General features: G+C 35.3%; 13 protein-coding genes and 2 pseudogenes across 35 annotated transcripts in view; 9 read left to right on the forward strand and 6 right to left on the reverse strand.

Moving 5' to 3' along the window:
- Positions 1–2350: 2350 nt before the first annotated feature.
- LOC110811623 (transcription repressor OFP1-like) lies at positions 2351–3474 on the reverse strand. The gene has a single exon (XM_022038175.2). The coding sequence runs from the start codon at positions 3244–3246 to the stop codon at positions 2494–2496; it is 753 nt and encodes a 250-aa protein (XP_021893867.1). The 5' UTR covers positions 3247–3474; the 3' UTR covers positions 2351–2493.
- Positions 3475–10413: 6939 nt separating this feature from the next.
- On the forward strand, positions 10414–12857 carry SAUR21 (ARM repeat superfamily protein). The gene has a single exon (XM_022038203.2). It carries the CDS (start codon positions 10671–10673, stop codon positions 12705–12707), a length of 2037 nt encoding a protein of 678 aa, XP_021893895.1. The 5' UTR covers positions 10414–10670; the 3' UTR covers positions 12708–12857.
- Positions 12858–24613: 11756 nt separating this feature from the next.
- LOC110811614 (CBL-interacting serine/threonine-protein kinase 14-like) lies at positions 24614–26181 on the forward strand. The gene has a single exon (XM_022038165.2). It carries the CDS (start codon positions 24810–24812, stop codon positions 26085–26087), a length of 1278 nt encoding a protein of 425 aa, XP_021893857.2. The 5' UTR covers positions 24614–24809; the 3' UTR covers positions 26088–26181.
- A 21732-nt stretch (positions 26182–47913) lies between these two features.
- On the forward strand, positions 47914–53261 carry LOC110811627 (uncharacterized). Of its 2 annotated transcripts, none has more exons than XM_022038179.2 (4): positions 47914–48112; positions 48323–49997; positions 50434–51500; positions 52032–53261. In XM_022038179.2, the coding sequence occupies exons 2-4, from the start codon at positions 48495–48497 to the stop codon at positions 52141–52143; spliced, it is 2682 nt and encodes an 893-aa protein (XP_021893871.2). In that variant the 5' UTR covers positions 47914–48112; positions 48323–48494; the 3' UTR covers positions 52144–53261. The 2 variants fall into 2 exon arrangements, with proteins under 2 accessions (XP_021893871.2, XP_088078810.1); XM_088222684.1 differs by having other exon boundaries at positions 52586–53261.
- Positions 53262–70019: 16758 nt separating this feature from the next.
- Positions 70020–112854, forward strand: NOF1 (U3 small nucleolar RNA-associated protein). Of its 2 annotated transcripts, XM_022038180.2 has the most exons (26): positions 70020–70316; positions 79734–79858; positions 80528–80635; positions 80836–80968; positions 81496–81596; positions 88278–88449; positions 91896–92040; positions 93100–93223; positions 94740–94840; positions 94944–95072; positions 96180–96260; positions 96943–97142; positions 97282–97354; positions 99373–99432; positions 99799–99837; positions 99971–100059; positions 105088–105152; positions 108286–108332; positions 109037–109096; positions 109684–109755; positions 111051–111080; positions 111188–111282; positions 111364–111469; positions 111621–111683; positions 112235–112306; positions 112505–112854. In XM_022038180.2, exons 2-26 carry the CDS (start codon positions 79840–79842, stop codon positions 112577–112579), a joined length of 2259 nt encoding a protein of 752 aa, XP_021893872.2. In that variant the 5' UTR covers positions 70020–70316; positions 79734–79839; the 3' UTR covers positions 112580–112854. The 2 variants fall into 2 exon arrangements, with proteins under 2 accessions (XP_021893872.2, XP_021893873.2); XM_022038181.2 differs by lacking the exon at positions 79734–79858.
- A 2241-nt stretch (positions 112855–115095) lies between these two features.
- LOC110811608 (saposin B domain-containing protein) lies at positions 115096–120950 on the reverse strand. 3 transcript variants are annotated; one of them, XM_022038152.2, is made up of 6 exons: positions 120802–120949; positions 119879–119974; positions 118053–118246; positions 116789–116986; positions 115688–115747; positions 115096–115493 (listed from the first exon to the last, which is right to left on the reverse strand). In XM_022038152.2, exons 2-6 carry the CDS (start codon positions 119967–119969, stop codon positions 115338–115340), a joined length of 699 nt encoding a protein of 232 aa, XP_021893844.1. In that variant the 5' UTR covers positions 119970–119974; positions 120802–120949; the 3' UTR covers positions 115096–115337. The 3 variants fall into 3 exon arrangements, with proteins under 3 accessions (XP_021893844.1, XP_021893847.1, XP_021893848.1); XM_022038155.2 differs by lacking the exon at positions 120802–120949 and adding an exon at positions 120684–120740; XM_022038156.2 differs by lacking the exon at positions 115688–115747 and having other exon boundaries at positions 120802–120950.
- A 631-nt stretch (positions 120951–121581) lies between these two features.
- On the reverse strand, positions 121582–124563 carry LOC110811639 (weak chloroplast movement under blue light protein (DUF827)). Its single transcript, XM_022038189.2, has 2 exons — positions 124154–124563; positions 121582–123288 (listed from the first exon to the last, which is right to left on the reverse strand). The coding sequence occupies exons 1-2, from the start codon at positions 124331–124333 to the stop codon at positions 121798–121800; spliced, it is 1671 nt and encodes a 556-aa protein (XP_021893881.1). The 5' UTR covers positions 124334–124563; the 3' UTR covers positions 121582–121797.
- Positions 124564–126043: 1480 nt separating this feature from the next.
- LOC110811613 (aspartate aminotransferase, mitochondrial-like) lies at positions 126044–151718 on the reverse strand. Of its 4 annotated transcripts, none has more exons than XM_088222503.1 (11): positions 151350–151718; positions 151184–151269; positions 141349–141555; positions 141120–141225; positions 133117–133221; positions 132872–133044; positions 127525–127578; positions 126973–127132; positions 126778–126873; positions 126598–126692; positions 126044–126437 (listed from the first exon to the last, which is right to left on the reverse strand). In XM_088222503.1, the coding sequence occupies exons 1-11, from the start codon at positions 151509–151511 to the stop codon at positions 126317–126319; spliced, it is 1365 nt and encodes a 454-aa protein (XP_088078629.1). In that variant the 5' UTR covers positions 151512–151718; the 3' UTR covers positions 126044–126316. The 4 variants fall into 4 exon arrangements, with proteins under 4 accessions (XP_088078629.1, XP_088078628.1, XP_088078630.1 ...); XM_088222502.1 differs by having other exon boundaries at positions 126044–126440; XM_088222504.1 differs by lacking the exon at positions 127525–127578 and having other exon boundaries at positions 126044–126440; positions 151350–151715.
- Positions 151719–173165: 21447 nt separating this feature from the next.
- LOC110824965 (peroxidase RIP1-like) lies at positions 173166–175130 on the forward strand (annotated as a pseudogene).
- Positions 175131–188730: 13600 nt separating this feature from the next.
- Positions 188731–193832, forward strand: LOC110818961 (uncharacterized). 4 transcript variants are annotated; one of them, XM_088223300.1, is made up of 9 exons: positions 188731–189082; positions 189975–190640; positions 190730–191413; positions 191498–191607; positions 191717–191797; positions 192059–192158; positions 192271–192342; positions 193006–193090; positions 193406–193832. In XM_088223300.1, the coding sequence occupies exons 2-9, from the start codon at positions 190023–190025 to the stop codon at positions 193453–193455; spliced, it is 1800 nt and encodes a 599-aa protein (XP_088079426.1). In that variant the 5' UTR covers positions 188731–189082; positions 189975–190022; the 3' UTR covers positions 193456–193832. The 4 variants fall into 4 exon arrangements, with proteins under 4 accessions (XP_088079426.1, XP_088079425.1, XP_021903713.2 ...); XM_088223299.1 differs by having other exon boundaries at positions 188731–189078; XM_022048021.2 differs by having other exon boundaries at positions 188731–189078; positions 191549–191607.
- Positions 193833–195241: 1409 nt separating this feature from the next.
- On the forward strand, positions 195242–196078 carry LOC148253489 (putative disease resistance protein At1g50180 pseudogene; annotated as a pseudogene).
- A 14820-nt stretch (positions 196079–210898) lies between these two features.
- Positions 210899–257864, forward strand: LOC110811631 (putative disease resistance protein At1g50180). 7 transcript variants are annotated; one of them, XR_015821750.1, is made up of 5 exons: positions 210900–212152; positions 212627–214439; positions 214879–215148; positions 217208–217277; positions 217638–217845. XR_015821750.1 is itself a non-coding variant. In XM_088223270.1 (3 exons), exons 1-2 carry the CDS (start codon positions 211114–211116, stop codon positions 214414–214416), a joined length of 2829 nt encoding a protein of 942 aa, XP_088079396.1. In that variant the 5' UTR covers positions 210899–211113; the 3' UTR covers positions 214417–214439; positions 257830–257864. The 7 variants fall into 7 exon arrangements, 2 of the variants coding, with proteins under 2 accessions (XP_088079396.1, XP_088079395.1); XR_015821749.1 differs by having other exon boundaries at positions 217208–217846; XR_015821748.1 differs by lacking the exons at positions 217208–217277; positions 217638–217845 and adding an exon at positions 215707–216049.
- On the forward strand, positions 245353–250251 carry LOC110811629 (putative disease resistance protein At1g50180). 4 transcript variants are annotated; one of them, XM_088222814.1, is made up of 3 exons: positions 245353–246570; positions 247381–249181; positions 249614–250251. In XM_088222814.1, the coding sequence occupies exons 1-2, from the start codon at positions 245532–245534 to the stop codon at positions 249162–249164; spliced, it is 2823 nt and encodes a 940-aa protein (XP_088078940.1). In that variant the 5' UTR covers positions 245353–245531; the 3' UTR covers positions 249165–249181; positions 249614–250251. The 4 variants fall into 4 exon arrangements, with proteins under 4 accessions (XP_088078940.1, XP_088078938.1, XP_088078939.1 ...); XM_088222812.1 differs by having other exon boundaries at positions 249655–250251; XM_088222813.1 differs by having other exon boundaries at positions 249716–250251.
- A 7968-nt stretch (positions 257865–265832) lies between the features above and the next one.
- On the reverse strand, positions 265833–270351 carry ARR11 (response regulator 11). Its single transcript, XM_022038204.2, has 5 exons — positions 270096–270351; positions 268392–268544; positions 267890–268276; positions 267648–267724; positions 265833–267020 (listed from the first exon to the last, which is right to left on the reverse strand). The coding sequence occupies exons 1-5, from the start codon at positions 270223–270225 to the stop codon at positions 266037–266039; spliced, it is 1731 nt and encodes a 576-aa protein (XP_021893896.1). The 5' UTR covers positions 270226–270351; the 3' UTR covers positions 265833–266036.
- Positions 270352–288211: 17860 nt separating this feature from the next.
- LOC110811597 (E3 ubiquitin-protein ligase AIRP2-like) overlaps positions 288212–288358 on the reverse strand; it is a 1764-nt gene continuing 1617 nt past the window's right edge. For all 4 annotated transcript variants that reach the window (XM_022038138.2, XM_088206224.1, XM_088206223.1 and 1 more), the window contains one exon: positions 288212–288358. This exon is cut by the window's right edge and continues 334 nt beyond it. The gene's annotated coding sequence lies outside the window, so the exon portion shown is untranslated.

A 288358-nucleotide genomic window follows, 5' to 3' on the forward strand; every position in this document is an offset into this window, starting at 1 on the left:
TTCCATGGTAAAACTGTCAATCCTTCTATTTTAGACTCATTCTTCTTCTTTAGATCTATCTTAGAATAGTTCTTCTCCTTTCACCTCGTCAAAATACTCATTCAAAGAAAATCAAAATTCTTTTTTGATACTATGTTTATATCTCCTACCCTAAATTATCATTGTTAGAATTTGTTTTATGGTAAGCGAGAGGAAGAGTTCTATGAAGGCACTTATGGCTTTCAACCAAAATTCATGGATGAACAACAAAAGAAATATATCAAAGACATTTTGGTCAGATATAAAAAGGACCCTTCTTGTGCCTAACACGAAAAGGTGCAAGGTTAATAAGTTTGGTGATTATTGTATTTGTGTTTAGTTTTGAAAAAGCTATTATGAAAGTAGAGAGAGGAACAACAATGGTCTCTATCGCTTCAACTACGACCAAAATTGCATCCTCCATTTTTCATGTTGATGTGAATTTAATTTTGTGTATGTGTTTCTTTCTTTGCAATTAATGTTATTATTTTAGTGTTTGAAGAGGAGAAGAGTATGATAAAATTATTATAAGACTGTGGTGTTGTTACTTATTATTGCTTAAGCACAATTATTCACAAATTTTATTTTATTTTATTTTATTTTATTAAGAATTAATTAAATAATAATTCAATGTAAAAATCTCAATGTCTAAATACACATATAATGAATTAATTGTCAATATGAACAATTACTACTTAATTAAATTAGTGGTATACATCTTCTTTTATAAGAAATTATTGATTCGATTTATATATCAAGGTGCTTAAGTGAATATTTATTAATCCAAATTTAAAAGTACTTATATAATGAATAACAATCAAAATATAACTTGAGGATGTAATTACTTGATCTCGAATAGAGTATATTTGAATTAATATTCTTAATATGTTGTTGATTTGGCTTCGCATTAAACAAGATTGGTGTTCAATGAATTTTTTCCCGGATTATTGATTGATTCAATAGCGAACTTGTTTCGATCCAAGCAATTTGATTTTTGTTGAATTTTTGACAATATTTTTGATTGAATGGTTTTTCGAGATTATTTGATTTTAAATAAAGAGTATTCTTGATATTATTTTTTATTTAAGGTGAGACTTGCTTAATTTCATACTCGATAGAGTTTAGATAGTAAACAATTTCTTGGTATTTATCTTTAATTACACATATTTATATTTTGTTTCTTTTTTATTAGTTAAGTTTTCCAATTGTAAAATATAAAATGTTCAATGCAAGTATATATGAAATCTCAAAATAATTAGTGAATTTTTAACTTTTAAGTATACGATATAAATGTTTATTAAATGCAATTAAAGTGAAATTTTGATATAGTAAAACATTCAATCCCAAGATTATAATCTAATCTATGATTTACAATAAATTTAAAATGATAAAAATATTTTATCACATTACTCTAAAAAGTAATTGCAATATAAGTTTATTAAATCTATAAAATAAAAAACTAAAATAATATGGTGTATGAAATGGGTAGGCAAAAGATCAATTTCAAAATGGGAAGTAGGAAAGAAATCAAAAGCCTATACGGAGGAGCATTAATGGAGAAAATTTAAGGGATTGTTGTGCAAAATGCAAGCCTAGACAGCACTAATAATATTTACTTGGATATTTTCTTTTTTATAATTCCAATTTATTGAACTTGTTCAATGAACTTGGTAGAGATAATGATTTGAGTTTGACTATAAAATCCCCGAAAGATTTTGTTCTTTCTTAATTACTCTATGACATGTACCGTGTACGTATACGTATATATATATATATATATAGACGTCTATTTTAAGGCTAATGGAACAAATCTTTTTAGTTGTTTTAACATTAGATTCACGTGGGACCTGATAAAATGACATTTCAACTAAATGTAATTATTATTATTCCATAAATGGTTTAATCAATGTCATAGAAATCAAATCTCAAGTTTTGGATTGAACCCAAATAGTTAGTTGGTGGGAGAAAAATTTGAGTGAAATTTTTGAATTGAATCATGTTTCTTCAAAATTTAAGAGTATATATTTTTGTAATTTAAATTATGGTACGACTTTGTTTTCTTAGATGCTGCTGCTACTGGTCTGGTATTGATATATATATATTAGAGTGTTGATTCATACATTTTTGAAGTGTATTATATTTTAAACAGATGCTTTGAAATCATATCACATCCACACAATAATATACCATGTAGCAAAATTTGATTTGAAGACGAATTATAAATTAAATTTTCAGAAGAACAAATGGTCTTCAGAAACCGATAATATGTATATACATATAAAAAAAAAAATTTACAATTATTTGTTTATGATTTGGATTTGGTAGGACCCAATTTCTGTTGATGCGATTGCAGGTTAATATTATTTCATTTTCATCACTTTTAATTTAAAATTTAATATTTTTACAAATATAAATTAATTTATTACGAAAGTAAAATAACTTTTTTTATTTATTTTTCACATTTTAAAATAATATCTAGTTTGAGCTGCCAAGTTGTTTTAGATCAAACCATATTTGCTTGAAAACTTTGATAATCAGATTGTGATACTGATCCGAATTCAGAGCAAGATAACAGGCCAGTAAATCCTCCAACTCCTTCGGTGCTCTAATGTTGTTCTCAACTATCATCTCCATCATTGATTCTCTGAAATCCTTCTGCGGATCGTACGACGATTTCACAATCGCTAAACTATCCAGTAATCTTCTTCTTCTTCCTCCTCCTCCATCATTCTCAATTTCTCGATTTCTACTCCCAATTCGAGGAGAGTGAACTCTTACCTTCACCCCTGCATACCTCCTCATTGCTCTACTCTTCTTTTCCTTCCTCGTCGCCTTTACTGTTCCCGATCCATCATCATTATCGTCATCCGTTTTCGAGTCGCTCGACCTCCTGTTCTCCCGCTGCTTGAATTTCTCATTCGGCCTGGTGATAATCGGAGGGAGTTGCGAGTGAGATATTTGACCTGACTCGTCAAATTTGTTGTCGGCGCTAGAAATCTGGCGAACATCCATGGAGGTTTCGGAACAGAGAGGAGATGATTTGGTTGGTAGGTGAGTGGTGATGGATGAAGGATTATTAAGATCACGAGTGAAGTAGTATGATTTTCTAGGGTTTGATGGTGAAGAATTTTGTTTGGTGTTGAAGGGAGGAGATTGTTTGAGTTTGTAAAACCAGGTAGCTTTGGGTATTATATCTGACAATTTGAATCTGTAGTTATTACCACCCATGATAATTTCAATTCAACACACACACACACACTTTTCTTCTCCATCTCTGCTACTGGACATGGATAAATAAAGGGAGAGAGGAAGGGACAGGGTGAATCTGATTTGTGGAAATGGGAGGTAAGCTGTGGGTTCCTCCATATAAAATCCAAAAAAAGGGAAAAGAAATTTGATCATGATTATCTTTTTTGTCTATTTCTTAACCATAATGCTGTGATTCCCTAATTATTTAATTACATACTTTTCCTCTTTTTTAAGCCACGTTTTTTGTCAGCATTCCTCTTTAAATCACTTTTGTAAACATTTTTGCATTTTCCTCTTTTAAATTATTTTAATTTTGGCATCTTCTTGTAGACTTTGAAATTTTACCCTCTTGGTTAAATTCCATTGGTTATGTTTTCTCTTTCTTTACCTCTAAAGTTTAGGGTAATTATGAATTTTACTATTCACTTCCAATCTTACTTTTTTTTTTTCTTCACTCTCATTGGTAAATGCTTCTTGTTAATATTAAATATTTTTGTACTTTCTTTTAAATTAGAATTCAGACAGCGTTAATTAATTAATTGGATTGTCTCCAATTGTAAAAGTAAACAGTGTCTTGTAATTAATATTTCTAATGTAATAGACAAAAAAATATATATTTTTTAATTTAATAAAATACACTGGAAACCCTTGCTTAAAATTATATAAAAACATAATTTATAATTGTTTTTGTAGTTTACAATATATTTAATGAAGGTGGATATGAAGAGTAGTAACAACTATATGGATGAATGGATTAGATTATTAATAAAGAAATTAAAGTTAGCTGCAAAGCAAACAGTGTCTTGTAATTATTACGTTTCTCTCTCTCTCTCTCTCTCTCTCTGGTGAATTAATTTAAAATGGTTATATATACATACACACACATATATATATATATATTATATGTTTTGGTTTGGGATGAAGCCCAGCCCCCCCCCCCCCCAGTAAGTGAGGCTTCTTTACGGAGTCAATCGTGGCCTATTGGTTGACTATCTTTGAGGCCCAAAACTTACTTTGGAATGGAGTCCAGCAATGAAACCCAAGTCCTCGGATAGCCTAAAAGAAAACACCAAATCAATAAAGTTCAATTATATACATATATTTATACACATACGTATAGATATATATATATATATATATATATATGCCTGCCTGCCTTGAGTGTCTATATAGTTTTTTACATATTAAAATTGTTCAATAATATTACAAGATTGGAACCCAAAAAAAAAAAAAAAAAAAAAAAAAGTATTCTGGACTTGTGGTTTTAGATTAATCTATACTTATACAGTACTTTGAACCATTTAGTTCCTTAACGCAAATTAAGGTCCAAAATAATTTAATCATCCATTTGTTAAAGCTTTCGGGCTAAGCCCAATTAAAACTAATAAGGTCATTTAATAAAGCTTAATTGTATTTATACATTACATAAGCTTCTTAAAGAAATTACATAAGCCCAGATTATTTGATTTTGAGATTAATTATTTTTAAGAATCATTCAGACACATTAATCCCTAACACTTTACACAATCATTTTAAAAGTTAAAAGTTAAACTGTGGAATTCAGTTAATAGCTGTCAATAAGTTTGCAAATTGGAGTCTAATTGATTTCAAAACATGGTTGCACTGATCTTATCTATCAATTGATCAAGTTGGTTCCTAGAAGATATTGAAGTAAATCTTTATTATGTTTGGATAGTTAATATGCACATATCTCTCTTTCATTTATTATATCTTAAATTCTTATTAATGTCAAATCTTAATAACTAATCTACATCTCTTATATATATATACATATATATTTATATATATATATATCTTTAAAACTTTTTAATAAATTCCTCTTTCATTATATTATTATGGATTTTTAGAAATGTTTAAATATATTGTCACAAAATACTTTCCCTCTTTTTAACTCAAAAATGATTAGATACTTAAGTATTATTCACATAACTCTACCAAGTTCAAGTCATAGCGTGTGACGAGTATGATTAAAGCACATGAAATTAACCTTAATTTCATAGTATTGAAGCATAAATCTTCATTTGCAATCTATTCATGTGGAACTTAACATAATTAATAATTCTACGAAATTATTATAGTATAAACTTTTATTTCACCCGGTAGAAAGTTAATAAAAGAATTTAATTCTTAAATTTATTAGTATACTTATTTATATAACACGTGTTTATACGGTCGATATGATGTCATACAAATCAATATCCAATGAGATAATTCGTTTATAAAGGATATAACATATTAGTCTATTCGGATTCAATGGTTGTCCGTGTCATAGTGATATTATGTCTAGTTTTTTTATAATTTATGTTTAGATAAATAAGTCTCTTTGTCATGATATCATCAATTATTACATTCTTGTTGTGTACTTTAATAAATATTTATCATTATAGTAAATTTAGGTATTTTTATCAAAATAATAGAACATTAAAATTTGAAAATTGATTTATTATTATGGAAAATAATAATTATACTATCTCATAATAAGATCAATAGGACAATATTATTTGTATATTACAGACAGTTAGTTTATTGAATACATTATTATTAATAAGAGTTGATATTTATCATATTTCTATGCACACATCAATGAATGCTCGAGAAGATGTCCCTTACTTTACGACCTTTATTGTTGTGTACTCTAACTTTGAATATGTATACTTATGAAATGCAAGTTTAGATCTTTAAAATGGTTCTGGAAGTTTGCACTTGAGACTAAGAAACAAACTAGAAGAAGTATTAAAACCTTTTTGTCTAATCAAGGATAAAAGCATTTAAATAATGAATTCTTGGATTTATTGAGGCATAATAAAATTCTCTCACTCCGGACATTTTTTGCTAGCTCTAGTTAAATAGAAGGCCAAATAGGAGAAATTGTGGACTTCATACAATTCATGATTAGATATGAAATATTATATATTTTGGTTTTGGGCTATAAAATAATAACCACTTTCTACATATTAAATATAGTCCCTAGAAAGGCAACGCCAAAGACACTACATGATATGTATTATGATGGATTATTAAATTTTAAAAGAGCTAACATATTGAGGATATATCACTTATAAAAAGTAGATATATGGTAGAAACTCAAACTAAGTGTCTTAGATGTTTATTTTTAAAATACTAAAATGAGAGTTTTGGATATTACCTTTATGATGAACAAGACTAAAATGATATTTGTATTCAACATTGCATCCAATTTTTTTTTTAAAAAAAAGAACAATTAATTCAAAATAAGATGAGTAGAAGTGAACTTAAACTTTATGAAGTTTCAGAGAATTCTCAAATATTAGTCTTAATAGAAGATCCACCCACTATTAAGATTAAAGAATTATATGTATAGTAGTTGCAAGGTCCTTTTGAGAATCTAAACCACTTAAAATATATTATAGATTCCTCATTTGAAAAGATTTATGAAGCTTATGAGAATACAATGAGGCAACAACATACATTGAGGTGATAACAAGTATCTAGTTGAATAAGTGGTGGGAGGCCACAAAATTCGAGATACAATCCATGCATCCAAGTCATTTCGAGATCTATATATAACTATATAAAAGAGCTCAATTGTAACAACCCGACCTATTTTAAAGTATTGAACATACACTCACGATTCCCAAATCGATAGGATCAATGAATATATAATAATTAGTCACCGCTAATTAAGATAGAAATTATATCTCTTGCATATTTAGTCTCACTCTATAATATCCATGAGGCTTCTTTACATTCCAAAATAAGTACTAACAGCGAAAAGAAATGATTAACCTTAAATTCTATCTAAATAAAATAAGAAATCTTTTAGCAATCTCTCACTGTTCGGGAGTAGAGTCCCGAATATTCTAATTTGAAAGGCTGAAATAATAATTTGAATGAGTACACACTTGCTCAATAAGGTTACAAGAAGCAAACAATGTAATTGTTCGTCCAAAGCATTGAAAAAAATAATAATAAAGCAGCCGATGGATTATTAATTTTAACAAAACCAGTTTTAACTTAGAAACCTATATAATTTCTTTACTTTACATTAAAATTGAATTAGATTTACATTCAACTACCCGTTGCATTCACAATACTATCAAACCACATCAGATTCTTATTCAAAAAATTTTCATTTTAAATAACAAATATTATTTGATCATATAAGATTCTTATTCAAGTACAACACACATATCAAATCAATCACCTTTTATTTTGTCTATTAGTATCATTTTTCTCTACTGGTATTCCTGGGCCCCATAGAGGTTCCTCTCACACATGGATACTTAATGTTTCTTTTATAATTAATTATTGGTCGTACCCACACCCCGTCCGATAATGAATGTCACTTTTTCCAGCCAACTTCATACCACGTCCAATATGAGTCACTTTTATCAGTTGTCCACATATCCCGTTCGGCATGGACGCTATTAATAATCTCTCAACTTTATCCGGTATGGGACATCTCAGCTCCGTACGACTGAAGGTCATATCCATAATAGGGATCACCCCATATACTCCCCCCTTGATGCTCGGTAACGATTTTATTTATCTCAATTGTCATATTCATTTTCCATTTACAATAATTCGCAATATGCAAATATCTAATTAAGCTCATACAACTTTCATTTTCAATCATTAAAATTTTAACACATACATCAGAAAATAATGCTGGAATATATAATCCATAATTGAATACACACCGAAGAATAATTAATCACCAATAGGATAAAATGGAGATAATAAAAATAAACCACCTTAACATACAAAACAAATAAGATAAAAATAATTAGCATAAATTCGAATAATACAGAATGAAATAGAATTTAAAATAAAATAATAAAACATAATAATAAAATATAATGATATAAATAAAATAAAGTAATTAATAAAGAATGAAATAGTAATTAAAATAGATAAAATAATGAAACATTATAATATAATAGAATAATATAAAATTAAATAATTAAAAATGAAGTACTGAACACCAACTACAAAAAATATATTCATATACTAACACTCGCACGCACCTCTTTCACACAAACAGCCATGGGTGACCTTTCTCGAACATCAGCCCGCGATGGTATATCAACCCATAATGGCATAATAAATATAAATTAACCAAAACAAACATACATAATCAATAAGAAACCAAGAATGCATGAAATTAATTTAAAACATTACCATCGACATCTTACATGATATCTAATCCAAAACTACAATCAATCTAGGTGATTTAAGGTCAAAGTTCGATCAAACAATTAAAGAGAGAGTTCGAGTATCCTTATCGGAGTTAGAAGTTGATCGTGTTGCCCCAAGCAACCACCAGTCGCAGTGTACAAACCCCTTCCTCTCAGGTCAATATTTTCTGAGCTAATCTATAATGAGGTAATTAAAAATGGTCAAAAACAGGAAAAATAGAGAAAATGGGAGAAAATTGCGCCTACTATAGCTGATTTGGACTTCCGACACGGCATTGATCTGTCGTTGGCAACTCTCTCCGACATCCTCTGCTTCCTCTTCCGGTGTCCCCCTATTGGCTAGAGTTTTTAGAGTTAATGGAAAAGGAGTTTAAATACTCCTGCCCACAAGATCCCAACCTTCTAATCGGGTTGACATGGCCGCGCGATCACAAGCACACATATATTGTCAGCATGTGATCCTGCATCAGACTCCTACTAGTGTGGCCACCACACAACGTGACTCGATTGGCCGAGCTGCCACGTGGGTTATCCTACGTGGCTCATTTTTTTAAAAATTGTGAAGTGGTCTTTAGTTACTTAAAATATTTTTAAATGTGTCCTTTTTAATTTAAAAATGACACCTAACTTCAAAATTTGTTTTTAAGGAAGTTATAATTTAATATTTTTATTTATATTTGCATTTTTTGGTGAATTTTGTGATTTTTAATTTAATTAATTCAATTTTTTTTAAAAAAAAAAAGATTTCTCTCTTAATTAACAAAATTTACTTATTTTTTTAATTCAAGCTATTACATCAATCCATGAGATAAAAATGAATCTATAACAAGAGAAAAAGTTGCAAAAGAAAGTGTGAAAATTTACTAGGCAAAACTAGTTTCCTCATGTTACACTCAAAAATAATAAGTTGACTAGGAGAAATTTTTTTAAAATTCTTATCATATTAAGTTTATTTATATTGTGTTTGTAACTATCACACAGACAATTATAAAATTTGATAAATAGATATAAAAATAACATTTTTTATTGAAATTTGTTAAGAAAGAGGTGCATGTGATACAAAATGAAGTTTTTGCGTCTAATTACACCAACAAGTTATCTAAGGTGCTAAGATCCATTTATATATTTAAGAAAACCTCTTATATCTAAAAAAAATATATATATATATATATATTTTAATGAAACTATAAGAAATTTTGATTTCATTAAAAAAAAAAACAAGATTGAGAAGAATTGTCTTTAGAAGTAGATAAGTGGAAAGAAGGTAGTTTCATTTACACTTTATGTTGACAACATCTTACATATTAGGAATAAAGTAAGAATATTAAACTCTAAAAAAATAGTTGTCACATAATTTCTCCATAACCAATTCAAATGTTATATTTTATTAATAGAGAATGCATTTGAGAGATTACGCATTACCTCTTTTTTTTTTTTTTTTTTTTTTTTGTGTATTACCACGGTATAAATTATTTAATATAATAGTCAAAATTGTTCTCCATTATAAATATTCTAAGATATATGTTTCAAATCTCATTTATTTTTTATTTTTATTGTTTTATTAACAAGAATGGTATATTTGTTTAAAAAAGTGTAGGAGAAAATAAAGAAATTATGATTTTGTATATTGTGATGCTTATCTTAAAAAAGTGGAAATAAACTAAGAAAAGTTCTCCACCCATAGAGGTTTGGTTGGACCCCAAATAATGCAAACAATTTTTTATTTATGATCTTGACAAAGAAGATATCAAGGAATCCATAACACACACACACACTTACCTAATTATAAGTAAAAATAAATAAATACATATTCTAATTTATCATTGTTGAATTTAAATTAAACGCCAAATTAGGAGGCTATAAAAAAATACATATTTTTTGTATTTTATTCATTTGAAGGTTCATGCATCGTATGAAACTGCCGGCGGCTGTTGAACCGTAGCCATCCTTGTTAGGTTGGACTTCATCCAACGGCTGACATCTTCCCGCACACCTAATTAACTTACCGTCAAAATGAAAGTCAATTAAACCGCCGGCGATCTCAAAAACCAACAAATCAGGAAAAATATTTGAAGAATTCCAATCTCTTTAGTCAAATTATTCAAATAAATCTTCTTATCAATCCAAATAACTTCAAAAACTCCCTCTTTTCCTCTGTAATTCTAACTTTGTTGAGGCTCCTGCAACTTTTTTTTTTCAGCTTCCATGGCCGTATCTCCTCAAGCATTCCCGCCAAGAAAACGGCGGCCATCTGCTGCTGCGTTCGTATCTCCCAACCTGTCAGACGTCGGATTGGTTCAATCTCTTCTTCTTTTGTCGCAAGAAATTTCTTCCCTGAAACCTCTCAATTTTATTCTAAAACGCTATTCTCTGTCGATCATCCGCAAATCGGAGCTCCTTGCGATTTTGTTTGAGGAGATTCTGAAGGTTGAATCTCTGAATCTGTCTACTTCAACTCTCCTCTGCTTCGAGGAAATGTATATAGTCCTGCAGAGAATGAAGACTGTGATCGAAGACTGTTCTAATGGGAGCAGGACGTGGCTGCTCTCGCAAAACGAATCGGTAGCCAACAGTTTCCACGAGTTGGTACTGGACTTGTCGACTCTTCTGGATATCCTTCCCGTTCGCGAAATTCATTTGAGCCAGGATGTGGAAGAACTAGTGCTCCTGATGAGAAAACAGTGCGCCGAATCAAAGGCTTATGTAGATCCAGTAGATAGTAATCTCAGGCTCCGGGTGCTAACCATGCTGGACGGTATCAAAAGCGAGATAGTTCCTGATCGTTCCGAGCTCGCGCTGATTTTCCGTGATTTAGGATTGCTTGATTCTTCAAGTTGCAGAGAGGAAATCGAGAGCCTAGAAGAGGAAATCAAAAGCCAATCCGATAAGAAATCAAAATCAGAAGCTGTTGCTTTGATCGGACTCGTTCGTTACGCCAAATGCGTCCTGTTCGAATCATCATCTGCTCCTAGATCCGAATTTCGCCGCCGGAAATCGTTGTCGGAGCTGAATATCCCGTCGGATTTTCGGTGCCCTATCAGCCTCGAGCTTATGCGGGACCCAGTAGTCGTGGCGACTGGACAATCCTACGATCGGGAGTCGATCAACTTATGGATCGAATCAGGACACAACACGTGTCCTAAAACAGGTCAGACCCTGGCTCACACCAATCTCATTCCCAACTGTGCTCTCAAAAATCTCATCGCTATCTGGTGCCGTGAGCAGAGAATACCTTTTGAAACGGCAGCCGTTAACGACAAACTTAACGGCGTCGTAACAAACAAGGCGGCGTTAGAGGCAACGAAGATGACGGTATCGTTTTTGATCGACAAACTTTCTGCTTCTCAGTTAGTGGAGACGGCTAACAGCGCCGTTTACGAGCTTCGGGTCCTTGCCAAAACAGACTCGGATAGCCGAGCCTGCGTAGCCGAGTTAGGGGGTATCCCCATGCTTGTCCGCTATCTAGGTGCGGACATAGGTTCGATCCATCCGAATCTGCAGGTCAACGCGGTAACTACGATTCTAAACCTTTCCATCCTGGAAGCCAACAAAACGAGAATCATGGAGACTGACGGAGCTTTAAACGGCGTGATAGAAGTGCTGCGTTCGGGGGCCACGTGGGAGGCAAAAGGTAATGCGGCCGCCACCATTTTCAGCTTATCTAGCGTGCACGAGTATAGAAAGAAGCTGGGGAGGAAGACACGTGTCATAAGGGGATTGATGGACCTGGCGAAGGATGGGCCCACCAGCGCCAAAAGAGACGCGCTAGTGGCAATTTTGAATTTAGCAGGAGAGAGAGAGACTGTAGGAAGATTATTAGAAGGTGGGGTGGTGGAGATGGTGAGCGAAACCATGAATGGGTTGCCGGAAGAGGCGATTACGATTCTGGAAGCGGTGGTGAAGAGAGGTGGACTAATGGCGATTGCTGCAGCTTACAAGATAATTAAGAAAATGGGAATGGTATTAAGGGAAGGATCGTATACTGCAAGAGAAAGTGCAGTGGCAACTCTTGTAACAATCTGCCGGAAGGGGGGATCGGAGATGGTTGCGGAGATAGCGGAGTTGCCGGGAGTGGAGAGAGTTATATGGGAATTGATGGGAACGGGAACCATGAGAGCTAGAAGGAAGGCGACCACTCTGTTGAGGCTTCTTCGTAGATGGGCGGCAGGTTTGGCTTCTCAACATCTTACACATTCACAGAATCTTCCTGTGAGTTCATCTAGCATGCTGCTGCCGAGCTAAGTTTTTCTTTTTTTCCTTTTCATTCTTTCCTCTTCTTTATTTTTCTTTGAACTTCAATTTTTTAAACTGTAAAGTTGTCCAGTAATCCATGATCTAGTTCTCTTGTGTAAATCAGTATAAAGTTATTATGCAAGAACATTTATTTTCTTACAGCCCCATTCTTTTTAATAATTAGTTTATTCAACATAAAATTTCTCCTTAAATAATATTGAAGATCTCCTCTCCTCCCCTCTCATATGTCTATCTACTTTCAAAATTTTACTATCAGTCTGCTGTATACAAATGTTGAACCTAAATTATTGAAGGCAATGAGAACACCTTTGATACTAATTTCACTCACTATTTTTCGTCTTTCTGGAGTTTATAGGAAAATTATTCCGTAACTCCACCTTTTCAAGATATTAGTACTTCAAAATATGTAATAATAAATATAATTACTTAAAATATTTTTCTATTACTTAGTAATATTTACTATCATTTTTTTGTTATTAACAAATATTTCGTTATTATTATTCTTTTTAATCGTTTATTAATATTTTTTTTCTAAACTATATTGTATAATATAATAATTAATATATAAAAAAGACAATCAATAATTACGAATAAAAATTGTTTAGTTTGACTTATTATTATTAATATTATTATTTAACTTTATAAAATAAGTGAGATCGGATAATCTCATAAAATTTATAAATTCTTAAAAAATAAATGTAGAATGCATTTAGTTAATTTATTTTTGTTTTATTTAGAAACTCAAGGTGAATAATAAATGTTTGGCAAAATAATGTTTAGAAAGTAAAAATTTTATAAAATAACTTAAAAAAGGTTATACAAATAAATACTTTATAATTTTTAAAGAGTCAGCAAAATAAATGGTAAGAAATACATAATTGTCTTTGTCATATGGCTCATAAGCTAAAGATTTTTTTTTTTTAAAAGTACTTTTTTAGTTCTTTTTTACTTAAAAGCAATTGGCATACAAACAAATATAGATAGGAGTTAATCTTTGGTTAAACTAATTGATAAATTAATCTCATTTAAACCAAATACATAATCATTGTCAAAAACAATGATAAAGGAAGGTAAATAAAAAATTATTAGATGATATCAAAATCTAACCAACGATACTGTTAAATTATAATAATATTCAAAATTAGTTATAAATAATTCAGTCATATTCGATAAAATGTTAACCTTAAGTATCTCAAGTTATAAAGGACGATATTTTTAGCAAAAAAGTTGTAGAATTTTTTTTATTTTAATTGTTCATTGTATCTTAAAATGTATTATTATTAAAATTTAAACAGTTGACATCACAATCATGTTAGTCCCTTATATTGTGTTGTATATATAGAGTTTGTGACATCCTAAGTGCTAATTAAAGCAAATAAGTGTCAGATACAGATTTAAAATAACGAGTACATAATAAAATTTATGCAGCAAAATAAATCATAACAAATTTCTTACAAATATATGTGAGTTCCAATACATACATATACTAATACCAGAAGTGACTGCAAAATACAAAACATAAGTGTCACTTCTTTCACTATACTATTGGAGTCATCAGAGTATAAGAATAGTCATGCACTCAGACTTGTGAATTCACGGGATCCTCATAGATTTTTAAGGGTAAGTCAGTTTGCAGTTCCTCACTTTCTTCCTCATATGGGGGGAGGGCGGACATGAAAAAAGTGTTCTATATGCTCAGTAAGGAAAACAGTAGTAAATTAACATCATAAGATTTCAAAAGTTAATTATTTTATCTTACCATTTAACTTTCTCGTTTACTTATCTCACATTATAGAAAATTATTTATTTATTAAGAAAACAATACGTTAACACAGAAAATCAAACATACATCATGACAAATAATAGAGAAAATTAAATAAATAATAAAATGCTCAGATTTTCATTCACACTTCGCGAAATCATTACAACTTTTATCTCTGATGGCAGATACAGATTTCTAACTAACCCAAGTAGAATGACCAGATTAAATATAGATACGGCAATTTGCTCATACCCATTTTTGGCTGGCTAAACCATTGTACGATCTATGACCACGGTCGTACTAGCCATAGTGACCCTAACTGATATCTACAATCACAACATTACTTAGCCACGGGTGACCCATAGAGATAGTGCGACACCACTCTCATTAGAGGGTACGCCATCATCCACTAAGAGCAGTCCTTTTACATCTTTTCAAACCAAATAGGGGAGGAGAAAACAGATATTCTAAAAAAACAAGGGGAACAGATACCCCTCAGAGATAAAAAGTCAAACGAGACACTTGATGCAATATGAATGTCAATACATATATATTTTGGACCATACAAGTTATTCCATTTTTCTCTTTTATTTTTCTTTTATACTTTTACTGTTATCGATCACATATTATATTTATTACATGCAAATTTATCAAGTGTCTGCAATTCACATAACATGCTTGAAATCTAGAAAAATTCGCTTCATTTGAACACAGAGACATATAAAACAAGCAAAATATCAATCATATTAAATTTATTTATCTAAAAATACTTCTTAATACGTCGAAAAAAATACTAAATTTTTTACCGAAACCTTGATGTTTTCTCATTCACTATTCTCCTTTCTTTCTCTTCTTCTCTTACTAGACTACTATATCATTTTCTCTCTCTCTCTCTTTCTCTCTCTCCCTCTCTCTCTCTCTCTCTCTCTCTCTTTAAACCTTTAAAAAATAGAATAATGGAAGTTGGAGAAGAAGGGAAGAGGGAGGGCAATTTATAGAGTCTTGGAACCGTCAGATTCGTACTAAGTGGTGAAATTCAGTGAAGAGAGAGAAAAAAAGATTCTAAGCACAAAAAACGAGGGAGGATGGCTTCCTCCACCGATAGCGACGCACTGCACGAGGTGGCAGTGCTTCAGTCAGCGTGCTGCAGGCTAGCCTGCAGACGTACAGGCCTCTTACCGCACTCATAGGGGCTAGCTTTCTCGTTGGGCACCGCGCGCACAGGCCTACTACGCGCGGGCCCATGGCACACAGGGCCTACCCACGCAGGCCTATTGCACGGACGGTGCGCGCAAAGTGTGTGGTGCTTGCCCGCACGTGAGGTGATGAGCGGACTGTCTGCCTGCGCACGACAGGACATGCGCAGGTCCTGATCCCATGTCATGCACGCGGACGGGACGTGCGCACTGTGTGCACATCCCACGGGCAACCAGACTCCTTACGGGATTTTTCCAGTGGAATTTTTTTTTAAATTTGTCGTTTTCCATTTTTTTTTCTCAATTTTCATTTTATATTTAAACGAGTTACAATAAAATTATTTAAAATAAAATAAAATAAATAAAAATCAACCAAAATTACAAATCACAATAAATATTAAGCAGTTTAAATTAATTAAGTTTAAAGCAGCCAAATACCTGAATAAATAGAGTTTCTAAATCATTTTAGAACAGTGATAAGTGGGGTATTAGGTCTCTCCTACCTTAAAAAATTTAGTCTCCAAATTTATCTCGAATAAGTCCGAATACTTTTTCCTCCATTCGTCCTCTAACTCCCACGTCACTTATTCTGGGGTATGATGCTGCCATGGTACCTTCACCGTGGAATCGTCTTGTTACATAAAACCTTATCGATCCACCCGAGAATCTCTGCAGGAACCTCCTTATAGGTCATATCAGTTTGTACCAGTACCTTATCGCGAGGAATAACATGATAAGGATCAAGGTAGCACCTCTTGAACATCGAGACATGAAAGACATCATGCAGATCCGCGAACTCTCTAGATATAGTGAGGCAGTATGCCACGGGTCCAATGCACTCGATGATCGAAAAATGTCCTGCACAATGATGGCTCAACTTCCCTTTCTTCCTAAACTACATATTGCCTTTCTAGGGGTAGATTTTTAGGAAAACTTGATCTCCCACGGCAAACTCCAAGGGTTGCTTACGATTATCAGTGTAAGTCTTTTGATGGCTCTGGGTAGTTGCTAAATTCTTACGGATAATTGCGACATTCTCAATGGTCTCCTGGATGAAGTCTGGTCCTAAGTGGCGCTGGTTCCCGACTTTACTCCAACAAGTAGGGGAACGACATGGTCTTCCATATAATGATTCATACGGGGACATACCGATGTTAGAATGATAACTGTTATTATAAATGAATTCATAAATAGGAAGATACTCATATCAGTTATCACCAAAATCGAGAATGCAAGCACGCAACATATCTTCTAATGTTTAAATTATACGTTCTAACTTACCATCTGTTTGGGGATGATAGTTCTGAAATACAATCTAGACCCTAAAGCTTCTTGAAAGTTGTCCCAAAAGTGAAAAGTGAACTGGGGGTCGCGGTCAGAGACAATGGATGAGGGAACTCCATGAAGTCAAAGAATTTTATCAACATATAGGCGGGCTAACTTACTTGTGGAATCTGTGGTTCGAATAGGTAAGAAATTGGCAGTCTTGGCAAACCTATCTACGATGACCCAAATGGCATTTCAACTAAAACAAGTCCTATGCAATCCGGTGACAAAGTCCATAGTTACATACTCCCATTTTCATTCGAGAATCGGAAGACCCTGTAGCAAGACATCAGGTCTCTGATGTTCTGCTTTTATCTGTTGATAAGCGAGGTATCGTGAGACGTAGTCAACTATATCATTCTTCATTCATGGCCACTAATATTATCGTTTTAAGTCCAGATACTTTTTGGTACTCCTGGAATAAATGGATAACTTGGAAGCATGGGCGATATTGAGTACATTCATACATACAATAATGGGGACCCAAATTTAGTTTTGAAATCTGAACAGTCCATCATCAGAAATCCTGAAATCAGGAGATTCATCATAAGTGAACTTACCAAGATTCTTGATGAGTTCCGAGTATGTGGTTTCTGCTTCCCAGATCTTCATAAAGAGATCAGGTATAGCTCGGATCTGGGCGAGATAGGTGCCCTTACCATAATAGCTAAGGCGTAGTGATTGTACAATATCTATTATCTTCCAACTAGAGGCCATGGTTTGAGCCAGCACAACAAACTCTTTTCGACTTAGGGCATCAGCGAATACATTCCCGTTCTTGGGGTGATAAATGATCTGTCAATCGTAATCCTTCAGAAGATCCATCTAGCATCTTTTCCTCATGTTTAACTCCCGTTTAGAAAAGATGTACTTAAGACTCTTATTATCAGTGTAAATTTTAAATATCTGACCATACAGGTAATGCTGTCATATCTTCAGGGCAAAGATAATGGCTGCCAACTTCAGGTCGTAGGTAAGGTAGTTTTACTCATGAACTTTGAGCTGTCGAGATCCAAATGAGACTACTCTACCATGTTGCTTCAAGACATAGCCCAAACCAATATGAGATGCATCATAGTAAACTTGAAATCTCCCAACATCATCAGGGAGGATTAACATAGGAGCATATATGAGACGACACTTTAGTTCCATGAAGCCTTCACTATACTCATAATTTCGAACGAATGGTACTCCCTTTCAGGTGAATCGAGTCATAGGGGCAGTCATCTTGGAAAATTTGTTAATGAATCGTTCATAGTAGTTTATTAAGTCAAGAAAACTGCATACCTCGGGCACATTGGTGGCCGGACTACAGCATTGATTCCACCTTGGATATGTCTACAAAAACTCCTTCACTTGTGATTACATGACCGAAAAAAGAAAATTGATCCAATCAAAAGGAACACTTAATTTTGTGTATTGATTTTGATAGAAAGTATCCAACACTTCAGCTAAATGTATAGTGTGTTCCTCACAACTTTTAGAATACATTAAAATATTATCAACAAAAATAATGACGTACTGATCTAATGCGTACCAAAAAACTCAGTTCGTTAGGTCCATGAAGGCTGCTGGTGTATTGGTAAATCCAAATGGAATCACCCTGAACTCGTACAAACTGTACCTGTACTGGAAGACGATTTTCAGAATATCTTCTTTTTTAATTCTCAACTGGTGATACCTAGCCCTGAGATCGATCTTAGAAAAGATCGAGACTCCTTACAGTTGATCGAAGAGATTGTCGATCCGAAGTAAGAGGTACTTGCCTTTAATGGTCACTCGATTGAATTTTCTGTAGTCCATGCAAAATTGGAGGGTACTATTCTTTTTCTTTACGAACAACACTGGAGTGCCCTAATGAAAATGGCTAGGGCGAATGAATTTCTGGGTGATAAGGTCAGAAAGCTAATGTTCCAACTCTGTTAGCTCAGCGCAACTCACGCAATATGCGGGCTTTGAGATTGGCTAGATTTCAAACAATAATTCAATCAAGAACTTTACCTCATATGGGGAAGATAGACCAGGAAGTTCGATGGAAAAGACATCTAAAAAAATACAAACAATTTGTATAGAACATACAGTAGGATCAACGCTCATATTCCTGTTCATTCAATTGTTAGAAAAATAATAACAATAACTTTTATTTATTTTTCGGGGATCGTAAGGTTACAATTTTACTTTTATAGTCTATTATAACTCTATACTTTTTCAACCAGTCCATTGCTAATATTACATCAAATTCTTCAAAGTTTGATAGTATCAGGTTTACACATACCTCTATTCCTGAAGTTTTTATTCTACAATTCTTATATACACAATAAGCTTCTAGTAATCCTTTTGAGGGAGTTTTCACTACTAGTATTTTTTTTAAAGCTTCTAATCTAAACTCTAGGTTACAAGTAAATACATAGAAAATAAAAGAGTGAGTTGCAATAGTATCGATCAAAGCATTGATAGAAATATTATGAATCGAAAGTATATCCTGGATAAGGATAGGAGCAGGAAAGATATTAGGTTCATCTAAGTGGCACACTCGACGTTATACTATGGGTCGGGCTATATCCTTTGGTTGCTAAGGACAGTCTTTTATAAGGTGTTGGGTGCTTTCGCATTGATAGCACGTATGATTGATATGCCGACAGGACAGATCACCATGCGAGCCACCACAATACTAACAGAGTTGGTTAGCTCGAGCAGGTGGAGCTATAGGTGGAGGCAAGGTAGGAGAAAAGGCAACTCTGGTTCGTTTGTTTAGAGGGTTATTTATTGGGTCAGACAACCTTCCTCTAAGCTGTTGGTTATTTACTGGCCGAGATAAGATCTTCAGCCAACTGGGCATGTTCGAGCACCTTCGCATACGAGCTGGGTCTCAGCATCCGCGACCTGGACATAAATGTCTGCACGAAGGCATTTAAGAAACTTTCTAACTTTTCGACTTTTAGGGGTAACCATCAAAGGGACAAAGCTAAATAGTTAAACAAAACGAGCTATATATTGGGCTACAAATAAGCTTTCTTAGCGAAGGTCCTTGAAATCTTCATCTTTCTTTTTCCAAACGTAGGCAAGAAAGAAATTGTCAAAGAAAACTTTTATGAAAACTTCACAGGTAGTAGGGGTAGGTAGAATTTCTTTCTTAAGTCACCACCAATGATTGACTTTACCGTTTAACATGAAAGCTGCAAGAGGGACCTTTTGTTCTTCAGTTAGGTCTAGGATAGAGAAGAACTTCTCTATTTGTAAGATCCAGGCTTCGGCTACTAAAGGGTTAGGGTCACCTTCAAAGTCTGGGGGTTAAGTTTCCTAAACTCCGCTATATTATGGGAGATATATCAATCTGTGTTTCAATATTCAAGGACAGGAGGTGGACAAAGATTGGTCTAGTTCTGTCCTACAACTGCAGTTAATCCTTGGATGGCTTGAAAAAAATTTACAAATTTAGTCCTGGTCGGATGGTCCGAGGCTTCAGGTCACTCAGTACGCTCTACGGATGGTCTTCCTCACTTCATTCCTACAAAAGAAAGAAAGACATGAGTTGGAGGTTTAATCTTTGAAAAGATGACTTATTTTTTTCCTAGGTACTCTAAAAGGTTCATCTACCTAAGGACTCATTGCAAGAGATTTAATCCGCGAAATTCTGCTTTAATTCCATATGTAACATCCCAAGTGCTAAGTAAGGAAAACAGGTATCAGATACAGATTCAGAATAACGAATACATGATAAAATTTATACAACAGAACAAAATCATTATAAATCCCTTACAAATATACACGAGTTCCAACACGTACATACATTGAGCCCAGAAGTGGTTGTAAAATACAAAATAAAAAATAAGGATCACTTCTTTCACTACACTATTGGACTCATCAGAGTACGAAAACAATCATATACTCAGACTTTTGGATGCACGAGATCCTCATAGACTTCTAATGCTAGGTCAGCCTACGGTTCCTTACTTTTTTCCTCATCTAGGGGGGCATGGAAAAAGTGAGTTCAATATGCTCAATAAGAAAAAATTAAATTAAATTAATATCGTAAAATTTCAAAAGTTAATTATTTAATTTTACCATTTAACTTTCTCGTTTATCTATTTCACATTATAGAAAACTATTTATTTGTTAAGAAAACGATATGTTCACACAAAAAATCAAATATACATCATGTTAGATAATAGAAAAAATTAAATAAATCATGAAATGCTTAGATTTTCATGTCATGCGTCGCGAAGTCGTCACAACTTCCATATCTAAGGGCAGATACAGATTTCTAATTATCCAAGTGAAATGACCATATCAGATACAGATACGGCAATTTGCTTAGATCCATTTTCGGTTGGCCAAACGATAGTACGATCTATGACCAAAACTGTACCAACCATAGTGACCCTAATAGATATCTACGGTCACGACATTATTTAGCCACGTGTGACCCCTACAGATAGTGCGACACCACTCTCGTTAGAGGGTATACTGCCATCCACTAGGAGTGATCATCTTACGTCTTTTCAGACCAGATAAGGAATGGAGAAACAGATACTCGGAAGGGTAAAGGAAACAAATACCCCTCAGAAATAAAAATCCTAACGAGACACTTAATACAATATGCATGTCAATACAGATATACTTCGGACCATACATGCTTCATTCTATTTTTCTCTTTTTCTTTTCTTTTATACTTTTACTATTACAGATTATATATTATATTTATTACATGCAAATTCATCAAGTGTATGCAATTCACATAGCATATTTAAAAAAAGAATAATTCGACTCATCAAAACGCAGAGGCATACAAAATAGGCAAAATATCAATCATATTAAATTCGTTTATTTAAAAATACTCCTTAAGATATTGAAAAAAATACTAGATTTTTTATCGAAACCTTAATTTTTTTCTTTCACCATTCTCCTTTCTTTCTCTTCTTCTTTCACTAGACTATTATCTTTCTCTCTCTCTCTCTTTAGACCTTTGAAAAATAGAAGAATGAAAGTGTGGAGAGGAAGGGAAGGGGGAAGGTAATTTATAGAATTACATTTGAAGCGGCCAAATGCCTGAATAAAAAGAGTTTCCAAATTATTTTTGCACGGTAATGAATAAGATTTTACAAAGCTATTTTAATTTGATCATTAGTTTGTTGAATATACAAACATAAGTGAATGTGGGAAACACCTTTGCTTTGGTTTCTAGGAAGAAGTACTAGCATTTTTATAAGTAACAAAAAAGAGAAAAATTGATTTAATTTCGTTAATGATTGATTTTCTTTTTTAAATATCGGGAGAAAATGATAAAAGGATTTGATACTTATAAATTTCAAAAAGTATTGATGTTAAATATCACATAAAATAGTGAAATAAATAAATAAATAAAAGGGCAAAGGAGATTAAGAATGTGCAATAGTCGGTTAAAATCAAATAAATTGATTTGACATAATCTATTTGGTTCATCTGCTAATTAATTTTTAATCAGTTTTATATAATATATTTAATTTTATATAATATAAAATATATTAATTATAAAAACAAATTCGAATTAAAGAAAAAACACATATTTGGTTTTTTATTTTATATTCACCAAGTAACTCTAATTGGAGGCCACTTTTGATTTCTAATTTTAATTTATTTCCATTTGATTTCAAACATAAAAAACGGGATAGAACAATTGTTTACTCATAAAGGGCTCACAAGCATTTTACATATTGTGAGACATAATAAAATATCCAAAAGTTTGAGATAAATTTTGGATATGTTCATTTTTAGTCATAGATTTGGTGATCTTATTCACGTCAAACTGACAAATTGGACTGTATTACAAAATTCAATATATTTGTATACAATTTTTGATCGGATTAAACTATAATGAGTTAAAAAAAATGAATTTTGACAAAAGAAACATTGAAAAAGTTGTATTAGTTTTTTAACTAACATATTAGAAAAATGTAAATTCAATATATTTAAGCTAAGTTTTCAATTCCAAATGCCACTTTTATTTTGTTCTCAATCCAATCTAGTTTCAAACTAACAAATCAATCTAACCACATAAGGAATGTTCTTTTTTCTCTTTTTCGGATAGTTTTTCCATTTTTAATTTTATAAATATGTTTATAGAATTAGGCTCGTTAAATTTGCTTATATTATTTGAATGAAGGCAAGAGGGTAGAGAATTGTAATCTTATAGATACATGGATACTCCTATTACATGAAGCCATATCATTAAAAAAAAAAAATGTTAATAATTTTATAATTAATTTAATATACACATAACTAATTAATTTACTAAAATCAATTTAATATTACATACATGTATTAAAAAAAAAAAAGATAAATACAAATACAATTTGTATATATTGTATAGAATATGAATTACATATTGATATAAATTGTATATATGTTATAAAAATAAGGGCAAATTATTCTCAAATACCTATATCATTAATGTTATTTTGTGAATCAAATTTGAAGACGACAAATGAATTTTATTAGTTATATGTCACTCCTATTCGTAATTCGAAGTAAATTTGTAAGTGTGCTTATGCATTTCACCCACTCAGTCCCCCTTCTTGTTCTTTTTCCCAGCTTCGCGAACTTCCCTCTTATCTCCAATTCGCTCTTCTCACCCTATTAAACCCCTCCATTTACTTTCCTCTCGTCTTCTGTCGGTGATTTTCTTCTTCTCTTTTTTCCTTTTCACTCAATTCCCACACATCGGTTTTCTCTCCTCTCCGTCTCTCACACTCACTCTTGCCTCCTCCCTGAAAATGCCAAACTTTCGGCTTCTTAAATGAACGCAATGGAAGAGTCTGCCTCCTCTTTTGCTCTGTTACATTTCACATTTCCTTCTCTTGCACACTTGTTCTTCCTCGTTGTGTCTTCTTTTCTTTCCATCAACTTTCTCTTCTCCCTGTTCTCTGTGCCGTTTAGGGAGGGTGAGTTTCTTTAAATAGAGGTGGTCTGGGCTGGCTGGGTTTGTTTTCCTTGGGCTGATTTGGTTGTAAATCAGATGGGCTTGGGGTTTTAATTTGTGGTGAATTATGTTTGTTTTAAATCTTAAAATGAAAGAGGTTTAATTTAGAGATTGGGTAGGATGTCAGAAAATAATAATAATGACTATTATTTTTCTCAAAATTTAATTAAAATAAAAAATTAATTCCAACAATATTAAAGTATTACAATAGATAAATTAATTAAATGACTAACAATTATTATTTTTTTTTCAATTACGCCTATAGACATGGATACCACTTAAATATACACATATTAATTTAGTATATAATATAAATATGAAATTAATATTTTAGAAGAAAATAAAAAAATAGCAAAAAAATAGAAAGATAAATCGTGTGAAATCTTTGTAAACTTAATATTTAACTATTTTACTTCCCCTGCAATTTCAGATTATCTCATTCTCCTTCCTTCGCTTCCAAGTCAAAAAAAAAAAAAGAACAACGACGATTTACTTTCAGCCACAGGAACTTGGACACGTGGCTCCCCCGGGCCGCCACCCCCCTCTCTCTCTCTCTCTCTCTCTGGCGTGACGTCATTATTTCAAATGCCAAGACATATCAAAATTCGCCCATTTATCCACTTCTCATAAGAACAGAAAGAAAAAAATAAATTAATGTTATCTGCAGCATCAACCAACACTGATAATGAGATTCAGTTTGTAACTGAAACTACTCTCCTTCCCCTTCTTCATATCTCAATCTCAATCCTCCTAACACCACGTTGTCTTCTCATAAAAACCTTCATCTCTGTTAATGTTACTGTACGAGGGCAGGGCTCCGCTGTCATAGCACCAAGGACGAAGCGGCTATGATGGCCGCCATCGGAGATGTTCACACCGATCAGATTCTCTTCGGTAAATACGAGCTCGGCAAGTTTGTCGGATGTGGGGCCTTCGCGAAGGTTTATCACGCGCGTAACATACGGACGGGAGAGAGCGTCGCCATCAAGGTTGTGAGCAAGCAAAAGGTGGCCAAGGGAAACCTCGCGGCGCACGTTAAGCGAGAGATTTCTATCATGCACCGGCTTCGTCACCCTAACATCGTGAAGCTCTTCGAGGTGCTCGCCACCAAGAGCAAGATCTATTTCGTGTTGGAGTTCGCCAAGGGTGGCGAGCTATTCACCAAGGTCTGTAAAGGTCGATTCAGCGAGGATCTCAGCCGTCGATATTTCCAGCAGCTCATCTCCGCCATCGGATTCTGCCACTCCCATGGCGTATTCCACCGCGATCTCAAGCCCGAGAACCTCCTTCTCGACGAAAATTGGGACCTCAAGGTCTCCGATTTTGGCCTCAGCGCCCTCACAGATCAAATCCTACCCGACGGCATGCTGCACACCTTATGCGGCACCCCTGCCTATGTCGCTCCCGAGATCCTCGCTAAGAACGGCTACGATGGTGCCAAGGTCGATATCTGGTCCTGCGGAGTCATTTTGTACGTTTTCAACGCCGGATATCTTCCTTTCAACGACACAAATCTTATGGTCATGTATCGCAAAATTTACAAAGGTGAGTTTCGCGTCCCTAAATGGACCTCTCCTGATCTTGACTGCTTGCTCTCTCGCCTCCTCGACACGAATCCGGAGACAAGGATCACAGTCGACGAGATCCTCCGTGATCCCTGGTTCAAGATTGGGTACAAGGAGAGGCAGTTCCATTCAGACGATCTGGATTTGGTAGAACCTACAGACTCCATATATCTAAACGCATTCGACATAATTTCCTTCTCCTCCGGTTTTGATCTCTCCGGCTTGCTCAACAGCGGCAGATCAGAATTTCACGACCGATTCGTCTCCGGCGAGACACCTGAGAGGATAGTGGAAAAGATGGAGGAGGTGGCGAAACAGGAGAATTTGAAAGTTACGAAGAAAAAAGAATGGGGTCTGAAAATGGAGGGACAGAACGGTAATTGCATAGCCGTTATAGAAATACACAGGTTAACGGAAGGGCTGGTAGTGGTGGAGACGAGAAAGAGAGAGACGGAGGCAGGACGTACTGGGGGAGATATATGGAAAGACAAGGTTAGGCCACAGCTTCGTAGTTTGATTTATGAACCGGAAGAGCAGGTCTCCGGTGATTCCAACAACTAACAGTTTAGTGTTCAAATTGGCCGGGGTCCCAGTCCCTCAAGACATTGTAACTGAAACAGAAAGAAGAATTCGGGGTTCCCTGTATTATGTTTTTGCCCTGGACTAATTTCATTGATCATAAAGAAAAAAAATATATATATATATATTAATTATGAATTTAAGTAAATTTGATATATATATTATAAATATATTTTTACAAATAATTTAAATTAAACTAATTATATTTATAATACTAACCATTCTGCAAGATTTTCGTAGGCCATTTTATTTTTAATGATTCCAACATTTTTTTAGGTAATATCTGGTGGTATTAAAATTAATGTTTCTGTATTATAGTATTTGCATATTTATGGAACATACCACAATAGAAAAACGAGAAATTTATATTATTTTATATGAAAAGTTGATCAAAAGATCAGCAGAAGGAGAATGAATAATATGTTATCACATAGAAATATGTTACCAAAAGTTTATATAATATGTAGTTACGGAATTTGTTATCAAATAAATATAAATCACATAAAAATATAATCATACTCACATTGTACTTTTATATTTAAAAAATTTAAATAAATAACTATTATATATTATTATATTAAATAAATAGATACAGGTTATCTATATTATCATGTTTGTTTTACTTTAATATATATATATATATATATTAAAAAGTAAATAAACATTATTATATTTTTATTGTATTAAATATAAAATTATTTAAAAAATAATAATTGACAGTGTCAATTTCTGATTTTACTCATATACATGTAGTTACTTAAATGCACTTGTAACATTTAAATGTTTTTCTTGCATTTTGATTTATTTAAATTTAATTTACAATTGGTTAATTAGGACATTAATCAATCATACTTCATTAATAAAGTTTTACTAATGATACAAAATATTAAATTAGATTAATATCATACAAATTCTCAAAATAACAAAAAATATATTTTGTTAATTTAAAATTTAAAGCTCCAACTGTGATAATGTTCATACTGTGTAACACCAATTTTTCAAAAATGAATTTTTAGTTCCCTTCATAAAAGATGTTTTTTTTTCAACACAAATTTTAGTTTTTTAAATGTCCTCGAGTTTGATAGATCTTCCTACTTTGTTTGATTTGAACAATTATTCTTCTTTTATTGTCTCTTTTAATTATATTTTTCGTTTCTTTCCATTTCTTTTCTTCACTTTTCTTTGCTTCAGAATTTTTATTTAAACTATAGTGCTTGTGGTTTTCTTTGTTGTTTATAAGGAGTGGACATTATTTGCACGCTAAGCCTTAACATGTACCTCTAGTTGTGTTTATCTCATGCCCTCATCTTTCATTCCTTCATAAGTAGTGGTGTTGTTCACTGAAAATGAACTAGAGATGTTATATCTCTTTAGTTTAGTCCCTTCATCTTGTAGTATGGTATTGTAGTTTCGTTTAGTTGGGGCCTGTGCATATAGAGTCGATGATTAATACTAACTTTTTCTTTGATATAATGAGAAAGCTTTGGCAACTAAAAGGGTTCATGAGGGCACGTATATGGTTAAAGAAGTTATTTGTGTTCCATCTTGATTATGAAAATGATATTTAAAGAGTAAAAAATGGGGTACCATGATATTTTGAATGATCTGTAGTCTGTCTGACAACAGTCAATTTGAACAAACACCTGAGCTAAGTTCATGTTGTGGGGATGTATTCACTAATTACCCCTTGAATCATATGAAAGAATAAGTGAGAAGGAGATGTGGTGCTAAAACGGGTAGTATGATTTTGGTGGATCCTACCTTGGTTAGACGATCTTTTCCTTAAGGGTTCGTATCAATTTTGAGGTTTGATATCAAGTTACCCGTAGAAGATTAATTTGTAATACACTTAATTAATTAATTTTAATGTAATTAAAATTAATATATAAATATATATTTTTTAATTTTTTGAATTTTATTTTAATGTAAAAATGAAGAAAATTAATTGGATGATGAAATTGAAAAAAAAATTGGAAAAAAAAGGGTAAAAATTTGAGTTATAGGGATGTTTTTGAAAAAAAAATTGAAAACCGGGAGTTAAAATGTAATTTAAGAAAATTGTGCCACGTAGGACGCCTAATCAGCAGCCTCGACGAACCGAAGCGCGCCGCGTGGCAAGCCACACTGACGTGGTGCCACGCGGGGACCACGCTGGCGATTCGCGTGCCCGCGATCGGACGGTCCAGATTCATTCCCGTGCGCACGAACGATCCAGATCCGTTCCCTCTCCAGACACGATCAGACGGTTAGATTTAAATGCGATGAATGGTCCATATTCACTTCCTATTTAAACGTGATCAGACGGTACAGATCAGATCGCGATGAACGGTATCGATTCACTCCTTATTTAATTACGATCGGACAGCCCAGATCAAACGCGATGGATGACTCAAATTAAAAAGGGAAAGATATAAATAACCATCTTCATACCAAATCCTAACCCTAGTCGCCAGACACCCCCCCCCCCCCCCCCCCCTCCTCCCTCCCCCACCAGAGAAGAAGACCCAGCTGCCGGGAAGGAAGCCGATCGCCGCCGCCACCGCGCCAGAGCCACTTTCGACCGCCAAAAGAGGTAAAAAAAATTTAGTTGCTTGAAATTCAATTTTAAACACCCTCATGGCCAAATCGAAGCAAAATGACCGGCGGATTGGTCTCAAATTGCGAGTAAAATCCAGCGGTGGTGCCGCAAAAAATTACAAAAATTACTTTCGATGAGACCTTTTTCGAGTCCCGTTCTACGTAATTTTTTCACCATTGTAATCACTGTTTCCTTCTCTACAGATTGATCAAAGTAAAAGACCCAACCGCGAAGGTGAGTCGGCAGAGCCGCTGCACCGGAGAAACCCGCCGTCGGTGAGTTTTGGTTTTCAACTTTTTTCGGCCAACCGAGGTCTCTTAATACATTTTCTCGTAGGGACTAGTACGAAATCGGCCGACCTGAGGAAAATCACCGCCGCAGGCGGCGGTGCCGTCGCCGAAGCACGACAGAGTCGCCGTGCCGAAATTTCAGAATTAGCCAAAAAAGATTCCTAATACTGATTTTGGATTTTTTGAGATATTTTTAAGTACTTAAAGCACGTTTTAATCCCCGAAGAAAAATTTAGGGAACTCGGGGACCCCCGTAGGCGCAGTCAAAAGTTTAGCATTTCAGACAGCAATTTGGGTATGAATCCCTAACTTTATTTCCTGTTATGGAATTGAAATTTAATTTTAAATAATATGGTATTTTGTGAAACTTAGAAACATTCACAATTAATTACATGTTACTAATGGAGCTGGAACTGTTATTTACTGTTGTTTGTTATGTTTAACCGATTACTTGATTTTACATTTTTCGAGTGCATGATAATACACTGAAATTGGTATGATGATGCGATTGTATTCTTTTGATGCATGTTTTTCTTGTTTTGTGTGACTATGTTGAATTGAAAAACTGAAATTAAAAGAAAAAAGAGAAATTATTTGATCAAATGGATGGATAAAATGACAGTCTTACTGGATATCCTGAGAGATGGTGGACGGACCGGATACATAGAGAACCCTACCGTGAACGTTGCCTTACAGCAAACGGGGTATCGAGATTTGGTAATTTGACACTCATACCAGACGGAGTATGGAGACCCGTTTCACCCTCATATTAGACGGGTTATTGAGAGATGATATCTTTTGGCACTCATACCGGACAGGGTATGGGGACGGTCCATTAATTGTAAAATATAAAAAGAGGGTTCACGCATAGTGGGGATATCCCTATAGACCTCCATGGATATTAGTAGGCTGAAAAAAGGAAAGTTGTTGTTCTGATTGATTGCATATGAAATTATGACATGTATTATGTTATTGACTCTATAGGTTATTTTTGGAAATCTCGCTACGGTAAGTATGAAGTAAATAATTTTATTTATGATAAACGAATTTACTTAAATTAAGAACTCTATTAGTTATTTTTATGATTTCTATCAACCTTTATTTTTGTGTCGGTGAGTAGCGTGATATTCTTATTGGGCTAGTGTAATTCACTCTTTCATTAACCATTTCAGATCAAGAGTACCGGGATTCAGTTCCCGATCCACAAGAGTATTGCGAGTAGAACATTCTGTTTGTTTACTTTTAATTTATTTCTTTGATTATTAGTTGCTCTTTTAGATAGATTATTCCCGTAAGCCATATTTGGTACTTTCATTTATTGTTTAAGGAATGAAAACTCTAATTTATTATTTTCCTTCTGTACTAAATTTATAATTTATCATATTTGAAGTTTTTGGAGTTGTTACAGTTGGTATCAGAGTCACTTTTCTCAAAAACATTCCTTACACAAAATCCTTAAGAAACATTAAAAATCATGAATTATCACTCAACCGTTCCTTATGACATGCAGGTACAGATAGATGAGAAGAGGAAGACCCCCACTAAACCGAGCAGCCCGGGAGGGTTCGCTTTGAGAGTATGTTGATCGGTTATTTGAGATGCTGAAGAGACTCATCGCTACTCAGCAGACCTGGGAGGAAAGAAGGGAGCTACCTGACCCTCCCCTGCTACCACAGGTTGAGCCACCCCTACAGCGAGAGGATCCCGAGCCACCCCAGTACGACCCTACTCATCCACAGTACCACCCAGCACCACCACAATATGATCTAGTGCCCCAACCATAATACCAGTCGACACCACCACGATATGGCCTGGTGCCCCAACTGCATCACCTGGCATCACCACAGTATAATACGGTGCCTCCACTGTATCATTCAGTACCACCACAGAGCTATTCAGTCCATCTTCAGCACAGTCCAATCCCTCTTCCATGGGACTCAGTTCGTCCCATGATGGACCCAGACTACGTTGAGAGGTATAAATGACTAAATCTATCTACTTTTGAAGGGGGATCTTCATTTGAAGAGACCGAGTATTGGTTAGCTGAGACAGAGAAGACCTTCACGACTATTGGGGTGACTTCCGAACAGAGGGTCATACTTGCAACCTACATGCTGGTGGGAGAGGCAGGCCGCTGGTGGCAACTCAAGCAGGCCACCCTGCCCGTTCCAGTCACTTGGAGATAATTTTTGACGGCCTTCAATGTATAATACTTTCCAGAACATCTCTGAAATCTCAAAAAAATAGAGTTTGCACATCTGTTCTAAAGTGACATGACTGTATCAGAATATACTCGAAAGTTCTTAGAGTTGGGCAGGTATTCCCCTGAGAGCATGATGGATAAAGGCAGAAAGGCAAAAAGGTTCGAATGGGGTCTCTATCCTGAGATCAGACAATAGTTGTACGTGTTTGAGCTCAGTACTTACTCGGCTGTTCTGCCTAAGGCACAGTTAATGGAGAAAAACCTTCACATTTTTTCTTCAGCAGTGGAAAACCTCAAGCCCTCAGCTCCACACCGTAGACCAGCACCTACTGCACCTGTTCAATAGAACAAGAGACCCAGGCTGATGACTCAGGCTCCCCTTCAAATTCCAACAACATGACGTGATAGGAGCTGTCAGTAATGTGGCAAGGATCATGGGAACCGACCCTACCATCACCTCAGCAACACCTGCCGCATATGTGGTAGTGCTCAGGATTATGCAAGGGAGTGCTCGAGGAACCAGAACCACGCTAGACCTTCTATTCAGAGCAGGACTTACAACCTTACTCAATAAGATACAGAAGTTGACCCAGACGTGGTATAGGGTAAACCTAAGAAAGAAATTTGTATTCAAGAGATTCCGGTAGTCTGATACTTTTCATATATATTTTTCGGATGAACTACTTGGACTACTAGTGGACAGAGAAGTTGAATTCACTATACAACTTCAGCTAGGCACCCAGCATATTTTGGTTGCTCCTTACCGCATGAGTCGTGTTGAGATAGAGGAGCGGAGGAAAAAAATCAATGAATTCCAGGATAGTGGATTTATCCGACATAGTGTGTCCCCTTGGGGTGCTGTAGTCACATTTGCAAGAAAGGAAGATAAGACGTTGAGGTTATGTATTGACTACAGAGGTCTGAACAGGATCACGATCAAGAACAAGTATCCCCGCCCCAGGATCGATGACTCTTTTGATCAGTTGTAGGGTGCCCAAATCTTCTCCAAGATAGACTTGCATTCAGATTACCATCAGGTAAAGATCATGATAGAACAGTCCCAAAACAACATTTCGAACTAGGTACGAACACTATGAGTTCTTGGTCAAGCCATTTAGAGTAACTAACGCACCAATCATCTTTGTAGATTTGATGAACATGATTTTCAGACAATTTCTGGATCAGTTCGTCATTGCATTCATCGATGATATCTTGGTTTATTCAAAAAGTAGAGAGAAACACGCTCACTATCTGACTCAAGTGTTGCAGGTTCTCAGAGAAAAGAAGTTGTATGCAAAGCTGAGCAAGTGTGGATTCTACCTTGAGCAGACTACCTTCCTACGACACATCATATCAAAGGATGGAGTGTTAGTGAATCCCAAAAAAGTTGAAGCAGTGCTCAGCTGGGAGAAATTGACATCGGTTAAGAAAATTCGTAACTTTCTGGGGATGACAGGTTGTTACCGCAGGTTTGTGGAAGGATTTTCTAGCCTATCTGCTCCTCTGACTCGGCTCACAAAGAAGAAAATCAAGTTTGAGTGGAACGATGACTGTGAAAGAAGTTTTTTAGAACTAAAGAAACGGTTGACTACTGCACCTTTGTTGGCCTTATCGAGCGGATCAGGTGGATATAGAGTTTATAGTGATGCCTCCTACCTAGAGTTGGGTTGTGTTCTAATGCAGCATGGGAAGGTCATAACTTATGGGTCCATCTAGTTGAAAAGTTATGAGAAAAACTACCCCACCAATGACTTAGAACTTGCCCCAATTGTCCATGCTTTGAAGATTTGGCGCCATTACTTATATGGGGAGACCTTTCAGATCTATACCGACCATAAGAACTTAAAATAGATATTCACTCAAAAGGATCTCAACATGCATCAAAGAAGATGGATAGAACTCCTCAAGGACTATGATTGAAATATTTTATATCACCCGGTAAGGGCAATGTAGTTGCCGACGCACTCAGTAGAAAAAATACAAGCATATTAACTCACTTGATGGTTTCAGAATGCAGGATAATAAGGGCCGCACAACAGGTACAACTTCAGGACCTGAAAAGAGTCACATATTTGGCCTGCCTGAGTGTTCAACCTAGGTTGATCCAGAGAATAAAAAAAAGCTCAGTCCACCGATTCCACCTTAACAGCTCTCAAGAAAGATGCAGAATAGGGAGTTAATTCAAAATTTCAAATCTCTACTGATGGGTTGCTTAGATTTTAGGACAGTGTGTGTGTGGCAGATGATAGTGAGTTGAAAAGGGACATCATGGCAGAGGCCCAAAACTTAAAGTTTGTCATACATCCCAGAAGCACTAAGATGTATCAAAGTATGCGATCCTGATTTTGGTGGAACGGGATGAAAAGAGATGTGACCGAATTTATTTTTAAGTGTTTGGTATGTCAGCAGGTCAAGACAGAGTATCAATGCCCAGGCAGCCTACTTTAGCCATTATCAATTCCGGATTAGAAGTGGGAATATATCACAATGGATTTCGTGACAGGATTGCTTACGGCACGCTCAGGACATAATACCATATGGATAATTATTGACCGGCTCACCAAGTCTTTCCACTTCCTAGCCATCAAGATGACCGACCCCTTGGATAAGAAAACAAGAATGCATATCCGGGAGATTGTCAGGTTACATGGAGTGCTAGTGATAGTGGTGTCCGACAGGGACCCCAAGTTCACTTCTTGGTTCTGGTCTAGTTTTTAGTAAGCCATGGGGATGAAAGTATCCCTTAATACGACATTTTACCCTTAGACCAATGGACAATCAGAAAGGACGATCTGCACACTGGAGGATATACTCCGAGTTTGTGTTCTTAACTTCGAGGACCATTGGGATGATCATTTACCCCTAATAGAGTTCGCCTACAATAATAGCTACCAAGAGAGTATTGGTATGCCTCCGTATAAGGTGTTGTATGGTCGTCCATGCAGATCACCGATCTGTTGCGAAGAAGTTGGTGATAAAAAATTGTTCGGTCCAGATCTTGTAAAGGAAACTGTAGCCAAAATAGTTTAGATGAAGAAGAATATTCAAACGGCTCAGAGCAGACAGAAAATTATGTGGATACCTAGAGGAAGGATTTGGAATTTGAGAAAGGTAATAAGGTATTCTTTAAGGTCACTCCTTTCAAAGGAATCAGTAGGTTTGGTAAGAGGGGGAAACTAAATCCTCGGTTCATTGGACCATTTGAAATCTTAAACAAAATTGGCACCGCCGCCTATAGATTGGCACTGCCTCCAGAACTATCCAAGGTCCATAATGTGTTCCATGTGTCTATGCTACGCAAGTACAACCCGTACCCCTCTCACGTCATGCCCCACGAGCCTTTTTTGCTCTAGGAGGATCTGTCCTACAAGGAAATACAAATCGGTATTGTGGACTGAAAGAGTAGAGTACTTTATAACCGGAAAATTCTCTTTATTAAGGTCCTATGGTAGAATCACACACTAGAAAAGACCACATAGAAGCTAAAATCAGACTTCAGAACTCAATATCCCCGACTGTTTGATTGAGTGAGAGAGAAACAAATTTAAGGGACCAAATTTCTTTTAAAGGAGGAGAGTTGTTATACCCTAAATTAATTAATTTTAATTAAATTAAAATTAATATATAAATATATATTTTTTAGTTTTTGAATTTTATTTTAATGTAAAAATGAAGAAAATTAATTAGAGGATGAAATTGAAAATAATTTTAGAAAAATGGGTGAAACTTTGGGTTATGGGGGTTTTTTTGAAAGAAAAATCAGAAACCGATGGTCAAAAGGCAATTTAAGGATATTGTGCCATGTAGGACTCCCAGTCAGTAGCCCCGACGAACCGGAGCGCGCTGCTTGGTAAACCACACTGACGCGGTGCCACACGGGAGGCCACACTGGCGATCTGCATATCCGCGATCGGACGGTCTAGATTCATTCCAGCGCCCACGGATGGCCCAGATCCGTTCCCTCCCCAGAAGTGATCGGACGATCAGATTTAAACGCGATGAGCGGTCCCGATCTACTTTTTATTTAAACGTGATGAGATAGCCCAGAAAAAATCGCGATGAACGGTCCAAATTAAAAAGGGACGGATATAAATAACCCTCTTCATACCAAACCCTAACCTTATCCGCAAGACCCCCCCCCCTCCGTCAGAGAAGAAGACTTAGCCGCCAGGAAGGAAGCTGACCTCCACCGCCGCCGCCGCACCGGAGCCACTTCGACCACCAAAAGAGGTAAAACTTTTCTAATTTGCTCGAAATTTAATTTTAAATACACTCATGGCCAAATCAGAGCAACAGGACCAGCAGATTGGCTAAAAACTGCAGATAAAGCTCGGCCGAGCCACCACGAAAAATTACAAAAATCGCCTTCGATGAGGCCCTTCTCGATTTTCGTTTTACATAATTCTTCCACCATTTCCTTCTCTATAGGTTAATCAAAGTAAAACACCCAACCACGAAGGTGGCCGGCAAAGTCGCCACACCAGAGAAACCCACTGTCGGTGAGTTTCGATTTTTTGATTTTTTTTAGCCAACTGAGGCATCTTAACGTATTTTTTTAACAATGATTGGTAATAAATCGGCCGAATTCGGTTGAAAATGACCAATTTGAAGCAAACTACTGTCGTGGGCAGTGGTGTCGTTGCTAATGCGTGGCGGAGTCGCCATACCGAAATTCCAGAATTGGCCAAAAAGGGTTTCTAACACTGATTTTGGATTTTTTGAGATATTTTTAGATACTTAAAGCACGTTTTAGTCCCAAAAAAAAAATTCAGAAAACTTGAAGATCGCTTATAGGAGCAGTCAAAAGTTTAGCATTTCAGACAGCAATTTGGGTAAAAGTCCCTTACCTTATTTCCTATTATGGAATTGAAATTTACCTTTAAATAATATGGTATTTTGTGAAACTTAAAAACATTCATAATTAATTACATGTTACTAATAGAGTCGGAATTGTTATTTACTGTTGTTTGTTATGTTTAACCGATTGCCTGATTTTACAATTTTTGAGTACATGATAATACACTGAAATTAGTATGATGATGCGATTATATTCTTTTGATGCATGTTTTTCTTGTTTTTTGTGACTATGTTGAATTGAAAAACTGGAAATTAAAAGAAAAAGGGAAATTATTTGATCAAGTGGATGGATAAAACAGCAATCTTACTGGATATCCCGGGAGATGGTGAACGGACCGGGTATATAGGGAACCCTACCGTAAATATTATCTCATACCGAACGGGGTATCGAGGTTTGGTAATTTGGCGCTCATACCGGACGAGGTATTGAGGATGATATCTTTTGGTGCTTATAGCGGATGGGGTATGGGGACGACCCATTAATTGTAAAATATAAAAAGAGGGTTCACGCGTAGTTGGGATATCCCTATGGACCCCGATGGATACTAGTAGGCTGGAAAAAGGAAAAGTTGTTGTTCCGACTGATTACATATGAAATTATGATATGTGTTATGTTATTGACTTTATAGGTTGTTTTTGGAAATATCGCTACGGTAAGTATGCGGTAAATGATTTTATTTATGATAAATGAATTTACTTAAATTAAAAGCTCAATTAGTTATTTTTATGATTTATACAAACATTCATTTCTGTATCGGTGAGTAGTGTGATATTCTTACTAGACTAGTGTAGCTCACTCTTTCATTAACTATTTCAGATCAAGAGGACCAGGATCCAGAACCTGATCCACAAGAGGGTTGTGAGTAGGACATTCCATTTGTTTACTTTTAATTTATTTCTTTGGTTATTAGTTGTTCTTTTAGATATATTATTCCCGTAAGCCCTATTTGGTACTTTCAGTTATTGTGTAAGGAATGAAAATCCTAATTTATTGTTTCGCTTCCGCACTAAATTTATAATTTATCACATTTAGAGTTTTCGGAGTTGTTACATAATCTTGATAAATAGTATTCATCACTGGTGGAGTTTAAGCATGAAAGATTACTCTTATTTTGTTATTTATGGTCATGCAATGAAGGCATGTGAGAAGCAAATGATGATACTATTGATCTAAATAAACCAATGGGTTATGCTAATAACTAAAAGTTGGAAGTGAGAATGACAGTCGAATTCCTCTTTTGGGATTATCTGAATTGATGACGTCACCTAAATAAAGTCCTAATTGAAGGCTATTTGATAAAAAAAAAGATAATTCTTTCAAGGAAAGAATAGTTTGAGCTTCTAACCACTACAATGAATGAAGTTATAACCTCGAAAACCATGCCTCCAATTAGGCCCAATATTGATTGCAGGTATGATGATGTCTTTAATCTAGTATGCATATCATTATAAGTTTATAGGGTCTCTAGCTGTGAAACTAAGGCTGTTAAAACAAGCCCAACACCTAAAACCCAAGATATCTTAAATAGTACAAAAGAGGTCCAACTTGAGGTGAAATATTCCCATCCTTTTGCCTCACTATTACTTGCCCAAATCCAAAGGCTTACATGGGCCTTGACAATTTACAATTGTAGATTTTAATTTTAGTTATTAGGAGTTAGACAGATTAACGATATCTTGGTCCAACCAATATCTTTAAGTGTGTAACTAATAAAACTCTCTCCTTTTTGGAACCCATTGACAAATCTATCCCTCTACTCTAAAATAACACCCCAAGTTTAGATATAGTGTCATTGGTTGCTACCCTAGTGTTTGGCAAGTTTGTAGTGAAATAAAAGGGTTTTGACTTAGGGTTGAATAAGAGTGTAAATGGAAAACCTTAAACATAAAAAAGACAAGTTCAAACAACCATAAGTTCTCGAACAAATATTGAGTTTAAACACCATTGCTAGAAAGTTGGATAGGTAAAAAAGTTTCTTTTTTGAATCCTTAAAGGGAAATCAATGTCATTTCGCTATTGTAATAATATTGTATAAAATGTTGAAACTATTAACTGAAGAAGATGAGATTGTATTTATATAACTAAAGAGGCGACTGTTGGGGAGCCTCAATGACATCCATGATATTTTTATACTATAATTATCACGGTTTCTAAAGGCCCATGAAAATTAGTCGCCTTAAGAGGTTAATCAAACCTCTTCTCCTCCTAATATAATTTTGATAGGAACAAAAAAAAAAAGCATTATCTTATGTTGTAAGAGGGTTCTCTAACTTCTATGTATATAAATAATAAAATAGTAATTAATAATATAGACATAATATCTGTCTTCTAATTATTGATATTTTATAATTGAACAATATCAAATGCAATTCATATATATTCGTAGTAATAAATTTGAATATGTGTTCTTCCATAAAAATAAATAAGAATATCACATAAATTAAAAGATTATTCTAATCTTATTTTCAACTTATAGTTAAACATATTATGTGCAATATATACATACACACACACACACACACTAGTGATTATAACTTCAAGTACAAATAAAAGTATCACAGCATTATGTATAATATGCTTACATGACTCAATATGGTAACAACAATTAATAAGTAAAAGATGTTACTTTCATTATTAATTGATCTCTTGTAGCAAATATTTTTCTACCTACAGAATGTATTATCTATTTTATATATAAAAAGTAATAATCACAAATATCTTAGTTCATATCCTTATTTTTAAAAAAAATAATTTTAATATTTACATAACTAGTAAGAGTCTAATTTATTTTCACTTAACTAAAAAAATTCAATGTTACTTAAAAATAAAATTTAAATAACAATATAATGGAAGTATTACATGGACAATTCATTAAAAAATAATTTTTTAAAAGACTCCTTAAATTAATTTTTGATAAAAGTATACAGTATAATTTATTAATTTTTTAGTAAATATAATAAATTAATATAACTGTTGCTGTCTGCTAGAGTTTTTAATTTGGTATCTATGTGAAATTTGTAATTTTATTAACTATCTAATTAAAAACTTTAATCCAATTAAAATTAAAATCTATTGACATGTTGCAATCTACTAATTTAAATCAAGAATTTTATTAACATCAAAATATTTGAAGAGAAGTTGTATTATGTTATTAATAATACAACCTATTATTCATTTACCATTTTATTTGGGTAAAACTCAAACTTTGTAGCTATATAACTGTATATTCATTAACATCATGCACGTAGATGCAACACAAGTTAAATTCATGAAGTGAATGATAAGTTTCTAAAATGATATAACTTGATTTATTTAACTGTAAATATACCTGTGATTCATAGTAAATTTTATATTTAATCTATCTATCTAGGTAACAATCTTTTATTTATTTTCTTTTATATATACATATATATTATATAAATACAATACGATAATATATCAAAAAATCTTTATATTATTCTATAAAATTTAAATTAGTATATGCATCTTTAAATTCAAATATAATATGAATTCTCAAAATTTATTCGAATAGATCATTATCACTAAGGACGTATCTAACATCGTTAAATAGATAATTACGTGATAAATAATATGTTTACATATATGTTATATCATAAAAATATTGCTAGCAGTCACATGATTACTACACTAGTAACTACTTTCTATATAAAAGTCTGGAAACTAAAGGAAATAAATTTGTATTTCTAAATGCAGAAGCGAAGAATAAAATTAAAGTTTACATTCCTTACACAGTAAATTGGGAATTCCAATAGGGTTACAAGAATGTTCATTCTATATTGGCTCATAAAAAGACAAACAATAATAAAAAATAAATATAGATATCCTAGGGGTTAACCTCCACTAGTACTTAAAGGGAGTCTAAGATGTGAACTACTCACAACTCTCTTGTCGATCGAGATCTGGATCTTGGTTTTATTGATATGAAAATGATTAATAAAAGGGTGAGCTACACTAACCAGTAATAATATCATACTAATAATTGATATGGAAAACTGAAGGTTGGTAAAAAAATCAGAAAACAACTAGTAGAGCTCTTACTTTAAATAAATACATTTAACTTTAAAACGTTTTATTCGATACTTACTATTACGTTTTTTTTTTCAAAATCAATCTATGAAGACAAATAACTAAATGACATTTTAATTTCATGCATAAGATCAACAATTTTTCTTTTTTAACATACTTACTAAGACCCCTGGGGGTCCATAAGGATATCTCCCTACCCGTGGACCCAATATCAAGATTTGACTATTAATCCAGCCGTCCTCGTACCCCTTCCGGTAATAAGTGCCAAAAACACCATCGCCTCGATACCCCATCCGGTATAAGGATGAACCATATCTCCCAAAACTATTATGGTATGGGACTTCTCAGTCTCGTCTAACTGAAATAATGTCCACGGTAGGGTTCCCTATATATCGGGTTCGTCCACTATTTTTTAGGATGCTCAATAAACTTTCATTTATTTAGATTCTCATCATCCAAAAAACTACTAAAGCATACCAACATCTCATTTTATATTCACTAATTTATTTAAACAACATTTAAGTAAACGATATAGTTTAACATACCCGAATAACTAAGTAACCAGATAACCAAATAAACAATGTAAGAGAAACCAAATAAACTAAATAATCAAGAAGACCATAAAAACTATCAATTTAAATACGTACAATATAATAGTAAATAGTTTAGGCAGTACAGAAAAATAAATAGGGAATCAGGACAAATGCGAAATAACCGGTTTCGGCTCTACTAATGACCTGTAATTATTTTAAAATTTTCTAATTTTTCACAAAATACACAATTATTGATTATTAATCCTCAATTTATCGTAATAGAGAATAGAGTGAGGAATTCTTACCCCAATCGGTGTTTCGAAATGTCGTACTATCTACTACGCCTCCTAACGAGTCCCGAATTTCTTGAATTTTTTTTGCACGAATCAAAATACTTGTCACATACCTAAAAATATCCCAAAATCTAAAATCGATGTTGAAAATCCTTTTCGACCAATTAGAGTTCCATCACGGCGGCGTCAGCTCTGCTGCCCACGACAGCAGTTCGTCTCGGCTTGACCGATTTTGCCTGATTTTACACATATCCTTACAAAAAAATACGTTAGGGGACCTCGGTTAGTCAGAAAATTAAAAGAAACCAAACCTACTACTGGGAGGGGGTCTCCGAGTATTGCGGCTCCACCAGTTTTCCTTTGTGATTGGGGTTTCTCATTCCGCTAACCTACATAGAAAAGAGCGATGAACACAATGGTCAAAAAATTGTATAAAACAGAAAGTGGGAAGGGGCTCATCATAAGGGTTTTAGGGTTTCAGCCACGACGGCTCTGCCAGACTTTGCCCCCAGTTTTCAGCTCATCTGCCATCTCTTTTGCTCCAAAATGGCTATAAGGAGACTCAAAATCGAATTTCAAGTGGGAAGAATTTTTTTTTACCTTTTTTGGCGATTAACGATGGCTCCGGTGCGGCGACGGCCAAAGATCGGTCTCTTTCTCCAACATCTGTTTCTTCTTCTCCAGCAGGGGCAGGTGCGATTAGGGTTAGGGTTCCTTGAGACATGATGTTTAAATACCCATCTCACGTCGATCTGGGTCGTCCATCCGCGTCAACGTAGAGCGAGGAGAGCCATCCAATCGTTGCATGTTTAAGCCGATTGTGTGAACAAATATGGACCGTTTATTGTGATTGATCTCGTCCATCCAATCGCGCCTAAAGAGGGAATGCATCTGAACCATCCATGCGCACTGGACGTGATCGAGACTGTCGGATCACCAGGCGCGCGAACTGCCTGCGTGACACTGATGTCAGCATGTTTTGCCACGTGGCGTGCTCTGGTTTGCCATGGCTGCTGACTAAGCCGTCTCACATGACCAAATTTTTTTTAACGATTTTACCACATGTTTTCAAGTTTTCTTTCAAAAACACCTAATTTATTCAAATTTTATCCATTTTTTCTAAAATTATTTTTAATTTCGTTCCTATTTTATTTTTTATCAATAATTTAAGTAAAATAAAAATAAAATAAATTATTTATATAATTTTTATAAATAAAAAAATTATTCCGAACCGATTTTCGAATCCAGATATTACATTCTATCTTTTTTTTTTCTCATGACCGTCATATTAACAACTATTTTTATCTTTTTTTTTCTTAATTTCTCTATATTAAAATAATTATTAATTAAATATAAATTTAGAAAAAGCCAACAAAAAAACCCGAAAGCAGAAAAACTTTCTTAGTGCTAATGTTGTTCCAATGTTTTTTAGCCCTTATCTAAGCACTATTACCCACCTAAAGGACACTTGAAAATATAATGCTGTAAAAGAGTCATGACAAAACAAGTTATATAGTTGCTACTTTGGCAACAATTTAAAAACTTAATATCCACATTGATACGTTTTTTTTCAAGTAGGTATTTGCGTAAATGTATCAAACACATTCTTAGTGGTAAAAACATATTCAAATAAAATTTGAAAATAAAGTTGTAACACCCAATTTATTATTTTTATTTTTTTCTTATTGTTTTTATATATGTTAGAATTTTAGTTTAATTTTTTAATATTTAATTTAGGGGTCCAGAAAGTTAAAGAATCATGAGAAGAATTATCCCACACACGACTTGGAGCTTGCCGCAATTATACACGCCTTGAAGACCTGGCGCCACTACTTATACGGAGAGACTTTTCAGATCTATACCGATCATAAGAGTTTGAAACATATATTTACCCAGAAGAATCTCAACATGCATCAGAGAAGGTGGATAGAACTCCTTAAAGACTATGATTGTGATATCTTATACCATCCAGGTAAGGGCAACGTGGTAGCAGATGCTCTCAGCAGGAAAAGTGCAGGTATCTTAGCCCATTTGATGGTTTCAGAATGCAGGCAAATTGGGGCCACACAACAGGTTCGACCTCAGGATCTGAAGAGAGTCACATGTTTGGGCGACCTGACAGTCCAGCCCGAGTTAATCCAAAGAATAAGAGAAGCCCAATCAGTTGACCCCGCCCTAGTAGCCTGCAGAATTGATACAGAACAAGGAGCGAGCTTAGAATTTCGAGTATCTGCCGATGGGTTACCCCGGTTCCAAGACAGAGTGTGTGTTCTAAATGACAGTGAGTTAAAGAGAGATATTATGACAGAGTCCCACAGCTCGAAGTTTGCCATGCATCCTAGAAGCACCAAAATGTACCAAAGCATGCGACCCCGGTTTTGGTGGAATGGGATGACGAGAGACATAGCCGACTTTATATCCAAATGCTTGGTATGTCAGTAGGTCAAGATAGAGCATCAGCACCCGGGTGGGCTACTTCAGCCTTTATCGATCCTAGAGTGGAAGTGGGAACACATCACCACGGACTTCGTATCGGGACTACCCAAGGCACGTTCAAGACATGACACCATCTGGGTAATTGTTGACCGACTTACCAAATCTTCCCACTTCTTAGCCATCAAGATGACCGACCCCTTGGACAAGTTGGCAAGAATGTACATCCGAGAAATAGTCAGATTGCATGGAGTTCTAGTGACAGTGGTATCCGACAGGGACCACAGGTTTACTTCTCGGTTTTGGAGTAGCTTTCAGCAAGCCATGGGAACAAAGCTGTCTCTCAGTACTGCCTTCCATCCTCATACTGATGGACAATTAAAAAGGACAACTCGTACACTTGAGGATATGCTCCGAGCATGTGTCTTTAACTCCGGGGGCCATTGGGATGACCATCTACCCTTGATAGAGTTTGCCTACAACAACAACTACCAAGTGAGCATCGGCATGGCTCCATATGAGGCGTTATATGGGTGCCCATGCAGATCACCGATTTGTTGGGAAGAAGTAGGCGATAGAAGATTGTTCGGCCCTGAGTTGGTAGATGAGACCACATCTAAAATAGTTAAAATCAGAAAGAACATTCAGACAGCTTAGAGTAGGCAAAAGAGTTATGCAGATACCCAGAGGAGAGATCTAGCGTTTGAGAAAGGTGACCAGGTGTTTCTTAAGGTCACTCCTTTCAAGGTAATTAGTAGGTTCGGTAGGAGGGGAAAACTGAACCTCCGATTTATTGGGCATTTTGAAATCTTAGACAAGATTGGTACTGTCGCATACAGACTAGCACTGCCTCCAGAGCTCTCCAAGGTCCACAATGTGTTCCACGTATCCATGCTACGTAAGTACAACCTGGACCCCTCTCATGTCTTGGCTCATGAACCGCTTCCACTCCAAGAGGACTTATATTATGAAGAAGTACCAGTCGGTATCACGGACCGAAAGAGCAGGATACTCCGCAACCGAGAAATATCATTTGTAAAGGTCGTGTGGCAGAACCACACGCCCAGGGAGGCTACCTAGGACCTAGAATAAGATTTTAGAGCCCAGTATCCCCATTTGTTCGACCAAGAGTAAGAGACAAATTTGGGGAACCAAATTTCTTTAAGGGGGGGGGGGGAGTTGTAACACCCAATTTATTATTTTTATTTTTTCTTATTATTTTTATATATATTAGAATTTTAGTTTAATTTTTTAATATTTAATTTATAAGATTTTAATTTAATTTAATGAAAATAAAAATAATAATAATGATAAAATATGGTAAAATTATTTTTGGGATTTAACTGAAATTGATTTTGAAAAAAAAAAGTGAAAATTTGGATTTTGGGGGTGTTTTTGAAAAGAAAATAAAAAACTGGAGGTCAAAACGCAATTTAGGAAAGTTGCGCCACATCAGCAGCAACACTAGAAGCCCAATCAGCAGCCCTGGCCAACAAGAACACGCCGTGTGGCAAGGAAGCTGACGCGAGAGACCACGCGGACGGAGCCGCATGAGCGATTCGCGTGCACTCAATCGAACAGTCCAGATCTCACGCGTGCGGACGACCTAGATCTCACACTCACAGACGGCCCAGATTGCATCGCGATGGACGGTCCAGATTTATTCCCATTTTAATCGCGATCGGACGACTCAAATTAAAACGCGATGGATGACTGAGATTAAAAGGAGAAAGTTATAAATAACCTCACCCACACCCGACCCCAAACCCTAGCCGTCAATGCCTTGCCGGAGAAGAAGAACCAGACCTCGGAGGAGCCGGCCGCCGCCACCCGCCGCCGCACCGGAGGGTTTTCCGACCGCCAAATGAGGTAAATTTTCTCCCTTTGGCTCGTTTTTCGATGTTGAATCCGCCTATGGCTAAATCGGAGCCAAACCACCTGCTAATCGACCGAAAAACACCACCGAAGTCCAACGCCGCCGCCGCGGCTTCCCTCAATTTTTGCCTCCGATGAGGCCCTTCCCGGTTCCCGTTCGATGCAATTTTTATACCACTGTGATCACTGTCCTTTTCTCTACAGGTTTACCGGAGCAAAACATCAAACCACGACTCGCGCCGGAGAAGCCGCCGCACCCAGGAGCTCCGCCGCCGGTAAGTCTCGGTTTTTCGTGATTTTTTGGCCCACCGAGGGCCCTAGGATTGTTTTATCGCAGGAACCAATGTAAGTTTGGCCGAATTCGGCCGAAAATGACCGAAAACGGCCAACCTGAGGCGGATCGCCGCCGCGGGCGGCGGTGCCATTGCCGGAGCACGGCGGAGCCGCCGTGTTAGAATTTTAATATTGGCCGAAAAGGGGCATTGGGTTTGATTTGGGGTTTTTGGAACACGTGCAGGTACCGGTAGTGCGTTTCAGTTTCTCCGAGAAAATTCAGGGAATTTAGGGACAGCCCGTAGGCGCACTGTAGAGTCAATTTCAGACCCCAAAATAAGTAAGGATTTCTCACCCTATTTTCTATCACGGTATTAAAGCTCAATAAATAATAAAACAACATTTCATGAATTAATACATGTGTATAATTAATTAAGGTTACTAATGGAGCCGAATCTGATGTACTTTCGGTCAGTTGTTGTTTGATCTGTTTTTCAGTTTTAAATGCAGTATGGTATCTGATGTATCTATTTCATGGTTACGTATGCATGAATCATGTTTTTTTTTATTATGGTTTGAATTATGGTGAACCCGATGTTGTGTTTTTTTGTTTGGTGTTCATTATTGGTTTACGTGTTTGTGTATGATTGGGTGATTGATACCAAGAAAAATGGGAAAAATGTTATGTGAATTGATAAATGGATAATGTGGACAGCCTGACTAGATATTCTGGGAGATGGTCGACAGACCGGATTCGTAGGTAGACCCTATCGGGAACGTGGTCTCTCATATCGGACGAGGTATGGAGACCTTATGTGTTTTGGTGCCCATACCGGACGGAGTATGGGGACGGCCCGTTTCACCCTCATACCGGACGGGGTATTGAGGTTTATGGTTTTGGCGCCCATACCGGACGAGATATAGAGACGGCCCTGGAATCAGCTTATTAATGTTAATGGTTCACGTGTAACGGGTACCCCTTATGGATCCCCATGGATATTAGTAGGCTGGTAAAAGAGGAAATTTGTTGTTTGATTATTGAAGTACAAAGTATAACATGTGTTATGTTACAAAGCGTATATGATTTTATGATGGTTATAATGTTATTGTTTCCATATGATATTTTCATGAATCTCACCGAGTTAAGTGGACAGTAAAAGTTTTTATTGTTGATAAATGAGTTTGTTAATAATTATGCTCAATTGGTCGTTTTTGTTTTCTACCAACCTTTACTTCTGTGACAGTGAGATAGTGTGATGTCTTTACTGGGCTAGTATAGCTCATTCATTATTTAACAATTTCATATCAGGAAGATGTGGTTCTCGAGCCCTTTCTATAGGAAGACGGCGAGTTAGACGTTTAGAGACTTCATAGTTCTATTTATAGTTTTTATTTCGAGTATTTCTTTTAATCAGTTTATTCTTTCATACGTTTAATACGTTTTTTATTATTGTGTAAGGGATGTTAATCAAAATTTTTATTTCGCTTCCGCATTTAATATTTTTTTTATACATACATTTTCATTTAAATTTCTGGAGCCGTTATAAAAGTACTATATTTGATGTAAAAAATATGACTTATTCCAAATTTTTTGAATAGTACAATGACTTTTTTAATATATTATTTTTAAAAATAATATATAATAAAAATATGTATTATAAATTAACGATAACATATATAATATCCAAAACACATGTTTCAATTTGATTATAATACTTGAAACAATTTTATCAACACATTTTTTGATTAATTTTGTACTAGTATGTGAACTAATCTTGTAATATATATAATGAAAATTAAGTTTAGCATAATGTTTTAACTATTTGTTTATAATTTGGTTATTTTTGTATAAGATAAAGTTTGTGAAAAGCTTATATTTACATAAATAGCATAACTTTACTTTCTATTTTTTAGATGTAAGTTAGAGTTGATTATATTTTATCCAAATTAAGATATAATTAGGTAAGGTTGATCAATATAATAAATATATGTTTATAAAGGCTATACTCCTAGGTAAGTTTAATTAATCTAATATATATGTTAAGGATTTGCTAAATTTTGTATAGATAGAACATTTTATTAAATGTTTTAGTTTAAATTTTTTAAAATTAAAATATATGATTAAAAATCAACTATTGTAATTAAGAATTATATTAAAATTAAAAAGATTAAGATTTTTTTTATTGAAAATCAAATGAATGTTATGTTAAATTATGTAATTATTTAAAAATTTTATGAAAATTATAATCCATAACACCAAATAAAAATTTAGTAGCAACATTACTGTCGTCAAATACATTAGCAGACAATGACTTTGTAAAATTGAATGGACCGACTATTACAGCACCCCGGTTCATGCCGTACCGGTCTGTACCGGGTCAACCATTTGTTATATAATTGGTCTTCCGCAATATTCTTTGGGTTTTCTTCTTCATCTCTCTTGTCTATCTATTCCTTTATTTTCACGTTCTTCTTTCTACAGTTCCTTCGCTGGTAAGAACGGACGGTGCCACACCCAATTCGACCCGATTAGGCCGGCAGCAATCCAACTTCAGACCCGAAACGCCGGTATTCAGCTACTACGGTTTGCCGTTGCGGTTTTCTGCCCAATGGGCTCCCAATCTGTAAGTCCCTAAATCCCTGTCTCATTTCGATTGACATTCGACCTGGCTGCAATCGCAGCTTCTTAAAGCACCATCTTCTTTTTTCTTTGAAGCCCTGATCGATGCATTTTCTTTGCATGCTTGATATTTTTCAATTGATTAAAATGTTTTCCGTGCATTAGGTATTTTCTTGTATTTTTGAGAGATTTGAGACTTTTTATCCCTGTTTAGGGTTCTTGAAGCTGCGACGGACCGGTTCCTTGGTTTTCCAATTTGGACTACAGTTTAGGGTTAGGGTTTTCTATTTGGAGCATTGCCTGCCGAGGGAATTTGGAAGTTTGTTCAATTCTAGGGTTTTCTTGGCTCGATTTGATACGGGAAAGATAGGTGGGGTTAGAGGATAATGTGTATATTGTGTGTGATTCAAAAGTGGTCTCGCCGGGTTGCTACGATGCTGCCTTGGTTAGTTATTCCTCTTATAGGACTATGGGCTCTCTCTCAACTTCTGCCACCAGCTTTTAGATTTGAGATTACCTCTCCAAGATTGGCTTGTGTTTTTGTGCTTTTGGTTACTCTTTTCTGGTACGAGATTTTGATGCCTCAGCTATCAACTTGGCGGGCGCGGAGAAATGCCCGTCTTAGGGAGAGAAAGAGGTTTGAAGCTATTGAATTGCAGAAGCTTCGGAAAACAGCTACACGGCGTTGCCGTAACTGCTTAACTCCCTATAGGGATCAGAATCCAGGTGGGGGTAGGTTCATGTGCTCCTATTGTGGACACATTTCCAAGAGACCGGTTTTGGACTTGCCTGTGCCACCTGGGTTGGGAATTTCGAATTCTGGAATTATCAAAGATCTTGTTGGGAAGGGTGGAAGGATATTTAATGGAAAAGGTTGGACTGAGAATGGGTGGACATGCGGGCAGGATTGGTTGGAAAATGGCAACTGGGTTGGTGGGCCTATTTCAGGGAAGTCTAGTTACTTGAGAAGGAATGGGATTTTTGGAGGAGATGACCATTGTTTGGCTGAGAAATCTTATTCTGGTGTTGTAATTTTTGCATGTAAGCTGCTGACATCATTTTTCTTCAGTATTAGGTGGCTTTGGAGAAAGATTTTTAGGGTCAGTTCATCAGGGGATGAATCTTCATCTGACGCAGGGCAGAGGGGGATCCTGACTAAAAGAGGTGAGAATGGAGCAAATTTTCATGAAAGTAGAGGTGAGAAAGCACGCAGAAAAGCTGAGGAGAAGAGACAGGCTAGGTTGGAGAAAGAGCTTTTGGAGGAGGAAGAAAAAAAGCAAAGAGAGGAGGTTGCAAGGTTGGTGGAGGAACGGAGAAGATTGAGGGATGAAAAGATGGAAGCTGAAAAGGATCGTAGTAAATCATCACCACCTGCCAAAGAGAAAGATAGCAAGAAGGAAGCTGAAAAAAGGCGTCAAGAAAGAAGAAAAGAGAAAGACAAGGGTTCTAGTAAGAGCAATTCTGATGTTGAGGAGCTTGAAAAGAGAGCAGGCAAGGAAACTGATCGGAAGCGTGAGCTTGACAAGAAGAATGAGATGGATCGTCGAGAACAAAAACATGGGGCTGATCATGCCAAAGTCCAGTGCACGGAAGTTGGACATGGTCATGGAATGAAGAACAGTTCTACAATTAATGTTAGTAAGGGAAATACTACCAATAGGTACCTTGATCGTATGAGGGGTACATTTTTGTCGTCTTCTAAGGCTTTTGGTGGAGGTAGTTTCTTTGGAAAGGGTGTTAACACTCCTATTACTGTTACAAAAGAAAACAAGTCCAACAGTTCTGTAGATCATACCCATACTTCTATACAGAGAAGAGATCAGTTTCCACATGATCGTGTACCTGGAAAATCATTTATGAATGGAGATGACAAGAATGTCAGTCGTCCTGTAAGTCTTCTTGCTACTAATTTCACTTGTTTTTCTTGTTTAAAATGCTAATGGAACCTTTAGACTTCCTACTGTTCGTATGTGCATCTGGCTCTTTTTTTTTGGTTCACTTATAATATCAGATCAGCATTTTGCTTGAATGTGGAGCTGTTTCTGCCAAATTTGAATTATGTTTCAAATGGATATTCTTTTTTATTATTTTCAAAATCTGGTTAAATCTGGTTTAACAGCAGATTTTATGTTGTATGTTATTTCTCTTTGCTATTATTCTTGTCCTCTGGCCTCATTTTCACATAGATTTTTCTTTTTGGGTCGTGAAGCTATATATCCAAATGCTAGTTTGAGGTTGATGGTTTCCTAAGAATTTTTTGTTTTATAATAGAAGAGTATTCTGGAGAAGTAAAACAGTGTTACAACATTGAGCTTTTCACTGCAGGTGCTCTCTGAGCCTCAACCAAGGGCCGCACCTAAAAAGTCGTGGCAACAGCTATTTACCCGCTCATCATCTATTCCTGCATCCTCTAATGTAAATGTTATTAGTAGACCAAATTCTAAGGTTCAAGCAGATGCGCAGGGTTCAAAACTACCGGGTCATGTGTCATCGATGCAAACATTTGATAATCCAATCAATTTTGGGCTGCCATCTCCATTTACTTTATCTACCCACTCAAGTGGGTCCATCAGCAGTACTTTAGGTTTCTCACCTGTGATTGAACCCATTTTTCCCCGTGTTGCAGAAGGGTCTCATGAATTTATACCTGAAGAGCCTGAGCTTTTTGAAGACCCCTGTTATGTTCCTGATCCAGTGTCCTTACTGGGACCTGTTTCAGAGTCACTTGACAATTTTCAGTTGGACTTGGGGGCTGGTTTTGGGGCAAACATGGGACTAGAAAGGCCTCTTGGTCTGAAGAATGTTTCTGCTGCTTCTGAAATCAGCAAGCCATCACCGATTGAGTCTCCATTGTCACGATTACGCACTGCTGATGAGAAGCATAATAGTCCTAATTGGTTTTCAGGTACCCCGAAGAGCCAAGATGTGCATGTTTTTCCTGTGGATGATTCCAACGTAAATGAGAAGGGGACATGGCAGATGTGGAGCAGTTCTCCACTTGGTCAGGACAGTCTTGGCTTGGTGGGTGGTCAAGCAAGCTGGCTTTTACCTGCAGGACAGAACAGATCGAACAAGGAAGATTTTGTACACCAACCTGCTCAAAAAAATATGGTGTCTCTATTTACAAATGAGGATCCACTGCTTCCAAATGCACAATCTCCTGGGAAGGCTTTCCCTGGCAATGGTCGGAATGGAGGGAAATTCAGTCCTGTTGCTACTTCAAGTGAGCATGATCCGTGGTTGCAGAATGCATTCTTCCCACCGTTGTCTAGCAGCAATAGCCGCCTCCCTCTCAAACTAGAGGAAAGTAGCCAGAATGAAATTGTGTATGGGAGTCCTGGAGGATCTGCTACTGACCACTCATTTGAGCTGTCCCCTGGAGCTTGGGCCAAGTGAGTATAACACTACCTCTTTTATAGTTTGTTGGCAATTGGTTATTTATATGAGGCAAACAACACTTTTGTAGATGATGGCTTCTTCTTTGTTGTAAACATCTGATTGTTGTAAATAAGATACCATTATTTTTAAATTTGAATCATTGAGCTGTGAAGGAGGGGTAATTGCACCTGCCGGAAATTTCTGGAAAAATAACTATTTGTATTCTAGGAGTGGTCTGACTTGGAAAAACTTAGTTGAAAACTTTGTTTTTCTCTTATTATTTACCTTCTCCCTATGCATCTTAATCCTCAATATCACCCTTTATTTTGTCCTGGATCTGATGCTGAAATGGTCATGTCCATGCAAGCTACTAGCATTTGGCAATTTCCGCGTTTTCTTTAGAAATTAACCATGTATTGCTTGGGGCCTTTGTTCTTGTTTGATCTACTTTGGTACCATATGATGTATGCAATAGTTGTCTAACACCTTATTGTTTGATGATTAGTGATGATTTTCTGATCCTTGGTTTTGATTGTGTCCTTCAGCCAAGGGGAATGGGCTGCGCATGGTTCATCTGAAGGTGTTAGAATGCCATCTGCTGTAATGCCCTTGGCTGGCGGTAGAATTCCTAATCCAGATGTACAGTCACTTTGGTGATTTGAATGAAAAAGGAAAAGTGACAGTTTGAGGGACCTAAAATTACACCTGTTCTCAAGAGGCAAACAGCCTCTCCTTTGGGGAGAGTTTAGAAATACTGAACGCATTGTATCTTCCTTCTCTTCTTTATGAGGGAGATTGATGTTTACTTACATTAGATTGGATAGGTATACACGTGTGTGCATTCACTTGTGCATCAGGTAAGAGATAGGTTATCATACATATCTTGATTCATTAACTTCGTGCAGCTGGGGGAGAGGGTGTTGGTATTGAGGTAAACTTGTTAAATGGTGAATGGAGCTGTTCCTCTTAGTTGCTGATTTGTTAATCTCTAGTTGAATGGATGTGTAATGAGATTACACTCAAGTGAGATGCATCTGTTCATGAATCTTGTTATTTCTACTCATCTCTGTTGATTTAGCCATTTGCTAATGATTGTTAGGGACAAGCATGCTCCAATAGCAGGGAGATTTGTACTTATAAAATCATTACCCAAAGCTTTTACATCTTCCACTGGATTTTTCGATGGCTGAGATGACAGCGGAGAGAAGTTGGGTGTATATTTGGTCTGTTAGGAAGATCAGAATCTCCATTCTCGGATTAGTTAGAAGGTCCAAACCCTCAATTAATAGCTTTCTTTACAGGCTATGAAACAGGTCCGGAACTTTGCTGACGATTGAAAATGTGACTCAAGGGCAGCAATGGTGGTGCTTTGGGCTGTCTATCCAGGTAGAAGCTGTGTCTGAGTTGGTTTGGAATGTCTATAAAGCCGAAAGTGTGTAATCTTTATGTGGACAGAGTTGTAAATCACAGATTGTATTGTAAGGCAACTGTATGTTACACTAGCGTGCGCCCTCTCTCCTAGCTAAATACATGGTCTGAAACAGCTTAAAATTTATTGGTGGCAGGCATTTCGTTTTAGTTTTACTGATTGCAAAAACTTGTATATTAAAGTTGGATTTTTAGTTTGCTGCAAAAGTTGTAAACAAGTTGTGACAAGGATTAGCTAGCAAAATCTTGCGTATGCTGATAAACCCGATGTTGGTATAAGGATTAGTTGGAAATGCATTTCTTATGCAGTTGATGTTTCCCTAAACAAGGCCCCTTGTTTTTGCCTAGTCTGTTGCCGACTGGTTTAATGCATTTTTACACAAACGTGCAAATGATAATTAAATGATTATTTCGTTCAATGAAGGTCCTGAAGTTTTTAGTTCCGAAAGACACACACCAACATGACATGTACATGTTATGTACGCTTTGTTGAGTCTCATTAACCATAAAAAGTGTATCTGCTGATTGTACCTTAAAAAAATAAAAAGAAATGAGGTCAAATGGTGAGTTCTTTTTTTATTTTCTGATAAGTGGTCAAGCATTTTCATAAATTACAGATTGAATCTCCAATCAGTTTCTCACCCAACGGTAGAGGAGAGGAGGAACTCACTGGTTCAATTACAAGGAAATAATTTCCCAAGGAAATGAAGCAATCCTCCAAAATATTCGTAAAATCGAGATAATGCCATAGAAACAATAGTCCTATGAAGCTTAATGTGGAATGTTAAAACTTATCATTATTTTTTTCTAAAGTTGTTGTTCTTCAAGACTTAATTTACTATTGTGTTTAGAATAAAAAGTGATTATCGGTAGATATTTCGTTTCGCATGTATTTTCAGTTTCACACAAAGTCATAAGTCAATTTTTTGATGAAATACACGAGCAAATAAATAATTTCTTAAACATTGTTTGGACATCAGAGTTGGATAATTATCTCAAAGAAGAATTGTAGATTTGATATCTTGAGTTGGCAGGAAGCTAATGGTAACAAATACATTACCTTGCAATTCCTGTTTTTACAGTTACTTCAAAGTCTAGTTTTAACATGGTGGAAAGTAGATTTCATCATGAGACTGTGGAAGCCATCGCATATGTTGTCAAAGTTGAATGTGGGTTGAGATTTAAAGGGAAGGTAAAATGTGCAATATTTCATTATATTTTGGGTTTTTCTTAACTAAATAAATAATTTATTTTTTTGAATTTTGAAACTCATGATAAAATAATTTTTATTTGTTTGAGTTTATCTAAAAAAAGATAAAGTTCTAAGATAATATTGTATGAAAATGTTGATGTTGTTTCATTAGAAGCATGAATAGTCTGATTTTTGCTTTTATATCATTGTATGAAAATGCTGATATCATTGGAAGCATGACTAGATAGATTGAGGTTTTTTTTTTTTTTTTTCTTCGACTTAATCTTATTTCAAGTGTTTCTTAATTTTAAGAGTTTCAGGATGAACAGATAAGGCGGATTGAGGGAGGCATGACAATATTTTTTATCAAATCTACTCGGGATAGATCGAGATGAGTTTCACCATAAACCCGCATGGTGCACACAAAAAGAAAACTAATTTCTTGAGGATTCGCTCTAGGTTCGAGGCAGGTTTGAGGCAACACATTCTTTGCCCGGGGTGGGTTTGGTTTTGACAAAACCCATTCCAAATCACCTTGTTGACATCCTTAAGTGAAATAAAAATAAATGGATCCATAGCAAAAGGTTGGTTGATCTAAATTTGTTCATACCAAATTTGTAAAGCAACTTTTATCTATTGGAATAGGCTCTTGTAATACCTTTTGCTAAGACATTGTTGCCCTAAACCTTGTGTTGAACATTTGTCAAACAATAACTCGTGGTCACCACACTGCTGAAGGCTATTGTAAATAAATTCAGATGCTTCATTTGGCTATTGAGGATGTACAAGATTGAGAATTGTTTTTCAGAATTAGTAAGAAATATTAATTACTAATAAGATTATAAGAAATACATTGACCTTGTAAAATGGAGATAATAGGACGAATGAATAATTTCCATATAATGGCTATTTTTCTCATTAAACGACTTCATTATACCTAATTTGTAAATAGCTATCACCTCTACTCCTTAAAAAAGTTTCATTCTCCCAAAAAGAACTTTAAATCTCCAAGGTCTTTTATCTTAAATACATCATGCAGATAGACTTTAACAGTTTGAATCTCATCCATATTATCACTAGCGAAGATAACATCATCAACACATATAACAAGTGCAATGAACGAAGTAGTATACTTAAGAAACAGTGAAGAATCTGAATGTGCTTGTACAAAACCTTTCTTTTTCAATGCATCAGTAAGCTTGCAATGCCACTGCCTACTTGCCTGCTTTAAACCATAAAGACTTTCCTTTAGTTTACGTGCTTGATTCTCGTGAGTAAAATGAAAACTAGGTGCAAGTGTCATATAAACTTCATCATGTAAATCACCATGCAAAAAGACATTATTAATGTCAAGTTGGTGTAGAAACCAATCTTTAACAACAGCAATAGCCAATAATGTCCATATAGTAGTCAACTTAGCAATTGGTGAAAAAGTATCCAAATAATCATTACCAGGTTGCTGAGTGTAACCTTTAGCAACCAATCTTGCTTTATACCCTTTCAATGGTACCATCTGCCTTTCTTTTTATCTTGTATACCCACTTACAACCAATTGACTTCTTATCGGGAGGTAAAGTAATTAATTCCCAAGTTTGGTTCTCTTTTAGTGCATTAATTTCAGCAAGCATTGCATCTTTCCAACAAGGCAATTGAATGGCTTGGTTATAAGTTTTGGGTTTTTAGTCTTGAGAAATGGCAAGAATAAAAGGTTTATATGAGTCCCTGATTTTATGGTATGAAAGAACATGAGAAATGCAATGAAGAGTTGATATATTAGAATTAATTCGGGGCTTTAGACCATACATATAATAATCCTGAAAATGTACAGGCTGTTTTAAGGTTTTGGTTGGTCTTTTAGGCATTTCTGGGTGAATAGGTTCAGTGGAAACAATAGGAATAGGTTCTGGGTGAACAAATTCAGTGGAGCCAGTGGGAACAAGGTCTGCATTTGTATTGGAAAAATATTCGGTATCATCAGAAGAATTAGAAGGAGATAAAGGACAATTACCAGGAGTAATGGTCATTGGAGTTGCCATGTTCTACACCATCTTGATAGCTTAGAGATCTATTTGTCACTGTCAGATTCTGCTATAAAATCAGTAATATGAGGGTAAACAAAATTATCTGAATAGTTGGTGACAGTGGAAGAGAAAAGAAAAATGTTCTCAACAAAGTTTACATCCCTTGAAACAAATATTTTTTGTGTTGCAAGGTCATAAACTCGAAACCCCTTCACATAAGCAGGATAACTAAGAAAGATACACTTTGTGGCATGGTGACCAAACTTTGATCTATTGTTTTCAATGGTTGAAACATAACAAAGACATCCAAACACTTTAGGCTTTATTTGGATAAATTTCAGTGATCGTTAATTAATATATAATAATGACAGTAATTGAATGACAATAACACAGGATTGGAATGATAAATTTTTTTTACGTTTGGATGATGGTATATTAATGTATGTTAATGACATATTTTTGTTTGGATGATAGGATGGTATAATTATATTTTCAGCTAAATTACTAATTCACTCCTACATATTATATGTAATAGTAAATAATATAAAAGAAGTATGTAAAAAAAATAAATAAATAAATTATTTATCAATATAATTATATTTGTATTTAAATAAATAATTATTATACATAATAAAATTAAAATTTTATATTTAATAAAATAAATATGTAATTATTTATATTATTATATTAATTTAATTGTCAGGATAAATATGAAATTAATTAAATTAGATGGGGATATAATGGAAAACAAATAACATGCCGATCAAATACCACTAATTCAGTGGTCTAAAACTTCATTCCAAAATTTGTTAGTCAAATACCATTTGTTACTATTGGAAGTTGAAACAAATACGATTTTTTCACACCCGTAAAATGCCATACATTAAAATTTTACAATTCACCATGATCCAAACAGAGAGTTAAGGTGTTTGAATGTAAGAGGAACATGAAATAAAAGCTCAAATGGAGTACTATTATTGATGACTGGGGAGGGTATGCGATTGATCAAATGCATAGCATAGACCACACAATCTACCCAAACTTTCGTAGGTAGATTTGCTCGAAACCTCAATGATCTTGCCACATTCATGATATGTTGGTGTTTTCTTTCCACCAGACTATTTTGTTGAGGAGTATATGAACAAGATTTTTGATGCAAAGCTCCATTTTCTGCACATAATTCAGGCATACTGAATTCTCGACCATTGTTTGTCTTTATGCATTTTATTTTTTGTGTGAAATTGTGTCACAATAAAAGCAAAAAAGTTGGACACAATTTTCCTTGCTTCTGCCTTAACCTTCATTGAAAACACCCGTACATACCTACTTTTGTCATCAACAATGGTAAGGAAGTAATGCCGACCATAAATGGAAGCAACAGAAAGGGGATCCCAAATATCAACATGAATTAGATCAAAACAATTTACACTAATTGATGTACTAATGGGAAAAGATGGTTTTCTCCGTTTTGCATAATGGCAAACATCACATACAAGAGTTGGACAAGGAGTAATAGAATTGTCAGTTTGACGAAGTACTTGTAGTCTTGGTGAAACAGGATGACCAAGACGGAAATGCCACAAGTTGGAATTGTTAACAACACAAGAGCAAGTGAAAGAAACTGATTTTACAGGTTTATAGAAGAATTGACTAGTTGAAAATTCTTAGTCCTTTCAGCATCAAGATGGTATAGCCTATGTAGCTCTCTAGCTAAACCAATCATTTTCTTGTATGAGTGTCCTGAATAAGGCAACAATTGTTTTAGAAAGTCAAACAGTATTTTGGATTTTGAAGTAAACGGCTAACAGATATTAGGTTGAAAGTAAAATGTGGTCCAAATAAGGCATTTGGTAGAGTAAGTGTTGGACAGATGAACACATTTCCTATATGTGTAACTTTAACAGTTTGTGAATTAGACAATTTTACAAACAGATTATGTGTTTGTTGATATGAGATAAACAATCCAAGATTATTAACAATATGATCAGTTGCCTCCGAATCAATAATCCAACTATCTAACTCTGACATTGCTACATGAGAACAATTAGGAAAGGTGTTACCTGATTCAGGTTGAAATTTGGTAGATAAGGTATTTATATGTGAAACTGCCGAATGTTGTTGTTGAGGTGGAGGCTGAATAAGAACTAAAAGTTTGTTGTAGTGATCTTTGGTAAAGGACAGGTGCAATGCCTCTGAATTATTGCACAGTTTATTGAACCTCACTGAAGAATCAACCAAAACTTGTTGCTGACAAAAATTTGAGTTTGTTACCGCTGCTATAGTGAGCTGCAGAGAAAGATTACCATTATGATGAATAGAGAATGAATTTGTAAGCAATGCTTCGGACTTCAACACATCTTGGTTGCTTGAAATTGCATCCATGATTAATACAAAAAATTGAAAGCTGAAGCAAGTCAGTACCAGATTCTAGGGCTTGCTGTGTTAAAGACGAAATCAGTTGAATCAACAAAAAAATCGCTGCTTTGATACCATATTAAAATTTACAACTCAGATTTGAAGAGGAATGAGATGAGTTTGATGAACATTGATGAGATTACATGAAGTAAGAGAAATATATATATATATAGAGAGAGAGAGAGATCGGGCATGAGACTAACTTTGGAGCGAAAGATGAACTTTTTTATTCCATTAACAACGACAGTAGAAATATTTATACAAGAAAAGATAATTACAAAAGTAACCCCAATCTTTTCAATAATATGATAAGTACTACAAAACTATTCATTATTCTAATACGAACACCATTAACACAAAATCTTGCATTTGTAACCTGTAAAAGAAAAAATCCTGCATCTACATCTGTACCTGCAAGTTACACAACACATAATCTTGCACCTGCACCTACACACAATCCTACATTTGCACCTGCAACCTGCATAACCTTGCAACAAACAAAAATTTGTTGTAACAAATTTTGTCTTTTGTTAACAGCAGTAGCTCTTGTTAGATTATTAAGAATCAGTTAAAATTTATTCTTATCAGCTTGAATTTGAATTTTACATTTCAGCTTTGAATTTAATTGTAATCGGATATGGTAGGATTTGAATTCAATTACAAGCCTATCACTTGCACGAAAAAATGGGATTTATGGTTGTAAACTGATTTATTTAAGCCTTGCAAATATAAATGAAAAGTGCAGACCTTTTCTTTCATTGCCTTCTTCAAAAATCAACTAAGCACCGAAACAGAGGCGTTTGCAGGGTTGCACTCTGTTTCGGTGCCCTCTCTCTCTCTCTACCAAAGCTACGTAAATAGCTTTTGCGTACAACAATTTACTACGTAAAAATACTACATGGTATCAAAGCCTCTTGTCTTGAGGGATATATGAAAAGAATACAACTTACCCACCAAATCCAAAAATCCCAAAACCCATTACAAAAATGGTAACCTGTTCTGGTTCATCTGCACCTCCACACTTCAATGGCGAAAATTACCATGTTTGAGCACTGAAAATGGAGATTCATTTGCAATCTCTGAATCTCTGGGATGTGGTTCTCAACGACACTGAGCCACTCCATTGCGGGACACTACGTCCCTAACTCAGATCAAAAGGCATGAAGAAGAACTTATGAAGAAACCTCGTGCACTTGCTTGCATTCACTAAGCTATCTCAGACATGGTTTTCAGTAGGATCAAGCCCTACAAAACTCCCAAGCTGGCTTGGGACAAAATCAGAGAAGAATTTGAAGGTGGTACCAGAAGCAGGAGAACGAAGTTGCTAAAACTAAAAACAGAGTTTGTGATGTTACGGATGAGAGAAGATGAGACGGTGAAATAATATGCATCTAAGTTGATGGATGTTGTGAACAAAATAAGGCTGCTCGGAGAGAACTTTCCTGACTCATCGGTGGTAAACAGATTCTAATAAGTTTACAAGCTCGGTTTAAGTCTAAAATATCTATGTTGGAAGAGCTGAATGATACCAATACCATCACTGTAGTTGAATTTATTAATAAGCTGGAGTCGCAGGAGCAGCGAGCCAACATAAGGGAAACTAATTACACAAAAGGAGCCTTTTTCATAAAAGTCAAAGCAGGAATTGAGAACAAAGGAAAGCAAACTGGAGAGAAGAGCTCAATTGAGAAGCAACCTGGAAACCAAAACTGTGGTAAGCAATCAAAATTTCCTCCTTATAAAATTTTCACCTTAACCAACCATCTAGAAAAGGATTGTTGGTACAAGGACAAAAAGGCAATTCAATGCCATTTCTGTAAAAGGTTTGGCCACAAGGAAAGAAACTGTAGGTTGAAGTAGAAGAATGGCCAACCTAAAGGAGAATCTCAGCGAGCAAACATCACCGAAACAACTAGTGAAGCTTCAGCAAATTTGTATGTGGCCTCAGATGAAGTCATAGATGAAGATGACACAAAATGGATCGTTGACAGTGGGTGCACATCCCACATGTGCAAGAACGAGTCCATGTTTACCTACTTAAATAAAGCTTTGAAAGTTAAAGTGAGGTTAGTAAATGGCAAGTTTGAGAATGCAGAAGGTAAGGGACCTGTCTCTGTAAATATCCATTTAGGTATACGATATATTACAAATGTTCTTTTTGTACCTACATTAAAGCAAAATTTGTTAAGTGTGAATCAGATGACAAATAATAGGTATAAGGTTCTTTTTGAGGGCAAATGTTGCAGGATTTATGATCCTGATGGGAAGCAGATCGAGACAGTATCAAAGATTAATCAGAATTACTACCTGCTGTGCATGAAGAAGCCAGCACACATGGCCTGTTATGCTAATACAAATGAGGGAGAAATTTGGCACAAAAGGTTTGGATATTATCACATATCCAGCTTGAAGAAGTTGCAAATTGAGAACCTGAGTCTCAATCCCCCTACACTTGGTGAAACCAATACTATTTGCAGTGTATGTCAAATGAGCAAGATGCACAGAACAACATTCCCTGCGCAAGCTAGCATACGGGCATCAGAAAAGCTTCAACTTGTTCACTCTGATATATGTGGGCCAATGAGCCGAGATTCCTTGAATGGGAGCAGGTATTTTTCCCTTTTTATTGATGATCAGACCCGGATTGTCTGGGTCTACTTTCTCAAAAACAAAGCTGAAGTGTTTAATAAGTTTAAGGAGTTCAAATCAATTGCAGAAAGGGAAAATGGGTGTTCACTTAAAATGCTAAGAACTGATAATGCCCTAGAGCATAATTCACAGGAATTCAGGGATTTTTGTACCTCTTAAGGGATCAAAAAGAAACTTGCTACCCCTTACTCACCGCAGCAAAATGGTGTTGCAGAAAGGAAAAACAGAACTGTGGTGGAAATGGGAAGATGTCTGATGAATGACAAACACTTGCCCAAGCAGTTCTGGGCTGAAGCAGTAAACACATATGTTTACTTGCTTAATCAACTGCCCACTCAAGCCCTAGAGAAGATCATGCCATTTGAAACTTGGCATAGCAAGAAGCCCAAGACCACTCTCATCAGGATCTTTGGCTCTATTTGCTACAGCCTAGTTCCTGATGAAAGAAGAAGAAAGTTAGAAGACAAGGGAGAGCCTGAAATTTTTCTAAGCTATAGTACAGAGACAAAGGGGTACCAAGTGTATATACTGAGTTCCAGAAAACTTATGATTAGGAGAGATGTTGTGATAGATGAAGGCTCACACTGAAATTGGGTAGAAGAAAAAATAGAACATGATGAGGTAGGGAAATTGGTGACAGGAGGAGATTAACCTGTACCTGCTCCATTCCCCTATGAGTTGGAAAATGATGAGGAAGTTGGAAATGATGTAAGTACTGATGGAGTTAGGATGAGAAGTCTCTCTGAGATATACCAATCATGCAATTTTGCCTTCAAAGAACTTGGAACCTATCAAGAGGAAGCCATATATTCCTTTTGGAAAGATGCTATGATGGAGCAAATTGCTATGATCACAAAGAATAAAACTTGAACTTTGGTCCCTAAGCCTGAGGGCAAGAAGATAATTGGTGTCAAGTAGATTTATAAACTTAAGTTAAACCCCAATGGCTCTGTAAATTGGCACAAAGTTAGGCTGGTGGTGAAGGAATATGCCTAGACTGCAGGAATTGACTTTGGGGATACCTTCGCTCCAGTTGCAAGACACGAAACCATCAGAATGATCCTAGCAGTAGCAGCGCATTCCCAGTGGCAGGTTATGCACCTGGACGTCAAGTCTGCTTTCTTAAACAGTGATCTCCAAGAAGAGATCTATGTTGATCAATCAGAAGGATTCATAGTTGAAGGAAAAGAGGACCACGTTTATCTACTACATAAGGCTTTGTATGGTCTTAAGCAAGCTCCACGAGCTTGGTACCAGAAGTTGGACGAATACTTACTGTGTTGTGGATTTGAAAAGAGTAAGGCAGAAGCAATGCTATATGTAAAACACGATGAAAATAGCAGGAGGCTAATCACTACCATTTATGTTGATGATATACTAGTGATAGGAAATGATCGATGTAAGATGGAAGAATTCAAAGGACAGCTTGAGGAGATGTTTGAGATGTCCAACCTAGGTGAAGTAATATACTTCATGGGGATGGAAATAAAGTAAGCTCAGAACGGGATTTTTCTGTCACAAACAAAGTATGCACGTGAAATCTTTAAAAGGTTTAATTTAATGGAGTGTAAAGCTGTATCTACTCCGTTAATTCCAAACCTGAAGTTAACCAAAGATGAAACAGGTGATAATGTGGATGAGGGAAGGTTCATGAGCTTAATTGGGAGCTTGCTGTATCTCACAATTTCAAGGTCGGATATGTTATTTGCTGTGAGTTTGCTGTCACGGTTTATGTCATCTCCAAAACAATCTCACATGGCAGCAGTAAAGCATGTATTGAGGTATCTAAAGGGTACCCAAAATTATGAAATTTTATATGAGGCAAAGGGAGAAGGAAGGCTGCTCGGGTATACTGATAGCGACTGGGCAGGGAGTCTCGATGATGCACGCAACACTTTTGGCTATCTATTTTTGTTTGGCTTTGGTGCTTTCTCCTGGGCATCTAAAAAGTAAGAAGTGGTTGCATAATCTACAGCTGAAATTGAGTATATTGTTGCTGCAGGTGCTGCAAATCAGGCGGCATGACTGATGAAAGTAATGTATGATCTGAAGCTTGATGTGTCTCTGCTAACTGAAATTCAGGTGGATAATAAGTCAGCCATAACAATCGTTAAGAACCCAGTGATGCATGGTCGAACCAAGCACATTAATGTAAAGTTCCATGCAATTAGAGATGCTGAAAAGAGTGGTGAAATCAAGCTTACTCATTGCTCATACAATGAGTAACTTGCGGATATTCTGACAAAGTTGCTTGGAAAAGGAAAATTTGAAAATATGAGAGAGAAGTTAGGAATTGTATGGACTGATTCTTAAGGAGGAGTGCTAGATTATTAAGAATCAGTTAAAATTTATTTTTATCAACTTGAATTTGAAATTTAAATTTTAGCTTTGAATTTAATTGTAATCGGATAAGATATGATTTGAATTTAATTGCAAGTCTATCACTTGCACGAAAAAATAGGATTTATGGTTGTAAACTGGCTTATTTAAGCCATGCAAATATAAATGAAAAGTGCAGACTTTTTTCTTCATTGCCTTCTTCAAAAATCAACTAAGCACTGAAACAGAGGCGTTTGCAGGGTTGCACTCTGTTTTGGTGCAATTTCTCTCTCTTACTTTCTCTCTCTACAAAAGCTATGTAAATAGCTTTTGCATACAGCAATTTACTATGTAAAAATACTACACTTCTTTCATGGAACACTTATAAAGCTTTGATTCATTGTAAAATTCTATAAATTAAAAGTTTTTCATCTCAGCAAAGTAAGCTGAGAATTGTCTAGCTATCTCTTTCTTATCATAGCCAAGTCATGTTCAGTAACAATAGTGTAAGCTCTACTATTGATGGAGACAAAACTAGTGTAGGCAATACCACTAGAGAAACAGCAACAGTAAAGACCTTGAATATATCAGGAAACCCAATAGGTTCTTATTTCATGGTTAAGTTGAAGCATGATAACTTCCTCTTATGGAACAATATGGTGTTGTCGATGATAAGAGGAAAAAACTAGAAGGCTACCTTACTGGAGCAAAGATCTATCTACCAGGAATTTAATAAAAGACAATGTAAGACTCACAAACTGTGCAGGTAATCTCAAATCCAGAATATAAAGACTGGTATGTTTAAGACCAAATGTTTTTGGGCTAGTTATATAACACCATCGAACCTATTATAGCCTCTGAGCTAATGGGATATGACACTTCAAGAAAGCTATGGAATGCAGCGAATGAGCTGTTTGGTGTAAAGACAAGATCTATTGTGGAATTCTAGACACTAGACTTTGCCAAAATGCATAAAGGAAGTCTGAAAATGAAAGAGTATTTGAAAGCTATGAAAGGTCTTGCTGATAACTTGACACTAGCTGGTCATCATGTATGTCTTTATGACCTATTTACTCAAATTCTCACGGGTTTGGATTTCCAGGAGTATTACCCTTTGGTATGCTAGATTATAGAGAAAGATGATATTAGTTGGGTCAAACTACAATCAAAACTTATGAGCTACAAAAAGAGGCTTGAACAATTGAATGTAGGCATAGGTACAATCAATCTTGGCAACCCAACAGCTCATTATATGAAGAGCAACAATTATAGTAACAAGAATCAGAATCAATACTACTCTAGAGGTTGATATGGAAACAACTACAGAGGAGGAAAAACCTTCGGAGGAAAAGGAAACAAACATGGTGGAAACAATAGGCCTTTGTGCCAAGTATGTTGCAAAATTGGACATACTTCAATAGTTTGCTTTTACAATTTTGGTAAGAGTTATATGAGAGTATTACCAAATTCACACAATAGGAATCAACACCAACACTTTGTGTTCTTTGCATCCAATGATAGTCTAGTAGATCAGGCCTAGTACATGGACATTGATGCAAACAATCATGTTACAAATGATGCTAACAATATCTAAAACAAACAAGAATACCATGGTAAAGAAACTCTAACAGTGGAAAATGATGAGAAACTTAACATTTGTCATATTAAATTAGTTAAATTACTTATAGACAAAGGAAAATATTTGATACTCAAAGAAACTGTACATGTTCCTGATATTGAGAAAAATTTAATTAGTGTGTCGAAACTCACTACCTTAAATAGTGTCGATGTCAATTTAGCTTTTTTGGTTTTTTGTGAAGGACAAAACATCAGACAAAACTCTATTGCAATGGAAACACAATGAAGGATTATATCAGATTGAAGTAGTCTGACAATCAAAGTTAAAATTCAAACAACACTCTCACTAAACGTTTGCTTAAACTTGTCAAACAAACCTGAAAATTAAAACAGATGGAAATGTGGCACAAGATATTAGGACACCCCTCCTTTAGAACTCTAGCTAAGGTTCTTCAAACCTGTAATAAAAAACCTTATATCAAAAATGAGTTTTTCTGTGATGATTGTCAACTTGGCATATCTCATTTACTTCCTTTTACTCTATAATCATCTCATCTACTCAACCCCTTGAACTGATTCACACATATGTATGGGGATCTTTTCCTGTTGTCTCAGCATATGAATTAAATTACTGTATTATTTCTTGACGATTATAGTAGCTTAGTTATTTTCCTTAAAACCAAAATCAAATGTAGCACGAGTTGTTTTAAAATTTCAAAACACTAGTTGAGAACTAGTTTGATAAGAAAATTAAATGCATTCAGTCAAACATGGGGGGAGAGCATCTAGTTTCCTACAAATTCATAGAATCAAAGCTCATATTCCTATCATTATACATCTCCTTAAAATGGGAAAGTCGAGAGAAAGTATAAACATGTAGTTGAAACATGTCTCACATTATTAGCACAATCTACGATCCTCTAAACTATTGGTATGAGACGTTTCTTACCGCAGTGTTCATAATTAATAGGCTCCCAATGCCACCTGTGTTAGATAGCATGTGTTATCTGAAAAAACTTCAACATAAGAAACTAAACTATAAATCCCTGAAAATCTTTGGTTGTGCTTGTTCTCCCTACTTGAGACCTTATCAGACATAAAAGTTTCAGTACCTCTCTACAAAGTGTTTTCCTTGGCTACAACAACTCTCACAAAGAATATAAATGCTTCAGTTTTATTGAAAAATTTTACATTTCAAGGCATGTTTTCTTCAATGAAAAAGACTTCTCATGTTGTTGTAGCCAGAAATCCAAACCTCGGTTACAACACCCTATTGACTGACCTCTACCACTAAGATCTTTGACACAAATCTAGTACCTAACACTTGTTTATCTGATACAAACTCTCAAGGTGTTTCTATTGGAGCAGAGCAAGTGCAGGAAATTGAGTCCAAAACATCACAACTTGAGAATTAAAAAAGGAGGTTATCAGCTGAAGGAGGATTTGATCCCCAACAATATGACTTTGGTGAAGTACCAAACCATGTAGATGATCAAACAATAGAAGCTGAAACATGTAAGCCTAAAACGCATCAATAATCTATTGAAATGCAATAACAAGAATCACAACAGCAAGAAGGGTTATGCTCATAGATTGACAACAAGAGCTAAGGCTGGAATTCATAAGCGTAAGCAGTTTTCTTCATAATTTCATTTACACCTTGCAAAGTGTTCAAAATAATGCCAACTAAACCTACCTCAATTAGGGAAGCACTGAAGTCCAAACACTGAAAATCAGCTATGGAAAAAGAATTGTAAACTTTAAAGCTAAACAACACTTGATCTCTAGTTCCCTGCACATCTTCAATGAAAATTGTTAGCAGCAAATGAGTATTCAGAGTTAAGGAAAATATGGATGACAGTTTCCAGAAATGCAAAGCAAGGTTAGTAGCAAAAAGGTTATATCATAATATAAAAATTGATTATGGTGAGACCTTCAGTTCTGTAGTTAAAGCTTCGACCATTATTGCCATTATTACTTGGGTGGTCAAGTAACTTGACATAAATAATGTTTTTCTCAATAGTGATCTATAAGAGCTAGTTTATATTCAACAACTTGAGGGGTTTAAAGAAAAAAAGCAAAATTGACTATGTCTGCAAGCTTAACAAAGCCTTATATTGGTTGAAACAGGCACTTAGGACCTGCTTTGAAAAGGTCAGGAAAGCCTTACTAAATTGGGGCTTCATAAACTCAAAATGCAACTCCTCACTCTTCATCTTAAAAAACAAAAGTGAAATCATATTTGTGTTCATATATGTTGATGATTTGATCATAATAGGTAATAATCCTACCTCACTTAAAAGGTTTGTGCAAGAGCTGGACAAATTATTTTTCCTGAATCACTGCTTCTTTTTCTCGAAATTGAGGAGATAAAAGATGATTCATCATTTTATCTAACACAGGCAAAGTATTTTATAGAAATGCTTAAGACAACATATATGGAAAACTCTAAGTAATGCTCTAAACCAGTCATTCTTAATGCTGCATAGACTACTTATGAAGGAGAACTACTCAGAAATCCAACATCATACAGAAAAATCATTGGTTCCTTACAACACTTGACTTACACCAAACCAGATATTGCTTTATCATCAACAAACTAAGTCAATTTTTTGCAACAACCGAGAATTAAGCACATGAATACAATCAAGAGAGTTTTAAGATATCTAAAGGGCACCAAAAAATCTGGTCTTCATATACAGTCATGTAACAACTATACTCTGATAGGGTTCTCATATACAGACTGGGCATGTAACAGGGATGACAGGAGATAGACAACTAGTTATTGTGTGTAACAGGGATGACAGGAGATAGACAACTAGTTATTGTGTGTATCTCGGCTCAAGTGTGATTTCCTAGAACTCTAAAAAACAACATGTGGTGGTAAGATCCAATGAATCTGAGTACAGGTCCTTAGCTCGTGTTTCTTGTGAAATTTCATGATTAGAACCACTACTTTCAGAGTTATCTATTTTTCTTTCAGCAACTCCCATTACTTAGTGTGATAACATGAGTGCAAGTCAACTAACAAATAATCTAGTTTATCATGTAAGAACCAAACACATAGAAGTAAACATTCATTTTATACAAAGTTCTTGATAGTAAACTTGGAGTGAGGTATGTCATTTCTCAAGACCAAATTGTGGATTGTTTAACAAAAGTTCAAGTTGCTGCTCAATTCTTCCATTCAATAAGCAAACTTGGAGTGGTAGAGAGACCTCTCCCACTGCCAAGCTTGAATAGGGATGTCAAGAATAATGTTATGACCTTTACTATTGCAGCTGTCAAGAAACAGCCAAGGAAGACCATCAGCACAAAATTCTACGGTCACAACATGCACAACACATAATCCTGCACAAGGGAACACCATTAGCACAAAATCGGACACCTGCACTTACAACCTGCCCAACCTTATAACAAATAAAAATTTGTTGTAATAAATTTTGTCCTCTGTTGACAGCTGCAATTATTTTATTAGAACATTTGTAAAACTTTGATTCATTGTAAAATTTTGTAAATGATTTTTCATCTCAGCAAAGTATTGTCTAGCTATCTCTTTTTTATTTTTGTCTGTAAGTTACTTGCTGTAATTAACATAAAACCATATGGCTAAATATTACATTTGTCTATATATTATTTTTAAAGACTGAAATTAACTCCTGTGCTAATTCCTTTTTTCTTTTTTGATCAATCTATTTTCAGAAAATACATATATTGATTTTTATTTGTTAAATATTATTAGTAAATTCACCATATAAAAGTAAGTTGGACATATTATTGTTTTTAATTAAGTAAATAATAAAAACTAAAAAAGGTAAAAAAAAAAATAAAAACATAAAGCCAAAAAAAAGCTCCCTCCTCATTCCAGCTTTCTATTGATGAGCACCGCTGCCACGCCGGAGTTGGTTGGTGATTTGCCTGTGCCTCGATGATGGTAGCAATCTAAATGGATATTATTCAAGCTCTGTAACTGATAAAGAGACAAGCAACACATAAAAGAAAGAAGAAGAGGATTCAAAAGTATCGGAGATGAGTTTCGTTTCTCTTCTCTCATTCTGTTTCTCCTTTCACAAAGTAGAGAGCTCACTTGAGAGAGAGAAGGAGAAAAAGAAAGAAGACGGTAAGCCGCAGGCGTTGTTGCCATGATTTTCAGAACAAGAGAAAGAAAGAAGGAACCCGACCGTTGCTCCCTTGGGAGAGAGGGAAGAAAAAAAGAAGGTGGAGAGACTGGGGATTTTCTTCATTATATTTTATGTTTTTAATTTTTAATATATTAAAAATAATTTAAAATTATAACATTTTTTATATATCAAATGCTTGTAACACTTAACAATTAATAAATAATTAAAATTTACTCAAATAAAAATAATTACGTGCACAACTTCCAGTCACATGACAAATTTATTAAAATATTAGTAATAATTAATAAATATAGATTAATACACTTTTTTTTAAAAAAAAAGAGAAATTAAAAAAATAAAAAAATTAGTGGAAGAATAAAGTCTAATTTAATATTAAAACTTAAAAATAAATGTGAAAATATTTTTTTTGAACTCTCAAAACTTACCTAATTGTTGAACTAAATTATAGTTTATATATACATATTTCTAAATAGTAAACTAAAAATTATTAAATATAGTTAAATAAAAATTAATATATTTTTAAATTATTAATATTAATAGATTACAACTTTGGAAAGTAAAAAAAATTAATATTAATTTATGTTATTAACATTAATATATTTTCATATTATATGTCAACACAGTTTATTTATGATAAATTTTATTTACTTATTTATTGTTAAATAATTTAATTTTGTATTTACAAAGAAAAAAATTTGACATTTTGTTTTATTAATGCTAAAGGTATATTTACTTTTAGTTTTTTAAATTTAATAAATTTATTAACTTACAGAGGGATATTCCCTACCTGTATAAATCCATATTTATTTCTTCTTCCCGCCGACTCTGTGAGACCTTCTTCCGCTTCTCTGAATCTCCTCCTTCTAATCGTATTCTCTCCTCTCTTGTAGCCCACACCAAGCGGAAGTCATTACACGTTGATACTTTCCTCTTGTAGTCGACAATACAACTTCCTAATATTCTCCCAACGCCACCGCTGCTTCCTGTATTCTTCTCCTCTGAGTTACTGTTTAGTTTGAGCATAAATTTGGAGATTGAGCGAGTTGCAAAGGAGTCAAAATATATATATTAATCTCATCTCTCACGGTAACGTCTCTTTCCCCTTGTTCATTATTATATTTATTTAATTTTTAGAAGTACGATATTTTTCTAGAACGAGATAAACAGCGGCAACTATCGAAAAGGAGGGAGCTCGCCTGGATGAAGGGCAGAGTAGAGTCCCTCTCTGCCATGGCGTTGGGTTTAAGCCAACATGCTCTCTCGTGTTTAACCCATGTGAATGTGGAAGTGTTGTGTAGGATACTTGTCTTTCTCTGCTTCTGTATCTGAATCTCCGATGTGTAGGATGTTGGTTCCGATGAAAGTCAGGATTTACTAGAGAAATTTTAGAATGGAGGCGAGATTATTGCTCTTTTAATTGTTGGATACTACTTTCCCCACTTTTTCTAAGAAAGTGTCAAGGGTTGGGCACCTCTGGATGCATTAGCCAAATATTTTTCTACTGCATTCTTAGAATAGTTGAGAGATTGTTCGAGTGAATTTGCAAATATTAAGTATTGGAGATAGATGTATTGTCCAGAATTTGTATGAGTTTGTTGTATTTGTTGCATACACTTTGTAAGCAAGTTGGTTCAGTTTCTACTGATAAACAGTTTAGGTGTTTGAAGATCTATTAGAATGTTTATCTAATTGGAGTAGTCATAGAGTGTTCAAGGAGCACAAATATGTTGGTAGTCCTTGTATACTACCAACTAATAGCTTTCAAACAAACAACTTTAAAATCATATGATAAATTAGGGCTAACCTTCTTACTAATGAATTTGAGGAGAAAAACCTATACATTGCACCGGGGAGTTTTGGTATCTCACAAAAGAATTCTTAGGGCATTACATTTAAGTATTTAACTTGCATCATACAACTAGAAACATCAAAAGAATTCTTAAATAATTTTTATTGAATAATTGAACTCTCTCTTTTTTTTTTTTGAAATAAAAAGTATAGAGTATCATTAATTCATGGTACCCATCCATGTGAAAAATAATCTTACAAATCAGTTAGTATATCAATTTTTTTTAAAATAAAAAGTATATGGTAGTATATTAAATCAGGTAGTATATCAACAAAATCCCCTAACTCTTCAATAGAAAGAAAGTGTGCCCTATCACCAGAAAACCCTACACCTGGAATCATATACCTCTAACTCTAACCAAATCCTCATTCTTCCCCTCAAAAGCTCTCTTGTTTCTCTTCTTCCACACAAACCATAATATGGTAAGAGGAATGAGACTTACATGTTTTCTTCCATTGCTAATGCCTTTCCAAGCCCATAACTTGTCTTTTACCGAGCCAGATATTGCAGTTTATTCCCAAAGATCCATAGGTCATAGTCCATAATTTGTATGTAGACGGACATTAAGCATAAATGATCATGAGATTTTGCCTCCCTTTTGTATAGGAAAGATCATTTACCAAAAGTTTTCCCCACTTCAAGAATTTATCTATTATGAAGAAAGGGATGGATAAGGGTGGGCTGGGTCTAAGATCTATTGCAGATTTGAATGTGGCACTTCATGGGAAATAACTATGGAGGTATTGCAACGAGGATGACAAACTTTGGAGGAAGGTGGTGGAGGTGAGATGGGGGAATTGGGAGCGAGATGGGGGGAGAAGAGGGAAATACAAACAGCATAGAATGAATTTATGGAAGAGAATCAGTGGGGAAGGCAGTAGATTTTGCAAATGTATGGTTGGAAGGTGGGGAATGGAGAAAGGGTGAGTTTCTGGCAGGATGATTGGGCGGAGGTTTTTAAATTGAAAGATAGATTCCCTAACATCTACAATATTGCTAGTGAGAGGGATATTACTGTGGATAAAGTGTGTGGGAACGTTGGTGGGGGGAGGGGATGGAGTGTTCAGGTGAGAAGGAACTTGAAGGACTAGGAAGTTGATGAATACTGCAATTTACTCAATGTGCTTGCTGGAATTAACTTGAACAATAGGAAGGATAGGAGGATTTGGAAGTTGGATGAGAAGAATGGGTTTTCGGTAAAATCCTACTACACTTTTATAGCTAAAGGGGAGAATGGTAATAATGTGACAGTCCCATTTAGATTCATATGGAAAATTACAGCCCCCCCTAGAATGACTTTCTTTGCTTGGGAAGTTTCAAGAGGAAGTATTTTGACAATTGATATGTTAAAGAGGCGGGACAACATTCTTGTTAACTGATGTTACTTATGCAAGGCTGATAAGGAAACATGTGACCACATTTTATTATTTTGCCCGGTTACACACAGCTTATGGATGTCGGTATTCGGGATGATGGGGGTGAGTTGGTTAATAGCGAGTAATGTTAGTAAAGAATTGTAGGCTTGGACAGGTTTTTGTAAAAAGAAAAAACATTTATTTTTGATTCCACTTACCATTTTTTGGGTTGTGTGGAAAGAAAGAAATGTTAGAGTATTTGAGAATATTGAAACGGATTTTGTAAACATCAAAGATAGATGGTTAAATATTTTTGGTTCCATTTTACTAGGTCATGACATATTACATTGGGTAATTCTCCCTAATTGATATGTAACTCCTATGTAATTGGGTAATTCTCCCTTAATACCTTTGTGAATAATAATACTTTCATCTTTTATTTAAAAAAAGAAAAATATATCTGCATACCACTTCCCATGGAAAGAAAGCAACTGTGGGAGGAGCATTAGCTTCCAAATTTGCTGGAATAGGAATTTAACCTGTTCTAATTTGTTCTCAACAAAATAGTTATAAAATGACTTGACCGTAATAAGCCATTACTCTTGAGATTCCATAATGGTTGATCATTGTTTCCATTAAGTCTTACTGTGGAAAGTTTGCTTAGTAAATGCTCATATCATTCATCTCCCAATCATTTAGATTCCTCATGATATTTACCATGTATAATTGAACTATCTCAAAAGTGAGATTGTAAAGGTTCTTATAGTTTTTTTTTTTTTTGAAAATAAAAAGTGTAAAATGTGTATTAATCATAGTACCAAAAGAACGGGGTACCACCCATGTACAAAAGCATTTACATAGAAGTTAATATGTCAATGACATCCCCAAAATTCACATCGCTAGTAATATCATGACTTAGCATAATCGACCCGAATAAATGTATTTACCTATCTATTAGTCTATTAGTACTACTTTTAATACTATTAAAAACTCTCCTATTTCTCTCTTTCCAAATGACTTAAAAAACAGTCAAAAGAGTAATGTTTTTCATATTTCATTTTACATAGAAACCATTCCAAGCCCAAATCTCCCTCCCGACTGAACCCAAAATGACATAGTTAATTCTCAATGAACCATAAATCTTACACCATAAATTATAAGCAGTGGGACACCATAACAATAGGTGGTTACACATCTCCTCAGTCTTAAGACAGCAGTAGCAACCGTTAACAATGATTCTGCCCATGATTTTCAATCTATTTATAGTTAAAATTCTTTCCCAACACGTCTCCCACGCAAAAAAAAAAAAAACAATTCTAGGTGGAATTTGTCTTCAGATTACCTTTGCTGGAAATTCCAGTCTGTTCACAGCTCCCTTATCATATAAATATTTGTAATAAGAAGAAACAGAAAATTTTCCATTCTTTTCCAACTTCCAAACAACTCGATCGGCCCTGTCAGAAATATGCTGTGCATCAAGACACATCAGTAGGTTTTCAAAATTCTTAAACCTCCCAATCGTTTGAATTCCGCTTTACATTAATACACAAGACAATATTATCATTTAAGACCCTGTAAGGCTCCTCAACTGTCATCTTAGTCGTTTGAGCAATATTAAAAATTCTTGGAAATCTCCTCCTAAGACAACCATTACCAACCCAATCATCATCCCAGGAATTGATTCTGTTGCCTCTATCAATTTTCCAGTTAAACACTGCTGAAAGGGTTTCCTTAACATTAATATTTTCCTCCAGAGCCCACGCCCATGAGGAATTTTAATTCCGTCATCACTATTGCCATGCAAGTGCTCGCCCCATCTAGCTTCAATAATCTTTCTCCATAGACGATTTTCTTCCCCCCAATACCTCCAAAGCCATTTATCTTGAAGGACCTCATTCAATTTAACCATAGAAATCAAGTGGTAATTTGATATCATTTTAATTGATTAAATGGTATTTGCACTCCTCCAATCCATCGTCCCACAAAAACTTTCATTGAATACCTTTCAACCTTTTTGCCACCTTCATCGGTATAGTATATTGATAAATTGGTCAAGGTGCTCTTGATGAGAGTATATCTGTCACCTTTTGATAAAAAACCTCTTTCCAACGTGCAAGCCTATTTTCAAATATATTAATAATCGGTTCCCAAGTCAAAAGGTCCTTATGTTTTTCTGCCAACGGAACACCAAGATATTTAAAAGGAAATTTTACTTTTTTGCAGCCCAAAATTCTAGCAAAAGGACCAGCATCATCGCTGCCTCCAATTCTGGCCAATTCAGATTTGTTGAGATTTATTTTGAGCCCTGAAACTGTTTGAAAACATAAGAGGATGCATACCAAATGTAGTAGATTTTACATATCAGGTTTATAAAAAAATAAAGTATCATTAGCGAAAAATAAATGAGTCACTACTGTGCTGTTATCCCCCCTATCAACTAGGACACCTCTCAACAGCAAACGATCATTCGCCCTAACCAGTAACCCATTGATGGATTCCATCACAATTATGAAAATGAGGGGAGAGAGAGGATCCCCTTGTCTCAATCCTCTTGATGTTGTAAAAAAATTTGAGGGGCCACTATTGATTAAAACCGCAAAAGAAGTTGTAATATATGATTTCATCCACTTTCTCCATTTTCACCCGAACCCCATTCTGTTGAGATGTAATCCACAAAAGTCCAGTTTACATGATCATATGCTTTTTCCATATCCAATTTGCACTTCAACCCTTCTGTCTTATTAGTTAAAAAATCATCAACAGTTTTATTTGCCGCCATCACTGCATCTAAAATTTGTCTTCTTTCCACAAATACATGTTGGTTTTCCCCAATAATCTCACCCAACACCTTTGATAATTTTCTAGTAAGCACCTTTGCAATTAATTTGTATATACATCCCACCAGACTTATTGGTTTATAATCTGTGAATTCCTTAACCCCATTCTTTTTTGGAATAAGAGTAATGAACGTAGAATTCAAAGACTTCACAAAGCTCCTCGAAGAGTGCAATTCCTTTAAAATGCACATTATGTCATTTTTTCAGTAGATACCAGAAATATTGCAGAAACTTCATATTGAAACCGTTGGGTCCAGGAACCTTATTCTCATTACAAGATTTCAGACCATCAAACACCTCCTCATATGAGAAATCAACTTCTAACCACTGCCTACTTCTTCCAGAAATTTTATTAAAGGGCAAATTGTCTAATTTGGGGCGGACAACAAAATTTTCCATGTACAGCCTGGAAAAGTGGAATCTGGTGGCCTCCCTTAATTCTGTATTACCCTTAAATTTTTGTCTTTAAATCTCACCTCTTCAATATAATTAATTCTATGCCGATGGGAGGGTAGTGCATGGAAATACTTAGTATTTCTATTCCCGTCTGCCAACCATTTTTCTTTAGACCACTGCCTCCACACAGTTTTTTGATCCTTCAACAAGGCGGCCAGCCTAAGCTTCAAATTGCCTTTTCTCCCTCTCTCATCATTTAACCTCATTGAATGCTCTCTCATATCCAGATCACTAATATCATTCAAAATAGTGTCAAGTTCTGCTTCTTCCTCGCCCATGACCTCTTTGGACCAAGCTTTGATTTCATTTTTCAATACTTTCAGTTTATGATCGAATCTGTAACTAGCATACCCTTTGACCATAGTATTATGCCAAGTTTTGTCACCAACTGCCTGAAATTTTCCTTCCGCAACCATTTGTTGTCCAAACGGAAAAGAATATGACTCCACTTAATACCATTAGCATCAGTGCAAATGGGGTAGTGGTCAGATATAGGTCGAGGCAGTATTTTGTGCCTAACACCCGTAAGATCAACCATTAAATTGGCAGAGATGAAGAACTCATCAATTGCAGATTTGCTCTTTTGGTTGGACCAGGTCTACTGCCCATTGGATAAAGGAAGATAAAAAACACCAATCCTATCCATTATCTTCTTAAATTCATTTGCTTCTTTAGTCGAGAAGGAGCTGCCGCTTCTCTCTTCTCTCCTCAAGATCATATTGAAGTGCAAAGGTTCTTATAATACTTGCTAACTAATTTGAGAAATTAAACTAACAAATGTTATAGTAATAAGAACAGCAAATTGATGCCACATATTGACATGCTTTAAGAATAGAACCTAATTGAACAGACATCAGTAATGTTGGTATTGCCATCACATATCCAGCTCTTGGTTAATTATTTCTCTCAGTTAGCCGGTTCTTTCTTCTATTTTGATTTTTTTTTTATCATCATCTAATGGAGTTTAGATTTAGTGTTACTCATGGAATTTGTTAGGAAGTTCAGAATTGAATCCTTGTTTCTGCTATGGGGGCAGATGTATGCATTTTATAAATAACCAGTGGTAACAGACTTTGGATCCATAAAGGGGTTTGAAGAGGTTAAATGGTTGTCGGAGGTTCTCAAGAAGGTTGGTAGAGGAGATAGACAAGCCTTGTGACTACAGGATTTTCAGAGACCTGAAATTGTTTTTTTGGGCTCGGGGTTTGATAATAGGGAAGACAGGTTCATGAGATTTCAGTGGTTCGTTTTTTGGTGGTGGAAAGAAGAAAGCTATTCTGGTGCTTGAAGGGGTGGAGGAAAGGGTTGGTCAATGATGGTTGAAGCATTTTCGTTCCTTTTTGTCTATGCAATTTTCCAGGAAGATGGGGGTTTTTGTTAGGGAGAAGCAGTTGAAGCATGGGTACATTTCACTGCGTGGATTGTCCCAATAGAACGACAGCTTTTGATGGCCATGGAGGAGGAGCAGCTAGCAGCATAGGAGTGGTACAACTTGTAGGTTTTTGCTTCTTGAATTAGTGGGATTTGGGCCAAATTAATTCTCAGGCTAACTCAGACATCATTTGATTCGAGAGACGAAGAGAAAGAGTATAGACAGGTTGTTGATTATGGTATTTTCACTTGGAGCCTAATTCTTTAAGACATAAAATCTTCGAGAGTAAGTATATTTTTGCATAGGACTGGGAAGGAGATGCTTCTCTCGCCTCTGTCACCTATCATCTAGCCACTACACTCATTTCATTGATCGCTTTGATAGTCACACGTCCTTTGATTTCTTCTTTTTTAGGAACCTTGACAATTAAGAAACCCAAGATATGATTTGTTTACTTAACCTCCTTGAGCATTTCGTCTCTTCTTGTCAACCTGATAATTGAATTTGGACCTTAAACTCTTTAAAAGTGTGTGCTTATAACTTCTTCTTTATCATCTTGGGTGCAACCCTAATTTCCACATGAAGTTTTCAATAGTATTTTTTGGAAGGCCAAATTTCACTCAAACATTGACTTTATAGCTGGACTGTTCTGGATGGACTTCACACTAATGATTTATTGTAAGTTTGTAAACCTAGTTGTGCTATTTCCCTTGATTTATGTGTCATATGTTATAGGAAGGTTGAGTCCAATCAATATCCTCTTTTGCAATGTGAGGTTGCTTGGAGGTATTGGTGATTATTTGGTACTTTTCTTTTCTTTGAGTGATCCCTTCCTCCCTTGAGGGTTTCTGGTGATAAGTTTAGACCATGGTTGTAGCAGGTTGTTGAGTTAACTCTCTTTTAATTTTAGCCTTCAATCGTTCCATGAATTGAAATGCTGCTTGTCTATCATCTTCAACTAGTTGACTTTGTATTTTCAGTTTTTTGAATATTCATGTTTGCTTGATTGTTGGCATACTGCTGTCTGTCAAGGTATAAGCCTGATCATGGATGTTGTCAAATAGACAAACATTTTCTTTTTCGGGAGGGAAACTTTCATCTCATCCCATGTTTCAATCGCAGGTTGTCTTGTTTTTGTTAATTTCTCATCAATGCAATATGACCTTTTTTTTCTAAGTCCCAACTAATTTTATTTTGGCAAATTTGACCTGTACATGCATTTGATATATCATACTAATTAAAATATTCTTCCTCGAATTCAGCCAACAAGGAAGAAATTGGGGTCTCTAGAGTTCCTACTTTGATTTTCTTGGTATTCTCTTCCTTGATTTTCTTAAATTTCTTACTGGCTAGTTTTGGACAACTTGGACAATTTCTCCACATTTTGCAATGTGAAAATTTTGATGCTCTTCTTCAAGTGTATTAACAACTTTTTCAATAGTGCCCGTATAATTTTTGAGTGCATTTGCTTTCGCATCAAAAACATGTACTCAATTATTTGACTCAGTTACTATTTTTTAGTAGCTAAAGAATACTAATACTATCAAAGCAGGAAAAATGAATATTTATGAAGAATAAAATCCTAAATTACTAAATTATAATGATAATAAAGTCCTGAGTAACAGAATATTTTATATTTAAGGTAAGTTTATAATCTTTAATTTGTTTAGGAAATCTAAACTTAATCCATTCTGTATCGTATAAAGCTTATTTTGAACGAAAAAGTATTTTGATTAGATCATTCAAATTTGATCAATGAAGTTAAGTGGGTAGTTCTTTGTGAATGTTCTATAATTTAGTTTTGCATAATGATTATTCATTTTGCTCGGTTGGTTGTTGATTTTCGTATTTATTTAATAATGTTTTTATGTATAAATGGGGCAGGAGACATAAATTATGGTGTAAACTTCATGGTGTCAGAATTTGTGCTTTTTGTTTGATAGTTGTCCTCTTCTAGGGACCTATTGTACCTTTTGTTTGATTCTTTTTTTTTTTGTGATTTTGGTTGTACCTAGGTTGCCCTTGTTTGGTGCCTTCTAGATACTTCTCTTTTCCTTTTAAAAAGATTATACTATTAAGAATAAATGCATACCAAAGCACATTAACAAATGCAAAAAGTCAGGATGGAGGCGACTTTTTTTTTTTCTATCCAAAAAATTACTTATTTAGATATTTTGTTATTTAAAATGCATGATAACAGTAACTAATTTACCTTAATCCCCTATTTGAATGCTTGAGGATGATGTCTCAGTTTTTTACTGACATGTAATTGGTTATAGAATCAGAAGTTATATTTGATTAATGAGTTAATGTGGTTCGTAATTTACAAGTTCAAAAGATATATAATATTTCCACTATATGTTTTTTTTCTGATGAAATATAACATTATGATATTTTTGATTGGATGATTGTATCGTTGGGCCATTGACTGTTTGAAATTAATTATCATCCTCAAGTTAACACCATAAATTTGTTAATCTTGAGTTCATCACTTTGTAAATATGACCCATATTGAACATGGTAGATTTTGAGTCACTTTCTTTTGTTATTAGTTCTTTTTTTTTTTTATGTTTTCTTTATTTCTAGGTCATGATTATCTTTTTAGATATAACCTTACTTACCATTTGTTTATAGGTTTTGGTGTGAACACCCACTCTTGTCTATAATTGGTCTCTTGGCCACGATCCTACCATAGTAATCTTCCACAACATCCGAGAAGTAATTCTCATTTATTGTGATTATGCCTCAACATATTAAAGGTGAGGCTGCTAGTCTGGGGTTTTTAATACTAATAATAAGATGTGATACCTTATTGTTGGAGTTACAGTTATGTTCCCTCAAGCTTGCTTCGAGAGCATGTAGTTTAAGCTAAATGCAATATTTGCTTTTCTTCTAGAGGTTGTAACAAGATTTAGTGCTTGTTCGAGTTAAGCAGAAGGCTGGCAAAAAGCTTAAAAGATAATATCAGAATGTAAAAGTTAGATCTTTATAGATTCGACATGCCTGTGATATATATGCCTTCTGCTGTATAGTTCAATAATGTCTTAGTAATTTTGTTTTTCATTAATATATTAATTTGATATTTTTAAAAATAAAGAGTAATAGTAATTTAAATTAATTTAATGTTAATCATAACATTATTGAGATAATGTTAAGTTCAAAACTAAGTGATGAAAATTTTGAAGTTAATATTTACAGTAAGTAATATGAATTAAATAATTTAAACTATGGGAGTAGTTTTTGGAAAAGTTCATAATATCATATATATTATTTGTAATAGTAGTTTTCTTTTTTTTTTTAGTAGCAAGTGTTTTTACTAAATATTAGTTCCACAATGCTTTTATCCTCTCATACACAAATGCTACCTAGGCCAAAGAGACTCTTTAACAGGGAGGTTGAATTATTAAGCATATTTATGTTTTGAGCAGGCTTGAAGAAGCAGAAGTTGCTGGGAAAGTTTGACACATGCAAGGATGGGAAAAAGAATGAGAAAGCAGGAGAAAAGGTTGATTGTAGTCCTCCTCCAAGCTCGTCAGGCATGTTATGTTGAATTGTGTTATTTTGCATATTATGCTCATGCTTATGAGGTCTTTGGAAACTATTGGGCGTATTATTTGAATTTCAAGTTTCTGATTTTCATTTCTGGAGCTGTCATTTTAGTTGGATGAGAAAAATTGAATATAACTCTGATTAGATGCTTATTTAAGCTAAAGTTTTGATGGGTTATTTTATCCAGGAGAATCATCTGGGGAACAATCTAGTGATGGTGCTTCTTCAAAAATATTTATTAAGGAACCATCAATTTATGATAATTTGCTGATGACACTCCGTTCCTGCAACAAATCTCTTGCAAATGCATACAATAAGAGGTAATAATCTTATTTTGAGATAAATAAGAGGTAACAATCTTGTTTTAACCTTAATGGTCTTTCTCATTTGGAACAGTGAGAAAGCTTTCTGCTTTACCTAATCTAATTGGAAAAGCATTTAGTGAGCGTGGTGTTGTCCTAAGGTTTATTTTGCTGCCCAAAAGCTGACGACTGAGTTGACTTCTTCTGAGACATGATTCTTGTGAACACAGTTGTGGATTAGGGTTTTCTTTGGGCATATTTGCTACCTAACTGTGTATTGTTACTTTTTGGTTTCTTAAGTTTTATACTTGTGTGATTTGTTACTTAAAGGGTATAGTTTTTCTTCTTATGATTATCAGGGTCTATTTATTTTTGTCATTTTTTATTAACTCATTTTATGCATGTATAGTTATAGAATTACATAAACAAACATGTTGAACTTACAAGCATTTGCCTTTTTCTATAAGGGATATTTCCACGGGTTATCCTTGTTATTTTGTCCACATCATCCTTTTGAGAATGATCCTGCCTGTTTACTTTTACAGAAAAAGACAAGAAGAAGGTAAAAGTGACACAGAAGATGATAATGTCGATGGTTCTACATCTATCAGTGTATCAGATGAGGAGGACGACAATAGCAAAGAAGGTAAAAAAGATTCTTTAGGTATATCATAATATTTTTGCTTCACAATACGTATTTAGTGTGAATAGATCTTTGTTTCCAGCATGTATAAGTTGTTTTTAGAAATTATAAACTTTTGGAATGACCATTTCACAGATTGTGTGAAAGGATCCTAGTTTTGATTTTTATATTAAAAAAGAATCATACTAGTCTGAATTGGGGTTCATCTGTCAAGAATTGGACTGGATCGAAACACAGTAAAGTAATTCATATATGGACAAAAGACTTAATGAAAACATATTGATTTGGATTATTTCAGTCCGGCTTGGCTGGAATTAGAGTAACTTTTTTAGTGAATTTTTAATTAAAAAAGTAATAATGAAAGCAAAAAAATTAAACAAATAATAAATTTATAATCTATAATCATTCATCTAACCCATAATTACTGAAATTGCAAGCATTATATTTTTCGGTCTCCAAAGATTCGTTCTAAAGTCTGATCAAACTATGTTTGATCCAGTCCATTCAGTCCAGTCTGCTCTGTTTTTCTTAGTACTTACAATTATGAAAAGTTTCTAAGTTCTGGTCTTGTTCATTGTTATAGAAAAAGTACTTATCCTAGGAGTGATTTCTCTCAGAATGGTTAATGATAAAATTGTTAATCGAGACATTGTGATATGAGAGAGACTATAGAGACGAGGGTGACACAATGCCAAAGGGCCATCACTTAGTGATATAAAATAAAAATTGAGATCCATTCCTCTAGCTCAAACAAGTAAAAGAGATAGAGAACATAGCCTGAGATATAGCTTTCTAGGGACTTCTGCCTTTAATTCATGGCAATTAATCTCAACCATTCGTATGCTTATACTGTAACGATTTTGGATCTCCCTAAACCATAGAGAAGAAGATCCATTTGGAAAATGCAGAGCAATTTAGTCAGTAAAGACAGTTTTTTGGACCAAATTCGGAATGCCCAAACCTCCCTTTTTTGGAGGACAATAAATATTCCATCTTACCATATTATTTCTGAAGACCTTTCTTCTGCCTGACCATAGACGACTTTCTCATTTCTCTAAAACACCCTCGTAAGAATTCTAAATGACATGAAATATAGGGGAATGCTAGAGATAGGCTTTTTTTTTGAAATAAAGTAGAGAGATAGGCTTGAAAAAGAATAACTATACTACCTAGAGAAAAGAAACCACCATTCTAGTGATCCAGCCACCCACACACGTTACTAACAAACTCATTCTAGAGAGAACCTAATCTAGGGTCTCCCATAACAAACCATTTAAATAAATTATGAGTCAAAATAAATGATTATAACCCATAGCCTCCACGAGACTTCTCGTTGTGCCATCCTCCATATTAACACCTACAAGACCACTTGTCGTATGTCTGACATGAAGATCGAATATTTGCTCAAAAATTTTCATGAGTGAGCGTTATTTATCAAATTATCATCATTTCAAAGAAAATGGATGGTTTCACCTACAAATTGAAGGTGAGACATTTTACATACCATTTTGAAAGAAAAAGGATAGTGTGATATGTAAATTTAAGGGGAAAATCTCAACTCTCTGCTCCTCCACATATGGACCTCTAGTGACACCTCTCTCAAACCCCTTAGTCAATATCACAACTCAGAACATCCACAACTAACGAATGAAGAGAAGTAGCCACCATATCTCATTTCCCTAGACTGTTTTAAACCAAGACTGACGCTTCATTAATGATCAGTGTAATTGACACCAATGTCAAACAACCTTCAATCCACTTTCTCCATCCAGAGCCAAAATCAGTTCTTCCCATCTCGCCAGCAAAACATCCCAGCTAATTCTATCATTATTTCTTCTCGAAATTCAATTTAAGGACCAACCTTCCTTATGTCCTCCACAACTTCATTAGATGTAAGAGAAGTGTCAACAATTTGCTGGCTCTCATAAAAGCACTTTGATTGGGAGACAAATCATACAATTTAACACCTCAGCAAATCTCAAGGATAGAACTTAGTAATGATCTTCTACACACTAGTTACGGAATTAATAGGGAGAGAAGTAGAAATATTTTTGGATATATCCTTTTTAGCCACCAAAGTAATGAAGTTGGAATTCATAAGTTACTATCTCACCATTAAAACAAAGTTCCTCCATATTCTTTAGATCACACTTCAGGGAATCACAGAAGTCTGGAAAAATGCAATAGAGAAACCATTAAAATTAGGAATCTTGTTAGTGTTGATAGCCTGCAAAACCCTTTTAACTTATTTCTCAACAAAAGGGTATCCCTGGCCAAATTGCCCCAATCCTCATTGATTGGTCTCCATTTAATCCCTTCCAAAAGCATGTGAAAACTATCATTTTCATTATAGAGAGCTCTGTAGAATTTATTGGTCTCACTCTTAATGGAGTTAAGGTTGTGCTCTATGATACCACTCTAGGGTTTTAATTCTGAATGAAGGTTGTGCTCTATGACACCACTCTAGGGTTTTAATTCTGAATGAAGGTTGTGGTGCGACCCCGATTAATCTTGTTTTTTTTTTGAAATAAAAAGTATAAAAATATATGAATAAAGAGTACCAAAAGGATGCTACCCATGTATAAAAACATTTACATGGTAGTAATCATTTCAATGACATTTTAAAATCTTCAATCTTGTGCTGTGACCTAAAATCAATGATTCAAAAAGATGAAACTATCTATCTCTAATTTTTATCCACTCACTCTCTATACTATCAAAAGCCCTATTATTACGTTCTTTCCAAATTAACCAAAAGATAGTCAAAGGTATAAGCTTTACAAATTTTTTCTTTTTACATAATCCCTTCCAAGTCGACAATTCCTCTCTCACTAACCCAACAATAATCCAATTAATGCCAAGGAGATTGTGCACCATAGTCCACATTTCATAAGCAAACGGGCACCGAAGAAGGATATGGTTACATGCCCTAGAGCCTGTATCATCCTTGTTATAGAGAGCTCTATGGAACTTAGTGATCTCACTTTTGATGGAGGTAGAGCATGCCTGAATTTGCATCCCCTTCATTGGCCTACTTAATCCTAGATTTTTGTTTCCAACTAGCTCCCACCTTACAGGTAATATCCTCGACTCATTTCTTAGATAAGAAAGCCTAGTTCGTTAATAATCTAAAATAGAATTCTCAACTAGCAGCTTGTCAAGAATAGCAACTTCCCTTAACAACTCTTTCATCCTCACACCCACATGACCGCACCTTATTTCACTTGTTGGTTTTACCTTTCAAGGGTTGGAGTTTCTTTATGAATTTAAACCCCTCAACTTGCAACCTTAACTTTATCTTACCACACCGTCACTTTATTGACAAAATGAGGATGATGTAATCACAAATTCTCAAAACAAAAAGGGGTAGGGTCCTAATTCATATGCTCATTCTCAAGAATAACATAGGAATGGTTAGAATTAGAATAGGCGAGAATCTCTTGAACCAAGTATGGTAACTATCCTCCCAACAGTTGGAAACAAAGAAAGATAAAGGCCTGAAGAGATCACTCTACACACAGACTGACCAAATAATTGGGCATTAAATAATGGGAGATTTCTAAACTCAGAATCTTGAATGAATGAATTAACAACCTCATGGGGAATGGGCTTTTTGAACTCTCCAATTTTTCACAAGGAAATTTACAAGCATTAATGCATTGGATTGTATTACTATTAATTTTGGAGAAAAAAATATAATTTTATTTATCACATTTTAGGTTGTTACACGAGAATATTTATAGAATACCTATTCTACTAATAGAAAAATTCTTATTGTAGTAAACTTCTAATTATACTAAATTACCTAATTAAATAATAAAATAATTTAAATAATAAAATAAAAAAATATCCTATTCAACACCTCCCCTCAAGTTGGTGTAGGGATATTTTTCATACTCAACTTGCAGACCAAGTTGTAAAGTAGAATCAGATATGTTAGGCAGCAGTACGGCTCGGCTCAACTCAAAAACAGCTTGGGTTTGGCTCAAAATGGTTCAGGTTCGACTCATAAAATGGCTCGAAATCGACTCAAAACTACCTCAAAAATCGGCTAAAAAATGGCTCGAACTCAACTCAAAAAATGGTTTGAAGTCGGCTCCACTCAAGTCCCATCTCAGCTTAGGCAGATCTGTGCGAAGTGGAGCTCGCAGCCAGAAAAACGTCCTGTTGAGCGGCTCTGCGTGCGGCAAAGAAGAAGCTGGTTGCCCGGCACTCTGTGCGGCTTTGCGCGCGGAGGAAGAAGAACCAGATCGCGCAGCTCTTCGTGCGGCTCTGCGCACGGCGGAAGAAGAAGCTGGGTTGATCTTTCTTTCTCTTTTTTTTTTTCTTTTTTTTTTTTGCGCCTCTCTGTGCGCAGCTGAAGAAGAATTGACCCAGGGTTAACATGTCTCTACGCGCGACTGAAGAAGAACTTACTTGAGGCGAACGCGGTTCTGCACACGGTTGAGGAAGATGGATTCTGAGGCTCTCTCTTCGCGCGGCTCTTCACGCAATGGAGGCTGACTGCTCTCTTTCTTCCTCTGCTCTGGCCTCTCTTCTTCTAATCTCCCTCTCTTCTGATCTGGGCTTATCTACTTAGCCTATTTTGCTATTTTAGAGTTTTGAATCTTACTTTGGATCTGATACCATATTAATTTTGGAAAAAAAAAAAAAATTTATTTCTTACCATTTAGGTTGTTATACTTGGGTATTTATAGAATACCTATTCTACTAATAGAGAAATTTCTAATCTAGTAAATTTTTAATTATATTAAATTACCTAATTAAATAATAAAATAATTTAAATAATAAAATAGAAAAATATCCTATCCAACAATTACACAACCTAAAAACATTAGAAAGTTCTTCCTAAAAGAAAGAATGAAGCAGAAAGAACAAAGTGCTGGAGAGTTAGAGCCATACATAGAAGTAAACTACCGTATCCCTTTGCCTCTAAAATTGATAAGAGCTAACAAAAAAAAGACTCCCCAAGAACATCAATATGAGAGGCAACCTTGGTGCCTTAGATGATTAACTTCCTAGCAGAGGCCCCAGAAGAAGTGTATAAAATGCAATCTGTGACTTGTGAGCTCTTGTTTCTGGGAACCCATTGTTGAATCTAGTTCTTAGAATTAACGGGTTGGTTGTTGGGATTATTAGCTGAACTTTGAGGCCTTAAAGGAAGCATGGGCTGCTGCTTATTAACATGGGCTTAATCTATGAGAAACTGACTTTTTTCTTTTATTGTTAAGTGGGCCCGATCCGTTTGAAACCTATACATCCAGAAAACTCCAGTTTCTGGAACTGTTACTGTGAGGATCTTTCCATGAGATCCCCACAGTCTGTAAGATATTTCGGTGTCCTTGAAAGCCTCAGTTCCCTTCATTTTGTTATTTTTGATTCTGTAAGATAAGTGAAAATTTAAACAAAGAGGAAAATCATCATTTGTTAAAATTTCCTCTGCTGCCTACTTCAACTCCACTTGCATCACCTACATCACTAGCTTCTGTCTCAATAGATGTTGTGATTTCAAACCCTTTGTCAATGATAATAACTGGCTGTCTCATGCTCCCATTGAGTTCTCAAGCAATCGCCGATTAGGAGATTTCAGCCATCTTCTGCCACCCTTGTCCTCTGCTGCCTTCCAGAATGATGATCTGTTAAGGTGTATCTAAGGGGTATGTAACTGAGAGGGAAGAAGATATGTTATGTATACAATAAATTATGGAAATAACTTCCAGAAATAGCTATTTTTCCATTGTAATAAATTATGAAGTACTGTTATGTATACAATAAATTATGGAAATAACTTCCAGAAATAGCTATTTTTCCATTGTAATAAAAACAGATTGCTGTCTCGTTTGCAGATTAGGCTTGAAGAGAATTTTTAGAAGTTTTTAGTATTTTCTTTACTTAAAAATTATAGGGTTCTCTCTTAACGAGCCCATAATTGAAGGTCAAAACAGGTAAAGGAAGAAAGATACAAATATATAAATATTCACTTAGTGATTTTCATGTTCATCGAACTATAACTCGATCATGAGTAGGTACTCGGTTAATTTAGTATTAGAGCCAGAAATTATGAGTGATTTACATTCCATGTTTGGATCATTTTTAATCTTCCAGCTGCATGGTTCCCTGTGAACAAGGAGAGGGAATTGTCATCAATGGTGATTCCAATTCTGATGGTTTATTGAAGTGCAAAAGAACTCCTATGAGCTAGACAACATACTCAGAGGACCTAAGTGACACAGGAGCTTTGTTGAAGTGCAAATTATGATGTTTAGGAAGCTAGATAATAATTCTGATGGTTCATTGAAGTTCAATCCTGATATTTTTATGAAGTGCAGAAGGTTTTTCTCCTTTTGTGTAAATATGCTATCTATGTAGAGAACTAGCTACATAGGTTTAGAATCTGTTGATGAACATTGGCTTCAAATCATAATGCGTGGAGAACCGAGATAACGTATTTATGCAAAAAAGAGAAAAACCAAATATTTCTTCCTCCTGTGGGAGCTGCCCCCTGTTTCCTCTTTTTCTTCATGAGATTTTCTTCTTTTTCTCTTCATATAAATTGGGCATAATAGTTTGCAAACTCTACTATGATTGAGCATTACTAGTTATGTATCTTTTGATATCACGTTTTCCATAAGTTGAAAATTCTTATGCCTTGAACTGTCCTTTTTTATTTGTCTTTGTTGACAGGAACTGATTATGAGTCTCATAGAAGTCATATGATGGACAGTATACTGCAAGAACCTAGTGCAGTTGGGGATCAGAATAGAGATGCTGACATTGAGGATGATTTTGTGGCATCAGATGCAGATCAAGATTATGATAATGGTCAATTTGATAGCAAGGCATCCCTAAGCACAAGGTTGATTCACTTGGCTTAGTTTGACTGCTTTTATATATATGTTGGCGTTCCTTTATTTTTGGTTGATAATTGCAATAATATTTGTTATTCGTAGAAAAGGACGATATCTATCAGGATAGAAAGAAAATAAAAAAAACTGTGGAAAATATATTTTTAAAAAAAGAACAGTGAAAAAGTGTCCTCTTACAAAAGTAACAAAAACCAAGAATTGAAAAAAGAGGAAAAGGTGCCAAATTTGATTACAAAACAATCTTTCAATTCCTTTGCATAATAGAAAATGCCAATTCCTGATAAAGTTTGTTTGTAGCCCACGAAGAGGCAACATAAGTCATTTTTTCCCTAATAGTATGAATAGACTTAATTTTCAAGGAGTTGCGGGGAAGAATGTAAGGAGATCCTTGATAGATTCTTAGTGTCAAACCTCATGTCAGGTTCAAGCCTCAGGTATGTGTCAAAGGTTGTTCCAAAAGGGCCACATTGGATCATTTCCTATATACCTCAAATTAGATCAAGTGGGGCCCTTGTCCGTTCATATATGAGGACAAATGGTTAAGGGTGAATGAATGATGGAGGGGCAATGGGGTGAATGCAAGCCCAGTTTTAGAGTAACACCAAAGTTAAAGGCGATGAAGGTTGAAATTAAGAAATGGAACAAAGAAGAGAGACACAGAGAGAGTACAAATATGCAATTATTATTTCAGGAAATTGCGACAATAGATGGAAGGAAGCTTAAGATGCTTTGTTTGAGTTGGAACTAGAAAACAGACTACAGATATAGGAGTTGTCTTAGAGACAAAAGTCAAGAGCTTGATGAATAAAAGAGGGGGACTGAAATATAAAAGTTTTCAGTTGTATGGCTAACTACTATAGAGGATCCAACTATGTGGATGGAAATTGATGGCAGAATAGCAGAAGGCAGTAGGAGTTTGGGGTAAGGAGTTAGGGATTGTATTATGAGGAGTTTGATTGGAGGACTAAACTATACAGTCTCAATTTTAACACATTGGACGAGTTAAGTAAGGATTTGATGGAAAGAGGGTTTATGGAAGAGGAAATCTATGAGGGGCTTATGCAATGCAGAAAGGACAAAGTTCCTGGTCTTGATGATTTTAATATGGTTTTTTTTTGCAGAACTGGTATCTGGTAAAAGAAGATATAGTTGAGCTGTTGAAAGAAATGCATGAGGCGGGGTCTTTCGTAAAATCTCTTAGCTTTAGATTTGTGTTATCAATTGCCAAGGTGGAGGGAGCAGTGAATGTTAGGGAATTCCGGCTGATAAGCCTAGTAGTTTGTGTTTTTATAAACTTATATCAAAGATGCTAGCCAAGAGGATGGTAAAAGTGTCGGTAAGTGGTGGGGGAATGCCAACATGCTTTTATCGAATGACAACAAATCACGAGCTGCGGCTTTTGTGGATAATGAGGTGGTTGATGAGCTGTTTTTCAGGAAAAGAGATGGGATTCTGTGCAAACTTGACATGAAAAAGGTCTATGATCATGTTAATTGGTGATTCATTGATTTTATGCTAGCAAGAATGAGATTTGGAGTTAAATGGCGTAAGTGAATCTATTCATGCATCACAGGACATGATTCCTGGTCATGGTGAATGGGGAACCATCGTCTTTTTTAAGGCATTTAGAAGCCTTAGATAAGGAGATCTATTATCTCCCTTATTGTCTATTATTATCATGGAAGTTTTGACCAAACTGCTGTTGAGAGCTAGGGAACTGGATTTGTTCAGAGGAGTCATTGTGGGAGAAGGAGAGATGTTTGAGGAAGTAAATATTTTGCAAATCGGAAGAAACATCTACTCAACCTTAGATGCGTCTTGCTCTGTTTTCAAGCAATTTTTGGCCTTAACATCAATCTAACCAAGTCTGAAATGTTAACATTGGGAAGTGGGAATTATACTTGATAGCCTTAGAAATTCCTTACTGTTTCTACGCTACTCTTGAAAAGGCAAATCTGGGAGGTAACTGCAAAAATCACTGGGATTATGAGGAAAACAGGTAAATTCTTTGCCGTATTCCTCAAAATTCCTTTTCCTGGGAAATTCTTTTTGTTCCCAAGCTATCGCTGGGGTTCTGTTTCTCAAGAGCTTATAGAGAACAATTTCTGTTCAGGCAAATCTAAGAGGTAGATGCTCTCCCCAGGGAGCTTTTTTCGCTTGGCAAGCATGTTGTGGATGTATTTTGACTATTGATAAACTAGTGAGGAGGGGAAAGATCATGGTAAATTGGTATTGTTTATGTAAGAGGCCGGAAAAGACTCGTTATCGTATTCTACTTTGGTTCCCCATTGTGCATAGTCTGTGGTCTATGGCTTATGGGATTTTGGGATTCAATTGGGTTGTGGCTGGTACTGTTAGGTATGAGATTTGGGCTTGGAAGAGTATTTCCGGTTGGAAAAAGTATTGAGGACTTATCCCTCTTGCAATATTTTGGGTATTATGAAAAGAAAGAAATATGAGACTTTTAGGGCCCGACCATCCTGCTTAGGGAGAGGTGGTTCCGGACCATCCTGCTTTAGGGCATTGTCTCCCTTACATGACGTGAGAGGATAAAAAATTTCCTGCTTCGTGAATGGCTTCTCCACCCATGTCCTTTCCTACATCTTTAGAGTGTTGAAATCTAGACCATCCAATGTTGGTCTTTGGATGGTCTGTTCAGGGTACAAGTCTTCAAGAAAAGTGTTCACTTTTTCTCTCAACACTTCATTCCCTTTGATGATGCAACTATTTATCTCAAATTCTTCCACATAGTTAGTTATATCTTGTGGAATGACTAGCTATACTGTGAAAGAACTTGGCGTTTTTATTTTCTTTCTTTAATTCAAATGTCTCTTGATTTCTGTCTCTATGCTATCTCTTACATCAAGAATAAATTTACCATTTTCATACAAATATTAACTCTCCTTTCTGCATCTACACTTATGACCAAGCCTCCCTTAACATTCTGTACGTCCTCTCCAATTCCCTAATAAGACCTTCCTTTTTCAAGAATTTGACCCAGATTTGAACTTTATTCCACTGTTTGGTTGTTAATTTAACAAGAGTTTCTTTGCAATCTTTTATCTAAAAAAAAGGTTTCGTTGCAATCCTGTAGCTAGCATGACCCTCCACCATGGTGGCATGATAACTGTTTATTTTTTGTTAAATTAAAAAGTTCCTTATTTTTGTAATTAGCACTTTATCCAATGCATACATTTTATTTTTTTGAATAATATATTATCTACTTTTAAGTAATTTAAAATACTCTAATGCTTTAAGCACATTTCTTCCGACAGTCTCGAAACTATTTATATTATATACTGATTTTGTCTTCTACTTGAGTAGGGAACATCAGTTTCTTATAATCTTTAATTGGAAGTTAAGACACCTTATAATAATGTACGCAAGTTTATTTTCTCTAAGTTATTAAAATTTAAACATGATTTTCTTCATGCAGTGCCTTCAGTGAGCACCTTGGTCACAAAATAACAAAAGAAGAGGTTGATGATCTGCCAAAAGGTAAATGGAAATATAAATGGGAGTCGACTGCCACTGGAATACCGAATTGCAAGTGGAAGGGAACAGGGGAGTGTTTCCTGAGAGTATGTCTTGCAACTCTTTTGGTCGATCATTTTGTTTATTATTACTTGCGTCTTTTATCTCTGTCTCACTCTCTCCTGGGCCAAATCTTGCTTCCAGTGGTCAGGGCCGGATTTTTTATTTAATTAAAATATAATATTTGATGAAATTGATAAATTTAATAGTGTTTCAATATTTTAATATGAAATAATTATCAGTTATAAGATATAAAATATATGTGATTAATTTTAATTGGCTTTTTAGTTTTTAACATTAATATAAGAATTCAAAAAAATATGGTTCCCTGGAAGACTGTCAATTGATGGAAATTTTGACCAACTGAAAAGTTAAGTGTAGATTTCATTGTTAGCCTTGGATATGATAGGGGGCATATATTTTTTAACGTATAGGAGATAACTGTGTTGGATGAAATATGGAGTGTTATAGTAATTTTCCTTGTTGGTTCTTCTAGGTGCTGTTGTGGCTGGTGAACATATTTGACCATAAAAAACAGTGTTTTTTTTTTCAGGAGATATAAATCCTGTGTGCTATACAGCGGAACTAGATATCTGGAGTTTTTTGCTATCAGTATTGGTATTTTTATGGTTCATGAGCTTGGGAAATTAGGGTTTGGGTTGGCCTGTTAGACTATTATCTTTTCTTTTGAAGATGTAGTGCTACCTTTATACAGCAGGGACCTGAATTTTGTTGAAGTTTTTAGATGGTACTTGTCAGGGTTTGTTTAGTGAATGTTAAAAATGAAAATCCGATAAAGCATGGAGGTGGCCTAATTTTATGCTGTGTCAATTATTTAAAAAAAACGAAAATTCGATAAAGCATGGAGGTGGCCTAATATCATGCTGTGTCAATTATTTCAAAAAAATATATATCTATATTATGCTGTGTCAAGTACAAAAGCTGTATCCCTGCTTTGTGGTTTATAATCTAGAATACAGAAGTGAAATTTGTATAGACCGGAAACTCCAATGTAAATATGCTTGCTTAGTATCTACAGTTAACATTATTAAATTGCATATGTTTTCTACATTTTTGTTACTCATTGGTTGCTATGCTTCTTGTAGGATTGTGAGATGGAGTCTCAGTATGGTCTTAAGCCAAAGTTGTATAAGTACTGGCTGGATACCTACAAGAAATCTGGGGGAAAAGACTTCCATTCATCTAAACAGAGATCCTTTTTTTCTCTATGTACGTATGTTTCATAAAAACTTGAATTTAGCAATAAGAAATCTAGCGAGTGGTTCAATGGAGCTTCGAATCAAAATTACCTAGCATCTAAGTTTATCTCCCCACGAACCTAAATTTAGTATCTACTGTGTACTGTGTTTTAGGTAACTCAATATTATCTCATAGAACTAAAAAGTTGCAAAATATGGTATTATCTACGGGTTCCCTAGTTATGAATTGACTAGATTGACATAGAGTGAGGACATAGCTTAGCAGACAGATTATCCTTGGTTCTGCATTGCAATCGCTAGTTTGGTATGTGAGATAGGAATATGCTAGTATTTAACTATCAAGTCAACTAAAATCAATTGAGCTCTTTCCAGTCAATGTGTGGGTCAAAATAGATTCAAGCAAAATTTAAGCTGCTTGTTGGATATCCAATAAAATCTTGGTACTTAATCATGATCTAACTTCGACTAATTTATCAACTGTGAAATTTCAATGGTAGTTATGCAAATTTTAGTATAGATGATCTTAGTTTGGTAGCTTTATTGTTACCTGAATGGAAACTTTTTCAAATGAGGTTAAGCTTCTTAATATTTGAGTACATCATATTTCCTTTTAAAAGCTTTCTTTGGATGAGTTTTGGTCCAAAGTAAACTTCATCCTCTAGGAAGAGGAAGTAAACATGCACCAGTTATTGTAGCCTTTCTAAGATGACAAAGAAGATGATCAATGCTTTCTGTTTGGTAAAATTGTAGAAGTCTTTAACTAAGAATATCATAGGGACCTTTTTGATATATTTTCAAATGATCTTTTGGAAATGTCTGTTGTACATGGACAGCATACCTTTGATGCCTTTTGAATACTATTTTTTGCTTTTTCCCCCAAGAAAAAGATAACGGACATCATCATTTGAGATTTTATGTCAAAAGACATGGAAAGTAATATGTCCGGTGATGTGCTTCACCTTTGAGTGTGAAATATATATATACACACACATTTGTATATAGATAAAAGAAGTATTATTATGTAGGGTAGAAGCAATTAGAAATAGAGAGAGGACAAGGCATTCTTTTACGAGAAAAAAATAAAGAAAACAAGAAACAAGAAAGAAAGGAGAGGCCCTTTAGGTGCAAAATATTGTTATTAGTTATCATTTAGTTGACTGCAGCATGTTCACTCATTAGTTGGTATCAGCTTCCCAGTACATGGAAACTGTTAGTTTATTAGGGATAGCTTAAAATGGATTTGAAAATTCCTTTCATAGTATTGTAGGTCCCACTTATAGTTGTATGCACTGTATTAGTTCTTACGCCAATTTGAAGTTTTTTCCCCTAATTTCTATTGCTTATGTAAATAATATTAGATTCAATTAATTTTGATATTATTTATGTGTTTTTCTGCTTGTTTTCTGTATAAGCAATGTGGAAAACTCACCATATGCACTATTGAACATCAGTTAATTTTGTCTGATTTCTACAGTTTGTACTTTGTATCCATTTTATAGTGATTGATTAAGGCTAACTTTTTATAGGCAACAGCTATCGGGATATATTGCATTGTAACAAAAGACCTTTTTACAATAAAGGCTCGGATGAAGACGCTACTATTATGGATGGATACCTTATGCATTCGGTGTGTGCTTAACCTATTTATTTCCTTGAATACTTACCTTTTTTGACAGAGTTGAGTTTATTTTCATTTTAAAGTGGTTAAACGGGGAAAATGCTTCATGCAGTTGAATCACATCTTGAGAACTAGAGATCTGGTGACAAAGAATGATGCAAGAATGGTCAAGCATCAAGATGCTACAGAAGAAATTTTTTCTAGTGATGGTTTCCTTGACCAAGGGTTTACTCGTCCTAAGGTACTTTTTAGTCTCTTTTCTTGATGTGATTGCCGAAACAGTTACATTTTTGCTCTTATTATTATTGTTAGTTATTAATTATTATAATTACTATTACTATCACTTAAATTTTTAAGTTCTTTTATTGGTGGGGTGAAAATGTCTCACAGAAATGTCCTAGCTTCGGTTTGTTGATGACATGATTCTTTTTCTTTGTCACGGCCTTGTGAAATTCTTTGATGTTCTTACTGTCTTGCAAGAGTTTGAGGGCATATCAGATTCATGCATTAACCTTAAGAAAGTTGGTTTTCTGATGGGTATCAATGTGGAGGGGTAAATGGTTAATCAATTTTTTTGGATACCCCTATTTTTGGAGGGCGCGGGGGGAGAGGGGTGGTGGGTTGCTTGAGGGGGATAAGTTGGCTGCTTAGATAGCTTTTTTTCTTTTTTTGATTTTCATTTTTCAATTTGGTGATAAGTTGGATCACTAAAAGTCTTCGGTCTTGTAAAGGTGCCTTTTTTTCTCTTTGGTGGTGGGGGGGTTACTCTTATATAGGCTTGTCTTTATAGTATTTCCCTCCTGACTCTCTTCATGTTCAAAGCTCCTAGAATTTTCATGCAGTTGAGAGGATGTGGAGGGATTTTCTTTATTTTGGTTCAAGTGGGTCTATGAGGGACTATTTTGTTAGATGGGAGGCTTGCTATTTCTTTAAGAGGGTTGGGGGTCTGAATACTAGAAATCTTAGTGTTTGTGGCATAGAAAAAGTAAGAGTAAGTTCGGTTTGCATAGGAATGATTGGGACTCCAAAGTCAATGGTTTTACTTCTCACAGGAGCCCCTAGAAAGCTATTTCAAGTATTTATATGCCTTTTTTCTCCTGTTAATCAAGTTGAGGGCGAGTGATGGGGGCTGCAACGCCATTGTTTATGTTTTACTACTGATGTTATAATCATTTTGTATGATAAATAGCTAGTTGTCATTTGGCTCCTTCTAGAAAGGCCTATTCCTGGAAAATCATAGAAATTTGTAAATTTTTTCCCATCCCTGTTCCCTGAAATGAAACTTATGCATTTTTGTACTATAGCTGATTCTTAGAGAATAAGTTTCATTTTTTGATGTTCATTCCAGGTTTTGATCTTGCTGCCACTTAGAAGCATTGCATTTCGTGTTGTTAAGAGGCTTATACAACTAACTCCTAATGCTCACAAGGTATTCCAATTACTCTAATTAGTATCAGTTATATTTATCTGAATTGCAACTTGCTTAAAATTGATCCATTGTTGTTAAGCAATCTGTTTATAATTTTACACAAGAAGTATAATCTTTTCATGTCCTTATGCTTTGTGCTCTCTCTCCTTAATAATATTTCTTCTGTCTACCCAAAAAAAAAATCTTTACATGCACATACAGACACACACACACACTCACACACATATATCAAATCTATATTTAAGGAGTAATTGCCCCTGCAGGGGTCCTTTATCAGTCATGCTATCCTCTTCTTATAGATTGTGAATGCATTTGAGTTATCAAAGTGTCACGGTCTTATGAGTGTGCTCCTTAATGTAAGCATTGCTAGTAAGGCCACTTAAATAAATTTTTTAGGTTACCAGTGCAGGCTCAGGTGGACCATCATTAGCCAAGCTGGTCTGATTCCATAGATCTTAGTAACATTTCTGCTTTCTGGTTTACAAGATTTACAGTATTCTAAAATTGATTTCTTAGCCAATCTTGTTTACACAGTATGCATATGCACAAATTTTTATGCACTCCATTAAAAAAATCGCTGACACAGTATATACTATGAAAGGGCTGAAATATGTTGGATATTTATATTCATTTTTTTTCAAATCCTAGATTTATTTCTCAAATTTATTCATTATTGTCTCAGGTTAATGTGGAGGACCTTGAACGTTTCTGTGATGAATTTGGAACTGGAAGGGACATGAATGAGGAAGATAAGAATAAATCGCAAGATACTTTTGACGATGAAAATCTGAACTCTCAGAAATCTTCCAAACCTGCTGATTTTCAAGTGCTTTTTGGTGGGAATAGTGATGATGAATTTATGATAGGAATTAAATTTACTAGGTAAGTTATTTTCTTTTGATTTAATAAACAGAAAGGTTATGTACATAAAGTATTTTCTACGCTTTATTTTTTTAAAATGAAAATAGTGCCATTTATACTCTTTCTTGGCCCCTCGTTTACCCTCTCCTTGCACTTTCAGGAGGAGCATAAAGTTATATGGTGATTTCTACTCCTCGGACATGATTATTGCTTCTCCTGTCAAATTACATATGGTAAAACATTAATCCCTCATTATTTTCCTACAATATAACTGCTTTCTTGTTTCCTTTCTTTTTTCTTTTTCTAGGTGTTTATGATATTAAAATTAAGTATCTCTTTCTTGTATGGGAAATAATGTTACATATATTACAACTTGTTTATCATTTTTGCAAAACACAACATTATTTTACTTTTTACTTGCTCAAAGTTCAATTTTTACTAATGAAAGCTTGGTGTTTTATAGTAGCCCCTAGGTATAAATTTCTATATGGATCAATTCTTCCTTGGGATGCTGTAAAGCTTGTAAAATTGTCTCTGCATGTATACTCTTTCTCACAACATTTTAAGAAAATATGATTCAGGAACAACATAAATGATTAAGGTAATGGCTACAGGACAGATTAGGTTAAATTTTCCTGCTCAGGGATTTGAGAATAAAAACCTAAATGTCACAACTAGAGTTTTCTATATCATAATAATTTTGTGTTATATTTAAGGGTTTGATTGCATCAAAAACCTAAAAATTTGAGAAAAGTAAATACTGACCTATTCTCAAAATTGAGACTAGAAAGGATTTTATAGTAATTTCTAAGTACCCGTTCCAAAGCAGGGTTAAATTAAGAAATGCTAATATTAACAAAACTAGGAAATACTTACTATTAAAAGTGGTAGGAAAACTAAATACTAAAAAGGAATCAAATCTTAAAGTTACCAAAAATGATAGTAATAGACTAATAATTTTGTATTTAAAATAATTATAGTTTCTAATCTACTTAAGATTTCTAACCTTGATATTTTCTATAATTCTCTCCTAATTAATGACAACTCATCTACATGTTTTGAAATGGCAATGATGTAAAACTTTGAGAAGTGTTAGGGAGTCATGTGATAAAGAATGATATTTTCTGTTCGAGGTTATCCTGTTAGTTGATAAATACCTTCAAAACTCAAAGGTCTAGAGTATTGTCCTATCTTTAATTTCCTTAAATTGGCTGCCCTGAGCTTTAGATAAAATCTCAAATAAGGTTGAGGAAAGGCCTTTTTGTCTCCCCAACTTCGCACTTGCCCACTTTATTCAACATGTTATGCTAAATTTTGTGCGCTCATTTTTTTTTTGGTAAGTTTGTTTTTTAGTTTTTCTTTTGATATAGTTTTCTCTCTATTTTAACCCTTCAAGATAAATTTTATTTTTTACTGTATCTCATTCTCTATGTATGTTGGGTTGGAGGCAAAGGTAGCTTTTGGTGTTTGTGTATACTTCTGTTTCTCTATCGAAGAAAGATGATGCACCATATCATTCTGTGTTTATAATATGGAAAAGCCAAGATTTGGACAATCAATAGTCTAGACTTTTCTGGGTTCAGTAGGAGAAAGTAAATCTGGAATTTTCTTTATTTTCAGCTTTCTTTTCCTTTTTGAGTTCTATAATATTCTCTATGCTTTTTCTTTCTTGTCATAGTAAGAGTATTTTTTTAAGGAACAGTAAGAGCTATGAATATTTTTTTTACCAGGAGTTGTACGAATATTATGATGATGTCTAAAGTTAACAGTGTCAGTTAAGCATCAAGGGCACATGGGTTGTCACATTTAATTTTTATTTTTATTAAATTAAATATTATTAAGCTTTTCAAATAGCACTAGGCTGTAGTTTAGGGGAGTCTGTAAATACCTAGAAATTAGTCTATTTTTTTTTTCTGTTCAGCATTAACAAAATTTTCAGAGATTTTTCTGTTTTTTCCCCTACAAGATCTCTTGCTATTGACAGCTAATTTAACAACTCCACACTTAAGTATCATTTTGGCGCTCTTTTCCTATCGAAGCAATAGTTTTTATATCCACAACCTGTTTAATAAAAAACACTTAATTCTGGACATCCCTGAATGTTGAAGCTGTTAAATTTGAAATGAAAATTAAGCTTGTTGTGTTTTCACCTACTCTGATCATGATGGATTTATTTGTCATTCAATTTAGTTATTTGTTGTATCACATACAATTTGAACATTCAATTTAAAAAACTTTGTTCTTGTTGTAGATGATTGAAAAAGCTGAGAAAGAGAAGGAACTTGATGTTGATTATCTCTCATCCATTGAGGTACTCCATTTTAACTTAACATTTTGTTTGGGGAATATGTTTTTATTTGATGTTAGAGTCTAATTAACCTCCCTTCAGGCTGGGTGATATTAAAAGAACCTTTCTTGCGGCTTCTATAACTACTTAGTTGATATGTGTTTCAATTAAATTAATTTCAGTTAGTTTTTCATATCTATTGTGTAAAGATCATTATACTTTTCTTTCCCACCGCCAAAATTATTATCGATCAGCAGTCCAGATAATGAAAAGCATCTGAGTACCTGCTCTGATGTGTGAAGTGAAAATGACTGTAATTTCCAAGAATTTCAATTTAATTGCTTGGAACAGTGTTACTTCTTTGAGTTAATGTTTCATTGATCTGTTCAGGTTTTAATTATCGATCATGCAGATATAATATCCATGCAGGTATGTTGTATGTTTTAAGTTTAACCGGAAACACATTAAAAAAAATATGGAATTTCTTTTTCTTTTGCAGCTATCATGTGAATTGATGCTCTGATTTCTCACTCTTTTTTCTTCTCTATTGGTAATTTTCTAGAATTGGTCCTTCTTAACTTCAGTTGTTGAACAATTGAATCGGATACCTTCTAAGCAGCATGGAACTGATGTTATGCGCATACGGCAGTGGTAGATTTCTATATATTTTCTTACATATTGAGAAAGCATGAAATCTTTTACCTCTCCTTTTGTTTGTTTATGTTTGTCTTTTTTTTATACATTTTTTAAATTTAAAAGGGTTCCTTTTTTATAGTCTTGACATGGAATGGAAATTTCAGTGATTTTGTCCTGTTCAAGTTTATGAAAGTTTGGTTTGATATTATTCAAGTTAGTCATACATAGTATAATTCATTGGGACCTCCTGAAATCAACTGAGGAAAAAAATCATGGAATCCATAAAGAAGAAAATGAAGAATAAGTAACATGTTATTGAGTGAATTATAGCATAATTGCTTGACATATTTATAGTGCTGTTAATACCAAACCTTGGCGGAAATGTCAAATAAGTTTTTATCCTGTTCAAGTTTATGAAAGTTTGCTTTGACATTATTCAAGTTAGACATGCATACTAGAATTCACTGGACCTCCTGAAATCAGCTTGGGCAAAATAAAAATCAGAACATCCATAAAGAAAATGAAGAATAAATAATATGTTATTGAATGAATTCTTCTAAAAAAATGTTGTTAAATGAATTTTAGCAGAATGATTTTACATATTTATGGTGCTCTTAATACCCATTGTAAAGGAAAATTAATTCTTATGTAATCTAACTCTATGCAATAAGAATGTCCTTACATGATTTAAGTATAAATCTTAACTAAACAAATAAAATAATAGAAATAATTATCAAATCCTAATCTATATGTAAATCAAAATTTACGCTATGTTTGGAAGAAATTAACTTTATTACGGAATTTATTTAGAAATCTATACTTAATTTTACTATGAGATGATGGAAATTCCGTTAAAAAATGATAAAAATTAAAATCCTAGTGAATCTTTAATGGAAGTGCTATATTTCAAATTCTACTGGAAGTGACATCTTAATGGGAAACTAATTTTTTATTTGACTAATTTTAATGTGACAAGAATTCTATTTGAGAAAAAACTAATTGGGGGCCTTCTTGCGTTTATGATCCTACTCATCTTAGGGCTCTGGTGTTTGGATTGTGTAGCCCCTTTCTTTTGTCTTGTTATTTGTGGATGAAAGGATGTAGAATAATTGAGCTTAGTGTTTAACATCATTCACAATGTATGCCATAAGTAGCTTAGGGAATTTACTTCACAATCGGAAACAAGGAATGGTGGTAAGCAGTGCAAGCGAATACTTATATGAAGAAGAGTTTGGCCATGTTAGAAGCATCTGTGGTTTTGCACACGGTATAAAATGAAAACACCTTGGAGGAGCGATCCATTCCCTCAAAAGACAAGTCGTGGTTTATAGCTATCTTTGAAAAAGCAAGTATGGAATCCATGCTTCTTAAGTCCAAGGTTCAATGGGTAAAAGGTAGAGGAGTGCATACGCTAATGATATGCTTCTTCCCTTTATACACTTGATACACAACATCTAGCAATTGCTCTAATCACATCTCTTTTTATGCTTGGCCAATAAAATCAATCCTCCATTATGACGATTGTTTTATATCTTGTAAAATGATCTGCTATACCACCTGATAGTACTAAGATTACTTCCAGTTGGAGTGACGTGTTGGCCAAACAACCTGTTTCCTCTAAATGTGTCCATCATGAAGTGAAAAATTGAGCATATTTTTCAGCTACTAGGTCTCGGTGGATTATACCAAGCTCTTTGCCTGATGAATAATATGTTTTGATCTAATCACAATTAAGTACTTGGATAGCCACAGAGATGAGAATCATTGTCATATGGCAATTTATTTTACTATTTGATTCCCTAATCCTTAAGAATATTTTGATTAGTAAAGTTTTTTTTGCAATGAAGCCGCTTAATTAGCTTGACAATGGTTAAGCTCCGCTTGATATACGTATAGTTGAGAGCCTTATGGTCTGGAAGCAGGTACAATGGCAACAACTAAGTGTCTGTATAGTAACATATATTGTATCTCCGTGTTGTGGTAAATTTCTCACTATGAAAGCAATCATATTTCATTTTTGGCTATAGTACACAGCTGATGCCTACTTGAGATGCATCAAACAACTTTTAACACCCTGTAGAGATCCAGAAGATGCTTAAGTGCACCTCATATTTTCAGCTACTAGGTCTTGATGGATTATGCCAAGCTCTTTGCCAGATGAATCATATGTTTTGATATAATCACAATCTAGTACTTGGATGGCCATAGGGGTGAGAATTATTTTCATCTGGCAATGCATCTACTACTTGATTCCTGAATTCTTTCTTATGTTTTGATTAGGAAAGAATTCTCTTGCAAAAAAGCCACATAAGTTGCTTGATAATGGTTAATTTTATTCTGACAATGCATATATTTAGGAGCTTCATGGCCGGGATATAGAACAAATTCTCTTGGAAGTAGGTAACAATGGCAAGGATGATGTGTCTGTATCATAACATAGAGTTCCTTGTTATTTTGGGTGTATCTTTGCATTGCGTGTTAAATTTCTCAATAAGAAAGCAATCACATTCCCTTTTTGGCTAAAATACACAATTGATGCCTACTTGAGATGCATCAAACAGTCTAACACTTTTGAGAAGTCTAGAAGATGCATAACAGGTGTTTTTGTCATTTTCTATTAATTTTAGATGTTGCTTTCAAATAAATTTTTCGTTCTTCATAGGATTAGTATTATTAAAATTTGTACTAAACTCTGTAGAAAGATGCTAAGCCATGGAAGCTTTCTGTTTTGTATAGAGTTTTGGGAGTTGGTCATGCTCGAGTAGCTTAAACTTTTTATGGATCAACTTACTCGTTTAGTAGAGACAATGAATCCCGAACACAACCTTGGTACTCATTACTGCATATTCATTGAGGTTAACATTTAGAGTTTTTTTCCCGACATAGAACTCTCATAACTTGTTGTAAGTGAAAGACATGATGTTCATTGGACTTGCTGAAGATAAGGATATTCTTGAAGAAGATTACAAGAAATCACTTGTTAAAAAAGCTTGGAATACTTGGTTCACATGCATTAGAAAGTTTGAATAGCATAACTAGCTACTTTCATTTTTTTTTAAATAAAAAGTGTTTCGTTTGTATTATTTACAAGCATCAAGGGGGTGCTAAATCCATTTAGAAAAAGAATTTACAACTCACTTAGCATATCAATTAGATCACTGAAATTCTTAATAGAATATACAAATGTTGTTTCATTATCAGCACATGAAGGGATTGAACCATCTTTCTCTAATTCTATCAATACCCTCTTCTACTCTCTCAAAAACTCCTCTATTTCTCTCCTTCCAAACAACCCAAAAAATATTGAAAGGAATGAGCCCGAAAAACTTCTTCCGACACAATACCCTTCCATGCCCAAATTTCATCATTGACCATGCTCGCCAATGCCCAGTTGTACCCCAAGATCCCAAAGGTCATAGACCATAAACTAGCTATTCTCACAGGTCATCCTTATTTTGAATGGTTCCGACTCATTTCCTGACCTCATCCAAATTTGGTGATATCCTCTATTCAAGTCTATCATGTAAACGTATTTAAAAAATGTCCTAAGATCTGGCATCCAACCAAGATAAGGTACAGGAACCTATAACTCGATTATAATTTTGATGATTGTATGACTATCAATACACTTTCTGCATGTATTATTTTTCTTCGGGTAAGTACAGCAGGGACAACACATGGACTTAATCTTCCTAGCATAAATCCTTTAGAGAGTAATTTATCACCTTGTCACACTTAGTTCAACATATTCACTGGATTCATATGATAGGCTGGTAGATTTGACAATTGAAATCTAGGAATGAGATCGGTTGTGTGTCAAATACAACGCCATGGAGGAAGCTCATTCAGCAAGTCTTTTGGTGCAATGTATTCCCTACTACTCTTTTATCTTAAAAAAAAGGTCTTTTGGTGCAATGTAGGAATGAGATCAGTTGCACTGGTTATAGTTCCTTGACCTCCCTACTTATTACAGCAAGAGCAACTTTTTATTTCATGCTTTTTTCCTAGTTTTGTTTCTCTGGCAGAATATAGAATTAAACATTATGAAGTTACGGGAATTTTTAGTTGTATTAATGACTTAGAATGCAATACCATCTTAGTCTCCTTGTTAGTATCTACTTTGCTACCCCTTCCCCCCAATGGTACTTTCTCCAGAACATGATCATATTTGGCAGTTCCTAACATGATATAGCAATGTGGATCTTGTTTTTGTCCTCCATTCGTTGGTGATGTAGCTTTCGTGTGATAAGTGTTGACATGACAAACTTTAATGCCTCCAGCTAAACGATTACTGGCTTAACAAACATTTAAACTCAAATCATTAGGTCTAAGCTGAACTTCTGGTATTGAGTGATTTAGGCCTCATATACAGGTCATCAATTACATGTAACCAACTTGGATAATGATTAACACAAACAGCAATGATGAAAATTAGGAGAGGGAATTGTGACTTATACCTGTATGTGTGTTTAGTCCTTAACTGCAGGTCATCAATAACATCCTTCAACTTTGTGATAATGGTTAACAGAAAACAATAATGATGAAAAATAGGAGAGAAAATTATGACATACACCTGTGTGCGTGTATTTGTGTGTGTATTCCATTAAGACCAAAGTCCATTTTTACTCATGGACAACGATCCAAATTGGAATACCAAGTGCTTGTGAGTCTCTATTTGTTGGTGTTTCCCCCTCCTTTAGGCCCTAACCTAACTTCCATCTTTCACTATGGACCTACTTTGAAGAAATGCTACCTACTCCAGTAAGCTCAGAGACTCCTATCCAATTTGAATAACTAAGCCTATCCCTCAGATATGACATACCCACCCTAACTATGTCCTTAAGACCACCATGACCAAAAATATATCCTTTTTTAGGTAACTATACTTTGCAGTGAAAATTTGCAAATTACTAAGAACATTTTAGATGCTATAATAGTACTAGTGTAAGACACAATGGCTTGCTTTGTTTGATTCATGTCTGTTTTTGTTTTTTATCTTGTATTTCTTGGTCAAACTAATTCCAAATTATTTTACATGTTTAGGTATCTGGATGGACATGCTCAATTTTATCGGCAAACAATACTCCTAAGTTATTATTTAACCCCAGGTAATGCTGGTTATGTTTTAGTGTCTGATCTTATCTCGTTTACTTTCTACATTTGGACACTGATTTATTGAATAGGCTATGTGGTCCACAGGCTGCATAGCCTGATATAAGAAACCTCCTGTACTATGCCATAGAACAGCAGTAGGCATGCTGTTAGCTTTTTCCTCTACTACAGAACATAGTCATGCAATCGGTCTGTTAAACCAACAATATGGGTGTGAAAGGTTCAGTTTTAGTTGATTTGACAAAGAAACCTAAACAAAATCTGTTGCAACAGAGAGGTAAAATGATCTAAACTGAGACAGAGCTTAAAGTTGGTCAAGTTTGTAAACTGGTTGACTTAGTTTATTATTGTTTAATTTTTCTTGATACTACCACAATTTTATAACCAATTTAAATCATTTAATACTTATGATGATCAGTTAATATTCAACTTGAAAAGCCTAACAATTTAATAGAAGCAATAGAAATGCTAAATAAAAAATAATAAATAGGGAAGCATCTCTTCATACAAAAACAATTGTCGTAGAATATGACTTTATAGTATGTGATCTGTTTTCTCTAAGTCTGTTTGCATTGAGGGACTGAGGGAAAAGGAAAATAAGAAACTTTCACCATTAGTTTCTTAGGTCGGTTACAAATAAGAAAGAGCTAGAGAAAAATAGGGATGGTAAGTCTCTCTCACTTTTCCCCAAAGTCATTTTTTTAAACTACCCTATATTACGGAAGAGAAGGGAAAAGAAGGCCTAAAAATTTTCAAACATTAACATAATGTATCCTATTCTATTGTGATCGATTCTAACTTAAATAAACAATTTGGGATTCCCTCCCTTTCTCCCTAGAATTGTAGTGTCCAACAACGATAAGTAACAAGCAAAGCAATGCGGAGGAGTAAAAGAACACAAGAATTTTGCATGGTTTGATTAACTGATAATCTACAGGAGGGATAGAACCGGATGTACTATAGAACAAGTACTTTTTTTTAGATAAAAGAAGAAACTTTATTGAGAAAGAGATCGAAATAATTACAAAAGTGGAGAATAAGACATCCTCTTCAATACATAAACAAAAATAAAAAGCTCAAAGTTACTGCAGAAAATTCTGATTCTCTATTGCCTATGTATGATAACATCCCAGCTGCGGTGAAACTTTAGGTGGTTAATGATTGGAAAATGTCTGTGCGCTTTTGCCCCTAAGAATGGCATGAAAATCACCCTCTCCCTTAGGTCATAGATGACGCTGATGGCTCATGAAAGATCCGGTGATTCCTTGCTAACCAAATGCACAGAAGTTCTGCAAAAATAGCAACTTGCCTCAGCGCCTTTGGCTCAGCACCAACCAGCTTATGACTATCAGATTCATCAGATGTGCCCACATCTTCCAGGCTATGCTGCAGTCTAGTAATAAGTGGGAGTGAGTCTCATCTTCTCTGAAGTACAGATCACATACATCGGGAGAAAACTGTGGAACAAATATTAAGACTAATGTATTTCTTTCACTCAAGCTCTAATTTCGATACACCCAAATTTTACAAGAATAGCGATATTCCTATTCAAGAGTGAAAATTCCATATATAACAGCTCTAGGGAAAAAACTAAACAGACCCCTTTTATTGTTATTGGATCCATGAAAATCAAGACTCCGATATACATGATAATTTTATGGTATTGTTCTTGTCATTACATTGAAGGAAAAAATACATGATATTTGTGAGAATAGGTATAAGAATAATAAAACCTCATTATATCAGAATTGACAATATAGATAAGAACTGTATGGGGACTGTTTCTATCCTCTTAACAATTTCCCTTGAGCAAAAGCTTACATGAGTTGAAGCTTGCCACTAATAAATTGATGTAAATAAAAAGCTTAAACTAAACAAAAAATTTGTAGGTTGAAAAATTCAATGAATTGGTTGGAACAAGATTGACGAGTTCAGCAAGTAATCACATCAAAGGAGCTGAATTAGCAACTTACAACACCACCTATAAACTTTCCTTGAATAACTTTTTGACTTCGGTAACAAGTTCTCACTAACTTTGACAAACAACAAACACAAACTAATCTTTGTAAATCCCACTGTACAACCAGCTGTAATGGCTCAATTTCTATGGGATTGCTAGTCCTTACTGACTCCTTCAAGCAACAGTTTGAGGCTCACAACAAAGTTTCTAGGACAACTAGTCCTTACTGCCCCAAACAAAAAGATCTTGAGTTCACTCAGTAAATGTGAGAGTTCTTCCTTCAACTGTGGTTTATAATAGGATTAACACAGAACCATCTTGAGGGTCATAGAAAGCCAAAAAGCTTTTCTTCTAGATGTGTGTTTTATGTGCTTCCAAAGCTTGGAAAACAAGAGCAATTTGTTTTTGTATTAGGGGATCAGGTTATGGATTAGATTATGGATTTGAGTGGATAGAAATGCAAGAACGTTTCTTCAAGGTGATTTCTTGTCCGCCTTTCAAAAAAAATGTTCGAGGGTGATGTTCGTGGTCTATTTGCAAACATAATATTTCCCTTTTTGCACCTTAGTAAACTAACTTAAAAAAAAAGTGGTTCATACAACATTATGAACCTCAGAAATAATGACTATGTAATAAAACTTCCTAGTGAAATGGCTTAATGAATTTGATTTATATCCATAGGGACTATGTAATCAACTCAAGCCAAGTTGAATTCAAGTGGAGGGACTCATAAAGAAAAGTATCTCGCAGATGATTGACCACAAGTATAAGTTCTCCTTGATTTTTGTGGGAGTCCAAATATGGACTGTAACACTTTATAGATTTTCCTAAACTCAATAGAAGAACAACTCTCTATTTTATAGGAACTATTCTATTATGATCATTTCTGTTTAATGAAGTTTATATAGTTCTCTCTGCTGTCCCTAGAAGATTTCTGGGTATTCGCGACTAGTATTTTACTATATTAATCTAAAAATAGTGTAAGTTCTTCTTTTAGGTGCATGATTATGTATAACTTCAAATTTGATGTTCAATATTGTTTGTTGGGGTCACTTCATGTTGTATTTGATTTTGTGGAGATTTATTGCTTATGCAGTATTGATAAACACACTATCAATTGCCCTTTGACAATTTCGAGAAGTATATCTAATCTTTTCTGTTAATCGCAGGCATGAATGCTTTATTTAATCGCCATTGTACAAATTATAAAGGAAAGGTGTGTTGCTATTCTTCACTGTGCTCTAAATTTTGTGCCTGTATAAGTTTTTGTATTACAACCTTCAATTGATATGTTAGCTCTGACTCTGTGATATTCCTATTCAAAATTAGAAATGAGTGTATTATAGAAGCTCTTGTAAAGCTTCAAGCCAAGGACTACTAGCAACTTTAGGTTTAACGTTTGAGAGCCAATGATTTGGGCTTAAATAGTTCCACGTTACTTTTGCTTAGGCTGAAGGCATTACTCGGACCGTGGCCCAGCTCAGTGTCTTTGTATAGTTCAATCTAAGTCTTTATGGGGCTTTTGTTATGATTGTGATTTGAGGCTTTGATGAGAACACTATGTGTGAAGTATAGTGATCATGCTCCTATTGATGGAGAATATCTCACTTGTAGATACTAGATTTGTGGCATTGGATCTATGTCTTTATGGGGCCTTGATGAAGCTTCTATTGATGGAAAAGATCTCAATTGTCTAATTATTTTGTGTAGGCTTTTGTACTTGTGCTCTATTTCCTTATTGTCTTATGGCTATTAATCTTGTTTTCCGATCTTGTATTCTGAAAAGGAAGGGAGGATTAATAAATAGGATGAATGGAGACATGAAACAGATTTAAGTTCCCTATAATTTTTTTTTTAAAATTTGGTGGTAAACCAAAACTACCCTCAAATTCCGCAAAATTGATTTTGCTGTTAATACAGGTGAAGCTGGTATGTGAGCATAAAGGCGTTCTTCAAAAAGTTCTACTGCAAGTACGGCAGGTATGCCCGCATTTTGCTTATTTAGTGGCTACTTCTAGATGTTATCACTTCAAGTTATTCCCTATCTTTTCACAAAGAAAGAACCATGCAAGACATTTTGTGTTTTGTTAAAAGAATTCAAGTCTATCCAAGTAAAACTGAAAGTCGGATAGGGACATGTTTCGGTGCTCTGCAGTTCATATTCATTTACTGTGACACGAAAGGATGACCAGATAATGCATGGGAAAAGTTTATATGGCAACAAGTCTTAAATAAGAAAACTATGACAAATAAGACTTATAACTAAAGAAGGTATAAAAATCCCAAACAATAAGCTTGTAATAATTCCGAAATATGCTAGATTATCCTTAATAATACGTAAAAATTACAATTACATAAATATATTATAGTAGTAAAGTGTCTCCATTCCAAGATATTACTATTTTGCATCATCTGCATTTTATGTTTGCTGATAGTTAGTTTGGAATAGTGCCGAATGTAAAATGTCAACCCTAGTGTTTGTATTGAATAATATTGCATATTTACTTTAGGATATGCATATTGAGTTGATCTAATGCTGATGTGTTTTGTTATCTTCAACCTTACAGATTTATGAACGATTTGATGCAGACTCAATAGTAGATGCTGATAATGCTCGTTATGAATATTTTTCCAAGAAGGTTTGTGCTTGAACAGTTACTCATTTTAGCATGAAGTGTGTTCTTTCAAACATAAGTTTTAATTTTTCTCTTGTCTAGACGGTTTCATTTTTTTTTAAAAAGGGTTATCTTGTGCCAAATAAAGGATCAACATGGTATAGTCCACCATTGTTGCGTTGCTGCTGCATATAATTCAACTCTCTTTTTTTTGGAGTGGGGGAGGTGCATGTAGTTCAACTTAAAGAAAACCATCACTCCGAAAATGTACGTCTAAAAAAATATTTGTCTTGTTAAGAGGGTTTCTTTTTTGAAAAAGTTCCCATGGCTGATGAAAGATTAACATGATATAATTGACCATTGTTTTAATTAACTTCTAAGAGGCCTTTCTGCTGCGAAATTCAATTTTTTTTTAGGAGTGCATATAATTCAACTTAATTAAAGTCATAACTCCAGATAGTTCTTGTTTGAGCATCTAACTTCCATGGCAACTGACTTGCCTTGGTATTTCTAATGGTTTAGTGAAGGTCAAGCGTCGACATGATAGCACCAATCTTGTATCAGGAGTTGATACAATCTTTTTCTTCTAAGGACAAGACTGATCTATATTTAGTTCCCTGGTTCCTACTTAGTAAAATGACTTAAGTTTAGATTGCTTAAATTGATTAGAAATTTACTCTTTTAAATATAGACATACTTCTTTTGCATAGGAAATAATCAAGGGATTTACATCTTAATAGAAAATTTATACAAGTTGAAAGTAAAAAATTCTGAATTTATTGGATTAGATTTTGACAAGTATGGTAGATTGTCTACAAAATTTTACTAAAAAAATGAAAATTTAAAATTAACATTCATGTAAGACAAGTTGATAAAAATTTTGAGTTTAATATATTTTTATTTATTTGAGCGTGACATATTCTTGTTTGTCCTTTGAATTATGAGTTCAACTTATTTAATATTTTATTAAATTAAATGTCTAAACATAACTTATTCTAAAAACTATATGTTGCATATGTTTGATATAAATTATAAGGTTAGATAATCTCAAAAAATAAATTGTAAAGTTAGATAGTTTATTATCTTTTCTTTGTATAAAAATAAGTAACTATTATTGTTTATTATTATTTTGCATGTGCATATATATGTAATTTTTTATATCAGAAAATTATAAAATAGTAATAAATCCAGAACAATGCACTCAAGTTTATAAAAATTAGTATGTACTGCTCCAAAGTTGAAATTGAAATACTGATTGTGTGGTACTTACTACTTTGATTAAATACTAAGATACAACTATAATTATTTTACGGATGCAGGTTTTTCCCAAGATAAAAGATTCTCTTCAGGTAATTTACATTTATTTTAAACCTTTATAGATATCGTATGATATGGAACATACTCATTTTTGTTTTATGTTCTGCAATTGTAATTCATCCTTTGATGTTTTATGCAGGGGGGGACTATGATATTTTTGAATTCTTACTTTGATTTTGTTAGGCTTCGAAAGTTTTTGAAATTACAAAATGCATCCTTCTGTCTGCTCGGCGAGTAAGAATCCTATCTCTGTCAAAATTTCCTAAAATTAAGGCATTTATGGTATAAATAATTAGTAGCTTGATTATGTTTCAGATACACAAAACCATCCAACATATCACGAGCTCGGGTTTGGTTCTTTGAGGGTAGACGCAAGATTATGCTTTATACTGAGAGAGCTTATTTTTATAAACGATATAAGGTTTTCCTCCATTGCTATTATCATTGGGTTTTTGATTTTTTTTAGTGGTGATGCTAGTTTTGTTCCTTGCAAAAGATAATGACTTCAACATTTTGTTTGTGTTTTGTTGATTTATTAAGCAAGTAAATATCTTAAACTCTTCTGTTTGTAGATTCGTGGTATTAAAAATTTGATCATCTATTCTCTGCCAGAAAGGAAGGAATTTTACCCTGAGGTAATTATTTTCTTTTTCTGAATTAATTAAAAAAAGTTGTACCATTTGGTAGATCGAAACATATTTTAGTGCTCATTTTCTAAGTACCATACATGAACGTATTCATTTGGATACACAAATGAACTTACTTGCATTTACATATGATACATATTATATATGCTGCTTTCTGTAAGTAAATAGACACACATATATCTCCATATTCCTGTATGTATGTGTGAGAATATGAATGTTTATGTACTTATATGACATACATGCTTTATGCAATATCATACAGATAAATGCATGTGCATATGGACATGAACATCATATATCCTTGCATCTAGATATACAATATATACACAGAGGTATACGTAAATATGTACAAGGTATATATATGGATTAAAACTAATTAAGAAATATTTTAATGCGTCAGAGACAAGTATATATATCTAAGGATCAAGACTAATCAAGAAATATTTTCATGCATCAAACACTGCGCTACTTTGTTTCATTTTAGGGAGGGTGTAAGGTCAGATTTATATTTCTTATGTAAAGCCCATTTCTTATTGCAGATTGTTAATATGCTTGAGGGGTCCAATGACATGACAGCTACTGTGCTCTTTTCTCGTTACGATCAGCTCCAGGTACTAATATTTATACTGTATTCTCTTTCTTCTGTTACTGCCTTCCAACGTTGTAACCTTGTGAATGAATCTTTTCTTCATTTCCTGCTTGACATGAGAATTGTCATCTGTCTTTCCCTTTTACTCATGGTTGATTAATTTGGTTATATGAGAAAATTATTGATGTTTCCTTCCCCTTTTCTGTTTATATTTGTTTAGTTGGAGAGAATTGTTGGATCTACTTCAGCCAAGAGGATGATCAATTCAGAGAAAAATGTTTTTTTGTTCTCTTAAAGTCTGCGGGATTCTGGAAGCTTCTTTTTCTTCCTGGAAGTATTAAAGAGTTGCTACAAGTTGAATTGAAATTGAAATGAACATGGCCTCTTTATCGAAAAAGGAAGGCGTTAGCTGCAAAAGCGAATACAATGTGGCAGGGTTTTGAAGAGATTCTTGCTACCTGTTGCCTTCTGTTTTCTGAATTTTGCGAGATTCTTGTTTATCACAATGTGATTTGTAAATTTATATAAAATTGTTTTAATACATAATTTCTTTTTTTTTTTTCTTTTTAATTCTTTCTTGTTTCTTTATATATACTGAAAGTGGTTGAGTGGCCCCTGATGTGGTTTCTACAGTGAAAATATCAAATGCATGCAAGGGTTTTGAGAGGCATAAGCTTATCAGGTTATCAAGCCTTTTGCTCTTGTTTGGTTCTCCGGTCAGATCTCCAAGCTTCTAATTTTTAAAACTGAACATCTTTGTAACGAGAACACCAAAAGTATTATTGAAACGTTTTAGATATAATTCTCTAATGATAATGGAGTTAGGTTGGGAATAGGATTGTACCTAAAAAATTGACATTAAACATCTCAAAGTCTTTTCAGCTCGGTATAAAGTAGAAAGGATTGCCAGATGTGTCAGTGAAGTTTATATTGGGCACAAGAATCATGGAACAAGTTGTTCAATGCCACAGTTCGAAAAAACACACGCTTGTAAGGAGATGGTGTTTTAACACACACAGGAACTAGAAAGGAAACACAAAACTAAAACCAACAATCAGTCACTAATTTTGTCAGTTAAATTCAAAAAATAATGCTTCCATCCGTTGAAGTTGACAAAGGGAAAATTAATCCAAATGTTCAATTTTGGACCAAAGGTATTTATTATATGCTGAGAGTATTTCTTAAGGTCCTAACAGGAAATCCAAATCATGTGTATTTTGTAAATCGTATAAAAAAAAAAGCTTCCATCACTAATTTCTAAAATGCCATATCCTCAAATTGCTATTGGCTCAAATTGGGGCCCAAGGATTGGATCCCTATATGCTGTAATTAATTTTACGTATTCCCATAAAAAATTTATAGAGAAAATTTAACTAATACAGTAAGTATGCATTGATATAGTATAATTAAGATTTCATCATATTTGTAAAATTAAATATATATATATAATATTAAAAAATTAAAAAAATTATACCATCTCTTGAAACCGAAAGAATTATTTAAACCAATTAACTCGTCAATTTAATTGGTTTCCCTGACAAATTCTCAGCCCTATATGCAACGAAAGGGAAGGCATGGCATAAGAAGATTGACGGTAGGAATAACGCCAGAAGACAAGCTAATGGCGATAACACTTTACTCAAGCTAGAAAGTCGTTAATGGAGAAAAGATGTAGTCTCTCATAGTCAAAGCTCATTTCATTAAGCAAAGATAAGCTTCTTATACCCTGGCTTTGATAGATTTGTTCAAGCAATGAAGGGACTTTTAGAGACAAGTTTTCGCTACTCCCATTTACAGGTTTTAGAATTTAGACTAGGCGGTCTTTTGGGATAGCTTTATCCTGCTTCACGATATTTTCAACACCAATTAGTTTATCAATATTTGTTAAGTCACCTTCAACAAAACAGAAGAGATTATTGACCATCAAAAAAACAAATTCTCTCTTTCTTGAATTCTACTTCTTTAGATGTTGTAATAGGAATATTTTTATGTGTTGACTTTATATATTAGTCTTATATATACTGATTTTAAGTATTTTATTTTAACATTCATATTTGGTAAGATAAAATAGATTGTTATTTAAGTTTCTATAGTAATATAAACAATAAATACATCATATTCGCATTCTTATAAATTTATTTTCCTTGTCTAGCAAATTTATATTTTGCAAAGTACCAGTGTGTGTATGTATATAAAAGGGCAAATATTCAATTTGATTCTCCAAATATGGCGACTATTACAATTCGATTTCAACTTGTTTATTATTTTCATAAAACTCTCCGAATTTTTTTCAACATTTTAAATAATTAATTCCATGAATAAATAAATAAAAAGACAAAAAAACCCGAGTTATAGTTTGTGTTTAAGCCTTCGTCAACTTCCCCATAAACTGCAAGTTGTTTTCTTAGGGTCCTGACAGTTGCTATGTTCTTCGTTTTATTTATTCACAAATTTAATGATTTGAACATTGAAGAAAGTTCAAAAATGTTTGGAACGAAAAAGAGTACTTAGGAACTAAATTGAGTTATTTCCCTAACTCATAATACATTCGTAGTACTTTATGTGACTAATTCTTTTTATAAAATACAAATTTACACACTAAATAATTTAAAACCTTATACTTCCTTACCAACATATCTTTCAATAATCTCACAAACTCTTGGGTTTACTTAACCTTAATCATATATTTTTTTCGCCAAAAGAAAAAAATAAAATAGCCTAACAATCTCTCCCGTCAGTAATGAAGGTGTGTTATGTTGTAAACCCAGCAGAAATAGAACAAAATGACCAACAACCAAAGGCACAGATCTGTAGGAGAGAAAAGTACCTCAAACCATATATATTAGGCTATTCAATGTTTGACAAATTTCAAAGTAGTATTCACATATAATGGAGTATACTTTACAGCAAATGCACCATATCACTTCACAAGTTAATTATTCTAGTCCAAATATAACACATCGGGGAGGGCAAGAACATCAAAGCAGCAATTTAGCCTATGTTTTTCTTTCTGGAAATTAATTTAGCGTGATATACCATCTACGATGCGATAATCATGAGTCTGCCGATAAATTTACATTTACCACTTCTGAGGCCTTCTCAGTGCCAGGTTTACAGGCACCAAGCATGGTGCACACATCTGTCTTTTCCAGAAACTGCTCTGCATTGACAAGGATCAAGGGGCCGTACTCAAAAACCATCTTCTTACACTGCCAGATAAAAAAGATTAAAAGAATCAGAAAAGTTCTTCCCAAACATATATCCTACCTGCAAACCGCCCTCTATATCTACTTCGGATGAAAAAAAACCCTCCCAATGCATTCATATACTTTTCAGCACAATCTAAACTCCAAACTACCGCTTAAAAACTAATCCATGAAAACTTTTACATTTCAGTTCTGACCTTTGTAGCATAGTTCTGCATGGACTTGCATCCCTTCAAAAGCAGCTCGATTATCTCTAGCTGACATCAAAACAGTAGCTTCTGCTAATTAACATATGTTTTCACTTCAAGAGTAACATCATAGCCACAGTAGCAAGATTTTCTTGAGACGAGTTCAAACTCTTAATAGTTTTTTGAAGAGCCAAAATTGAGCTAAAAATAAAGTTGTACTGAGCTTTGACCCAAATTCAAGCTTGACAATATTTTTATAAAAAACAAATCTAAATACCCATATATTTTTGGCTCAGCTAGATCATGGCCAGCCCTCTACGCACCATAAACTGATAGAAATAATGCAACTGCATTTTGGGTCATTCGGAAGGAAAGAAACAAGCATGCTTCTGATGGAAAAGAACTTGACTTCAATACCTTAAAAGACAATTGGTTCCACTATCTTGGTGCTACTATATTAGGGCACGATATTGATAGTAATGTAGATTTTGTTTCCATTGTAAATATATTTATTGATATGTAAATTTTGTATATGGGTGGTGCTCCCTTGGCACCTGTCACTAATACACTTATATTTTTCTTTCAAAGAAAAAGAAACAATGCAACTGCATGAATCAGCACCTCGGTTTCAGGAGAAGTAAACTGTATGATCAACCCTCAGTACCCTTATATTAATAATATTTGCTGGTTTGAATATTACATGTAACAAAAGCAGAATATAGTGGAGCAAAGGAGAACCACAAAGGAAACATTGGCTGAGAAACAGAACCATTTTCCATGTTAATAAGCAAAAACACTTTCCACAGTAACCAGTTGAAATTTGCATCACTGTAGGGACAAGAAAGACATCCGCGGAACATATAGCTTATATGCTGGCATCATTTTGAGTTATCAAAGGAGTATATGCTAAGGAAAGTAGAAAGCAAAGTAGGAAAGAGGGGTCACTCTCAACATATGCTTACTGGGAGAATAATTGCATATGCAAATAACTAGAATGCAGAAAGTAAAAGCCATGACAGTTTTAGACATAAAAGACTGTAAGCAAAGTTTAAAAAGATCAGATAAATAATTGGAAACATAGGCTAGTAGCTTGGAACAAAATTGATAAACCTGTGTATCAGGATCTTTCAACTTGATCAATACTTCAGAAACAGCACGATGACACATCCCACAGCTATCTTCATGGAATTCTGATGCGAGGAAGACCACTTTTTCACAGAGGTTGACTTTTCTACAGAATTCTTCAGGTTGGATTGAAGATATCTCCAAGAAGAAAATAGAACTATAGTAATTTACCAAAGTAATGCACTGCCATTGAAACGAAGAAAATCCAAATCAAATCTGGTGGGAGGACTGAAAAATGAAATGAGTTCAACAATAATGCATCTAAAGATTTTGAGAGAGAGAGAAATCATGAAAGCTTCCACGAATTCCAAAGTTTCAGCTTTCTATGCCTGTATCATCTTCCTTTGCCCACAATCAGGAATTGATTTTTCGACACTTCTATGTACATATGAATAGAACATATTTAGATCGTACAGCATGTCTAGAAGACTATTTACTTTCTCGATGGTCCATTTGGAAGCAATTACGCATCCATGTTTACTTAATCCACCAAAATGATAAGGCATCCCATCAACCTAACATTATAAGAGCACACGACTCACACAAATTCATGCATATGCAATATGTTCACATATCTCTGCTAGGAAATCCAAGAAAAGGGACAATGAGTGAATGGGTAAAATGACATGGAAGAGGGCAAGACGAGGCTATAGCAGAAAGTGGCACAAATTTACTAGCTTAGAACCACGATTTTGTGTTTTAGCTATAGTAGGGATGACAAACAGGGCAGGTTCTAGGCAGGTTTTATCAAATCTGAACCTGATCCACTCATATAGAAAGCAAGCCTAAATCTGCCCTGGACACAAAACCGAGTTTGAATTTTTTTTTTATTTTTCTGGAGCGCGTTGGGTTTACGAGTTACCTTAATTCAACCTGATCATTTTATTATATTAATATAATTTATATTTATTTTAATAAAAAATTAAAAATAAATATATATAATAATATATATTAATTATATTTATCAATATAAATATAATCATATTTCTCATTTAATATATTTTATTTATTTATATAAATACAAATATATATAATTAAAAAAATTGAATATATATATACATAGTAGGTTAGGCTCGGACGGGTTTTGAAAAATCAAACTCGAAACAACCCCTCTTTTCTTGCCAATATGAACCTCTACTTTAATGAAAAAAAATCGTATTCCATCGAATTCAGACGGGTCCGATTAAACAAGTTCATGTGCAAAATATTATCCCTAAGCAATGGTACTTCAATAAAACAAGGTGATTACCTTATCCTTGAAAGTTGGCATCCGAGAGCAGGCCTTCTGAAGTGCATCAATGATCTCATCCTGTGTTTTGTTTGCTTCGAGGTAATCAACTGCCAAAGTAGTGTATTCCTTACACAATGTGCAAACGTTTTCGTTCTGAGCAATGCTTTCTAATGCTTGAATATCCTTCACTTTCTTCAGGTTTACTTTCAAAACTGAATCAAGAAATGAAACACCATTGCATAGGCTCAATGTTAATTACTATATTCAATCACAGACTTGTCGATAGACAAGAAAGAAACATTAATCCTTGAGATAAGGATGCAAGGCATCTCGATTCAAAATTATCAATAGAATTTTTAAAGGTTCTTTGTTCGATAGAAAAAGAATTATTACAATATTATAATGAAATACAATTTAAAGATCCAATAACATGCCAATGAAAAGATCCAACTGACCACAATCATTACTACTTATGAAGCAAAATGGAGAAGCTGCCAATAAAAAGAAATCACCCATGAATCTTGTATTAACAAATGGACATTTTGTGAAAAAAACAACCCCAGAACCCCTCACAGCAGCACAACAATGAAATGTTCCATCTAACTGATGGAAAGCAAAAAACAAAAAGCCGCCTATCCAAGAGAGAGATCCACCGCCAGCATGCAAAAATTAGAAACAAAGAACTTCTGCCAGCTAAAAGGAAACAACTCTTCAACAACAAATCAAACAGTAAACGAACACATAGTGCAGAATAATCAGCAGCAAATGAGGTCCAAAGCAGCAATGAATTGAAGTATAAGCACCCTCTTGAAGAGTAGACACTGAAGAAATGAGAAAAATCTGATGGAGCAAATCTTATGATGAAGCCCTTTGAAGACGAATAATGCTTAAGATTATCTTTTGGTGCTTATTCTTAATAATTTTCCTTCAACTTCGGAGGAAATACAAATACATACAAACCATTTATCCAAAAATCCAAGCAATCTCTTAGCCACGCATTTACTGGTAACAGGCTAACCAGATTTTGGACGTTGGTCATCCATGATAGGGTTGATAGACAACTGAAATATATCCAATTTGGAGCGTGCTTCTGTTGAATGAAAACCAGGACATGTTTCCGAGTGAAATGAGAAGACGGCCCAACTGTTTTGCACTGGCTTGGAAGTCGGGAACTGGGCATGGTGGAAATCAGATGATGTGAAAAAGTTAGCATTTAAGAGGGGGAAAAAAAGAGAAAGAAATTTGGATGAGGGCTGTGAGGGATGGGAGCTGGAAAAAGAGGTTAGATCCAGGCAGCAAGAGTGGGTATCTATAGCTATATTCATATTTTAACAGGCATTACTCTAGCAAAAAATCTTCTCATACCAAACACCATAGACATAAACCAACTCTCCTCCGTACAACCCTCATATTGTGGTATGAGGAATAAAATCTAGTCAAACCCACACCATTTAAATAATCAGAAAGACACGTGAATCTCATTGTGATGGCCATGCCCCAATGCAAAAAATAATTTCTATCCCAACTTAAGCACCTAAATCTTAGAATGTTATCAGACCACAAATAAGGGGCCATGATTAATAAGGTCTAGTGGAGTAGGAACAAAATGAAAACACAAGTACAAAAAATTTACCACCACCATAGCAAATTCAAATTGCATCATCAAAGTAAAATTGTTTTGTTTAGAAGCCCAGTGTCAATTTGCAGTGGGGATGTGTTGGCGAGGACAAAGTTGAGAGTTACTAGAGAAGGAGATTGACATTGCAGAATGCAACAGAAAAATAGACTTAGCAGAAATAGCTGGATAAAAAAGTTAATAGATAAGAGATCTTCATGATCCCTACCAGAGAGCTCAGGAGCTCCCAGTTGTCTCGCATTGCAAACCCAGGTTGAGCACAACAAGAAGATAAACAACAGCCCAACTCTCAGACCCATGTCGCCTGAAATTAAAGTCACGAAACATCAGCATCAAAATCTCATAATAGTAACTGGAAAATTAAGGTTATATATAGCAATTTGTTTATTTACCTGTGAAGAAAGTCTTTCAACATTTTAGACTCAAAAAAAGTTCTACAATTTTGCCCTGTTCAATTAAATATTATCATTATATTTTTTGGGAGTCAATATGTTACTAGCTGCACTCAGCTTTAATAGTTTCTCTTAATTAAGTATATTAAATAAGTGAGACTGAATTGCAGGACACCTGCCCGACCATTAAAAGAGCAAGTTATAGCGTAACTACTCAACAAGGCTCGAAACTAAAGCTTAGCTTTCCTCAAACAAAGTCAATATTAAAATTAGATCCCTTGGTCATATCAATGGCCTTTACGCAGCGAAAATGGCTCGGACCATTCATGAGAGGATTCTAAATTGTGAACAATCAAACTCTTACTTATAATTAGGAGTTGGAGACATGCCATGGATTTTCTCAGAAGAACCGACCAAACTATCAAGGCCTCTCAAATAAACAGAGTTGAAATAACACAACTACTAACTTTAACTTGATCAATACCCTTTAATAAAGAAGAAAGATAAAAGAATCAACAACCACAAACACAAGACCAATAAATAAAATCTGGTAAGATGGCAAGCAAATCATCAGAAAATAGGCGTCCGAATTCAAAATTAAAAATCGGGGATACTAAATACCTTTCTTTTTTAGAAAGAGTGGAGGATTCAAAAATAAAATAAAGCTTGTTTGGCTGCTGAGGGAACATGAGTTGGTTAGCAGAAAAGATTCGAGGAGTGTGAGAAGAAGAAACTTTACCTTTGCTGAGACGTGGAAGGGGATTTAGGGAGGGAGAGACGGGGAGAAGTTGATCTTTTCTTTCCTGGCGTGGGAAGTTGATTTTTGCGGTCTAATCCTGTTTTGAAGGGTCACAGGGAATGAATTCTAATAGTGTATGGGCTAAGCAATATCCGACGGTCTATATTCTCGTAATGGCCACGTGTCAGAATCATGATATCCTCCGGCTTATCTTGTTATTTTTTAATCGGACTGCTATTTTTATCAAATTGAAAATAATAATCATCCAAATCATTATTGGATTTGATTAAGAAACTGCATTAGCGGACGAAAGTGGGGACATGCCACCAAACAGATTTGATTTTTATTTTGGAAAATTAATAATTTTGTGTTTCCTAAAAATTAATTTTTAAATTTTATTACAAATTATAAATTTTGGATTTTAATTTTTATTAATTATTTTGCACGTTTAGTTGGTGAATTCTTATGGATAAAAATATTATTATAAGTTTTGAGATTTCTAAATGTAACTTTTGTTTTTAAATTTATTAAAAAAACTTTTTAATTTTTAGTTTTACTCGTTTAATTATAAAAAAACATATATTTTAAACCCAAAAAGTCAAAATTAAAAACTGGACCAACCCGAGGATGGAAAAGCATCCTGGGCGTCAATTCTTTCAGGTTTATTGCTTCATTGATTTGGTATTATTGTTATATTTTCAAGGAATCATCGCTGCAATTGTAGGAAAAATCAGTATTTTTCTGATATGATTTTTATGCATGCACCACAGGAGGACTTAATTGTAAATAATAACAATAACAACAACTGTAGATAGACTCTTTTAAGTATGTAAGGAAATTTCCCCACTACACAAGGAATATAAATACTTATATCGCATCTTTACACAACAGAAATTCACTAAATAAGCACAAAGCCAAATAGACAGACAACAAGGTAAACAAATAGAGATCATAAGTTACAGAAGTTAGTGCCTTACCAAGATGACTCAAAAGTTGTTACCTCAGGTTTAGAGTTGTTTTCTTCTTTTTCTTATTTTGCTTGGTCAAAAGCAGTGAGAAACGAGCAAATCCAAACTTCTTTCTTTTTCCACTAAATTGCTCACCATTTTCCTTATCAGCCTTCCTACAGTACATCGCATCGCCATTTTGCTTACCAAGCATTTGTCCTAATGAGACCTTCCGCCTCACAGTTCCTTTTGCTGCCATAATCTCCATCTCAGCTTCATCCGGGTGAAGCAACTTCCGGCTGAGTATCTGTCCGATTGATAACGTTGCCTTCAAACTCGGTGTTGACCCATCTCTGACCATGTCCAGTCCATTGACATCACGTAAACGAGAATCTCCCCGGCGTTGAGATGGATAAGAATTCTTGAACTTGGTAGTGTTATGCACAGATCGTCTTTTCTGCCCATGCTCAGATCTCCATTTGCGAAGAGCCTCTTCTACTTCCAGTTTTGAGTTATTTGCAGCTTCTACTCTGTTCAGAGCTTCTTCCAGGGCCTTCTTACTGGTTTTAACTTCTTCCATAGCTTCTTCTACCTTCCTTAAGATTTCCATCTTTGAAACATTTGCTTCATCAACTTCTAGCATAGCATTCACTACTCTTTTCTTACAATGTTCCTCAGCATCTAGAGCCTTGGAGGTCAGGGAAGAATACTCTTCGACAGAAAGGGTTACTATTTCGGGCTTTTGCGAGACAACTCCTGATGAGTTCCTGCTGTTTGATAGAGCCTTGATTTCTGCAAGAGCAATAGCTTCTGCTGCTCTTGCCGCTTCCTTCATTTTACAGGCCGCAACCACCTTGATCTCAGCTGTTTTTATCTTACTTTTTGTCTCTTCAATTTCAGATATTGCCCTGAAAACTTCTGATCTAGCCATTTCTTCCATTTTCTTGAATTGCTCAGCTTCAGATCTCAATCTTTGGAGCTCTTTGGCGATATCTGAAGGATTATCAGAACCAGCTCTACCCTCGGTCTCCTTTGCAAGTTGCAACTTCAGTGTTGTTTGGTTCAGCTCTTCCTCAAGAGAAGATATCTTAAAAGAATTTAATGTTACCCTCTCACGGGTCTTTTCAAGTGAAATTTTTTCCTTTTCTAATTTCTTATTAAGCACTTCAACAGATGCACGTATGCCAGAAAGATTATCAGTAGTCCTGGAAAGGTTCACCTTAGCCTGCTTCAGCTCCATTAGAATTAAACCTGGAGCTGACGAGGGGCAGCAGCCTTCCAGCAAGTTAGGGTCACCGCCATCCCAGTTGTTTTCTTTTTCGGCTTCCTTGTCTAGAGGATGAGTACTCGTGTCAAGGATCAGATTGAGTTCAGAAGTTTCTTTCTGGAGCTTTTGCTTTAGTTCTTCCACAGTTGTTTTGGTTGTCTCTAGCTCCTTTAACACCTCTAGTGTTTCCCTTTCTTTCGCAATCAGATCCTTCTCCAGTTGGGCTGCTTGCTCCTCCAATTTTGCAATTTCAACCTCTTCCACATCACGCGGCTACAAACAAAAGCTTCTCAGCAATAATGGTAAAATGCACACTAAAATACAATGGAAGTATCATGTACATCATCTTTTGTATATCTGTGAATGAACAAAAAAGTCCAGGAGGAGAATTTGCTTCTAAAAATTACAAAAAGGAAAAATAAGGAAAGCTAAACAAATGAAAAATCAGCAAGCACCCCTAAAGGATTGAAAGTTATAATATTTTAATCATTTAAGTTATAATATCTTAAACAATATCTTAATATTTGAAGTTAAAATAAGTACTCGAGATGTGATCATTAGGTCAATGCTCAAGGATTAACGAACGATATAACCATTTAATCAAATAGCTATAATTTTGTGAGAGGACATATAGGTCAAAAAGCCAGATTATTGAGCATCTGTTGTTGGTGGGCCTCCTGAAAGCTACAACTTGCAAGTTGTAACGAGGAACATTTTGATCAATTTCAGGCATTGAAAATTGAAATCTACACTAAGTCTAGCCGGTTCACACACATTATAATTGCTTGAGGCACAACGAGAGCCAGAAAAAAACAAGAAGAAAACAAAACTTAGCAACAAATTCAGAGCTCAATCCAGTTGTAAAAAAGAATATGCTCCACGAAAACAAATATTAGGGCATCTAAGGAAGCATATAAGAACGAATTGCATCTAATATTTGAGAAAGATCAAAATTCTAGGTGACATCAATAGTTATACTCCGACTACTCAGAACACCCAAATTTGGTAGTGGTAGTAAATGCACAGTGCTAAAATACTGCATAAATTTTTACAAACAACTGGTGAGTTTATAGTTGGAAACCAGAATAAACTAGAGAGAGAGAGAGAGAGAGAGAGAGAGAGAGAGAGAGAGAGAGACCTCAGGTTCAGGGGTCTTATGCTGAAAGGGTTTCCAGTAACCGACTCCGCCGAATCGACTCACGGCCTCCTTAACAGACTCAAAAGGCGCAGATGTGTCGATCTCCGCTCTGACGCTGTTATTCTGCTCGGAGGGACAGGAATTGATAGAACCGTGTCCGATGTCTAGGGTTTCAGCCATCAAACAAAATCCAGGAGCTTTAACAAAAAAAAAAAAACTCACACCCCTAGTGCCTACTTCTCATGAACGAGACGTAAGACGCTGTATATGTAAATATCAGTTATCAATGCCTAAGTTGCCTACCACTGTGAGCTTCGCTGCGAGAGAGGAAGAAGCGGGAGTGCGAGGGTAGGTGAGAGTGAGAGGGAAAAGCGAAAGGAGTGAAGTGGACCGTTTGATTTTCCTTTTCATTTAATTTTTTATACCCTGGAAGTTCGCGAATGTGTCCGTTAGAGTGAGAGAATTTTGTCGGGGTTAATTATGGAGAGGGAAGTAATTTTTTTTCTTTTTACTTTTTACCCTTTTGTGGGGTCCAGAATGGAAGTGCAAATCAAATTTCAAACGGCCGTTAAAAAAAAAGCTTCTGAGCAGGCCTTTTTGCTAGAACCTTTTTTTTTTTTTTGAAGTTCCTATACCTGTTGATGGCATGGAAAACCTTTTTAATAATTAAATTTCATATGCCAAAAATTCAAAATTTCACAGAAAATATCTTTGTTCAATGTTCGCCAGATATGGGGTTAAAATTTTGACTATTTTAGTTGCATGCATATTATATGTATAGAAAATATCTCTTATGCTAAAAAAGCTTCATATTTTTAATAATAACATTAAGGGTAAATTATTATTTAATTTAAAAGATATTGTAATTATTATTTTATTAATAAAAGACAAATATACAATTTTATTATATTATTACAAACTCTCAACAATAAGTGTTCATTAAACTGCTAACAAATATGATTATAATTGCATTATAATAATAAGACTTAAATACAATTTATGAAGTTCCATAAATTAAAATATAACTAAATTATTAGCCAAGATAAACTAGCATATAGAATACCATTCACAAGAAGCCATTTGATCTTATTGAATATTTGTATAATCAATATTGTGGTACTCATTGAATAAGTGCTTATGACAAGAACAAGCACACTACTTTGACTCAAACTAGTAGATTTTTTTTCATATAATTAATACACATGTTAAGCAATAGTCACATGAAAGCAACACACTCACTAGTTCTTTTTTACTTGGTTCAATCTTAATTAATTTATATGTAACAAGATTATTCTTTAACATTAAGATGTTGAGTTTATTTACATATGCTATTACCATATTAATAGATTGTTATAACTCAAAATAGTTATGAAAGTTACAGCTAATGATTCATTATTTTCAGTAAAATAATAATAATATTATATCCTATGATTATATGTTATATAACCCTGCAAACAAATGTGGTGAAAGATGAAAAATTTTGTATTCACATGATTAACTAAATATCACTAATTAAATACTAGAAAATTGATATTATTCAAACTGAATCCAAAATTACATTCGTGCCCTTGATGGTCATCACGAACAAAACATTTTATAATTAAACTAATTTAAAGATAAGGTTGAATTTACTAAGGTGTGGTTTAGTTTAACTAACTGTTATACTTTTAATTTCACTAACTGTAATTTACTACTTTCACAACATTCTATTAGTCTTTCAATAACATGGAACAAATTTTTATACTTGTAAAAAATGTAGTTCAAGGCTAGAAAAGCTAAACATTAAAAAAAATATGAATAACAACAAGTGATCTAAAAAGATTTGTAAATTTATGTAAAATTGAAAACAAATTACACGAACTGAATGGTCCCAAAGAAGTTCACCGATAGTGAAACAGTAAACAGTCAGACCACGAACGATTAAATCATCTTAATTCACTTCAAATCAATTATTAATAAACATTTTGAATTTGCACATGAAGCTTCACCATCCTTGGTTAGGAACCAGTTCAGTTTTATAAGAACAAAGTACATGATAATGTCGATATCATGTGCAAAAATAAACGATTTTGTCTTATTGTATCTTCAACTCTTCACCAAAGAATGTTTCTAGTTACAGGATCATCAACAGAAGTTTGGCCTTCACATTTTTTAATATAAACATCAAGTATAAGCCTCCAAAGACCGATAGTAATGGAGACTACTTGAATTTTGATAAGGTTTTGTGACTTCATGTATTGCATTTGCTAAGTAACTCACATTGCTCGGAGTAACACCTGCCACGCTGCTTGTATCGACATATAGATAACATTTTAGAATAGCCATGTGTTGGCATAAATTCGACTTTCATCAATAAATACCCGAAGAACGAAGAAACAAAACAAAAATGCAATAAATGCAAGAAGGAAACTACGATTTTTCTTGCTTTCTGGTATATGTTTTACCTTATACGTCCATCATCGGTCATGTATATATGAAATTCCCTCTGCAAGTAATCTACTTGATCAGGGATTAGACCAGTGAAGCAAAACATACCAACCTGCAGTTTTGGGAGCTCAACATCTTAGCTGGTTGTGAGGATAGCTTCAGACTGCATTTCTGAACTTTCGAAATAAATTACCAACCTGATTAGTTATGTGCTCCCAGTTGAGCAAAGAACCCAATTTCTCAAGAACTTGTCTGAGAGAGGTTCTCATTCTCCGAATGCGGTTGGCCATGACCTTTTATTGTACAAAATGAACATCGGAATCCACCTTGACATGGGAGGTGAAAGATATATATTTTATATATGTATAATAGTATCAAGAAATCATTAGTACCTGAATTTCATTGACCCAAAGTGCCTTCAGATTTTGGTCGTTCAAAATTGTGGAGACCAGCAACACACCATGAATCGGAGGACTGCTATACATTGCCCTGGCTATCTGCTGCAGTTGGCTTTTAACTGCAGCTGCTTGTTTTGCAGTGGCACAGAGGATACTAACATAGTTTAAACCAAAGCTCTGAATGAGAATATTGAGACTGAAATCTGAAGGTAATCCAATTTTAAAGTAACCATCTAAAAGCCTAAAGACATATTTGGCTATTAAACAGGAGAATGGCTAGCACCAAATGGAGCCAACTGCCAAAGAGTTTAAATCCGTATATTACTTCATTTAACATAAAAAGACCCACATTAGTTAATGGATTGCTCATTCCATATGATGGAAAGACATGACTAGGATTCCTAGAATCTTGTGTTTTTAGCAACATTAGGTGCTATTATCCCCATTTTCAGGCCTTAGATTACGAAATAAAGAATCTTAACCATCTGAAAATGAAAAGAGCACAATTAATTGACGAATTCTATCTCATGGTACATGTGAAGATACCTTTGTACCTCCAAAATATGGTCGAATTTCCCTGACAAGAGAAGCCAGTGCTCACTGCATGGATGGATTCGAACTACCAGGAATCATTGATCCACAGAAAGTGGCGTACTCTAAATGTATAAATAATTATTGAAGATATGACACCTTTTCTAGATACTACTTTGGTATTTTTCTTTGGTCATGACAACTTAATGAAAATGTGTGGTCAAAGTTAAGTACATGACTGTCTTAAATACCTAGCTGGTGTTTTTACAATTGTCGCTACTACATAGCCTCTTTTGTAGTCTTAAGAGATCAGATCTGGCTTCTTCCTTTTGCAAAAGAAGTTCCATTTCTTTCTGCTCTATTCTCTTCAACAAATTTAATCAAACTTCATTTGTTCTTAGAGAGATTGATTTTGAAAAAAAATTTATCTTCTGGCAAACATATAGATGGTTTCAACCAGTGTTTCTCTTCCATCCCCTCCTGTTATTGCGAGGAAAAATCAAGCAGTCAGAACAGAAACCTTTCTGACAACATATGATCATTTGGAAATAGTAGAGAACCATTATGATCCCACCTTGGTAAAAATACAACAGTAGCACAAAGGAGGCAGATAAAGGAAGAGTCACCAGTAGTGTTTATTATGTGTAACAGTTATATGAGCGTGAAAATAAGTATTATGTTTTTATTCGGAGTAAGGAATAAGTCAAAAGGAAGACAATGGGAGTTTAGACAATTCTGGAATTCTAATTCCAGAATTAACTGCCTCATTTTCTAAGTTGTGCTGTGGATGAGGATAAGAGGATATGGTAGAATTTATGTTAATGAAGAATATGTTCTAACTCTAGAAATCATAGGTTTCTCTGTGTCCAACAAGACCTACATATCAATCATAAAAATAGGGAAAGACAGGAAAAAATAAAAAAAGAATGTATCTGTGCATACCGATTTTATAATCGACCCATAACACGATCATCAAATATGGAGCGTAACAATTTGGTAGCAGAGCTAAACATTACGAGAGAATTACAATTTTTATTCAAAAAATTTTCTTATAGTTATCCAGAAGATCAAGAGCAAGATAACTTGAAATTTGAATTTTGGGTTGGATGGTTCAAATTTGAAATTTGAAGAACTATCCGCCAAAAAAGTGCAGCAGGAGTCCGGTGAAGGGAGCAGCCAGGTGGATCATCAGCATCCACGACCACTGGGCTCCATGCGAGCAGACCACGCTGCGCACTGACCGGGACTCAGCCCAGGCACATGCACACTGTGGGGGTCTGCCGCTACCAGAATTGTGTTGATTGCCTATTTCTGCCAAATATGCGAAACTGGACTTCCCTCAATTTGTGGGTCCAGCAATCCTCTTTCATAGGTCAGTAGTTGTGATCATTTCTTCTGATGTCAATATATGGCTGAAGAAGAGAAAGTGCCGCTGGCCTCTTTTCACTTGGAGGAAGATGCACAACTATGTTTTCTCAAATTGGAAAGGGACCAGCCATACTTAACTTGGACATAATTCAAGCAATTATGTCATCTTCGATTTGGCCCTCCTATACACAGCCAATTAATGAAATCAGAGTGATGGAATAAAATTTTTCAGATTTGTGTATTTTGCTTTAGTTTATACAGTGCTTATATGCATTTAGAAAGGAGAAAATCAAGGAATATTCTAGGATAAGATCTAATCAAATTAGCTAAAATCAGCCTAGAATCAAGGATCCTAATCAAAAAGGAAATCAGGTAGAATAAGGACAATTTGATCCGGGTTACCTTAAATCTGGAATCCTTATCACCTTCCTACATCCTCCTCAAGCTGGTGAATGCACATCAATCATTCCTAAATTGCGTACATTTGACTCAAAGTCACCCCATGTAGTAAGTACTTTAGTGAACATATCAGTTTCTTGTGATCTAGTAGGCACATAAGGCAAATTTATTTTTCTACTTCGAATCTCAGTCTTGATGAAATTTATGTCAACTCAAACATGTTTCATACAATCATGTTGCATGGGGTTGTGAACAATTATCATTGTAGATTTACTATTACTGTATAGCTTCATAAGACCCTCCAGTGAGATATTTAAATTGAGTAGTTTTTCTCACCAGATTAGCTCACAAATGCCTTTGTATAATTGCTCTATATTCTACTTCAGCACTGCTTCTAGCTACTACAGCTTGTTTTTTACTCCTTAGATAACAAGATTTCCCCAAAGCTTTGTGCAATAACCAGTAGTAAACTTAGTATCTTCAATTGAAACTGCCAAATCAGTATGTGCAAATTTCTCTATTTCATGGCTGTCACTTTTCTTAAACAAAAGTCCCTTTTCAGGTGTACCTTTCAAACACCTAAGAATCTCATCAACAACATCTTGATTTCTTTTTTTTGGAGCATGCATAAATTGACTAACCATGTTAATACTTTAAGTAATATCAGGTCTTGCTAGTGATAGATAGATTAGTTTTCTAACGAGACTTTGATATCTTTCTTTGTTTACCGAAGGATCATTCTCAGAAACCTTATGTTTCCAATTTTTTTCTAGTGGTTTGCTAGAAGGTTGAGACTGTAGTTTTCCTGTTTCCTCTAATTGGTCTAGAGTGTATTTTCTTTATGAAATGAAAATGCTTGACTTGCATCTAGCTATTTCCATCCCAAGGAATATTAAAGTTTCCCAAGGTCTTTAATCTTGAGTTCAAACTGTATCTGTCTCTTGAAGTTTGCTATCTCTTTAATGCCATCACCTACAATCACCATATCATCAATATAAACAATCAAGATTGACCTCTTTCCCTCTTTAGATTGCTAAATGAATAGAGTATGGTCCGCCTATCCTTACTTGTATCCACATAGCTTCATAGCAGTAACGAACCTTGTAAACCAGACTCTTGGATACTGTTTTAACCAATACAAGGATTTTTCAGCTTACATACGAAATCAAAATTTTCTAGCTCCACAAATCCAGGTAGTAACTTCATATACACTTCTACTAGGGTTCTATTTGACAAGGCATTTGACACATCCATTTGGTGAAGTTCCCAATCTAGAGTAGTTGCCATAGATAGGAGAACCTTGATAGAGTTCAACTTTGACAAAAGATGCAAATGTTTTTTCATAATCCAGACTGTAGGTTTGGGTATGTCTCTGGCAACCAATCAAGCCTTGTATCTCTCTATTTTACCTTCTGGACCAACTTTCAAGGTGAAGATCCACTTACAACTCACTAGTTTCTTTTCCTCAGGTCTGTTAACAATTTTCCATGTATCATTCTCCTTTAATGCCTTCATTTCTTCCATGATAGTAGCTTGTCATTTTGGATCTTTCAAGGCATTATGTCATTAGGAATTATCATACCATCGAATTGAGACATGAAAACCCTATATTTATTAGATGAACAGCTAACGACAAGTATTTTGAACAAGACCTTACTCCTCAGCAATTGGCATATCCAGATCATCTACAGTACCTTGAGATGGATCTTGTGAATTTGGATAAGCTTCTAGTTTGGATTCTTGGCTGCTGCATAGCTCATGGTCTCCTTGAGTAAACAAGTAGTCCCCCTACTTCTGAGTTTGTTTTCCCCCTTGACCTAAGTCAACTGCAGAAGTGTGTTGTAGAGATGGTAAGGGAGACAATGGCAATGAAATAGGCAATGAGACAGGGCAAGATATAGAAGGATCCCAATTAAGAGAAATATGGGAATAAAAAGGTTGACCTTCAAGGAAAATGACATCATAGGACACATTTCTTTAAGTGTGGGTTATAACACTTCTAACATTTCTGAGTAGGAGAGTATCTTATGAAAGTACATTTAGTCGCTTTTGGGTCAAGTTTTCCTCGTGTAAGATTGGTATTATGCATAAACGTAGAACAACCAAAGACTTTTGGAGTGAGTGAACTGAATAATCTGACATGAAAAAATTTTGGAGACAACTGATGAGAAATATTGAGAATGACGCGTAGATCGACACACAAGTCAACCCACAAGCTGAACCAGTCGACACAAGCAGCCAAGAGTAGCTCAACTTCAAATGCTGACTAGAATGCTGAGTAGGACTTCTATTACATTTCCAATTTGTTGTATTACTGTTTTCCCTAAAGAGGGAGTATTCCATATAATCTAGAATACTTGCAATAATGTTAGAGTTGGTTATGCAGCTTATTAGATATTTGCATGTTGTAAGGTTTTTATCAATTATGTGGAAAAATAATGAATCAATTTTTCCATCAATTTATAATCTAGTATCTTTTGTGAACCTAAATCTGTGTCATGATCAAGAAATATAATATCACCATTCAAGCATGATAGGTAGAATCATGAAACAATACAACCTTGCTAGACATGCAAGGAAAATTGCTACGCCAAAAAAAATTACCCAGGCAACTTTGCACTAAGTGTTATCAGGGCCATGAGCGCGTGTAAAGAGCTTTGAGGATTTGGAGTGTTCAACTTGGTGGATACAAAATGTATGAGGGACTATGAGTTGTCTCTGAGTGATGTAATAGTCAGTTATAGTGATTGCTTAATAATATATTCCTTCTATTGTCATTCTCATAAGTGGAAGATGGACTAAGAGACTATTTTTTGGGAATCACTCCCTTATCTGAGAGAATGGAAGATGTTAATATTTGGATCAAGGATTGGACTAGGACATTCAACCCAAGTACATAACTCTTGGATCTTACCAGATGAAGTTAGTTACTATCTACTAATCGAAACAAAAATAGACAATGTCTTCACTTCCACGCATTTTTATCACGAAAGCAAAAGTAGAGACACTAATTGCTGTTACAATCACAAGGTTTTTCAGGGAAAGCAAAAGGGTAGCTTATAACAACAAGGCATCGGATTTTGCCTCTATAACACAGTCCAGCTCCAGAGCTTTTCATACAAGTTGAATTTGAATCGGAAAACCTTGAATCAAGCCTTGAACCCACTATATTTCTATCAAAGTGAGTGTGAAGAGTTTAGTATCCAGCTTGACTCAGTTTGTTTCGACCTTTAAAATAAGAGTATCAATGGGTACTAGTTAATTTTGAGGCCAAGACAATTGAAATGTAATATCAGCGAACTCCGAATACATTGCAATTCTCATGCTTCTAACTGCTAACTTTCCAGCATATCTGAAAATCATTAAAGCATAAAAAAAACAATACTGACTCCTACTTCTCATGATTAATCATAAATATGATGGTGATTTTAGTTATCATATCTTGGCAAAAAGCCTATTAGTATGACAGTCCCTTCCAGGCCTTCAGAATTTAAAGACATGCATTCTAACTGGAAAATAGGGCAGAAAAAAACAGAAAAAAAAAAAGAAGACAGCGAGTAGGAGAGGAGAAGACAAAAAGATACCAGTTACCTACCTAAGGCAGCCAACTCGATGTCCATACAATCCCATGTTTTTTGCAAAAGATTGTGCACAACCCATCAAGTGTCCATCTTCAAGAAAAATTCTGATGGCATGCGCATCCCTATCCAGGTCTCCACTTGCAAAACCTTGGTAAGCCATGTCAAAGAAGGGAAAATGATTCTTCACCTGAACAATAATCAATGTAAGTACCAAAGGCTAACAAAGAAATGCATCAAAGAACTAATTTCCCACGGCTACCTTAAATTGATATGATATTTCTCTCCACTGTTCCTCAGTAGGGTCAACCCCTGTTGGATTGTGAGCACAAGGATGTAGTAGAAAAAAAGAACCATCTGGTGCATTCTACAGGAATCATCAAAAAAAAAAAACAATCAGAGACAGCTAGAGATCCATTTTGCATAGCTAAATGCCATAGCAATTCCATATCAATGCAATGCAAAAATCTTGATGTCACGTTTATGTCTATCCTTCTCCTCTACTACCACTAATAAAGTGAGTCTCAAATTATTTTAAATGAAGTTCTATTTTTCAATAATCACAATATTGAGATTAAATTCAAGTAGGTTATTCTTCCATGCAAATGGATATTCTGTCAGGAAGAAGATAACTATGCTTTGTGGCTCAAAAACTAGAATCCAGCAAGATATTACTAAGGTCTGCCTAGAGATTATTTACTGTTGTTTGATAATGCTCTATTAATTCTATTGATACACTGGAATTACAAATATACATAAGGGTTATAAGAGTCATGATCTAACAATTTAGGCAACCATCCTCCTAAATTGGTTCTCCTAGGAAGGAAAGGTATTTACACAGATTTTATGGGATACTAGAATCAAATCTAGTTTCTCCTTATTCCGCTCCTACAATCTAGTAAACAAATCTGTCCAGGCTCCTACAATCTAGGAATCAAATCTGTCTAAATCAGTTTTGTTTAGGAATTCTACACTCCTCCTCAAGATAGGATAGATATTAATGATGCGAAGCTTGGAACTCAGATCTTAAATTTTCTTTTTCAGTAGAGATTTTGTCAGGATGTCAGCAATCTATTGACTTGTAGAAAAGTATATTATATGAATCACTTTTTGTTCTATTTTCTCCTTTATGAAATGTCGATCTATCTCAATATATTTAGTGCAATCATGATGAGTTAGGTTTTTTGCAATCCTTATTATTGATAGGTTGTCACAAAACATTTTATCGGAGTGGATTTTAAAATTCTTAATTCTTTTAGGATATGATCAAGCCAAATACCTTCACAAATTTTGAGAGCAATAGCCCCAAACTCAGCTTCTATATCACTCCTAGTAACTACAGGTCGTTTCTTCCTTCGCCATGTTACCAAATTTCCCCGTATGTATAAACAGTACGTAGATGTTGATATCCTATTAGTTACCGACCATGTCCAATTGGCATTGGTGAATGTTTCCACATCTCTCCTTGAGCTCTTCTTGAAGTATAATCCCATACATGTTGTAACACCCAACCTTTAATTATTTTTATTTTGATTTAATTATTATTATTTTTTTATATAAATATAATTATTATTTATATGATTTTAATTTATTTTATTTTATTTTAATTTAATTTAATGAAAATAATAATAATAATAAAAATAAAAAGAAAAACAATTAATTAGGGATTTAATTGAAAACAATTTTGGAGAAAATGGGTAAAAATTTGGGTTTTGGACGTATTTTTAAAAGAAAAATCGGAAATCGGGGGTGAAAACACAATTTAGAAAAGTTACGCCACGTCAGCTACACGGTCAGCAGCCCTGACCAACGAGGGCGCGCTAGGTGGCAGAGGCGCTGACGGGGGAGGCCACACGGGGGGAGCCACGTGGACGATCCGCATGCGCGCGATCGAACAGCTGAAATCCGTTCCCGCGCACACGGACAGCCCAGTTCAAAAACGCGCACGGACGGCCCAAACTACATCGCGCATGGACGGCCCAGATTGAATCGCGCATGGACGGCCCAGATTGAATCGCGCATGGACGGCCCAGATTGAATCGCGATGAACGGCCCAGATTCACTCCTTATTTAATCTTGATCGGACGGTCCAAATTAAAAGCGATAGACAGCCCAGATCAAAAGCGGATGGGTATAAATAACCTCATCCGCACCCAAACCCTAACCCTAGCCGCCAGAGCCCCTCGTCGGAGAAGACAGCCCAGTTGCCGGGGAGCCGACCGCCGCCACCCGCCGCCGTACCGAAGCAATTTCCGACCGCCAAACGAGGTAAAAATTTTTTCTCTTGCACGAAATTCAATTTTGAATCCACCCATGGCCAAATTGGAGTGAAAGAACCGGCCAATTGGCCAAAAAACGCCGTCGTGGGATGTTTTGAAAAACGTCTCCGATGAGGCCCTTCCCGATTCCCGTTTGATGTGATTTTTTCACCGTTGTGACCACCGTTTCCTTTTCTAAAGGTTGACCGAAGCAAAATACCCAACAGCAACGTGGGCCGGATGAGCCGCCGCACCGGAGAGCCCAACGCGGGTGAGTTTCGGTTTTCTGCGTTTTTTCAACCCATCGAGGGCTCTAAGTGTGTTTTTTCACAGGAACCGGTGCAAGTTTGGCTGAATTCGACCGAAAATGGCCGAAAACAGCCAATCCGAGGTGGATCACCACTGCAGGCGGCGGCACTGTCGCCGGAGCACGGCGGAGCTGCCATGCCAGAATTCCAAAATTGGCCGAGTAGGCCCTGGGTCTGATTTCTGGGTTTATTTGGGACACTTGTAGGTACCGTAAGCGCGTTTCAGTTCCCGAAGGAAAATTCAATGAATTCAGGGAACGCCCGTAGGCGCAGTAACCATCTAGTTTTCGGCGTCGAATCAAGTAAGGACCCCTCACCCTATTTCTTATCATAGATGTGAAGTTTGAATAAATAATAATACGGTCCGTCCTTTATACAAGTTAGATAAATATGCATAATTAATTACAAATTGCTAATGGAGCCCGATATCGGACATTGTTTTATGTTGATTCCTATTGATTTATTTTACCGTTTTAATGCATGATGATATCTGATTTATCTATTTTATGGTTTTAAATGCATGTATTAATGTATTACTTGACCACTGTGTGATTTTGAGATTTAAGATATGATTGTATTATCGGGTGCATATTCATTGTTTATGTAATTGTATTTAATTTGGTAATGGAGATTAAGGATAAACAGGAAAGAGATGTAATATAATAAACAGGCAAGGTGATAGCCTCACTAGATATCCTGGGAGATGGTGGACGGACCGGATTCATAGGGAACCCTACCGTGAACGTTGTCTCATAGCGGACGGGATATGAAAACTTTGTCATTTGGCGCTCATACCGAATGGGGTATTGAGATTTTATGTCCTGGCGCTCATACCGAACGGAGTATGAGAACGGCTCTGGAATTAAGATTGTTAAGAAAAATGGTTCACGTGTAGCAGGGACAACCTTATGGATCCCCATGGATACTAGTAGGCTGGTAAAAACGAGAAACGGTGATGATTAGTTATTGTTAATGAATATGAATTTATGATATGTTCTATGTTACTGATTGTGTATGAAATTATGATCTGCATGATGTTATTATCTTTATAAGTTGTTTTCACAGGTTCTCCAATGGTAAGAAAAAGGGAAAATGGTTTTATTTTTAATGAATGTATTGGTTTAAAATTTGTACTCCGTTGGTTGTTTTTGATTTTTTACCAACCTTTACTTCTGTGACGACGATATAATGTGATATCCTTACTGGGCTAGTGTAATTCACTCTTTATTTAACCATTTCAGATCAGGAGCACCTGGTTCCCGAACTCGATCAGCAAGAAGACTACGAGTAGATGCTAGATACTTTATAGTTTCCTTTATTTTTTTCATTTTTCGTATTTCTTTCAGAGAATTTATTCCGTGATATTTGTTAATACTTTTGAGTTATCGTGTAAGAGATGTTAACCTTAACCTTTATTTCACTTCCGCACTCAAATTATTATATGTATTTTTTTTTTAAATTTTCGGGGTCGTTACACATGCAATCATCTTTCCGTCTCTCAAGTTTTAATTACATGAACTGACTCATTACACTTATAGCAAATTATATATTAGGTCTTATGTGCGAGAGATAGATCAATTTCCCAACTAATATCTGATATCGTCCCTTATGTACCGGAGGACTTTCGCCTTGAGTCTCAGACTTCATATTTGTTTCCATGGAAGTCTCAGCACAGCCAAGCATTCTTGTCTTCTTAGGCAAGTTAATGGCATATTTCCTTTACGAGACTATGATTCCCCGGCAACTCCTATCTCAAAGAAGTATTTTAGATTTTCCAAATCTCTGGTCTCAAATCCCTTAGCCAGGATACCTTTTAGCTTCGTAAGTTCAACTTCATAATTCTTTATTAGGATTATATCATCCACATATACTATTAACATTGTCAATTACTGTTACGAGAGTATCTCGCATATAATGTTTTATCTATTTGGCATTTTGGTGTAGTCAAACTTTCTTATTATTTTCTTAAACCTTTCAAACCAATCTCTTGGAGATTGCTTTAATCTATAGAGCAATTTACATAGTTTGCATACTTTACTTCTATTTGTCTATGCTCCAAAGCCCATGGAAATATTCATATAAACTTTCTCTGTAAGTTCTCAATTAAGGAACACATTCTTGACATCGAGTTGATAAAGTTTCCAATCAAGATTAGCCATCAAGGAAAATAATACACGAACAATACTCAGCTTGGCTACAGGGACAAGTCTCTTTGTTGTCAATATCATATGATTGTGTCGATCCCTTGGGACTAACCAATCTTCAAGTCTCTCCGTACTTCTATCAGCTTTATATTTCACATTGGAGATTCACTTGCATCCCATTATCTGTATTCCTTCAGATAGTTCTATAAGTTCTCAAATACCATTTTTCTTTACAGCCTTCATTTCTTCTAAAATCGTTATCTTCCAATATGGGATGCTCATGACCCCCTGGATTGTCTTCAGCATCTGAGTATAAGTTTGAGACAAATGCATGAAGCTGTAGTGACAATCCTTTCCATGAAACAAAATTGTATAAGAGGTGGCTAGTGCATGACCTTACCCCTTTTCTTAGAGCAATTAAACGATCATCAATCATGGATTCACTTAACTTTCCTTGGATTTTATGTTGACTGATTGAGAACTTTCATCTACAATGGACTCTTGGCCTTCCACAGGTATTACATGTTGTTATAGATCCTCTTGAATTTTCTTCTTCCTTGAGTATACAATGAATTCTCCATTCTTAGCTAGCAGTGGGCAATACTGGTTCCTGACAATCTTTATGGATAAGATCACGTTCACAATGCGTGTCAAGCACATTGTCTTGCAATGAGTTGAAGATAGGTAGTGACTCCATTTTTTTAAGTCAAAATTGGTTAGTTTCCCCTATTTGATCCAAAATAGGGAATTCTTGTTGAATCTCTCCCACTAAATGACTAGTTTGGGATAAAATTGTTCGGATTCAAATCATGTAACATCCATAGAAGTATAGGATTACCTGTTATTTGGGGAATAACATTTGTATCCCCAAGAAAAATACATTTTCCTAATTTAGGCTCAAGCTTACCCCAGATGTGAATGAACGTGGACAAATGTTGTGCACCCAAATGTTTTTAGTCGTATGGATGATATCGTGCGGGTCTAAGGGAACATCATGAGCAGCTTATGGTTTGGTGTAAGAGACTTTAGTACTTTTGAAGGCATTCCGTTGATAAGGTAAGTGGCAATGACTATAGTTTCCTCTAACAAATGGTTTGGAGCATGAGTTGTGAATATGAGTGATCTGACAACCTTTAGGATGTGATGATTTTTTCTTTCTACGACCTCATTTTGTTGGAGTATATCAACAAATAAACTTCAATCTACAATATCTTGATTTTCTAAATATTTTTCAAGAGTTTCTTCAAAGTATTTCTCAGTATTATCAATTCAAATTATTTGAATTTTTGGGTGGAATTGAGTTTGGATCATGAGGTTGAATTTTTGAAACATCTCCCTAACTTCATATTTTTCTCTCATAAGGTATACACATGTGATTCTAGTGTGGTCATCAATAAATAAAACAAACCATCTTACTACTGTTATGTTGTTTACCCTTGTGGGTCCCTATACATTACTATGAATTATTGAGAATGGGCTTTGATTCTCTGTAAGATTGAGCATGATAAAAGTTTACAAGAATGTTTTGCAAATTGGCATAACATACTAGAAGTTCTTAAACTTTTTATTGATGAATAAGGAACAGTCTTTGAAGATATTAAAATTGTAGTGTCCTAATTTATAGTACCACAACATAACTACACTTCATCCTTCGTGTAAGAAGTAACTCCGGATGGTTGTTCTTGGAGGTACGTGCTCTTGAGGATATAGAGTCCATGATGCACCTTACCATTGCTAATCGTCCTCCCCAAGCTTAGTTCCTGAATTTCAATGAGGTTTGAAGAGAATATAGCAACATTATTCAGCTCTCGAGTGAGTTTACTAACACATAGCAAATTACAACTTAGATATCTTTGTTTAGGAGTATTGAACCCTTTCCAACAGCCCGTGCTGAAGACCCATCTACAATTTTGACAAACATGTTCTCATTGCAAGGATTATAAGTTTTGAAGACCCTATATCACCAGTCATGTGGTCTAAAGCACCAAAATCTATAATCCAGGTGTTGTCCAATTTTGGCATTGACATTATAGCATTTATAAAGTTACGTGAGTGAGCAACCGACCAGCACTAGACTATTTATTTGGTGGGGGTTGATCAGCTTTTACAAGAATTTCATCTGTTCTTTACTAAACATAGCTGGTTCTATTAGAGTAGAGTCTTCTTCTGCAGCAGTGTTTCCTCTTGCTTCCTTACTCTTAGGGTTCCAGGTTGGTCTCCAATCTACTAGTATACCCTGAATTTTCCAGCAAATTTCCTTTGTGTGCCCTGCTCTTCGGTAATGGTCACACCAAGGTCTCCCTTTCATCTGTTTTCTCTCTCCCTCGATTATCTGGCTATTTTGGACAAGAAATGCCAAGCTTTCAGTGATATGCAATTGATTTAGGTTTCCAAGCATCACTTTTTTTCCGCTTCCCTTCATGTGCAACTCGGAGAAGGCCTCGCGGATACTGGATATGGGTTTTGAACCCAAGATTCTTCCTCAGATTTCATCAAATTTTTGTTATTGAGTCCAAGCAAGAACTTGTATAGCCTTTTCTATTCAACAATATATTTGTATCTCAAGCCATCTTCAGAGCAATTCCACTGATGTTCTTCAAACATTTTGAGTTGCCGCCAATTCCTGGTCAACATGTTGAAGTATTGTGTTATGCTGAGGCCTCCTCTCTGCAAGTCATAAAGTATGCTCTCCATTGCAAACACCTCAACCGAGTTGTCTACTTTCGGGTGAGTCTATTTTGCTGCATCCCGTATTTCCTTATCTGATCCAAACAGGAGGAAATTCTCTGCAATCTCATACGTCATCGAGTTGATGAGCAAGGACATAACCATTTTGTTTCCGGCTTTCCAAGCTTGATACCTTGGATCTTCATTTGATGGAGAAACAGCAGCTCCAGTGAGGTAATTGTCCTTTCCCTTTCCACATATAAACATCATCACAGATTGCAACCATGGAAGGTAATTTTGGTAGTTTACTTTCTGTCCAGTGATAGACACCGCAGGGCTGTCCATTTCTCCGTTATTCTCTGTTGAAAAGTTTTCAAAAGGGGATGTGACTTCAAAGGTCACGGTGTGCTGGCTCGTCATCGCATATTTTGTCATTTTGGGTGGGTTTAATGAAGATGATGATAGTGGTTCAGAGATGGTTCTGATATCATGTTGTTTGATAATTGTCTAATGATTCTCTTCGTACACTGAAACTAAAAATATATAGAAGGGTTTAGAAGAGTCATGATACAACAATTTAGGCAAGAATTCCCCTAAGTTGGTTCTCCTAGGAAGGAAAGGAATTTATACAGATTTTATGGGATACTAGAGTCAAATCTAGATCCTCTTATTCGGCTCATAAAATCTAGGAAACAAATCTGTACAGGCTCCTTCAATCTAGGAACCAAATCTGTCCAGACCAATTTTGTTTAGGAATCTACATTTACTTAGAAAATGTCCTCTTGAGATCTATTCACATAGTTCAAAGCATCACAGAAACTTGTCATATTTTAAAAATTCCAAGTGGTATAATCATTGGTCGTACACATAAAAGATGAATTTTTAAACCTTGATATCATCCATGAGTGCTCCAAAATTTAAATCTTTGGAATCAGGATTGTAGTACTGGAAGCTTGTCAGAGGAACTTGGGCATCTCTCCAAATGTTGTGGTGGCTGTTCAGTGAATATAATAGAAGACAAAATAAATGCATTAATTATACATCTCATATATGCAGGTTTCAGCAAATGCTGGATTTTGAGATTGAGGGAAAACCAATAGGTGTGTAAGGAACATACTTTGACCAAGTTGGGTTAGGCAAATAAATTCCAGATTCAGGATAGAAGCGCCTCTGAAATTCAGCAAAGAGACGGCATGCACCTGTACCAGAGAGAGCTTGAACTCCAGCCACCTTGCCTTCTTTTATAACATCTGAAGCTGCTCCATAAACTAATTTTGCACTCTCCTCAACCATTTCTGAAGCAACAGCACTGGATATTGATTCCCTGTCAATGCATCACTTGTTACACCACAGTATATTTGAGAGGTGGGATGCATACAAGACATTTCACTAGAAAGAGGGAATTTGATACAAACAATAAATACTTTTTACAAACTTCTAGGCCACATAACATCCTGAAAATACCCTCCTAGTTCATTAAGAGTAAGGGGTCTATAAAGTAATATTATATAATCACATAAAAAAGCAATTTTTGCCACAATTCTTGTAGATGACAGAGAAAAAATTAGAGGGAGAAATAAGAAAGAGAATGCTTGAGGTGCATCTAGCATTATCCTTAAACATAAGTGTTGACTAAAATATTTTATTATTTAATTAGTTGAGATAATATAATTAAAATTTTATTAAAATAAAAATTTATTTATCAATAGGTTAAGAATTTTATAAATATCTTAAGTATAATAACATAAAGTATGAGAAAATAAAGTTTCTATTTTTTTGTCCAAAATCAACATGGTATCAAAATTAAATAAATTTTTTTTAGCATTTAAATTTCAGGGTTTTTCCAAACTCTAAAACAGTAAAATAGAATCTCACCATCACCCTAAACGAAGTCGCAGCCTCACTGTCGACCCGTCTCCCAACTCAGGTGATCCCAAAGCGCATGAGCTGCACGTGCCGCCGCCGACCACCATGCGCCACCTCGAGACTCATCGAAAATCATCACAGAATCGTATGCACGCTCAAATTCAGCACGGATCTGATGAACCACACCGAAAAGCACCCAAAAAAGCCACGGATTTGATTTCGCGGAATCGCCAACCGCCACGCCTGTTCGCCTTCTTCGGCCAGATCCAGTCAGATCTGACTTTCTTCAACTTGCAGAACCGGTCGTGTTCCCCACCACAACGTCACGCACCAACAAACTCGGTTGCGCTGAATGGATCCTCTTCTCCTGTCGTGATCCGCTTTCCTTCGCATGGATTTGGACACCAGTGCCCCTTTTGATTTCGCAATCCGACTACTCCACGCGAGCCGCTCTAACCGGCCTTCTCTGATCCTTTTTTAATTCCGTGCGTGGCCGCCTTTGGTTTCGCAATACTGGCACCGATCCAGTTCCTCCACGCGCGAGCCGCTCTGACCGACCTTCTCTGGTCTTTTTTTGGCTCCTCTACACGCATTCGCCTCTATTTTCGTGATACTGGCGCTATAGTACCATGTTGATTTTTGGAATAAAAATATAAACTTGATTTTCTTACACTTTATGTTGTTACATCTGAACTATTTATAGAATTCTTAACCTACTAATAAGGAAATTCTTATTCTAGTAAAATTCTAATTATATCAAATCAACTAATTAAATAATAAACTAAAATAATTAAATAATAAATATCCTAACCAATATTCCCTCAAGTTGGTGCAAAAATATCACACATGCTCAACTTGCAAACCACGTTCTGAGGAGTTGCTTCTATCATGATCTAAAGTAAAAGAGAAAGAATAATGTCCAGTGACTAATCTTACAGGGATAGAACAAAATTTATAACCAGCACCTACAGAGTTAGAAACAGTAGGAATAGGCTAGAAAGGAAAATAAGTTGCAAGTTTGGAATCAGTAACCGGAAACAGACCGGGCCGGCAAGAAAGCACTGGTATCACAAAACCAAAGGTGAACACGTGTGGAGGAATCGAAAAAGGATCAAAATAATAATTTTCTTATCAATAGGTTAAGAATTATATAAATATCTCAGGTGTAACAACATAAAATGCGAGAAAATAAAGTTTGTATTTTTTTCTCTAAAATCAACAATAAGTTCTACCACTAGAAAGTAAAACCTAATGCAACATTTATCTTTTCAAATGCAACTTACAGAAAGCCTCAGGATAGTGAATTTTAGATAATAATAATAATGATAAGAACATTTGACTTTAAAAAGGCAAAACCATAATTGGTAAGTGTAATTTTTCCTAGAAACATCTAACACTTCTAGTGAAAATGACTAGTGGAGAAGCATCAAGGTAATTGGATAAAAAAAAACATAAGGTTTGACTTTAAGAAAGACAAAATAACAAGAGTTGAAACTAAAATTCACCATATATAAAAATAGGGGGTATCAAAAATTTGAGATAATAGACTTGTAAAAAGTTGTTTAACGTACGAAGGTTCAATAAGAAATAAGGTACGAGCACAATACTAAAATTTTGACTTGAAACTTTTGAAATATCACTCCAATTACAGCAATCCCCACATATTTGAAAAGTCAAAAAGGAAGAGCAATATACTTTAGGTTGATCGCAGAGACATGAGGAATTTGGTTCCTCTCAAACCATGAACAAATCTAATTTCAATTGGTTGTCGTTCATGAAACTCTCGTTGAATTTAAAAACTTCTATGAACAAATATTTCAAACATCAATTCTACAATACTACTTAGCACGAGGTAAAGCTAAATAGTCATGTACTCTGCCTCAATGTCTATGAACGCTCTAGAGATCATTGTGTTGAAAATTTCATAGATGGTTTGATTCTATACTAATATAGGTGATTGTATATCTATGAAGTGAATGCTACAGTACCCTACAACATGGATTTCATTATGAGCAAAGCTCCACAATCTTTGTGTTTGTAATTTTACACTAAATTATTTTGGATAGTGCCTACTAAGCCAATATTGTCTAATTGTTACTAATATAAACATACACATCGTTTAAATTATCATTCTAGACGAAGAAGAAAATGAGGCTATTGAAATTTCGTTCATAATCTTTTTTCTCAAAGATTTAATTAAATAAACTATTTGTTGAATTTTGGAGAAAAAATATTAATTTTATTTCTCACTCTTTAAGGTGTTGCACCTGAGTTATTTATACAATTCTTAATCTATTAATATGAAAATTACTATTATACTAAAATGCTAATTACATGATAAGACTATTTTACTATAATTCTAATTACATCATCTTAAGTAATTAAACAATAAATTGATTAAATAATTAAATAATAAATTATTATATTCAATACCCCCCTCAAGTAGGTGCAGCAATATCACATATACTCAATTTGCAAACCCGAGGCGTACGCGCATGGAAGAGGCGAAAAAATGACCAAAAAGTCTGGTCGGAGCAGCTCGCGCGCAAAGGAAGTAGATCTGCATTGGATTGCAAAAACAAAGGTGACCGCAAGCAAATGAGCTGAAAAAGGACTAGAAAAAGGCTGGTCAAAGCAGCTCGCACGTGGAGGAAGCAGATCTGTGTTAGATCGCGAAACCAAAGGCGAACGCACGCAGAAGGAGCCGGAAAAAGGAGCAGAAAAGATTGGTCGAAGCGGCTCGTGCGCAAAGAAGGCTTGGTCACAAAATCAGAAGCGGTCGTGTGGTGATTCCCCCAGCACCACGTGAGGCGACAAGCAGCGGTCCGGTGGCAACACGAGTTCCGTCTAAGTAGGTAGTAAGAGTAGATCTTGATAGATGGATACCAACCTATCTTATTGTGCTATTTTAGGGTTTGAAAAAAATCCTAAAATCATAATCCTAATATAGTCTTATTTGTCTCAAATACCATGTTGAATTTTGGAGAAAAATAATATTTTTATTTCTCACCATTTAGGGTATTACACTCGGGGTATCTATATAATTCTTAATCTATTAACAAAGAAATTATCATTCTATTAGAATCTTAATTACATGAAATTACTATTTTACTAGAATTTTAATTACAAAATCTTAATTATAACACCCCAAAATAGGATTTTTATGTAATTTAAAATTAATAAATATAATTTTTTAATTTTTTCTAATTTAATTTAGAATAAAAATGAAGTAAAAATTGAAGGAAAATGAAACTGAAAATAATTTTGGGAAAAATTGGTGAAAATTTAAGTTCTGATGATATTTTTAAAAGAAAAATTGGAAATCATGGGTCAAACTGAATTTTATGAAAGTTTTGACACGTGGGACGCCCAGTCAGTTGGTCCGATGAACCAGGACGCGCCGCGTGGCAGCAGATGCTGACGCAGTGCCACGCGAGTGATCCGCGTGCCCGCAATCAAACGGCTCAGATACGTTCCTGCGCGCACGAACGGCTCAAATGCGTTCCTTCCCCAAATGTGATCGGACGGTCAAATTTGAACGCAATCGGACGGCACAGATTAGATCGTGATGGACCGCCCACATTGGATTACGATGAACGATTCAAATTCGTGCCCTATTTAATCGCGATCGGACGGTTCAGATCAAACGCGATCGACGGCCCAGATCAAAAGCGGACGGATATAAATAACTCCCATCCACACCAAACTCTAACCCTAGCCGCCAGACCCCCTCGCTGGAGAAAAAGACCCGGCCGCATGGAAGGAGACCGCCGCCACCCGCCGCCGCACTGGAGTCCTTTCCAACTGCCAAAAAAGGTAAAAATTTTCACTTTTACTTGGAATTTAATTCTAAACACACTCATAGCCAAATCGGAGCAAAAAGACCGACCAATTGGCCAGAAAACGCATGCGAAGCCTGGCACCGCTGCCGCAAGGAATACCACAAAACACCTCCGATGAGGCTCTTCCCCATTCCCGTTCTGTGTAATTATTCTACCGTGTCCTTCTCTACAGGCTGACTGGAGCAAAACACCTAACCGCAACGTGAGTCGAAAGAGCCGCCGCACCGGAGAGACCCACCGCCGGTGAGTTTCGATTTTTTGTATTTTTTCGGCCAATTGAGACCTTTTAACGTGTTTTCTTGCAGGAATTAATGCAGAATCGGCCGAAAATAACCGACCCAAGGCGGACTGCCACCGTGAGCGGCGGTGCCATCGCTGGAGCACGGTGGAGCCGCCGTGCTGGAATTCCGAAATTGGTCAAGTAGGCCTTGGAACTAATTTTGGGTTTGTTTAGGACATTTATAGGTATCATTAGCGCGTTTTAATTCCCGAAAAAAAATTCAGAAAACCCGAAAATTGCCCGTAGGCACAGTCGAACAACTTAGCTTTTTGGATATCAAATCGAGTAAAGATCCATCACCTTATTCTCTATCATAGAATTGAAATATAAATAAATAATAATACGATACTTTGTGTGAATTTAGAAAATGTACACAATTAATTACGGATTGTTAATGGAGTCAGAATCGGAAATTATCTGTTGTTGTTGTTGATTGTTTTTATAGTTTATATGCATGATGGTATCTTATTAATTTATTTTATAGTTTTGAATGCATATATGGTTTATTCTATGTGTTTACGGCTAAATTAGGAAAAAAGAAGGTTTAACAGTAAAAAATTGTGTGATTAAGTGAATGGATGAAACAACAGTCTTACTGGATATCCTGAGAGATGGTGGACAGACCGGATACATAGGGAACCCTACCGTGAACGTTGTCTCATGCCGGACGAGGTATCGAGACTTGATAATTTAGCGCTCATACCGGACGGAGTATGGGAACGACCCGCTTCACCCTCATACCGGACGGATTATTGAGATTTTGTAATTTGACGTTCATACCGGACGAGGTATGGGGACGGCCCGTAATGGAGAATATTAAAGGAACTAAATTTAGTGCTCCACTAGTGGTTTTTTATTTTCTACCAACCTTTATTTTTGTGTCGGTGATATAGTGTGATGTCCTTACTGGGTTAGTGTAGTTCATTCCTTATTTAATCATTTCAGATCAAGATAACCAAGTTCCAAAACCCGAACCGCAAGAAAATTGCGAGTAGATGCTAGTTTTCTTTATTTTCCGTTTATTTCCTTATTTCTTATATTTTTTTTAAAGACTAAATTCCGCAACCCCATTTGGTTTTTTAAGTTATTGTGTAGGGAATATAAATCTTGAACATTTATTACGCTTCCGCACTTAAGTTATAATTTATTTCATTTGGATATTTGTGGGGTCGCTACATTAACTAATTAAATAATAAACTAATAAAATAATTAAATAATAAACTCTCGTATTCAACACTATTTCATCTAAGACTTCAAAAAAAAATCAAGAGATATCCTATCATCAAATAGCTACCTTAGTACATCATGTTAATATTCTTCTGTTATATTTATTGTAATTTTTATATTTATTTCTTGAAGTCTGGGATGGATTGGTAAGCACCAACTTCTTTAAATACCTGAACAAGGTAGGAGAGAAACAAATATTTTCTACTTGATATAGGTTTACAGATCTGGATTAAAGTGTTAAAATTAAACAGCAAAGTACAATTTTATCCCTTTTAATTTGACCTAATTATGACTAAAATTAGGGAGGGAACCCAAAAAGATTAAAAAAAATAATGGCTTAAAACGAATTATTTTATATATGAAAATAAATTAACCAATAACTGGTACTGAACTGTCACAGCTATACATTGAAACAAGATTTGTAGCACCCACAGATACCTACATGGAATGCTGAAAAAATCCATTCTCTTTGACATCCTACGGAAGCTGAACAGGTATAAACATTCCATTCAATCAAAAGTTGTCAGAGGATAGGTTGATCTGATCATTTTAGAAGGACAGACTACTATCAAAAAAAGGATTAGAAGGACAGACATTATTATGCAAAAACAGGATATTATCAAGTACTGGAATGGTGATACAGAACTAAACAAGCCACTTCAACTCAAATAACTACTGACCAACCAGCCATACGGAAGAAAATTTGGAATTCAGTTATTCCTTAAAAATTAGTTTGCTTTCATGGAAATCTTGCAACATGTCCCACCCACTAAAGAAAACTTGGCAAAGAAAAGAACTAGTTTTGATTGCATTTGTCTTGTTTGTGGTGATGCACCTGAAACTGTAGGACATGCTTTACGAGATTATAGATTTGTATCAACCGTATGGAATTATGCTGAAAGATGTGAGAACCTATTTTTCAAATCTTGGTGGCTTTCATGTATTCTTGATACAAAAGTGGAGTATAATAAGTTGTTTGTAGTTTTTGCATGTGCAATTTGGCGGGCTAGAAAATTAACACCCTTTGGTAATATGCCTTCAATTCCAACAGTTATCTTGAAGCTAGTAATTTCTTGTTAGAATATCAAACTGTTGTTTCTCTTATGGTAAGTGAGGTACCTACAACACCAGCACCCCAAAGACAACAGCATGGAGCACCACCTAATGGTACTATTTTTAAAATCAATACAGACACGTTACTAGTACATCTTGGTTGTCTGGGATAAGGTGTTTTAGGGAGAAATGATGAACGACTCCAACTGTTTCATGCATGTGAGGTCAAAACAGGTTCTTACATGCCAAGGGTTGGGAAGGTAATGGTAGAACGTTTTGGGATGAGAACCGTGTTGGAGATGGGTCTCTCTGTGTTGTGCTCAAAACAGACTGCAAAGCTATCATGGACAATATCAAGTATGGTCATGACAGATTCATTTTAGATATTGGCATGCTTCTGGAAGATATAAAGCTACTAAGTCTATGCTTTAGGAATATTGCTTTTACTTTTGGTCCTAGAAATTGTAGTTTATTGCAAAAAATGCAAACAATGGCATTGTCTTCTGTACTGAATTAAGACTCTTCCTTTAGAGATTTGGAGATCTGTATGGTCAACTTAATGTCACCAAGTATTTTATATTTGAATAAAACTTCAATGTGTTCTCAAGAAAAAAAATATGTATGCCAAAATAAATCAGAAGGATTGAACTTTACTTATCCCAAAATAATCACAAGGATGGAAGTGCAATTTGCCCAAAATTGATACTCCTATGATTTTCAGGTGGACTCTTTAACTGTTGTCATTGCTCACAAAAATCTTCAAAAACCAATAAGTTCCACACCAATTTTCAGAAGTTGTAGCAAAAATTAGAAATATTAAAGCTGACCTAAACTTTTGAAATACCATGACAATTAAAAGGAGAATGACGCTAAATCCCTCAAGTATGGTTTAATATGCACTTACCTCTTAAAGTACAATAATACACTTATACCCCGAAGTTACTAGAATATGCTAATTTAATTAAAAATACCCAAATACACTCAACTATTTTAACACCAAAATATCACATCTTTTTTACATTTTAGATTACAGAATTAACCTATTGCACAATAAATAAATAAAATTTTAGTATAGATAAGACATATAGATATATGAAATAATATACTCTTAATGTTGAAAATAATAGTAATTTAAATTTTTTTGTTAAATAACATAAAATGTTAACATATTAAATATTAAAAAATAAGAGTTTTCTGGGATGGATTGCTTAAGAGGCAAAAGAGGAACATGGTCCCCCCAAATTTTTTGAAATTTTGTTATGTTATATAAAATCTATATAATACACTACAATTATCTTTTTAAAATTTAATTAGAATATAATATAAAGACCATAAAAATTCTTAACAAATTTTTCATTCAAATTTTCAATTAACTAATGAAATGAAGGAACTTTTAATATTTTATCTCATATTTATTTCTTTTTACTGTTAAAAAAGTAAAAAATAAAACACACAAAAGTTTCTCTAGAATTTTCCTACATGCTAACTCTATTTATAAGAAACAAAAAGATTGCAATTGCTTTTTGTCTTTTACATGCAAAAAAATATAAGAAACCCACTCATTTGTAGAGTTTTTATCACTTCCTCATTCAAAACTAAAAATATTTTAAGTGACTCTTACTCTTCTGATTCTCCTCTAGGCACAAAACTATCTTCCTATTTTTTAAAACCAAAATTTATTGATAAATTGTAGTTTTAGTTAATTACTGCATTCAAGATAATAACTCTCGATATTTAAATGAACTAAATTTGATGAGAACTTCTTGAAAATTGTTTCACTGACTATTACATACAGGTATGGAGCTTCAACCTTATCCTCCCTAAAACTAAAAGAGTATATAATATTTGCATAGTAATTAAGAAGGAAAAATGCAATGAAGATTTAATGTACTGCAGGGCTTTTCACCTCTGCACCCATACCGCTCTCATGACTGTTATTTTCTTTCATAGCAAAATTTGTATCTTATCCCCACTTTAAAATTTACTCTGGCTTTCTGAAATTATATTTGATGTCTAGTTATTAATATTTGCCTTTAAATTTAACACACATATATAACTCTTATACATCAGGGTAAATCAATAAATAACTAAATCTTTATTTTTCTTCAATTTTTCAGTATGACATAGATACCTAATAATTAAATTCTAAACATAAAAAATTATAATACTTTAAAATAAATTTAAAATATTTTTAGTTATCTATATATAATAATATTAAGTTTATTAAAAAATTTTAATTATTTAATATTAATAAAAATATATAAGTTATAAAATAAAATCAAATGTTAAAGACATATAAATATAAAAGAAAATGGTATTGGAGTTATTTTATAAAAGTATATTAAGGTGTTAAGTTCAGTTGGCTAAAATGAGAAGTAAATGTAAAATTTTTTTGTAACAAAGGATAATCAAAACGCAAGCGGTAACTCTAGAATATGTTAAAACTATAGGGTGCATTTGTAATTTAACCTAGTTAAAACAGATTATACGCCCCAAAAATTGGAAATAGGAAGATCATATTTTCAATTAGATCATATGAATTCTCTTGTAGGATGTTAAAATTGACGGAAAGTTCATACTCTCAGGTTCTTACTTGATATATTTAACCTAAGCAGTAGACTTACAAAACTAAATTATTTAGTATAAAATGCAGAGAAGACGAAATGGAAGCAAGAGGAACTCACAAGAACTCACTACCAGCAATCCTCGCCTCCGCCTCTCGAACACATTGGAGCACAACAGGTTTGCCATCATCATCTCTGTAAGCTCCCTATGAGTTTCAAGGAATCAAAATACAATAACAAACGGAGATTCTTAAAATCTACAAGTAACAGCTAAGAAATTCAATACCACGCCGAGATTGATCTTATTAGGCGAAGAATCGGCAAGGAATGTCTCGGTGACACCGACAATCGGGTCCTTGAGAGCAGGGCTCACATGTTCCCACCATCCAAGGGCTCCGGTTGATGTCGAGATGCAGCGTCTTCCTGTTCTTGCCAAAAACCGTAACATTATGATCTTTCGATTCTCCGATTTGTTGATTGTTGGAAGCACTGGAAGTGCTGCTTATATGGTTGATTGTTAGAGAGCTCTTCCGCCCATCCATGGTTTTCTACGCTTTTTGTCTTTGCCTTCCGGTGGGCTACTCTTGGTTTTCAAATTTTGTATTTGAAAAAAGTGGGTACGAGGCCAACAGAGAATTGGTTCGCCGGTTTGAGTAACTGACCGCGGTCGTCCACGAGACTTTTTAATTAATTATAATAATATGTTATTCTTAGTCATTAATTTATTTTTACATTGAAAAACTATTTTAAAAATTAAAAAAATAAAATAAAACTTAATACGTGGCATGTTATTTTTATGTATACTAGCATTTTTATGCCCGTTGTTGCACGTGTGATCACTTTATTTTTTATCTTTTATTAATTTTTTATACTTGCTCTTTAAAGTTATTTTTCTATAAAAATAATTATCTATCAAAATAAAAATTAGAAAATAAAATCATGAATTAATAAAATCACGTTGTATTGAGAAAAAGCAAGAATTTAAGAATTATTATTATTATAACTTTTTCAACATCTAATGTAAATTTTATTTTTTTTTGTTTTTGTATTACCTGCAATGTAAATCTAGTGTGTAATATTCTGACCCAAAATTCGATTTTAGATCAATTTTGATATTTTAAAAATAAATTATAAATTAATTATTATTCAGTTTTATTAAATTATTAAAAAAATAGGTATGGATGTAATTGAAAACAATTTTAGAGAAAAATTGGAAAAAATTTGAATTTGGTGGGTGTTTTTTGAAAGAAAAATAGAAACAAAAGGTCATTTGGTCCCTCTTCAAGATAATCCAATTCCTCTTCAACAGGATGCAGTAGGACTTGCCAACACCGCAACAAGGACCATGAGAACCGACCCTACTATCGCCTCAACAACACCTGCCGCATCTACGAAAGTGCCCAGCACTACGCGAGAAAGTGTATGCAGAATCAAAAATTAGGTCAGACCTCCAGTCTAGGGCGTAGTTTATACCCTCATCCAGAAGGATGCTGAAACCAACTCGGACGTGACATAGGACGAACCTAAAGATGAAGTTTATATTCAAGAAATTCCTGTGCCCCGAGAATTTTCGGATGTGTTCCTTGATGAACTACCTGAACTACTAGTGAACAGGGAAGTTGAGTTCACCATAGGCCTTCAACCTAACATCCAGCCTATCTTAATTGCCCCTTACCACATGAGTCGTGTAGAAATGAAGAAACAGATCAAAGAATTGTAGGATAGTGGGTTCAACTAATGTAGTGTATCTCATTGGGGTGCTGGAGTCACATTTGCAAAAAAAGGGAATAAGACACTGAGAATATGTATTGACTACAAGAGATTGAACAGGGTCACGATCAAGAATAAGTACCCCCTCCCTAGGATTGATGACCTTTTTGACCAGTTGCAGGGTGCCTAGGTTTTCTCCAAAATAGACTTGAGTTCAGGTTACCATCAGGTAAAGATTAAGGCAGAGGGCATTCCTAATACAGTCTTCTGAATCAGGTATGGACACTCTGAATTCCTAGTCATGCCATTTAGACTAACCAATGCACCAGCCATTTTTATGGACTTAATAAACAAGATTTTCAGATAATTCCTGGATCAGTTCGTTATTATATTTATCGATGATATCCTGGTCTATTTAAAAAGCATAGAGGAACACGTTCACCACCTAACTCAGATTTTGTAGATTTTTAGGAAAAAGAAATTATATGCAAAATTGAGTAAATGTGGGTTTTGAATCAAGCAAACTACCTTCTTAGAGCACATTATATCAAGGAATAGAGTGTTAGTGAACCCTAAAAAAGTTGAAGCGGTGCTTGGTTGGGAGAAATTGACTTCGGTCAACGAGATTCGTAACTTTCTAAGAATGACAGGTTATTACCGTAGATTTGTAGAAGGATTTTCTAGCCTAGCCGTTCCTTTAACCCGGCTCATAAAGAAGAACGTGAAGTTTGAGTAGAACAAGAATTGCGAAATAAGCTTTTCAGAACTCAAGAAGTAATTGACTACTGCACCCGTGTTGGCTTTACCGAGCAGGGCAGGTGGATATATAGTTTATAGGGATGCCTCCTACCTAGGTTTGGTTGTGTTCTGATGCAGCATGGGAATGTCATAACCTATGGGTCCAGACAGTTAAAGAGTCATGAAAAAAATTACCCTACTCATGACTTAGAACTTATTGCTATTATCCACGTCTTAAAAACTTGGAGCCACTAGTTATATAGGGAGACTTTTGAGATCTATACCGACCATAAGAGCTTGAAACACATATTCACTCATAAGGATCTCAACATGCATAAGAGATGTTGGATAGAGCTCCTCAAGGACTACGATTGCCATATTTTGTATCACCCAAGTAAGGACAATGTAGTAGTCGAAGCGCTCAGCAAAAAAAATGTAGGTATGTTAGCTCACCTAATAGTTTTAAAATGTAGGGTAATAGAAGCTGCACAACAGATACGACCTCAGGACTTTAAAAGAGTTACATGTTTGGTCTACCTAACTATTCAACCTAAATTGATAGAGAGAATAAAGTAAGCTCAATCTATTGATTCCACCATAGCAGCTCTCAAGAAGGATACAGAAAAAGAAGTAAATTCAAAATTCCAAGTCTCTATCAATGGGTTGCTCAGATTTCAGGACATGGTATGTATTTTAGGTGACAGTGAACTGAAAAATGACATCATGATAGAGGTTCATAACTCAAAATTCGTCATGCATTCTGGAAGTAGTAAAATGTATCAAAGTATGCGACCTCAGTTTTAGTGAAGAAAGATGAAAAGAGAGGTAGCCAACTTTGTTTTCAAGTATTTAGTATGTCAACAGGTTAAGGCAAAACATCAATACTCAGGTGGGCTACTTTAGCTATTACCGATCCCGGAGTTGAAGTGGGAACTTATCACAATAGATTTTGTGATAGGGTTCCCTATGGCACGCTCAGGACATGATGTCGTTTAGGTAATTGTCGACCGACTCACCAAGTCTTCTCACTTCTTGGCTATCAAGATGACCAACCCCTTGGACAATCTAGCAAGAATGTATATCCGAAAGATAGTCAGGTTACATGGAGTGTCAGTAACAGTAGTATCCGACAGAAGACTCAGGTTCACTTCTTAGTTTTGGTCTAGTTTTCAGTAAGTCATGAGAACAAAACTGTCTCTTAGTACCGCATTCCACCCTTAGACCGATGGACAATCAGAGAGGATAATTCACACACTAGAGGATATACTCTGAGCTTATGTTCTACATTTCGAGGGCCATTAGGATGATCACCTACCTTTAATAGAATTCGCTTACAATAACAATTACAAGGAAAGTATCGGCATGGCTCCGTACAAGACATTATATGGTTGTCCATGCAGATCGCTGATCTGTTAAAAAGAGGTGGGTGATAGAAAATTATTCAGGCCAAATCTTGTAGAGGAGATTACAGTCAAGATAGTTAAGATCAAGAAGAATATCCAAACAGCTTAGAATAGACATAAGAGTTATGCGGACACCCAGAAGAGGAATTTAGAATTTGAGAAAGGTTATCGAGTATTTTTTAAAGTCATTTCTTTTAAGAAAATCAGTAGATTTGACAATAGAAAAAAATTAAATCCCTGATTCATTGGGCCATTTGAGATCTTAGACATTATTAGTACGACCACCTACAGACTGGCACTACCTCCAGAGCTATCCAAAGTTTATAATGTGTTTCATGTGTCCATGCTACGTGAGTACAACTCGAACTCCTCATACATCTTGTCCCACGAGTCCCCTTCACTCTCTGAGGATCTATTCTATGAGGAGATACTAGTGGACATTGTAGACGAAAAAAATAGAGTACTCCAAAACAGAGAAATTTCCTTCGTCAAGCTCCTATGGCAAAATTACACACATAAAGAGACCACATGGGAGTTAGAATCGGACTTTAGAGCCCAGTATCCCCAATTGTTTGACTAAGTGAGAGGGTGACAAATTTGATGGACTAAATTTCTTCTTAAGAGGGAAGAGTTGTAATACTTGGGCCCGAAATTTGGCTCAGGATCAATTTTGGTATTTTAAAAATAAATAAAAATTAATTATTATTTAATTTTATTAAATTATTGAAAATAAATAGGTATGGATGTAATTGAAAGCAATTTTAGAGAAAAATGGGTAAAAATTTGAATTCGAGAGGTGTTTTTAAAAGAAAAATTAAAAATAGGAGAGCAAAATATGAATAGAAAAAGTTCAGCCACGTAGGACCGCCCAGTCAGTAGTATCGACAAACCAGAGCACGTAGCATGGTAAGACACGTTGACATCGATGCCATGTGGAAGGCCACGTGGGCGATCCGCGTGCCCTGCGATTGAACAACCCAGGATCGTTCCCGTGTGCGTGGACAACTTAGATTCGTTTCCTCTTTAGGCACGATTGGACGAACGAGATCAATTGCGATTGGGTATTTTTAGGTATGTGACGAGTATTTTAAATTCTGCAAAAAAAAAAAATTCAGGAAATCCGGTACCTGTTAAGAGGTGTAATAGACAGCGTGATGTCTCAAAATACTGATCCGAGTAAGGATCCCTCACCCTATTCTTTATTATAGTAAATTGAGGCTTAACGATGTATAATTTTATATTTTTGCGAAAAATTATAAAATCTTAAAAATAATTACAGGTCACTAGTGGAGCTGAAACCGGTTAGTTTATAATTTATCCTAATCTTCTGTTTGTTTTCCTATACTGTCCTACTTGCTTGTTACCATATTGTGCAGGTTCTTAACTTATAGTTTTAATAGTCTTATCGATTTATTTAGTTATTTGATTATTCGATCTCTTATTATGATAAGTTACATCGTTTGCATAAATATAGTTTAATTGATTTATAAATATAATATGAGATATTGGTATGCGTTTGTTGGTTATTTTGCTTGATGAGAATCTTTATGTGAAAGATTTATTGGGTACTTAGGGAAAGGTCATACGAGCTCGGTACATAGTGAACCCTACCGTGAACGTCATTTCAATCGAACGGAGCTGAGAAGTCCCATACCGGAAAGATTTGGGAGATATGGTTCATACTCATATTGGACGGAGTATCGAGGCGATAAAATATTTGGCGCCCATTATCAGATAGGGTATAGGGACGGCCGGTTAATTGTTAAAATTGAATATTGGGTTCACGAGTCGGAGGACATCCATATGGACCCTTAGAGGTACCAGTAAGCAAGTAAGAAAGGAAAATTATCGTCACTTATTCTTTTATGTATGAAAATGAAAAGTGGTATGAATATGAATGTTCATAGATTGTTTTTAGAAAATTCGTAATGGTATATATCAAACAAATGTCTTTATGTTATGTAACGCCCGGAAATTTAAAAAAAAAAATTTATTATTTTATTATTAATTATTTTAATTAGGGTTAAAAAAAAAAGCCACGTCAGCAGTCCCAGTCAGCAGTCCCAGCCAACCAGGACCTGCCACGTGGCAAAACCACGTCGACCGGGGACGGGCCACGTTGGCGATCTGCGTACGCGCGATCGGACGGCCCAGATCAAGCGTGCGTACGGACGGCCCAGATGCAATTGCACGGACGGTCCAGATTCAATAAAAAACGGACGGCTCAGATTAAAACAAAATGGACGGCTGAGATCAAAAGGCAAAAGGGTATAAATAGAACCCCCACACCTGACCACAAAAACCCTAGCCGCCTGCCCTCGCCGGAGAAGACAAACCAGACACCGGAGACGCCGGCCGCCGCCACCCGCCGCCGCACCGGGGAGATTTCTAACCGCCAATCGAGGTAAATTTCATACCTTCGACTCGTTTTTCCACGCTGATTTCCCCTGTGGCCAAATCGGAGCCAAAATCCCGGCCAAACGGCCGAAAAACACGGCCGAAACCCAGCGGCGTCGCCGCGCCCCTTCTCAGTTTTTGCCCCCGATGAGGCCCTTCCCGGCCTCCGTTTGATGCAATTTTTATATCACCGTGATCACCATTCTTTTCTCTACAGGTTGATCGGAGCCGAATCACCAAAACACGAACTTCACCAGAGAGCCGCCGCACTCGAGAGCACCGCCGCCGGTAAGCTTTGGTTTTCCGTAATTTTTTGGCCCCCTGAGGGCCCTAGGGTTGTTTTATCGCAAGTACCGATGCAAGTGTGGCCGAAAATGGCCAAATCGAGGTGAATCGCCACCGCTTGCGGCGGCGCCGTCGCCGGAGCACGGCGGAGCCGCCATGCCGAAATTGCGATATTGGCCAAAAAGGGGCCCTGGGCCTAATTTGTGATTTTTTGGGACATGTGCAGGTACCAGTAGTGCGTTTCAGTTCCCAAAAAAAAATTCAGGGAAAATTAGGGACAGCCTGTAGGCACACTGTGAAGCCGTGTTCGGACCCCGAAACGAGTAAGGACCCCTCACCCTATATCCTATCACGGTATTAAAGTTCAATAAATAATAAAACGGTATTTCATGAATCAATAGATGTGTGAAATTGTTTAAGGTCGCTAATGGAGCCCGAGTATAGTGTGTTTGTCGGTTAACTGTTATTTGGCCTATTTTACAGTTTTAATGCAGTATGAGGTTTGATGTTTTCATTTTATAGTTTCGTGTGCATATTTTACTGTTTTATTGATTATGAATTGAATTACTGGGATATTGATGTTGTATGTTGTCTGTTTGGCATAAATTACCGTTTGCTTGTTTGTATGTGGATTAATGATGCTGACTGAGGAAAAAGAGAATGAAAGATTATGTAAATAGGTAATTGTATAATGGGGTCAGCCTGACTAGATATTCTGGGAAATGGTGGACGGACCGGGTCCGTAGGGAACCCTACCGGGATTGTGGTCTCCCATACCGGACGGGGAATGGAGATCTTATGTGTTTTGGCGCCCATACCGGACGGGGTATGGGGACGGCCCGTTTCACCCTCATACCGGACGGGGTAATGAGGTTATAGTTTTGGCGCCCATACCGGACGGGGTATGGGGACGGCCCTCGAATCTGATTTCAAGTGTTAAGGGTTAACGGGTAGCGGGACCCCTATGGATCCCCATGGATACTAGTGGGCTGGTAAATGAGGAAAATATGTTGTGTAACGATTGAATTACAAAAGGCTTGATAAGTATTATATTATACAGTTTATATATGATTTCATGATGATGATAATGTTATTGTTTTCGTACACTGTTTTATAATTTCACCGAGGTAAGTGGATGGTGAAGGATTTATTATTGATAAAAGAATTTGTTGTAAATTATGCTCTATTGGTCTTTTTGTGTTTTCTACCCATCTTTACCTCCGTGACGGTGAGATATCGTGATGTATTTACTAGGCTAGTGTAGCTCATTCCTTATTTAATCATTTCAGATCAGGAAGACATTGTTCCCGAGCCGGTTCCGCAGGAGGACGACGAAGGGGACGCCTAAAGACTCCATAGTCATATTCGTAGCTTTTACTTTCAAGTTTCTCCTTTAGGTAGTTGATCTTTTATATTTTGTAAGCACGTTTTTGGTTTTAGTGTAAGGGATGTTAATCGAATTTTTGACTTCGCTTCCGCATTTGATATTTTTAATATACATTTCATTTTAAATTTCCGGGGCCGTTACATGTTAAATGTATTTAATTAAAGTAAGGGCTCCATTAGTTATTTTTCTGATTTTTACCAATATTTAATTTTTAGTGTATGTGATTAGTGTGATATTCTTACTGGATTAGTGTATCTCACCATTTCATTAACCATTTCAGATCAAGAAGGCCAAGATCTAGATCCCGATCAGCAAGAGGGTTATGAGTAGTTCAACCTCGGGACTTCCTTCAAGTGCTAGTGAAGGTTGTTCTAATATACTTATTTATTCGTTTTTTTTTAAGTACCGTTGTCTTTAGAATGGATATTCTCATATCCTTATTAGCCATTCTAAATTATTGTGTAAGGAATATAAATCCTAACTCTATTATTCGCTTTCATATTTAAATTATAAATTTATTTCTTTTAAGATATCAGGCCTTTACATAGTATGTATATTTTTGTTCCATATTAGCTACAGTTTAATTAAAATGATGTTATAAATATAAGTATTTAAAAATATTAACATTTTATAATTTTATAAATTAAAGTTTTAATGTTTGATCAAGCTTATATATTTTGTTTATTTTCTATTTTTAACTCAAATTATATTATATATTTTGTTTATTTTCCATTTTTTAACTCAAATTATATTATTTATAAAATTCCCTTAAATTACTAGCATTAATAGCATTTACGTTATATTATACGAAAGTGTAATTTTAAAACAAAAATTTGAATCAATTATAATTTATTTATAAATTAACCTTAATTTTAATTAGAGCTGTCTAGATATTTTTATTTGTAATTAATTGCCATACATCCTAACATATTTGTGTATAAACTAATACGTTATAAAAAATAAAAATTAGAAAATGATAAAATTACAAGTTTATGATAATATATTTGGGTTAAACAAAACTACTTATGAAAACAATAGTATTATAACCATCATAAAATCATATACACTTGTAACATAGCACATGTCATACTTTTGCACTTCAATAATCAGACAACAAATTTCTTCTTTTACCAGCCTACTAGTATCCATGGGGATCCATAGGGGGTCCCCGCTACACGTGAACCATTAACATTAATAACCTGATTCCAGGGCTGTCCCCATACCCCATCCAGTATGAGGGTGAAAAGGGCCATCCCCATACATCGTCCGGTATGGGCGCCAAAACACATAAGGTCTCCATACCCCGTCCGATATGAGAGACCACGTTCCCGATAGGGTTCCCTATGGACCCGGTCCGTCCACCATCTCCCAAGATATCTAGTCAGGCTATCCACATTATCCATTTATCAATCCACATAACATTTTTTCCATTTTTCTTGGTCTCAATCATCCAATCATACATAAACACGTAAACCAATAATGAACACCAAACAAAACAACACAACATTGGGTTCACCATAATTCAAACCGTAATAAAAGAAACCATGATTCATGCATATGTAACCATAAAATAAACACATCAGATACCATACTGCATTTAAAACTGAAAAATAGATCAAACAACAACTGACTGAAAATACATCAGATTCGGGCTCCATTAGTAACCTTAATTAATTATACACATGTATTAATTCATGAAATGTCGTTTTATTATTTATTGGGCTTTAATACCGTGATAGGAAACAGGGTGAGAAATCCTTATTTGTTTCGGAGTCTGAAATCAGCTCTACAATGTACCTACGAGCTGTCTCTAAATTTTCTAAATTTTTTCTGAGAAACTGAAACGCACTACCGGTACCTGCACGTGTTCCAAAAAACTCCAAATCAGACCTAGGGACCCTTTTCGGCCAATATCAGAATTTCAGCACGGCGACTCCGCCGTGTTCTGTGACGGCACCGTCGCCCGTGGCGGCGATCCGCCTCGGGTTGGCGGTTTTCGGCCGAATTCGGCCAAACTTGCATTGGTTCCTGCGATAAAACAACCCTATGGCCCTCGGTGGGCCAAAAAATTACGAAAAATTGAGACTTACCGACAACGGAACTCTCGGGTGCGGCAGCTTATCCGGCGCGAGTCGCGATTTGATGTTTTACTCCGGTCAATATGTAGAGAAAAGGACGGTGATCACAGTGATGTAAAAATTGCATCAAACGGGAACTGGAAAGGGGCTCATCGGAGACAAAAATCGAGGGAAGCCGCAGCGGCGCCGCTGGACTTCGGTAGTATTTTCAGGTCGATTGGCTGGTGGTTTGGCTCCAATTTGGCCATAGGCGGATTCAGCATCGAAAAACGAGCTAAGGGGAGAAACTTTATCTCGTTTGGCGGTCGAAAAACCCTCCAGTGCGGCGGCGGCCAGCTCCTCCAGTGATTGGTTCTTCTTCTCCGGCGAGGGTATTGGCGGCTAGGGTTTGGGATCGGGTGTTGGTGAGATTATTTATGACCTTCCCCTTTTAATCTCAGTCGTCCATCACGATTTAAACTGAGTCGTCTAATCGCGATTAAAATGAGAATAAATCTGGACCGTCCATCGCGATGCGATCTGGGTCGTCCGTGCATAATTCAATATGGGTCGTCCGTGCGCGTGAGATCTGGGTCGTCCGCACTCGTGAGATCTGGACCGTTCGATCGCATGCACGCGGATTGCCCACGTGGCCTCCCGCGTCAGCTTCCTTGCCACGCGGCGTGTTCTGGTTGAGTGGGGCTGCTGACTGGGTTGCTGACGTGGCTGCTGACGTGGCATAACTTTTTTAAATTGCGTTTTGACCCCCGGTTTCTGATTTTCTTTTCAAAAATACCATCAAAGTCTAAATTTTTACCCATTTTTTCCAAAATCAATTTTAATTAAATCCTAAAAATAAATTTACCATATTTTATCATTATTATTATTATTATTTTTATTTTTATTAAATTGAATTAAAACCTTATAAATTAAATATTAAAAAATTAAACTAAAATTATAATATAAATTAAAATAAATTAAAAAATAAAAATAATAAAAATTTGGGTGTTACAACTCTCCCCCCTTAAAGAAATTTTGTCTCCCAAATTTGTCTCTTACTCTTGGTCGAACAAATGGGGATACTGGGCTCTAAAATCTGATTCTAGCTCCCATGTAGCCTCCCTTGGTGTGTGGTTTTGTCACACGACCTTTACAAATGATATTTCCCAATTGTGGAGTATTCTGCTCTTTCGGTCCGTGATACCGACTGGTACTTCTTCATAAGATAAGTCCTCTTGGAGTGGAAGTGGTTCATGAGCCAAGACATGAGAGGGGTCCGGGTTGTACTTACGTAGCATGGATACGTGGAACATATTGTGGACTTTAGAGAGCTCTGGAGGCAATGCTAGTCTGTAGGTGGCAGTACCAATCCTGTCTAAGACTTCATATGGTCCAATAAATCGGAGGTTCAGTTTTCCCCTCCTGCCGAACCTACTAATTCCTTTGAAATGAGTGACCTTAAGGAACACCTGATCGCCTTGTCCAAACGCTAAATCTCTCCTCCGGGTGTCCGCATAACTCTTCTGCCTACTTTAAGCCGTATGAATCTTCTTTCTGATTTTAACTATTTTAGACGTGGTTTCCTCCACCAACTCTGGGTCGAACAATTTTCTGTCGCCCACTTCTTCCCAACAAATTGGTGATCTGCATGCGCGCCTATATAACGCCTCATACGGAGCCATGCCAATGCTCACTTAGTAGCTGTTGTTGTAGCAAAATTCTATCAGAGGTAGATGGTCGTCCCAATGGCCCCCAGAGTCAAGGACGTAAGCCCGAAGCATATCCTCAAGTGTACGGATTGTCCTTTCTGACTGTCCATCAGTCTGAGGATAGAAAACAGTACTGAGAGACAGCTTTGTTCCTATGGCTTGTTGAAAGCTACTCCAAAACTGAGAAGTGAACCTGGGGTCTCTGTCAGATACCGCTGTCACTGAATGATAGCAACGGTTACCCGTTGATTAAGATCGTTCCTTGATGATTTAGTTCAGCCAATCTTCAATCTTGGATGAACTCAACAACATTGAGCATATCAAACTCAACACCTTTGAATTACACCAAAAGAAAGAATTACGAAAATCTTCTAAGCAACCCAACCCAACCCAACCTATTTGAACCCAACAACAATAGTTATATCAAACCTACCACCTTTGAATCACAAAAAGGTAAAAAAATTGAATTATGTTACCCACCCCTAAATCTAATGAACCCAACAATAATAGGTATATTAAACCTATCACATTTGAATTACAGAAGAGAAAGAAAAAAAGGCCAAGGTGCCACAACTAGGACGAAGAATCCTAGTTGATAAACCTAATAAGTTTTGCAAGCAACTTGCAAGACCCAAACTAGCTCAAAGAGACTAGAAAATTAAGGAAAACCCTTAACAAGTATGTAATTTTAATATGATTTTTACAAGTAGAATGCATCCCTATTTATAGGTCATAGGGAACATGAAATTCAAAAGTAAATTACTTAAAATTAACTTTGGAAATAGAAACTAATAAAGAAAAATTCAAGACTAATTAATGACTTGGGATTCTAGTCTTCTTTGAATTCATTTTTCCAAGGCTGACTTCTTTTTACTCCATGTTGATTTTTCATCATCCAATGATGAGTTTTAATGTTTTTGAAGATACCAATCTTATTCATAAATGATCAGATTTATTTATGTCCTTCAACTTCAAAGTCAAGCCATTATTGTTTACTAAAATTGATAAAAGAATGTAGTCTTGAACCAGCCACGCTTTTGCACTAAATTTAGGCCATGTTATGGACCAAAATGATTGTCTTGATCAACCCAATATGATTCATTAGCCCTTATTGGCCCATGATCTGAAATGGTCATGAAATTCACAATTCTGGACTTCGCATTGTGGGCTTTGGAGCATTCTAGTGAAAGACTTGTGCTAATCAAATTCTTTAAGGCTTCTTGTATTTTCTTTCTTTTTGAACGTGTCATTGGACCAGCAATGTTGATCAAATTATTATCTTCACAAACTTGAGCTTCCTGATTAGCAACATTTGAGTTTTTGTGCATTTGATCACTATCACTGGAACTCCATGCAATCTGACTATTTCTCGGATATACATTCTTGCCAACTTGTCCAAAGAATCGGTCATCTTGATGGCTAGGAAGTGGGAAGACTTGGTAAACCGGTCAACAATTACCCAGATGGCGTCATGTCCTGAACGTGCCTTGGGTAATCCAGTTACGAAGTCCATGGCGATGTGTTCCCATTTCTACTCTGGAATCGATAAGAGCTGAAGTAGCCCACCTGGGCACTGATGCTCTGCATTGACCTGTTGACATACCAAGCATTTGGATACAAAATCAGCTATGTCTCTCTTCATCTCATTCCACCAAAACCGGGGTCGCATGCCTTGGTACATTTTGGTGCTTCCGGGATGCATGGCAAACTTCGAGCTATGAGAATCTGTCATGATGTCTCTCTTTAACTCGATGTTGTCTGGGACACACACTCTGTCTTGGAAACAGAGTAACCCATCGGCAGAGATTCAGAATTCTGAGCTCACTCCATGTTCTGCATCCTTCTTGCGGGCTACCAGGGCGGGGTCGACTGACTGGGCTTTCCTTATTCTCTGGATTAACTCGGGCTGGACTGTCAGATGGCGCAAACATGTGACTCTCCTCAAGTCCTGAAGTCGAACTTGTTGTGTGGCACTAATTTGCATACATTCTGAAACCATCTAATGGGCTAAGATACCTGCAATTTTCCTGCTGAGAGCATCTGCTACCACGTTGCCCTTACCCGGATGGTATAAGATATCACAATCATAGTCTTTAAGGAGTTCCATCCACCTTCTTTGACGCATGTTAAGATCCTTCTGAGTGAATATGTGTTTCAAACTCTTATGATCGGTATAGATCTGAAAGGTCTCTCCGTATAAGTAGTGGCGCCAGGTTTTCAAAGCGTGTATAATTGCGGCAAGCTCCAAGTCATGGGTGGGGTAATTCTTTTCATGATTCTTTAACTGCCTGAACCTATATGCTATGACCTTTCTATGCTGCATCAGGACACAACCCAGGCCTAGATAGGAGGCATCACTATAAACTGTATATCCCCCCGATCCACTCGGTAAAACCAGTACAGGTGCAGTAGTAAGCCGTTTCTTTAATTCTGAAAAACTTCTTTCGCAGTCCTCATTCCACTCAAATTTGACATTCTTCTTTGTGAGTCGGGTTAGAGGAGCTGCTAGGCTGGAAAATCCTTCAACAAACCTGCGGTAATAACCTGTCATCCTAGGAAACTCTGAATTTCCTTAACTGATGTCAACTTCTCCCAGCCAAGTACCGCTTCAACCTTTTTGGAATTCACTGATACTCCTTCCTTCGATATGATGTGTCCTAGGAAGGCGGTCTGCTCAAGCCAGAATCCATACTTACTCAACTTTGTATATAACTTCTTATTTCTGAGGAAGTGCAAAACTTGGGCAAGATGGTGAGCATGTTCTTCTCTGCTTTTTGAGTATACTAAGATGTCATCGATGAACATGATAACAAATTGATCCAAGAACTCTCTGAAGACTCTATTCATCATATCCATAAAGATTGCCGGGGCGTTGGTTAACCCAAATGGCATGACCAGGAACTCATAGTGTCCGTACTTGGTTCGAAAGGCCATCTTGGGGATGTCTTCTGTTCTTATCTTCACCTGATGGTAACCTGATCACAGGTCTATTTTAGAGAAGACCTGTGCAGTCTGCAGCTGATCGAAGAGGTCATCAATTCTGGGAAGGGGACATTTGTTCTTGATCGTAACCTTGTTCAATCCTCTGTAATCAATACACAGTCTCAATGTTCCATCTCCCTTCCTTATAAAAGTGACTCCGGCACCCCAAGGGGACACACTATGTCAAATAAAACCACTGTCTTGTAATTCAGTGATCTGTTTTCTCAATTCTTCCATCTCAATGCAGCTCATGCGGTAAGGAGCAACCGAAATGGGCTGGGTGCCTGGTTGTAGGTCTATAGTGAACTAAACTTCCCTGTCCACTAGTAGTCCGGGTAGTTCATCCGAAAATACATCTGAAAAGTCTCAGGCTACCGGAATATCTTGGATACAAATTTCCTTCTTGGGCTTGCTCTGTACCACGTCCGGGTCGGCATCGGCATCCTGCTGTGTGAGGTTGTAAACCCTGCCCTGAAAAGGAGGTCTTCCTTGGTTCTGGTTCCTCGGGCACTCTCTCGTATAGTGCTGGGCACTACCACATATGCGACAGGTGTTGTTGAGGTGATAGCAGGGTCGGTCCCCGTGATCTTTGCCGCAGTGCTGACAAATCTTGCCACGTGCTGCCCCTGGAGCCTAAGGGGGAACCTGGGTCATCGATCTGGGCCTCTTATTTTGTTGGACAGGCACAGTAGGTGCTGGTCTGCGGGGTGGAGCTGAGGGTCTGTGACTCCCTGCTGACTGAGAAAGGGTGTTGAAACTCCTCTCCACGATCTGTGCTTTTACCAGAACGGCTGAATATGTCTTGAGCTCTAGTACCAATAAGTACCGCTTGATCTCTGGGCGGAGGCCCCAGTGGAACCTCCTAGCCTTCCTGCTTTAATCTATCAATGTCTCAGGGGAGTATCGGTCTAGCTCAGGAACTTACGAGCATATACCAATACCGTCATTTTTCCCTGGACAAGCTGGACAAACTCCATCTCTTTTAGATGTTGGAGGTGCTCGGGATCCGCTCGCTGTAGCGGTGGCTCAACTTGTGGCAGTGGGGGAGGGTCGGGTAACTCACTTCTCTCCTCTCGGCCTTGCTGGGCAGCAATGATCCTTTCTAGCATCTCAAATATTCTGTCCACATCTTTCTGAAGTGAATCATCCCGGGCTACTTGGTTTAGTGGGGGTCTTCCTCTCCTCATCTCTCTGCACTCGCATTTCATAAGGAAGGGTTGATTAACGATTAATCGGTTGGTATTTCTCTAAATATTATTGTGTAAAGGACGAGTCTGAGGAACGCGGCTCTTATACCAACTGTAACGACCCCGGAAATTCAAGTGAAGATGTATGTATTAAAAACTTTAAATGCGGAAGCGAAATAAAAATTCTGATTAACATCTCTTACACAATAACCAAAAACGTATTCAACGTATGAAAGAATAAGCTAATTAAAAGAAATATTCGAAATAAAAACTATAAATAGAGGTATAAAATCTTTAGGCGTCTAACTTGCCGTCTTCCTGCGGAACGGGCTTGGGAACCACGTCTTCCTGATATGAAATGGTTAAGTAAGGAATGAGCTACACTACCCAAGTAAAGACATAACACTATCTCACTGCAACAGAAGTAAAGATTGGTAGAAAATAAAAACGATCAATGGAGCATAATTTATAACAAACTCATTTATTAATAATAAAAACCTTTACTATCCACTTACCTCGGTGAGATTTGTGAAAATAACATATGAAAACAATAGAATTATAACCATCATAAAAACATATATACTTGTATTATAGCACATGTCATACTTTTGCACTTCAATAATCAAACAACAAATTTTCTCTTTTACAACTCTACTAGTATCCATGGGGATCCATAGGGGGTCCCCGCTATACGTGAACCATTAACATTAATAACCTGATTCCAGGGCCGTCCCCATACCTCGTCTGGTATGGGCGCCAAAACCATAAACCTCAATACCCCGTCTGGTATGAGGGTGAAACGGGATGTCCCCATATCCCGTCTGGTATGGGCGCTAAAACACATAAGGTCTCCATACCCCGTCCGATATGAGAGACCACGTTCTCGGTAGGGTTCCCTACGGACGGGGTCTGTCCACCATCTTCTAGGATATCTAGTCAGGCTGTTCACATTATCCCTTTATCAATCCACATAACATTTTTTTCATTTTTCTTGGTCTCAATCATCCAATTATACACAAATACGTAAACCAATAATGAACACCAAACGAAACAACACAACATCGGGTTCACCATAATTCAAACCATAATAAAAGAAACTATGATTCATGCATACATAACCATAAAATAAACACATCAGATACCATACTGCATTTAAAACTGAAAAATAGATCAAACAACAACTGACTGAAAATACATCAGATTCGGGCTCCATTAGTAATCTTAATTAATTATACACATGTATTAATTCATGAAATGCCGTTTTATTACTTATTGCGCTTTAATACCGTGATAGGAAACAGGGTAAAAAATCCTTACTTGTTTCGGGGTTTGAAATCAGCTCGACAATGTGCCTACGGGCTGTCCCTAAATTTCTTGAAATTTTTCCGGGAAACTAAAACGCACTACCGGTACCTGCACGTGTCCCAAAAAACTCCAAATCAGACCCAGGGCCCCTTTTCGGCCAATATCAGAATTTTGGCACGGCGGCTCCGCTGTGCTCTGGCGACGGCACCGCCGCCCGCGGCGGTGATCTGCCTCGGGTTGGCCGTTTTCGGCTGAATTCGACCAAACTTGCATTGGTTCTTGCGATAAAACAACACTAGGGCCATCGGTGGCCCAAAAAATCACAAAAAACTGAGACTTACTGGCGGCGAAACTCTCAGGTGCAGCGGCTTCTCTGGTGCGAGTCACGATTTGATGTTTTACTCTGGTCAATCTATAGAGTAAATGACGGTGATCACAATGGTGTAAAAATTGCATCGAACGGGAACCGAAAAGGGACTCATCGGAGGCAAAAATCGAGGGAAGCTGTAGTGGTGCAGCTAAACTTTGGCAGTGCTTTCCGGTCGATTGACCGGTGGTTTGGCTCCGATTTGGCCATAGGCGGATTCAGCATCGAAAAGCGAGCCAATGGGAGAAAATTTACCTCATTTGGCAGTCGAAAAACCCTCCGGTGTGGCGGCGGGTGGCGGCGACCGGCTCCTCCGGTGACTGGTTCTTCTCCGGCGAGGGTGCTGGCGGCTAGGGTTTGGGGTCAGGTGTGGGTGAGGTTATTTATAACCTTTTCTTTTAATCTCAGCCGTCCATCACGATTTAATCTTGACCGTCCGATCGCGATTAAAATGGAAATAAATTTAGGCCGTCCATCATGATGCGATCTGGACCGTTCGTGCGTGATTCAATCTGGGCCGTACGCACGCGTGATATCTGGGCCATCCGTGCGCGTGAGATCTGAGCCGTCCGCACGCATGAAATTTGGACCGTTCGATCGCGTGCACGCGGATCGCCCACGTGGCCCCGTTCCGCGTGGCCTCCCGCGTCAGCTTCCTTGCCACGCGGCGTGTTCTGGTTGGTCGGGGTTGCTGACTGGGCTGCTGACGTGGCTGTTGACGTGGCAAAACTTTAAGTATTTTAACTATTATTAAGTATGTAACAACAAGGTAGTATAAACTACTACATGGTAGAACAATTAGTATTAAATATTACTTAGTAGAATGACTAATAGTAGTATATTATTAGCTACTACTAAGTACGTAATACTACTTTACTACAAGTCATCTTCCTATATTCTTTGTAATGTTATTTAATATATGTCATATTAGCTAAGTTATCTCGCAATTAAATAATATTTTATATAATTTGATAGGGTGCTTGTAATCAGTTAAGACTATGTGCTCACTAGCAGAGTTACTTGGTAACTAATAAAAATTGCCACGTGATTGCCTATGTAATACCTGGGCCTAAAAATCAGCTCGGGATAAATTTTTCATTTATAAAAAATTTATAAATAATTAATTTAATTTTTTTTTTTTAAAAAATGAATTATGGATGAAATTGAAAATAATTTTAGAGAAAAATGGTAAAATTTTGAATTCGATGGGTGTTTTTTTTTTTAAATTTGAAAATAAGGGGTTAAATCACAAAATGAGAAGTTTGGCCACGTGGGACGGCACGGGCAGTAGCCCTAGCAGACCAGAGCACACCGCGTGGTAACCCCGCTGATATCGATACCACGCGGGAGGCCACGTGAGCGATCCGCGTGCTTGGCGATCCGACGGTCCAGATCTCATTCCGCACGCGTGAATGGCTCAGATGCATTCCCTCTTTATACGCGATTAAATGGTCAGATTTAATTTGATCGCGCGGTCCATATTCATTTTTTAATTAAGATAAATCCAAGGGACGAGAGAGGGTCACATATTCCCGAACGGACGGTCCAGATCAACATGGGGAGGGTATTTAAGCATTGCATTTTAGGGAACCCTAACCCTAGCCGCACCAACCCTCACTAGAAAAGAAGAACCAAACGTTGGAGAAGGAGGTTAACCACCGCCGCCGCCGCCGTATTGGAGCCACCACCGTCCGCCAAAAAAGGTAAAAAAAATTCATTCCTACTCGAAATTCAATTTCGAGCCTCCCTGTAGCTATATCAGAGTAAAAGGAGTGGCGGGTGAATCAGAAACCACAGGCAAAGTTTGGCTGAGCCGCCACGACCAAGATCCAAAACCCTCTCCGATGACCCCCTTTCTGTTTTTTATTTTATGCGATTCTTTGACCATCATGTTCATAATCTCTTTCTAGTGCAGGTTAGCCGAAAAAGAACTCCAGCTGCGAAGGATAACCCGCGGTGCTGCCGCACCCGGAGGACCCCTTGTCGGTAGGTGTCGATTTTTTTTTTTAATTTTTTAAGCCAACCAAGGCTTTCTAATATATTTTTTTACAGGGATACGTGTAAAACCAACCAAAATTGACCAGATCGAGGCGAACCGCCATCGTGGGCGACAGAGCTGGCACCAGAGTATGGCGACATCGTCGTGCTGGAACCCTAAAATTTGCTGGAAAGGTTTTTCAACACTGATTTTAGCTTTTTAGAGTATTTTTTTCGTACGTTACAAGTATTTTAATTTTCACAAAAAAAATTCAGGTAACTTGAGGACTGTCAGGAGGTGTATAAATGGCACGACATTTCGAAACATCGATATGGATAAGAATCCCTCACATGATTCCCTATTATAGTAAATTGAGACTTAATAATCGCATATCTTGTATTTTATAAAAAATTAAAAAATCCTAAAAATAATTACAGATCAGTAGTAAAGCCAAAATTGATCAATTCATATTTGTCCTGATTCACTATTTATTTTTCTGTACTGTTTTAATTGCCTACTATTATATTGTGCGTATTTAATTTATGATTTTGATTGTTTTCTTGGTTGTTTGATTTATCTCACTGCACATTCTTGTGTTGGTTTATTCTAAAATAAAATATCTCAATTATATTCTTAATGTATATATCGTCTGTTTACATAGCATACTGTTGATTTGTGAATACAAAATGTTAGTATGAAATTGACGATTGATTGGTGATATAGATATATGTATGAAAGACTTACTGAGTACCATGAGAAAGGGTGGACGAACCCGGTACATAGAGAACTCTACTGTAGATATTATCTCAGTTGGATGAGGTTGAGAAGTCCCATACCAAAAGGGTTTGGGAGATATGGTTCACCCTTATACCAGACGGGTTATCGAGACAATGGTGTGTTTAGCGCCCATTACCAGATGGAGTATGGGGACGGACAGGTTAACTGATAAATCTAGATATTGGGTTCACAAGTAAGGGGAATATCCTTATGGACCCCTAGGGGTTCTAATAAGTAGGTTAAAAGGAGAATTGTTAATCTTGTTCACTTGTATATGAAACTAAAATGTTATACAGGGATTTGTCTCCATAGATTGATTTTGAAAAACAAGTAACGGTAAATCATAACGTTATATGAGTATTTGTCTTTATAGGTTTATTTTGAAAAACTCGCAATGGTAAGTATGGAATAAATATTTTTATTTATATTAAACGAATTTACTTAAATAAAGAGATTCATTAGTTATTTTATAATTTTTACCAACTTTTAGTTTTCGTATCAGTGATTAGCGTAATATTCTTACTAAGCTAATGTAACTCACTCTTCTATTAACTATTTCAGATTAAGAAGAATATGATTCAAATCCTAATCAGTAGGAGGGTTGTGAGTAGATTACATCCTGTACTCTATCAAGTGCTAGTGGAGGTTAATCCCCCTTAGAACATTTATTTACTTATTTTTAATCGTTTATCCATATTTTTTATGAACTGCTGTAGAACTTACATTCTCGTAACCCTATTGGACATTCATATTTAATGTGTAAGATCTGTAACCCTAACATTATTGTTTGCTTCCGCATTTAAAAAAACAAATTCATTTTTTTAAGTTCCAAGTTTTTACAACTTAAGAATAACACGTTGAAAGAAGTCACATAGTGGTAGTTTTTTTTATTCATGGTTAAATTTGGCACACTCACGAAATGATCAAGATAAGAAGATACACCTTAGATAATTTTTTTTAATTATTTTATTATAATATAATTTAAATTTATTTTTTTTAAAAAAAAGATTCCAGTAGATGGATGAGTGATTAAGAATGAACAAGTTAGAGAAATCTTAATCTTGCTCGTATATTTGATTTTCATATCTCACGTAAATATTTGTGTTATTTATTAATAGAGACTTGATTTTTTATCATTATATATTTCAAATTGTTGTTATTGAGTTTTAAAAATTTTGTAACCTTTGTATGATTTATTTTAGATTTAAGAAGCTGTGTTGTGATTGGTTAATTTGTCCATTTCTCAAATTTATTTAGGCATATAATAGGTTATTTTTTAAATGTCATGTGATATTTGTTATTAATGTTGAATGTTTCTACATTGTCATTAAGATTTTATGTTAATGATTGCACTAATCATATTTAGAAGGATAGAGGAGAGTGATGGGGCATGCGAGATAAGCATTAATTAATCTCTAACGTAAGAAAATAACATTTAAATATTACACTTTATAAGAATATAAGAAAAAGATTACCAAATATTTTAGTGTGAATCATAATAATAAAATAGTTCAAATTAGATTTTCATCTTTAATTTTTTTTTAAATTAAATAATTATAACAAAATATATAAAAAAAATGATAAAAAAAATTACCAACTAAACCAATAGTAAAATAATTATCTGAAAAAAATAAAAAATTAATACGTAAGATATTTCTTATTTTACTTTATATTTATATATATATAGAATAATAGATAGTAGATTGGTCAACCTCCTCCTCCTCCTCCACCTCCTCCCCCACCCCTTCCCCTTTCCCTTTCCGCTCAGCTATAAATACACACAAAAACTGAGGCCAACACAAACACTGTAAGTTTATATACAAACATGGCGTCTTCACGTAGCGTGTTTGTGGGAGTGGTGCTACTGCTGGTGAGCTTGGCAGCGACGTGTTTCGCGGCGCTGTCTCCTGTCTACTACGACAAACTGTGCCCTAAAGCTTTGCCAACCATTAAGCGAATTGTGGAGGATGCAGTCAACCAAGAACGTCGCATGGCTGCTTCTTTGCTGCGTCTACATTTTCATGATTGCTTTGTGCAGGTTTTCACATATATATATATATATATACATATGTATGTGTATAAGTTAAGAAGTACAGTTAATATTTATATTTTATTTACAGTTTGAGTTTTTTCTGAACTTTTGTACATAAATATGTAAGTTCTTTAACTTTTCTCACTGTACTAAATACAAACACGTACTCACAGCGCGCGCGCGCACACACACACACATATATATATATTTATGTATGAATATTGCTCTACGGGACCGGTGGTAACTTTTCTAATATTATAGGGCTGCGATGCTTCAATTCTTCTAGATCCTACACCTAATATGGATAGTGAAAAGAATTGCAAATCCTAATATAAATTCAGTGAGGGGTTTTGAAGTTATTGATCGGATCAAGTCCGAGGTTGACAAAGTTTGTGGACGCTACGTGGTGTCATGTGCAGATATACTTGCTATTGCAGCTCTAGACTCTGTTGTCGCGGTACTTACTTCTTATAATTTTTATTTCTTCTTAGATGCACCATAATCATATTATCCACACACACAAATATACACATCAATGAAATATAATCACCTATATGACGACTCGTTAGGAATACTTAACTGAAAATGAGTTCATGCACAAGTGCTCAATAAAGCTTACATATATTCTTTACTAAAGAAAAAACAAAAACATGTAAAAGATGCATATTTGTGAAGTAGCTAACACAAAATTAAAACAGTTTTTGAATAAAACATGAATATTTCTACTTCCCTATGCTATTAAAATAATATGAGCAGACAATTTGTTTTTTTTTTTTTTAAACCCAACAATTGAACAACTTTAAATTATATTTTTCTATTCATTTATTTTTTGTTTTTCCATCTAAAATTTTTTTCTTCATTTTCTCCACTCCCATTTCATTTCTTTTTTATTCTCCTTATAAATCCCAAACATATCTTAAGTCCCAATAATATCCTAAAGAAATGACATTGTAATTATTCTTCACCTTCTCCAATTTCCACTTTTAATTTATTGTATGATGGATTTCTTTAAAAAAAACTATACATTTATCAAGAAAAAGTCATTTACTTGGTAAAAAATTGACACAAATTAAGAAGAAAAAGAACAATAAGTAATGCAAGACATATAAAAGAAAATAAATAAAATTCGTTTGTATATATATATATATATGCATGAACATATGAAATATAACTAAATATTGAGATTAAATCTAAATAAATGTGCAGTTTGGAGGGCGCCAATGGAAGGTACGATTAGGAAGGAGAGACTCATTAAGTGCTAATCGAGCACTAGCCAACATTAACATTCCGGCTCCATTCCAAGACTTACCTGGACTGATTGACAACTTCAAGAAGTAATGATTAAATGAAATGACCTTGTGGCGCTCTCTGATGGCCACACCTTAGGCTTTTCTAGGTGTCATGTCTTTAGGGATTGAATCTACAATGATACAAATATAGATCCTACATTCGCTAAAGAACGCCAAAAGATTTGTCCTCAGCTGGAGGAAATGAGAATTTAAGTCCTCTTGGCAAAACTCCTATTAAATTTGATGCCTCTTATTTCTTTAACCTATTAAAGAAGAAGGGACTTCTTCATTCTGATCAGGCACTTTTTGATGGTGGCTCTACTGATGATTTAGTTAAGATCTATAGCTCCAACTTTAAAGCCTTTGCATATGATTTTGCTAATTCTATAACCAAGATGGGCAATATCAATCCTTTGACTGGGAAGAAAGGTCCAATTGATCAAAATTATCGAAAAGTCAACTAATATATTTAATTAATATTAATCATTATGATTACTAGTTTAAGCTGCTAGATATTAATATTTAAAGTATTTTAAAATTGTAATATGACGGTTTAAATGTATGAATACTACGAATATATTTCTTAAGAAGTAATTTCTCCTACTGTGTCTCTTGATAGAAGATAAATGTGCTTTTTTAGTTTCTTATCTATTTATTGTCTACCATTAGACATAAACTCATTGATAAAAGATTGTTCTAATAAATATTTTCAAGAATATGTATATATATATATATATATATATATAATCAATTCAATAAACTTTTTATTTGACAAAAGTGAAGGTGAACCTTTAGGTAGGAGTACTATTTTATATAATATAATATAAAAGAATCCTACAACAAAATTTACTCAAATATGAGAATCATGGCTATTAGGGAGCCATTATTATGCATGTCAGTTTCTGAATGTTTTAGTTTCTTTGTGAATCTAACAACCATTATATTGTAATTATTGTTGGTAATAGTGTATTTGTCAAGCCAATTATAGAAGAGGATTAAAGAATTAGTATAAAAATTTTATTTCAAAGATATTATAATGGTTATTTTATTAATAAAATGTAAGCTATTATTTTTTTTAATACAACAATGTAAGTTATTCAGTTTTATTGTATTGTTGCAGGCCATCATTGTTAAATGTCTATTAAAAAAAATTGAGATTAAATAAGATTATAAAAATTAAATTTATTCAAACTCATTTATAGTTTAGAAAGTTTTCTGGTCAAATGATTAATTTTACTTGGATATTATTGATCTGGATAGATTAGTAAATAATGCATAAGAAACAATATTATTAAATATTCATTTATTGAATATCATGATAATTGTGCAAGTACTTGTTACAATATTAAATTTATTGAATTTACTTAAACTTGGATGGAGTTATATTTGCTATCAAGTACATAATAGTAATGTAAAAGATACTTTTTAAACTTTGTCATAGTTGAATTAAGTGAAATGAACAATATTTTATATTAAAATATTATAATTTGATTATAATAGTAATCTAATATGCTCTGAGGTTAGTTGTAATTAAATATTTATCGCTTTTGATATATGAAAGATAATATCGTATGATTGTTCATTATGAATAGTACAAATTGACAATCACGGTAATAAAAGTGGATATAATTTTTCGATTCATCCAAATGTCATTGAATTATAGATGTTGGCTAAAAATATAAAAACTATCCATAAATTTTCTTAATAAGCTAGATGAAAATAATGTATAGTTTCTCATTATCACCATTATTATTACTGTAAAAACAACAACAACTTCTATTGTTCTAAAGTAAATCACAAAAAGGTAAGTAAATTCATACTAATTTTAAAAAAATCATGATTAAATTTTGAAAATATACTTTTACAATTTAAAACACGACCAAACTAAGAATCTTTTACAGCTCCACAAATTCCATTAACGGAACTATTTGTAAAATTGTTCTCCACAAAAATTCTTCGCATTGTAAAAAACGCCCCTTCCCCATTCAAAATAAAAAATTCCCTCTTGCTTGGTTGATGGAAACAAAAACAAAAGTAAACTATATTCACCTCATCACACTATAATTAATACGAAAACTACATATTATTTTCTTGAGAACTAAGATCAAGAAGAGAATCAAGTGAAGTAAATCTTGAAAACCCTTTTAGATTTTTTTATTAGATGATTCACAATTTTATTGATTTTAATTTTTTATAATTATTTTATATCCAAGTGAACACAATACTGCTAATATCAAATCTTGAATGTTCTTAATCCCAAATAAACATTATTAGTATATTAAAAAAGAAATGAAAATTTGCCCCCATACTCACACATACCCATATGCCACACTCTTGAATAAAACACGAAAAAAATAGTTAGCTTTGTCTCATCATAGAGCTTCGTACCCATATTATATACTCGCAATCATACATACTCTAACATGTAGAAGAAGATTTTTTGGTAAACATGTACACAGCTACCCCAATAATTGATGCGAAACCCAAGATCAACAATGGAATCCAAAACTCTGCATATCCATCAGTAATCAAAAACTCAAAACCTTAAGTAAATTCTCCCTATTTGACTCACACTTAATAGGGGAGTGAAAACTAAGGTAATTGTGAAAGAAATAAAGAACTAGAATTGAAAAGATATCACGAAACTTATCTCGATAAGTGATCCCAATTCATAGCACAACAAGTCGGTCAAAGACTCACTTACTCACTCTTGCAAGCTTGAAAGCTTAAAATAAGAATACTTGAATTTTATTAATAAGATGAAAATTCTGAATTTAATTACAACTCTAAATTGAATGCCTATTTATAGTGTAGGTCATGCAAATAATAAAAGAAAAAATAATCTCCTAATTAATTGTAAAAATTACATAAAAAATTAAATATAGTCTAGAATAAAAAATTAGCATGAATTAAGAAAATTATAACTAAAATATGATAGATATGATTTTCTTATGAGGAAAATTTTTTAAATAGAGAATATCTTAATTATTTGTTGCTGATTTAGGGGAAGAGATTCTGCCAAAATATTTTTCTCTTTCTCAAGTATTTATCTTTTTCACGAGATTTGACATTTAAAGAGCTTTTCTCTTTCTCAAGATAGCTTGCAATTTAGGAGTAATATATCCTCTTGGCTGATCTTTAGTTGTGAAGATTTCTCACATGATTAGGAAATAAAATTTCATGAGAAATTTTCCTTTTTATGTATTGCAGAATTTTTCCCTTTCTTGTTTATTTCTCTCTTGCACTTGGGGTGAATGTAATATATTATTATACGCTTGGGGTTAATGGCTATGTTGTCATCTTTTTTTAGGCTTCTTTAATGGGTTCAATCTCATATTTTTCATTGATCCACGCTTGGATAAAAAGTTAGAAGGCTTGTTGTAATCTTTTAGTTATCTCCCTTGTAATGGGGCCACTTGGCATTGAAATATCTTCTCCACCAACTTGACCCATGTCTATACTCACATCATCCCCTCCCTTTTCAAAAAGATTCGTCATCGAATTTGGACCTGCATTGAAAAGGGAAAGTTCAAAGACATTAAAGGTAGTAGAGACACTTACTCACTTGGGAGATCAATTTTATAGACATTGTCATTGATACATTGTAGAACTTAAAAAGGTCTGTCTCCTTAGGGATCCAACTTAGATTTTTCCTGATTAAAAAATCTTTCCTTTCGTATATAAACCCACACCCAATCGCCAAGTTGGAATATTACTTGTTTTCTTCCTTTATTGGCGTGTCATGCATAGGATTCATTCTTCTTCTGGATATGCTGCCTAGACTTTTCATGTATGGTTTTAACAAGTTCTGCTCTCCGTTGACCATTAGTATCCTGAATTTCCTGCAAAGGTAAATGTGTGAGGTCCAGCAGAGTTAAAGAATTAAAATTATAAACAATCTTAAATTGTGAAAACCCTATATATGTATGAATGCTCCTATTATATGCAAATTCTACCATAGGCAAACAATCCTCCCATGTTTTCAAGTTTTGACCAATTATAGTTCTCAACAATGATCCTAAGATCCTATTGATAACCTCAGTCTGACCATCAATTTGGGGGTGACATGTAGTAGAGAATAACAACTTAATTTCTAATTTATCTCGCAGAACTCTCTAAAAGTGACTAAGGAATTTTACATCCCTATCACTTATAATTGTCTTAGGAATGTCATGAAGTCTCACAACATCCTTGAAAAAATAAATTTGTGATATTTATTGCATCATCAATCTTATGGCATGCAATGAAGTGTGTCATCTTACTAAATCTATCTACGATGACAAATATGTTATTACTACATCTCCTGGTCTTAGGCAATCCTAATCCATAGATATATTTATCTAAGGTGTTATAGGCACATGTAAATGTGTGTATAATCCATGAGGTAGAACCTTAGATTTGGCCTGCTTACATGCAATGCACTTACTAAAAATGCACTCAATATCTTTCCTCATGTTAAACCAATAAAAATGCTCATTTAATATATTTAGAGTTTTAGCTACCCCAAAGTGCCCCATCAATCCCCCACTGTGAGCCTCACGCACCAGTAATTCCCTGAGTGAATAGTTAGGCACATATAACTTACCATCCCTAAGGAGGAAATCATCATGCCTATAAAATTTGTAGAATGCAGAATGCTCACATTCATTATAAACAGTGAAAAAATCATTATCATTAACACATATCTCCTTAATATGTTCAAATCCTTACAACTTAGAGCTAAGTGTAGAAATTGAATCATACTTATGAGATAATGCATAAGTAACAATATTATCCTTACCTTGTTTATACTTGAATACATAGGAAAAAGATTCTATGAACTTGACCCACTTACTGTGACGACGATTGAGTTTATCTTGACCTTTTACATGTTTTAGGGATTCATGGTCTGTGTGGATCATGAACTCCTTTGGCAATAAATAGTGCTGCCATACCTCTAATGCTCTCATTAAGACATACAACTCTTTGTCGTAGGTTGAGTAGTTCAACAGTGCGCCACTAAGGTTCTCACTGAAATAAGCTATGGGACGCCCTTCCTACATTAGAACTGTTCCTATACCAACATCTAAAGCATCACATTCAAGTTTAAAAGTTTTGTTAAAGTTAGGTAAAGCTAAAATAGGTGCAAAACATAATTTATCTTTTAATATAGTAAAAGCATGTTCTTATTTTTCAGTCCATACAAATTTTATATTTTTCTTTACCAGTTCATTCAATAGTGCTGCTATGGAACTGAAATTCCTAACAAACCTGTGTTAGAAGCTCGTTAAACCATGAAAAACTCCTTACTTCACTGGCTGATGTTAGAGTAGGCCATTCTTTGATTGCTTTCACCTTATCTTCACCTAACCTCAATGCTCTGTGCACTAACTATAAATCCTAAAAGAGTTAATTTTTTACTGCAGAAGGTACACTTCTTGGCATTCGCATACAACTGTTCTTTCCTAAAGACCTCAAGGACAAATCAGATATGTTGAAGGTGATCCTCTAAAGACTTGCTGTAAATTAGGATGTCAACAAAGGAAACTACTACAAATTTAGCTAGAAAAGGTCATAAAACATGATTCATAAGTCTCATGAAGATACTAGGGGCATTTGATAACCCAAAAGGCATTACTAACCACTCATACAATCCATACTTGGTTTTAAAGGTAGTTTTCTACTAATCTCCAAGTTTCATCCTAATATGGTGGTATCCACTCTTAACATCTATTTTAGTGAAAGTAATAGATACACTCAATTCATCCAACATATCATCTAACCTAGGGATAGGGTGTCTATAATTTATCGTAATTTTGCTGAGAGCCATCTTTCTTAGGCACAAGTAACACTAGAACAACATAAGGGCTCAAACTTTCTCTTACATGTCCCTTATCTAATAACTCTTCCATTTGTTGCTGAAGTTCCTTCGTCTCCTCAGGATTACTTCAATAGGCTGGACAATTAGGAATTGAAGCTCCAAGGATAAAGTCAATATGATGTTCAATCCCTCGTAGCGGTGGTAGACCATTTAAAATCTCCTTCGGGAACACATCTTCATATTCTTGCAAAAGAGAGAAAACAGAACTAGGCAAAGAAGTGTCAAGGTCAGAAAAAGTTAGATAGGCTTCATTGTACTAAAGTACAATTAAGCTTTGCTTCTCACAGATCGCTCTCCTCATTTTTCTTTCCCTCACATATAAACATTCTTTTCTTTTCTCTCTCTCACTTTCTCATTGGGCATTTTTTATTATTCTTTTGGGTCTTTTTTACGCTCAGTGGGCTTTCTTTATTTTGTTAAGCCTCCTTTTCTCTTAATGGGCCATTTTTTTTTCTTTTTGGCCTCTTTTCTTTCTTTTTCTTTTCCTGAATATTCTTCAAATGATTTTTTGACTTTGATTTGATCAGCATAAACCTCTTTTAGAGATAGAAGTGTCAAAATATATTTTAGGCAATCTAGACGTAAAGAGTATTGATTCTTGAACCCGTCATGATGTACCCGTCTATCATATTGCCTTGGTCGTCCAAGCAGGATATGACTAGCATGTATGGGAACAACATCACAGCATACCTCATTTTTGTACTTCCTTATGGAGAAAGGAATCTTGACTTGTTTGTGTACCCTGGCTTCTCCACACTCATTGAGCCAATATCATCTATAAGGGTTAGGGTGTTTAGTACAAGATAACCCTAACTTGTCAACTAGCAAAATACTGGTGATATTGGCACAACTGCCTTCGTCTATGATTAGACTGCATACCTTTTCATTCACATGACATCTGGTGTGGAAGATATTCTTTCTTTTATCATTGTTTGTCTCTTAAAATTGTATATTTAGGGCTATCCGGACAACCAATATCTCACTCTGTATTGGGGCTGCTAAATTTTCTTCACAATCATCTAGTAGTGTTTTACTATCATCATCCATGTTGTATTCACTGACAGTCTCTTATCTCACCATCATCTCGTAGTAACATGAGGTTTTTGTTAGGACATTATGACGCGATGTGTCCAACTCTAAGGCACCTAAAACACTTAATAAAACTTGGCCTTTGAGTAGTAGTAGGTGGTTTAGGGTTACCTTTAGATTCATTAAAGTTGGGTTTATCATTCTTTTCTTCAAGTTTCTTTCTTTCTTCCTTTTTAGGCCATCTGTAACTAAATTAAGGGGTAGACTGAGAATTATTTCTAGGTCAAAATGTCCCAACAAAAATATTGTCATGATATACCTAAAACACAAGGATCTGATTAATCCCTATGAATATAATCGAAATGTTATACTTAATTATTCTACTCTAGTGACGATTGCGCTGTATGACTCACTTGAGTTTCTGTAATGCATATACTAATGTAGAATATTGAATGTAACGTTGTAAAAAGAATTAAGGAATCACACACTTCTCTCCTTTTTTTTTACTGCTCTCTGTTTTTTTTGCTCTTTTTTTTTCACAAATTCTGTTTTTTTTTTTCAAAATCTCTTTTTTTTAAAAAAAAAATTGTAATAGCACTGTAAAGAAAAATCTTAAAATCAAACTAAATGAATTAGTACTTTATATCACGAGTGCTAATTTTATATAAGAAAATAAATATAAATAGTAAATCAGAAAGATAGTAGATTTATCAGAGTCTAAGCTCTGATACCAATAGATATGGAACCTGGGATCAATAATGAAATCTAAAACCCCGCATATACATCAACAATAAAAAACTCAAAACCCTAAGCAAATCCTCTCTACTTGACCCGCACTTAATAGGGAAGTGAAAACCAAGGTAATTAGAAAAGAAATAAAGAATTAGAATTGAAAAGATGTCATGAGACTCACCTCGATAAGTGATCCCAATTCCTAAAACAACAAGTTAGTCGAAGACCCACTCACTCACTTTTGCACGCTTAAAGTAAGAATAGTTGAATTTTATCAATAAGCTAAAAATTCTGAATTGAATTACAACTCTAAATTGAATGGTTATTTATAATGTAGGTCATGTGAATAATAAAAGAAAAAATAATCTCCCAAATTAATGGTAGAAATTACATAAAAAATTAAATATAGATTAGAATGGAAAACTAGCATGAATTAAGAAAATTATAACTAAAATATGATAGATATGATTTTTTTATGAGAAATTTTTTTTAAATATATAATATCTTAATTAATTGTTGCTGATTTAGGGGAAGAGATTCTGCCAAAATATTTTTCTCTTTCTCAAGTATTTTTCTTTTTTGCGATGTTTGACATTTAAGGAGTTTTTCTCTTTCTCAAGATAGCTTGCAATTTATGAGCAATTTTTCCTTTTGACTGATTTTTAGTTATGAAGATTTCCCACATGGTTAAGAAATAAAATTCCATGAAAATTTTTCCTTTTCATGTCTTGTAGAATTTTTCTCTTTTTTTATTTATTTCCCTCTTGTAATATACTATTATACACTTGGGTTAATGGCCGTGTTGTCATCTTTTCTTAGGCTTCTTTAATGGGTCCAATCTTATCTTCCTCATTAATCCATGCTTGGATAAAATGTTTGAACACTTGTTGTAATCTTTTAGCTCTCCCCCTTATAGTGGGCCCACTTGACATTGAAATATCATCTCCATCAACTTGACCCATGTCCATGCTCACATCAATAATATTCTGTATAAAAAATACCAAAACAGCATTCACTTTTGACTTTTCTTAAAAAAAAACCATATCATTTTATCTCTTCTCATCAAATTTTAAAAATTATAGTCACAAGGACACTTTAAGACTTCAAAACTATGGGTAGTTACCTTTTTATCCATAAACTTAGGAAGTTTTTTTAGTATAAATTCATGCATTTCAATAATTAGATTAAACTTGCACATAGTTAATACAATCAACATTGTTATAATGAAACAACACGATCATCTTTTGACAATAACATACATGAACTTACGGGCTCGTAAAAGAAGAATATAAGTACCTGATAGTTGGTCATAAATTTAGAAATTCTTTTATCGAAAAATAAATAAAGAAATGACAAAAAACAACTAATTTAGACCTAACATTAGTTATGGATTCAACACTTTTAGGAAGGTGAATCTAAGTTAGAAAAGAGTGAATGTGGATTGAGTTGGATCACCATTTGTAATAAGGTTTTGTGTATGTTTTTTCACGTATCCCATTAACATTCCAACTCTAAGTTTATGATTAACCTTCTAACTAGTTTAATATGTCTCTTGATCTGTAACCTATATTTTTTTCATCAACATTCATAAATTTTTCCTACAAAATATCATTCCTTATGTTTTTTATTAGCTAACACATTGCTCTTTTTCTTGAAATTGAGCTTTGTCCCTACTGACTGATGCATTCAGGAAAAATCCTTCAACGAGTGAGGTTCCTCTCGACATTTTTGGTTCACTTCAGGATGTAACTCCTCCTTTATCTTTTTTTCTTGAGGAGACAAAGTTTTCTTTGCTCAAATTGGCATTTGCCTTATGAGACATCATTCTCAGTCGAAGAAAACCTTGAACCCATAATGATTTTACACTAATAAATCAAATAGCGCAATCTCCAATTAATGAATAGTATATTAAAGTAGACCTTAAAATGTAACTTAATTTGCTCGGGTGTGGAAGGATCGGGCTCTGAGATCAGGAATGAGAGTCAAATATATAGATAGTTGAAAGGCTAGCAAAGACCATTACATTTTTTAATGAACTAGGCTTGGGAGGCCAGCCTAGATCGCAAGAGCTAAACCTAATTTGATTCCGTTACCTTACTAGAGAAGGGGAAAGAAAACTAACACCCTATTTGAATAAATTTTAGTGATTGTTAATTAATGTATGACAATAACAGTGATTGGATAACAATGACACATGATGAGAATGAAATAAATTTTTTTATGTTTGAATGATTGTATACTAATGTATGTTAATGACATATTTTTGTTTGGATAATAGGATGGTATGGTTGTATTTTTAATCAAATTATTAATTTATTTCTACTTATTATATGTAATAGTAAATGGTATATAAGAAGTATGTAATGAAAAAAAAAATTATTTACCAATATAATTACATTTGTATTCAAATGAATAATTACTACATGTAATCAAAATAAATTTTTATATTTAATAAAATAAATAATAATTATTTATATTATTATATTAATTTAATTTTAATAAAAATAAAATTATTTATATATTAGAAACAAATGGTTATAATTATATATTATTATATTAACTCTAAAATTATTTCAACAAATAAAAAAATTAAAATGTACTTGAAATAATCATAAATCATGAGTTAATTTATTAATTAATATTGTTTAAAAAATTAATCATCAATAAAATTTCATGTGTGCAATCATATTTTTTTTTATTAGTTTCAAACTTCTAAATTCATTTTTTTAACAGCCAGATATTCTTCTTCATAAATTGTTGTCAAATATATTGTTTTCTTCCGCATGAAAAATTCTTGCACCTCATGTTTGGATTTCGAAGTAGGAGTTTCGGGCATTGGAGCCTTACATGAACTATCCAGATTATGAAAATTAAAATTACTACTTAAATCTTAGGTAAGTGGTGTTTCACTTGTAGCATCCAGACCATGTTCATCACCACTCCTCTTCCTTTGTCTTCGAGGGTTTAGGGATGTCTCACTTGTAGACTGACTAGCTCTATCTCTTCCATACATTTCTAATATTTTCTCGTAATTTCGCATGTATTTGTTTTTCAGTTTTGCTGTTTTAGGTTGAGCCTAGAATGAATAGCTATATTAATATTTGAACAGCATCAAAAATGGCAAACAACATATGATAAAATAAAAATTTACCTTTATTAGTTGCTCTCAAACTTCCTCTTTTGCTTCGAATCGTTCAATTGTTGGATTCCAGGAAAAATCACTCATTTCATGTTTGAAAATATCATAATATTTTGAGAATTCCTTTTCAAATTTTTTATGCGATTGTGTATCCGCTCTTTATCAATGTTCAGATATGGAAATGCATTCCTCAGTTCTTTAAGTACATAATCAATGGCATGGGATGTGAATGTCCCACCCGATCTATGACCACAGAAATGTTGATCGTGAAATGAGTTTATAGGACGTCATCCATATGATCTGACCATACTTCCTCCATCTACATGTCTGTTCCTTCTAGTTATTTTCTAAAACACATATGAAAACACCAAATATAATTATATGCAAAAAAATATAATATGATTACAACAAAATAAATTCTAAATTGTAACATTCAATTAAAATATCTAAGTTACATAAATATCATAAATCATACAAATGTCATACACCATACAAACATCATAAATTATACAAATGTCATAAATTACACAAAATGTAATCAACCCACATATCAGCTGCTATTGCATCTCTGATTGCTTTGCCTTTTCTTATTTCCTTAGTATTGTCCCTAAAGTTACATGTACTTCATTCGTCTAGAGAAGTGTTTCGAAGTTTTTCATCAACTTCTTGAAGAAGTTCATCAGTTTGATCATCTCTCCGTAAATAATTATACAAAATGCAACAAGCAAATATAATGGCATTCATAGTCTTACTCTAATAATGAGGTTCAGTGGAGGTTTAGATAATTGAAAAATCTTTAGAACTCCAAATGCATGTTCAATCGCATTACGCAAAGAAACATATCATAAATTAAATAGCTCACGAGCATTGTGTAGTGGATTCCTAGAGTATTCACTCAAATGGTAACGTTTTCCTTTATATGGTGTAATTAGTCCACCTCGCAACATGAACCCAACATCCACAAGGTAAAACTTACCTATAAACAATGAATAAATTAAATTATAACATTTTTCTTCAAATGTATACATTATATATTGAAGTTAAATATATTTAAATTACCTTCGAGAATTACTAGAGGATCATTAACTCTGTTTAACACATCTTTTATTATTCTTGAATCTGATGTGGTCCCCTCCTACCCAGCTAAGACGTATGAAAATTTCAAATCAAAAGTACAAGCTGTTAACAAGTTTTGGGTGGGGAAATCTTTTCTCCTGCGAAACCGTTGAGCATTTTTTTTAGACACTTTAACACATATATATGTTCCACAAATCACACCAAGACAATCCTAAAATTAATTATTTACTAATTAATTAAACATGCACTTATGTTAAAAGAATTAATTAAACGTGTATAACTTATATATATACCTTAAAAAATGGAAATAATATGAGAATGTTGGCTATTTCCAGAGGCATTTGTGATCCATTTAGCTGATTAATAAAATTTATCAGCCATATGTACTATACATCGTAGCACATTGTGAAAATGACGAACGGTATGTCCAAGATATGGCTTGATTTCTCTCATTGTATCCTAATAGGTAAAGCGTCTTAAGTACTTGTTCCTCCACAATTGCACGAATAGTATGCTTAAGTCCACAATCTATAACTAGTAAACGACATAAATTCATAAAAGATGAAGCTTTCATCCTAATTATATGCCGACAAAACTCACTTGATAATAAATTTTGCATAAATTTATCTCGAGCTTTCTCTCCCTCTAGTCTTAATTCATAAGTAAGCCTATAACTTATCTCGTGCCTTTTATGAACTACTAACTCATAAAGTATGATAAACTGACAAATTAAAATAACTACACGTCTTAAAATATCAATATTTTTTATCTAATATATTCACATACATCTATTGGTATAATATCAACTCAAGAGAGAAAAATAATGCAAGCACAAAATTACATGACAAAAGCATAGAACTTCAGCCAGTTGAAACTATTAATCATAAAAAAATACTAGCTGTAATCTAGCTCCTATTTTATAAGATCAATCCGTATTGACTCAGCATCAATTGAAGCAAAAGATATGACTGTGTTAACATCGACACCAATGTGATTACCATTGTTATTAGCAAGTGAAGGATTGGAACTTGTATCGAATTCAACAACAATGAATGAATCTTTAAGGTTTAAGGCTGGTCTAGGAAGGCCCATTACCAATGATATTCAACATTGGATGTGATCAAGAATACTATACCTTCACCAAAGGGACACAATGGGGATGTGATGATGGAGAAGGAGAAAGGGCATGAGAAAGATGCAGTGGAGTTCATCTCGGAATCAAGAAACCGAATAGGGTAAACATAAAAAGCTTTGTCCACGCCTGAAATAGAGGAAGAAGAAGGGAGGCAACTTCCAACAAGAAACAAAGGATTGCTTTAACACTAATCATCATTAATAATCAATTTTACTGCTACATATAGTTATAAATTGCATCAACTAACTTGTGGAAACTTATTGATAGCAATATCAAGAGACATTTCACTTTCTGAAATTGATAACACGACGGAAAATTTTTCATGGAAGCAGTCAGAAAATCATCATTAACAATCCACTTCCTGAAATTGATAAAGCAAATGAGCTTACATTTCTACATGCACTCAAATAAAAAACCATCGAGAAGATGAAGAATGTAAATCAAAGAAAAAATGAAAGAACTTGATCATGAAAAAATACAAAAATACTTATTGATTGAAAAAGTGAACAACGCGAATTAGAAGTAGAATCAAAGACCCAATGTTTGGAAGCAATCGAAGAAGAACAAGTAGATATCGATTGAACAAGAATAAGATGCGAGCAGTTCGGTCCTCCCAGCATATGATGTGAATGAGAAAAGAAGAGAAAATAGGATTTTTATATGTGAAGATAAAAATAGAATTAAATATATTATATGAGGGTATAAAAGGAAAAAAAGTAACATGCCGGTCACATACCACCAATTTAGTGGTTTTAAAATTCATCACAAATTTGTCAATCAGATACCGTTTACTACAATTGGAAGTTGAAACAAATATAATCTTCTCACACCCGTAGAGTACTATACATTAATTACCTATCATTCACTATGATCCAAACAGAGCCTAAAAGAATCACCAACCATAAACTTATTAAAGTTAATATTCAAAATGCTACCATAAACTTGATAAACTTATTGTTTTTGTAAATTGAAATTATTATTGTGGACGTTGGGTTTTTACTGTTTAGCATTTGAAATTAGCTGCAATTTAATAAAAAATTATAATTTATTTATTTCTTCGCTTTTATATCAAAAGCATAATGAAACAAAAAAGGTAAGAGGGAAATAGCCGTTGAGAGGAGCCTCCAGGCCCCCAATTTCAGCTCCCACTGCACAAACCAATTCGAAAGCATGTAACCGTTTCATCACCCAGAAATCAAAACAATCTATCAGAAACTTCTTAACAATTACAGTATTGAGTGTAGAGCATAGACGGTGAACAAGAATATCCACTACCAGTTACCACTTCAACATTGCAAGACTGAAGAGGAAATCAGAAGTGCTGTTGACTTTTGCAGAGCTTTAGTTTTATGATATTCGTTTCTTCTGTGCGACAACGAAATGGGAGAATCAGCTTGTCCTCTGAGATCGTTTGCGCATCCTTTCGATACTTTCCGTGAAGTCAGTGAGATAAGATATAACTGTTCTTTCATTTTTTCTTCTTAGATTATTTTAACTGCCTTGTAAAGCCTTGGCGTTACATTTGATTCGTGAGAAAATTGTGGTGGAAACTTAAATTTAGACAACGAGGTTGATATGAGATTGAAATCGTTGGTTTCCTTAGTTTTTCGTCGGATTCTCAATAACTAAATGGTAAAAGATTGTTCTTCGTTAGGAAGTTGTTAGAACGAGGTTCTCCGTTACAATTTCTGGAGATAGTTTTGGTTCTCGGTCATGCTTTGTTGATTTGGTTATCGGGAGGGTTGGAAGAGGATTGGGGGAAAATGGTCGGAAATTAATGGAGAAGAAGCAATTTTTATAACTAGTCTTTATTCTTTCCTTTTTAATTTGATTTCAAATTACATATTTGTTTATCCTTTTCTCGTTCTCCTTTTACCGTAGCGTTGCTTCCCTGAAGCTTGAAGTTTGAATTTATACTAATGTGTATATTTTTTCTGTCGTTCAAGCATTTTATTTATGTACTTCTGTCTTGTAAGTCCCACTTTCACTTCCTTATGACTCCATAATTGGCATTTAGCAGTTCTTTAATCAAGAGACAAATAGATTTTTTCAAGTCACTGACATCTAGAACATATATGCTAAACTAAATGTTTTTGCCAAGATGGGTACTAAATAAATGAATCAACCTCCATTAACATGAAACTTTATGGTAGTTGGAATATATGTATATATTATTTTATGTCCAGTTACATACTTTGATTTTGCAATAGACATCATTTTCTGAATAAGTTCATAAAAATAGTTTAGTTGTTCAAAACATAACCTAAAAAAGAATAGTTGGATATCAGTTATTTTAAGGCTCTTCAAGATAGTTTAAAACCAATTTAAACTTGCAGGGTGGTCCCATTCGAGCTCTTAAGGAATCTGTATCATTTGGCAGATTCATGTCAGAATCTTTGGATTGGGAGAGATGGTCAACCTTCTCTCACAACCGTTACTTAGAAGAGGTTGAGAAGTTGTTCAAGCCTGGTACTGTTGCTCAGAGAAAGGCTTATTTTGAAGCTTGCTACCAGAAAAGAGCTGCCATGAAAATGGCAACGACAGCACTTGAGGTAGCAACTACAGCTACTAATTATGTTCCAGAAATAGAAAGTACAAGAAAAATACAGCAAGATTTCCAAGTGGATACAAACTCAGCCATTAAGGAACAAGCACTTGATGATATCTCCAATCCAGAAGTAGCTTATCTGGAACAAGCTACTAATTTTGTTCCCGAAATAGAAAGTACAAGAAAAAAACAGAAAGATTTCCAAGTGGATACAAAGTCAGCCATTAATAAACAAGAATTTGATGATATCTCCAATCCAGAAATAGCTTTTCCTGCCGATGCAAATACATGTCAACCTAGTACTAAAACAGAGGAAATTACCATGGTGGAAGGAAGTGATGCAATAGCAGAGAACAATGTCCATAGGGAGAGCTCTTTGGAGAATTCAGAGCTGCTTGGAAAGACTGAAAATTACAAGCACTTGGCCAGCCCTGAAGAGAATATGCCTGATAATGTAATGCATTAAGTCTTTCTGCTTTCTAATTTATATTTATCAGGTTTTTTTACCTATCCAACTGCTTTTAACACCTTTTTCATGGTCAGAGGAATTTTACCATATCAAGGACTGTTAAAGAAGCAAATTCTTCATCAAAGTCATTGGTTCATTGTGGAGGATCTGGAGATGCAGTTTCTCAATGTAGACAACCAAGACAATCAACTCTTATGCAAGCCAGAGAGAGAAATGAAGTTGCCTTGAATGGTAAGACATTCCCAAGGAATTTGAATGACACAAGGACATCAACATCAAAATCCCTCCAAATGTCAATCAACCTTGCTTCGCATGCTGCTGAAACCAATAAGGCACTAACCAGAATACCCAAAGACAGTTTAGCTCCCTTACAACCAACTCTGATTCATGTTAAAACAAGAAACAATAATCTCCCGAACTCAAAACTTGCTTCAGGAGGTTCTAACACAAAGAAGAGATTAATTCCAAATTCTCTTCATATGTCAATGAATTTTGGTCCTCATACTGGAGAATCCAGTAAAGCATCATGCAAAATGGCCAAAATAAGTTCTACCACAGTACAGACGACTTCTGTGCAGTCCAGAAATGAAAACATCCATCCGAATCGTATAATTTTCGCTGGATATTCAAACAGAAAAAAGAGATCAAAGCCAAATTTCCTCAACGCGTCAACAATTGCTTCTCAAGCTTGTGAAATCAGTAATATATCCCCTAGAATGCCTAAAGATGATTCAAATCCTGCACGAGCTTCAGCTAAGGTACTTCTATTATCTTTGATGCTCTTTTTTATCTTCTTTCACCTTTTACATGGGCAGATGTACTATTAATAGTCACATATCTAGTCACTGTTTTCGAAAAGAAGGAAAGACGAAGTTTTCCTTTGCAACATGCAGGCATCTGTTAGTGCAATACCACCACATCCTTTCAAAAGTCTGCACACAGAAGCTAAAAGGTATTTGTTCGTAATGTCAAAGATTTATTTGAACACACTAAACTGGTTAATTATCTTTTCCATGCCTTTTTTCTTCTTTTGAAAGTCTTTATCAATCTTGACCTTGCAGGACATGCAAGACTAATATTCCATTAAACAAGTCAGTTTCTGGAGGGATTACAACTAATGGGAAATGGCACTCATCTGTAGAGTAAGAAGATATGCTGCCTAAATTTCCTAAATTGTCTGAACTCGGGGATGCTTCTATTTATCCACACACTTAGACTTGGAAAGGAGTTTGCCTTAATTGAAACTGATCAACTTAAAAATACATTCTTAAACCAACAGCACTGAACATTTTCCTTTTCCCCTACCTCATAGGGTCTGAGTAAATCAATATATTGGAGAAGATATGTTTAATGTATCATATGAAAGTTTATGAACCTATATTTTGTTTGAATGTCTGTGGCAGCCATGCAAGATCTTTAAATTCAAGCAAAGCAAGAGCACAATCTACAATATTCTTTCCTTTTAGCTTCAAAAGTGAAGAAAGAGCTGCAAAAAGGAACGAGGCAAGATTAGATTATATTGTTATTTTTATTTCATGCTTAAAATGTCATTCATCACTATGCATAAACCTTGAATATTTTCGCTTTTCTCTTAATTATGTGATATATTTGGTAGTTTTTCAAAAAGCTGGAAGAGGAAAACAAGGGAAAGGCAGTGAAAAGAGGCCAACAATCAACAAGAAGGAAGGTTTGTCCCGTAAACTTTCTTGTGGCATGATCTGCTAATAAAGGGATTTTGAATGAAAAGATGCACCCATTTGACCACTTATAAGGAGCTACCATGTTGTGTTTAATTCGTTTATCATTCAATTTCTAATCCTACTTCTACTATTCCTATTAGGATTTATATATGTTACAATCCTGAGTTTGGGATTGTGTCATAGATCCACTGACTGGAAAGTCTAGTAGCAAGCGTGAAGCTTACTTGTCGGGTTCACGAATTTGATTGCCCTATGATTTAGGGCTCTTTGGAGCGAACTTTCAATTTCTGGATATTACTCTAATACTATGTGAACTGTCAGATTTCCTATTCATGATTGATGCCAATATTTAGAGAGCAATTGCTCCTAAAACCTAGGATCCAAAGAGCTACTTTCTTATCCAAATCCAAACATAGCCTATATTTAGAATTCTAATGTAGTCTTAAATTAAAATTCAAGTCCATAAGAATTACTCTCATGACATCCAAATAACATGATGTGACAAGGAGAACCAGCAGTAGATGCTAGTTCACTCAGAATCTGGTGGTGCTTTTTCTGCCTCTGCCATGTGTTTCCCTTGCAGCTGTAACTTCACTCCCTCCTTTCAGAAAGTATTTCTTCTGCAAGTCTGAATATAGGATATTTTGCAGCAAGTTAACAACTTGGCACCCAAAAAGCGTCTACTGGTGACAGACCTTGCCAATGAACTACGAACTCCATTCTGTCATTCTTCAGGTGATGATCTAGAAAGCCTTAGGAATAGAACAATCTCACTCTGATATCAGGCTGTAGAGTATACTGCAGTATTCACTGCAAGTGAATCATTTTTAATCAAGAAACATGAAAAGCCTGGTCAGATGCATGCATCTTTTGGTAATGCAAAAGCTACTTCTTCTATTTCTGCTTGTATTCTAAATTATCCGTAATGCTGTGTAGCCAGCTTCTACAATTGTTAGTAAAAGGCTGCAATTTCAATAATGCTTAGCCACCCTCTTAAAAATGAACTTCATAGAGTTGCTCCATAGTGATCTGGGCATATATTTTTTGCAGCACCTGTAGAGCAAGAGACCAATTCTGGTCTCTTGATAGGAGTAGAATGAGAGCTTGATAGGAGTATTCGGCACAAGTCAACCATTTCGGCAATCTTCCTGGATGTTCAGTGAGAAAACATCACATACATTCAATTGCAATATTTGCTACTGCAGTTTCCCAGTCTGATCCTTGATGGTATACCAAATTGAAAGAGGACGGTGTTCTGCATGGTTTAGAAAGCTCTAGCCAAAGTGCACTAGTCAATATGACATCTTGATCACTTACAACAAACTCGAATAATCTAATTAATTTAAACATGGAGTTGAAGAGTAGATGGATAATCAGTATGGTAAAAGATCTTTAATGATAAAAACATTTTAAATTGTATATCAGTACTGCTACTATGAGTACCATTTACAACAATAAATATGAACTTTTAAAAGTGTATCGATTAGTAAACTATGATTATTTTTTTATTTTTATAATTTATATTTTTTAATATTTTCATTTGTCTATTAATTAACCATATTTATTATTTAAAAATGTAGAGTCCGATATTTGAAATGACTTTTTTTAAAAAAAACAACATTAACATTACAAGTGTAGTTGTGCATAAAGACAATAATATTGAAAATGATTTTTATATATAACAGTGAGAATAATTATTCAATTAGTTTTTTTTCCTTTATATTTATAAATGTATCTAATTTTTAAATTTTTTATTTTAAATTAATAAAAGAATACTATCAATATTTGATGTTCTAATATTGTGATTATATTGACAACTTCTTTTCAGTATAAGTTAAAAACTAAGTACAAATCAACCATTCTTTTTGTTAAGAAAATTTCAATTTATTATATATATCAATAAAATATTAATTAATTTTTAAGATACTATATTTTATTTAATAATTATAAAAGGTTTATATTGTTCACAAATGTTAAAATAATTTTATAACTATCAGCTCATTAAAAAAACACAAATTATAATTTAATCCATAAAAATATCTTTGCAGCGCATAATTATATTTACACTCGGACAACTCTCGATACATATTTTAAGTTCATAAATGTTATTAGACGCAGTTAAGTATGCCTCTCGCAAATTTGACATAAAAAATTATAATAATATGAAACAAAAATTGTATACAATAATTATAATCTATTTTTAAAATTTGACGTTTATTATAAATTAATTTTTAATATTTTTTAAGTATCATATATATATATATATATATTTAACAAAAAAATTAAAATATTTAAAATATAAGTGAATACTTTAATAAATTAATAAAAATATTAAATAAATTTATTAATTTAATTGATTAATTAATATTATTTTTTAAAGTATTTAAATATGATCAAATTACTTTATTTTTTTATATTTTAAAACAAAAGGAAATTAAATAGTTGAAATAAATAAAAATCAGATTTGATTAAAATAACAAATATATTATGAATGAAAATTACAATTTGGAGGCTGATTTGATAATTTTTCTAGATTAAGAATTAGTAAAATAGTACATAATATCTCCCATTTTAGTTTATTAATTGTTATTTTTTATGCATGTAAGAAAAATAAGAATAAGGCTATAAGGCTGTAACAACTGTTATTTATGATTTTTTTTAGTTTATTAAATGATAATTGACTTAGGATATAAAATTTTATAAAATATTGTTTATTAACATGCATGGTCAAAGGTGCTAGGGGAATAAACAAAGATTTAGAGAAGTCAACGCTGCAACTGCGATGATGCTACTTGATTCAGAAGGCAGCGGGAAGATATAGGAGCACACCATTTTCTGGACAAGGAAGCGCTGCATTTGTCATTGTATTGGAGAGAAGAGAGCAAAATGACTGATGCTGTGGTCTTCTTCGTTGTTGAAAGGATTGGCGGCTTGCTGCTGCAAGAAGCCAAGTTCTTGATTGGGGTGAGGGATAAGGTGGAATAACTGCAAGCGGAGTTGAAGAGAATGCAGTGCTTCCTCAAAGATGCAGATGCTAGGCAAGACGAAAACGAGAGCGTTCGCAACTGGATTGCTGAAATCAGAGAAGCCGCTTAAGATGCGGAGGATGTCATCGAGACATTTGTTCGCAAAGTGGCATCTTCAAGGCAAGGGGGTTTTAGGAATAATCTAAAAAGATTTGTTTGCATTTTGAACGAAGGCTGGAATCTGCACCAGGTAGGTTCTGAGATTGAGGTGATTAAGTCTAGAATTTCTGCAATAACCATGAGTTTGCAGACCTATGGCATAAAAGAGCTCAGGGAGAGAGAAGAATCAGCTGGTTCCTCACGGGAGAGGATAAGAAAAAGGAGGGCTTTTCCTCATGCTGTTGAGGAAAACATTGTGGGATTGGAGGATAACGTTAATGAGTTGGTGAATACTTTGGTTTATGAAGAAAAACATTTCAGAGTGATGTCTATTTGTGGTATGGGTGGTTTGGGGAAGACTACTCTGGCTAAGAAAATCCACAACCATGACAAAGTTAAGAGTAATTTTAATAATCTCGCTTGGGTGTATATTTCTCAACAATGTCAAAGCAGGGATGTTTGGGAGGGACTTCTTTCAAGGCTTACCTCTGCTGCTGATGCAGAGAGAATTCTGAATCTAAGAGATGAACAACTGGCAGAAGAGTTGCATAAGTTCCTGCTATACAATAAGTGTATGGGGATACTTGATGACATCTAGAGCATTCAAGCCTAGGACAGTTTAAGGCCTTGTTTGGATGATAGAATTTCAATAATGATGTTATGGTTTTTTTTATAGTTTTTTTTCTGTTTATTTGTATTTGCAAACACATGATATACTTTTTTTGTAGTTGAGTCATAGTTCTCAAAACTATAATTTTTCTCATTTTTTAAAACCACCGATTCGGTAGTTTTATGATAGTTTGATAGTTTTTTTCCTTTATACTCTTAATAGTTTTCATTATTTACAACATTACCATTCTCTTTAATTTCTTCTTGTAAAGACTCAGAATTTAAAAGAAAATAAAGTCGTAAATTGAATGCGGAACCAAAATAATAGAGTTACGGTTTATATTTCTTACACAATAGTTTAGAATACTCAATAGGATTATGAAAATATCCATTCTTAAAGAACAAACGAATATCAAAGAAATAAACGAAAAGTAAACAACTGAACATCTTAGGACGACCTTTACTAGTTTTTTAAAGGAGTTTGCATGGTGAATTATTCACAACTTTCTTATTGATCGAGACTTGGATCTTGATCTGAAATACTTAATGAAATGGTGAGTTACACTAGTTTAGTAAAAATATCACACTACTAACCGATACAGAAACTTAAGATTGGTAAAAATTATAAAAACAACCAATGAAGCTCTTAATTTAAGTAAATTCATTTATCATAAGGAAAACCATTTATTGCATATTTTACCGTAGCGAGATTTTTAAAATCGACCTATAGAGATAATAATTCAAATAACATTATAATCTCATATTCAAGTGAGTAAGAACAACAACTTTCTCTTTTTATTTGCCTACTAGTATTCTTGGGGTTCTATAGAGATATCTCATTATGCGTGAACCAATATCCAACCTTGTCAACTAACCGATCGTCCCCATACCCCATCTGGTATGAGCGCGAAAAATACTATCTCTCAATACCCCGTTCAATATGAGGGTGAATCGGGTCATCTCCATACCCCATCCGATATGAGTGCTAAAAATATCATTCTTCGATACCCCGTCCGGTATAAGGCAACGTTCATGGTAGGATTCCATATATACTCAATCCGTCCACCATCTCCCAGGATATTCAGTAAGACAACTATTCATTAATTCATATAACCAAGTAATTTTTTATTTGCATATTAATTTTTAATTTCATAAATCAACCGTAAATCATGCAAGACAAGCAATAAATATACATAAAAAAAGCACAACTGAATCATTTAACAATTTTAGTATATTATCATGTATTTAAAGTTATAAACTAAACAATCAGCTAAACAGGACAAATAAATGATTAACTGGTTCTGACTCCATTAATAACTTCTAATTATTCTCAAAGTTTTCTTAATTGTACAAAATACCATATTATTGATTATTAAGCTTCAATTCTATAATAGAGAATAAAGTGAGAGATTCTTACCCGAATCGATGTCCGAAATACTGAATTTTCTACTGCTTCTACTGGCGGTCCCTGAGTTTTCTAAATTTTTCTACGGAGATTAAAATACGCTTTACGTACTTAAAAATACCCAAAAAATCTAAAATCGATATTAAAAATCCTTTTCTAGCCAATTTCGGAGTTTCAGAACGGCGGCACCACCGTGCTCCGGCGACGGCACTACCGTTTGCGGCGGCGGTTTGTCTCGATTTGGTCATTTTCAGCTGGTTTTGGCCAGTTTCAGTCGATTTTGGCTGATTTCGACCGATTTTATACACATCCATGCGAGAAAACACGTTAAGGAGATTTGGTTGGTGAAAAAAATTAAAAAATAAAAACCTACTGGTTGTGAAATTTTTCGGTGCGGCGGCTCCGCTGGCTCACCTTCGCAGTTGGACTTTTTTTTCGGTCAACTTGTAGAAAACAGAACGGTGAACACAACGGTAAAAAAAATCACATGAAATGGGAAACGAGAAGGAGCTCATCAGAGGTGGTTATGGATTTTGCCCGTGATTTTCAGCTCACTCGCCGTTTGTTTTACTCTAATTTGGCCACAAGGGTGCTTGGAATCGAATTTTGAGCGGGTAGGAGACTTTTTACCTTTTTTGTCCGTCGTAAGTGGTTCCAGTGCTGCAGCGGGCGATGTTCGGCTCCCTTCTTCGGCAGCTGGTTCTTCTTCTCTGGTGAGGGGCCTGGCGACTAGGATTTGAGTTCAGTGCAAAATATTTATGCTTATCTCGCGTTAATATGGGCTGTTCATCGCTTTTAATCTCGACCGTTCGATTGCACCTAAGGAAGAATCGAATCTGGACCATTCATCGCATTTGATCTCGATCGTCCGATCGTGCTTAAGGAGGGAAGGAATTTGGATTGTTTATTGTGTTTGATCGTAACTGTCTGATCGGGCCTGAGGAGGGAACGGATCTGGACCGTTCATACATGCAGGAAGACTTCTGGGTTTTCCGATCGCAGGGCATGTGAATCACCAGCGTGGCCTCCTACTTGGCACCGAGTCAACATGTCTTGCTGTGCAGCGTGTTTCAGTTCGTCGAGACTGCTGACTGGGCGGTCCTACGTGGTAAAAATTTTTTTAATTGCGTTCTGACCCCTACTTTCCGATTTTTCTTTTAAAAACACTCCCCGAACCCAATTTTTTACCTTTTTTTACCAAAATTATTTTCAATATCATCCCTAATTTATTTTTTTCTAAATGAAACAAAAATTTCATTAAATTAATTTATAAAATATATTTTATTTTATTTTTTATACATCTATAAATTAATAAAATTTATCCCGGACTAATTTTTCGAGCCCGGGTATTACAGCTCTCCCCCCTTAAAAAAAATTTGGTCCCTTAAATTTGTTACTCTCACTTAATTAAATAGTTGGGGATACTGGGTTCTGAAGTCTGATTCTAGCTCCCATGTGGCCTCACCCTGTGTGTGATTCTGTCATAGGACCCTGACGAAGGGAATTTTTCGGTTGCGGAGTACTCTACTCTTTCGGTCTATAATACCCATTGGTACTCCTCATAGGAAAAATTCTCCTGGAGTGAAAGGGGCTCGTGGGCTAAGATGTGAGAGGAGTCCGAGTTGTACTTGCATAGCATGGACACATGGAACACATTATGAACTCTGGATAGTTCTGGAGGTAGTGTCAGTTTGTAGGCGGCGGTACCAATTCTATCTAAGATCTTAAATGACCCAATAAACTAGGGATTTAGTTTCCCTCTCTTGCCAAACCTACTGATTCCTTTAAAAGTGGTGACTTTGAGGAACACTCAATCACCTTTCTTAAATTTCATATCCCTCCTCTGGGTGTCCGCATAACTCTTCTGTCTGTTCTGAGCTGTCTAAATTTTCTTCATGATCTTAATTATTGTGGTTGTAGTCTCATCTACAAGATCTGAGCTAAACAATTTTTTATTACCACATCTTCCCAACAGATCGGCGATTTGAATGGGTGACCATATAACACCTCGTACGGAACCATACCGATACTTGCTTGGTAGCTGTTATTGTAGGCGAACTCTATTAAGGGTAAATGATCATCCAATGGCCCCTGAAATCAAGAACATAAGCTCGGAGCATATCCTCCAATGTGTAGATCATCATTTCTGATTGTCTATCGGTCTAAGGGTGGAATGCAGTACTAAGAGACAGTTTTGTTCCCATGACTTGTTGAAAACTATACCAAAACCGAGAAGTGAATCTGGGGTCCCTGTTAGATACTACTGTCATCGGTATTCCATGTAACCGGACTACATCCCGGATATCCATTCTTGTCAGCTTGTCCAAGGGGTCAGTCATCTTGATGGCTAAAAAATGAGAAGACTTGGTGAGCTGGTCAATAATTACCAAATGGCATCATGTCCCGAGCGTGCCCTAGGCAACCTTGTCACAAAATCTATTGTGATGTGTTTTCACTTCTACTCCAGAATCTATAATCGATGAAGTAGGCCACCTGGGCGTTGATGCTCTGTCTTAACCTGCTGATATACTAGACACTTGGAAACAAAGTTGGCTACCTCTTTTTTCATCCTATTCCACTAAAACTGGGGTCGTATACTTTGATATATTTTAGTACTTCCGGGATGCATGACAAACTTTGAGTTATGAGCCTTTGTCATGATGTCTCTTTTCAACTCACTATCATATGTAATACACACTATGTCCTGAAATCTAAGCAACTCATCGGCAGATACTCGAAATTTTGTATTTAGTCCCTATTTTGTATCTTTTCTAAGAGCTGCTAGGGTGGATTAAGCGAATTGGGCTTTTTTTATTCTCTAGATCAACTCAGGTTGAACAATCAGGTGGGTCAAACATGTAACTCTCTTTAGGTTCTAAAGTTGTATCTGTTGTGCGACCCCTATTATCCTGAATTCTGAAACTATTAGGTGAGTTAACATATCTGCACTTTTTCTACTGAGTGCATCAGCTACCACATTGTCTTTTATCGGGTGATACAAAATGTTGTAATCGTAGTCTTTGAGGAGCTCTATCCATCGTCTCTTACGCATGTTGAGATCCTTTTGAGTGAATATGTGTCTCAAGCTCTTATAGTCAGTATAGATATGAAAAGTCTCTCCATACAAGTAATGACGCCAAGTCTTCAAGGCGTGAATAATCGCAGCAAGTTCTAAGTCGTAGGTGGGGTAGTTTTTCTCACGACTCTTCAACTGCTTGGACCCATAGGCTATGACATTCTCATGCTGCATCAGAACACAATCCAACCCCAGGTAGGAGGCATCACTGTAAACTGTGTATCCATCTATCCTACTCGGCAAGACCAACATAGGTGCAGTGGTCAACCGCTTCTTTAGTTTTGAAAAGCTTCTTTCGCAATTCTCGTTCCACTCAAACTTGACGTTCTTCTTTCTGAGGCCGGTCAAAGGAGCAGTTAGGTTAAAAAATTCTTCTACAAATTTACGGTAATAACCTGTCATTCCCAGGATGTTATAAATCCCCTTGACCGATATCAATTTCTTCTAACAAAGTGCTGCCTCAGCTTTTTTAGAGTTCACTTACACTCCATCCATTGATATGGTGTGTCCTAGGAATTTAGTCTGTCCGAGTCAAACCCATACTTACTCAACTTTGCATAAAATTTTTTTTCTCTAAGAACCTACAAAACTTAAGTCAGATTGTGAGCGTATTCCTCTCTGCTTTTTAAATATACTAGGATATCATCGATAAATACAATGACAAACTGATCTAGAAATTATCTGAAAACCCTGTTCATCAAATCCATAAAGATGGCTAGTGTGTTGGTTAGTTCAAATGGTATGACCAGAAACTCATAGTGTCCGTACCTAATTTGAAAAGTTATTTTCGGAATGTCCTTTGCCTTAATCTTTACCTGATAGTAACCTGAACGCAAGTCTATTTTGGAGAAGACCTGGGCACCTTGCAACTGATCAAAAAGGTCATCGATCCTAGAGAGGAGTACTTGTTCTTGATCGTGACCCTTGTTCAGTCTCCTATAATCAATACATAACCTTAACATCCCATCTCCATTCTTTACAAATGTAACTCCAGCACCCCAATGGGACACACTATGTCAGATGAACCCACTATCCTATAATTTGTTGATCTGTTTTCTCAGCTCTTCCATTTCAACACGGCTCATGGAGTAAGGGACAATCAAGATAGGGTGGGTGTCTGACTGAAGATCTATGGTGAATTCAACTTCTCTATCTACTGACAGTCCAAGTAGTTGATCAGAAAACACATTTAGGAAGTCTTGGACTACTAGAATCTCTCGAATGCAAATTTCTTTCTTAAGTTTGCCTAGTTAGAGAAAACAATCAAGTTAAAGCACTTTGTAATCGAAAAATTGCCATGAGGGAATAATGTTTAAATTTTTTCTTAATTTATAAATGACTCTTCATTAGGAAGGTTGAATATAAGATTCTTATGAAAACAATTTACGGTGGTGTGATACGCCCTTAGCCAGTTCATTCCTAAAATTACATCCAAATCTCCCGTGTCAATGTCTATTAGGTCCACACTCAATTTTCTATATGTTATATTTATGATATAAGCTCTGTATATAACCTCCCCTAGTTGTGTTCTACTCCAAGAAGTAGACACAAACAATAAGAATCAAGTTTTTCAAGTAATACATTCAAGTTTGGTGCAAAAGTATGTGAGACAAATAAATGTGAGGCACAAGTATCAATCAAAACATGTGCAAGATGATTATAGATAATGTACATATCCTGTATCACATCTGGGTTGGCTTTTGCATCTTGTTGAGTGAGGTTATAAGCTCTGACATGATTTTGATTCCTCGGGCACTCTCTCAGGTAATAAACAAAAAGTAAACAACTGAGCATCCTAGGACGACCTTCACTAGCTTTTGAAGGGAGTCCAGGTGGTGAACTATTCACAACCCTCTTATTGATCGGGATATGGATCTTGGTCATCTTGATCTGAAATAATTAATGAAAGGGTGAGCTACACTAGCCCAATAAGACTATCACACTACTCACCGATACAAAAACTTAAAGTTGGCAAAAATTATAAAAATAACCAATGGAGCTCTTGATTTAAGTAAATTCATTTATCATAAGAAAAACCATTTATTGCATATACTTACCGTTGCGAGATTTTTAAAATCGACCTATACAGACAATAATTCAAATAACATTATAATATCATATTCAAGTGAGCAAGAACGACAACTTTTCCTTTTTATTTATCTACTGATATCCCTGGGGTCCAAAGGGATGTCCCACTATGCGTGAACCAATATCCAACCTTGTCAACTAACCAGCCGTCCTCATACCCCGTCCGGTATGAGCGCCAAAAATACCATCCTTCAATATCCCGTCCGGTATGATGGTGAATCGGGCCGTCTTCATACCCCGTTCGGTATGAGACAACGTTCACAGTAGGATTCTCTATGTACCTGCTCCATCCACTATCTCTCAGGATATCTAGTAAGACAATGTTATTCATTAATTCACATAACCAAGCAATTTTTTGTTTGCATATTAATTTTGAATTTCATAAATCAACCATAAATCATGCAAGACAAACAATAAATATACATCAAGGAAGCACAACTAAATTATTTAATTATTTTAGTATATTATCATGTATTTAAAACTATAAACTCAACAATCAGCTAAACAGGATAAATAAATGACTAACTGATTCCGGCTCTATTAGTAACCTGTAATTATTCTCAGAGTTTTCTAAATTATATAAAATACCACATTATTGATTATTAAGCTTCAATTCCATAACCAAGAATAAGGTGAGAGATTTTTACCTGAATCAGTATTCAAAATACCAAACTTTCTACTACATTTACTCGGGGTCCCCAGATTTCCTGAATTTTTTTGCAGAGATTAAAACACGCTTCACGTACCTAAAAATATCCAAAAACTCAAAATTGGTTTTAAAATTCCTTTTCTGGCCAATTTCAGGGTTCCAGCATGGCGGCGCCGTAGTGCTCTAGGGACGGCATTGTAGCTCGCGGCAGTGGTTTGCCTCAGCTAGGCCGTTTTCGGCTTATTTTGTTCAGTTTCAGCCGATTTTATACCCATCCCTGCTAGAAAACAGGTTAGGGGGCCTCAATTGGTCGAAAAAAATAAAAAAACGGAAACCTACCAGTGGTGGAATTTTTTGTGTGGCGGCTCCGCCAACTCACCTTCATGGCTGGGTGTTTTGCTTCACTCAACCTGTAGAAAATAAAATGGTGAACACAACGGTAGAAAAATGACACAAAACGGGAAACATAAAGGAGCTCATCGGAGGCGGTTGCAGGTTTTGCCCGCGGCGGCTCCGCCAGGATTTGCCTACAGTTTTCAGCTCACCCGCCATCTGTTTCGATCTAATATTGCCACAAGGGGTGCTCGGAATCGAATTCTTAGCAGGTGAGAGAATTTTTACCTTTTTTGGCAGTCAGAAGTGGCTCTGGTGCGGTGGCAGTCAGCTTTTTTCTCTAGAGATTAGTTCTTCTTCTCCGTCGAGGGGGCTGGCAGCTAAGGTTCGGGTTCAGTGTGATACGAAATATTTATACCCATCTCGCGTTAATCAGGGTTCATCGCATTTGATCTCGATCGTTCGATCATACCTAAGGAAGAAATGAATCTGAACTGTTCATCGTGTTTGATTACGACTATCTGATCGCACTTGAAGACGGAACAGATTTGGACTTTCCACGTACGCAAGAAGGCTTCTAGGTCGTCCGATCACTGGGCACACAGATCGTCAGCGTGGCCTCCCATCTGGCACCGAGTCAGCGTGCCTTGCAAACAAGATGTGCTCCGATTCATCGAGGCTGCTGACTGGGCAGTCCTACGTGATAAAATTTTCTTTAATTGCGTTCTGAATCATAGTTTCTGATTTTTCTTTCAAAAACACTCCCTGAACCCAATTTTTCATCCCTTTTTACCAAATTTTTTTCAATCTCATCCCTAATTTATTTTTTCCCAAATAAAACAAAATTTTCATTAAATTGATTTATAAAATATATTTTATTTATTTTTTATACATCTTTAAATTAACAAAATTTATCCCAGAAAAATTTTTCGAGCTCGGGTATTACACTTCTACCCAACACTCCTTATATTCTTCAATTTCTTTTCAAAGTATTGTATATATATATATATATATATTTAATAATATATATATATTTATGAATAAACATGTATTTATATATTTAATTAAATTCATATATTTATATTTTTAATTATATATACATGTATATAATATATTTAATTATATCAGTTTTATATATACATATATTTATATATTTAATTATATATATTTTGTTACATATATACATAAATTTATATATGTATATATGTATTTATATATTTAATTATATATAAATACATGTATATAATATATTTAGATATATATTTTGACATATATATGTATTCATCATCCAAATATGGTTAAATTTGAACATTAATGAATCTTGCACATACCCGACCATACTTGACATTAATGAACCCTCATGTAAGTCATCTAATCAGGCCCTAAAGGTTGCCTTCCCAAATAAAACAAAGAGTAAGATAATGTTTACCACTCAGAACAAAGATCTCGCTCTGTATGTTGATCACAAAGGGTTCCTTTGTAAAAGTCTGAAATTTAAATAGAAATAAATTTATAAATTAACTGCGGAAGCGAATAATAGAGTTAGGGTTTACATTTCTTACACAATAATTTAGAATGCCCAATAGGGCTACAAGAATGTCTATTCTAAAAGAACAAACAGATATTAAAGAAATAAACGAAAAGCGAATAACTAAGCATCCTAGGATGACCTTCACTAGCTTTCGAAGGGAGTCCGGGTGGTGAACTACTCACAACCCTCTTATTGATCGGAATCTAGATCTTGGTCCTCTTCATCTGAAATAGTTAATGAAAGAGTGAGGTACATTAGCCCAGTAAGAATATCACACCAATCATATATATGAAAAACTGAAGATTGGTAAAAATTAGAAAAACAACTAATGGAGTCCTTAATTTATGATATAAAGAAAGTCATTTATTTCGTATTTACGTAACAGGTTCTTTCCCAAAAATAACATATGAAGACCCATATTCATACATTTTTTATTTTCACATGCAAGATAACAAGAGACGATTACTTTCCATTTTTACCCACTTACTGGTACCCTTGGGGGTCCATAAGGATGTTTCCCTACTCGTGAACCCAATATTCAATTAAACAATCAACTGGTCATCCTCATACCCCGTCCGGTAATGGACACCAAATATTCCACCACTTCGATACCTCGTCCGGTATAAAGATGAACCATATCTCCTAAACCTTACTGGTAAGGGACTTTCTAGCTCCGTTCGACTGAGTTAACGTTCACGATAGGGTTCCCTATGCACCAAACCCGTTCGCCCTTTCCCGAGTGCCCAGTAAATCTTTTACATACAAATTTTCATCAACATAACAATCAACCACACAATATCAATATATCATTTTATATTTACAGGTTAATAAAATGACATTTAAGCAAGCGATTAAACTTATCAGATAACTAGATAAACCATGCAGGAAGGAATCAATTAACCCAGATAATTATGAAGACTATACAAACTATCAATGTAAGCATGCACAATGCAATAGTGATTTAAGTAGTATATGAAAATCAACAGGGAACTAGGATAAATGTGAATTAACTAGTTTCGCTTCCACTAGTAACCTGCAATTATTTATAGGATTTTTTAATTTTGTCATAAAACGCAATATTATTAATTATTAAGCCTCAATTTACCATAACAGAGAATAGGGTAAGAGATCCTTACCCCAATCGGTGTTCTGAGATGTCGCGCTGCCTACTATATCTCCTAACGATTACCGAATTTTCTGAAAGTTTTTTGCAAAATCCAAAACACTCGTAACATACTTAAAAATACTCTGGAAATCTAAAATCGATGTCCAAAACTGATTCCGGCCAATTTTGGGATTCCAGCATGGCCGCGCCACCGTGCTTTGGCGCTGATTCCGCCATCCACAATGGTGATTCACCTTTTCCTAGTTGGTTTTGGCCCTTTTTGGGCAGTTTTGGTAGTATCCCTATAGAAAAACATATTAGGGGCCTCGGTTGGTTGAAAAATCATAAAAAACCGAACCTATCGGTGGTGGCGGGACTTCCAGGTGCGGCAGCTTTGCCAGTCCTCCTTCGCGGCTGAGATTCTTTCTTTGTGTCATGATGATGAACACAACGATCAAAAAATCATGTGAAACAAGAATCAGAAAAGGGCTCATCGGAGGGGTTTTGGGATTTTGGCTGCGGCGGCTCTGTCGGGCTTCGCCTGCGATTTTCGATTCACCTACCATTTTTTTACTCCGATTTCACCACAGGGGTGCTCAGAATTGAATTCTGAGCAGGTATGGAGAATTTTTACATTTTTTGGCAGTCAGTAGTGGCTCCAGTGCGGCGGCGGTTGGCGGTCAGCCTCTTTCTCCGACGTCTGGGTTTTCTTTTTCAGAAGGGGCTGGCGGATAGGGTTTAGGTTTTTGTGTGATGTGAAATATTTATATCCATCTCATATTGATCTGAGATATCTATTGCGATCGATCTCATCTGTCCGATCATGCCAAAGGAAAAAATGAATCTGGACCGTCCGATCGCCCGTGTGGCATCCCACGTGGCACTGATGTCAGCACGACTCGTCACGCAGAATTCTCCAGTTCATCGGGACTGCTGACTGGGCAATCCTACATGTCACAATTTTTTCTATTTGCACCATGATTCCCTGTTTCTAATTTTTCTTTCAAAAACACCCCCGAAACCCAAATTTTCACTCATTTTCCCTAAAATTATTTTTGATTTCATCCATAACCTATTTTTTTCTATAAATTCAACAAAAATTAAAATAAATTAATTTAAAAATAAATTTTTATATATTTTAAAATATAAATATTGATCCCGAGCCAAATTTCGGACCCGAGTATTACATCCTTCATGAACCACAGTGCCTCTAAGATGAAGAGTGTTGGGACCTGTTTCATAAAATAGCATTTTTGAGACTAGATGATACCCTAGGTGATTATTTCTCATCTTGCTTCATTAATTTTTAAAAATCAACACAATGATTTTAACATCTTACATGTTTAGCTTTCTGGAACTTTATATAATTTTCATTCACAACTAGTGATTAGTTTTGGTTTGTTATGCAATTAATCACCATCTGATCCATCTACCCGTTCAAAAATGGAGTTGAAAGTAAAAGAATTTTGGGAAGTTTAAGCTAATAGTAAATAATTCAATATAGTATATATAATATGTCCTCTTGCGTGAAGTCCATCAAGTGAATGCATCAGACAGGCTAAGTGTACCTCAGGCAAATTAAAATTTGAAGATTATAACTTTGATGTCTTTTCTAAATAACAGAGTGAAGGAAAACAAAAGAAAAGAAGCTCAACCGATATTAAAAAATGCAAGCTATTATTTATATTCTAATACTAATTAACCGCTTGGAAAGGATAGTCAGCTCCATAAACTGTTAGTTTCATATTTGAGAAATTTTTAAGGATACATTCATATGCTATATGTATATATGTATAAATTTTCCTATTATATTAGTATGACCTAAGTAGTTCTCAATTAATGAATGATAATAATTAATTTTCCTTTTTTACATTTTCTTGAGAAGAAGAAAAATCTTACATGAGACATTATATTACATTTCAAGATGAGTTCTTCCATTTATTCAAATTTATTACTTGTATTTCTTTTATATGGTTGACAGAAATAACAAGATTCTCTATGGCAAACTAGATATGAAAAATATTTAAGATTTTTTTTGATCGAAATGAAATATAGTCATAATTCCAGCTCATTATGGTTGTTGTGATCCGAATGATGCAAGTGTTTCTACATACTTCAAAATTGATGAAAGGATGGAAGAGCTAGGAAAGAAAATGGTTGGACATTGTGCAGGCTTGCCATTAGCCATTACGGAGTTAGGGGGACTCTTGGCAACAAAACATACATTAAAATAGTGGCGAATGGTGGCTGAGAACATATAAACATACATCACAAAGCGCATTGGTTATGCAGAAGATTGTTATGCAATTTTTAATGTTCTATCTTTGAGCTATGATGATTTTCTCCCTCATTTAAAATAATGTTTTCTATATTTAGGCCATTTTCCTGAAGATTATGAAATACTGGTGGATAAATTGATTAAATTTTGGATAGCTAATGGAACAGTTCCATCGGATCATGATAGAGGAGGGGGTCAAGGATGAACCTTAGAGGATGTGGCTGAAAGCTACCTCGAGGAGCTGGTAGAGAGGAGCATTGTTATAGTTGAAAGCAGACACAAACGATGCTCAACAATCTTTACTTATTAGGTGCATGATCTCATGCAAGATCTTTGCTTATTGAAAGCTGAGCGAGAAGGCTTCTTACATGTTATAAATCTCAAGTCTCAAGGACCAAATGATGAAGTGTAACACCCAAATTATTATTTTTATTTTTGTATTTGAATTTTTGTTTAATTTTTTTATATATATATTTAATTTATAAGATTTTATTTCAATTTAATTTAATTTAATGAAAATAAAAATAATAATAATGATAAAATAGGGTAAAATTATTTTTTTGGATTTAATTGAAATTGATTTTGGAAAAAATGGGTGAAAATTTAGATTATGGGGGTATTTTTGAAAAGAAAAAAAATTCCAAAAAACTGAGACTTACCAGCGGCGAAGCTCTCAGGTGCGGGAGCTCCTCCGGTGCGAGTTGCGATTTGGTGTTTTGCTCTGGTCAACCTGTAGAAAAAAGGACAGTGGTCACAGTGGTATAAAAATTACATCGAACGAGAACCGGGAAGGGCCTCATCGGAGATAAAAACTGAGGAAACCCGCGGCGGCGCTACTAGACTTTGGCGGTGTTTTTCGGTCAATTGGCTGGTGGTTTGGCTCCGATTTGCCACAGGGAGGTTCAGCATCGAAAAACGAGCCAATGGGAGAAATTTTACCTCGTTTGGCGGCCGAAAAATCCTCCGATGTGGCGGCGGGTGGCGGCGGTCGGTTCCTCTGATGGCTGGGTCATCTTCTCCGACGAGGGTTCTGGTGGCTAGGGTTTGGGGTTGGGTGTGGATGCGATTATTTATAATCTTCTCCTTTTAATCTGAGCCGTCCATCATGATTTAATCTGAGCCGTCTATCGTGATGCGATCTGAACCGTCCGCACCCGTGAGATCTGGACTGTTCATATTTTGTTTGTAGTGAATGTTAAATTTTGTGAGTTAATTTAATAATTTTTCACAGATTCAAAAATTATTAAAATTACGTAATATTTTGTTTATTCAAAGAAAACGTGTATAATTTGTTTGGATAAATAAATAGCGAAGAGATATAAAGAAAAATAAACTGGATTATTATAATATTTTGTTTCTTTTAACTTTACAAAGAAAAGAATTAGTGTAAGAAAATAGTTAATAACATCTCCCATTGTATTATTCATGTTATTATTTTGCACACAAAAGATTGATAGAATTGTGAGTGTGCTACTGATCCTATTAATATAATATTAAAAAATTAACTGTTTTTAGTCTATAAATTATTGACACATTTTATTACATCTTTGCTATTAAAGTTAAAAATTAGTTTAAAATCAAAACTTTATAGTTACAAAGTTTACGAGAGAAATAACAAAAAGAATTTACATCTTTCATGTATTTTTTTTTATTTATAAAATTTAAAATTATAATAATTAATGATTGACTAATTTACTACTAAACTATTAAAAAATAATAGAAAATTAGATCTCGTAGAGTTCAGTTCTATTATCAACCCATGAACTATATGAACTTAAACTTTTCTTTATAATTCCCGAAATTTCTTTATAGTGATTTCATTTCATGTCTCGTTTGAGAAGAAACCTCAAAGTAACTCTATTTTATCATAATTATATTTTATTCGTACTCCAATTCCATTGATTAAATATTCTTTTGATCTTATTGATGTTAGAGCGATGTCATTTATAGTCTATCTCTTTGTAGTTATTATACATGAAAAATAAAAAAAATCATCACATAATAATCAAGAAATTGAATTTTTTTTTTTACTAAATAATCCAATATTTAAATACATGAAAATACATATTAAAAAAAAATTATTTGGTTGATGGATCATTATCCGGATGATATTTTATCTTAATAAGAGTAATTAATTTATTTTACTCAAATAGCAAAAATTATAATAATTTGTTAGCTGCGAAAACCATTATTTATGATTATCTTTTTCTTTTTTTCAAAAAAAAATTTTGTTGACTTTTGACTATAAAATTTTATATGTTTGATTTAATATATAATTTTTTTAAAATATTGGAGAAAACCAAATTGATAGTTTGTTAACTAACATGCAATTTGGCAGTATGCAGCATGGTCAAACGTGCCTACTCTGTCACTACATAGCTCTACCTCACCCAAACTCACAGTCTTTCAAGAGGAATAAACAAAGACCTACAGAAGTCAACGCTGCTAATTGCAGACAACCCTATTTGATTCAGAAGGTAGCAGGAAGATATAGAAGCGCACCATTTGCTGAACGGGGGAGCGCTGCAATTGTCATTATATCGGAGAGAAAAGATCAAAATGACTGATGCTGTGGTCTCCTTCGTTGTTGAAAGGATTGGCGACTTGCTGCTGCAAGAAGCCAAGTTCTTAATTGGGGTGAGGGATCAGGTAGAGCAATTGCAGGCGGAGTTGAAGAGAATGCGGTGCTTCCTCAAAGATGCAGATGCAAGGCAAGAAGAAAGTGAGAGCGTTCGCAACTGGATTGCTGAAATCAGAGAAACCGCTTATGATGCGGAGGATGTCATCGAGACATTTGTTCTCAAAGTGGCATCGTCAAGGCAAGGCGGTTTTAGGAATATTCTGAAAAGATTTGCTTGCATTTTGAACGAAGGCTGGAATCTGCACGATATAGGTTCTGAGATTGAGGCGATTAAGTCTAGAATTTCTGCAATAACCATGAGTTTGCAGACCTATGGCATAAAAGAGCTCAGGGAGAGAGAAGAATCAGCTGGCTCCTCACGCGAGAAGGTAAGAGAAAGGAGGAGGGTGTTTCCTCATACTGTTGAGGAAAACATTGTGGGGTTAGAGGATAACGTTAATGAGTTGGTTAATGTTTTGGTTGATGAAGAAAAAAATTTCAGAGTGATGTCTATTTTTGGCATGGGTGGTTTGGGGAAGACTACTCTGGCTAAGAAAGTCTACAACCATGAGAAAGTTATGAGTAATTATAATAATCTCGCATGGGTTTATATTTCTCAACAATGTCGAAGGAGGGATGTCTGGGAGGGAATTCTTTCAGGGCTTACCTCTGGTGCTGATGCAGAGAGAATTCTGAAACTAAGAGATGAACAATTGGCAGAAGAGTTGCATAAGTTCCTGCAAGACAACAAATGTATGGTGGTACTTGATGACATCTGGAGTATTGAAGCCTGGGACAGTCTAAAGGCAGCCTTCCCAAATAAAACAGAGAGTAAGATACTGCTTACCACTCGGAACAAAGATCTCGCTCTGTATGCTGATCCCAAAGGGTTCCTCCATGAACCAAAGTGCCTCAAAGATGTAGAGAGCTGGGAACTGTTTCACAAGATAGCCTTTGCGAGAGTTGATGATACTCCAGGTGGTTATTTATTATCTTGCTTCATTATTTTTTAATATTCTAGATAATGATTTTATCACCAACTTTCATATAATTTTCATTGACGACTAGTGATTAGTTCTGGCTTGATATGCAAATAATCACCATGTGATATATCTACCCGTTAAATAATGGAGTAGAAAGTATTTTTTAAGCTAATAACAAAGACTTATGAGAAGTTTAACCTAATAGTTAAGAATTCAATAGATTATAATATGTCTTGAGAAGAACAAAAATCTTACATGAAATATTATATTACATTTCAAGAGGAATTCTTCCATTTATTCGAATTTATTGCATATATTTCTTTTATTTGGTTGACAGAAGTAACAAGATTCTATATGGCGACCTAGATATCAAAAACATTTAAGATTTTCTTTTTGTCCAAATGAAATGTATTCAGAATTCTAGCTCATTATGGTTGTGGTGGTCCTAATGTTGCAAGTATTTCTGCAGACTTCAAAATTGATGAAAGGATGGAAGAGCTAGGAAAGCAAATGGTTGGACATTGTGCAGGCTTGCCCTTAGCCATTACGGTGCTAGGGGGACTTTTGGCAACAAAACATACATTAAAGCAGTGGAGAATGGTGGCCGAGAACATACAAACATACATCACAAAGGGCATTGGTTACGGAGAAGATCGTTCCGCAGTTTCTGATGTTCTATCTTTGAGCTATGATGATTTGCTCCCACATTTAAAACAATGCTTTCTATGTTTAGGTCATTTTCCTGAAGACTATGAAATACCGGTAGATAAATTGATTAAATTTTGGATAGCTGATGGAATTGTTCCATCAGATCAGTATAGAGGAGGGGGTCAGGGAAGAACATTGGAGGATGTGGCTGAAAGCTGCCTCGAGGAACTGGTAGAGAGGAGCATGGTTATGGTTGAATATAGAGACGAGCTGAGCTCAAAAATCTTTACTTGTCGGATGCATGATCTCATGAGAGATCTTTGCTTATTGAAAGCGGAGCGAGAAGGCTTCTTACATGTTGTAAATCCTGAGTCTCAAGGACCAGATGGTGAAACGTCATCTTCTTCATATTCTGGTAACTTTCGCCGAGTTGCTGTGCATGTGAATCGAGTCAAGGGTGAAAAAGTTTTTAACCAAGGGTGGATTAGAAGTCCTCATCTCAGGTCTCTCTTATACTTCAATAGAATTGTGAATTACATATCAGCTGATAATAGAAATTGGAAATTATTAGAGCCAAGCTTCAAAGGTTTGAAGTTGTTGAGAGTCTTGGATCTTGAAGGAGCAGACATAAAAGGAGGGAATTTTCCCAGAGATGTTGGTAAGCTCATCCACTTGAGATTCTTGAGTATAAAAGATGGTAATGTATCTAGGTTTCCCTCATCCTTAGGAAATTTAAGGATGCTACAAACTTTAGATTTACGCGTATATGATGCCCATGTACCCGATGTGATATGGAAGATGGAAAGCTTGAGGCATTTATATCTCCCTCAGAGATGTGACGATACCACAAGGCTGCAGTTGGGTAATTTAAAAAACTTACAAACACTTGTGAATTTTCAAGTGGGGATCTGCTGCTTAAGAGATCTATTCAATTTTACAAATCTTAGAAAATTAACAGTGCATCGATGTTCAATAAGCAAAGGCTCTAAGGAAATCATACCAGCTTCATTAAGTCACTCATTAAAACTTTTGGAGTCCTTATCATTAGGAGGTTCTTTTGAATTTGGCGCAACAGAAAGCAGCTTAAAACCAAAACCACCAAAAGTGGACTTGACGCAATTGCTTTTAGGTTATGATAGTCTGTCTAAGCTGGTGCTGTATCTGGGGATAGAGAAGCTACCAGATTACCAGCAGTTCCCTCGTGAAATTACCTCCTTAATCTTAGGTGTCTCTGACCTTGAAGAAGATCCAATGCCAATTCTAGAAAAGCTGCCAAAGTTAAGGCATCTTGACCTCAGATGGAATGCCTTCAATGTGACAGAAATTGTTTGCTCTAGGCAAGGTTTTCCTCGACTAACATCTCTGTCCTTATTTGTCCTGAACAACTTAGAGGAATGGAAAATGGAAGAAGGAGCTATGCCTACTATTCAATATTTGCGGATTGATAATTGCTATAAATTGAAGAGGCTTCCCAGTGCAATTAGGCTCATCAAAACTCTGAAACAATTAACTATGGAGGGAATGCCAAAGGCCTTCAAAGATAAACTAGTTGAAGGAGGAGAGGATTTCTACATCATCCAACACGTGCCATCTATTGTATCTGAGTTCTAATGATGAGGATGGATAATCATCAGGTGAGAATCTCTATACAATAGCTTTCATCCACTATTTTGCAGCCTGATTCTCCTTAGATTGATTTTTTTTCAGGAATTCCTTTTGCTTTACTCTTATAATAATTCTTGTTATGGTTCAAGTCTCCAAGGATCATGCATACTTTCAAGTGTTGTGCTATTTTCCTTGTCTTGTCAACAATCATATTGGCTGCTTAGGTTTCTTGGAATGATCCCAAATGCACTCCTTGCTGCTCCAAACCCATTTGCTTTTTTTTTTTTTTTGAAATGCAAGAATTTCCTTGTTGCCTCCACCATTATATATATCTGCTTCTCAACTCAGCCTTGCTTTTCTCTTTTCTTTCCCATTAAAATGAGGCAATTAGTGTGGTCATTTTACAAGTATTTTTGTTCATTGAATTGTTCAGTTGTATACAAATTGATTATTTCTGATAATTGTCAGGAGATGGAAGTGTTTGATGTGACGTTTTGTTGCTTCTCAAGTAAATAAATGATGTCAAGGGACTCACTGCATTTGTTCATTTGCGCATGACACATCAATGAGGGTACAGCAAAATGTAAATTTCCTGCGCATGTCATTCTCCAAAATGTGGACTACCCGTGGCTGTTTTGTCTCTTAAAGCATCTATATTTTCATATGCGCTGAATTAGTCAAGAACTTATCCTTATATTTAATTTGGCCCTCTAAGGCGATCTTCACTCCTTGTATATGGTAATTTACAATGTCATCGTGTTTTTCATAGAACTTTCAACTTATTTTCCTCTTGGTTCTGCTATTTTTTGTTGGTTCTTCATTTTGTCAACAACCACTCCACAATGCTAGTCAGCAAGGAAGTCCTCAACAGCACCCCCAAGAGTGCTTCCTGTTGCTTTAATTCTTTTCTACTTCTATCTCACAATCATTTCCTGTTCTGTTTCTCTAAAATGTGTATGCCATTCTCTGTTTCCACCGTGTTTAGCTTTTCTTTTCTTTTTTTTATTCCTTCAAAACTAATCAAATGGCAAAATAGAAGTATGGTGAGAGAACATGAAGCTTTTAGATATAAGACCATTGACCAATAGCACTTCCTTGCAACAAATTGCTTAATTAGCATATGATGAATGAAGTTGATATATGTTTTATTAAATTCTCAATGATATTCTCTCATGTATTATTAGTTCAAATTTAGTCTTTATGATTATCCTTTTTGTAAGGATAATAACTTTCTTTCTTGAATTCTCAAGCTATATATATTGCATTTTAACTTATTATTTTTTATTAATCTCTTAGCAGATGCCTACTAATCAGTCATCGTGGAAAAAGACTGTCGGCATCCTATGTCAACAAGATTAGTCTCAGGAATCCGTTTCTTTTCTTGTGTGGTTCATTCTGTCTTTGTCTGCATTCCTCAAGTGGCTTTTTCTTGCTTGCAAGATTTCATTGGGTTTCTAATGCTGTTTCTCATACTTAATTATGGGAAATCTCTCTTCAGGTGTTGAATACTATTTGTTGTAATTTTTTAGATTTGTGTAGTTGTGGGAATAGTGAATCCCTGTTTGTTTTGTGTAATAATACCGTGAGAAATATTGTTTCAGAAACCCAAGTTGTATATAATGGAAGTTGATTTCCTTTATTCATCAGTATTAAACATAGGAAGTTAGATCTTTTATCTTTTAGGCAGAGAGTTATATAAGAGAAGAGATTAAAAGAAGAATAGAGATGGTACATGGAAAAAGAAAAAAAGATGGATAAAGTACCTTGGAAGTCTTTACAATTAGCCTTTTTTCAAATAAGCCTATGTACAAATTTTATATTTTTATGTTGATCAAGTAGTTTCAAATTTTTATTCGAATAAACCCGTTCATCTTATCGGTTGCTTGCTTCTTGTAAAAGCTGTGCACATCGTAGATAACGTTGTCACAATTTAACGAGATGCAAGACCACTTTATTATTTAAAATAGGAAGGAATTGCTAGCATCTAAGTGAAAGGGAGAGATTGTGAGCATTCACTCCTTTCCTTCTTCAATTTTCAATTTCTCAAACTTTGAGAGAAAATGTGGGGGAAGCAAAGGACTAGACATGTTTAAAGAAAGGTTTTCTATTTTACTTTAATATATCACAATATCCTTTCCTTTTTTAAATTTTTAGTCATCCTAACAAGAGAAGCATTTTCTGTTTTGTTTCTCTTTAAAACCACTCTTTTTATTTTCTTTCCTTTCATCTCTATTTCTTTTCTAAATTTTGTCTAAACCACTGTAAGTCAAGTGAGTTGTCTGTTTCTCTAATGAAAGGGAAAGAAGCTTTTGTACTAACTTGGGAGAAGTTAATCTATATAGCGCAAGCTTTTAGGCACTTGCTTATGATGAAATAGAAAGCTTAATAAGTTGTATCTTCAGTATCATAGGCATTCTATAAATAGCACTTCGTATTATTTTTCAACAGGCAAGTAATTTTTCTGCTATATTTGAGTAATTGCAGAAAAAAGGTAGAATCAGAAAGTAGAAAATGGCAAATAATAAGTTTTAATTGCTTAAATTCATATATTTTAGCCTATATTGATTGAAAGGTTAGTTATAGAAGGAGAGAATTTTGTAATTAGGGGCATGCAAATAATAATATGAAGGAAATCTAAAATCATTTCTCTCCAAGTCTTCCTTTTATGCAATTTCTTCAAATTCCTTCTTTAGTTCTTCTCAAATAAAATAGTATCATGTCTAATAGTCTACCCTTTTAAGAATGCATGAGCTTATAAACCCAAAGTAGCATCTGAATATCAGAATTATTTTGCCAGGGCCCTGATTAAGTTGCACTTTCCAGCGCCGTCAGCCTGAGTCCTATGATCCCAGCAGAAAATTAGAAGGGTAAGATGCCAAAGAAGCAATATTTCAGTTTATATTGATAATAGCCAGTACATGATTGCTTTCAGTTTATACTTATGATTAGTGCATTCATACCAATACTTGCTCCATGATTGCATCTGATTGTTACAAACTAATGCATATCCAGAATGAGGAGGAAAAAAGAAGCATTATTTCATTTGATCTATCATAATATACATTTTCCAACATTGAACTCCAACTTGACCAGGAAATTGACATCCTAGTACCAGTTAAATACTCTCATTTGCATTGCTTGCCTGAAATAGCCAACAATCCTGTCTTAATCAAAGATGTGAAAAAGCATGAAACAAGTTCATTGTACCAATAATTCTCCATCAGCAGGTTTTGTTCGGCATAGAGATGCTCAACAGTCAAACCTCGTTGCATTGTATAAGTGGATTGGAACTTCACTAGAGAGCTCCAAATTGTTGTAATCTGTAAACTCTACACCCTGTAGGCCAAGGTTCATTGTTCATCTTCTAATTCATCTGGATCTAGTTGCAAGATTTGATATTTGGCTTGAGACTCTTCATTCCAGTCTCATTGCTCATATTCAAAGAATTGAACATCTCTACTTATCACAATCTTCTTTGATTGAGGTTGAAAAATTTTGTTAAAAAATTTTGTACGAGTTGGAAACCAAACTGTAGTCAATAAATATCCCAGGTTCAGCCTTCTCATCAAATTTGTCTCCTTCAATATGTGGAATATAAGAAAAACAAAGACATCCAAAAATTTTGAGATTTTCAAATAGGTTTAACATCATGCCAAGCTTCAAATGGAGTCTTCCTTTTCACTGCTTTTGTAGGCAGTCTATTCAGCAAAAAAACAATAAAAACATATAAAAAATGAGTTGGAATTAGTAATGCATGGTAAGGCAAACTATATTATTTAAATACATGTTGCTGCACATGACGTTGGAATTAGTAATGCATGATGATGATTAGAAGATCAAATGTTAGGATCACAATTCTTACTGATTGGGAATACAAGATCAACCAATATGATAAAAAACTCATATATATAATTTAGTACAAAAAATTAACCTAAATAAATTCTTCCTATTTAACCCACAATCAACCTATGTTTGATGATTAAGATAATTAAAAAAATAATAAGAATTGATAAAATATCACACACTTTTGGTTTTTTGAATGCTCTTTGAGAGGTCTCTTTAATCTTCTCGTTGAGTAAGAAATTAATTCAATTTATTAAGATAATTCTTGTGGCATTTTATCAATTCTTATTACTTTTTCTAATTATATTAGTTTTCGATCACAAGTTGATTGTAGGTTAAGTAGAAGGAGATTTAGTTTAGGGGTTAAGTTTTTGGGCTAAATTATATATGTCAGTTTTTTATTACATTGATTAATCTTGAATTCTGTATCATTTGGTATCAAAGCTTAAACTTTAAATAGATCTTAATATCTTGCATATATATGTATATATATATTTGCATAGTTGTTATCCTTCATCTAGTTAACATATCTTGCATCAACTCTTTTATCCATACTCATCCTATAATAAAAATAAAAACAAAAAAATTCATATCCATATTGTCTTTCTTACATTCTAAGTTTTTTTGAAATTTTTGTTTTATTACATCATTAAATAGCTAATTATATTTTAGTTATTTAATATCATACATAAACACACAACATATTCATATGTGTATTTACCTTCCATTACTTCTAGATTTGTGTTGCAATTTTCTTTCCTATGATTCCTTAAAGTCTCCTAAAGTGAAGCTTGATTCTCTTGGTTCAAGCGAAATCAATTATGATACTTAACTTGAGGAAAAAAGATTGAGAGTGAATGAAACACGAGGGAGTGTTATTTTCTAACCTTTCCTTGCATGTTTTCACAATATCTTTATATGATGATCTAAGATTCTTAATAGAAGATTTCCTAAAAAAGGTTGCAAAGCTTAATTGGAAGATGGAAGATCTCATAAGTAATCTTAAGGAAATAAAAACAACAAACTCCTAATTTATCAAGAGCCAAAAGTCGAATCCTAGCGGAGAAGGACCATTTATGTGATTATTTGGAGGAAATACAATATAATTGAAAGGAAGAACATAAAGTCACGGGAGAAAAGGAGAAAAATGTCGCGAAAAAATAAGAGATTAATACCGCAGTAGGAATATGCAAGAGGAACAAAGAAGATTGATATTACAGGAAAAGAGGAAAATAATGCCACGAGAGAAGAGAAAAATGATGTCGTGGGAGAGAAGAAAATTGATGCTGCAGGAGAAATGGAAATTGATGCCACGAGAGAGAATAAAGTTGATGACAACCCCTTAGTGGAAGAAAGAAAAGAGACTCTGTCTAACCCTAATTTTTTTTTTCTAGTGTTCTTATTTCTCTATTGTAGAAGTCAAAGTTAGAAAAACCACCACATGAAAAGGAACTGATTTGAGAAATAATTATTTTAAAGAAGGTGGGGGGTGATACAAGTAAAGGGGGCAAATCAATATTATGTCACAAAAAAACTCAAGATCACTTGAAGCCTCACGACCACACGAGTGCATATACATATGAGCTTGCTAGCTTATGGGTTCAAGGAAAAACATGGCCAGTTGATGCCAAAAACTTATGACCACCTTAAGGAAGAGTAAGACACAATCTAAGATGAATCGTAAGGCCTCATGAGCATGAAAGGCCACGAGTTAAGTACCATAAAAAATGAGTGTTGTGGTAGGATCATCCAAGCTTTGTGGGATACAGTTTGGATTGTTTAATAAAAAAACAAGGCGGGTTGGACTGTATAAGTGGAGATCACGGCCTCATAGATTGTTCAAAACAAGGCCAAGATGTTTTAACCATGGAAAAAGTCCATATGAAAGACTAGACACAACATATGAAGGGCTTGAAACCAAAGAACTGAAGAAAGCCTTCAAAACTTTTACTTAAGAGTGGATACATGAAGGCTAAAGGCTTGAACCACATTTGAAAGCCTATAAGGGGAGAAAACATAGCCAATTTGGTTAAGAAGAAGCTGGCTAGGAGAGGACCTTCAAATTAGGGACACATGGTCGAGAGGTATGCATGGAAAAGAGTTCCACCCAAGAGGGACATTCTCTCCCAAGAGAGATTTTCTGCCTCTTTTTTTCCCTTTCCAAGTTGATTTTCCTCTCCAAAATTAAGAGTCCTAATCAGCTTTCTGTCCATAAATTCATATTAAGGTGTTCGAACTATAGTTGACAAGTGAAAGCTCAAAAGGATAATGTTTTCTGCTCATGGTCGATTCCCACGAGGAAAAAGAGCCTTTTTTCTACTCAAACATGGCTGGAATTTAATCCATCTTCAATACAACTTGTGCATTGAAAATTATTGATTAAAAGAGATCAAATCCGATCAAGATAATGCAAGCTACAATCGACCACATTCTTTGATTATTAAAGACATCATTCTAATGAGAAGAGTTTTAACTCATTTTAATTTATGAGTTTTTAATTTATTTTATTAGAGTTTAAGATAGGATTTTTAAGATGAGTACTACTAGAATTTTTTATATGAGTATGGTCTATGAAGAAATTGACGACCAAGAGTGTTGACTATGATATTTAATTATTTAATTATTTTATTATTTTATCAGTTGAGATAATATAATTATAATTTATTAGAATAGTAATCTCATATAATTAGAATTCTAATAGAACAAAAATTTCTTTATCAATTGATTAGAAATTAATTGTTATAAATACTCCAAATATAATAAGATAAAGGGTGATAAATAAAATTTATATTTTTTTTCCAAAGTCAACATAGTATCATAATTAAAATAAAATTATTTTAGGGTCCCATTTTAATTTTTTTTCAAATCCTAAAATAGAAAAATAAAATGATTTGGAACTCACTTATTCAGATCTAATCTTACCACCACCTTAAACTGAGTTGCAGCCTCACTGCCGGCCTACCTCTCGACTCATATTACCGTTATCTACAACTGCCTCCGCATGCGCAGTTGCTGGCCGCCACATGCGCAATTTTTGGCTACCACATTCCACCACTATTTCATCGAAATCATCATAAAAATTGCCGGTGGGTTCATATCTGATGCGAATCTGGTGAAAATCACACCAAAACCGCTTAGATTTAACTTTTTCTGTAGCCTAGCTGCCATGGATCTTCTTTTCCAACCATGTGCAACTCCTCTTATGGCCTTTAATGTCAGACGCGTAGGGGAGCAACAGATCCGACTGTGTTGTGCAAGAACCAGACTTCCTCCGCGTGCGACTCAGATCTGGTTAGGCACCGACTGGATTTATTTTATTCACACAATTTTGCTGCCGCCCCTGCGCATATCTAGTTATCACTTCCTTTTCAGCTACCCTTTTTATTGCGTTTGTGGGTTGCCGCTGACACATATTTGGACGCTTTACGAACCGGTGTTGATCCAACTTTTCTATGCCCGAGCCACTTCATCCAATCTTTTCTCGTCCTTTTTTTTTTGCTCTTCCCCGTATGCTCGCCTCTGGCCTTGCAATTCGGCCTCTTCACACGCGAGCCACTACAAAAAGCCTTTTTTTTTATTCTTTTTCAGCTCCTCGGTGCGTGTTTGCCTCTGGTTTCACAAATTGGCACTTATCCGGCTTCTCTACACGCGAGCTGCTTTGACCATCCTTTTTCTGTCCCTTTTTCCATATCTTTTGCTTGTATCCACCTTTGGTTTCGTGTTCTAGCACTGATATTGTTTCTCCACGCGCGAACTAATCCAACTAGCTTTTTCTTATCTTTTCTCTAGCTCTTCCACGCACCTTCATCGCTAGTTTACAACTTGGTTTACAAGTTGAGTATGTGTGATATCGATGCACCAACTTAAAGAGAGGTATTGACTATGATATTTTATTAGTTTATTATTTAATCAGTTGAGATAATGTTATTAGAATTCTACTATAATAATAATTTCATGTAATTAAAATTTTAGAAAAATAAGAATTTCTTTATTAGTATGTTAAAAATTTTATAAATATCTAAGTGTAACAACATAAAAAGTAATAAATAAAATTTATTTTTTTATCCAAAAACAATAAAAAGAAATCAATTCACAGCAAAACCCAACCTAATGGAGAGGATGGTAGACAAGGAAGACTCATGGGAGATTTGCACAACTTGAATAGATTTGGGTCATTTGGAAAAAATATCAACATGGTAAGTGGATCCATCACAAAAGGGAGTGTAAAAATACTATAACAAACCCTTCAACTTTTCATCAAAGAATGGATCAATGATAAGGATGGAAACTTTTCATCAAAGAATGGATCAATGATAAGGATGGATATGGATCAAGTGAAGAAGCTCAAGAGAATAAAACAAGTCTATTAACCTAAGGGTATAATGGTCCCTACAATTCAATACAAGCGGAAGAGGGAATCAGGTAAGAAAAGACAAGAGAATCCGACCATAAAAGAGAGATATTCTACGTCATTAAAAAAAAAATTTCCCTAGGATTTTCTTTACTAATCCTATAGGAAATCTTCTCCTTTAAGAGGGAGAATCGGCCAAAGGGAAAAATATCTCTTAAAATCACAATGTATCTTAAGAAAAGAAAAGAATCTTTAAAGAATCAAATCCTAGCACAAAAATGAAATATTTAGGTGGCCATAATGCTCATTTAATTGCTAGCCCTAAACTTTCATTTATTCTACCCCTAATTCTTCTACAATCAATTAAGATATTTCCATTTATAAAGTTTCCAAAAAAGAAGATTGTATCTAGCATATTCAATCAAAATTTTCTTAATTTTTATTATTTTTCTAATTCAAGACAAAAAGTTAATTTTTCTTATAATTTCTATAATTGATTTAGAATATTTATTTTCTTATATCATACATGACATACTCTATAAATAGGTCTTTAATTCTTTACTATAATTCTTCGTATTTGAGATAATAAAATTATAAAGTTATTTTCGACTAATGAGGTATATTTGACCTTCTCGTCAAGTAAGAAATTAGATCAATTTATCAAGTGTACTTGTGGCTTTTTTCTAATTATTTTAATTTCTCAATTATTTTAATTCATATCACTTTATTAACAACTCGTTAGATAGGGAGAGTTTATTAAGATTTAAGTCTTTAATGTTTCATGAGTATTGTGTGAGTTTTGGATTGATCTTGGGCTCCGCATCAATTTAGTTTTTTATTCCTATTGTTGTAGCGCCCGGGAAATTGAAGAAGAAGAGAAAAAAAAAAAAAAAAGGGGGGGGGGGGGGGGGGGCACGTCAGCAGCCACGTCAGCAGACCCAGTCAGCAGTCTCGGCCAACCGGGACTGCCACGTGGCAAGACCACGTCGATCCGGGACGGGCCATGTTGGCGATCCGCGTATGCGCGATCGGACGGCCCAGATGCAATCGCAAGGACGACCCACATTCAATCAAAAACGGACGGCCCAGATTAAATTAAAATGGACAGCTGAGATCAAAAGGCAAAAGGGTATAAATAAGACCCCCACACCAGACCACAAAACCCTAGCCGCCTGCCCTCGCCGGAGAAGACGAACCAGAAGCCGGCCGCCACCACCCGCCGCCGCACCGGAGGGATTTTCGACCGCCGATCGAGGTAAATGTCATACCCCCGACTCGTTTTTCCACGCTGATTTCTCCTGTAGCCAAATCGGAGCCAAATTCCCGGCCAAACGGCCAGAAAACACGGCCGAAGCCCAGCAGCGCCGCCGTGCCCCTCCTCGGTTTTTGCCTCCGATGAGGCCCTTCCCGGCCTCCGTTTAATGCAATTTTTATATCACCGTGACCACCATTCTTTTCTCTACAAGTTGATCGGAGCCGAATCACCAAAACACGAACTTCACCGGAGAGCCGCCGCACCCGAGAGCACCGCCGCCGGTAAGCTTCGGTTTTCCGTAATTTTTTGGCCCCCCAAGGGCCCTAAAGTTGTTTAATCGCAAGAATCGATGCAAGTGTGGTCGAATCGCCGCCGCTTGCGGCGGTGCCGTCGCCGGAGCACGGCGGAGCAGCCGTGCCGGAAATGCGATATTGGCCGAAAGGGGCCCTGGGCCTAATTTGGAATTTTTTGGAACACGTGCAGGTACCAGTAGTGCGTTTCAGTTCCCTGGAAAAAATTCAGGGAAAATTAGGGACAGCCTGTAGGCGCACTGTGAAGCCGTGTTCGGACCCCGAAACGTGTAAGGACCCATCACCCTATTTCCTATCACGGTTTTAAAGTTCAATAAATGATAAAACGGTATTTCACGAATCAACGAATGTGTGAAATTGCTTAAGGTCGCTAATGGAGCCCGAGTCTAGTGTGTTTGTCGGTTAACTGTTATTTGACCTGTTTTACAGTTTTAAATGCAGTATGAGGTTTGATGTTTTCATTTTATAGTTTTGTGTGCATATTGTACTGTTTTATTGATTATGGATTGAATAACTAGGATATCGATGCTGGATGTTGTCTGTTTGGCATAAATTACTGTTTTGCTTATTTGTATGTGGATTGATGATGCTGACTGAGGGAAAAGAGAATGATAGATTATGTAAATGGGTAATTGTATAATGTGGTCAGCCTGACTAGATATCCTGGGAGATGGTGGACGGACCGGGTCTGTAGGAAACCCTACCGGGATTGTGGTCTCCCATACCGGACGTGGTATTGAGATCTTATGTGTTTTGGCGCCCATACAGGACGGGGTATGGGGACGGCCCGTTTCACCCTCATACCGGACGAGGTAATGAGGTTTATAGTTTTGGCGCCCATACCGGACGGGGTATGGGGACGGCCCTGGAATATGATTTCAAGTGTTAAGGGTTAACGGGTAGCGGGACCCCTATGGATCCCCATGGATACTAGTGGGCTGGTAAAAGAGGAAAATATGTTGTGTAATGATTGAATTACAAAAGGCTTGATAAGTATTATGTTATACAGTTATATATGATTTCATAATGATGATGATGTTATTGCTTTCGTATATTGTCTTATGAATTTCACCGAGGTAAGTGAATGGTAAAGGTTTTATTATTGATAAAAAGTTTTGTTGTAAATTATGCTCCATTGGTCTTTTTGTGTTTTCTACCCACCTTTACCTCCATGACGGTGAGATATCGTGATGTCTTTACTGGGCTAGTGTAGCTCATTCTTTATTTAATCATTTCAGATCAGGAAGACATTGTTCCCGAGCCGGTTCCGCAGGAGGACGACGAAGGGGACGCCTAAAGACTCCATAGTCATATTCGTAGCTTTTACTTTCAAGTTTATTTTTTAGATAGTTTGATCTTTTATATTGTGAACACGTTTTTGGTTTTAGTGTAAGGGATGTTAATCGAATTTTTGACTTCACTTCCGCATTTGATATTTTTAATATACATTCCATTTTAAATTTCCGGGGCTGTTACAATTGTAATTCTAAGATTTATGACTATAAAAAGGCCAAACACCTTTGGTTGTAATCATTCAAGTTTTTATCAATAAAATATCTAGTTTTCAAGCTTATACTTTGGCTTTTTTAGTGCTCTTTCATATGTTTTTAAACTTTTTTGTTGAGGAATTTATTCAATTTATTACGATAACTCTTATGGCGTTTTATTAATTTTTATTACTTTTTGCAATTATCTTAGTTCTTAATTGTATGTTGATTGTAGATTAAGTAAGGAGTGTTTGTTTAGGGATTAAGTTTTTAAATTAAATTATATGTATGAGTTTTTATCACATTGATTAATCTTAGATTCTGTATCACTTACTATCAATTCCAATCTGATTTACTACTTTAAAGAAATTCTAATAAAGTTCAACTGGAAAAACTATTCTAGCTTTCTTCGTAGAAGAATGATCAATTAAGTCCTTTTTCTCATGCATATTTTCAACATCCTTTTTTTTTCTTTATCAAAGTCATATCTTCTGTAATAAGCAAATGGGTCATTTCTTGATATTCCTATATTATCTATGCCTTCAAGACTTTCAATGTCTCTAACCTTACGCATCTTCTTTCTAAAGACATGTTGCCATATATTATGGAGTTCTTTCATTCTTATGGACTTAAGAAGATAATCACAGGCTTCATGCTGAATACCCTTCATGATTCTAGTCGTTCTCCATCAACGCACATCACTATGAAGTAAAATAAAACTTTATTAGGCTATAGGTTTTAGAAAACGTGAAGTAAAAAATATAGAGTAATAAGTCTTTTCAAAACATGAAAGGTTCATATTAAAGGGGTAACCCAATAGGAAACCCTACTCGAAAATTGAAATTTTGGTATTTAATGAGAAAATCCTCTAACTAGAATATGTAACAAATATTTTAACATTCTATAAGAAAATGAAATGGAAACCATTTCCATGTATTCTAGAGATAGGGTGAACTTTGGTTTTATGAATTAACAAATGACGATGATATATTTAAATGATAAATAGTTGACGTAAAATTGTATAGAAGATTTAGAGGATTAGTTTGAATAGACATTGTGGAGAAATTTAACAAATTGATTCAAGAAGATATGTCCTTCGGTATTAAGAAAATTTTTTTAAAAATAAGATTTATATTATTAACTAAAAGCTTTGGACTTCTTGAAAAATATTCTATCTCCAGTTTTTATTAGTGGTCTGAAGAAAAAACTTAGATCGACAGTGATGATGCACAGGGCGCGCGCACCTTGATCAAACATTTGAGTTGGCTTTGTGTCAAGAATAAGAAGTAAATGTCATCAACCATCCAAAATTCTACAATCCAAAAGAAGTGTTCTTATCACTAAAAATTTCTCCAAAATTCGAAACTTCTAAGAAGCATCATCCATAAAGGGTCCAAATCATTTAGAAATGAGAAGTAATCTTTGCAATCGATACAGAAAAAAATACTTTTTAATGTATTAATATAAAGACAAATAGTCATGGCAGTGGAAACATGTGATGAAGAGGAAGATCGTGACTAGTTGCAAACACACACAAAAATTAGCAGGAGTGTAGGAGATCACGGCGGGTGCACGAAGAAGACAATTTAATCAACGGCAAAGAATTAAAAAAAAAAAAAAAGTGAGTAGAGTGCCAAGGATGGAACCGGCCGTAAGGAAGCAAAACCCATGAGGGTTTTAAGTCGCACATGCAATTCTCCCACCTGAATTAATTCGGGCTACCTTTTAACATCTAAGGAGTTCCAAAAGGACACCTGTCACGATCAAAGAGGAGAGGCGTTGAACTGTATCTTTCAATGTAGTGAACTAATCCGACTCTTCATCTTTCTCTCTCTATTGGGGGTTCCCACGGAAAGAATCCCTTCTAACCGACGGCTTTTTTGGCTTTCCATGGTGACATTTTAGTGATAGATTTATCCACCATTTTTGTATTTAAGTTCTCCATTTATAAGTTTTCATCATCAATGTTTTTTTTTTTTTGAAGACTAATCTCAAATGTTCTCTTTTTATCTCTAAACTCTGTCTTTTGTCCCGTTTCCGACCATCTACTTTCTCAATTTTTCTCCTCCATTTAGGTGGAAGACACACACATTCTCTCTCTCTCTCTCTCTCTCCCTCTCTGTGCTCAAGAGCAGATCTAGAAAAAAATGGCAGAGAAATTTTTATTATTGTTATTTTCTCTCACTAAAGAAATATAGAGCTCCCAATATATAGAGGAGCGTGAAATCTGCTCATGAGGAAAAGAGCAAGAGAAACGTATAACAAACAACAGTTACTAACAAACAAACACTACACACCGTATCACTAGAATAACAAAACAGCAGCGAATAAACAAATAACAGAAATAGTAAACATAAACAACCCTAACATAGAAACCAATGAATTAAATTGAGGAGAAGAGAGTGATTTGGTGAAACGTATTGAAGAGAAATAAAACTCTTCTGAAACTGCTGACGTACCAAATGACAGTCAATGTCGAGATGTTTCGTGCGTTCATGAAATATAGGGTTGGCGGCTATGTGGAGTGTCCTGCCTGGTTGTCACAAAATAATAAGATGGGGAGTGAGAATTGCTGACCGAAATCACCCAAAATATAAGAAATCCACTGAAACTCGCAAACTGTGGCAGCTATACTACGGTATTCAGCTTCAGCTGGAACTTGAAATTGTGTTCTGTTTTTCAGACTTCCAAGAGACTAAAGATGAGCCAATGAAAATACAATAGCTTATAACAGATTTTCTGGTGTCTGAACAAGTTGTCCAGTCTGCATCACAGAAAGCAGTAACCTGGAAATCATTATTGGAAGAGAAGAAGAGACCTGTGGATGGATGATGCTTGAGATAACATAGCACGTGAATGGCTGCATGCCAATGCTGTTGCATGGAATTACTCATGAACTTACTTAGTTGTTGCATAGACAAGCTAAGATAAGGACGTGTCATGTTGAGATAAAGTAACCTGCCAATCAATCTCCTGTATGTCTCTGGATCATGAAACCATTTTCCAACTCCAGCAGCCAGCTTTTAACCTGGTGGAAGAGGAGTCACAGCTGGTTTAGTACCAAGCAGCTCCATATCTTTGAGAATGTCCAAAATATATTTCCTCTGAGTGAGACATGTGCTAGTAGAGGAACGTGCCATCTCAACATTTTAAGAAATATTTTGCAAAGCCAAGATCTCTTGTGGTGAACTGCTGATGAAAATAATTCTTAGCTGAAAGAATATCAGATTCATTTGTGTTGGTGATCAAAACATCATCAACGTAGACAATAAGGGCCAGAAAACCATGATCAGTAGCTTTAATAAATAAACAAGTATCATGAGTAGATTGATGAAATCCAAAAGCATGCAAATGAGAAGTAAATGCTCTATTCGATTCAGGGCTAGCCCGTTTCGGGCCATAAAGGGACTTCTTAAGCTGGCACACTTGACCATCTTTAGCTTTCAAATAGCCTTGAGGAGAAACTAAGTAGACTTCTTCATTTAAGGTGCCATGAAGAAAGGCGTTATTTCTATCAATATGATGTATACTCCATTGTTTTGCAATGGGCATCGTTTTGTAACTGTCAATAGTTCCATCATGCAGGTACTTGATTTTGTAAACCCACTTAGAACCAATGGGCTTCTTGCCAGGTGGGAGAGTTGTTATTTCCCATGTGTCATTCTTTTCTAATGCCTCTAGTTCAGTGTTCATGGCATTTACCCAATTCACATCACTGCATGCTTGTTTATAAGTAGTTGGCTCTGAACTAGTAGACACATTAGCCAAAAAAATTCATTTAATGTGAAGAAAAAAGAGGAGAACAATGATAAAGAAATGTTTGTAAAGGATAAGGAACACCTGCATCGACTTTAGAGACTTGAAGCTGCCGAAAATGTGAAGGTGACTGCAGAACTATAGAAGTGAAAATGTAGATTTTTAATCAACAAACTATCACAATTTTTTACTGTAATTTTAGAGAGAGAGTTTAGAGAAAGAGAGGGTAAGAAAACAGAGTATGTGTATGCGGAGTTCTCTGTTTTCTTGTTTCTCTTAAACTACATAAATTTTTTAGAGGAGTGAACTATCTTTTATTGATTGATTTAAAGTGATATTTAAACACATAATTAAATTAGAGTCCTATTCAAAAAACATAATTCGAATTTTAACCAAAAACGAACTTCAAACACAGAATTTAAAAACAATCCTAAACCGCATATATGTCAGTTTTCTATATGTATTCTGCCACCTCTCTGTTTGGAGCTTTATTTCAAATAGATTTCTATTACAAAATGAAATCCTTACGTCGAACACTTCTTCTTAAGGATTTTATTCATCCCCAACATTTTCCTTAGTTCTTCAAATTTGCCTTTCGGCAAGGACTTGGTAAAAATATATGCTGCTTGATCTTCTGTTGCACAGTGTACTAGGCTTACTTCTTTCTCTTTTTCTACTTCCCTTATAGCGTGGAACTTAACCTTTATATGCTTAGTCTTTCCATGCAACACCGGATTTTTTGCAATGGCAATTGCTGATTTATTGTCGATATAGAGGACCATAGGTTCAGTGGAAAGTATCTGTAAATCATCTAATATTTTTCTTAACCATTGAGCCTGATTTACTGCTCCTGCTGCTGCTATGTATTCAGCTTCGGCGGATGACTGTGCAACAATTTCTTACTTCTTTGACGACCATGAAAACACACCAGAACCAAGTGAAAAAACATACCTCGATGTGCTTTTAGCATCCTCCACACATCCTGCCCAGTCACTGTCCGTGTATCCTAGAAGCTCTCCTTCTGTGTGAGCTTGAAAATGGATTCCTAGATCAGTGGTTCCTCTTACATATCTTAGGATATGCTTAACTACTGCCATGTGTGATTGTCTTGGTGAATTCATAAACCGAGATAATAAGCTGGTTGCATAAGTTAGATCTGGTCGAGTGGTAGTTAGGTAGAGTAAGCTGTCAATTTTACTCCTAAACTCTTTCTCATTCACCCTTTCTTCTTCTTCAACTTTTGACAGTTTAATATGTGGTATGAGAGGGGTAGATATAGCTTTGCAATTTTCAAGCTTGAATTTTTTGAGCAATTCCCTCACATACTTCTTTTGTGATATGAAGATCCCTTTATCAGATTGCACGATCTCCATTTCTAGAAAATAGGTTGCTCTCCCAAGGTTTGACATCTCAAATTCCTGTTCTAGTTGTATTCTGAGTTCCTCCATTCTTTTTTCATCATTTCCAGTGATGAGAATATCATCAACATACAATGATATGATGACCATTTTTCCATCATTTAGGTGGTTGACATATAGGATTGCTTCGTTTTTTCTTCTTTTAAACTCACAGTGGAGCAGTTATGCATCAATTTTGCCATACCATGCTCTGGGAGCTTGCTTCAAACTATACAGTGTTTTATGTAATTTATACACATAATCAGCCTTCTCTTCTATTTCAAATTCTATTGGTTGGTGGACAAATATATCCTCTTCAAATTCACCATTTAAAAAGATAGATTTTACATCAAGGTGCAAGACATGCCAACCTCTTTGTGCTGCCACAGCAAGCAGAAACCTTATCGTTTCATGTCTTGCTACTAGAGCAAATGTCTCCCCAAAATCCACTCCCGACAATTGAGCATAACCGTTCACTACCAAGCATGCTTTGTACTTATTGATTGAATCGTCTGGGTTCATTTTGAGTCGGAAGACCCATTTAACTTCGATTGCATTTTTACCTTTTGGTTTGGCAACCAGAGACCAAGTGGCATTTTTCTTGATCATGTTCAATTCTTCTTCCATAGCTTTTCTCCAAACCTCATGTTGAGCAGCTTCTTCAAAAGTTGTTGGCTCTGCAACAGCAATGTTGCATTGAGCATAGATGTCATAGAAGCTTCTTATCCTTTTATTTGGTGATTTTTCTAACTCTTGATTATTCATTTCTTCATTTTCTTTTTGAGCTTATTTTGAAGTAGAACTTATATTATTAGGGATTATCTTTTCATCTTTCCAATCCTAGTGAGATGCTTCATCAATTACTATATCCCTTCTGGTCATAACTTTTTTAGTCTTTGGATTGAAGACTCTGTATCCTTTTGTTTCTGTACTATAACCCAAAAAGATACAAATTTCTGTTTTGTCATCCAGCTTCTTCCTTTTCTCTTCTGCTATATAACAGTAGCAGATGAAACCAAACACCCGTAGATGCCTTGTAGCCGGCTTTCTTCCACTCCAGCATTCATATGAGGTCTTTCCCTCAACAGCCCGAGAGGGAAGTCGGTTCAACAGGTATATAGAAGTGTTCATGGCTTCACACCAGAATTGCGGAGGCAGCTGTTTATCCTTGAGTAAGCTTCTTGCCATCTCAACTACAGTTCTATTCTTTCTTTCTGATACTCTATTTTACTGTGGAGAGTAGGAGGCTGTAAGCTGTCGTTTTATGCCTTCTTTAATACAGAAATCCTTGAACTCTGTTGAAGTGAACTCCAGACCATTATCTGACCTCAAACACTTCAGCTTCATTCCACTTTCTGCTTCTGTTTCAGCTTTGAACTCCTTGAATTTTTGCAGAGTTTCATTATTTGTTTTTATGAAATAGATCCATGTCATTCTGGAGTGATCATCAATAAACAGGATGAAATACCTATTATTTCTTAGTGACTCTGTGCTCATAGGACCACAGATGTCTGTGTGGATCAATTCAAGCTTGGTATTTGCTCTCCAGGAAGACTTTGAAGGGAAGGGTTGTCTGTGCATCTTCACAAGTTGGCAGATTTGGCAGATCCAGTTTTCTCTTATGATTTCAGGGAGATCTAGACTCAATTTTAGTGAGTTCATCTTCTTGAGGGCTTCAAGATATACATGTCCAAATCTTTGATGCCATAGAATGGTGTCGTTTTGAGTAACGCACCTTAGTTTTTCTTCAGCTCCTTGCAGCTTCAAGGTGAAGCTTCTGTTGATCATTGGAATGTTTGCAATTTTATACCCACGTGAGTCTTTTATGGAGAATGAATTTTCCTTGAAGACCACGGTGTATCCCCTTCTGATTATTTGGCTCACACTTAACAAATTTTGCCTTAGGCCAGGCACATACAAGACATCAGGTATGACCCTTTTTCCTTGGTTCGTGGTTACTGTGATGTTTCTTTTTCCTTCTGCTCTTAATGTCTTTCTATCACCTAGAGTTATGTTGAGTTTTGTATCCTTGTTAAGATCAGAAAATATTTTTTCGTTTTTGAACATGTGGCTTGTACAGCCACTGTCAATTATCCAGTGAGTGTCAACTTCCTCTGATTGCTCACTGAGTGCAATAAACATCTGTTCTTCTTATTCGGTTTCTTTGGTATAATTTACTTCTTGTTGAGACTGATTTTGAGTAGAAGAAGCAGTTGTGTTCCCTTCATATTTTTTCTTTTATCGGCATACCTTTTCGACGTGTCCGCCCTTCTTGCAGTAATTATACTTGATCGGGTTCTTCCCTTTATACCAGCAGTCTTGTTCTAGGTGGTTATTGCGAGCACATATTCTGCAGTTTGTAATCTCTTTTGCTGCTTATTGTTGTGCTTGTTTGAATTTTGTGTTGGTCGTGTAACTTGATCATCTTAATTTCTTCTTCCTCCTCTTCCTCTGCCATGATTCTTGCTTCTGCTTTATGTAGCTACTAGTGCTCCTTCGGTGGAGTTTGCTTCTCTCAAGGCTGTCCTGTGCTCCAATGTTTGTAGCTTGCTCAATAGTTCTGCAGCCGAGAGAGTTTTGAGATTGCACGTTTCTTCAATTGTTGAGATTTTTGTCTCGAATCTTGCAGGGAGACTTACCAACATTTTTTCAACTACTCTTCTGTCTTCGAAGTCTTCTCCGAGCAATCTGATCTTGTTTACTGTATCAAGTAGTTTTGAGGCATACTCCTTTACAGTTTCTGCCTCTGCCATCTTTAGTGTTTCAAATTGCTTTCTCAGATTGAGAACTTTCACCATATTGATTCTTTCATCACCTTCAAACTTCTCCTTCAACTTGTCCCATACTTGCTTTGGGTTTCTCAAGTTCATTATTTTGGAGAAGACCGAATCTGATATTGCCGCATGCAAACAAGACAGAGCCCAAGCTTTCTTAGAGACGTCTTCTTCATAACTTTTTATTTAGTTTATTGTTGCATTATCTTTCAATGATTCTGGTTCTGCATCGTCTTCCACGACCTTCCACAGGCTGTGGGCTCGCAGGTACATCTTCCTCTTTATTGCCCATACGTGATAATTTTCTCTTGTAAATAGAAGAGGATTTAGTGTGCCAGTCGGGTTTGTTGCCATGTTGTATTTTGTTTTTTTTTATTTCTTCTCACATATCCCTTTAGATCACACAGCTCTGATACCACTTGTAGATTTTTAATCAATAAGCTATCACAGTTTTTGCTGTAATTTTCAAGAGAGAGTTTAGAGAGAGAGAGGGCAAGAAAATAGAATATGTGTATGCAGAGTTCTCTGTTTTCTTATTTCTCTTAAACTGCAGAAATTGTTGGGAGGAATGAACTATCTTTTATTAATTGATTTGAAGTGGTATTTAAACACAATTAAATTAGAGTCATACTCAAAAAACATAATTCGAATTTTAACCAAAAATAAACTGTAAATACAGAATTTAAAAACAATCCTAAACCGCATATATGTCAGTTTTCTATATGTATTCTGCCACCTCTCTATTCGGAGCTTTATTTCAAATAGATTTCTATTATAAATGAAATACTTACGTCGAACAAAAAATATTCAACCATTTGGGAGGTCTCCTAACACTAGCACTTTGTCTTAAAGGTGAAAATAAAATATTAGTAGTAAGATCAAGTGAAAGAACAATAACATCCGCTAATGGTGGAGCAGAACTAGCACGAACAACTAGTGTAGGCATAGATGGAGATGAAAGTCTAGAAGAATTAGAAATTACATGATTAACAGAAGTTAGCTCAACAAAAATGGAAATTGGGATATGTGTAGCATCAGTATGCTGAAGTTTATAAGGAAAAACATCTTCGTGAAAATGACATCTCGAGAGATCACGATTTTATGCAGGTAAGATCATATACCTTGTATGTTTTCTGCCTTTGATTATAGCCTAAGAAAATGCATAACAAAGACAACCAAATATTTTAAGAAAATCATAATAAGGAGTTTTATTAAACAAAACCTCATAAGGAGTTATCCAGTATAAAACTGAAGAAGGCAAATGTTTAATGAGATAATTTACCATCAAAACTGACTCCCCCCAGAATTTTATTGTTAAACCAACTTGGAAAAGAAGTGCCCTAGCGATTTGAAGAATTAGTTTATGTTTTCGTTCAACTCGACCATTCAGCTGGGGAGAGTATGGTGCTAACTTTTGATGTAAAATTCCATTGGTAGCAAAAAGCTCTTGGCAATTGTGATTTTTAAATTATGTACAATTGTCAAACATCATAATTTTAACTTTTATGTTAAATTGCGTTCAGACCATTTGAAGAAACTGTGTAAGAGTGTGATAAAACTGTGTTTTGTGAGTCAGCAAATAAAGTTATGTGGCTCTACGGTGATCATCAAGTATAGTAAGAAAATAATGAGCATTTGATAAAGAAGGTTGTGAGAGAGGACCCCAAATATCAATGTGTATCGATTCAAAATTTTTGGAATAATGTGATTGACTATTTGGAAAACTTAATCTTTGTTGTTTAGCTAAAGGACATATCTCACATACAGGTAAATCTTGAATTCTTTTATTTATAATGAAGGCAAATGTGACATAACAAATGGGGATACATGACCAAGACGCTTATGCCAAAGCAACAAGTCTGTAACTAAAAATTCATTGCTAGAACAATTAGCAATGAGATTATTACAATATTAACCAAAAACTAGAAATCCAGGTATTTCGTGTTCTTGATGCAAATACTTTGTATGATAAGCAAGAATGTTAAACTCGAAAAAAAATTGAATCCAGGATATATAGCCTACTTATCAGATTCCCAACTACCTGTAGCTTTTCAGTATGTAGGTCTTATAGTAAACAATAGGAAGGGTAGAATAAGAAACGAATTAAGGTCATTTCAGAAAGTTTATTACTGAAATCAAATTGCATTTAAAAGAGAGAATATGTAAGGTGTCTGTCAAAACAAGGTTATCATGTAAATGTGCATCACCAACATGATGGACCAATTTAATTGCTCCATCTGGTAGATACACTTATGTAATAGTGTTGAGTGGTTTAAAGGTCTTAAAGAATTTTCTATCAAAGCACTTTTGATTGGTGGCACCTGTATCTATAATCCAACTACCTACCTCTAACAAACTCAATGTAGCAAAAGTAAAGTTGTGTATAGATGTACCTGCAAAATTTGCAAGATGTGCCATATTAACAGTATTAACTTCTGCCAGATTCTTCCCTTTGATAAACCTTGTTACTTTATTCTGGATCAAGCTTTGGATCTTGTTTGTTAGATCTGATGGAAGAGAAGCATCCTTGCTATCATATGGATCAGTAGTCCCTTCTGCCATATTTGCTACATTCTTCACTCCAGTTCTTTTCTTTGCTTCTGCTAGATTCTTGTACCAATATGGTACTCCATGTAATTTAAAATAGGTTTCTCTAATGTGACCTGTGAAATTGCAATAAGAACAATGAAGTTTAGACTTATCAACTTTTGTGAAATCAGATTTAACTGACTGTTTCCCATCATGCTGCAAATCAGTAGCAAATTTGTTCATCTGCTTATAATTCTGTCCATGAACCATCATTTCCACATTATGACCTGTATCAGTGATTCCAACTTTGATCTCACTTTGTTTCTCTACATGCAACACCATGGAATATGCCTTATTCACATTAGGCAGAGGATCTAGCATTAAAATCTGGCTACAAACGCTATCATAACTTTCATTCAATCCCGTCAGAAGTTGAATTAACTTATTATAAGCATTTTGATCTGTAACTTCCTTTGACGCACCATATATGCATTGTGGTAGAGGCATTGGACATTGTAACTCATCCCATAATTTCTTAATTCTAGTAAAATACTAACTGTTTGATTACCCTGAACCATAGAACTTATATCTCTTTGCAGCTGATAGAGTTGTGGCCCATTACAAATACCAAACCTCTCCTCAAGTTCCTCTTATAACTCTTTAGCAGAAGTAGTATATAAAAATACATCCACAATCTCTTTGGAGATTGAATTTAATAACTAAGGCTGTACCATACGGTCAATCCTATTCCATTACTCAAATTAATTTGAGCTCTCATCAGTAGATTTTTATACTTCCCAATTATAAAACTCAGTTAAATTTAGCTCCTAATACAATCTTCATAGACATGCTCCAAGTAAGGTAATTATCCCCAGTCAATGGAGATGAACCAAGTGACATACCTAGACTATTAGATGACTCCAAATATAGAAAATCTACATTGTTTGTGACCCATCCAAATCTGTTTTCCGCTTTTCGACTAGTTCCTCTAATAGCTCCTCCTAATTCCATGATTTCTCAATATGATCTAACAGATCTTTATCTCTCACCTACTAAGGATTGATCATTCTGATACTATGCTCAAGAGCATATCCAGAAAAAAATGGCAAAGAAAATTTTTTTATTATTAATTTATCTCACTAAAATAGATGCAGAGCTCCCAATATATAAAGGAGCGTGAAATATCCTCATAAAGAAAAGACTAAGAGAAACGCACAACAAACAACGGCTACTAACAAACAAATGTTATGCACCGTATCACTAGAATTATAAAATGGCAGCAAAATAAATAATAGAAACAGTAAAAATAAACAAAAGCTAATTATCTCACTTTGTGTGTGTGTGTGTGCACGTCTCGCACTCTCTGCGATTCTCTCTTTGAATCTCTCTCTCTCTTTAACGCTCCTTTATCTATTTTTCTCTCTCTAAAAAGCCTTTCTCTCTTTAGATTTTTTAATTTACTCTCTCTCATATGTTCAATTTAATTTTAGTTATGTCACAGTTCCATCAAACTACATGTTAAAGTCAGATCATTAAAGCAAGATGAAGTTTTCATTTGCAACATGCAGGCATCTATTAGTATAATACCACCACATCTTTTAAAATGTCTATACATAGAAGTTAAAAAGGTATTTGTCTGTAATGTCCAAATTTATTTAAAGACACTAAACTGATTAATTAGTTTTTTAATGTCTCTTTTACTCTTTTTAACATTCATCTTATTACTTAATAAATTTCTTAAATTTTCTGAATTTGGAGTCTTCTGGTTGCTGGTAAAGCTGGTGTATCATTTATCCACATATTTAGACTTGAAAAGTGTACAATTTGGAGAAAAAATGTAAGTTTATTTCTCACATTTTAGGATATTACATTTACTATATTTATAGAACTCTTAAACTACTAATAAGGAAATTACCTATTTTGATAGAATTCCTATTACATAAAATTTTCATTATAGTAAAATGCTCATTTTAGTAAATAATAATAAAGTATCCTATTCAACACCTTTTTTCAAGTTGGTGTAGGGATATCACATATGTTAAACTTGCTAACTAAGTCTTGAAGTGTCATCCTACAGTTTACTAGTGTCAATCATCATTCTCTTTTGAAGTTTATGATTTTACTAAATTTATTGTACCTATAGATGATGAAAAGTTAAATTGAGACAGGATACGTTTCATAGTTTGAATCTCTTCATTTGAAAATACTCCAATTGTTGGTGTGTTAGGTGTTTCACTTAGCTCAACTTGAACTCTCGTAGGTCCACAATTCCTTCTTTTACGACCTCTAATTGGTCTTTCATGTAACTTCCAGTAAGTTTCTTTAATGTTTTTTGGCTTGTCACAATAATCACACTTCCGTAGATTTTTGAACTAGTCATATTGAACAATTAATCCAAATTTCTCAACTAGTGCTCTATATAGCATGACATTCCTTCTACTTTCTTCTTATTGGATACAAGCATAACTTTATTCTAATAAAGGAAGAGGATCCTTACTAAGTACTTGAACCTGTATTTAATCATATTCGATATTTAAGCTAGTTAAAAAGTCATAAATCTGCTCTCTTTCTATCAATTTCTAAAATTTGACTACATCTGCAGGACAGTCTGCCTAAAAATCTTGATAATAATTTAATTCCTATCATAATCCACTCAATTTAGAAAAATATTGTGAAACACTTATCTCTCATTACTTTGTGTCATAAACTTTATTGTGGAGTTTATAAATTAGGGCATCATTACTCAGTTGTAAATATGCAATAGATGCTGCATTTTATACTTTTGCTGCAGTATCAAGTAACCAATATGTGGTTGTATAGAATTGATGAGTTGAGATATTACCAAAGAATTTTCAGAACTCCATCTATTATATTCAAGATTACCTATATCTGGTTTCTTCACATCACTTGTAATATATCTCTTGTAATCTTGTAATTTTAATAAACAATAAATAAGATCTTGATAAAATAAGATAATTAATACATCAAATTTTACGAGACTAATTTGTAACGAGGGGTTATCGAAATAAGAAACTATCATTATATTTGTTTCTAGCATTTCACAGTACTAAAGAAAAGAAGAAAATACTTAATAATGAAAAACAAACCTCTTAATATGCACCACTATAACAAAAAAAGAACAAATAAACATTAAAATCAGATCTGTCTGGCTGTCCAGCTTGACTCGACTCAAAAATAGCTTGGCTTAGCTTAGCTTGGCTCAGCTTGGCTCGGCTTGAAAACAAGTCAGCTCAAAAGTGGCTCGACTAAAAAATGACTCAGCTCGAACTGAAACATAGCTCGGTTTAATGCAATTGCTTGGGTCAGGCTGAAATCTGCTCGGCTCTACTGCTTCCTCAGCTTGACTCTAGCATATCTACAGTACATGTTGGCTAGAAAAAGAAGCAGATCACGACCAAAAAAGCTTCCGTGTGCGACTCTGCACACGGTGGAAGTGAAACTGGATAGTGTAACTCTTCGTGCGGCTCTGCGCATGCAGAAGAAGAAGCTGGGACAATAGGATCTTCGCCCGTCTTTGCGTGCGAAGGAAGAAAGAACTGGAGGTGGTTGCGCGGCTCTGCAGCTAAAGAAGAAGGAAACTGGGAGCTTCTTCGCGTCTTTGCATGTGGTGGAAAAAGGAACAGGTCATGCGTCTATGCGCGCGGCTGGAGAAGAAGGAAACCGAGAGCTTATTCGCGTGGTGGAAGAAGGAACTGGGTTGCGCAGCTCTGCGCGCGGTGGAGGAAGAAACTTGCTACTCTTTACGCAGCTCTGCGAGCAATGGAGGAAAGAATCGGCTGTTTTCGCCCTTCCTCTGATCTTTCCTCCCTTCCTTTGGTATGACACTCTTTCTACACAACTTCCTTTTATTGTTCTAGGATTTGAAAGAAATTCTAAAAATAAAATTCTAAAATACTCTTATTTTGCTTTGATACATGTAGAATTTGGAGAAAAAAAATATAATTTTATTTTTAGTATATTTATAAAATTTCTAAACTACTAATAGGAAATTATTTATTTTGATAAAATTTTTATTACATAAAATTTTTATTATAGTAAAATGGGTATTTTATTAAATAGTAGTAAAGTATCTTATTTATCATAAAGTTGTTTGCCTTAGTTGAAAGTTATCAACTTAAAAAAATATTCTTAAGCCAATAATACTGGACAGAATCTTACTAAATCAATATATTGGAGAATAGATGTTTAATGTATCTTATGAAAGTTTGTGAACATATACTTTGTTTGGATGTTTGTGGTAGCCATGCAAAATTTTTAAATTCGAGCAGAGCAAGAGCAAAATCTATAATATGTTAATTCGTACTATACAATTTCTTTGTTTGTGAGAAATATCTCCATTTAACTTCAAAAGTGAAGAAAGAGCCGTAAAAAAAAAAAAGGCAAGATTACATTATGTTGTTATTTTCATTTCATGCTTGAAATGTAATTCATCATTATGCATAAACCTTGAATATTTTAGGTCCCCTTAATTATGTGATATATTTTATAGTTTTTCAAAAAAGTTGGAAGAGAAAAATAAGGGAGAGGTAGTAAAAAAAGAGCAACAACCAGCAAGAAGGAAGGTTTTGTCCCATAAACGTTCTTGTGAGATGATATGCTAGTAAGGGATTTTGAATTGAATGAAAAACATACACCTATTTAATCGCTTATAAGAAGCTATTATGTTATGTTTAATTTATTCATTCAATTCATAATCCTACTTCTAGTATTTATATTAACTTTATATATGTTACAATCCTCAGTTTGGGACTGTGTCATAGATTCACTGATTAGGAAGTCTAGTAGCAAGCATGAAGCTTGTTTGTCGAGTTCACAACTTTGATGGCCTATGATTTAGGGCAATTTGGAGTGAACTTTCAGTTTTTAGATATTATTCTAATGTTATGTGAACGGTTAAATTTCTCATTCATGATCGATGTCAATATTTGGAGAGAAATTGGTCTTAAAACTTAGGATCCAAATAGCTACTTTCTCAACTAAATCCATATGTAGGCTATATTTAGGATTCTAAAGTAACCTTAAACTAAAGAATTCTTATGTGAACTCTCTATCCAAATAACATAATATCGTTAGGAGAACTAGCAATAGATGCTCGAGTTCACTCAGCCTTTTTTGGCTCTGCCTTGTGTTTTCTTTACAGTTGTAACTTACTCTTCCCTTTTAAAAGGTATTTGTTCTGCAAGTCGGGATATAGGATATTTTGCAGCAAGTTAACAACTTGCACCCAGAAAAGTGTCTGCTAGTGACAAACTTTGCTAATAAACTATCGACTCCATTCTACCATCCTTCAGGTGATGATCTAGATAGCGTGAGGAATAGGACAATATACTCCGCTATTCATTGCCGTTGAATCCTTTTTAATCAAGAAATACTAAAAGCGAGGTCAAATGCATGAATCGTTTGGTAATGCAAGCTTGTAAGCTACTTCTTCAATTTTTGCTTGTACGCTAAATTGTTCATAATGCTGTGGAGCCAGATTCTTGTGTCCTTTAGTTGATAGCGACAATTATTGGTAAGGCTGTAATTTTAATAATACTTAGCCAACCCCTTAAAAATGAACTTTATATGATTGCTCTATAGTGATCCGAGCTTACAGTAGTTAGCCAACATATTTCATGCTCACTGTTTATATTTTTTATAGCACTTCTAGAGTGAGAGAGCAATTGTGGTGGGTTGTCCGTACATAACTTAAAAAAGAATTGTAACTAAAGTAGAATGAAAGCTTAATAAGAGTAATCGCAGTAAGCCAACCATTCCAACCATCTTCCTGAATAGCTAGTGGGAAAACATCCATACATTTCAATCTCGATATTTGCTACCACAATTTTCCTATCTGATCCTTGATAGTATATCGAATTGAAAAAGCACTGCATCCTGGATAATTTGAAAATCTTCGACCATAGTGCACTTGTAAATATAACATTTTGATTACTTAAAATAAACTCAGATAATATATGTAACTTAAAAATGAAGTTGAAAAATTGATGGACAATGATATCATTGTATGGTAAAGGTCTTTAACAATAGAAACATTTTAAATTGTATGAGTAATACTACTAAGAGTATTATTTATAACAATAAATATAAACTTTCAAAATAGTATCAATTAGTAAAATATGAATATTCTCTTACTTTTATAATTTTTATTTTTTAATATTTTTACTTGTTTATATTAATTAACCGTGATTATTTTTAAAAATTTTAAAATCTATGTTTGAAATGACTTTTAAAAAAATAATAATAATGACATTACAAGTGTGATTGCACATGAAGACAATAATATTGAAAATAATTTATATTTATATAATATTGAGAATAGTTATTAAAATATATTTTGTTTCTTTGTACTTTTAAATGTATTTAATTTTTAAATTTTTTATTTTAAATTAGTAAAAGAATAATATCAATATTTGATGTTCTGATACTGTGATTATATTGACCAACTTCTTTTCAGTATAAGGTAAGCTAAGTACAAATTAGCCATTCTTTTTGTTAAGAAAATTGCAATTTATTATATATGTAACGGCCCCGGAAAATATTAAAAAGAAATGAGTATTTAAATATATCGAATGCGGAAGCGAGATCAAATTTTCAGTTAACATCCCTTACACGAAAAACCAAAAACGTACTTAAAATATAAAAGGTTAAACTAACTAAGAAAGAAAACTCGAAAATAAACTATGCGTATGACTACAGAGTCTCTAGGCATCCCCTTCGTCGTCCTCCTGCGGAACGGGCTCGGGAACCATGTCTTCCTGATCTGAAATGGTTAATTAAGGAGTGAGCTACACTAGCCCAGTAAGAACATCACGATATCTCACCGTCACGGAGATAAAGGTGGGTAGAAAAACACAAAAAGACCAATGGAGCATAATTTACAACAAACTCGTTTATTAACATGAAAACCTTTACCATCCACTTACCTTGGTGGAATTTATGAAAACAATATGAGAAAAACAATAACATTATCATAATCATTGAATAATCTAAGCTGTAAAAATAACACTTATCACGCCTCTTGTAATTCAATCATTGTACAACATATCTTTTTTTCTCATTTACCAGCCTACTAGTATCCGTGGGGGTCCATAGGGGTTCCGTTGCCCGTTAACCTTTAACATTCATAATCAGTTTCCAGGGCCGTCCCCATACCCCGTCCGGTATGGGCGCCAAAACCATGAACCTCAATACCCCGTCCGGTATGAGGGTGAAACGGGCCGTCCCCATACCCCGTCCGGTATGGGCGCCAAAACCATAAACCTCAATACCCCGTCCGGTATGAGGGTGAAACGGGCCGTCCTCATACCCCGTCCGGTATGGGCGCCAAAACCATAAGATCTCCATACCCCGTCCGGCATGTGAGACCACAATCCCGGTAGGGTTCCCTACGAACCTGGTCCGTCCACCATCTCCCAGGATATCTAGTCAGGCTGACCCCCATAATACAATTATCAGTCTACACAATCTTTCATTTTCCTTTTCCTCAATCAGCATCATCAATTCACATTTAAACAAGCAAATCGTAATTCATACCAAACAGACAACATACAGTATCAGTTTTTCAGTCATTCAACCCATAATTAATAAAAACGTAGTACATGCACACAAATCTGTAAAATGAACACATCAAACCTCATTTTGCATTTAAAGGTGTAAAACAGGCCAAATAACAGTAAATCATAAATCACACTAGACTTGGGCTCCATTAGCAACCTTAAGCAATTTCACACATGCGTTAATTCAAGAAATACCGTTTTATCATTTTGAACTTTAATACCGTGATAGGAAATAAGGTGAGGGGTCCTTACTTGTTTTCGAGATCCGAATACGATTCACAGTGCACCTGCAGGCCGTCCCTAATTTTCCCTGAATTTTTCCCGGGAAACTGAAACACACTAAGAGTACCTGCACGTGTTCCAAAAAAAATCCAAATTAGGCCCAGGGCCTCTTTCGGCCCAAAATCGCAACTCCGGCACGGCGGCTCCGCCGTGCTCCGGCGACGGCGCCACCGCTGGCGGCGGCGAGTCGCCTCGGGTTGGCTGTTTTCGGCCGTTTTCGGCCGAATTCGGCCACGCTCGCATTGGTCCTTGTCAGAAAACAACCCTAGGGCCCTCGGGGGGCCAAAAAATCACGGAAAAACGGAGCTTACCGGCGGCGGCGCTCTCGGGTGCAGCGGCTCTCCGGCGAGGTTCGTGTTTTGGTGATTCGGCTCCGGTCAACCTGTAGAGAAAAGAATGGTGATTACGGTGATATAAAAATTGCATCGAACGGAGGCCGGGAAGGGCCTCGTCGGAGGCAAAAACCGAGAGGGGGCGCGGCGGCGCCGCTGGGCTTCGGCCGCGTATTCCGGCCGTTTGGCCGGGATTTCGGCCTCGATTTGGCCATAGGAGGAATCAGCGGGGAAAAACGAGTCGGGGGTATGAAATTTACCTCGATCGGCGGTCGGAAATTTCCCCGGTGCGGCGGCGAGTGGCGGCGGGTGGCGGCGGTCGGCCTCTGGTTCGTCTTCTCCGGCGAGCGGCTGGCGGCTAGGGTTTGTGGTCTGGTGTGGGGGTTCTATTTATAACCCCTTGCCTTTTGATCACAGCCGTTCATTTCGTTTTAATCTGGGTCGTTCGTTTTTGATTGAATCTGGGCCGTCCGTGCGTTTGAATCTGGACCGTCCGATCGCGCGATTGATCTGGGCCGTCGGATCGCACCCACGCGGATCGCCAACGTGGCTCCTTTCGGAGTGACGCGATCTTGCCACGTGGCAGGCCCTGGTTGGCCGGGGCTGCTGACGTGGCCCCCTTTTTTTTTTTTTTTTTTTTTTTTTCTCTCCTTTCCGGGTGCTACAATATATATCAATAAATGTTATTAGAAATACTTAACTATAAATATAATATAAAAAAAAAAATTAATATTATAATCCATCAGTTATTGACAATATCGTAATTGGGTCTCAAATATTTTAATATTATTAAAGTTAAAAATTATTTTAAAATTAAAACTTTGTAGTTACAAAGTTTATGAGAGAAATTAAAACTTTGTACTTTTTTTTTTTGTAAAATTTAAAAAATTATAATAATTAAAAATTAATCTTAATAAAATAACTAATTTATTTTACTCAAATAGTAAAAAATTAAATAAAAAAATTATATATTTGATTTAATAAAAAAGTTTATAAAATATTGTTATTTAACATGCAATTTGGCACCGGTGCGCGCATGGTCAAAAGGTGCCTACTCTGTCCCTACTCCGTCTTTTCGTGGGGGGGAAAACAAAGTCTTAAAGAAGTCAACACTGCAATTGTGACGACCCTCTTTGATTCGGATGGCAGCAGGAAAGTATAGCAGCGCACCATTTTCTGAACAAGGAAGTGCTTCAATTGTCATTGTATCGGAGAGAAAAGAGCAAAATGACTGATGCTGTCGTCTCCTTCGTTGTTGAAAGGACTGGCGACTTCCTGCTGCAAGAAGCCAAGTTCTTGACTGGGGTGAGGGATCAGGTGGAACAATTGCAGGCGGAGTTGAAGAGAATGCGGTGCTTCCTGAAAGATGTAGATGCAAGGCAAGACGAAAGTGAGAGAGTTCGCAACTGGATTGCTGAAATCAGAGAAGCCGCTTACGATGCGGATGATGTCATCCAGACATTTGTTCTCAAAGTGGCATCTTCAAGGCAAGGAGGTTTTAGAAATAATCTGAAAAGATTTGGTTGCATTTTGAACGAAGGCTGGAATCTGCACCATGTAGGTTCCGAGATTGAGGCGATTAAATCTAGAATTTCTGCAATAACCATGAGTTTACAGACCTATGGCATAAGAGAACTCAGGGAAAGAGAAGAATCAGCTGGTTCCTCCCGCGAGAGGGTAAAAGAAAGAAGGAGAGTTTTTCCTCATGCTGTTGAGGAAAACATTGTGGGGTTGGAGGATAACATTAATGACTTGGTGAATGCTTTGCTTGATGAAGGAAAACATTTCAGAGTGATGTCTATTTGTGGTATGGGTGGTTTGGGGAAGACTACTCTGGCTAAGAAAATCTACAACCATGACAAAGTGAAGAGTAAGTTTAATCATCTTGCTTGGGTTTATATTTCTCAACAATGGCAAAGAAGGGATGTCTGGGAGGGAATTCTTTCAGGGCTTACCTATGGCGCTAATGCAGAGAAAATACTGAAACTAAGAGATGAACAATTGGCAGAAGAGTTATATAAGTTCCTGCAAGACAACAAATGTATGGTGGTACTTGATGACATCTGGAGCATTCAAGCCTGGGACAGTCTAAAGGCTGCCTTCCCAAATAAAACAAAGAGTAAGATACTGCTTACCACCCGGAACAAATATCTCGCTCTGTATGCTGATCCCAAAGGGTTCCTCCATGAACCAAAGTGCCTCAAAGATGAAGAGAGCTGGGAACTGTTTCACAAGATGGCCTTTTCGAGACTAGATTATACTCCAGGTGATTATTTCTTATCTTGCTTCGTTACTTTATATTAAATCAACTTTCATATAATTTTCATTGACAACTAGTGATTAGTTCTGGCTTGTTATGAATTAATCACCATCTGATCTTTCTACCCGTTAAACAATGGAGTTCAAAGTCACTTTTAAGCTAATAATAAAAATTTCTTAGAATTTTAAGCTAATAGTAGATAATTCAGGATATTATATGTAATATGTCTCCTTGCGTGAAGCCCAGCATGCTGAATGCATCGACACAGGCTAAGTGTATCTCAGGCAAATTAAACTTTAAAGACTATAACTTTGTTGTTCTTCTAAATAATAGAGCGAAGGGAAAAGGAAAAAAAAAAGGCTTAACCTGATATTAAAAAATGCAATCTAGTCTTTGTATTCTGATACTAATTAACAGCTTGGAAAAGAAAGTCAGCTTCTAAAACGTCTGTTTCATGTATGAGAAATTTTTTAGGATATATTCATATGCTATATATATATATGTACACCTATTATATCAGTATGAACTAAATAGTTCTCAGTTAATGAATGATAATAATTAAAATTTCCTTTTTTAGATTTCTTTTAGAGGAACAAATATCTTACATGAAATCTTATGTTATATTTCAAGACGAGTTCTTTTCATTTATTTGAATTTATTGCATAATTTATTTTATTTGGTTAATAGAAGTAACAAGACTCTCTGCGAACTAGATATAAAAAACACTTTAAGATTTTTTTTTATCAAACTGCAATGTATTCAGAATTCCAGCTCATTATGGTTGTTCTGATCCTAATGTTGCAAATGTTTCTGCAGATCTTGAAATTGATCAAAGAATGGAAGAGCTAGGAAAGCAAATGGTTGGATATTGTGCGGGCTTGCCATTAGCCATTAGGGTGTTAGGGGGACTCTTGGCAACAAAACATACATTAAGGCAGTGGCGAATGGTGGCCGAGAACATACAAACATACATCACAAAGGGCAGTGGTTATGGAGAAGATTGTTCTGCAGTTTCTGATGTTTTATCTTTGAGCTATGATGATTTGCTCCCACATTTAAAACAATGCTTCTTATATTTAGGCCATTTTCCGGAAGATTATGAAATATCAGTAGATAAATTGATTAAATTTTGGATAGCTGATGGAATAGTTCCATCGAATCAGGATATAGGACGGGGTCAGGGAAGAACGTTGGAGGATGTGGCTGAAAGCTGCCTCGAGGAGCTGGTAGGGAGGAGCATGGTTATGGTTGACACAAGTGAACTGAGCTCAAAAATCTTTAGTTGTCGGATGCATGATATCATGAGAGATCTTTGCTTGTTGAAAGCAGAGCGAGAGGGCTTCTTACATGTTATAAATCCCGAGTCTCAAGAACCAAATGGTGAAGTGCCATCTTCTCCATATGCTGGTGAATTTCGCAGAGTTGCTGTGCATGTGAATCAAGTCAAAGGTGAAAAAGTTTTTAACCAAGGGTGCATTAGAAGTCCTCATCTAAGGTCTCTCTTATACTTCAATAGAATTGTGAATTTCATATCAGCTGATAATAGAAATTGGAAATTATTAGAGCCAAGTTTCAAAGGTTTGAAGTTGCTGAGAGTCTTAGATCTTGAAGGAGCAGACATAAAAGGAGGGATGTTTCCCAGGGATGTTGGTAAGCTCATCCACTTGAGATTCTTGAGTATAAGAGATGGTAATATATCTAGGTTTCCGTCATCTTTAGGAAATTTAAGAATGCTACAAACTTTAGATTTACGTGTATACGATGCCCATGTACCTGATGTGATATGGAAGATGGAAAGTTTGAGGCATTTATATCTTCCTCAGAGATGTGACGATAACACAAGGCTGCAGTTGGGTAATTTAAAAAACTTACAAACACTTGTGAATTTTCAAGTGGGAATTTGCTGCTCAAGAGATCTATTCAATTTTACAAATCTTAGAAAATTAACAGTGCATCGATGTTCAATAAGCAAAGGCTCCAAGGAAATTATACCAGCTTCATTAGGTCACTCTTTAAAACTTTTGGAGTCCTTATCATTAGGAGGTTCTCTTGAATTTGGAGCTACAGAGAGCAGCTTAAAACCAAAACCACTAAAATTGGATTTGAGGCAATTGTTTTTAGGTTATGACAGTCTGTCTGAACTGGTGCTGTATCTAGGGATAGAGAAGCTACCAGATTACCAGCAGTTCCCTCATGAAATTACCTCCTTAACCTTAGGTGTTTCTAAACTTGAAGAAGATCCAATGCCAATTCTAGAAAAGCTACCAAAGTTAAGGCATCTTGACCTCAGATGGAATGCCTTTAATGTGAGGAAAATTGTTTGCTCTAGGCAAGGTTTTCCTCAACTAATATCTCTGTCCTTATTCGTGCTGAAAAACTTAGAGGAATGGAAAATGGAAGAAGGGGCTATGCTTAATATCCAATACTTGCAGATTAGTGTTTGCAACAAATTGAAAAGGCTTCCTAGTGCAATAAGGTTCGCTAAAACTCTCAAACAATTAACTATTCAGGGAATGCCAAAGGCCTTCAAAGATAGACTAGTTGAAGGAGGAGAGGCTTTCTACATTGTCCAACATGTGCCCTCTATAATATCTGATTGAGGATGGATCATCATCAGGTGAGAATCTCTGTACAATAGCTTCATCAGCAAGTTTGCAGCCTGATTCTTCTTATATTTATTTTTTTCAAGGACTTCTGTTTTACTCATAATAATTTTTGTTATGATTCAAGTCTCCAAGTATCCTACACACTTTCAAGTGTTGTCTACTTAGGTTTCTCATTTCCTTTTCTTGTCAACAACCATATTGGCTACTTTGGTTTCTCATGCATTACTTGGTGCACTACTTGGTGCTCCAAAACCATTTCCTTTATTTCTCATGCAAGAATTTCCTTGTTGCCTCCACCATTATATGCACCTGCTTCTCAACCACCCTTGGTTTTCTCTTTGCTTTCCCATTAAAATGAGGCAATTAATGTGGCCATTTAATGAGTACTTTATTTATTGCATTGTTCAATTTTATTCAAATTGATTATTTCTGATAATTGTCAGGAGATGGAAGTGTTTGATATTTAGTTTTGTTGCTTCTCTAGTAATAAAATGATGTCAAGGGACTCATGCATTTGTTCACTTGCTCATGACACATCAATGAAGGTAAGGCAAAATGTAAATATCCCGGTGCCTGTCATGCTCCAAAATATGGACCACCTGTGGCTGTTTTCTCTCTTAAAGCATCTATAGTTCTTGTGTGCTGAACTAGTCAAGAACTTATCCTTATATTTGGCTTTCAAAGGTCATCTTCACTCCTCATATATGGTAATTTATTTTGTCATTATGTTCTTCATAGAATTTTCAACTTATATTCCTCTTAATTCTGCTATATTTTGTTGGTTCTCCATCTTGTCAACAACCACTCTACAATGCTAACCACCAAGGAAGTCCTTAACAGCACCCCCAAGAGTGCTTCCTGGTGCTCTAATTCTTTTCTGCTTTTATCTCACAGTCATTTCTTATTCTGTTTCCCTAAAATCTGTATGCCATCCTCTGTTTCCAACCTGTTTAGCTTTTCTTTTTCTTTTTCATTTTCCTTAAAGACTAATCAAATGGCAAAATAGAAGCACTTCCTTGCAACAAATTGCTTAATTAGCATATTACTAATGAAGTTGATGATCTGCTCTATTAGATTCTCACTGAGTCTCTCATGTATTATATTTAACTTGTACTACACTTTTACTAGTAAGAGTATTGAGGGAGATATTGCTTGGTACAAGCCTTATAATATACGGTGGTTTTAACTTCAGTTACATAAGCGAAAATAAAACTTTACATTCTAAGAAGTTCCATAGGAGTACTATAATTTGAAACATAGAAATGTCCTTGTAATGTGATTCTCACTCGAATTTAAGTCATTAGCTCTAAGAAAGGAATTTCATGTGCTTTGATCTCTTGGTAGAAGTATTATATTTTGAAAATCATACTATAAAGACATTTAATATTTTATAGTCGGCATAATCATGATTTCTTAACATTGTTCATTCAAATTTAGTCTTCATGATTATCTTTTTTGTAGGGGCAATAACTTTCTTGAATTCTCAAGCTATATATATTGCACTTCACTGGTTATTATTTTTTATTAATCTCTTAACAGATGCATACTAACCAGTCATCCTGTAAAAAGATTGTCCGCACAAAATGTCAACAAATTTAGTCGAAGGAATCCATCTCTTTTCTTTTTTCCCTGCGTTCCTCAATTGGCTTTTTCTTGCTTGCTGTTTCATTGGGTTTTGAATGCTGTTTCTCATACTTTATTATGAGAAATCTCCCTTCGGGTCTTAAATATTATTTCTTTTAATTTATTCTGAAATTGACGTAGTTGTGGAAAAAGTATATCGGTGTTTGTTGTGTATAATACCATAAGTGTTATTACATAAACTGTTGACTACTGTATTTTATTAATTAATTATTTTAATTTATTATTTAATTAGTTAGTATTTATTATTTAATTAGTTGTTATTATATAATTAAAATTTTATAAAAATAATAATTTTATATAATTAAAAGTTTAATAAAATAAAAATTTTCCTATCAAATGTGAAAAATATAACAATGTAAATGATGAAAAATAAAATTAATATTTTTTATTTCAAAATTTATATGATATCATAACAAAATAAATCTATTTTAGAATTCTAATTTTAAAATTTTTTTTCAAATCCTAAAAATTTAGAAGGAGCCATATCAAAAGAAGAGAGCCAAATATGGGAAGAGAGGTCAAATCAAATGAAAAGAGAAAGTAGCTGGTTTCTTCTCCACCGCGAGACCATATGCACTCGAGCCGTGCCTCCTTTCTCCATGTTGATCTAGTCGCAACCTGGAGAAAACAAATCACCCTCGTCGCGCACAGAGAGACTAAGAGGCGTCGCCTGAGAGATCTGCGTTGCACAGAGTCGCTGGTCGCGACTCACCGGCCTTCTACATCATACAGATGCACGCGAACTTGCTTTGATATGTCGTGCACCAATCTTTCTCTTTCGCAGTGTGCAGAGCCGTGCGCAAGAAATTTTTCTGGCCGCACTGTGACAAACTGAGTTGAGCTTGTGAGCCGAGCCAATTTTTGCCCAAGTTGAGTCAATTGCGCCAAGCCGAACCGTTTTTTGAGTCAAGCCGTTTTTTAGCCGAGCCATTTTTGAGCCGAGCAGTTTTGAGCCGAGTTCAAGTCGTTTTTGAACCGAAATCGAGTTGATTTTTGAGCCGAGCTATTGCTTGACAGATCTAGTTCCAGTTTACAACATTTTTTTGGCGTATTTTAGTGCTGATTAGAAAGTATATTCTTTATTACTGAGTATTATTTTTTCTTATTTCTAGTTCACTAAAATGACAAACAAAAAATATGACAGTTTCTTATTCGAATAACCTCTCATTACAAATTAGTCTCGTAAAATTTAATAGAACTAATTATCTTAATTAGTCAAGATCTCATTTATTGTTTATCAAAGTTAGAGGATTGCAGGGGTACATTACAGGTGATATGAATAAACAAGATATAGGTGATTTGGAATATAACAAATGAGACTCAGAAAATTTTTTGATAATATCTTGACTCATCAATTCCATGCAACCCCATATTGCACGAACATATCTATTACTCGATATTACAGTAAAATTATAGAGTGCAATATCTCTCACATACTCACAAGTGGATAATAATGCCAAAATTTATGAACTTCAGAATAAGGTTCATGGCACAAAGAAATGAGAGATGATTATTTTTCAATATTTTTTAGAATTAAGTAGATTATGAAAGAAATTAAATTACTATCAAGACTTTCAGGCAGATTGTTCTGAAAATACAGTTAAATTTCAAAAACTGATAGAAAAAGAGCAGATTTATGATTTCTTAACTAGTCTAAGTCCCGAGTATGATCAGATATGGATTCAGGTGCTAGGTAAGGATCATATTCCCTCATTACAACAAGCTTATTATTATAGTCTAACCAATCCAAAGATTTACGGAAGTATGATTATTATGTTAAGGCAAAACACAGTGAAGAAACTTGTTAGAAGTTGCATGAAAAACCAACAAGACGTCATGAGAGAATAAATTGTGAACCTACGAGAGCTAAAAAAAATTTAGTTGAGACAAATAAAATACCTGACACACTAAAAGTTTGAGCCTTTTCAAATGCGGAAATTCAAATCCTAGAGCGTATTGTAACACCCAACATTAAATTTTTTTTTTTATTTTTTTAAATATAATTATTTATTAATTGAATTGAATTTAATATAATTTATTTTATTTTAATTTAATAAAAAAATAATAATAATAATAAATTAAATTGAAAACAATTTTGGAAAAAATAGGTGAAAATTTAGGTTTTAGGAATTTTTTTGAAAGAAAAATCAAAAATTGGGGATAAAAATGTAATTTAGAAAAAACTGTGCCACGTCAGATGCCCGGTCAGCAGCCCTGACCAACCAGGACGCACCAGGTGGCAGAGGCGTTGACGTGGGAGGCCACGCAGGGGGGAGCCATGTAGGTGATCCGCGTGCGCGCGATCGAACGGCTGAGCTCCGTTCCCGTACCCACGGACAGCCCATATTGAATTGTGCACAGACGACTCAAATTGAATCGCGCACGGACAGCCCAGATTGAATCGTGATGAATGGTCCAGATTCACTCATTATTTAATCGCGATCGGACGGTCCAGATCAAAAGCGATGAACGGCTCAGATCAAAAGCAGATGGGTATAAATAACCTCATCTGCACCCAAACCTTAACCCTAGCCGCCAGAATCCCTCGCCGGAGAAGACAGCCCAATTGCTGGAGAGCCGACTGCGCCATGTCAGATGCTTGGTCAGCAGCCCTGACCAACCAGGACACACCAGGTGGCAGAGGTGTTGACGTGGGAGGCACGCAGGGGGGAGCCATGTAGGCGATCCGCGTGTGCGCGATCGAACGGCTGAGCTCCGTTCTCGTGCGCACGGACGACCCATATTGGATCACGCACAGACGGCCCAGATTGAATCGCGCACGGACAGCCCAGATTGAATCGCGATGAATAGTCCAGATTCACTCATTATTTTATCGCGATCGGACGGTCCAGATCAAAAGCGATGAACGACTCAGATCAAAAGCAGATGGGTATAAATAACCTCATTTGCACCCAAACCTTAACCCTAGCCGCCAGAATCCCTCGCTGGAGAAGACAGCCCAATTGTTGGGGAGCTTACTGCCGCCACCCCTCGTCGCACCGGAACCTTTTTCGACCGCCAAAAGAGGTAAAATTTTCTCCTCTTGCACAAAATTCAATTTTAAACCCACCCATGACCAAATTGGAGTGAAAGAACCGGCCAATTGGCTTAAAAATGCCGCTAAAGCCCGGCGGGACCGCCAGGAAAAATTTCACAAACCACCTCCGATGAGGCCCTTTTCGATTCCCGTTCGCGTAATTTTTCCATTGTTTTGATCACCATTTTCTTCTCTACAGATTGACTGGAGCAAACGCCCAACTGCAACGTGAGCCGGAGGAGCTGCCGCTTCGGAGAGCCCCACCGCCGGTAAATTTCAGTTTTTTACGTTTTTTCGACCAACCGATGGCTCTAAGTGTGTTCTCTCACAGGAACTGATGCAAATTTGGCTGAATTCGGCCGTTTGAAAACGGCTAACTCGAGGCAGATTGTCGCTGCAAGCGGCGGCACCGTCGCTGGAGCACAACGAAACTACCGTGCTGGATTTTCGAAATTGGCCGAGTAGGCCCTGGGATTGATTTTTGGATTATTTGGAACATTTGTAGGTACCGTAAGCGCGTTTCAGTTCCCGAAGAAAAATTCAGAGAACCTAGGGACCGCCCGTAGGCGCAGTAAACTATTTAACTTTTCGGCGTCAAATCAAGTAAGAACCCCTCACCCTATTTTCTATCATGGAATTGAATTTTGAATAAATGATAATATTGTATTTTGTACAAATTAAATAGATATGTATAATTAATTACGGACCGCTAATAGAGCCCGAACTGGACATTATTCTCTATTGATTTCCATTGATTGATCTTGCAGTCTAAAAATATGATGGTTTCTAGTTTATCTATTTTATGGTTTAAATGTATGTATTATTGTCTTACTTGATCACTGTTTGATTTTGGGATCTAAAATATGATTGCATGGCAAGATGCATGTTTATTTGTTTAAGTAATTATATTATTTGATAACAAAAACTAAGAGAAAATAAGAAAGGGATGTAATCTAATAAACAGATAAGATGACAGCCTCACTAGATATCTTGGGAGATGGTGGACGGACCGGGTTCATAGGGAACCCTACCGTGAACGTTGTCTCATACCGGACGGGGTATGGAGACTTTGTAATTTGGCACTCAAACCGAACGAGGTATGGGGACGGCCCACTTCACCCTCATACCTGATAGGGTATTGAGCTTTAATGTCTTAGCGCTCATACCGGACGGAGTATGGGGTCGGCTATGTAATTAAGACTGTTAAGAGAAAGGGTTCACGTGTAACGGGGACACCTCTATGGATTCTCATAGATACTAGTAGGCTGGTGAAACGAGAAACGGTTACAATTTAATTTATTGTTAATAAATGTGAATTTATGATATGTTTTATGTTGCTGATCGTGCATGAAGTTATGATCTGTATGATATTATTGCTTCTATAATTTGTTTTCATAAATTCTCCAACAGTAAATAAAAGGGTAAATGGTTTTATTTTAAATCAATGCATTGGTTTAAATCTAATATTCCATTTGTTGTTTTTAATTTTCTACCAACATTTATTTCTGTACCGGTGATATAGTGTGATGTCCTTACTAAACTAGTGTAGGTCACCCCTTATTTAACCATTTCAGATCAAGAGAACCTGGTTCCCGAACCCGATCTGTAAGAAGATTGCGAGTAGATGCTAGATAATATATATTTTCTTTTACTTTTCTCATTTATTGTGTTTCTTTCAGAGAATTCATTCTGTGATGTTTGTTTAGTATTTTTAAGTTATTGTGTAAGAAATGTAAATCTTAACATTTTATTTCGCTTCCGCACTTAAATTATTATATATTTTCTTTTGGATTTCCGAGGCTGTTACATATATTCTGTATCAATTTAACTCTTCATCAGCTATAGGTACAACAAATTTAGGAAAATCAGAATCTTCGAATAAGGGAAAGGATTGACACTGGTAATATGACATCTTAAATACTAATTAAAGTATAATTGTGATATATACAGAAACATATACGAGTGCATTTAAAATAATTATATGCAGTGGAATAAAAATATTACAATCCCATATAACATAAAATTTGATTTCTAAATCTTACAATACTGAAACGAGATAAAATAAATATAAGTCTCTTCAAAAGTTGGACTTATTAAAGTGCGAAACAAAATATGCACTCGAAACGGTTTATGGATTTACGAGATTCTCAAACACTTCAATGGGCAGGTCAACTAGTAGATCTTCACTATCGTCTTCATCTGAAGAGGGGGTCATAAAAATGAGTGAGTTCCACATACTCAATAAGGAAATAGTATTTAAATGACACTATTAAGATTTTGTAAGTAATTAACTTAGAAATAATATCTTATCTGCTTACTATCGGAGAATGTGCATGTGAGACCATTTCAATAATAAAGAAAATATTTTACTTTATTTAGAAAAATGTCAACATCAAATCAATCATATCAAACATATAATCATGTTATGTAAATAAAGAAAATTAAACAAATCATATCACATCATGCTTTCATTTCATCTTTTACTTATTATTCGCGTGAAACCATTCGGACTTCTATCTACTGAAGGCAATACGGATTCTCGACTACTACTGTGACTTGCTATATCAAAGTGTATTTACGGTTTGCCAAATCATAGCACGTTGTATGACTATGGCTGTGCTAATCACAGTAGTCCTATATATAAACTATGGTCACGGTCATACGTTGCTAAAGGTGACCCTGCAATCATATCGCGTCACCACTCTCGTCAAAAAGTATGTGGTCATCCACATGAAGCGGTCTTCTCACATCTTTTCAAACCAGATGGAGGAGAGTAGAACCCTTCAAAGATAAAACCTAATGGATCATGTTAATTTGAATATCTTGTATGCAAACGTCAATATTTATTTTATATGTTCGTTAAATAACATCATGCTTTTCGCGTTATCTCTTATCATGCCATCATATTCATCATGTTTTACTTATTCACTTGTTAAAATGATGCAAATCATGCAATATCATGGAATATTTACATAAACATATTTAAAACATAGCAATACTTAAACATGTAACAAGTCATCTCATATTCATGCAATATTCTTTTTATTAATCAAAAAATTCAACTTAAAATGTGTAAAATAAATACCAAATTTCCTCACTGAAAGCTTGAAGTCTTTCCTACGCTCTTCTTCCTTCTATCCTTTCCTTCTCTCTCTAGCTCTCTCTCTCTAAAATTTGCTTTGGTGAATGGAAGAATGAAGATGAAGTGATGAAAGAGTGGTGGAGAAGGTCAATATTTATAGAAAAAGGAAACTGTTGGATTTCTGACAAGTGGCGCAAATCTTAAGGAGAGAGGGAGAAAAAAAAATGACCTGATACGACGTGACGATTGACGGATGACCGATGAGACGACGACGATGCGATGGCAGCATGAAGACCAAAGACACACCGGGCAAGGGACGACGCATGCCTCCCAAACGGTGACGGCACGCCGGCCGAACATCGGCGCCTGCCCCACACACTGGCCGAAGGCCTAGCTTACAGGCATGAGCACAGGCGCACAAATTCGTGCCCCATCTACGCGCCTTGCAATGGATCATCATTAGGTGAGAATCTCTGTACAATAGCTTTCATCAGTAATTTTGCAGCCCGATTGTCCTTATATTTATTTTTTTAAGGACTTTATTTTGTTTTACTCTTATAATAATTTTTGTTATAATTTTGGTCTCCAATGATCTTACATACTTTCAAGTATTGTGCTATTTTTTGTTTCTTGTCAACAACCACATTGGCTGCTTAGGTTTCTTTGAATGATCCCAAATGCACTACTTGTTGCTCCAAAACCATTTCCTTTTATTTCTCATGCAAGAATTTCCTTGTTGCCTCCACTATTATATACATTTGCTTCTTCTCAACCCACCCTTGCTTTTCTCTTTACTTTCCCATTAAAATGAGGCAATTAATAAGGTCATTTTACAAGTATTTTCATTTATTGCATTGTTTAATTGTATGCAGATTGATTATTTCTGATATTTTGAGGAGATGGAAGTGTTTGATGTGAACTTTTGTTGCTTGTCAAGTAATAAAATAATGTTAAGGGTGATGTGAGGAAGGAAAGGAAAAACCTCCATGGGATTTTCTTTCTTAATCTCACGAAAAATCTTTCTTCTTAAAAGTGAGAATCGGACAAGTAAGGAAATTGATCCTAAATCGAAAGTTATCTTGAGAAATAGGAAAATTTTTTAAATATCAAATCTTACAGAAAAGGAAGACACTTGAGAAAGAAAAAAATATCTTACCAGAATTTCTTTTTCTAAATCTTTATAATTAATTAAAAAATTTTCTATTTAAAATAAAGATCATATCTATTCTATTTTAGTTGTAATTCTCTTAATTTTGTTAGTTTTTCTATAATTATGTTAGTTTTTCTATTCTATTTTATATTTAATTTTTTATGTAATTTTTTCATTAAATTATGATATTATTTTTCTTATTATTCACATGATCTACACTATAAATAGGTCATCAATTTCTACTTGTAATAATTTAAGTTTGAACAATAAAATTATGAAGTTTTATTTTTCAACTAGTGAGATTTTTTTTTAAGAAAAAAGTTTAGTGGTGAATTGATGTTTACTTATCAAGATAGCTTGTAGCGTTCTAATTATTTATTTTAACTTATCAAGATAGCTTGTGGTGTTCTAATCATCATTCTCTTTTTTTGAATTGATTTTAACTTATCAAAATTTTTCTTGTGGCGTTCTAATCATTCATTTATCTCTATTACCTTAGTTTTCACTCCCTGTTGAGTGCGGATCAAGTAGGAAAGGTTTATTTAGGATTTTGAGTTTCTGGTTGCTGATGTACATGTTAGATTTTTTATCACATTAGTTAATCTCAAGTTCCACATCATTATATGTTGGGTTTTGGGTTTCGCAGTTGATCCCACATTAGAGGGACTCACTGCATTTGTTCACTTGCTCATGACACATCAATAAGGGTATGGAAAAATGTAAATTTCCTATTTTGGTAATTCTCCAAAATGCATACTACTTGTGGCTGTTTTATCTCTTAAAGAATCTATATTTCATTTGTGCTAAACTAGTCAGGAACTTATTCTTATATTTAATTTGGCTCTCAAAGGTCATCTTCGCTCCTCATATATGGTAATTTATGTTGTCATTATGTTCTTCGTAGAATTTTCAACTTATATTCCTTTTAATTCTGCTATTTTTTGTTGGTTCTCCATCTTATCAACAACCACTCTACAATGCTAGCCACCAAGGAAGTCCTTAACAGCACCTCCAATAGTCCTTCCTGGTGCTCTAGTTCTTTTCTATTTTTTTCTCACAATCATTTCCTATTCTGTTTCCCTAAAATGTATTTCCATTCTTTGTTTCCACCTTGTTTAGCTTTTCTCTTTTCTTTCGCATTTTCCTTGAAAACTAATCAATGGCAAAATAGAAGTATGATGAGATAACATGAAGCTTTCACACAAAAGACCATTGACCCAGTAGCAATTCCTTGCAACAAATAGCTTAATTAGCATATGATGAATGAAGGTGATGATCTTTTTTTATTAGATTCTCACTGATATTCGCTAATGTATTATATTTAACTTGTACTACATTTTTACTAGTCAGAGTATTGAGGTATACATTGTAACACCCCAAAATTTTCCTTTATTATTTTTTTATTTATTTTTATTTTATTTCAATTTTTATTGGAATTGTTGTTTAATTTTATTCTATTTTAATTTTTAATTTATAAGGTTTTAATTTAATTTAATTTAATTTAAAAGAAATAAAAATAATAATAAAAAAAAATAGAGTAAAATTATTTTTTGAATTTAATTGAAATTGATTTTGAAAAAAAAAAGTGAAAATTTAGATTCTGGGGTGTTTTAAAAAAGAAAATAGAAAACTGGGGGTCAAAATGTAATTTAAAAAAATAGTACCACGTCAGCAGCCACGCAGCAGCCCCGGCCAACCAAGACACGGCGCGTGACAGGGACGTTGACGCGGGAAGCCATACGGGACGGAGACACGTTGGCGATCTGCGTGTGCGTGATCGGACGGCCAAGATCCGTTCCCGCGCGCACGGACAACCCATATCAAAGGCGCGTGTGGACGACCTAGATCTCACGTGTGCGGACGGTCCAGATTAAATCATGATGGACGGCTCAGATTAAAAGGGGAGGGTTATAAATAATCGCATCCACACCCAACCCCAAACCCTAGCCACCAGAACCCTCGCTGGAGAAGACGACCTAGCCACCGGAGGAACCGGCCGCCGCCACCCGCCGCCACACCAGAGGACTTTTCGACTGCCAAACGAGGTAAAATTTCAGGGAATCTAAAGACTGCCCGTAGGCGCAGTGAGAACCCGATTTCAGATTTTGAAAACAAGTAAAGATCTCTCACCCTATTTCCTATCACGGCATTAAAGCCTAATAAATAATAAAACGGTATTTTATAAATTAATAGATATGTATAATTGATTAAGGTTGCTAATGGAGCCCGAATCTGACATATTTTCGGTCAGGTGTTGTTGGATTTATTTTACAGTTTTGAATGCAGTATTTTACCTGATGTGTTTATTCTATAGTTTCATATGCATGAATCACGGTTTCATTTATTATGCTTTGAATTATTGTGAACCCGATAGTGTGTTGCCTTATTTGGTGTCCATTACTGGCTTACGTATTTGTATTTGATTAGATAATTGAGATTAAGAAAAATAGTAAAAATGTATAAGAATTGATAACGGATAATGTCGACAGCCTCATTAGATATCCTGGGAGATGGTGGACGGATCGGGTCCATAGGGAACCCTACTGGGAACGTGGTCTCTCATATTGGACGGAGTATGAAGACTTTATGTGTTTTGACGCCCATACCGGACGAGGTATGGAAATGGTCTGTTTCACCCTCATACCGGATGGGGTATTGAGGTTTATAGGGAAAAAAGAGAGAGAGAGGTGTGTGACTTGCTTGTTTTTTTTTACAATATTATATTCAATATTTTGTATTAGCGTCTACATCACAGAAGCTCAAGTGAGTCATAGAGTGCAGCCATCATTTGAGTAAAATAATTAGGTATAACATTATGGTTATATCCATAGGGATTTATCGAATCCTTGATGCTTTAAGTCCCTGATTATCTTTTTCAACTCCTAGTTTCATTCTTTCTTAAGTATTTTAGTTTTATTATACATCTAAGTGGTTAATTACATCCTAACTACTTAGCTATAAGTATAAATACAAAAGCATGATATGTGTTATGTCGCAGAGTGTGCGTGATCTTATGATATTTATGATGTAATTGTTTTCATAAATTGTTTTCATGAATCTCACTGAGATAAGTGGACAGTAAAGGTTTTTATTATTGATAAATGAGTTTGTTATAAATTGTAGCGCCCGGAAAGGAGGAGGAAAAAAAAAAAAAAAAAAAAAAAAAAAGGGGGGGCCACGTCAGCAGCCACGTCAGCAGGCCCGGTCAGCAGTCCCGGCCAACCGGGGCCTGCCACGTGGCAAGATCGCGTCACTCCGAAAGGAGCCACGTTGGCGATCCGCGTGGGTGCGATCCGACGGCCCAGATCAATCACGCGATCGGACGGCCCAGATTCAAACGCACGGACGGCCCAGATTCAATCAAAAACGAACGGCCCAGATTAAAACGAAACGAACGGCTGTGATCAAAAGGCAAGGGGTTATAAATAGAACCCCCACACCAGACCAAAAACCCTAGCCGCCAACCGCTCGCCGGAGAAGACGAACCAGAGGCCGACCGCCGCCACCCGCCGCCACTCGCCGCCGCACCGGGGAAATTTCCGACCGCCGATCGAGGTAAATTTCATACCCCCGACTCGTTTTTCCCCACTGATTCCTCCTATGGCCAAATCGAAGCCGAAATCCCGGCCAAACGGCCGGAATACGCGGCCGAAGCCCAGCGGCGCCGCCGCGCCCCCTCTCGGTTTTTACCTCCGACGAGGCCCTTCCCGGCCTCCGTTCGATGCAATTTTTATATCACCGTGATCACCATTCTTTTCTCTACAGGTTGACCGAAGCCAAATCACCAAAACACGAACTTCGCCGGAGAGTCGCCGTACCCGAGAGCGCCGCCGCCGGTAAGCTCCGCTTTTCCGTGATTTTTTGGCCCCCCGAGGGCCCTAGGGTTGTTTTCTGACAAGGACCAATGCGAGTGTGGCCGAATTCGGCCAAAAACGGCCGAAAACAGTCAACCCGAGGCGACTCGCCGCCGCCAGCGGCGGCGCCGTCGCCGGAGCACGGCGGAGCCGCCGTGCCGGAGTTGCGATTTGGGCCGAAAGAGGCCCTGGGCCTAATTTGGATTTTTTTTGGAACCCGTGCAGGTACTGTTAGCGTGTTTCAGTTCCCCGGGAAAAATTCAGGGAAAATTAGGGACAGCCTGCAGGCGCACTGTGAATCGTATTCGGATCCCGAAAACAAGTAAGGACCCCTCACCCTATTTCCTATCACGGTATTAAAGTTCAAAATGATAAAACAGTATTTCTTGAATTAACGCATGTGTGAAATTGCTTAAGGTTGCTAATGGAGCCCGAGTCTAGTGTGATTGATGATTTACTGTTATTTGGCCTGTTTACAGCTTTAAATGCAAAATGAGGTTTGATGTGTTCATTTTACAGATTTGTGTGCATGTACTACGTTTTTATTAATTATGGGTTGAATGACTGAAAAACTGATACTGTATGTTGTCTGTTTGGTATGAATTACGATTTGCTTGTTTAAATGTGAATTGATGATGCTGATTGAGGAAAAGGAAAAATGAAAGATTGTGTAGACTGATAATTGTATTATGGGGGTCAGCCTGACTAGATATCCTGGGAGATGGTGGACGGACCGGGTCCGTAGGGAACCCTACCGGGATTGTGGTCTCACATGCCGGACGGGGTATGGAGATCTTATGGTTTTGGCGCCCATACCGGACGGGGTATGGGGACGGCCCGTTTCACCCTCATACCGGACGGGGTATTGAGGTTTATGGTTTTGGCGCCCATACCGGACGGGGTATGGGGACGGCCCGTTTCACCCTCATACCGGACGGGGTATTGAGGTTCATGGTTTTGGCGCCCATACCGGACGGGGTATGGGGACGGCCCTGGAAACTGATTATGAATGTTAAAGGTTAACGGGTAGCGGAACCCCTATGGACCCCCACGGATACTAGTAGGCTGGTAAATGAGAAAAAAAAGATATGTTGTACAATGATTGAATTACAAGAGGCGTGATAAGTGTTATGTTTTACAGCTTAGATTATTCAATGATTATGATAATGTTATTGTTTTTCTCATATTGTTTTCATAAATTCCACCAAGGTAAGTGGATGGTAAAAGTTTTATTATTGATAAAAGGTTTTGTTGTTAATAAACGAGTTTATTGTAAATTATGCTCCATTGGTCTTTTTGTGATTTTCTACCCACCTTTATCTCCGTGACGGTGAGATATCGTGATGTTCTTACTGGGCTAGTGTAGCTCACTCCTTAATTAACCATTTCAGATCAGGAAGACATGGTTCCCGAGCCCGTTCCGCAGGAGGACGACGAAGGGGATGCCTAGAGACTCTGCAGTCATACGCATAGTTTATTTTCGAGTTTTCTTTCTTAGTTAGTTTAACCTTTTATATTTTAAGTACGTCTGTTTGGTTTTTCGTGTAAGGGATGTTAACTGAAATTTTGATCTCGCTTCCGCATTCGATATATTTAAATACTCATTTCATTTTAATATTTTCCGGAGCCGTTACATAAATTATACTCCATTGGTCATTTTTGTTTTCTACCAACTTTTACTTATGTGATAGTGAGATAGTGTGATGTCTTTACTTGGTTAGTGTAACTCATTCTTTACTTAACCATTTCAGATCAGGAGGACTTGGTTCCCGAGCCCGTTCTACAGGAAGACGGCGAGTAGAAGCCAAAAAATTTATTAGTTTTTCTTATAGCATTCATTCATAGTATTTCCTTTAAGTTAGTTTATTCTTTCGTACGTTTAATTTGTTTTGGTTATTGTGTAAGGGATATTAATCATAATCTATTTTATTGATCTTCCGTACTTAGAATAAATATATATTTTTTCTTTTAATTTTCGGGGTCATTACATACATGGATTGGTACAAGCTTATGATATATGGGGGTATTAACTTCAGTTACATAAGCTAATATAAAACTTTACATTCTAAGAAAATCCATAGGAGTACTATAATTTGAGATAAAGAAATATTCTTGTAGTGTGATTCTCACTTCAACTTAAGTTATTAGCTCTACGAAAAAAATTTCATGTAAATTTGAACTCTTGGCAGAAGTATTATATTTTAAAAATCATACTACAAAAATATTTAATGGTTCATGTTTGGCATAATCATGATTTCTTACAATTATTACCTCAAATTTTGTCTTTATAATTATCTTTTTTGTAGGGTTAATAAATTCCTTTCTTGAATTATCAAGCTATATATATTGCATTGTAACTGGTTAATATTTTTTATTAATATCTTAAGAGATGTGTACTAATCAATCATCTTGGAAAGAGACTGTCGGCATCCCATGTCAACAAGTTTAGTTTAAGGAATCCATTCTTTTCTTGTGCAGTTCATTACGTCCCTGCCTGCCTGCGTTCCTCAATTGGCTTTTTCTTGCTTGCAACATTTCATTGGATTTTGGATGCTATATCTCATACTTTATTATGAGAAATCTCTCTTTGGGTGTTGAATATTATTTCTTGTAATTTATTTCAGGATTGGTGGGGTTGTGAGAATAGTGTACGGGTCTTCGCTGTGTGTAATAATACCATGAGAAGTGTCGTTACAGAAACTCACAACTCAGTGTATATAATGAAAGTTCATCTCATTCATTCTTCAGTACTAATGATACGAAGTCAGATTCTTTATCTTTTAGACCGAGAGGTATATAAGAGAAGAGATTGAAAGAAAAATAGAGATGATTGGTGGAGAAAGGAAAAGAATGGATAAAGTATCTTGGAAGTTTTGTATAATTTATGTTTTTTCAAATACATTTCTATACAAATTTTGCATTTATATTAATCATGTACTTCTCTTTAACGGTTATTTGCTTCTTGTTAAACCTTGTGGATGACAATGCCACAATGGAGGGGTTGTGAGCGTTCAATCCTTTCCTTTTTCAAAGTTCAATTTCTGAAACTCGGGAGAGATTGAAGGAAAAGCAAAGGACTTAAACATGTCTAAAGAAAAGTTATATATATTTTATTTTAACTACTTTAACTTGTCATTTTATTAATAAAAAAACAATAAAGTATTGTTAATTTTTTTATAAAAAATAGTCAGAATATATTTTACAAAATTAAATCAAACAATATCCTTGTCTTCCTTTTCTAATTTCTAGTCATTCTAGCATTCTTTTCTTTATTTCTTTTTTAAAACCACTCTTTTTATTTCCTTTCCTTTCCTTTCCTTTCCTTTTCCTTTCATCTCTATTTCTTTACTAAATTTTTCCCCCCCACTGAATGGACAAAAAGAAAAAAAGCAAAAAAGAGAAGCTTTTAGCCCCTACTAACTTGGGAGAAATTAAGCTATACAGCACAAGCTTTTAAGCAATGGCTTAAAAGAGAATTTCCTTTGTTAAAATTCATATATTTTAGCCTTTACTTATTGAAGAGTTAGTTATAGAAGGAGAGATTTTTTTTTTTTTCTTCAATTTCTTCATATTTTATTTCTTTAGTTTTTCTCAAATAAAATCTAAGATCATGATTGATAGTCTACCCTTTTAGGAATGCATGAGCTTATATAGCCAAATTGGTACCTGAATATCATAATTACTTTGCCAGGGCCCTAAATTGAGTTGCATTTTCCAGTGCCATCAATCTGAGTCCTATATTCACTACAGAAAATACAAGGATCAGATGCCAAGGAATCATTATTTCGGTTTATATTGATCATACTCAGTTTATATTGATCATGGTTAGTACATCGACACCAATACTTAATCCATGATTGCATCTGATTGTTATTAACTAATGGCGTATCCAGTATGAGGAATAAAGAAGCATTATTTCACTTGATCAATCATAATATACATCTTATAACATCCAAATCCAACCTGACCAGGAAATTGACATCCCAGTACCACTTAAATACTCTCGTTTGGATTGCTTGCCTGAAATGGCCAACAATCCTGTCTTAGTCAAAGATGTGAAAAAGCATGAAACAAGTTCATGGTACCAACAATTCTCCATCTACAACAGCATGTTCTGCTTGGCATAGAGATGATCACAGTCAAACCTCATTGCATCATATAAGTGGATTGGAACTTCAGTAAAGAGCTCCAAATTGTTGTAATCTGTAAACTCTACACCCTGTAATCCAAGGTTCATTGAATAACAATCCCCTTGCAGTAAACAAAATTGCAAGTCCTCATTAAGAGATGCATAAGGCGAATTGATTCCCCAATTCAGGTTTCTTTGTATAGATTCCAAATTAGTAACATAAGTTTGATTGAATCCCTGATTTTCAATGTCGGATGAAGTAGTGTTAACAGGTTGGAAAGCTGACTGACTTACCATTTGGCTCTTGCTTTGAACAGGAAATAAATCATTTGCACTGGATGAGCTTATAGGGTCGACATGATTGCTTTTGCACCTGTTAGAGGAATGCTTAACATCTCTCTCTGTTATAGAAGGTCCAGGACTAACAGATGCAGCTGGCGGTAGATAATCTGTTTGCACATGATGGTGTAGCCCAGATAGTGGTAACTGGCTCAAGCTTTCCTCAAATTCAAGTGGCTTATGATCCTGTTTAAATTGAACCCCTGGAATCTCACTCCAAGAGTACTGTGCTGGTACATTAGATCCAAATGTCATGAAGTTAACTTCTGGTTCAAGTGATGCAAGAGGATGATCAAAGCCCATTTGAGCACATCTGGGCTTTTGAGGATTAGAAACATCAACTGCCAAAGATCTTTTGCTTTCTGTTGTAGCAACTGAAGCAATTCCCTTTCTATCAACTTCATCAGTGTTTCTATCCACACTTTGTAAAAGCGAGTTACCTCCAGAAAGTCCATGACTACCATCTAAAACATCATTAGGGTGCACATTTATTGAATTCTGAAGCCCATAACTCCCAGTAGCATCTTTGGGAGGTGAATCTGAGTGCTTTATCCCACCAAAAGAAGATTTCAGCTCATTTTCCTTTTGCAACCGACTCAAATAAAGGCGGTACTTCTGCATAAAAGAATTTTGTTGCTTAGAAGTTAATGGCACTAAAACTATTAATAATTAGATAAAACTTCATCTCTGTCTTTTCTGCCTTTTAGAAAAGCTTAGGTGTGACTACAGTGCATCTGTAGTAATCCAATGTTCAAGGTAGTTAAAACTTCTCTATATCTAAGTAAGTTCATATACATATACATATAAATACAACTCCAACATACTTGAAAGGTGCCTCATTAAACGAAAAACAAAAAGATAGAGAAAAAAATATCGTATCTAATATAGAAAGCATATGCAAACAACAGATGCATGAGTAATTTCTTTCAGACATTTCTCAAATAATCAAAAATTTAATTCTTTCCCTGTGCCAAGGGAGAGGGTTCAAACACAGACACTCCCTCCATAGTGCTACGTCAGTCACCAGGTCAAGAAACCAGTGAGTTCAAAAAAATAAGTAAATAAAGACCGGATAAGTCCTCAAGTATCTGTCACTACCATTTCTAACTAAATGTTAGGATGATGAAATTGCTAAGGTTTTCCTAAGAACATTTATATCTTGCTGAGAAGGTTGACGTGGCAAACCTATATAGAAATTATAAGCCCATTATTGGGAACAAGATCAAGGAGTTAGATATTTACCTGCAAGTGACTCGCAACATTTTCTCTTGTCAACCATGGCACATTCATCAAGTCCAGGATTTTCTTAGGACCAACTTCTGCCAAACAGAAAATAGAAATCAAGGCTCTGTAAAAGGCATGTTAAGACAAACTATACTATCTAGATACCTCATACAGGTTGCTACACATGACACTGGAATTAGTAATGCATGATAATGATCAGAAGATCAAATGTTGGGATCACAATTTTATGATGCACTTACTATCAAATCCAATCTGATTTACTGCTTTGACAAATTTCTGATGAAGTTCAACTGACCAAACTACTCTAGCTTTCTTCGTAGAAGAAGGATCACTTAAGTCCTTATCGTCGTGCCTGTTTTCAACATCCTTTCTTTTCTTTATCAAAGTCATATCTTCTGCACTAAGCAAGTGGGCATCATCAGACTGCTCTGAACCATTTCTTGTCATCCCTATACTATCTATGCCTTCAAGACTTTCAATGTCTCTAACCTCATGTATCTTCTTTCTAAACACATGCTGCCATATGTTGCGGAGTTCTTTCATTCTTATGGGCTTAAGAAGATAATCACAGGCTCCATGCTGTACACCCTTCATGACTCTACTCGTCTCTCCATCAACAGACATCACTGTGAAGTTCAATAAAACTTTATTAGGCTAAAGGTTTTAGAGTACATGAAATGGAAAATATAGGGTAATAAGTCTATTCAAAACAAAGGCCTGTATGTTATGACAGAAACTGACTAATTACAGGAAGATCCATCTCGAGTCCAACATGCTCCAGAAGCTTGAATCCATCCATGTCAGGCATATTAACATCACTGATTACAATGTCATACCCATCTTTCCTTTCTCGAAGTAACTTCAGAGCCTCTCTTGCCAAGCAACAAGTGGTCACTGAACCATAAAAAACCAACATATGGAGATTTGTAAGGACATAAAAGAATTTCCATAAGAATTTGTGGCAGATAATATTTGAAAGCTGAGCAAACTGCCATGGCAGAAGTCATCCTACATCATAAAATTTCACTCAATGGCCAACAGTAACCTTCGTTTATTGGTGCTAAGGGGACTCCTTCTATAATGACATTATTATAAGCAAAAGCAAATGTCATACTCATAAATCTGAGCTTTCAATTGAATTTCCTTTCAGTGTGATTAACAGATCTGAGTAAATCGAAGGCATTTTCTGTCTTTTGCAAATCATGCACAAGGAATGAACAAACAGATGGGTAAGGACATGATTGATAAGAAGTGTCCTTTTCTACATAGTTAGAGAATTACCAAGCCAAAAGTCAGGTCATAAATTTGGGAGGCCAATTTCCTAAGTATGAACACGGTAAGTAAAAGTCATTGCTAACCCAAAAAAAATATATTTAGAATGCATTTAACCGATAAAAGAAAGAATTAAGAGATCACAGAAAAGAGAATTTCATGTTTATGTAACTACAGTGGACAATAAAATCTGACGCAATTGCATAAAATGAAATCTAATTTCAAGCCACATTCATTTAGGTGACCCTTCCATAATATCCAGAGTATTACTTAGTCTGCTACAACACACATTTAGATCAACTAAATCAGGCCTGAGCAATTGGTAATTTTGTTTCATTTGGTTGATTTGGTTCAAGGTCGAGGGGGATCCTGTGTGTTCGGTCATTTTGTCACATGCATTTTTAATATTCAGAACTAAAAGTCCTATACTCCAAATGGTTATTAGTATCATTAACCATCCAAGACATGTAATGAAACTCTTCAGATAGTTCAAACTAATAAATAAAGACATAAATACTGCTGAAAACCCACTCTACTTTCAGGAACTTTGGGGATTTTCTAAGCAAAAAGTTTATGAAGCAGTAAAGCTTAGTCCAAATTGAAACAACCGCTTCATATCCGTCAAAGCAGAAAACCAATTGTCTAGAAAAAGTGCATCAGATAAGAGTCTGGCCAAACACATGGTAAAGATTTATCCAAGCCTCCGTTCTGTAAGCTGATTAAATACCAAACCGATACAAAATCTACCAATCATAAATTATTGCTGGCCCTGAATTGTATCTTTACTTTACTATTGTCAATCCCCAATTCAAATCCTTTTGGATGATTAAGAACTTAATTTACTGTTTACAGTTCCTCTTACTTCTGAAAGACTGCCAAGAGGTGGAGACTCAAGTGCGATTATCAAAGCAAATAAAATCCAACTCAGCAAGTATGAACAAATGAGACTCAGAAGAAAATCACTGGCTTAACTTGTCGAATAGTTGAAAAAAAAAAAAGCATGATTGCGAACCTTAAATGTACTTTTTTATATAAAAAAATGAAGCTATTTGCAAGAACTAAAATTCCATAAAAGAAATTAAAAGAATCCATCATAGCAAAAGACAAGCAAGTGCTCAGTTGGTCGAGAAAGGAGAAGAGTAGGAAAGAGAAGCTGGTGAAAGGAGCTAAAACCTTCATAAGAACATTTCTTAAGCATCTTTTCAAGGATCTTCAGCCAAGTGGGATCATCATCGACGACAAGAACACGGAGACCAGCAGGAAACGAATCGCTCCGAGGAGAAGAGAAACCGTTTTCAATCATTGAAAGAGATCCAGACAGTTGAGATTCCAGTGAAGAAGAAGAAAAGCAGAGAGAGAGAGAGAGTGGATGTGTGTACTGTGGGTTCTGGAAACAGGAACACTGGGTGGGGTTTGGGTTTTAAGGGAGGAAGAGGAAGAGGAGCAATGAAAAAATTGGCGCCGGCTTTTTAACGGTCCATCTGGCGCACGTTAGCCTCCAATCACCCTCTACCGGTCTGCTGTTTCCAAGTGCTTTATTTTAGGGTAAATTGTTACTATTTACAAAATTTTTCACAATTTGATTTTTAAATTTAAAAACTGCTTCAATTTATAAGTTTTTTTTTTTTAATAAAACAGTGAAAATTCTAATAAAAGTAATAGAATTTTTTAAATATTATTTTATTTTTTTACAAAATATAAAGTTATAATGATTAAAAATTAATTTCAATAAATTTGGAAATTAACTAATTTTACACTATATAACAGTAAAAACATTGAAAAAAGAAAAACTACGCAATAATTATTTTTAATATTATTTTATTTAATTTTAAATTTTAAATATAAATTTGTATTTTTAAGATAAAAATTATTTTCCTATTTTTATAAAAAAATAATATTATAATTTAGGAATAACCGGATAAATTAAATATAAAATAAAATTGTTCTTTTAGGTAAAGCAATCGCGACAAATTGACAATAAATAAATGGAAATAATGTAAATTAAAATAAAAAAATAGTCAGATAAATTCTTATGATAATGACCAATATATTTTTATATTTTATTTTTCATTGTATTCCTAAATAATTTTAATTTATGTAGATATAAATAATTATTTATTATCTACTTTATAAAAACGAACGATTATTTTGATTTATTTGTATGTGTATGTATATTGTGATATGAATCTAGGAATATAATACCTGTTTATAAAAATTTAAAAGCTTATTATATATATTATATTAAAATATGACACTGAGTTAGTAGATTTACACCAAACTTTAAAAAATAAAAAAGTATTTTAGTTTTTGTCCCTTTCATCATCTGGAGTACCCATCCATCCGTTTTTAGTTCATACTAGCCCTCAGTCACAAGGACTCAAAGATACCGGAGTGTGGTTACATGTTTCTATTTTGCTGTACAGCTCGTGAGCTCGAGATGATGTTTCCTTGTAGTTTTATTATAAAGAAATAATATTTTTTTTCATATCTATTTATTGGATTCTATTATTTTTTTTATAGATGTATATTATATATTATTTGACAGAACCTTTAAGGACAAATAATTTTTAATCATCGTACGTCAAGACTTAAACAGATGAGGGTTTTGATCCAAGGAGGAAAAAACAGTTTGCAAAGAAACGGTTTCTTTTATCAACACTATATGTATGTTGTTTTTATTGAATTAGGTTTCATTAGCAATTAGAGAATACATACATATATAATATTAAATTGATGCCAAATGAAAAAAAGAAGCCTTTTTGACCCCTTGTTGCTTTGGACCAATGCATATAAGACATGTTTTTTTTTTTTTTTGTTGGCAAATTAAGCCTAAATAGATTCTCAATCATTAATTTAAAGCATCTTCTTTTTTTTATTTCTTTGGTACTTTTGATTAATTAATTATTACCCAAAAAAATTTTAAAACCATATACTTTACACCACCCCCATTTCCTTTGCAAGCAATGTGGGATTAGACCAATAAAAGCTTCAACAGCACACACAACATACATACATACATATATTTATTTATTTCAAGAGACAACTAAAAAAGATTAACAAATTTAGCTTGGCGTAGGATGTTATAATAATTACATTTGTCGAAAGAAATAGTCTCGTTCATTATTAAAAATATTTATTGTTTAATAATCAAATTAGATCAAACTGAGACCTAATTAGTAGTAGTAAGAATATGAATTAAATATTTGACCAACATTTTAAATCTTTTAATGTCTGAAAAGTAAATTTATTTGATTTAAGATCCAACACAAAATTAATTTGAAGAGTACAAATATGTTATGGTTATGGGTATGGGTAATCCAATTGGGATGTATAGTTATGGTTGATTGAGTCCAGGTCAGCAGCATTATATATAGTTGGAAGTATAATGGCATATTGGTTTTGATAAGGTGGCATCTTCTTGAGCTTCCATGTTAAAGGATATATATAAATTATGAAGTTAAAATGGTTTAAGTGGCCTACAACAACTGCACTTAATTAGTGCTTTCTTCACTTAAACCCCCCCCCCCCAAAACAGTTTAATTAGTGGATCCTTTAACTTTGGATTTATTAATTATAAACCCATTTTTCTCTTTCATGTTTAAGAAACTAATAATGCTTAAAATAATAATAATTCAAAAAGCAAATGGCCACTTAAAAAAAAAAAAGCTACTTTTAAAGAATAGAGAGAGAGAGAGAGAGAGAGAGAGAGAGCTAAAAAGTGGATCAAGTCCATGCAACTTCTGTGAAGTGGAATGCTGCCTTTTCCATTAATTAATTAATTAATTAATTAAAATGCTTTTGATGCTTCACCTCATTCTTTATTTTCACCTGTTTATTCTTCTTTCTAATTGCCAAACAATATATATATATATATATTATATAAATATACGTATAATGCATTCACCATTTTGTACTGGGAATATTTTATATTCCCACCACTGCTGCATTTTATTCCTTGCTTTTTAAAAAAAAAAAAAAAAATTTCTCTTTTATTTTACACTCGACATTCTCATAAATAACAGTAAAATTCTATTTACCCTTTATATATTACATATGTTGAATTTCTCCACAAATGAAAATTAAAAAAAAAAATTGAGTAGAAAAATATATGGGTTGATAAAAGTTAAGCTTCAATTTTACTTTCACATCGGTAATTATTACTAATATATCTTTATTTTTTATTTTTTTTTTAAAAAAAAATTAAAAAAAATTGTTGACATGGCATAAATTTTAAAAATATCTTATCTATATTTAAGGAGATATTTTGTGTTTATCCTGATATATATTTTTAAAATATTTAATATTTATCATATGACGTAAAGGTCCGGAACTTAAAAGAAAATAAAGTCATAAATTAAATGCGGAATCGAAACAATAGATTTTAGGGTTTACATTCCTTACACAATAATTTAAAATGCTCAATAGGGATACGAGAACGACCCTTCTAAAAGAACAAATCAAAATCAAGAAAATAAATGAAAGACAATGTGATGAGCATTTTAGGACGACCTTCATTAGTTTTTGAAGGGAGTTCTGGTGGTAAACTATTCACAACTCTTTTGTTGATCGGGATTTGGGTCTTGTTCCTCTTGATCTGAAATAGTTAATGAAAGAGTGAGCTACCCTAACCTAATAAGAATATCACATTTGTGACGACCCCAGAAATTTAAAAGGAAATATATAATAATTTAAGTGCAGAAGGGAAATAAAATGTTAATATTTACATCCCTTACACAATAACTTAAAAGTACTAAACAAACATCACGGAATGAATTCTCTAAAAGAAATACAAGAAATGAGAAAAGTAAAGGAAAATATAAAATATCTAGCATTTACTCGCAATCTTCTTGCAGATCGGGCTTGGGAACCAAGTTCTCTTGATCTCAAATAGTTAATTAAGGGGTGAGATACACTAGCCCAGTAAGAACATCACACTATATCACCGGCACAGAAGCAAAGGTTGGTAGAAAATTTGTAACGCCCAATAATTTCTTGATTTTTATTTTTATTATTATTATTAATTTTAATTAGTTTATTTTATAATTTTATTATTTTAATTGATTTATTTAATTTAATTTAAATTTTTCTTAATAAAAATAAAAATAATAATAATGATAAAATGGGGTAAAAATATTATTTGGATTTAATTGAAATTGATTTTGGAAAAAATGGGTGAAAATTAGGATTCTGGGGGTACTTTTGAAAAGAAAATCAGAAACCGGGGGTCAAAACGTAATTTAAAAAAATTATATCCTGTCAGCGCCACGTCAGCAGCCACGTCAGCGGCCCAGTCAGCAGCCCTGACCAACCAGGACCTGCCGTGTGGCAAGACCACGTCGACTCGGGAACGGGCCACGTGAGCGATCCACGTGCGCGCGATCGGACGGCCCAGATGCGTCCCCGCGCACACGGACGGCCCAGATGCACGCGCACGGACGGCCCAGATTCAATCAAGTACGAACGGCCCAGATTTAATCAAAATGGACGGCTGTAATTAAAAGGCAAAAGGGTATAAATAAAACCCCCACACCTGACCACAAAAACCCTAGCCGCCTGCCCTCGCCGGACAAGACAAACCAGACGCCGGAAGAGCCGGCCGCCGCCGCACCGGGGAGTTTTCTGACCGTCGATCGAGGTAAATTTCATACCCCCGGCTCGTTTTTCAATGCTGAGTTCCCCTGTGACCAAATCGGAGCCAAAATCCCGGGCAAACGGCCGGAAAACACAGCCAAAACCCAACGGCGCCGCCGCTCCCCTCCTTGATTTTTGCCTCCGATGAGGCCCTTCCCGGCCTTCGTTTGATACAATTTTTATATCACCGTGATCATAATTCTTTTCTCTACAGGTTGATCGGAGCCAAATCACCAAAACACGAACCTCGCCGGAGAGCCGCCGCACCCAAGAGCACCGCCGCCGGTAAGCTTCGGTTTTTTGTAATTTTTTTGGCCCCCCGAGGGCCCGAGGGTTGTTTTATCGCAGGGACCGATGCAAGTGTGGTCGAATTCGGCCAAAAACGACCAACCCGAGGCGAATCGCCGCCGCAAGGGGCGACACAGTCACCGGAGCACGGCGGAGCCGCCGTGCCGGAATTGCGATATTGGCCGAAAGGGGCCCTGGGTCTAATTTGGGATTTTTTGGGACATGTGCAGGTACCAGTAGTGCGTTTCAGTTCCCCAAAAAAAATTCAGAAAAAATTAGGGACAGCCTGCAGGCGCACTGTAAAGCCGTATTCGGACCCCGAAACAAGTAAGGACCCCTCACCCTATTTCCTATCACGGTATTAAAGTCCAATAAATGATAAAACGGTATTTCATGAATCAACATATGTGTAAAATTGTTTAAGGTCGCTAATGGAGCCTGAGTCTGGTGTGTTTGTCGGTTAGCTGTTGTTTGGCCTATTTTACGGTTTTAAATGCAGTATGCAGTCTGATGTTTTCATTTCATAGTTTCGTGTGCATATTTTACTGTTTTATTGATTATGGGTTGAATGACTGAGAAACCGATGTTGTATGTTGTCTTGTTTGGCATAAATTACTGGTTTGCTTGTTTGTGTGTGAATTGATGATGCTGACTGAGGAAAAGGGGAATGAAAGGTTATGTAAATTGATAATTGTATAATGTGGTCAGCCTGACTAGATATCCTAGGAGATGGTGGACGGATTGGGTCCGTAGGGAACCCTACCGGGATTGTGGTCTCTCATACCGGACGGGGTATGGCGACGGCCCGTTTCACCCTCATACCGGACGGGGTATTGAGATTTATAGTTTTGGCGCCCATACGGACGGGGTATGGGGACGGCCCTGAAATCTGATTACAACTGTTAAGGGTTCACGGGTAGCGGGACCCCTATGGATCCCCATGGATACTAGTAGGCTGGTAAATGAGGAAAAATATGTTGTGTAATGATTGAATTGCAAAAGGCGTGATAAGTATTATGTTATACAGTTCATATGATTTCATGATGATGACAATGTTATTGCTTTCGTATATTGTTTAATGAATTTCACCGAGGTAAGTGAATAGTAAAAGATTTTATTATTGATAAAAGAATTTGTTGTAAATTATGCTCCATTGGTCTTTTCGTGTTTTCTACCCACCTTTACCTCCGTGACAGTGAGATAGTGTGATGTCTTTACTGGGCTGGTGTAGCTCATTCCTTATTTAATCATTTCAGATCAGGAAGACATTGTTCCCGAGCCCGTTCCGCAGGAAGACGGCGAAGGAGACGCCTGAAGACTCCGTAGTTATATTTATAGCTTTTATTTTCGAGTTTCTCTTTTAGTTAGTTTGTTCTTTTATACTTTGAGCACGTTTTTTGTTTTAGTGTAAGGGATGTTAATCAAAAATTTTATTACGCTTCCGCATTTGACCTTTTTAATGCACATATTTCATTTTAGAATTCCGGGGCCGTTACAAAATTAAAAACAACTAATGGAGCACTAAATTTAAACCAATACATTAATTAAAAGTAAAACCATTTACCTTTTTACTTACCATTGGGAAATTTATGAAAACAAATTATACAAACAATAATATCATACAGATTATAATTTCATGCATCATCAGCAGCATATAACATATCATAAATTCACATTTATTAATAATAAACTAAATCATAACTGTTTCTCATTTCACCAGCCTACCAGTATCCATGGGGATCCATAAGGGTGTCCCCGCTACACTTAAACCATTTTCCTTAACAGTCTTAATTACATAGCCGACCCCATACCTCGTCCGGTATGAGCGCCAAGGCATTAAATCTCAATACCACGTTCGGTATGAAGGTGAAGTTGGCCGTCCCCATACCCCGTACGGTATGAGTGCCAAATTACTAAGTCTCCATACCCCGTCCGGTATGAGACAACGTTCACGGTAGGGTTTCTTATGAACCCAATCCGTCCACCATCTCCTAAGATATCTAGTGAGGCTATTATCTTATCTGTTTATTAGATCACACCCCTTTTCTATTTTTCCTTAGTCTCCATTACCAAATCAAACATAATTACATAAACAAATAAACATGCATCCGACAATGCAATCATATCTTAGATCCCAAAATCAAACAGTGGTCAAGTAAGACAATAATACATGCATTTAAACATAAAATAGATAAACCAGAAACCATCATGCTTTTAGACTACAAGATCAGTCAACAGAAATCAACAGAGAACAATGTCTGGTTCGGCCTCCATTAGCAATCTGTAATTAATTATGCACATCTATTTAATTTCTACAAAATATAGTATTATCATTTATTTAAACTTTAATTCCATTATAAGAAATAAGGTGAGGCGTCCTTACTTGATTTGACACTGAAAAGCTAAATGATTTACAGCGCCTACAGGCGATCCCTAGGTTCCCTTAATTTTTCTTCGGGAACTGAAACGCGCTTACGGCACCTACAAATGTCTCAAATAATCCAAAAATAAGTCCCAAGGCTTACTCGACTAATTTTGGAAATCCAGCACTGTAGCTCCGCCGTGCTCCGGCACAAGCGGCGGTGATGCGCCTCGGGTTAGCTGTTTTTTGCCGTTTTCAGCCAAATTTATATCAGTTCCTGCGAGAAAACACACTTAGGGCCATCGGTTGGCCGAAAAAATGTAGAAAACTGAAATTCACTGGCGGCGGCTCTCCGGTGCGGCGGCTCCTCCGGCTCACTTTGCAGTTGGGTGTTTTGTTCTAATTAACCTGTAGAGAAGAAAACGGTGGAAAAATTACATCGATCGGGAATTGAGAATGGCCTCATCAGAGGCATTTTCTGAAATACCTCGCGGCGCTGCTGTCGAACTTTACCAGAGTTTTTCGGCCAATCGGCTGGTCCTTTTACTCTGATTTGATCATAGGTGTGTTTAAAAATAAATTATGAATAAATGGTAAAATTTTTACCTCGTTTGGCAGTCGAAAATTGCTCAGGTGCGGCGGCGGGTGGCAGCAGTCAGCTCCCCGGCGGCTGGGCTGCCTTCTCCGACGAGGGGTTCTGGCAGATAGGGTTAAGGTTTGGGTGTGGATGGGGTTATTTACACTCATCCACTTTTCATTTGGGTTGTCCATCACTTTTGATCTGGACCATCCGATCACGATTAAATAGAGAGTGAATCTGGACCGTTCATCGCGATTCAATCTAGACCGTCCATGCGCGATTCAATCTGGACTGTCCGTGCACGATTCAATCTGGGCCATCCGTGCGTGATTTCAATCTGGGTTGTCCGTGCGCGCGAGAATGGGTCTCAACCGTTCGATCGTGCGCACGTGGATCGCCCACGTGGCTCACGCCCCCCCCTGTGGCCTTCCGCGTCAGCGCCTCTGCCACCTGGCTCGTCCTGGTTGGTCGGGGCTGTTGATCGCGCATCTGACGTAACGTAATTTTTTTAAATTATGTTTTGACCTCCGGTTTCTGATTTTTCTTTCAAAAATACCCGAAGAACCTAAATTTTCACTCATTTTTCCCAAAATTATTTTCAATTTAATCCTTAACTAATTTTTTACCTTTTTTATTATTTTTTTCATTAAATTAAAATAAAATAAATTCAATTCAATTCAATTAATAAATAATTATATTTATAAAAAAATAAAAATAAAAAATTAAATGTTGGGTGTTACAACATTACTCACCGATACAGAAACTGAAGGTTAGAAAAAATTATAAAAACAACCAATGGAGCTCTTGATTTAAGTAAATTCGTTTATCATAAAGAAAACCATTTATTGCATATATTTACCATTTGCGAGATTTTCAAAATCAACCTATAGAGATAATAATCCAAATAACATTCTAATATTATATTCAAGTGAGCAAGAACAGTAACTATTCCTTTTTATTTGCCTACTGGTGTCCATAGGGGCCCATAGGAATGTCCCACTACGTGTGAACTATTATTCAACATTGTCAACTAACCAGCCGTCCCCATACTCTGTTCGTTATGAGTGTCAAGAATATCATCTCTCAATATCTCGTCCGGTATGAGGGTGAAACGAGTCGTCCCCATACCCCGTCCAATATGAGTGCTAACAATATCAATCCACGATACCTCGTCCAGTATGAGTGCTAACAATATCAATCCACGATACCTCGTCCAATATGAGACGACGTTCACGGTAAGGTTTCCTATGTACCCGATCCGTCCACCATCTCTTAGGATACCCAGTAAGGCTACCATTCATTCATTCATTTAACTAATCAATTTTTCGTTTACATTTAATTTTCAGTTTCACAATCAACCGTAAATTACGCAAGACAAACAGTATATGCATCAAGTAAACACAACTGAATCATTTTACCAATTCCAGTATATTATCATACATTTAAAGCTATAAAATCAAACAATCAGTTAAACAGGACAAATAATAATAAATAACCAATTCTGCCTCCATTAATAATCTATAATTAATTCTCAAAGTTTTATAAATTACACAAAAGATCGTATTATTGACAATTAAACTTCAATTCCATAACATGAAAGAATGTGAGGGATTCTTACCTGAATCAGTGTCCAAAACACTGAACTTTCTACTACGCCTACTGGAGGTCTTCGAGTTTCTTGAATTTTTCTGCGGAGATTAAAACATACTTCATGTACCTAAAAATATCCCAAAAAAAACTAAAATTAGTGTTAAAAAACTTTTTTGGCAAATTTCAAAATTCCAGTACAGTGGTACCACCATGCTCCGAAGATGGCACCACCGCCCGTGCTAGTAGTTTACCTCAGCCTGACTGTTTTCAGCCAGATTTGGCCGATTTTGACCGGTTTTATACCCATTCCTACAAGAAAATATGTTAGCAGGCATCGGTTGGCTGAAAAAAGTCAAAAACGAAAAACCTACAGCTAGCGAAATTTTTCAATGCAACGGTTCCACTAGCTCACCTGGGTGTTTTTCTTCGGTCAATCTGTAAAAAATAAAACGGTGAATACAATAATAAAAAAAATTTCATAAAACAGGAAACGGGAAGGGGCTCATCGGATGCAGTTTTAGGTTTTACCCGCGATGGTGCCGTCGGGCTTTGCTGGCAGTTTCTAGCTCATCCGCCATTTCTTTTGCTCCGATTTGGTCATGGGGTGCTCGAAATCAAATTCTGAAAAGATATGAGAGTTTTTACCTTATTTGGCGGTTGGAGGTGGCTCCGACACGGTAGCAGGTAGTTGTCGGCTCCCTTCTCCGGTGATTGGTTCTTCTTCTCCGGCAGGGGGCTAGCGGCTAGGGTTTGGGTTCAATGTGATGCGAGATATTTATATTCATCTCACTTAAATCTTGACCGTTCGTCGCATTTGATCTCGACCGTTCGATCGCGTTTAAAGAAAAAATGAATTTGCACTGTTCATCGCAATTTTCATCTCGACCGTCTAATCGCGTTTAAAGAGATAATAAGTTTAGACCGTTCATTGCGTTTAATTATGACTGTTCGATCGCGCCTAAGAAGGGAATCGATCCGAACCGTCCACGCGAGCGGGAATGCATCCGAATCGTCCGATCGCGGGCACGCGAATTGCCAGTGTGGCCTCCTACATGGCACCGAGTCAGCGCGCCTTGCCATGCGGCGCGCTCCGATTATCACAGTTGTTGACTTGGCGGTCCTAAGTAGCGCAATTTTTTTTAATTGTATTTTGACCCCCAATTCTTATTTTTCTTTCAAAAATACCCTCTAAACCCAAATTTTTACCCTTTTTTTCCAAAATTATTTTCAATTTCATTCTCAACCTATTTTTTTCCTAATTTTACATTAAATAAAAATTTATTAATTCTAAAATTATATTTTTATACATTTTTAAAAATTTTAAAATTAATCATGTCCAAATTCTAGGCTCGAGTATTACAACTCTCCCCCTTAAAAAAAAAATTAGTCCATCAAATTTGTTTTCCTCTCATTCAATCAAACAGTTGGGGATACTGGGCTCTAAAGTCTGATCATAGCTCCCATGTGACCTCTCTCTATATGTGATTCTGCCGTATGACCTTAATAAAAGAAAATTTTCAATTGCGAAGTACTCTATTCTTTCGGTCCACAATACCTACAAATAACTCCTCATAGGACAGATCTTCCTAAAATGAAAGGGGCTCGTGGGCCAAGATGTAAGAGAGATCCGAGTTGTACTTGCGTAGCATGGACACATGAAACACATTACAGACCCTGGATAGTTCTGGAGGTAGTGTCAGTCTGTAGACGTCGGTGCTAATTCTATTTAAGATTTTAAATTGCCCAATAAACCAGGGATTTAATTTTCTCCTCTTGTCAAACCTACTAATTCCCTTAAAATGAGTGACCTTAAAGAACACTCGATCACCTTTCTTAAATTTCAAATTCTTCCTTCGAGTGTTCGCATAACTCTTCTATTTACTTTGAGCTGTCTGGATATTCTTCCTGATCTTAACTATTTTGGCTGTAGTCTCCTCCACAAGATCTTGGCCGATCAATTTTCTATCAGCCACTTCCTCCCAATAGATTAGTGATCTACATGGACAGTCATATAACGTCTCATACGAACCCATGTCAATACTTGCTTGGTAGCAATTATTGTAGGCGAACTCTATTAAGGATAAATGATCATCCTGATGGCCCCCGAAATCAAGAACACAAGTTCGAAGCATATCCTGTAGTGTGCGGATTGTCTTTTCTGATTGTCCATTAGTTTGAAGGTGGAAGCAGTAAGTATTAAGAGACAGTTTCGTTCTCATGACTTGCTGAAAACTAGACTAGAATTGAGAAGTGAACTTGGGATCCCTGTTGGATACTGTTGTACTGGCACTCCATGTAACCTGACTATCTCCTGGATATACATTATTGCTAGCTTGTTCAAGGGGTCGTTTATCTTGATGGCCAAGAAGTGGAAAGACTTAGTGAGTCGGTCAACAATTACCCAAATGGAATCATATCCCGAGCGGGCCCTAAGCAATCCTGTTACGAAATCTATTGTGATGTGTTCCTACTTCCACTCCGGAATCGGTAATGGTTAAAGTAGCTCGTCTGGGCATTGATGTTCTGCCTTGACTTGCTGACACACCAAACACTTAAAAATGAAGTTAGCCACCTTTCTTTTCATCTTGTTTCACCAAAATTGGGGTCACGTACTTTAATACATCTTAGTGCTTCTAGGATACATGACAAACTTTGAGTTATGAGCCTCTATTATGATGTTCTTTTTTAGCTCACTGTCACATAGAACACAGACCATGTCTTGAAATTTAAGCAACTCATTGGCAGAAACTTGAAATTTTGAATTTACTCCCTGTTCTATATCTTTCTTGATGGCTCCTAGGGTGGACTCAGTGGATTGAGCTTCCTTTATTCTCTGGATCAACTCAGAGTGAACAATTAGGTGGGTCAAACATGTAACTCTCTTCAGGTCCTGTAGTCGTACCTGTTGGGTGGCCCCCATTACCCTGTATTCTGAAACTATTAAGTGAGCTAATATACCTACACTTTTTCTGTTGAGTGCATCAACTACCACATTGTCCTTGCTAGGGTGATACAAGATGTTGTAATCGTAATCCTTGAGGAGTTATATCCATCGTCTCTGACACATGTTGAGATCCTTTTGAGTGAATATATGTTTCAAGCTCTTATGGTCGGTATAGATATGAAAAGTCTCCCTATATAAATAATGGCACCAAGAATTCAAGGTATGAATAATCGCGGCAAGTTCTAAGTCATGGATGGGGTAGTTTTTCTCATGACTCTTCAACTTTCTGGACCTATAGGCTATGACCTTTCCATACTGCATCAAAATACAATCCAACCCCAAGCATGAGGCATAACTATAAACTGTATATCCTCATATCCCGCTCGCCAAGGCTAACACATGTGCAGTAGTCAACCGCTTTTTTAATTCTGAAAAAGCTCATTTTACAGTCTTTGTTCCACTCAAACTTGACGTTCTTCTTTGTGAACCGATTCGAATGAGTAGCTAGGCTAGAAAATCCTTCCACAAATCTGCGGTAATAACCTGTCATCCCTAGAAAGTTACGAATCTCATTGACCAATGTCAATTTCTCTCAACCAAGTACTGCCTCAATTTTTTCAGGGTTCAATGACACTCCATCTCTTGATATGATATGTCCTAAGAAGGTAGTCTACTCGAGAAAGAACCTACAATTACTCAACTTTGCATATAACTTATTTTCTCTGAGAATCTATAAAACCTTAATCAGATTGTGAGCGTGTTTCCCTCTGCTTTTTGAATAAATTAGAATATCATCGATAAATATAATGACGAACTGATCTAAAAATTGTTTGAAAATCTTGTTCATCAAATCCATAAAAATAGCTGGTACGTTGGTTAATTCGAATGGTATGACTAGGAACTCATAGTATCCGTACATGGTTCGAAAGGTTGTTTTGGGAATGTCTTCTGCTTTGATCTTTATCTGATGGTAACCTAAACGCAAGTCAATTTTGGAGAAGACCTAGACACCCTGCAGCTAATCAAAAAGGTCATCGATCCTGGGGAAGGGGTACTTATTCTTGATTGTGACTCTGTTCAATCCCCTGTAGTTAATATATAACCTTAATGTCTCATCCCCCTTCCTTATAAATGTGATTCCAGTACCCCAAGAGGACACACTATGTCGGATGAACCTATTATCCTGTAATTCATTGATATGTTTCCTTAGCTCTTTCATCTCCACACAACTCATGCGATAAGGAAAAACTAAGATAGGCTGCGCGTCAGGTTGAAGGTCTATGGTGAACTCAACTTCCCTATCCACTGATAGTCTGGAAAGTTCATCAGGAAACACATTCGAAAAGTCTCGGACTATTAGGATCTCTTGAATGTAAATTTTTTTCTTAGCCTTACCTAGTTAAAGAAAACAACCAAGATAAACCGCTATATAATAACAAAATTGCTATGAGAGAATAATATTCAAAAATTTTATTAACTTATAAATGACTCTTCGTTAGGAGGCTTAAATACAATTTTTCTCGTGAAAATAATCCACGGTAACGTGATACACCGCTAACCAGTTCATTTTTAGAAATACATCAGAGTCTCCTGTGTCAATCTCTATCAGATCCATCATAAGTGAAACTGACTACCGTAGAAGAGGGGCCAAGTGTTGCTGGGGAGGGACCGGATGGCCTTGTAACGATGTCAGATGATACAACGGGGGCTTCAAATTATATTGTGACTGTATCGGATGATACGATGGAGGAGCAGGGTTGCATCGAGGTGCCTTAGATCCTCTCGTTGTAGGGGTGGCTCATATTGTGGAAGTAGTAGAGGGTCAGACAGTTCCCTCCTCTCTTCCTTAGCCTATTGGGAAGAGATGAGTCTCTCTAAAATTTCAAAAAGCCAATTGACATCCTCTCGAAGTGACTTATTTCGAGCTGCCCTGTTCAGCAAGGGACCTCATCTCCTCATATCTTTGTACTTATTTTTCAAAATGAAGGGTTAGGTGACAATTCATATTTAGTGTTTTTAAGTCTTTGGATAAGGAATGGTTCTAAGGAACGCGACTTTGATACCAACTGTAAAGTCTCAAAACTTAAAAAAAGAAAGTCATGAATTAAATACATAAGCGAAACAATAGAGTTTAGGGTTTACATTTCTCACATAATAATTTAGAATGCCCAATAAGGATATGGGAACGACCCTTCTAAAAGAATAAACAAAATTAAGGAAATAAATAAAATGCAATGTATTGAGCATTCTAAAACGACCTTCACTAGCTTTTGAAGGGAGTCTGGGTGGTGAACTATTCACAACCCTCTTATTAATTGAGATTTGGATCTTATTCCTCTTGATCTGAAATACTTAATGAAATGGTGAGATACACTAACCTAGTAAGAATATCACATTATTCACCGATATAGAAACTGAAAATTAGTAAAAATCATAAAAATAACCAATGGAGCTCTTGATTTAAGTAAATTTATTTATCATAAAGAAAATCATTTATTACATATATTTTCCATTTGCGATATTTTCAAAATCGATCTATAAATACAATAACTCAAATAACATTCTAATCATATATTCAAGTGAGCAAAAATATTAATTTTTCCTCTTTATTTGTCTACTGGTATCCTTGGGGGCCCATAGTAATTTTCCACTACGCGTGAAGCATTCTTCAACATTGTCAACTAACCAGTCGTCCCTATACTCCGTTTAGCATGAGTGTCAAGAATATTATTCCTCAATACATCATTCAATATAAGGGTAAAATGAGCTGTCCACATACCCCGTCCGGTATGAGTGCTAAAAATACTAATTTTCAATATCTCGTTCGGTATGAGGCGATCTTCACGGTAGAGTTCCCTATGTACCTAGTCTATCCACCATCTCTCAGAATATCTAGTAAGGCTACCATTTATTCATTCATTTAACCAATCAATTTTTCGTTTACATTTGATTTTCAGTTTCACAATCAATCGTAAATCATGTAAGACAAATAATACATGCATCAAAGAAATACAACTCAATTATTTTACCAATTTCAGTATATTATCATGCATATAAAGATGTAAAATCAAAAGATCGATTAAACGGGACAAACAATAATAAATAACTTATTCTGCCTCTATTAGTAACCTCTAATTAATTTTTAAAATTTTTTAAATTACGAAAAATACTGTATTATTGATAATTAAACTTCAATTTTATAACAGGGAATAAGGTGATGGATTCTTACTCGAATCGGTGTCCGAAATACTAAACTTTCTACTGCGCCTACTAACAGTTCTCGAGTTTCCTGAATTTTTCTGTTTAGATTAAAACACGCTTCACATATCTAAAAATACCCCCAAAAAATTCAAAATCAGTGTTAAAAATCTTTTTCAGTAAATTTTAAAATTCCGGCACGGTGACATCGTCGTGCTCTAGCGACAGCATCGCCGTCCGCAGTAGCGGTTTGCCTCGGCCTGGCAGTTTTCGGCCAGATTTGGCTAGTTTCAGTTAGTTTTATACCCATCCATATGAAAAATTACGTTAGAGGGTCTCGGTTGGCCGAAAAAAGTCAAAAAAGAAAAACCTACCGGCGGCAGAATTTTCTAGTGCGGTAGCTCCGCTGGCTAAGCTTTGCGTTGGACGTTTTTCTTCGATCAACCTGTAGAAAATAGAACAGTGAACAAAATGGTGAAAAAATCGCACAAAATGGGAAGGGGCTCATCGGAGGTAGTTTTGAGTTTTGCCAGCAGTGGCAATGCCAGACTTTGCCCGCAGGTTTTGGCTCATCCACCGTTCTTTTTGCTCCGATTTGAACATGGGGGTGCTCAGAATTAAATTCTAAGCGGATATGAGAGTTTTTACCTTTTTTGGCGGTTGGAGGTGGCTCCGGCGCGGTGGCGGGCAGCGATCGGCTCCCTTCTCCGGTGACTGGTTCTTCTTCTCCGATGGGAGGCTGGCAGCTAAGGCTTCGGGTTCGGTGTGATGCGAGATATTTATACCCGTCTTGCTTAAATCTGTGTCATTTATTGCATTTGATCTCGATCGTCCAATCGCGTTTAAAGAGAAAATAAATATGAACTGTTCATCGCGATTTGATCTCGACCATCCGATCGCATTTAAAAAAGAAACAAATCTGAACCGTTCATCGCATTTAATCGCGACCGTCCAATTGCACATGAGGAGGGAATGGATCTGGATCGTCCATGCGCACGGAAACGCATCCGGGCTATCCGATCACTGCACACAAATTACCTGCGTGGCACCGAGTCAGTGTGTCTTGCCACGCGACGCTCTGGTTCGTCGGGACTGCTTGCTGGCAATCCTACGTGGTATAATTTTTTTTTAATTGTGTTTTAACACTCAGTTTTCGATTTTTCTTTCAAAAATATTCTCCGAACCTAAATTTTCATCTTTTTTTCTCAAAATTATTTTTAATTTCATCATTAACCTATTTTTTTTCCTAATTTACATTAAATAAAAATTTATTAATTCTAAAAATTATATTTTTATATATTTTTTTAAAATTGTAAAATTAATCCCGAACTAAATTTTGAATCCGGATATTACATAAAAAATATTTGATATATATTATGAAAGTTTCGTATGAGAAAAACTCTATGTAATTTCTTTACATAAGGTATCAATAATATACTATTAAATTGTTATAATAAAAAGTTTTTTTATCGGTTTTTTCGTTGATATAAACACAATATCGAATGATATTAAATTTTATATTATTTTTTTATGATTTTATTTTATTGTAATTGTAGGCAATTTTAATATCATGTGATATTTCCGGTTATACTTTATATATATGTGTATGTATACATGTATGTACATTGATATGAACTTCTTTCCTAAAACTATAAAGTTGAAGTACCTCCAAGCTTCCTTAAACGAATATTTGTATTTCAAATTAAATGTGCAACAATAGAAAACATTGTATTAAAATATTTAAATCGATCATATTCCTTAATTATAAAGCCAAATTATGATTAAAAAAATTAAAATTAATTTTCTAAAATATTTAAAATTTTGAAATTAACCTTATATTTTTTAATAAAATGTTTAAATAATAAAAGAAAAAACAGATAAATAGCCAGCCACTGATTGGGCTTCGGGGTGACACCAAAATTTCCAGACTCGACCCACAGATTCATAAAACCGAAGGCCCAAATTCATAAATTTAATAATTTTCTTTTAAATAAATTCAAAATTTTGGTAAAATATTTCTAAATTTACAAAAAAAATTAAGTTAAGTTCATATGAAATTTGGTCACCCTAATATAATTTAAAAATATCCCAGTTAAATTAAATTTTAACATGCAAACAAATTCCACATTGTTTTTAAATTTATTTCACATATAATCTTATTATTAATTTAACAAAACTCACAATGTATTATTTAATTATTCACGAAATTTCATGTAAATTCAATTTTTATCATTGTAAGTAAAACTTGTCATCTTCTAATTAGAAATTTTAAATTTTTGCTACATATATAAATCAAGATTCGTTCGAAAGTAACATCTTCAAAATACTTTCAAGTTAATCAAGAATACTTAATGCTTAATTTATTCTTAAAGATGATTTTAAATAGACTTTAAATCATGTTGTAAGTTGATTTGTTTCAATAATTTTGTGTATAAAAGATAACTTGAAGACCCATAAAGCTATTGCAGATTTTGGGGAATGGCTTCTTCCTTGACAGACATTTAAGGTACATGGTAATCCAAAATAAAGCAAACAAAATCTTTTGCTTGCAGTAACAAAAATGGCCAAAAGACAAAAACCATTCAATTCACTTAGCTCCAGATTAACTTCTGTTTGATTTAGTTCACCAAACAATCAAGAATTACTGAACAAAGCATTTGTAAGTAAGACGAATCTCCTGTTAGAACAAGTTGATCTTTTCTGTTGCCAATCTCCAAAAAGATAAAATTTGAAATCATGATAGAACTTATGCTTATACATAATAAGCAGAACCTGAATCTACATACTGTACAATGTTGTCGACATTAGCACTCGGGTATCAAAAAGCCGAGTTCCTGCAACAC

This window comes from Carica papaya, chromosome 6, assembly GCF_054855325.1.
Source record: "Carica papaya isolate Zhongbai chromosome 6, ASM5485532v1, whole genome shotgun sequence".
Lineage (NCBI taxonomy): Eukaryota > Viridiplantae > Streptophyta > Magnoliopsida > Brassicales > Caricaceae > Carica > Carica papaya.

Excerpts from the sequence above, each read along its gene's own strand:
- NOF1 (XM_022038180.2), top strand. Across the intron at positions 111,470-111,620 it reads ATTTTTATAAACGATATAAG|ATTCGTGGTATTAAAAATTT; the intron begins GTTTTCCTCCAT and ends TTCTGTTTGTAG. Across the intron at positions 112,307-112,504 it reads CTCGTTACGATCAGCTCCAG|TTGGAGAGAATTGTTGGATC; the intron begins GTACTAATATTT and ends ATATTTGTTTAG.
- LOC110811614 (XM_022038165.2), top strand. The coding sequence starts at position 24,810 with ATGATGGCCGCCATCGGAGATGTTCACACCGATCAGATTCTCTTCGGT.
- LOC110811631 (XM_088223270.1), top strand. The coding sequence starts at position 211,114 with ATGACTGATGCTGTGGTCTCCTTCGTTGTTGAAAGGATTGGCGACTTG. Across the intron at positions 212,153-212,626 it reads GAGAGTTGATGATACTCCAG|ACTTCAAAATTGATGAAAGG; the intron begins GTGGTTATTTAT and ends GTATTTCTGCAG.
- LOC110811613 (XM_088222502.1), bottom strand. The coding sequence starts at position 151,511 with ATGTTACGGTTTTTGGCAAGAACAGGAAGACGCTGCATCTCGACATCA. Across the intron at positions 151,270-151,349 it reads ATAAGATCAATCTCGGCGTG|GGAGCTTACAGAGATGATGA; the intron begins GTATTGAATTTC and ends TGAAACTCATAG. Across the intron at positions 126,441-126,597 it reads ACCGATGATGGACGTATAAG|CAGCGTGGCAGGTGTTACTC; the intron begins GTAAAACATATA and ends TGTCGATACAAG.
- LOC110811623 (XM_022038175.2), bottom strand. The coding sequence starts at position 3,246 with ATGGGTGGTAATAACTACAGATTCAAATTGTCAGATATAATACCCAAA.
- LOC110811627 (XM_022038179.2), top strand. The coding sequence starts at position 48,495 with ATGTGTATATTGTGTGTGATTCAAAAGTGGTCTCGCCGGGTTGCTACG. Across the intron at positions 49,998-50,433 it reads ACAAGAATGTCAGTCGTCCT|GTGCTCTCTGAGCCTCAACC; the intron begins GTAAGTCTTCTT and ends TTTTCACTGCAG. Across the intron at positions 51,501-52,031 it reads TCCCCTGGAGCTTGGGCCAA|CCAAGGGGAATGGGCTGCGC; the intron begins GTGAGTATAACA and ends TGTGTCCTTCAG.
- LOC110811608 (XM_022038152.2), bottom strand. The coding sequence starts at position 119,969 with ATGGGTCTGAGAGTTGGGCTGTTGTTTATCTTCTTGTTGTGCTCAACC. Across the intron at positions 118,247-119,878 it reads GGGAGCTCCTGAGCTCTCTG|TTTTGAAAGTAAACCTGAAG; the intron begins GTAGGGATCATG and ends TTCTTGATTCAG. Across the intron at positions 115,748-116,788 it reads TGAAAGATCCTGATACACAG|CTAGAGATAATCGAGCTGCT; the intron begins GTTTATCAATTT and ends TTTTGATGTCAG.
- SAUR21 (XM_022038203.2), top strand. The coding sequence starts at position 10,671 with ATGGCCGTATCTCCTCAAGCATTCCCGCCAAGAAAACGGCGGCCATCT.
- LOC110818961 (XM_088223299.1), top strand. The coding sequence starts at position 189,019 with ATGGGAGAATCAGCTTGTCCTCTGAGATCGTTTGCGCATCCTTTCGAT. Across the intron at positions 190,641-190,729 it reads AAGAGAATATGCCTGATAAT|AGGAATTTTACCATATCAAG; the intron begins GTAATGCATTAA and ends TTTCATGGTCAG. Across the intron at positions 191,414-191,497 it reads CTGCACGAGCTTCAGCTAAG|TCACTGTTTTCGAAAAGAAG; the intron begins GTACTTCTATTA and ends TCACATATCTAG.
- LOC110811639 (XM_022038189.2), bottom strand. The coding sequence starts at position 124,333 with ATGGCTGAAACCCTAGACATCGGACACGGTTCTATCAATTCCTGTCCC. Across the intron at positions 123,289-124,153 it reads ATAAGACCCCTGAACCTGAG|CCGCGTGATGTGGAAGAGGT; the intron begins GTCTCTCTCTCT and ends TTTTGTTTGTAG.
- LOC110811629 (XM_088222814.1), top strand. The coding sequence starts at position 245,532 with ATGACTGATGCTGTCGTCTCCTTCGTTGTTGAAAGGACTGGCGACTTC. Across the intron at positions 246,571-247,380 it reads GAGACTAGATTATACTCCAG|ATCTTGAAATTGATCAAAGA; the intron begins GTGATTATTTCT and ends ATGTTTCTGCAG.
- ARR11 (XM_022038204.2), bottom strand. The coding sequence starts at position 270,225 with ATGATTGAAAACGGTTTCTCTTCTCCTCGGAGCGATTCGTTTCCTGCT. Across the intron at positions 268,277-268,391 it reads GATGGATCTTCCTGTAATTA|TGATGTCTGTTGATGGAGAG; the intron begins GTCAGTTTCTGT and ends TGAACTTCACAG. Across the intron at positions 267,725-267,889 it reads AAATCAGATTGGATTTGATA|AAGTTGGTCCTAAGAAAATC; the intron begins GTAAGTGCATCA and ends TCTGTTTGGCAG.